Source organism: Ictidomys tridecemlineatus, chromosome 5, assembly GCF_052094955.1.
Source record: "Ictidomys tridecemlineatus isolate mIctTri1 chromosome 5, mIctTri1.hap1, whole genome shotgun sequence".
Lineage (NCBI taxonomy): Eukaryota > Metazoa > Chordata > Mammalia > Rodentia > Sciuridae > Ictidomys > Ictidomys tridecemlineatus.
This window is the reverse complement of record NC_135481.1, coordinates 151,110,279-151,328,412: the sequence shown is the minus strand read 5'-3', so window position 1 is coordinate 151,328,412 and position 218,134 is coordinate 151,110,279. Positions and strand designations below refer to the sequence as shown.

Below are 218,134 nucleotides of genomic sequence, written 5' to 3'. Positions count from 1 at the left end.
TTCTATTGCTCATGACAATACAATCTGCTGTCTATTTTGAATCATCTCTGGAAGACTTAGATACATTGTACAATGTTAATGCTATGTAAGTAGTTGTTACACTGTATTGTCTAGGGAATAATGACAAGAAAAAGAGTTTGCCCATACATGTTCAGTACAGATGTTTTTCTCCCCTGGAGGGTTTATTTGTTTTCTTGTGGTGCTGGGCTTTGAACCCAGGACTTTGTGCATGCTAGGCAAGTGCTCCACCAACAGAGCTGCATCCCCTTCCAGGAACATTTTTGATTTACAGTTATGTTGAAGCCACAGATGTAGAAGCCACAGATATGGAGGGCTAACTGCACGCGTAATATATATGGACACACTTACTGAAAAGAAAGGTGAATATCCTGTCTGCCACAGACCCCACAGAACTGGAACAGGAGAAGCTGACCACGGCCCGTTGTTGATAATTCGCAACTTACTTCTTCTATGGACATTCCGTGTTTCCTTTGTACCCTTCTGGGATCTTTATCTTGCTGGAATCTTTACCTGCTCCAAATTTTCATTCCTAAAGGGGCTGAGACCTCACAAAGTCTTTTTTTTTTTTTAATGTTATAGTTTACAGTGAACTTTGATTTGGGGACATGGATATAATTAAAGGCACCCCCAACGTCCCCTGGATTTCACACAGCTTCCCCTCAGCCTCCATTGTGTAGAAACAAATCAATTTTTTATTCACAATAGGTTCAATAACCCAGCCAATAGAGTAGTGACCTTATTTGTATTAATTCGGTGGCTTGCAAAGCCCCAGATCACCAGATCTCACCTTCCAGTTGGTGAAATCACTGTGCCACCTGCTTGAAGCATCCTTCCTTGGGAACTAAGAACTACAGAAAAGGCCTCAGGTGTGGGGAGAGAAAGCACTGGTTCTTGTTTATAAGACATAATGGTGACACACCCACCTCTTATTTCCCAGATTGTGTTTGGTCATGAAATAAACACCACCATAGGGCAGCAGCGGATTCAAACCATCAACTGCATCTGGAAGATAGAACTCTTACCTTTCAGGGAGTTGTCTCCCTTCTAGCATCCTAGCTATCTTCAGTGGACAGGTCCTAAGCTCTATCAGGCCAGCTGCTTCTGAGGCAATGTGTAGTAAGTAAATTCTATGTGCATGATCCCTTTGCTGTAAAATTGAAATTCTTAGAATCAACACAGCATAAAACCCAGAATGATGAGCAAGGTGCTCTTTAAATCCATGATAGCAGTTTTTTGGCAGGAACATGGCATGCAGGAAAGGGCATATCTAATTATTTTCCTTTTGTGTTAGTCATCCTTCTGTGACTGTAACAAATACATGAGATAATCAACTTATAAAGTGGAAAGGTTTGTTTTGGCTTACAGTTTGGGAGGTTTCCATCCAGGATAGATTGGCCCAGTTACTTTAGGCCTGTGGCAAACCAGGCAGCATATCATAGCAGGAAACATGTGGAGGAGTAGAGTTATTCACCTTATAGCTGGATACAAACAAGAGATGAAGAAGAAGAAACAGGAGTCCCATAAGTCCCTTTGAGAGCATAGGCCCAGTGATTGGAAACCTCCCACTAAGCCCATCTGTTAAGGTTTCCAATAGTGCCAAACTGGAGACCAAGACTTTAACACATGGACTTTTGCGGGCATTCAAAGTCCAAACTGTACCTATTGATAGGGGTCCAATGTAATCAGCAAGACACAACAGAGGTCTCTTTTGTCAGAAGGTCACATGAGCATAGCAGTGGCAGCTTTCTGGGATAGTGTTGGAGTGAGGAAATCTCTGTTTCTCCCCCTTCCACACCTCATGCAACCATGGGCCTTTGTATGTAGGCTACTGAATAATATCAAGATAAACTGCTAAAGGGTTAACTAGAATCACAGCACAGTCAGTCTTGCCCACCTGAAACTCAATAGTCTCCTTCACACAGGATTCTTTTGATGAGCAAAAACATGGCATCCAACATCTCCCCACTCTTCCTACACTCTGACAGATCCGTCCTCAGACATCTCCCATATACATACATCTGTCACCATATATCTTGTCAAGCTTTGAACCCTGTTTCTTCCAAGTTCCTGACCATATAAATTATTTGCACCTGCCCATAAATCAGTATAGATCAGGGTCTCCTAATAGTAGGTAGCACCATTGACATTTGGGACCAGATAATTTTATTGTTAAGAGACTGTCCTGTGCACATTGTGAAATGTTTAGCAGAATCCCTGTTAGATGGTTAATTTTTATGTGTCTATTGAATGTGTTAAGAGCTACCCAGATAAATAGTGAACCATTATTTCTAGGTGCATTTCTGAAGTGTTTCAGGAAGAGATTAGCATTTGAATAGGTAGACTGAATAAAGGTAAGCCCACAGGAATGTGAGTAGGCATCATCCAATGTGTTAAAGACACAAAACCCAGCAAACCTCTGTTTTCTGAGGAACAGAAAAACAGATGAAGGGCAAATCTACTCTCTTTACTTGAGCTGAGCCACCTGTCTTCTCCTGCCCTCCTACTGGTTCTCAGGAGACATCAGAGCTCCTGGCTCTCAGGCCTTCATTTTAGCGCTAGACCTACCCCTGGTGTTCCTGGGACTTCAGTTTGCAGATGGCAGATCTTGTGACTTCTCAAATTCCATAATCTTGTAAGCTATCTCTCCTAATAAATTTCTTTATACATATCTGTGTATTGATACATAGACATAGCTTACATTTCTCTGGAGAACCCTCATACAATGACGTCTTTTCACTAGATGACAGGAGCACCCCCTACATAGTTGTGACAATCAAAAATGTCTGACATCATCGAATATTCTTGAAGTTTCGGGGACAGAGGATGAACAAACTCTGTTGAAAATCACTGGGGTAGGTGTTAATTCTTCTGTTTTCCAGTCCAGAAAGGTGATAATTATTTGTTCTGTTCAAGCCCCATCCACTGGGAGAGTTTCCCTTCCCCAGTATCTTTCAAGGACACTCCGTATTGGAGTTGTCATGTACCACAGCCCATGCTTGGCTGGTACCAACAGATCACAGAGAACCATCTGAAGGCAGGCCTCCTCAGCCATCTCATCCTAAGGAACTTCCCAGGAAGCTGGAGGTGTAGATTGAGGGAGAGGAGACGACATAGGCAGGGTTATCCGTCACAGGTGTGAGCTACCTGCTCACACACTAACAAGTCATTCAGAGCCTCTCGTTTACTCTATCTACTTGATGAATTGCAGCTTCTTTGGCCAACCACTTGGATGGGCAGGTCAGAGAGTACTCAATCCATGATAGCCAGCTCAGGATTTCAGAGTTAGTTGATTCCCCTGTCCAGTTATTCAATCCCTAAGAGGATGCCAGGAGCTATTTATTAGGAAGAATAGTTATGTGCAGAAGGTATAATTCTTTTTCAGAAGCTGGAGTTCTGTCCTAAGATTCTCCTATTTGGACTCTTCACATTGTTATTGGCCATAAATACTTGAGCACTATTGTATTCTTAGGTGATGAGGCCCAGGTGTCCTCACTCATGGTTGTTGCTCTTAGAGTCTCCTTGATAAATGTACTGGGATATGAGATAGCACACCGAAATAGCATATAATAACTTCAAAATGCAAAAAGTCTTAACAATCATTGTGCTCCATTTTGGAGGGTAGCAATTTATCCTTCAAAATGTTGTATACGTATATGTTGAAATGCATAGGACCCCAAGCAACTTCACTAAGTTGAATATTATGGAATTTTCTTTTTACTTTTGTAACTTACCAAGTCTCCTATGTACTTGCTACTCCCTGCCCATCAGGTCCACTCTGCATGATTTCAAGGGTGTGATCTAGTGAGGTGTTGTGGTTCCTCTGCAAACACTATCATGGCAGAGATCAGGAAAACTGGCATACCCCAAGGTAAGGTGGAAAGGTGTGCTGTTGAAACGCCTTGATGTAAGCAAACTATGGTGCTTGCAAACTGATACAGAGAACAAGAGCCAACCATCTGTCCTCATCTTCCATGGGCTGCATTACAGTTCCAGTAAAGAGAATTCACACCGAACAACAGGTATAATGGGAGTTATCAACAGGATATGTTTGCTGTGACCCACTCTCTTTCTCCAAGATGCATCTATCTTCTATAGGATCAAACAAGTCAGTGATGTGGGGACATAATAGGAACTTCTACCTTAAATTTCTCACGTTTTTGATAACAGTAGTCATCTTGATAATTACCCCAGGATATGGAATTCCTTACCTTCGATTTACCATTATGGTAGTAACATTGCTGCTTGGCTGCCAAGCGGCATGGTGGGCCTACTGGTCCCTGCCCAGAAGTGGCAGCAGAGCAGTGAAGAGGTGGAGCAGCAGAGTGGCAGCACGGTAGGTCACAGGATAGGCAATAAGCAAGGCCATGTGGAGCCTGTCATGCAGGCACTGTGAGCCAGCACAGAGGTGAGCCAAGGCGTGCTGACCTGTCACCCTGTGGCAGAGGGGCCTGCACACAGTGGGGATAACCGCAGCAGAAGCACGCTCCATGAGGTGCTGCTGCCCCATCCCATGATCTCAACTCTGGTTTCCTGACCTGCCAGGAGAAAACGGAAGTGGGGTAGACTTGAAGGAAAGTTGGGACTCAGGAATTGACCAATAGCCTCAGTATTTTTCCAAACTCGAATTAGTACAAATTTGGATCAATACCATTGGTACTTCTTCCAAACCCTAATTAGCATAAGTTTGTACCATTAGCAGTGAACCAAGTGCAATCCAAACCACTAAACCAGCACACTCTGATGGAGAATACTTGCTATCGGGTCCCCTCTTGCAGTATAAGAGTTCTGTTCCTGTTTCCACTCTTCAATAAATCCTACTCTTATAAAACTCACTCATCCTTGACTGTGGATTTCATTCTTCAAATTCATGGAGTCAAGAACCCTGAAAGAGGAAGTCATTGACAGGGAGCTGCCAGAGTCCACTGCAACATTGCAGGGCATGGCCTGCCATTGTGAGCTGAGACACTTTTCGGCTACAGATGCCTGCAGCTTGTGCAGACCCCACCTGCCAGCAGAAACAGTGAGTTGAGTTTCATCTACATGGCTTATGGTAGAGCGCTTGCATTGCATGGGTAAAGCACTGGATTCGATGCTCAGCACCAAATAAAAATAAATAGATAAACAAAGATATTATGTCTATCTACGACTTAAAACAAACAAACAAACAAAAAGAACCTCTCCGGGGTCTGCAGGGAGGCAAATTCCAGGGCTTTCACTTTCTTTTTACTTGCTATTTACTTGTTACCAATATAGCACGAGCTCCATAGAAAGATAGCCGTGGGGGCTTTGCTGGCTGAGGAGGATAATGAGTCCCACTGTGCATTCAGAAACTGAGAAGTGACCAACAGGGAGCCCCCACACACATCAGCTTGTGGAAATTCACACTTGAGACAAAAATATTTTTTATATTCAAACCTCCATACTCCTCACTTTTATGCTGGGTCACAATGGTGTTTTTAATTCCCTCCAAATTAATGACATCTCAAAGCCAGTCCCAAGAAATCCCTGAATAATCAGGATATTCCTTCCCCCTAATGTTTACAGGTAGAACACATTTGTCAGGACAGTCACTCTAAAGACAGGCTCCAGGCACCTCTAGGAGACTTGGACTATTATTTCAGTCTTTTCTCAAGGGGCCCTGCCTCATATTTAATGAAGGGGTTCCATTCCTGTCAAGTGGCTCAGATCTAGAAACTTGATGAGTGACTCTGCATTATGACTACTGAAGTAAGGAATTTTGACTCCAAACCTACTATTGTTTGGAAATTGACTCTCTCCCAAAGACTCACATGTTAAAGGTTTGGTCACCAGGGTAGCACTATTGGGAAGTGGCAGAACTTTTAAAAGGCAGAGCCTAGTGGAGGTCTTTAGGTGACCAGGGGTGTGCCCTCAAAGGAACTTATGGGACCTTGACCTCTTCTTTCTCTATTTTTTTTTTTCCTTCCTGATGATGAGGTGAAAGTTTTTCAGTGCCACATGCTATTTCCATAAAAGCTCTAGGGCCAACCAATCGTAGACTGGAAACTCCAAAATTATGAACCAAAGTAAATCTTTTATCTATATAAGTTTATTATCTCAGTAATTTTGTTATAGTAATAGAAAGCTAACACAAATCTGATTTTTTAAAATAAAATTTTATTGAGGCTTATTTTCTACACAGTAAAATGCTCAAATATCAAAAATTGATGAGTTCTGACAAAAGAATACCACCCTGTTATTACTATAAGCAAGATCCAGAGACCCTCTACCCAACCTCCACTGCACTTCCATTCCCAGAAGCAGCAATTGTGCAGGTTTCCATCGCTTTGGATATTTTCTGTCCTCAAACGTCATACAAATGGAATCATAATATTACTGTTTTGTATCAGTTTTCACTTGCTCAACATGATGTTTTTAAGATTCATTCACATTACTGTGAACACCAGTCATTTCTAACTTTTTAATTACTGTATTATATACATTGTATGATGATACCACCCTTTGTATATCCGTTTTCCTACTAATGGGCATTTGAGTTGTTTTCAGTTTGGGAATTAAGCTACTCTGAATACTTACAGACATCTGGAAGATATAGGCTTTTGTTTCTTCTGGATGAATACAAAGAATGAAATTGCTGGATTATATACTGAGTGTACATTAAACTTTATCAGAAATACCCCATGTTCCAAACTGATTGTATGGTTTTTGCCCACTAGCAAATGGCTTCAGTTACTTGAGACAGAAACATACCTTGTCTGTTCTTTCTGGTGCCCATGCAGTAGCCTCCACAGCCTTCTAACAATCCCCCCTTACCTGGAACAGCCCAAGTGGATGTCTGTTCAAGGTTTGACACACCTGAGTCAGGGACATGTGTAAGAAGCACAAGATCTCTTCATAGCCCACAGTTTTTGCACAAACCTGGGTCATGTACCCATCTTCCAGCAAACCTACTTATCCCATGCCTCCCTTCTACTCCCTTCTTCTTGGAGGCTGAGCTCACATTTTGCCCTATGTACTAGTAACCTTGGGTGTGCCTCATCTCCTTTAAGAGTGTGGTTCCTGAGTGTCAGGATATGTGTCTGGTTTACCTTGTGGCCCACAAAGGCCCAGCATCTTTTTCATCTGTGCAAAAGAGAAGCCCTCCTGGGTGCATCTAGGTGAGCCAGGAATACAACATTCACCCAAGGCATACCCCCTCATCGAAGGACATGAAGATGACTATCTGTCTGTAATCCCCAGGAAACAGCTGGCAGTACCCCAGAGGATGTTCTACCCCATGCAGTGCTCAGCTATACCCAGGGTAGAAACTGCCTCGTAAGGAAGAATTCTCAGGGGAGGTGAGTGTGGCACAGGGTCTCAATCTCATCAGACAGAGCAGGAGACAAAGGGACATTCCAGCAAGCAGAACCTATACTCCTTCCACAAACACTGATTGTAGACTGCTTTGTGTTGGGCTTGCTAAATCACCTGGGTAATCACCTAGGAATAAGAGATGAACTTCCTCACCTGGTGGGAGGAAAGACAGGGAGGAGGCAGCTACCAGACAGCAGAGAAGTTGCTACAGTGAGAAAGTACAGGAACCCTGGGGTCCAGCCACTTCCCTCTGGGACCAAGGGATGAGGAAGACTTCAGGGAGCACCTCCTATGGGCAATGGGCCTGGGGATGTATCTCACGGCTCAAATAAGGAGGGTCATCATCACACTTTTATGGCCCAAGAAACTAAGATCACACATCATCTCCCCAAGGCCATACAGCAAGGAAGGAACCAGCCATGCTACAGGGAAGCTGGGACTGACCCCCTAAGTCTGTGCGTATGTGGGACTTGCCTTCAGAGAGACAGGAAGATCAGATTTATCAGGAAAATGGGAGTGCATCCCACAGGCAGCCCTAGAGGTCATCGAGAGGGTGCAAAGAAGACCATCCCCTTGGGCCCCTTAACCTCTGGCCTGTCAATCACACAAACAATGCAAGGGCCACAAAGGGAAGTGGAAAATGACCACGTCCTCCTTCCCAGCTCCTTTTGTCCTGGCAGAACCATGGGGCCAGCCTCTCTCCTGAGTCCCTGTGTCCAAGGGAATCCCCATTCTTCAGATTCAGGTCCAAGTTTGAGGTATGAATTTTGGTTTGTTTGTTTTTCTGAAATAATGAGGACTGAACCCAAGGCCTTGTCTGTGTTAGGAAAGTGTTCTACCACTGAGCTGTACTTCCAGGCCCTGTGGTCTGCATTATTTAATTTCCAGATATTGATAGCAGCATTTCAACCACTAAAATGAGAACTTACTGCAGGAACTAGATCAGGAGTGGATGAGTCATGACCAGCTGGACAGCCCTTCATTGAGCAGTTAAGAGGAATGACAGAAGGAGGAGCCTGGAAAGAGAAATGGTAAAAGCCATGCCTGCCAGCTATGGGCCTCCCAAGACCACCGTGAGCACCTCAGAGGAAAGTTTGTGGTTGTGAGCAAGTATGGTGTTTAAATGGTTCTGTCAGTCCAAGATCCATTGCCATGGAAGCTCCTATGTTCTGGAAAAATAGTTGGTCCTGATCAGTAATGTGAAAGCTAAAAATCCTACCTGATGACCACCCTGGAATAGAAGACCCCCATGGGACAGAGCATTTGCCAAATATGTGCTGCAGGAGATGGATTTAGACCCCTACAGTTTCATTCCACTAATGGAGCAGAGCAGATCCCTCTGGAGAGCCAATGGGCAGAGATGAAGAATGTGAGCAACAGAGGAAATGGTACCAGGAATGATGGGACTTGACTTGGCTGGAAAGCTGGGCATACCCGAGTGGAGACTCTAGAGACCGGCCAGAGGGCACACTCATCAACACAAGTTCCAAAGGGTTTTAGATTCATGAGGAAGAAGAAGTTGTGGAGTTGGGCCCTGATAAGTGCAAAGGCTCTGGAGAGAGCAAGAGATGGTGGGTGAGGAAGCTGAGTGGGCAGAAGTCTGTCACTGGGGTCATGGTGCTGCCGGCCCTCCTCAATTCCACTGTTCCCCCTCCTCCACCAGGAACCACTGTCCACAGTGTTAGGCACGACACTCACCCAGTCATTGCATCTGCTCTGTGACACTGGTGAGATGGGGCCACCAGAACGGTTACAAACTGGGTGTCAAATCTAGAGGGGCCCAGACCTTCTGGATGCAATCAGCATTGACTTCATGGAAAGTGCATTTGGACCCTTGTTCCCAGTTGGTCTGGATGTGTCGTGGTCAGCCCCATCTGCTGAGGAGGAAAGGCTTGGTGCTTTCAGAGGACATTCAGTGGCTTTGTTCTCAGAGTCTCTGAAGCTGCACTTAAGTTATAAGAAGAAAAACATAAAGAAAATAAAAAGACCCAGAAGATGATAAGAAAATTCACAGTAAATTTTTTTTCTTAGATTGAGCCTGGGGAGAGCTTTTAATTGCCTTTGTTTTCTATATATTTTAAGCCAGTAGAAAGGATGTGAAAAGTCAGGTGAGGGGCAAATTAAAACCCTCTCAGATGATTGAGTTGGGGACTAACTATTCTTTTGGGCTTGGTACCAATTATAAACCTGTGAGTTAATAATCTTACATTTCTATAGTAATAAATATATTAATTCTTCCCTTCATCATAACCCAGTTTTGTGATGTGTGTGTTTGCCCTCTGGGTAGAGGAAAAAATGCAACCAGCTGCCTCACAGTGCACAGATGGCTGACTTCATTGGAGCAAATCCCCAGTCAGGCTATCATACTGGATCAGAGGTGTCCGGGTGGTGGTGGGGCGGGGGGTCTTTGAAGCTTTCCTCATCTTAGATGTCAGGAAAGCCAGAAAATTTACAACAGGATTATTCAATGTTTTGGTTTGTTTGTTTGTTTGTTACACATAGGAGATAAACTCAATAAGTTGCTTTTGACTAACCAATGATTTACTACTCCTTTTAAATCTACTATCTTGACCGAATAGTTCGTTCTGTAGTTCTAGATTTTTTGGCCAAGGGCTGTGATCTGTCATCTGAAATTCAAAACCTACTGCAACACACTCAACAATAATAAATCATAAAGTTGGGTTTAGCACTTTATCATCAAATCAAGCCTAACAGTTTCTATTCCTTTGCTACCGGCCAGTAGTTAGAGGGAAACACTCAATCCGTACACTTCCTTGATGACAACTAGAAATGAATAAAGACACCCAACATGTTAACTCCAAAAGCAACTTCTTTAAAAGTAATCAACATCGTCAGTTAGATTTTTTTTTTTTAAAGCCAGATTTTTAAAAATTCCTTTCCTAGGTGCCTCAGCACTGCCACCTTGAGGAACCTTTCTAACCAAGAGAGATGAACACATACAGAAACTACCTCCCTCCTCTGGTGGGGAAATTGCCTAAAAAATGGTTTTCATGGCCTCAGTGAGAGGGCATCTGAATATTTTTATGGTACCCACTTCAGAGCTAGGACCCTTTCCTGCTTGGTTAACCCTCACAGTTATTTCCCTCCACAGATGCTGCTCTTCTGGTCAGTTTTGCAGATGCTTTGCAGCCTTGGATGAGCGACCACAGTGTCACAGTACACCCACCACTATAGGGTGCTAAGACCATCGGGCCCCCAGACACTGAAAACAGCAAAAGACAGTGAGTGAGGAGAAGACAGAGGGCCCTGGGCAGAAACTGGCTGTGTTCTGGGAAGTTGTGTTCATGCCCCCATCTGAAAAACTCAGAGTAATAGTTATAATGCTCCCTGTGTTGCCCATCTAAGGCTTGAAGAAATGAGTGTCAGTGTTGCTCTGATTTTGAACTCATGAGACTTCATTCTATGGATCACTCAAAGTCTGTATGTGATAAATGGTGGAAATATTCTTTTCCACTTGATCATATAAATATTATTAATAAACTTTCTGGAAAAAGAGAAAGAAGTCCTAACTGGGATTCTCATAAAGGAAAAGAGGGTGGGAAACTGGCAGGCATGCCAGGACCACCTCAGAGTACTCCTAGGATGTTGCCCACAAGAGGATAGTCACAGAGTATCTGGGGAACCTCTGCAGGAACATCCCTCAGATTCAGTGCATGGATCTCTCTTGAAAATGGATCCTAATGGTCCAGAGTGAAGATCAAGTTCAAATTCCAAGCCTTCAGTGGAGTCATCCCAGAGGCCTACAACTCTGGTTGGAGAGTGCTATGGTTTTGAAATGGTTTGTCCTCCAAAGGTTCATGTGTTGGACACTTGATCCCCAGGAAGGAGGTGTTAGGTGATAGTGTGGTCTACTGGGAGATCCTTAGATCACAGGGTGACAGGCCCTTGGAAGAGATTAAGGTGGCTCTCATAGAACCTCTGAGCTCTGTCTCAAGATTTGTTTTAAATGTGAGTTCAACCCCTGATTGCTTTCTGGCTTTCTGTTCTGAGATGTGATCTCTTCTTCCCATACTCACTTTCACCACTGTGACCCAATTGTTCCCTCCCCAGAGGCTGAACCAATCTGATCTTGGACTTTGAAACTCCAGAAACGTGAGCCAAGTAAACATCTTTACTGCATATAGTTAACCTAACTTGTATAATTTTTATAGCCATAAAAAATTGGCCCAACAGAAAGATGGCCTGAAAGAGGTACAGGAATCTCCACTCGGACTAAGGGTGAACCAAGTAATGTGAATCAACACACCTAGCCCACTCATCTATCAACCCATCCAACCACTAGAGACTGCTGAAAATGTAAGGGACATCTGTTAAACATAACTGTCAAAGGTCCCTTAAGACTCACCTTAATCCCTTCCAAGGCATTTCCCCCAGTGACCTAAGGACCTCCCAGTAGACTCCACCTCTTAAAGATTCCACATTCTCTCTCAACACCATCACCCTGGGGTTCAATTTTCAGCACATGTGGGGCTATTTTTTATCTGAAGGGTACTACTAATGCTAGAAAAGTGGTAAAAAAAAATCCTCTGTAGGATTAAGGGGACAAAAAGAAGAATTCAGGGCCCTTCAAGAGTAGAAGCCCTAAAGGGTGGGAATATTTGGGGGCTAGGATATCAAAGAATAGTCATCTAAGGGAAAAACAAGAAAATTAACCCTTACAGAGACTGCACCCTGACTTCAGTTTTCAGGTTGGCTCAGGATACCTTGATTCATGAACTGGACTGAGGAAAACTTGTATGCCATTAAGTTGCCAGAAGCAATTGAGAATTTTCTTTAAAAACAAGCAAACAAAAGCAGTAACCTATGCTTCAAAGTATTTCTACAAACAATTGTGCATATACAAACAATAAAATATATAACAACAAACAATAAAATATAACCAGGCATTCAAGAAGACAAATCAACACAAATGAAAACTAGCAGAAACAATGAGCAATAGAAATAAGCTCATGCAAGTCCTAGAGAGTAAAATATCACATATACATTTTTAACTAATGTGAAGCAAAAAAAAAAAAAAACAAACAATTTTTAACTAGCTGTGCTTGCTACTTTCAAGGAGGAATAAGCAAAAGATTGGGAATTTTGGTGAACTTGAAAGTGATCTTGTTTGTTTTCATGTGTGTATGTGTGTGTGTGTGTGTGTGTGTGTGTGTGTGTGTGTGTGTTTAGTGGCACAGCATAAATGAAAGAAGATAGACTGTAAAAGCTCTATGCTGCATGATTGCATTCATATGATAGCCTGCAAAAGGCAAAACCATACAGACAGAAAACACACTGAAAGTTGTAAGATTTGGGGGATTGGGGACAAGTTGACTATGTAGGGGATGGCACAGGGAAATTATAGGAACCTCTACATTTTTCAAAACCCATAGATAGAACCGTACTCACAGAGAGTAGCTGTAATAGATGAAAATGTTTAAAAATCATGCAGGAGGCTGGCGTATCCCAGGACAGAACTCAGAATGTGACAAGAGATTCTTACTGCATACAAATGGTCACAGGGCCTTTGTGCAGGGATGGGGAAAGCAACTGGTCTGAGCAACAGTGAAAAATGGTATATTGATGGGAACCCTTAAGAGTTCAGATAGAAGGAACTACACTTCAGTTAGAAAATTTATTTCAAGTAAGAGTAGGTTAGCAATTTTGAAATTGTCTTACATCTATTCTGGGGTTGAACACAGAGATGAGGGCACTTTGGGTGGTAGCAGCTGGTATCTTGCATCTTGCTGGGAGTGGAGGGGTACAGGTCTGAAAGGGGGAGGTGAGAATGTGACCCATAGCCTGGCCACAGTCTGAGATCTGAGACCTCGGTATGGATTCATGCTTGGCTCAATGTAGAGATAGAAGGACGGAGTGAAATCAAGAAAAACAACTGATTTCTAAATGAGTAAATGTACACACATGCACTTCCTAGCTCTGTCCACTGAGACTGGCTGGGAACAGCCAAACCCCAAGTCTCAAGGAGCACACCCCACTCCCAGATCTTTGTTTTAGATACTGTTTTCCCACAAGAGAAAACAGTACTCCTCAGAGAACTGCTAATTCTGGGGCATAGCAGCTGGGGCAGCAGCCCTAGGCTTTGGCTTCTCTATGGTAATGGAAAGCAGGCAAGGGAAGAGAGAGAGGCTGCGGAACATCTTTGCTCCCCTGCAACCTGAGTTGGGGGAGGCTGAGTGGTGTGGGTGTTTGCACAGAAGTCTGTCACCTCAGAAGGGGAATCCTTCTGACCCCCAGATCATGAAGTCTCTTCATTCACCAGAAGCACAAGGTTATTGTAATCAGGCTGGATAATGCAGAGAAAACATCATCCTATACCATGTTTCTATGAATGAAATTATGCATACATCCCCAAAATAGGAAGACAGAAGATAGAGTGGTTAAAAATACATATTTTAATGTGAACATTAGTGACCAAAAATCTTTGTTCTTCCAGGATACTCTCTCTACTAACAGTGAGTTTGTAATCATTGTGACAGTAAGAAATAGGATTTCTCCAATGTAGGAAGAGGGTTGCAAAATATTAGTGCATGAGCACCTCAGGAAAGCTAAATTTTTAGGTTTTGCTTTTAAGAAATAATGTTGATGAATACATTACTATAGCACAAATTTCCAATTGTTGAAAAGAATTTCTACTACAGATCACTAGTGATATATCCAGGATGGAGCCAAAGACGTGAATTAATGTTGTCACCGTTTATAATTAGATGTTCTCTTTTGACCTCTTTCCTCATAAGTTTTACATAGACAAAGTGCTAGCCTTTGCCTGAAAGCTGCAAAAATGATTATTTCCATAATTAAAAATAAACTGCATGTTAGGTTTTGGATCTGGAATATTCCCCAAAAGTTTATGTGTTGAAGACTCTTCCCCAGTGCAGCAACGTCCAGAGGTAGGGTTTGGGGAAGTGATTAGATCATGAGGGTTCTGATCTCATCAGTAGATTAGTGCATTTGATGAATTGATAGTTTAAATGGGCCACCAGGACATGGTGGAAACTGTAGACAGATATCATATCCCTGGTTCTGCATGCACTTGCTCTCATGTTCGTGTTCTCATTCTCTCTCTCTCTCTTTCTCTCTCTCTCTCTCTCTCTCTCTCTCTCTCTCTCTCTCTCTCTCTCTCTATCTCTATCTCTATCTCTATCTCTCGCTCTCCTTCATGGTTACCAAATGCTGAGCAGCTTTCCTCTGTCATGTTTCTGCCTCGACACCATCCAACCGTGGACTGAAATTGTGAGCCAAAATAAATCACGTAATTTGGTCACAATGATGAGAGGCTGACTAACATGCTGTGTTACATTTTTCTTTTTCTTTTCCTTTTTTTTTCCAGTACAGGGGTGCTCAACCACTGAACAACATCCCCAGCCTGTTTTATTTTTTATTTTGAGACAAGGTCTTGCTAAGTTGCTTAAGGCCTCAATAAGTTGCCAAGGCTGGCTTTGAATTTGTGATCCTCCTGCTGCAGCCTCCCAGACTGTAGAATTATAGGCATATTCCACCATGCCTGGCTGGTTACATTTTTCAATAAGAAGAAAAGTTAATGCCATTGATTTGCCCTGTTTACTTTCTCATTACTTCCTTATAGAGTAAAATCTTATAAAGCTATGACATTTTTCTTATAATGCATTGTCTCAAGACATTGCATACCTGTGGTAGGTACAAAGGAAGAGGAAGACATTCAGAGATTTACTATCAGTGTTACCTTCCCACATTGAATGTTATTCCCTTCTTCTTCCAGTATAACAAAATACAAATCAAATGCACAGATTCAATTTCCAGTGTTTTAAAATGTAATGCTGGGGGGCTGGGGATGTGGCTCAAGCAGTAGCGCGCTCGCCTGGCATGCGTGCGGCCCGGGTTCGATCCTCAGCACCACATACCAACAAAGATGTTGTGTCGGCCGAGAACTAAAAAATAAATATTAAAAATTCTCTAAAAAAATGTAATGCTGGAGCTGGGGTTGGGGCTCAGTGGTAGAGCACCTGCCTCGAAGGTGTGAGGCACTGGGTTTGATTCTCAGCACCACATAAAAATAAATAAATAAAGATATAGTATCCATATACAACTAAAAAAAAAATTTAAATGTAATTCTCCTTATGAAAATTATTCTGTATAAGGTTGTATGTGCATTGTATGTATACAAGGCAAGGTGTGGTTTCTCCTTGGCTGCCAGAACACTTAAATCCCTTTGGCCAGTCCTGCTAGAAAAATTCAACAATAACCCTTCCCCCAAGTGATCCCTGGTAAACTCTTATTCTCTCTCCCTCTGCACAGCCACTCCTATATCCACTCCAACCATAGGGACATGCTCCTTCACAAAATCCCCCAAGGTTGCCCTAGGCCTAGCTAAAGCTTCAACTTGGATCCAGCCCATAAATGCCAGTGACAGAATGCATCTGTGCTGGCATCATGGGGACTTTGATAAGATGGGACCACAGCTTTCCTGACCTAGTAAACTATTCCTTCTACTTTTACCACAGTTTGTAAGATCCAAAAGTTGTCAATGCCTGATCTGCATGGATCACCAGGCCACCTTGCAGGCCAAAGGTTTGCATGAAGTGCCTCTGGGGTCTCAAATTGACTTGAACTACCTTCTTCCAGGGCTACCTTCCAAAAGCCACAGAATGATGACATCCACAGGACCATAAGGTGGGGGCACACTCAAAAGGCTTTGGAAACAAATAGCCCTGGATTCAATCCCAGCCTTGTCAGCTGCACAGGTGACCAGTTGTGACTTTAAGATGACCACTTCAGAAAAAGAAATGCTGCCTACCAGCTGGCTTGATCCTCGGGATCTGCAGCCTCAGACCCTCCTGTGGTAGTGAGCTGCCCTCTCCCAACATCAGCTCAGAGCTGAAACTTCAGGAAAGCTGGCATTTCTGCAGAGCTTCTGTGACCTCATCTGACCAGGCACAGTAGCCTGTGCATTGATTGCAGACCCATGAAAGTCTCAGTGGGGCCCAGCATGGGGAGACCTTGAGAGTAGGGCTAGATCTATTCTCCCTCCATTCATCTCCTACCTATGCTGTGGCTGGAAGTGAACATTTGTTGATGGAAGAAAGACAGGGAGGGGAGCAAGAGATGAAGCAGGGTCCATGCTCAGTGAGCTCATAGTATAGTGAGGGAGACTCAGCCAGGGGTAGAATGAACATGTGCATCAGACATATTTCATGGGCACTGCACAGGCAAATCCAAAGGGATAGAATGAAAGACACTACTACTGGGGGACATATTGTGCACTCTAAGCAAAATCTGATACTAGAAAGTGGCACTAAAGAGAGAGCACACTAGGAGATATTTCCTTACCAAGGTTAAGGTCCTGGAGGGAGCAAGCACATATGTCTCCATCTCAAGCTTGGAAGCCGCCTAGACTCCCCCAGCTCAGCTACTTCATGGAAGAAAATCATCCTCAAAGGTATGGATCTGCATAGGTGGCCTGATTCTGAAAACAAAAACGAATGCTCAATTAAATTTGAATTTCTGATAAACAGTGAATACAATTGTTAATATAAATATGTTCCAGGCAATATCTCAATGATATTTTGGCATTTTTGTCTGAAATCCAAATTCAACTGAACATCCACTATTTTCTCTGGCTACCCCAGCCTAGGTGACTCCTGATTGGCTGGTGTTCTCACCAACTACCTGGGGAGAAGATGGGTCCTCCCTGCTTATGTTGATATTAAGTAATTTTGAAAACTTCATCCCATGAATTCATGACCCAGTGTCTTCAAATGGGCCTTCTCATGAGAGGGCAAGCAAGACCGGATAAAGGGAAAGGACTTCAGAGAACACCTTCGCTGCATGAGCTGCCTGAGCTGCCCTGACAGGCCTGCTGGGGAGGGGGCTTTGCAGGGTTGGAGGTGACAGGAAGCAACAATGTGGGTGACCACACATGCATTGCTAGGGTGCCCAGTGGCACTGAGCTCAGAAGGGCTATGTACTTGTCAGAGCCCCTCGGAGCCCCCACAGCCTTGGAGCACTGAGGCCCCCTCCCCTCTGGCATGGAAAATGACTCATATCTGAAGAATGGGCTGATCAGTGGAGAATTTACCTTTCCAGTAGCATCTGAGACAGGGTACATAGACAGGGAGAAGCCTACCTTCACACCTGCCCAAGGTGTGAAGTGCCTTAGGGCCTGAATCCCAGGCAAGACAGCCAAGTACCAGGCTCTCAGACAGCCTCCACAGGAAGAATAAAGAAGATTAATGCCCCAGGGGGCTGAGGATTTAGCTAAGTGATACAGTACTTGCCTACCATGAGCAAGGCCCTGGGTTCAATTCCCAGCAATGCACAAAAAAAAAAAAAAAAAAATTAAGTGCCCTGGAAGCTCTTGCTGAGCACAGAGGTGCATGTGTGTGCCTGTGTCTGTCTCTTTCAGTGTCACCATGTGTGATTATCTGTGTGTGTGTGTGTGTGTGTGTGTGTGTGCGCGCGCGCCTGTCTCCACATGTCTGCATCTGCCAGAATGTCTGCATCTGTGTTTTGGTGGGTGCACACATGCTTGTGCCCCTGCATACAGCATGTTTTCTTCCTCCATAGCTGCCCCTGGAATCTTTGTCTTTGATGCTCTAGGAGGAAAAAGAGGCCAATTCCACATATCTTGTAGTTGTAGGCAGAAATCCTGGCAGCTCTTCTCTCTAATCAGAGGGTGGGCTATGGGAATTCCCTCAGTCTTGAGATGCAGATGCTTATGACCCTACAGCAGGCAGGGGCAAGTTGGGGAGAGTAGGTTCAAGGTGAGTCACACTCTTAGCCATAGCCCAGACAGCTCCTTGGGCCAAAACTGGGGCTCATTGGGCTGTGAGATGCAGGAGTTTGGGTTTGTCTGGAACCCACAGTAAATAAACAGGAAATTCCTAAGTGGCTCATGAAAATGACTTGCCAAAGTCTGGGTGAAAATGGATCATTTAAGGAAAAACAGAACTCATAATTCACACTTTCTTTCCAGGCTCACTTTTTTTTCCAAAGAAATGTTTTCATAGAGTTTTGAATGGTTTTAAAACATGTACAATAGAAGGATGTGAAAAGTCAGCTTCAAAGGAATGGCATGTGATTTAGCTAAAGAAAACAAGCTGATGCAGGGAGGTGGGGTCTGGACGCCCACACTCAAGGCAGTCGCAGACTGTGGTGTGCTGTCTTTCTGGCTGCCTAGGTGTGTCTGAGCAGGTGTGAGGATATTTATGGAGGATTTTCATACAGATAGGAGCATACTGTGCACATATCAGAACATCTTGATCTGCTCCATCCTGTTTTCTGGAACAGACACTCGAGACTGGGTAAATGAAGGATACTCTACTGAAGTTGTCCCTATTTGGTGGGCACCAAGTATTTCCTAACTTTTGTCACAAGCACTGCTGTCATGAACAACTTACCATTTGTCTTGGCTCAATTGTGAGCTCGTCTGCAGGATGAAACCCTACAGAAGGAATCACTGTGCCATGTGTGTGCAAGCACACTTTGAGTGACATTACTGGTGTCATGAGGAATGGAAGTGAGCAGTCACCAAGAAGTCCATTCTGAGCACATACCAGCCACAAGGCTACTGACCTCAATTGCATGCTCCACTGAGAGCAGAGAATCAGGGCCAGCATGCCCTAGGACATGTGGACACCTGCACCCAGCATTTTCTTAGAGAGGATTAGGAGAGGAGAGCCGGGACAACATTCTGTCATCTAGTGAGGCTATGTTGGCTCCTATGAGGCTTTGCTCATTTGAAATCTGACCAAGAGGAATAGAAGAGCACCATGTCCAGTCTCCCTATTGACCCTCCAGCACAAGGGGCAAGTTGTGGCTGGTGAGGACCAACTATTCCAAGAATGAGAGTGGGAAGAAGCTGCATTCCCTGCACCTAAGAGAAGAGCAGAGTAACCCAGCTTCAGCATGACTTCTCCACCCTTGTGCTATGATTTGAATATAATTTGTCCCTTCTGAAACTCATGTTGAAATTTGCTACTATGGTGATTTGGGAAGGTGGGGACTTTTCAGAGATGAGTAGTTCATTAAGAGGGAGTAATACAGTTCTTGCAGGACTGGGTTAGCTGGCACAAGAGCAGGTTGTGATACAGCAAGGCCAGTCTTTATGTTTCATTGTTTTGAACCCATCTGCTTGCCCTTCTGCTTCTGTGTCATGAGTTGAAGCCATGCAAGGCCCTTACCAGAAGCTAAGCATATGCTGGCACCATACCCTTGGTCTTCCCTGCCTCCAGAAACATCAGCCAAAATAAACCTCTATTCTTTATAAATCACTTAGTCTCACGCATTATATTATAGCAACTGAAAATAGACTAAAACTTCATTCTCTTACTCCCCAAGCTCTGGTTTATCCCATTCAAAGTTGGCCACATCCTTGTCAAGCGCCAAGCTACTCTAGGACAAGATCTGCTCTGGACAGAATTTGTGGGTCATAATGGGTAGCTATCGGCTCCAGTGAGAAACCAGGGTACCTTCTTCTTCTTTAGAAGCCTGTGCTGGATGCCTCCAAATACTCAGGTTTGCTATGGGGCTCCCTCCACTCCCATATTCATGCTTAGTGCCCAAAGCTGAGCAAGCTGTAGTCTGGCAAACTGTAACAGTAGAGTGGCCTTATTCTGAGACTGATGGGACTTTGACTCCACATGGATAACCAGACTCATGGTCTGGGCCCCATCACTCATGGTTTTGTCTTCATCCAGGGTGGTCTGGAGACTCTTAAGAACACAGTGATGGCTCTTGCTTCCCACCTCCTATTTCTAGAATTTCCTCCTACAGAACATGTGTCTATTGTACATCTGAATAGTGAGAGAGTTGGTGAGATGAACTATCTCCCCTTTAGAAATCTCCTTTTGAAATTTTGAATACAATAATAAAGCATACGTTCTCAAACCAAAATGTAATCAAAGTAGAATCAATGCCAAAACACAATAGGAAGATCTATAAATACTGAAAGCTAAACAATACCAGTCTAAATAGTTCATATTTTGAAGAGGGAGTCTCAAAGAAAATTTTAAAGAATATGCAAACAATTAAAATTGAAGAAGGTTAACGGTACATGTCAACTTGCTTGAGTCACAGGATGCCCAGATAGGTAATTAGACATTATTTCTGGATGTGTCCATGAGATCGTTTCTGGTAGAAGGTATATTTGAATTGCTAGATGCTTAACACAAGTGACTCTCTCAAAGTGAGGGGCATCATTCAATCCAGTGAGGACCTGAATAGAAAAATAAAGTTAGAGGAAGGTTGGATCAACTTTGCATGAGTGCTTGAGCTGGGACATAGGTCTTCTCCTACTCTTAGTGCTCCTGATTCTCAAGCCTTCAGACCTGGACTGGAATCTGCACCATCGCCTCTCCAGCTCTCAGGCGTTTGAGCGACACCATTGGCTCTCTGACCCCCATCTTATGGTTGGTGTATTTGGGGACTTCTCAGTCTCAATAACCGTGTGAGCTAATACTTATAATATTACATCTTATATAATATACATAATACTTATGATATTGCATCTACATATGTAATATTTTTATATGGAGAGAGAGAGAGAGAGAGAGAGAGAGAGAGAGAGATTCTATTGGTTCTGTTTCTCTGCAGAACCCTGAGCAGTAAAAATGAAAACACAGCTTATCAAATAAGTGGGATGCAGCCAAAGCAGTGCTGAGTGGGAAATTTACAGCATTAAAAGTTTACAGTAGGGGCTGGGGATGTGGCTCAAGTGGTAGCGCGCTCGCCTGGCATGCGTGCGGCCCGGGTTCAATCCTCAGCACCACATACAAACAAAGATGTTGTATCCGCCGAAAACTGAAAAATAAATATTAAAAATTCTCTCTCTCTCCTCTCTCTCTCACTCTCTCTTTAAAAAAAAAAATTAAAAAAAAAAAGTTTACAGTAGGAAAAAGAAGAAGGACTTTGGGCATGACAGCTCATGCTGTCATGGACCCACACCAGTTGTGTTGGTCAGCTTCCCATGGCTGTAATGAAAAACCTGAGAAGATGATTAACTTATAAGGAGAAAAGGTTGACTTTAGCTTGAAGTTTTAGAGGCACCAGTGCTTGATCTCAGTAGTAACAGAGCACATCAAGGAAGGAGCGTGTGACAGAGAAAAACCACTAACATCACAAGACAGGGAGCCAAAGACAGAAAGAAGAAGGCACCAAAGTCCTGAAGTTTCCTTCAAGGGACTGTCCCCAGTGACCTAAGACCCCATCCCTAGGCCTCACCTCCTCAAGGTCCTGCCACCTCCCAAAAGCACCACTCTGGGGACCAAGCTTTAACACAATGCTTAACACTCAAGCTCCAAACTATAACAACAACGAAACTGGTGAAAAAAAAGACTCCTTAGAGCATCTAGTAATGGTTCTAAAATATACAGCAAAAAATTAATCATTTATTCCCTAAAATCTAAAACTTATTGTAACTCAGTGCAAAAGCAAGAGTCTGGTACTTGAACTAAGATCTGCTACCTCTCTCCTTGCTCCCAACTTTGCCAGACTGAAATTCCATTTCAGATGAAAACAGCCAAGAACACAGGATTCCCTTCCTCCTGGGATCCCAGTTGGAGAGCTACAGCAAATTCCTAGCATCTCTTATCCTGCCTCTAGCTGCCTGAGGCTCAAGGTGCATGTGACTAGGAGGTAGGGCTCCCTTGCACCAGCCACCATTCATGGGATGAAGGCTGTATCTTGGGCAGAGTGTCATTGGTGAGAACTGAAGAGGCAAGATGAGAAAACCTGAAAGCTACTTCCCATCCCTACCCACCAAGTGTCCAGCTCCTAAAGTGGGTGTCACCTGGTGTCACCCAACAGCCCTACTTTCAACTGAACAGTTATGGCTCAGAGATTATTTAGGAAGGAAAAGCAGGGAACCTGATAAAGAGACACTGGGGTCAGAAAAATATCAAAACTGATCCCCAGAGTCACTCATGAGGAGCTCAAATTGGATTGAATTAACCTGTAGAGCAATTAGCCCAAAGACATTGTTAAGAGCATCACAGCATTGGCCAGCAATTAATGAAGCTTAATAGCCAGGTGAGCTCATGGAGAGAGAAGAGGGGAGTGCCCAAAGCACTGTCCTCACAGTGACTGTGTGTAAACCTCAGGCCATCCTTCCCTGCCTTAAGGAGCAACAGCAAATGTTGGGGTGGGGAGGAGTGAACAGATTTCATTAAAACAATCCAGCCATTCACTATACAAATAAACAAGAAAATAACAAGCCCTTTGTGGGAGTTGGGACTGGTACCCAGAATTGCTCCAATATACTATCTAAAGTATTCCAGCAAAAAAATAATGAAACATGCAAAGAAGCAGGAAAGCAAAATCCATACACCAGCAAAAATACAAGAGACCGTCTGTGAGGGACTCAGTGTCAGATTTTGCAGACTTCAAAGTAGCCTTTAGAATACGTTCAAAGAATAAAAGAAAACCATGACTGAAGAAGCAAAGAATGATGGAAAAAATTAATACTACCAGGAATTAAAGAAAAATTATTTTACATATCTAACTGATATTAGAAGTATAATAAGAGAATATTAGGAATAAATTTATGAAAATAAACTTGGTAAATTAAAGAAAACCTCCAGATACACAATTTTTCTTTTTGAGGTACTGAGAAATGAACTCACAAGTGCTTTACTACTGACCTACACCTTCACCCTTTTTGTTTTTATTTTGTTCTTGTTTTACTGAGTCAAGGTCTTGCTAAGTTGCTCAGCTGGTGTCAACTTGCCATCATCCTGCGCCAGCACCACTGTGCCCAGCTAATATGCAAATTTCAGTGATATTTCTGTGTACTAGGAGAAAACAAATGGAAATGAAATAAAATTATTTACAAGAAAAGAAAGAAAATTTACTGTAAGAATATTACATCAAATAGAGACTATCAACATAAAGTGAGACTTTTTAAATCAAATGCAAATCCTGGAAATTGAGAGTACAATAAGGAAAACAAAATTTTGCTAAATGGGTTGGACAGTACATTTGAACTATCAGAAGAAAGAATTAGCTTACTTGAAGATAAATCAACAGAGAGTATGCAAGACAAAGAACAAAAAGGAAATAAATGAAGAAAAGTTATCAGAGCCTGAGAGATATGTGGGACACCATTAAGCACACTGACATTCACAGAATGAAAATGACAGGAGAGGAAAGAAAATGGAGAAGGAAAAATACTTGAAGAAATGATGAGTAAATTGGCTGAAAAAAACAATACACACTCAGGAAGCTCAACAAGCTCCAAGCCTGATAAATGCAAAGAGAGCCACAAACCCAAATATATACAATAGTACAAACAGTAAATATGCTGAAAGCCAAAGACCAATAGAAAATCTTGATAACACCAAGAGGAAAACAACTTGTAACTTACAAAGAAGCTTCAGTATTCCCAGTAGCTGAATTTCCATCAGAAACAATGATGGCCAAAAGGCAATGGGATGACATTCCAAGTGCTGAAAGAAAAAAAAAAAAAAAACTTAACCAAGAGTCTTACATCCAGCAAAGCTACCAGTATATTTCAAATATTAAGGTCAAATAAAGCTTCCCACAAAAACTGACAGATTTTGTTGCTAACAGCTTCTACTCTCTCCCTAACAGGAAGTTGTTCAGGCTGAAACAAGTAACCTTAGAGGGTAATTAGAATACACACCCAGCTGGGCACGGTGGCACATGCCTATAATCTCACCAGCTCGGAGGCTGAGGCAGGAGTTTGTGAACTCAATGCTAGCCTCAGCAACTTAGCGAGGCCCTAAGCAACTTAGTGAGGTCCTGTCTCAAAATGAAATGTAAAAAGGGGATGGGGATTTGGCTCCGAGATTAAGGGCTCCTGGGTTCAGTTCCTGTTACACACACACACAAAAGAAAAAGAACATACACACACACACATCACCAGTATCAGTGATTACGTAACCATATTGCGTAACTGTAAAAGACACTACAAAATGCATACTTTTTCTCTTCTAGTTTAAAAAGCAGTTATAGAAGACAATATGCATACAACATAGAGCTGGGCATATAAACATAGAAATGTAAAATATTTTCCAGTAACTACACAGAAAAGGTGAGTGGCAGCAAAACTGAATTGGGATAAGAAAATGATTCCAGATGTGTTTTAGTCAAGTTTTTTGTTGCTGTGACCAAAATACCTGACAAAAACAATTTTAGAGGAGGAAAGTTTATTTGTCACTCAGGGTTTAGCGGTCTCAGTCCAATTCCATTGCTCTGGGATGGAGGTGAGGCAGAATATCGTGGTGGAAAGGGGCGGGGAAAGAAAGCAGCGTAGGACCTGGCTCCTGGAAGCAGAGTTCCCAGGGACAAAATGCAGACCCCAAAGGCAGTGCCTAGTGACCCACCTCCTCGAGCCACACGCTACCTGCCAGTTAAAATACTCAAGTAGATTGATCCAGTGCTTATGTAAAAGCTCTCATAATGCAATCATTCCACTTCTAAACTTTATTGCCTTGCCTTACACATGAGCTTTTGGGGAGTACCTCATGTCTAAACCATAACAAGACGGTAACTTGAATACATGGGAACAAATGTAGAGAGACAGAAATGATAAATAGGAACAGTTAATTAACAGAAGCTACAAATATATTCCTGTTTTCTTCTCTTCAATTAATTAAAAGACATAAATTGCTGTACAATGACATTCACTCAATGGTGGGCTGCATATATATGGCAGTGGTGCCATAAGATTATAATGAAGCTAAGAAATTCCTAACACCTACAGATAGCCTAGCTGTTGTAGTGTCATAATGCAATGTAATGCCCATGGGTACGTGTGGTGCTGCTGCCCTGTCACATAATAGGATGGCACACTCAAATATGGGCAGGACATAACACTTGATAATGATAATGAATGACTATGTTACTGGTTTATGTATTTACAATACTATATTTTGTCATTATTTTAGCATATACTATTTCCACTCATTAAAAACAAATTAATTGGGACTGGGGATATAGCTCAGTTGGTAGAGTGCCTTGTATGCACAAGTCCCTGGGTTCAATCCCCAGCAACTTGGAAAAAAAAAAAAAAGTTAGTTGTAAAACCATCTCAGGCAGGCCCTTTCAGGGGGTGTTCTAAAAAGTGGTATTGTTATCATAGGAGATGGCAGTTGCATGTTTTTCATCTCCCCAGGAGACCTTCCAGTGGGACAGGATGTGGAGTGGAAGACAGTGGCGTTGATGAGCCTGACACTTGCAGGCCTAGGCTACAGGTTGTGTTTGTGTCTTACTTCTTGACATAAAAGTTTCAAAAAGTAAAAAGAAATAAAAAATAAATTTAAAAATAGAAAAAGCTTATAGAATAAGGATAGAAAGAAAGAAAATATTTTGTATGGCTGTACAAAAGGTTTAATGTGTTTGTTTCAAGTTGTTGCAAAAAAAAGTTTTTAAAATTTTAAGTTTATAATTAAAAATTCAAAAAGTTCCAGTATGCTAAGGAAAACTATTAATGAAAAAATGCTTAAGTAAATTTAGTGTAGCCTAAGTGCATGTCATCTATAAAGCCATCTATAAAGCCAGGTACAGTGGTGTCATAATTCTCCACATTGACTCGGCAAACTCACTGACTCACTCAGAACAATCTCCAGTTCTGCACACCCCAATCATGGGAAATGCCTGGTACAGGTGTACTGTTTTAAATTTTTTTTTCTTTTTTTGTACCAGGGATTGAACCCAGGGGCACTTAACCACTGAGCTACATTCCAGTCCTTTTTATTTTTTTCATTTTGAGTCAGGTTCTTGCTAAGTTGCTAAGGCTGGCTATGAACTTGTGATCTTCCTGCCACAGCCTCCTGGGTGGCTGGGATTACAGGCATGCACTACCACACCCAGCCATTTTTCTATGTTTAGATTCACCAATACTTACCATTGTGTCAAAGTCGCCTATCATATTCAGCAGAGTAATGTGCTATCCAGATTTGTAATCGAGGCACAATGGACTATGCCATAGAACCTAGGTGTGCAGTAGGCTATATCATCTAGGTTTGTGTAAGCATACTCTCTGATCACCTAATGATGCATTCTCAGAATTGTCCCTATCATTAAGTGAAGCATGATCATATACAAATTATGACAATGTATCTTTGGGCTTCTAACAATAATATGATATTTTTATGGTTTGGATCTTGAATTTCCTCCAAAATCTCATATGTTGAAAGCATGGTCCCCAGTGCTTTTAGACAAAATTGGATCAAGAGGGTACTGACCTCATCAGTTGATATATTTACCAAATGGATGAATCCTTTGATAGCTAGATGGATTACTGGGAGTTGGAACCCAGTTAGAAGGAGTAGGCCACCGGGGTGTGCCCTGGATGGAATTTATTTTCTCTCGCTTCTCTTTCTTTCTCTCCACCACCCCACCCCACCCCCTCCGCCACGATGGTGTGCTGCCTTGACATAGGCCCAAAGTGACAGGGCCAAGGGATCATGGACAGAAAACTCTGAAACTGTGACTCAAAATAAATCTTTCATCTGGATAAGTTGTTTATCTCAGGTATTTTGTCATAGTGACAGGAAGCTGAAACAGTATATCAAAAATCAATAGGAGTCAGACATGGTGGTATTTGCCTATAATCCCAGCTGCTCGGGAGGCTGAGGCAGGAGGACTGCAAGTTCAAAGCCAGCCTGAGAAATTAGCAAGAGATCCTGTCTCAAAATTTTAAAAAATAAAATAAAAGGCAGAGGAGACTGGAGACATGACTCAGTGATAAAGTGCGCCAGGTTCAAACTCCAGTACCAAAAACCAAAAACACAACAGGAACATACAGACCTTAAATAACATAATCAATACTGCTGTTTCAATATGCACTGTGATAAATTTCTAGTCATGAAGTGATAGTCTGAGGTTACCTAATTATGGAAGGGAAAGTCTTAGAAACCAACCTGGAACACAAGGGATGCTCTGCTTGATCCAGGTGACAAAGTGTGGCTTTGAACTGGTTATATGCCTTGCTAGGGACAGTGGTGCATGCTTGTGATCCCAGAGACTCAGAAGTCTGAGGCAGGAAGATCGCAAAGTCCAGGCCAACCTAATTAATTTAGTGAGACACTGTCTCAAAATGAAAAATAAAAAGAGCTGGGGATGTAGCTCCGTGGTAGAACTTCCCTAGATTCAATCCTCAGTACCCAAACAAAACAACAGCAACAATAACAAAACAAAAACTGACTATATGCACTTGAGTCTGTCCATTGCTACAGGGACATGCACTATATTCCCTGAAAGACTGTGCCCTTGGCAATGGGTGGGAAAGGGGAGCTCATCATGCCTTCATTGTTTTATTTTAACAAGAACATGCATGTTATTTTGTGGTCAAGGCTTGTAGCCTGTGAGCCATATCTACATCAAATTTAATATCAAACTTGACTGTTTTCTAGCACTTAAGCAATATTCATATAATTGATTATATATTGGCTACCCAGGGAAAACCTCAATAAACATCCCAAAGCAGAAAGTATGTTGAGATATTAAAATCTCAGTACAATAATTCTACAAGTTAGTGACTAGGGAAATTTTTAAAATGTACCATATGTAAATCATACCTCAATTTTTCAAGTCTAACCTCTTGAAGTTTAAAATCACTCTCCTTAAGAAATGTCCAGCTGCTTCTTGATCACCATGATGTGAGCTGCTTCCCTCGGCCACACACTCTACCATGATGTTCAGCCTCATCTAAAGACCCTAGCAATGGGGCCAGCCTTCTATGGATGAAGACCTCTGAAACAGTAATGCTACACCCATAAATTAAAACAGAACCTGGGAAGTTGGCCTGGTCACTGGTCATGCATGCCTGTAAACTCAGACACTACGGAGGAGGCTGAGGCAGGAGGATCACAAGGTGGAGAGGTTTTTGTTTAGGGGTTAGAAATGGAGTCGTCATATCTTCAAAAGCACCTTGGAATGTGTCTAACTCTAGGTCTTGCAGAAGTAGCAAGAGTTCGCCCAGCGGATCCAATAGAATATTTAGCATTGTGGATTTACAAGTATAAGGAAAATTTAACCATGGAACAACTGAGGCAACAAGAAATGGTGGACTTGGAGCATGAAAGAGAGTTGGCTCCGAGGGAGCAGGAAATTATGGAGCGGCTCAAGGCAGAGGAGCTCTTGTTGCAGCAGCAACAACTGGCATTACAAATGGAGTTGGAAATGCAAAAAAAAGAGAAAGAGAGACTAGAAGAACTTCAGAGAACTCAAGAACAATTAGAGAAGGAGATGAGAACAAGTGTGGAAAGTATGCCTAAGAGTGAGGATACTTTTTATTCAGAGGAAGGATTTCTAGACACAAGCAAAACACTTGCTGAAATTAGTGATAGATATGGAGCACCTAACTTGAGCAGAGTAGAAGAACTTGATGAATCAATGTTTTCTGATGTCGCATTAAACATTGATCAAGATTTGCAGGATCAATAAATCTAAGAATAAAAAAAAAAAAGAAATGTCCACTCACAGAGAAAATAAAAACTGCAATCACATAGACAGAATGATGATGAAACTGCTGAGCAAAATATACAGGACATAACACCAGCCTGTTTTTATTTCTAAGAAAAAAAGGAATGACTATAAATAAGATGAATACTCAACATAAGAAGCTAGGAAAACAGAAATGAGATGAGAGGAATGTGTTTTAAAAGAAACACATGCATTAGGATAAAAACAAAATTCAATGAATTGATGAGAATAAAAATACTCAGGCTGAGGGTGTAGCACATGCTAAGCATGTGCCAGACCCTGGATCCCCATCACCACAAAGGAAAAAAAATTTAAATAAATAAAGCAAAGGCCTATTCTCATCACCCTGTAGGCCAAAGGATGGGGCATCTAGGATCCCCTCTCAGATTCCCTCCACATCTAGCTAGACCTTTCCAAAATGTTTTTCTCCATCTGCTGGGACTAGCAGGGTTTGTGGGAGGCTGAGTGTAAATCAGGTCATGGACTGGCGGTATCCATGAACCAGGGCACTGGGCTTCAGGCTTCCTGGAGTTTGTGAAAAAATAATGTTGTGAAGAAAGCCTAGACTACCAATTCACCATACTCTTAAATCCACCCTTCTCCTGTCTAGTTTAACTGCTTAGTGATTTTGGAGAACTTGAGCAGGGCCATTTGTTCCTGACTCTCCAGCATCAGGGTGCAGAATTACCCACTGCTGGGTAGCTCTGCAGATCCTGGCAGCCAGCACAACTGCCCCTACCCCATCACCAACTCCCAAACTTCCAAATAGGCTTCAGTGACCCAGGGCAGAGAAAGACTGAAGTACTCCTGAGAGCAAGTGGGGACTTTAAGACAGCTCCTTCAGCCAAGTCCCATACAATTTGCAGATTTGTGAGCAAAATAAATGTTGGCATTGTTAAGTTAGTTTGGGAACGGTTTGCTAAAGTAAATGCAATCTGAGGCTGAGAGGAGGTAAATGCTTTAGAGTGATGCACGTGTTCTTCAATTTAGAAAGATTGTTGGGATAATAATATATGCCCTTGGTACTGTGCCATTGTCGTTGTCGTCGTCGTCATCATCATTATCATCACCACCACCACCACCACCACCATCACCACCAGCCCCTTTTCAGTACCCACAAGAGTTCAGCCAGTAAGGGTTACATGTAAATTAGCTGCTCTGTCCCATAGCTATATAAAAAACATCAAAGGTTTTCTGTGGCCAACTCACCCTACACTAATACTCCTTACTTTGTCTTTCATTGATACACCTCCTTTTAAAAATTCAAGGTCCTCTAGCCAGCTTCCAGGTTTAAAAAAGTTCTGGGTAAAGTTGAGGCTGGGTGTTGCAGGAAGAGCGTGCTTTGGAGGGTGGAGCAGTAAGCAGTGCTGTGGCCCCGGGTGGACCTGCACTGGGCGACTCCTGGGTTGGTCTGCAGTCACCGCCCGGCCCCACCCTCAGCCTCCCTCTCTGGCAGGTCACCATGACCTGGACTCGCGTTTTCTGCTTGCTCCACCGGGCGGAGCTGTTGCTGGGAACTGCGAAAGGCTGCCTCCTCCTTCTCCGCAGACTACTACCCCATCAGCCTGTCGGGGGCGCGGGTGGGGAGTACGTCTGCCACACTAGGGGCTATTTGTACCCAAGCGCTACAGGCTCCTCCCCTACCCCAAAGATTGGGGCGGGGCACCATCTTCCACCGTGACTCTTCTGATAGATTAAAGCCTGCCCGGTTCTCCTAATGTGGGCTCAGTGGGCAAATAAAGAGTCCATAGGAATGTGTGGGTTTGGGGGAAGAGGCTGCACTCCCAACTTTCTCACCTACCCTCCAGGAACCCCCAGTCTATAGGGAGGAAGACAAGCCCAGATGCCAAGCCAAGATGAATCGGGTCTGGAATCTGGGAGAGTAGTCTAGGAGTCCTTTAAAGGATTGCAGTGGTGTGCACCAGTGCAAATAGGGAGCAAAGCCCCATGCAGGAGACAGGACAGGACAGGTCCAGGTGAGGAATCCCCAGAGAAAGCTCAGTTTGGTTATGATTTAAGGATAAGAGAATGTTTGGTGGGAAATAAGGCTACCTGATGGCTAAACAAGATTAACGCAGGTCACCTGGTAAAACATCAGGACGGTTGGGGTAGAGGATGTAGAGGGATGAGAGATGTTGGCCAAAGGACACAAAAATTCAGTTACTGAGGGGGAATAAGTTCAGGATAACTACTGCAACATGGTAACCATAGTTGATAACAATGTATTACATACTTGCAAACTACTAAAAGAGTATATTTTTAAGGGTTTTTGCTCTTACTCAAACACATTCCAAAAAAGATGAAAAAGGTAATAGATACATCAAAAAGCTTGATTTAACCTTTCCACAATATATGTATGTATGTATATGTGTGTATGCATACATAAACACACTATATATGTCATGTTGTATATCTAAATATATACAATTTTTGTTTGATTTACAAAATAAGTTATCCCCCCCAAAAAAAGGCTCAAATTAGCATCTCCAACAGGCCACCCAGGTATATCTAACAGAGAAGGAAAGTAGGAGCACAGATCATAAGGAACTGAGAGGATGAGTAGATTGTGACCATCACAGGGCCAGGAAATGCTTCAAATTGGTTAAGAGACTGTGAAGGTGTTAGAGAGGCCACAGAAGCTGCAGCCACAAACAACACCAAATCTGAGCTTAACTATGTGTATCTTCCCCCTGCACACAGTGCTCTTCAGATCTGACCAGCTCAGGAACACAGCTGTCCTCGTGGCAGACAGCTTTCTCGGTTGCATCTATCTTGTGGCTCCATCCCCACAGAAGATCTCCTACATGGTCATCCTGGCAGGGAAGTAGGAGAAGGCCTGGAGAACCAGGATAGCAAGAAAATGCCTCCCTCTAGAAGTGACAGGAGGTCCAGTCCACACTGCCAGAATCTGTCACCTGACTGTACTGTGAGGATTCTAGGAGTGTCATCTCCCAGGGCCTGGAAGAAGAGGAGAACCAGATGGGCTCAGTGCTGGAAGTCTCCATTACCAACAGACTGGTGGCAGGAGGTTGGCTGCCTGAGGCTCTGCCCATGTCATCTGTCAGCTGCATAATTGCACAGCCTTCCAATTCACTTTTTAAAAGTCACAATAATGTGTGCTCCTTGAGGTGATATGGAGAAGAAGATTTCTGTGAAGTATTAACTGAAGTCACCCTCAAATAAACCATCTTTCCTCCCTGTGAGGCCCTAAATAGAAATTCATGCACCACTGAGGCAAGCAGAGAATTTCATATGGGGATAGACTGCAGAGGCCAGGGGCTGTCTGACCAACTTCCCTTTTCCTCCTTGGTATATATACCTCCTTCGTGCACAGCAGTAGGCACAGGACCCAGGCCAGAGCTCTGCCACACAGCCACAGGAATCCGTTCAGGGTAGGGCCCAAAGGGAACCAATTCAAGGAGAACCCAAGGACTTTCTTTTAAGCACTGTGCTCTGGATCTCTAGTTTTCCTAAACTTGGAGCTGTTGATACTCTTCTTGCCAACATATGGGGGAGCTGGCCTCAGGAAAAAGCCAAGAAGTGGGATAAACAGAATTGTAGAGAAATTAGAGGGAGGGAGGAAGCGGGGGAGGAGGGGAGGAAGGGAAGGAGGGAGGGAGGGAGGGAGGCAGAGAGAGAGAGAGAGAGAGAGAGAGAGAGAGAGAGAGAGAGAGAGATAAGTATGCAATTTGAGCTCCTGGATCCAATGGTGCCTGAAGGTGTGACCCAGTTACACCACCAATGCATTTTCTCTTTCTGTTTAGATGAATTCAAAGTATATTGTCAAATAATTACAAATGAAAAAATCCTGAGTAATACAATTACCAAATGCCCTTGGGCTACAAAACCTAGTGAAGAATTAAGCCTTCATTTAGTGAAGGCTAGAATTCAAGGAAGCACCCTTTCCTCTAAAACAACCTTTTAGTTAAAAAAAAAAAAAAAAAAAAAAGCAGAAAATGACTTGGTCTTGGTGTGGGAGAAAAAAGACACAGGCTCTTCTGTTGGCAGGGGAGCTACCCCTGAACATTCCTCTAGTATCCAATCTTTTTCCCCTTTCATCTCATATCCTGTGGGTCCGGGGCTTAGGACATGCATAAATGAGGTGCACCCCCAGACTGCTATCGGGCCCCTTCTCTGATATGGAGTGGCCTAGAGGTCAACTGAATGAGCCCCCTCTGCAGCCCTGTGAAAGAATAACTTGTGACCCATGTCCCACTGCAGGCTAGGGAAATAGAGATCCTGTCAAGTAAAGTTGGGTGGAGAAGGATTTCTTTAGCCACAGGAGACCACAGCCTACCATGTGAGGGCTCATGGGTCCCTGGGAACACATGCAGCTTCTCCGTCCTGGGCCTGCAGGGTCTGGCTCCTCCAGTGGGTTCTGCCCACAAGTACTCTCTGCATACCATCTCTGCTGTCTAGGGAACAGCCCTGGCTAGCCCAGGCCAGCAGCCTCAGCTCACAATCAATGCAGACTTCAGGTTCAGAGGCTCAACCACAGAGCCCAAGGTCTAGAAGGCAGAGCTGCCAGGTAAAATGTGGATGGGCTTACCACATCACTCTGGTAGATGACTACAGGGCCACCAAAGCAAACCCCAGCATGAGGCATGACAAAAAAAAAAAAAAAAAAAAGAGGCACCTAGCTGTCCTACTGTATTGCCCATTCTAGACAACTTGGATAACTGGCACTCTGAGACCCTGTCCCCTGGCAGGTAGCTGCTCCCAGAAATGGCCATGTGAACCTCACAGCAGTTTTGTGGAGTATTAAACAGCTGGGGTCATCTCTAATGTGGTCCAGGGAGTTTCTTTCCATGGAAAGATGATAAATGTCTGCTCTCTCTCTCACCTTTGCCTGTACTCCATGAAAGTGCCCAGGGGGAAATGAATCCATCTCAGAGGACCCTGAGGGGCAGGGCTGGTGGCTCACACACACCTGGGAGTATCCTGAGGAAGGCGAATCCTGAGCAGCTTGAACTTTGCAGCCACTCCCACAGTGGTTGCCTAAGGGATGTGGGGACTCAGCCTTATGGTGGCACATTGAATGGGGCAGCCAAGTCCCTGCAGCTTGGTGGCCCAAGCTCTAGGAGGGTGGTGGGCTCGATATTAGTTCCTTTCCTAGCCACTGTGGCCGCCTGCCAGGATAGTGACTATGAAAAAGGGCTCACTTGTCAGGCCCCAGATGGGTAACCTTCCCACAAAACATGGAGTAAAGAGGCCTCAGAGCCACAGGAAACAAGCCCCAGCACTCCTGTTTGACCAACCTCTTAGTCTGGAACACCCCCCCCCACGCCCGGGGCAACCTGAGTAGTGCATAGAGCTCCTTGGTCCCTGCCTTCTGCCACTCCTGCCACCTGCACCCACTCATGCTGAGCTGTGAGAGTAAGAAGAACCTCAAGGTCAAGTATGAATTAGGAGCACATCCACCCTACACACCTGCCACACAAAGAGTCAAGATGTGAATGGAGCCTCCAGCTGTGCATGGGTTATTATCATTATCCCCTATGTTTAGAGAAAACAAGGGTTCAGGGAGCTCAGAGAAACTCAATAAGTTGCAATATGCTGCCACACCAACTCACACCTTTGGAGAGGCAAACTCTCATCATACCTGGGACCCCCAAAATCTTTCATCCCCTAAGAAACCTTAGTAACAAAAGTGCTCCTTCCTTCCTCCAGGAACACATACATGCATGTGCTGGACTAGGTGGAACGTGGTGTCCAGGCCAAATGCCAGGACTCTTGGGGAACCCCAGACAAAATTTCTTCCTGTTCAGTATTTTCCAGGCTTCAGATTGTGACCCACTAAGGTCTGGGAAGACTATCAATGGGTAGAAATGGGAGTGTATCACACACAGAGTGTAACACCATCATGGGTGTGGTTTAATGAAAATGGTATGGTTTATGAATATACATTTATATGTATGTATAGATGCTCCTCAATTTGCAATGGGGTTACATCCTCATAAAACCATTGTGAGTCAAAAAGGGTCATAAATGGAAAGTGCATTGAACACACCTAAACTACAGAACGTCCTTGTTTAGTAACACAGCCTGCTGAAGCGTTGATTGTTTCCCTGGTGATCTCGTGACTGAGAACTGTGGTTTGCTGTCACTATTCCAGCCTCAGGCGAGAGAGAATCATACTACATATCACCAGCCTGGGAAAAGAACCAAATCAAAATCCAAAACTCAGAGTATGATCTCTACTGAATGCATATCACTTTCACACAATTATGAAGTTAAAAAATCATAAGTCAAGTAAGTTGGAGACTGTGTATATATGTACAGACATCTATATAGACACACATACATACAAACACCTACAGTACCTGAAGGGTGGATTTATCACATGTAAGAGTAAGTATTCTGTTATGAAAATGATATCAGTTATAGATATATACACATGATTATATACACACATCCAGACATGCATGTGCTTATACACATATATGCACATGTGAATGGGGTGGCCATGTCACTTGTATAATTTCCTGTGAGTCACAGTCGAAGAAGTTTGTACAGCTCTCTTACTCTGTTTACTTCAAGAGAAAGAAAAAGTAGCAGCCAAAAGTCCCTGGGCTTGTCAGGAAATAGGCTGGTAGACATTTTTAGCACAGGGTAAAAAGATCTCTAGCAGAGACTGCCCTCGCCTGCCACAGACACTGGGGGGCGTGTTGACATTGTCTGCAGGAAAGGACTCGGGCTCCTGAGGCAGAAAACCTTGGCCAGCTCTCAAGCCTCCCTGATCCTTAAAAATCTTACCTATAAAGCCACCTCTTCAGGTTGTGTAGAGATGAAACACATCATCACATGGGAAAGGTCCTAACAGCGCTGAGAACCCTTCCTCCTTCTGATCTGCACAGACAAAGATTTTTATCTTGCAGACAAAGCCTGAGCCATACCCAGGATCCTGCACAGTGACAAAGTCTCCTCAGAAGTAATCCCGCCCTCATAGCCTGCAACTCACCAAAGCAACAAAACATAGACAAAAACTTAAAAGAAACAAAAACATACAGGCTGAGCCCGCCCCGTCCTAGCGTGCGTAAGATACACACAGGAAGGAAGCGGCTGGGTGATTCAAGGAGGCAGAACTGCAATGTCTCAAGGAAGGAATACTTTCCAACAAGCCTGACTGTGGTTTTGAAGAAGATTTCAGACGTAGTTCTGGCCAGTCACCCTGCCCCCCACTGTGTCCCTTCCTGGTCCCCCCACCCATGCTCCCTCCCCCCCAGCACTAGTAGTGTTTGTTGTCTAGACACAGCAGTGAGGGTGGACATCTGCTCAGGAAGGGCTCAGTGGGCTGCTGTTCAGTCGAGTGGGGTGGGAACCAGGCAGGCTGAGCAAAAACCACAGTTGGTCAGCATGGCAGGGGTTGTGGCAGGGGGCAGGGAGGAGTGGGCAGCTGCCCAGTGTGCAGGGCTGAGGGAAGAAGTGGACCTCCAAAAGTCTGTTCTCACTGTGTACTCCTAGTGACTGACTCAACAACAAACCTGTTTTTGATTTGCAAAGGTCCAGCCCTTTGGAACCAGGGTAGTTCCAAGCATGATACTTTCTAACTCAAAGTCCTTCCATGCCTCCGAGCACTGAGTGATTAACTGCATGACCCAATTGTAAGCCTATCTCACTCCACCCTCCTCTACGCAGCCTCCCCTGCTTTCCAAGCACTTGCTCCATCTGAGGCAAGCATGCTTATTCATACCTCCCTTTGTCTGCACTGTTGATTCTCTGTCCTTCTTCCCTGTCTTCTGTCCAAGTCCTGCCTGTCCCCTGGGCCCAGCTCAATGACATCTCCTCTGTGCACCTACCCAGTCTACCCAGCCAGAAAGTCCCTCTTCTCTCACTGTCACTGATCCTAGCGTCTTACCATGTTGGCAGTTACATGTCCAGCTATGTGAGCTAAGTAAGTCACTTCAGCTCTTTAAGCACATTCTCCATCTGTAGAATGAGGATATTGAGCTGCCAGTGGAGATGGGGCAAAGCATGCAAAGCCACGAGCCCAGCACATAGGACCCTCCCATCATTAGTGTTGCCGGAATTATTACTTCAATGGTGAGATTGATGATGAGTCTTTATCCTCCTCCAGATGGTAATCTCTAGAGCAGCACCTGCCAATTCTTCCTCCAGCTTCCCCATTCATGCCTATATAATCTTGCCTGCATATGGAAGTGTTCAGAGAAAGAGTTGTGAAAAGTGATATACCCTGGTGGTCTGGGGCTAGGAGACTCCAAATGATATAGGTCAGTCAAAAGCCAGAGTGAGGCATACAGCACCTTCCACAGGAGAAGCAAGAGTGGCTGGAGGTTGGCTTTGGCTGCCAGGGACTGGCCTGGGACCTACTTCCACAGCACAGAGGCTGGAGATGCCAGTTAATGCTGGTCCACACAGGGGTGGGACTGCATCCAAACAAAGGCTTGGGAAGAGCTCTCAGGGCTGAGCTCTCAGTGTGGGTGTGTCCACAGGGCCCATAAAGAGGCTGCAGTCTAAGGCTGCAGTGGACAGACATCCTCATTGGAGACCTTCAGTAGAACAGAGTCGAGCATGGACTGCCTGGCCATAGAGGCCAGGGAACTGCTCCTAGGTCTGGTTTGTTAAAGACCCATCACCCATGCAGCTTGTGCCTCTGGGAATAGACAAGAAGAAGGAGATGAAGCTGGACACTCCTCCTGTTCCCTTCCAAAGGCCAGTAATGGATGAAGAAAGAAAGACTAATGTTCTTGGGTCCTGTGTTGTGCTCCAGCAGAGAAGGACCACCAGAGAATGGCTGTCTTGGTCCATCACAGATTGACTGGACCTCCTTTGTGATCTAAGAAGACAGGTCATGCAGACACATCTATCCAGGGAGAGGAAGAACTGGGACTGGAGCTTGCCTCTGTCCTGTGTCTTGTAGAAACACTGAGCCTCTACCAGTCAGTGAGGCCAGACACCCATGGGGGGCTGCCCTCTGGCTTCTACACAGACAGCCCCACAGTGTACGGAGAGGCCGGAGGACTGTGTGGAAGGGAGAGGGCGGGGAGCCGAGCTGTCCACTTGAATGTGCTGCGGGCAGCATTGTTGCCAAGGTCACTTGGATTTTCTAGACAGAGGCTCTTGTTCCTCAGTGGAAACAGATACATTGTTCTTGAGGATTTCAGGACAGAGGCTTGTTGAGTGTTTCTGGCTTTTCCCAAACACAAGGGCAGTTCTCAGGCCTGTTTTAAAGAAAGAGGGCTGTAGATCCAAGGCCAAGGAAATGCCAGGCCCCGAGAAGACCAGCAAGCCTGGTGGGATAGATTTGCATGGACTGAGCACATTTGAAAACGAGTGTTATGAAGGTGACTTCAGTTGGGTGAATCCAGGGGACCCCATTTCTTTGGCAGTTATAAGGCAAGACTTGAGAATCCTACCTAGACACGTGCAGCTGCCTCAGGCCAGAAATAGACCAGTATGAGCTGGGCTCACCCCCAGCCCTCCTGGCATGGGGCCACAAGAATTCCATAGGCATCATGAAGGATTCCCCAGTCAACTAACTGTACTCACAGAGAAATTTCAAGACCTCTGCCTGCCCCCGTCTGTGGCCAAAGGCTTCTTTCCTGAGAACCAGTGGTCCTGCCCCTTGTCACTGCTGTCCCCAATCCTGCCTTTGCCTCTGTCAAGGACATGACTTATGTGTGTTCTCCTTTCTCTCTTTTGCACTATCAATTTTTCATTCTTACCAGAGTGCTCCCATGAGTAGACCATGTCATCATGACTCCCACATTTAAACCAATCTTCTCCTGCCCTCCTCTTCTACCAAGATGGAGTAGCAAGGATCAGATTTGCCTCCCCCACCTCTGAAGCAAGCAACAAAACTAGCCACGATAAGTGAACAATGGATTATCAAAACAAGAAGGACGGTGGTCCTGGGAGATGGGAAATGGACAGAGTGTGCCCTCACAGAGCCTGAACAGGCTACAGAGTGAAGGAGGGGGTCCTGGAAGAATAAGTGGGCTCCCTGGGTGGACATAACAGGACTGAGAGTCCAGGGAGACCAACGTGACTGGAGTTTTCAAGACAGAAGCAGAACTGGCAAGAGTCATCCCTGGAGATCCGTAGAGGTCTCTGAGTATTCAGTGCTGCTTGCATAGAAAGAAACAGCCTGAGGTCAGGGCAAAACCACCCTAGGGAAATAAAGGACAATGGCTGGTTCTGATGCCTTTATAAGCTCCCTCATGCCAGACTGGACACTTCCTGTTTCACTGGGTATTAGCAGAACACTCATTGGGCAGCCTGGACCTAGCCCAAGGCTGAGCACTTCTCCAAAACCTCCTAACATATCAAAAAGCAATAGTCAACATGACCAAAGAGTTTCTAAGTAAATTCACTGCATCTCACAAGAAAGAGAAAGAATCTTTATAAGAATTCAAAAAAAAAAAATTCCAGCATCCAACAAGGTAAGATGCACAATATCCAGCAACCCATGAAAGCAAGCAGGCACACAAAGAAGTAGGAAAGCATGCCCTATAATGAGAAGCATTAGATCTGACTCAGTTGACTGGTTCAGAGCCTTCCATGTAGGGCAGAGGCCCTGTCTAGCTGCAAAAGCAGAAAAAGGGGACACATGGTGAGGAAGGGCCCTCTCCTTTTCCTGCACAAGCTTCTAATAAGAATTTGGGGTCAAGGGTGTTAGGGACAGAGAAAGATGTTATTAAATACATAAAAGAACCAGGAGGGAACCCCTCATCTCCACTTCCCCCTCCAGCAACCTTCCTTTTTCAACAAAATGACACAAAAGGGTTTTTACAGTTGCTGTAACCTCTATGCTCAAATATAAACGTTTAGCCTAGCAAGTTATCACAAAGCAAGCACCTGTATAGCCACCACACAGCTTCATCCAAATTATACCTCGTCCCTTGCAGTTCCTTTTCCCTGATCTCCACCAGCTGGCAGTCCCAATCAGCACTTCCTTAAGCTGCTGTATAGTTCACTACACAAGCAAAGATCCTTTCACCATAAGGGCATGTCTGCAGGTTGGTGCCATGTACAGAAATGGAATCATGCTGTTGAACACATGGCTTTAGATCTGGCTTTTTTCTTTCAATTTCATGGTACTAAGATTTAACTGTGTTGCTGTATGCATTTGTAATTCCTGGGCAATATAAAATCTATTGTCTGAATATGCAATTTTTAGTCCATCCCACAATTGATGGATGCTTTGTGTTTGGGGTTTTTTGTTTGTTTGTTTGTTTGTTTATTTCAAGGCTCTCTTAGTTGGTTTGGACTGTTATGACAAAATAACCATAGACTAGGGGGCTTAAATCACAATCACTTATTTGTCACAGTTCTGGAGGCTGGATGTCTGAGATCCGGGTGCCAGCATAGTTGGTTCCTGGTGAATCAACTATGTTCCAAGTTGCAAATGGCTGCCTTCTCACTGTGTCCTCACAAGGAGAAAAGAGAGGAAAAGGAAGCAGGTTTTAGTGTGTCTCTTCTTATAAAGTCATAAATCCCACATGAGGTCTCCATCTTCATGACCTACTCACCTTCCAAATGCCCCATTTCCAAATACTACCACCTGGAGAATTCGAATTTCAGCATAGAAATTTTGGAGAGACACATATCTTTAGCTCCTAGCAGACCTATCAGGCACTTGGCATAGTTTGGATTTTGAGTGTCCCCTGAAAGTCCATGTGTTAAAGACTTAGAACTCCAATTGGGATTACTGGGAGGTGGTGGAATCTTAAAAGAGGTGGGACTTAGTGAAAGTCTTCCAGTCATTGGGGGTGTGCCCCTTCCTCTGTTCTCTTTCATCCCAAGCCAGGAGGTAAAAGGTTTCCTCTATCACCCATTCCTGCCCTAGGCCACAGACCCCAAAGGCCTATGATTTAAATATGGATTAAAACTGCCAAAACAAACCTTTCATATTTATCAATTGATTATCTCAGGTATTTAATACAGTAACAGAATATTAATATAAACTTGTTAACAAAAATATATATGTAGATATATATATATTTAACCAACACACACACACACACACACACACACACGAAGGCTCCTAGCATGTGTATCTTCGGCTTTAATAGATACTATATCATTTTCCTAAGTGATTATACCATCAGCAGTTTCTGTGACTTCTAAGACTTTCAGCACTTGGTACTGTTAGTCTCGTAGTGCATGGAGCTATCTGGTGGTGTACTAGTTCACTTTTTTACCACAGTGACCAAAAGACCAGACAAGCACAATTTTAGAGGAGGAAAAGTTTATCTGGGCTCACAATTTCAGAGGCCTCAGTTCATAGATGGGTAACTCTGTTGCTCTGTGCCCAGAATGAGGCAGAACACCATGATGGAATGGTATGGAGGAGGAAAGCAGCTCAGGATCTGGGAAGCAGAGAACTCTGCTCACCAGGGACAAAATATATATCCCACAGGTTCACCCTCAATAACCTCCTCCAGCCACACCCTACCCGCCTATAGTTACCATTCAGTTAATCCATTCAAGTGGGTTAATGTACTGATTAGATTAAAGTTCTCATAACCCTGTAATTTAGCCTCCAAAAATTCTTACATTGACTCACACGAGAGCTTTTGGGGGACACCTCCTGTCTAAACCATAACAGGTCGTGATTTAAATTTGCAAGTTGCAAATGGTTAAGGAACATTTACATGTTTACTGGCTATTTGGATATCTTCTCTTCTGAGGTACCTGTTCAAACATTTTGTCCATTGTTTTGGTTTGAATGTGTCCCTGCAAAAAGCATGTGTTGGAAACTTAATCCCCAGTGCAACAGTGTTGAGAGATGGGACTCCCTGAGAGGAGAGAAGGCCAGGAGGGCAGAGTCAATGAATTAATTCTCTTATTGCAGGAGTGGGTTCAATAAAAAGGGGTGGAAGGAGTTTGGACCCCTCTTGCTCTCTCTCTTTTACCTCCTCTTTGCTCTTCTGCTACGTGATGTCTTCCACCATGTCCATAACAGAGCAAGAAGCCTCCTGCTGGATGCTGGCACATTGATCTTTGACTTCCCCGTCTCTTGAACTATGGGAAAATAAATTTCTATTCTTATAAATTATCTAGTCCTTGGCGTTTCGTTACAGCAACACAAAATGGATCGACAACCATTTTTCTATTTTAGTCACTGTTCTATCTTATTGATTTTTAGATGTGCTTTATATATTCTGTATAGGAGCCCTTTGCCAGTGACATGCCCTGCAAACATTCCACTCTTTGACTTAACTTTTCACTCTTTTGATATGTCATTTAATGAAGAAATGTTTCTTAATTCTAATGAATCACGATTATCACACATCTCACTGTTAGTCCTTTTTGGATATTTTAAAAATATCTTTGATGATATTAAGATTATAAAGCTATTTTTCTTTATTCTACAGCTATATTGTTTTGCTTTTCATCTTTTTAAAAACTGCGGTAAAATTTGCTAACATAAAATTTACCATTTAGCCATTTTTCAAGTGTACAATTCAGTGGCATTAAATTTATTCAAATTGCCGTGCATCCTTAACCACTATCCATTTCCAGCACTTTCTAAATTGGAATTCTGTACTCATTAAACACTCCCTATTTTCTCCCTCTTCCCCGCTATTGGCAACCACCATTCTTCTTTCTGTTTCTAGGAGTTTCTAGGCATCTTGGTGTCATGTATAACAGGAATGTATAACATGTATAACAGGGAATCATATCGTATTTTCCATTTTGCATCTGTATTATTTCTAGCAGTGGGTCTCCAAGGTTCATCTATGTTGCAACAAGTGTCTCAGTTTCCTTCCTTTTTAAGGAATTTTCCTGTTTTTAAATCTATCATTTCTTTACTTGGACAACTACGTGTCCTCTTACCATCAATTATGAAGACTATCCTACCCTATTGTTCTGTGGTGTGTTTGTCATATCTCTAATGAGTCTGTTCTTTGGGGACCATTTCTGGGCTCCCTGTTCTGATTCATTAGTTTGTTTCTACATTTCAAGACAATGTTTGAACCAATAATCCAGGCCCCAAATTCACAACCACATGAAATGCAGAGCCACGTAGGACCCCATGCTCACAAGGGCCTTGTCTTCAATGTTCCTCTGTTGATCTTTTTAATAATTTTTGAGCAAGGAGCACTGCATTTCCATTTTGCATGGGTCTTGCAAATTATGTAGATTGTCTTCCAATGACCGATTGTGTGGATGATTACACTTTTAGAATAAGTTTAAAAACTGGTAGAACAAGTCTTACCACTTTCTTCCAATATGTCCCTCAAGAACATCTTGGGGGGCTGGAGTTGTGGCTCAGTGGTAGAGCACTCGCATGTGCAAGGCCCTGGGTTCGATCCTTAGCACCACATAAAAATAAATAAATTAAAGATATTGTGTCCAACTACAACTAAAAAAAAAAAAAAGAACATCTTGGCTACTTTTGGTTTTGGAATTTGCTGTGGTTTGTGTCTCCCCAAGTTCGTGTGTTGGAAACAATTTCTAAGGCAGCACTGTAGAGAAGTAGGACCTTGGAGAGGCCATCAGGTCATAAGGGCTCTGTCCATCATCAGAGGAGTGGGTTAGCTATTGCTGATATAGGTTCCTGATAAAAGGATGAGTTTGCCCCTTCCCTGTCTCTCTCCCCTAGATAATGACTTCTGCCGTAGTGCGACTCAGCAAGAAGACCCTCACCAAACGTGTCTCCTCAATCTTGGACTTCCCAGCCACTAGAACTATTAGCCAAATAAATTTCTGCTCATTATAAATTAGTCAGTCTGTAGTTTCTGTTGTAGCAGCATTGGGGACTAAAACAGTATTTCCGTATACAATTTAGAGTGAGTTTCTTAAGTTTCACGAAAAAGGGGAAAAAAAGTACTGAAACTCTTATATGAAATCTATGGATCAAAATTTGGAGATATACGGAGGCTTCCGATCCATAAACATCATTAATTCCCCTAGATACATAGGTTTCTTAGTATTTTTTAAATTGTATTTTCATCCTTTCCCATGTAGCACAAATATCCCAGGGACTTGATTTTTTAAAATTGTGATAAAAACAACATCAAATTTCCCATTTTGTCTGTTTGGTACTATACTATCAATTATATGCAAGTTGCCGTAGAACAGGTCTCTAGAACATTTCATCTTGCAACTGAAACTCTGGACCCACTGAATAGCAGTCTCCACCCCACACTCCATCCCTGCCATCCTACTTCCTGTCTCCAAGGGCTTGACTACACATGTAAGTGGAAGCATGCAGTATTGGTCTTTTTGTAACTAGCTTATTTCACCTATCATACTGCGCTCAAGATTTAAGCATGTTGTAGCATAAGAAAAGGTTTCCTTTTTATTGTCAGGAAGGGATAATATTTCATTTCTGTATATGCCATTTTGCTTATCAGTTTGTCCGTCCAAGGACATCCAGGATGTGTCCACTTCTTGTCTATGTGAATAATGCTGCGATAAAACATGAGTGTGCAAAAATATCTTGTCAAGATTCTGTTTTCAGATCTTTTGGATTTGTACCCACACATGAGCTTGCTAGATCTTAATATAATCCTATTTTTAATTTTTTGAGTAATGTCTATATTATCCTCCATAGCAGCTGCAACATTTTACATTCCTACCAACAGCACACAGGAGTTTCGGTTTCCCCATATTCTCAATAAATTTTGCTATTTGCTGTGCTTTTTCTTTTAATTGTAGCTCTCCTAGGGGTTCTGAGGTAGTATTTCATGGTGGTTTTGATTTGAATCTCCCTGATGATTGGTGAAGCTGAGCATCCATCTGTGTTTTTTGTTTTGGTTTGTTTTTTTTTTTTTTTTGGTTTTTATTTTGTTTTGTTTGTTTGTTTGTTTGTTTTGGCCATTTATATGTATCTTCTTTGAAGAAATATCTATTCAAGCTCTTTATTGTTTTGTTTTTTTTTAAATCAGATATTTTACTTGGAATGGAACCACCATTGAACCCAGTTATCCCACTCCTTGGTATATACCCAAAGGACTTAAAATCAATACAGCCTCATTAATGTTTTACAGCAGCTCAATTCACAATAGCTAAACTATGGCACTAACCTAGGTGCCCTTCAACAGATGAATGGATTAAGAAAATGTGGTATATATACACAATGAAATATTACTCAGCCATAAAGAATGAAATTATGGCATTTGCCAGTAACTGAACGGAACTGGAGACTATCATGTTAAGTGAAATAAGCCAATCCCCAAAAACCAAAGGCCAAGTGTTTTCTCTGATAGGTGGATGCTGACACAAAATAAGGGGGTGGGGAAGGAAGAATAGGAGTTCATTGGATTAAACAAAGGGGAATGAAGGAAAGGGATGGGAATGGGAACAGGAAAGAATAAAATGAATCAGACATAATTTTCCTATGTACACATATGAACACACAACCATGAAATTCCACATCATATACAGCTGTCTGACATATGATTTATTCTAATAGAATCCTAACTAGAATAATTTATAATCCATGTATGTATAAAATGTCAAAATACACTCTACTGTCATATGTATCTAAAAAGAACAAATAAAAATTAAAAGAAAAATAAATAAATCAGGTGTTGTTTTTGTTACTGTTGAATCATAGGTCTTTATGTATTATGGACATTAACTCTTCATCAGATATGTGATTTTCAAATATTTTTCTCCCATTGATCTAGTCCCATTAGTCTATTTTTACACTTATTACATATGCCTTTTGTATTATATCCAGGAAACTATTGCCAAATCTAATGTATTAAATAAAACTTTCTGTGTGTGTATTTTCAGTTTCAGTTCTTATGCTTGGGTCTTTTAACCATTCAGGTTTAATTTTCGTATATGGTGTAGGTAGAATCAAACTTCATTCTTTTGCATGTTGATATCCAGTGTTCCCAGCCCCAAGAGTTGAAGATACTCTCCTTTCCCGCACAGTGCATCTATGGTACTGCTGTGAAACATCATTTGACCATATCTCAGTGGGCTTATTTCTGGGCTATTATGTTCCAGTGATCTATGTCTTTATGCGGGTACCAGACTGTTTTGATTTTCACTGCATAGTAGTATATTTTGAAATGGGGGCCTCCAGCTTTATTTTGCAAGATTGTTTTGGCTATTCAGGGTCCCTTGGGATTCCATATGAATTTGAGCATTTTCTATTTCTACAAAAGAAATAATGCCTTTGGGGTTTTAATAGGGATTGCATTGAATTGGTAGATTGCTTTAAATAGTATGGACATTTTAACAATATAAAGTCCTCTAATCTATGAATAATGCTCTCTCTATCTCTCCTCTTGCCTTCTCTTCTCTTCTTTTTTGCAGTGCTGGGGATTAAACTCAGGGTGCAGGTTAGGCAAGGGCTCTACTACTGAGTTGCACCCACAGCCCTTTTTATTTATTTTTGTTTTTAATTTCTATTGACAATAGTTTCCCATTTTCCATGTACAAGTTTTTCACCTCCTGGGTTAAGTTTATTCCTATGTATTTTATTTTCTTTTATGCAATTGTAAATGCAATTGTTTCCTTAATTTTCTTTTCTGAATGTTCAGTGATATTGTATAGATATAAAGCTCTATTTTTTGTATTGATATTTTATCCTGAAAATTTGCTGAATTTCTTTGTTAGTACAATTAAGTATGTTATGGAATCTTTCAGTTTTTCTACGTAGAATTTCATGTCATATGTGAACAAAAATAATTTTACTTCTTCCTAAATTTTACTTCTTTCTAAAATGTATGTTTTCATCTAGATTATCTAATTTGTTGACATAACTGTTTATAGTACCCCATTGTTTTCCTTATTATTTCTATGGCATGAATTGCAATGTCTGATTTTTTCATTTCTAATTATTGTTATTTGAGCCTTTTTCTTCTACTTTTTTAAAAAAAATTATTTTTCAGTTCCAGTTGGACACAATACCTCTATTTTATTTATTTGTTTTTATGTGGTGCTGAGGATCGAACCCAGGTCCCTGCACATGCAAGGTGAGTTCTCCACTGCTGAGCCACAACCCCAGTGAGCCTTTTCTTCTTTATTAGTCTAATTATATGTTCAATAATTCTGCTGATTTTTTTAAAAACTCCTTTTTATGAAAAAATATTAATTTTGTTGTTTTTTAATTGCTTTTCTCCTGTATCATTCATTTCTCATCTAATTTTTATTATTTTATTTCTCCTGTTTACTTGGTTTTTAGTTTATTCTTTTGTTCTGGTTATTTTGTATATAAAAATTGGTTGCTGATTTGAAGTTTCTTAAATTTTTTAATGTAGGTGTCTATTACCAGAAAATTTCCTCTTAGTACTGCTTTCTCTGCATCCCAAAAGTTTTATTTTGGTTTTGGTTAAATGTGTCTTAAGATATGTCCTTATTTCCCTTGTGAATTTCTTCACTGATCCATTTTAACTGCTCAAAAGTCTATTGTTTAATTTCCACATATTTGTGATTTTCCAGTTTTCCTTTTGCTATCACTTCTAGTTTCAATCCACTATGGTCAGAAAAGATAATTGGTATGATTTTGGTATTCTTAAAATTTTTAAGACTTATTTTGTGGCCTGACATGTGATTTATTCTAAAGAATGTTCCACATGAACTTGAGAAGAATTTGTATTTTTCTAGAGTTGAATAGAGTGTTCTGTATGTGTGTGTTGGGTCCAACTCGTGTGGACCCAACCTTAACAAAATTGCCAACTTTACTTAGTAAAGTAATCACTATTAGGAAAGACTTGCCAATGCCATTTTGTTAATGGTCTTGTGGTTTAGTTACTTGTTCCCGCTCTGTCATGAGGTCTTCCTTTCTGCTTCATTAATTTTTTGTAGTAACATATTTTTATTCCTTTCTTGTTTCTCATGTGCTTCTGATACAGATATTTCTTTTTGGTTACCACAGTCATTAAATAAAACATAATTATAACAACCTATTTTAAATTAACAAAAACTTAATTTCAACCGCCTGCCAAAATTTTACCTACTCCTTACACCCCCTCACTTTGTTATTGGTATTACAAACCACATGCTTTTATATTTTGTATCCATCGACATAGTTTTATAGTCATAGCTATTTTTATGTTATTATATCTTAGATTTTATGCCAGAATTAAAAATTATTTATATACTACCATTATAGTATTACAGGATTCTGTATTTTCTACATCTTTACCAGAGAGTTTCATGTTTTTTTATGCTTTTGTGTTGTTACTGTTTAGCTTTTCTCTTTACCAATATTTATGAGACAGGTTTAGTGTTGATAACTCCTACAGCTTTTCTTTATTTAGGAAGACTTTTATCCTTGATTTTTGAAATATAATTTTCCTGGCTTAATATTCCTTACTGGCTGATTTTTTTTTTATTTTGACAGTTTAAGTACAATATCCTAGTCTTTTCTGGCATACAATATTTCTTTTCAGAAATCATAAGATAATCTTTGGGGAGCTACCTTGTATCTTACAAGTTGCATTTTCTTGCTGTTTTTAAGATTTTTTTTTTGTCTTTGATTTTTACAGTTGCTTATAATGTGTCTTGGTGTAGGCTTCTTTGGTTTTATTCTAATTGGGATCCTTTGAGCTTCTTGAATTTGCTTATATTGCCACTTCAAATTTGGGGCATTTTCAGTCATTGTTTCTTCAAATAGTCTCTCTACCCCTTTCTTTTCTTCTTCTAAAACATCTATAATATGTATATCAATTTTCCTGATCATTTCCCACAAATCTCTTGGTTTCTTTTCACTTTTCTTTATTCCTTTTGTTCTTCTTACTCAATAACTTCAAAATGACCTATCTTCAACATCACTGATTTTTTAAAATATTTTTTTAGTTGTAGGTGGAAACAATACCTTTATTCATTTTTATGTGGTGCTGGGGATCGAACCCAGTGCCTCACATATGCAAGGTGTGTGCTCTACCACTGAGCCACAACCCCAGCCCCAACATCACTGATTCTTTCTTCTGCTTGACCAAGTCAGTTTTTGAACACTTATAGTAAATTTTATAATTCAGTTATTATATCATTCAGTTCTAAAATTCCTATTTAGTTCTTGCTTATAGTTTGTAGTTCTTTGATGTTTTTCTCAATTTGTTCATACATCATTTTGACTTTGTTTAGTTGTTTTTCTGTGTTCTCTGTGATTTGGTTTAGTTATTTTTCTGTGTTCTTTTATAACACAGTGAACTTCTTTCAGATTATTGTTATTTTAGGTCATTCGTGATATCTTTATTTAACAGTCAGTTTCTGGAGAACATTTTATTCCTTTGATTGGGCCATATTTCCCTGTTTGTTTGTTTGTTTGTTTTTTCATATGCCTTGTTATTTCTTTTTTCTCAGATTAGTACGCTTGAAAAAACAGCCAACTCTTTAGTGTTCATGAATGAACTTATACTGAAAGATCTTCACCAAAAAGCCCAACTAGTAATTTCGGGAGCCTGTTACACCTTTTCTGGCGATACACCTTCTCTGGACTTGTGTGTACAATTCCCAGGGAGAGAGATTTTGTGGTTTTTCACAGCCTTGTAATTTTTTGCTCCCTCTAGTATGTGTGATCAGTATTGCAGGTTCTCTGGCATTGCAGTAAGCACTGAGCTTGTTTTCAGCTGCCCCCAGATATGCCAGTTCCTTCAGAAGTTAGTAGTCAGACTAAACAGAAAATAATTTCTCTGGCAGTTTCCTCCAAAGCTGAAAAATTGTCAGTGTGTTCCACACTTCTGTTTTTCTCTGAGAGGAGAAGCCATGGATTGGTTGTTCATTTTATATTGGTTGCCCCAGGAGAAAATTGGATTGCTAGCTTGAAGGAATAACCATCACCCACGAAAAAGTTTTACACACCTGCTGTGTTTAGTTTTGAGCTTGCCTGGGGTGCTGTGACTATTCGGGGAGTTCTCATACAGGCAGTGTGGATTGAATATTGTTCAGCTGGTATCTTTGTAAGGGAATTTGATATGGGCTTTCTATTTGCAACCTTCCTGATGATACTATCTTCACTTTTTATACTTTTTATATTTGTATCTTTTTAAAAAATTATATATATATATATATATATATATATATATATATAAAATCATAAAATTTTATTCTTATATATATTTAAGTTGATTTTTGCCTATTGACTACTTAAAATCAAACTCAGTGAACAATTTTACTTATTCTTATAATTTACCTATAGTTTTTTTATGTAGGCAAGCACATGATCTGTGTCAACATTGTCTCATCTTAGTTCCCAAAGTAGCATTTTTCTCTTTTTACCACTAAATATATTGACCAGAGTTCTTTTATAGATACTCTTTATTAGATTAAGGATGTTCTCCTTGATTCCTAGTGTGATAAAATGCTTTTTCATAAAGGGATATTAAATTTTTTTCAAATGCTTATTCTGCATCACTTAAAGTAATTTTTATTATTTTTTAAAAATTTTATGTACTATGTAATAATGCTATGTAATCTTAAATAATTTAATGTTAATATAACAAAGTACATTAATTTTTAGTGTTAATCCTTGCATTCCTGGTATAAACTCAAATTGATAATGACATATTATGCTTTATTATATATTGCTGAATTTTATTTTGACTTTTACATTTGTGTTCATGGGTATAATTGACCTATAAATTGTATTTTTCAAATTGCTTCTGTCATATTTTTATACCAATTCTATTCTGGACCCACAAAATGCTAGGATAAGTATATCCTGAACAATTTGTACAAGATTGGTCATTATTTTTTTTTCTTAAATATATGATAGAACCTGCCAAGAAAGCCATTATAGCTTTGTGTTTCTTCATGGAACGATTTTTGCTTATTGATAAAAATTTCTTTAAGACTCTTTCTTATCGTGTATACTTTGGTAATTAGTATTTTTTCCCATTCATTTCCCTAATTACTGTGATGTTGAGCCTCTTCACACTTGTTCATTGGCCATTTGAATATCTTCCTTGAAGACTCCTCCATTCATATCTTTATTCCATTTTAAATAGTGTTATTTCCCTTTTTATTACTAAGTTACAAGTGTTCTTTTTGTATTCTAGATGCCAAGTCCTTATCAAATATATCAATTTCTCTCATATTTTCTCATATTAGAGAGCAAATATTTTCTTTCATTCTGTGTGTTATCTTTTATTGTCTCAGTGGTGTTCTTTGAAGCACAATAGTTTTATTTTTATTTTAAAAACATGCAATTTTTCTACTTTTTCTTTTCTTTCTCATGTTTTTTTTTGTGTCACATCTCAGAATCCTTGGACAAATAAGGGTCTTGAAATATTACTGTTATGTTTTTTTAAAAAAATAATTCTTAAGTTTTAGCTCTAAATTAAGATTTAGGTCCTTAATCTCACTTGAAGTTAACTTTTGCATATAATGTGAAGCACATTATATACAAAATACATAATGTAAGGTGAATAATTTGAAGTCTAACATCATTTTTTGTATGTGACTAGCCAATCTTCACAGCATCATTTGTTCAAAAGACTATTCTTCCTCTATTGGATGGTCTCAATACCCTTTTAGAGACATTAATTGACTGTATAGGTTTATTCTTGGTCTCTCAGTTCTATTACATTGATCTATTTATGTCTAAACTTTTTACTAACATTACACTTTCTTGATTACTTTGCTTTATAGTAAGTTTGACACTGAGAAGTATAAATTATCCTACTTAAACTTTCAGGATTGTTTTGACTACTCTGGATACCTCTTAATTCCATGTGAATATTAGACTCAGTTTGTCAATTTCTATAGAAATCAGTTGCTGTTGGGGCTTGAGTTGTGTCTGTAGGTCAACTTGGGAAATATTTCATCTTAACAATGTCAAGTTTCCTGGTAAGTAAAACATGGGATGTTTTTCCATTTACTTATGTCTTTTTAAATTTTCACTGAAGAGTATTTTATAACTTTCAGCATGCAAGTTTTGCATTGCTTTTGTTAAGCTTACTCCTAAGTATTTATTCTCTGAGAATTTTGATGATGAAATTGTTTTATTAATTTCATTTTTTGATTATTCATTAAAATTATATAGAAATACAATTTATTTTTTAGCATCTTTCAATATTACTAAACTCATTTATTAGTGCTAATAAAATTTTAGTGGAGCTAATACAATTTTAGTGGATTCCTTAGGGTTATGCACATATAACTTCTTATAACTTGCAAATAGAGATTTTTTTCTTCTTTCTTTATAATTTGACATTCTTTGGATTCTCTTTCTATGTGACCATGTCCAGATATTATGCTTCATTGATTGATGGATTATTGTTCTATTGTTTCAAAAAAATCCCCTGAGTATTGATGTCTCTGCAAACAAGTCCAATTAAATTGTAATTCCTTTGAAGGACTAGTTTCTAAGATCCATGTTTGATTTTTTTTTCCTGAGCTCATATTTGATTAAAAAAAATTTTAACTTGTAGATAGACACAATATCTTTATTTATTTATATGTGGTGTTGAGGATCAAACCCAGTGCCTCAAATGTGCAAGGCAAGTGCTCTACCACTGAGACACAACCCCAGCTCTTGATGGTTTTTATTTATTTATTTATTTATTTATTTATTTTTTATTCCTCAGTTCTGTATACAAATCAGCCACTTACAATACAGGCTTTATGTTCATTGAATTCATTAATCTCTTCTTCACTTCCTCTCCCCCACAATCTCCACTATTCTTGAGTGTGTGCTTAGGTTTGAACTTCTCCATATTTCATTTTTGCAAGTGAAATAAGTTTCTTTGAGAAGAGATTGGGAGATGTCTGTTTTAGAATTCGCTTCTCATACAAGATGAAATTTTGAACAGGGCTCTAGAGCTGCAGGTGTGGGACATAATGTCTTTCTGGACTTTAGCAGTCTGGAATGGAGACTCCAGAAAGCAGAAAATGGATGAAATCTTGTCTCAAATATCATAGGCTCTCGCCCTTACCACCAAAAGTCCAAAATTTTTGGATAGATGGATCTGTGTTTGGTGTTTGTCATTAGGATCACTTTCACTTTTGATAATTTTTTTTGAATAATTTTCACTTTCATTGAGGTGTGGGCCAGTGGAGCTCCTCAGGCAGTTTGCTCAATTTGTTCTTTGATGAGTCATAATTTTATTGTCATGTGTAGGAAATCTTTAGCTAACCCAAGATAATGAAGGTCTATCCCTGCACTTTCTTCTGTAAGGTTCAAAGTTTTTTGTTTCACATTTAAGTCTGTGGTCCTTTCAGGGTTAATTTTCTTTTGTAAGGTAAAATCTATGGATCAAAGTGCATTTTTTCATATGAGGAGTGAATTGTTCAAACACTATTTGTTTCGAGAACTATCCTTTCTCCACTGAACACCCCTGTTAACTTTTTCAGATAACAATTGATCATATATGTATGGGCCTACTTTTGGACAATCTATTCTCTAAAATCGATCTACTTTCTATCTTTATTCTAATGCTGTACTATCTTAATCACTATGGCATTTAAAGTCTTAAGTTCATGAAATGTAAATTCTCTGAACTTGCTTGTATTTTACAAAGTTGTTTACTAATAAAGTAACTTTACATGTACATTCAATTGTAGAATCAGTTTGTCTATATCTATATAATAAAATGTGTTGAACATTTGATTGATATTTCGTTTAACCTATAATTAAATTTGTAGAGAATTGTAAACCTAAAATTATTAGGTCTTCCGATCAATGTATATTGTTGAAAACTCTGTTTAGGTCTTCATTTATTATTTCACTTATTTTTATAGCTTTTAGTGTTCAAATGATATATGTATTTGGGTAGATTTAGATTTAAGTACCTTTTTTTCTCTTTTAAATAATAATTTTAAAAATCCTAAATTCTAATTGTCCATTGCTGCTGTACAGAAAGTAAATAAAACTGATTTTGTATATTGAACTTGGATTTTGTACTCTAGATAAATACTTTATCAATAATGCTTAATTCTAGAATTTTTTCATAGATACTTTGGACTTTTCTACTTATATAAATATATCATCTGAAAATAGGGACAAATTCTTTTTTAAAAAACTATATTTCTTAGCCAGGTATGGTGGTGCATGTCTGTAATCCCAGCTAATATAGAGAGAGTACATTCTAATAAAAATTTGGAGAATATTTTAAAAATCAATGTAGGATTGTGATCAGCAGAGCTAAGTTAGGAAAGGTTGGGGAAAGGAGACAGGGAGGTTGGTTAATGGGTACCAATGCACAGTCACGTGGGAGTAATGAGTCCCAGTATTCTACAACAAAGCAGGGTGCTTACAGTTCAAACCCATCTGTAAGTGCAATGGTATATGCCTGTAATCCCAGCAGCTGGGGAGGATGAGGCAAGAGGATGGCAAATTCAAAGCCAGTGCCAGTCTTAGCAATTTAGCACCCCTGGGTTTAATTCCTAGAGATAGATATCTATATATCTACATATATATATATATATATATATATATATATATATGTAATATATTTTGTGTCCAAAATTTTAAAATCCTAAGGAGCAAATATAAAATTAATTCCAAAACATTACAATAGTTTTGAATACACATTTTATAAAAAATGAGAAAAGAGGAGTTAGAAGGTTCTCAACACAAATGATTTGATAAATTTTTAGGAAAGGGAAGTGCTAACTACCCTGATTTGAACAATATATATTGTACACATGTATTGAATTATTACACTATGCCCTATGTGCAGTTTTTATATGTAAATTTAAAAAAAAACAGGCTAAGGTTGAAGCTCAATAGTAGAGCACTTGCTTAGCATGCAAAAGGTCCTGGATTCCATGCCCAGCACCTGGACTTGATTCCCAGCTCTGCAAAATAAATAAATAAATAAATAAATAAATAAATAGATAGATAGATAGATAGATAGATAGATAGATAGATAAATAAACAAACAAACAAACAAACAAACAAACAAACAAATAAATAAATAAATAAAACACCCCAAATGCAAATAAAATAAAATAAAATAAAATCAATAATGGGAGGATGTTAAATAAAATTTGAAACAGAAAAAAAATAATATTTCTCAAATACATTTTTCTTTTTTCCTTTCTCTTCTTGAGATTTAAATAATGTATAATATCATCTAGTATTGTCCCAGAACCCTTGAATGCACTTTTCTTTTGGGGATTTTTACTCCTTTTTTTCTTTTTGGGTTTCTATTGGCTTATCTTCAAAATGACCTCAACTTTTACCTTGACTGTCTACTAATGAGCTGTTGAAGGCATTTCTCATCTTTTGTCAGTTTCTCATTTCTAGTATCTCCATCCATTTCCTTCAAATCATTTCCAACTCTGCTGAAATTATCCCTCAGATTTTGCATATTCCCACATTTTTCTTTAGAGTCATAAGCATATTTATGATTATTATTTTAAATTTCTCACCTGATAGTTCCAGTCTCTTACTTTTTCATAAGGTTATACTTGTTTTTTAATTTTTAAAAATATCTTTATTTTAATGGGGTGCTGAGGATCGAACCCAGTGCCTCACATGTGCCAGGCAAGCGCTCCACCACTGAGCTAAAATCCAGCCTATTTCGTATTTTATTTAGAGACAGGTCTTAATGAGTTGCTTAGCGTCTTGCCATTGCTGAGGCTGGCTTTGAACTCTTGATCCTCCTGTCTCCGCCTCATGAGCCACTGGGAATACAGGTGTGCATCACAGTGACCAGCTTTTTTTTTTTTTTTTTTTTGGTAACAGACATTAGATAGTAGAGATTGATGTAAATCATTTTCATGCTTGGAAGTGAGCCCACTTGGGTCTTTAATGTAGATGTTTATTAATTGAGTCAGGAGGTGGGCTGGGACTGAGGGTTAGTGTTGCAATGGTTACCCTAATGTTATAACCGACTTTAGATTCTAATGTAACCTTGTATTTAGGATGAGGGCTGTTTTGCTACAGCTTTTACTTCACTGTCTCCTAAGGAAGACACTATCCCATCTCCACAGTTTATGGCTTTTTTTCCCCCTGGACAGAGGAGAAGTTACTATACCACTAACAAACTTTCCCAAGAGCCTTCTGTCTTCCTTGAGAATACCTGGTAAGATTTATTTTAATTTTTATTTATTTTAATTTTTAACTTCATATGTGAAAATCATATAAAACATATAAAGTCTATTGATATGCTGATTTTACAACCTCTTTGCTGTCTTTTAGAATTCTTTTAATCTCTGGGGTAGTTTTGAAAAATATTCACTAGAGACTTCCAGGTACATTGTATTGTCATCTGCAATCAGAGAATATTTCTACTCTTTATTAAGCCTCTAGTTGTTATATATGATTGCATTGGCAGTGTGTTAAGTAATAGTAGAAGTAAAAAAAATATATGGCTTTGTTTCTGACCTTAGTATGAATGTTTTTAGTGTTTCTGCATTAAGTAAATCACTGACTTTAGGACTGAAGCATTTACATATCATCATGATAAAGCTGTATTCATCCATGATGTCAAGGCTAAGGAAAAATGGGTGTTGAAACTACTTAAAGTCTTCAACTTATTAATCTGGAAAGTTTTCATAGATTTCTTATTATTTAATCATCATATTCATGGCATAGAATTTCTTTGCACTGTAGTACTGACTTAGTTCTATGATTTGGGAAAGTCCTTATTTTCCTTTTGGTTTTTTATTTTCTTGTGACCAGAGTACATTTCACATTGTACTTCCTCAGAATAAGTTCATGGGAGGTTAACTTTCTTATACATTAAAATTTATTTAAAATTTTCATACCTAATAGATTGGCTGATGGAATCATTTTCAAGTCAAGATAATTTCCACTCAAGACTTGAATGAAGTCTTCTATTTCTCTTTTGCATACTGCATTTAATCTCACTCCTCTGCCAGAGACCTGTGCCATCTCTCTCCCTTCATCTTCCTAAAAACTCATGATGAAGTACCCAGGTGTGAACTTTTTTTTTTCTCAATCATCCTATTAAGTAACTCAGAGGGATTCTAAATTTAAAACCTCCTCTCTCTTTTTAAATTAAAAAACAAAGGTTATTCCCTCTTTAGTTATTATTTCCCATTGTAGCAAAAAAAAAAAAAAAAAAGAGTGGTCCACCAAAGGTGACACATCCTAGTCCCTGGAATCCTTGAATATGTGATCTTACAGGGAAAAAAAGGGACTTTTCAGATGTGATTAAATTAAAAATCTTGAGATGGGTAGACTTCCCTGTTTTATCTTGGTGAGCTCAATGCTCACCAATGGATACCCATAGGAGGAAAGAGAGAGAGTCAAGATCAGAGAAAGGAATGTGATAGTACAAGCAGAAGGAGAAAGAAAGACACATGATGGAAGCAGACATACTGGTCAGCTCCACTGCTGACCTTGAAGATGGGGGAAATGGATCCTTTCCTATGGTTTCCAGGAGGAATGGAACTCCTAACACCTCCTTCTTAGGATTTCGACCTCCATAGCTGCCAGACAATAAACTTATGTAGCATTAAGTCACTAAGTTTGTGCTACTTTGTTATACTCACCGTTTAGATGGACTGGATCAATGCATGCATTTCTTAACTGTTCCTTCATACTCTTCATCTTTTTATCTTCTTTTTCTAAAGTCTAGGGAGTTACTTCAATTATATTTTCCAACTTTTTCCTGATTTTGACAAATTTTGACACTCATATCTTTAATATCTCAACTTTTCATTATTCCCTGACTTTTCCTTTTTTATAGGTTTCTGTTCTTGCTTTGTGAATGCAATGTCTCCTCAAATGTCTCAGGGGTTCATTTTTACTCTTAGCTTCTATTCACTGCCTTTCCAATCAATTTCTTCCAGTGTTAAATCTGCTCATCTTGGTCCTTCTGTATTGTGGTGATTGCTTTCTTGGTTGCCTGTTTGTACACATGTATGAAAGACAAAACTGTTGCCTCTCAAGAGCTGGCAAGGATTCCCTTCATGTTTCCCATTTTCGTTTACACAGCAGGCCTCTCCCCTTCCTGGGAAGGCGAGGTTGAGTTCTCCAGGTAGGGGTAAGTTATAGTAACTGACAGCCTTCACTAGAGGGTACCAAGCTCCCTTGTCTCCATTAAAATAACAAATCAATGAGGGCTTTTACTCTAGTGGATACTAACCCTCCTCCCAACTTCACCTTAGTTTCTTAGCAAGATGCCTCAGTTTGTTCTGTTATAACACAATATCATACTGTATGGCTTAGAAACAATTGAAATCTATTCCTCACAGTTTGAGAGGCTAGGAAATCCAAGATCAAAATGATAGCAGATTCAGTATCTGATGAGGGCTCTCCTCCATCCATAGATGGCCCTCTGCTTGCTGTGTCCTCATAAAGTGGAAAGGAAGAGGAAGATCTCTAGGGCATAATCCCAATGATCCACCCTCATGACCTAATCACCTCTTGCAGGCCCATCTCCTAATACCTTGGGGGTTAGGTCTCAACCTATGAGTCTGGGGGAGAGATTAACTGATAGCACAAGCACATCGTTGGTTTTGTCCTGGTGCAAACATCATTCCAAGGTCCTCTCTCAGGCACAGTGGAGCTGGGTTTAGAGGCGAGCAAAGAACTCACTCTTCCTATCTCCTGGCCCACTTCTCTTCTCAAACCATGGGCCCCGAGCTTTCGGTCCCTCCAGGTGTGGAAGGAGTGTAACATCTCTTTCCAAGGACCCCCTTCCCTGCCACATACAATCTCTTCTGCTAATTTGCTGGTTTGCAATCACCTCTGCTTTGGGGTGTCAATCTGCATGACAGATCAGTCTTTTTACTTTCTCAAAATCCAGGAAAGCCAAGACCCACAAGGACTCACCTGTGCCTCATACTCTCTGTTGCTTCTCCCTGCAATTATGTTATTGAGCTATTTCTAGGGGAGCTGAAGTGGGAAGGAAGTACAGCGGGTATTCAGTCTTCCTTTCGCACGTCTAGGCTGGGGCAATCCTCCAATCTGTCCGTATGTCCCTGACACACTCAGTCAACACCATACTCATGGTGACATGTCTGTTTGAGGGAGGAGTCCTCTTCCCTGACAAGGACAGAGCAGTCCCACAAATTAATTGTCTTCATTCAGCTACGATGCTCCAGCCCAACCTGACCTATAACCACTGGCTAACTTTTTGAATAAGAAACATAATTGACTGTAAACTCTCCGAGAGAGGGTTATCTTTGGCTCTGGGTTAAAGAAACCCTAACACCATAGTGGTGTCAACAAGGCAGCCGTTTACTCAATGTGGGAGGTAGAAAGTCCAATTTTGGAGGCTACACCATGTCAGGGACTCAGGCTCTAATTATATGGGGTTAGCTTACATGGCTTCCATCTCCAAGATCACCTCATGGCCCAACTATCATATTCATATTTCAGATAACAGAAGTAGAAAAAGGGAGGAAGGGCTCACAAATTCCTTTTATTGTTACATTCTGGCATGGAAGCTGCTTCATGACACCTGCACTCACCACCCCCACTCCACTCAGTCAGATTTGGTCCAGAGAGTCATGTGCCAAGCTTAGAACTAAAGGTTAAATTATTAAGGAAGGGAATCTGTATGCTGGAGGTCCTGACAGGTGCCATATCCCCTTTGTGATTTTTTTCTAGTCTAGAGATAGGAATCCTGGAACCATGCTCATGAATACTTGCCATCCACCCAGTTTTACCGTAGCCTTTGGTTCCAAATACATCACTCCATGTTACCCAGACCTGAGCAAAAGGTCTTTCTCTAAATTGGTTCAGAGTAGAAAGGACACTAAAGGATCAGGACAATCAGTGACCATATCCACAGTCAAAATTTTGGGAGTGAAGACTGTCGGTTTGAATTCGCCACAGAGTGACAAAGAGAAAGCAAATGGAAAATAAGTTGTTTCCCCCAGGTCTTTGTGTAGCCTGCCCCTCGCTCATCCGTTCTTCCTGCTGGGTCCCCAGGGTCTTGGCCTTGAGCTTCAGTTCAGCTGGCCCAGCTGCTTATGAAAGAAGAAAACAGTTCAACAATACTCTTGCCTGTCCCTCCCATGTAAACATTTTTAAAGTATTTTTTCCCACATTTTAGCATTTTGTGTTTTGATAAGGCCCATTTACTGCTGTTGGCTGAGCCAGAACAGTCTACACATCCCAGGGGAGGGCCTGCTGGAATAGAAAGAATTCCAGACTAATGAGCTGCAGAAATACGTGTTTGGTGACAAGCTGTGAACCCTGGGCCAGCCTCCCTGAGCTCATCTTCCCTGGGCTTTGTGTGGCAGCTGCTGCCAAGAGACAGCTCCTTCATCCCTGGCAGTTGGGACAGTATGGCAGCCCTGGAGCCCAATGCCTGCTGACAATGAGGCAGGATGTGGCCACGGAGCCCTGCTTCAGATGGGGACACTGGAGCTCAACCGACTTCCTGAGTGTCTTCTCCACATGAAGCCATCACTCTCCCCAACTGAAACTGCCTTTCTGGGCCTTGGTCACCTGGGACTACCTGAGAACTTTGGCTTGAAGTCTCAGCCCAGCCTTGTCACTAGAGCAGCTAAGGCTTCCTGAGCGCATCAGTGTCATCCCCCTTACCCCAGTGTGCCTCGGTGACATGGGTCCCCAGCTGGAGAGCATCTCCCAACATCCACTCCTCATCCTCCTTTCAGAAGCTGGCAGGGTAGGCGCCCCTAGAGGGGTCACCTTCAGAGGGCACAAGGACCCACCCAGGGTCAAGAGGCTGGGGAACAAGAGCACTACGAGTTGAACCTGTGCCTTGGGCTCAGAGCCTGCTGGGGTGGGCATCAGTGCCATTCATCCACCCATAGGCCACTTCTCCTCTGGGGTGTACTATATTTTCTGAAGTCGACAGCAATACAATTCTTACCAAAGTGCTCTTCTTGCAAGGAGACTTTGACAGTCCTGCTCAGAGGTGAGGGCCAGTTTCCCTCCTCTCCAATGTAGGCAGGTGTGCCATTTGGGGATCAGTGACACTCTGTGACTTCTGAGGCTAGAACACAAGGTGGAAGAGTTTCTCCTCGGTTCTCTTGGGATATTCCTATGCTGTGAGAAAGCTCAAGCTGGCCGTGGGGAGGCTAGGTGGCAGCCAGATCGCTGCATGCAGATAGATGTCTGCAGTGGTATGGCTGGGCCAAGCTCTCCATCTCTGAGCCTTGTGGAATGGGCACGATATAGTCTTTTTCTCACTGAATTACTAGGATCAAATTCCCATGGGAAAGGCCCATCCCACCCCCCACACAAGGTGGCACCCATTCAGAACTGGTCCCTTCTCCCTAGCAGAGGCTTTTACACCAAGCCCAGGCCCCTGTGACTAGAGGGTACAGTTCAAGTTCTAGCAGTATGCTCAATTCCTCCCGACTCAGAGCAGAAGACCCATCACCTCCTTCACCCCTTCCCACCCATGCCCCACCCTGACTCAGGCCTGCTTGAACACATCACCCAACAGGGGGCATCAGACCCAAGGAATGGGCAGTGCTTTAATAAGGAAAGCATAATTTTGCAGGCTAGAAGACATTCTCTTATATATCCATGGGGACTTAGTGCTTCCTCAGAAGGTCCCCTAGTGGGTGCTCAAGCCCATATCTCAGAGTCAACTCATCTTCCCTTTATATCTCCCCACCCCAGCATATCAATCATACCCAGCCTGGCAGCCTTTAGAGAGCAGTGGACATCCAACTGCTCTCACCCTATACCATCCATCCTAGGCTAGGATACCCCTCACCTCTCTCCTGGATCTACCCTTAGCCTGGCTTCCTACTTTCACACCACCCCCATCCTCACCCCATTTTCCATGCTGCAGAATAACCCAATTAAAACCCATCTTGGAACCTGTCACCCCTCTGCTAGAACCCTCAGGGGCTTCCCATTTCCCTGCAGAATGTGCCTCACTCTCACCTCTAACCTCCTCTGGTCCCTCTTCCTAACCCTTCAACTCAAGCCCCTGGCCTTCTGCTGTCCCCACCATACCAGACACTTCCCTCTCAGAGAACAACCTAGTGTCTGAGTTCTCTCTGCCTGGAAAACACTTTGCAAGTCTCACTAAATCATTTTTTTTTCAGGTCTTTATTTAAAAGTCACCTGCTCAATTTACCTATCTACCCACTATCCCCTCTCTTTACGGTCTCTTTGTCTCTGATTTTTATTTATCATGGTTGCCACCTGACCCACATACTTAGTACAATTTGAGCATCCTTAGTCCAAAAACCCCAGATTCAATACTTTTTGGTCATTAGAGACCTATAAATGGAAAATTCCATATCCAGAAACTTTGTTTCATGCACAAAATTATTTAAAATATTGTATAAAATTACATTCAGACATATGAAACACAAATGAGTTTCCTGTTTTGACTTGGGTGCCATCCCTACAATATCTCATTGTCGACATGCAAATATTCCAAAATCCAAAGCACTTCTGGTCCCAAACATTTCAGATAAGGAATGCCCACTCTGTATTTATTGCTCCTCCTCAATTAAAATACAAGGATGAAAGTGAAGGCAGGGCTCTGTTCTCATCTGTTCCTGGAAACGGCATGAAGTGGAAATGTACGACCCCCACGATGAAGTCCAGGTAGAGGAAGAGGAGAGCGGGGATGGAGTGAGAGAGTAGAACCCAGCTAGCTGTGAGAACTGGGTGGGGAGGCTCCAGCCTCCCTTCACCCTAGACCATGTGCCTTCTGCTCCTGTGTGTCCAACCAGTACTAATGGCAGCCTGGGGTCTGAGTCTCCCTTTTGGTGGGTAACACAGAGGGAAACCTCTGATTGAGGGACAGAGGCCAGGTTCACAAGAAACAGCAGGAACTTTGAAGGATCATCCAGAGAACAAGGGGTAGAAGCTTAGAATCTAGTGTGGCAGATCCGAAGCTCACAGCTGGCTTCTTAGCCCTCCTTGTGGCCCACCCTGGCAGACCAGGAAGAATAAATGCTCTGTGCACAAACAGCCCTTAAACCATCGGACCCTCCCTCCCCGTGTCTGGTGTTCCCCTGCCCCACAGGGACCCCACCCTCACACACCTACCCAACCAAGGTGAGCTAGCTCTGACTCAGACCCCACCCATTATCCTGTACCCAGCGGTGGAAGGAGGTTAGGGAGGGTTTCAGCACCCCTGGACCTCATCTGGGGACAGGCCTGGACCTGGAGCAGTGGGTGTCAAGGAATCCCCCAGGGCTGGACTTAGCACCTGTGTGGGCAGGATGGCTCTGGGAACCCAAGGGGATTATGTGGCGGTTTGGCAGGCTGAGTGCAGAAAAGTCAGCGATGCAGCTACCAACCCCCATCTGCGGGGGTGGGGGTGCTTGTTTTCAAAAGAAGTCCAGCTCCCCTGGAGGGGGGTTGGGCATCATGGCCCTCTGAGAGCTCTGCTCCACCTCTCTGCCCAGCCTGTACCTCCTCCAGGGCAGCCAGTACTGCCCTATCCACGAAGGCAGGGTGAGGGACTCACACTCTGCCTGGGACACACAAGATCTTCTGGCCAGGGTATGGCTAAGCTCCTTGGGCATAGTCTCCAGGAAAATCTACCTGATGATGCAACCTGCCCAGCAGAGCTGATCAAAGGGAGCTGCGTGGGCGAGCGCTCAGAAGACCACAGGGCTTGCCCAGCGCTTCCGGGCCTGACTGTGGGTTCTGCCCGCCCACTGGGCGCCTGTGGCAGCAGTGGGGGTGGGGGAGGGGCGCTGCAAAGTGGTGGACTCCTTTTGCCTCTTCTAAGCTCTAATAGCCTTGGCGTCCTGCTTGGTTCCTCCAGGGCCTAGGCTTCTTTTTCAGAGTCAACCCCTAGTAACTATGGCTGAAGAAAAAGGTGGCTTGGAAGAACTTGGTAGCAGCATAGTACTCGGAGCTCTAGTATGAGAGGGTGGCTCTTGTCCCTGTGGAGCTCAGAAGTCAACATGACCTGGCTCCAGGTCGAGAACCCTGGGGTTGGTAGCAGCAGCACCCAACAGGTTCCTGGAACAGAAGCTGGATGGGAGCCTGGCTGGCGGCTGCTGGGTTGGCTGTAGAACGACTTCCTCATTGCGTCCCCAAATGCCATCAGCTGGCTTGGTTTGGTTGCCTTCTTCCCCAGTGCCATCTAATGTCGCTTAGTGCAACCCACATTGTTTCTGCTCTCTCCCTGAGTAGCCCTGTCCCTCTGATATATGACCTTGGTGCAATGGCCTCATCTCTGAAGACTGGGCTCAAGAGGACTAAGGGCAGTAGGGGAGTGAGTGGAGAGCATGAAAACATCAATTACGGGCTCCACCTGGAACATGGGGTGCTTTGTGGTAGGAACCTGTCCAGGCAAAGGTCTTATCCCAGAGATCAGGCAAATTACTAGGTAGCCATTGGAGCAGAGCCTGAGCACCAATGTGTGAGCAGCAGACACCTTATTAGGTTAATTATGGGCTCCTGGGCTCCCCAGTACTGCGTAATACACACGATAAAGTCGGGGTCGGTCAAGGGAGCAGCTCCAAGGTGATGTTTTCCTTGGGAGGTGATTTTGCTAAAGATCCTCAGGCTGAATCATGGGGGGGGGGGGGGGAATGCCTGAAGAAACGATGGGAGGAGGTGATCCCTTAAAGAGTTGAGAAGTTTGCAGATCCCACCCCCAAACCTTGCTTCCCCCTGCCCCCTCACACACACACACACACACTTTCTCATCTGTAAAGATCTGTCAAGTTCATCCCTCTGACATTTATGATGTGCCAGACAGGAACTGCTGGCCACTGGATAAGATCGGCAATTATAATGATGATGGTGTTAGTGATATAACTAATAAGATAAGCTTTACATTGTACACACATTAGCTCATTTAGACCTGGAAACAAATCCATCCTCGTTTTATACGTGGGGAGACTGAGACTAAGGATGTTAAGCGACTCGCTAGCAGCCAGGAGAGCCTGAAAATCAAGAAGCAGGACGGGGCTAAAGGGTAAGCAGGAGCAGAGACCTCCTAGGACAGACAGACTTGTGGCACGTGGAGAACCAAGCGACCTTCCCTCAAGGTCAGATGACTCGGAAGGCCACTGGCTCCGCCTTCTCCAAGGCTGCTAGGCCTCTTGACTGGCAGCCTCTGCCACAAGTCACTGGGGAGCTAGGAGTGCCAGCGAGTTGTGGGCGGGGCCTGGAGCACGCAGCCGGTAGGTGGGCGCGGTCTGCTGCTCCTGCAGGGCTTTTAGGGTAGGGTAATTAGCCTGGCTGCTCAGGCTGGGCGGAGTGCCCGGGAGCCTGCCAGGCCCGCCACGCTCTTGAGGGCCCTGGACCTGGCATGTTCTCACCCACTCTTTGCCACTTGCCCTGGTCAATTTCAAGCCCCATGGGAAATGATCTCTGGGACTCTAACTGTGTCAGTGTCAGAAGATAAACCTGTATTGGAGAAGGGAGTGTGTCCCCTGGACTTGTGGGGACAGAGGGAGGTCCCTGCGCCACCCACTTCTCCAAGTTGGGCCCAAAGCTTGAACGCGGAGACCTTTCTTGCCCAGCCAGTCTCCTCTTCAGCCCTGTTGTCCCTCATTGGCCCGTCTCTATATACAAGGCCTGACACACAGCGCCACCTAGTCCCCTTCCTCTCTGAGCACCCCATATCACACTCCCAGCCCCATTCTCCAGATCCCAGAACCCTCCTCACAGCCTATGTGTCCCTCTTGGGCTGGGAAGCTGGAAGACAGGAATAAGGACTCATTCTTTGCTCAGGAAGGATCCACCAGGCTGGGACAGAGCCAAAGACATGACAAGACAGACAAGACAAAAGACCTCTTACATTGGGGGCCACAAGGAAATAAACTCCAGATCCCTTCCCTAAAATCCTTGCGTCTCCCACACCACTACACCAGATTTGGGTTCATTTTTATTATTTTTATTTTTTATTTTTTGTGTTTGCTTTTGCAGCACAGGGGATTGAGCTCAAGGTTGCTCTATCACTGAGCTACATTCCCCAGCCCTTTTATTTATTTATTTTTTATTTTGAGTTTTTGCTAAGTTACAGAGGCTGGCCTCCAACCTGCCTCAGCCTCTGGAGTGGCTGGGATTACAGGCCTACCTGCTTCACCATGTGGTACAGTTTTCAAAGAGGAGGCACATCAAGTTCCCCAATATTGGACCCAACAGGCTTAAATGGACTTGCTCATCTCCTCTCATTGCTTTATTTTTTCATGAAATAAAAAGAATGGACACAGCCTCGGTTTATAATGCTGATTTTTTTCAGGGTATTATCAGGACCAGCAGCTGTAGCACTCCCTGAGAATCTGCTGGTAAGCACAGGCCCTTCCCTGACTCCCTGAATTAGAAACTCTGTGTTTAACAAGCTCTGCAGAAGATTCTGATGCCAGTCATGGTATGAGACCTCATGCTTTCAAGCTTCCCTCTGATAACCCTCCAACCTGAGCCCCACCATTGAATCCCACAATTCTCTTCCTTCCAAGTTCAGCAGCTCCACTCAAAAACTGCTCCAGAGCTCCCCATCAATTCCTTTTGTCTATGAACCACAAACATCTGTGACTCCTGGATCTCCTAATCTGTCTAAAAGTCTCTCTCATCAGTGGTAGGATTTGGGTGTGTGAGTGATGTGGAGTCAAAGCCCCTCCTTGGCTTAATAGGCTGGAAGCCCCTGCCCTATAAAAACTTATCTTTCATCCAGGCTGGAGGTCACAGGAGGTCACAGGTCTATCTCTATGCTGGTCTCCTTTCTTCAAAGGCAGTTCCAGGCTTCTAAGCAGGGACAGAATGGGACACTCTGCAACCTCAGCTCACCAGAGACATACGAAACAGAAAGACCTTGCAGTGTGAGGATGAATTTCATAGCAAGGTACAAGACCTACACTCCAAGAGGCCACCTGCCTGGGTACTCTGACCCTCCTTCCACTGCCTCTGTCCACATCAGTGCTGATAGGATTCGATTTCATGGCCAACCCAATCCCCTATCCAGCTAACCATGCTGAAAATGTGAGTCACATCACACAGGTGTAAAAAGTTCCTGGAACTACTTAGCCCTATTCCCAAATCCCAGGGCAGAGCCTTCCAAGTTCCTACTGGGCCCTGCCATCTCACCCACCCTTTCTTTGTCCCCATGTCCAACTAAACCAGCCATCAGATGATGTATGGCTTCTGTACCAGGTATGCCCTTTGCTCCTGAATCCCACAAACACTGGTACTTCCTCTCCGCCCAACTCTGTGCATCTCCTGGGTCTTTGTGTCTTTTCCTTTGAAGTAGTACCTTGTGTCCTTGTCCTCTCCCTGACAAAGTCCTCCATCCATCCCTTGAAGGCTATCTTACTACATCTTCTGTCTCTATAAGAAAATATCTGAGATTGGGTAACCAGTAAAGAAAAGAAGTTTATTTGACTTATGTTTCTGGAGTTTATAAAATCCAAGAGCATGGCATGGCATCTGGTGAGGGCTTTCTTGCTGCATAGTGACATGGTGGAGTGCATCACATGGAAAGACAGAACAAGCATGAGAGCTTGAATCTTTCTTCCTCTTCTTACATAGCCACCAATGCCATCATGGGAGCCCCACTCTCATGACCTCATCTAATCCTAACCATCTCCCAAAGACCTCACCTTCAAATATCATTAACATATGAATTTGGAGATTCAGTTTCCAACACCGGTATTCTGGAGGACAAACATTCTAACCACAACAAGGGCTCATCCATCACTCATCTGGAAGTGTTCTCTGCCCACCTCCCCAGCCCCTGCCACAGGTTCAGGTACATAGGTGGCATGAGTCAGAGAATGCAGCCCTGCTCATCAGGAGCTGAGCAACACTGGCCAAGTGATCCTGCGAGCTTGTTTTCTCACCTGTACAGTGATCCTTCCCACGTGTTCCTTAATCATTCCCATGCTCAATAAATATCTATTGCACATCAACTAGAGTCTTCAACGTTCTCAGACACAAAGGAGGCTTTTTGTGCTCTGAGCATTTTGATGGAGAAGACAACTAACACCCAACAAAACCCATAAATATAACAAAATGGCAGTCAGTGAGGGGAGAAGGAAAAGAGGATAAAGTTTCAAGGGGCAACAGGGGCTCCTTCAGACGGGGGAGTCAGGGGCCTCTGAGAAGAGAGGAAAGGCAAGAAGGAACTGGCAGGGAGAGGTAGGAAGGAGTGCCCACTGGGAGGGAGCAGCCCGTGCAGTCTCTAGACCCGAGCCCCTCAGTCATTCCAGGGACAAACAGGCCAAGGAGGCTAAATGGTGGGGAGGAACCCCGAGGCAGTGACAGATCTGCCCCCGAGAGGGCAGCAAATTCAGGTGGTCAGAGCCACTAGGCAGAGGGTGGTGATTCTGAGTGATGGGAACAGGTTGGTGGCATTTTTTTGGCTGTGGTGCAGATAGACTGAAGACACAGCCAGATGGACTGATGGCTATATGCCAGTGCCAACGGCGAAACAGCCCTGGCTGGATGGCAGGGCTAAACCCCGCGTGCCAGAGCAGTGAACAGAATTCCCTAAACCCCCACTCGAGCCTCGAATTCCACACCCATTCACCAGGAGATGTTGAGATCCTCAAAGGGGACATTTTGTGCACACAATTCAAAACTTTTTATTTAGCATTTAAAATTCTGTAAGTTGATATTCACTAAATTTACAAATGTTAAAAGTTCTAGTTCTTTCTTCAGCTTTTAAATTCAATTTACTAATGTACTTATTTTATAAAGAAGCATAGAAACCAGGAGGCATGGCACTTGCCTGTAATCCCAGCAATGGGAGGCTGAGGCAGGAGGATTACAAGTTTGAGGCCAGTCTCAGCAGTTTTGCAAAGCCCTAAACAACTTAGTGAGACCCTGTCTCAAAATTAAAACTAGGAGAGGGGCTCAGTGGGTAAGTGCTCCTGGGTCTAATGCCCAGTATCAAAAAAAAAAAATAAACAAACAAAAACTCTACAAATTTGTACATTTAATTTTAATTTGCTTTTTAAAAAAGTCCTCCACTGATCTCAATAACAAGGAATAAGGCAAAGGAAGAGAAAAGAAAACCCTTAAGTATTAGTTATAAATCTAACACATTAAAATATTATGACACGTTCTCTTAGTGTCCCAATATTTTATAAGACTTAGATTTCAAGTTAAAAATCTCAAGTCTAAGTTAATCACTCAATTACAACTTTAAAATTTCAGTAAAAAGCTGGCCTAAGGAGTCTAATGAGCTGGATTATCTTAAACACCACAAACACTGACAAGACCCAATGCACATGTTTAATAAGGTTAAAATTGTGGGTTTGATTCTCGTTAACATTTGGATGAATGATTCTACGATTTGGTTATCCAAGACAGTGTCAGAGTTACCTTCCCGAGGCACGTCGGGTTACATTCTTGGCTGGCAGAGAGTTCAATGGAGTGGCCCTGCTTGGCTGGCACCCAGCCAGGGGGCTGAGACTGTGTTGAGGTTGCTCTGCCAATTCCTTCCACGTGGCAGGAGAGGGGGAGTCCTCCTCTTCAAGTCCCTGACTCTGGTCACAAGTCACGTAATTAGAATCTCTCTTCAGGAAGCTCACCCCACCCCGGCCCATGCTTTATTGGGTCCTGCTAGTCATTTATTGCTTCATGTGGTTCTGGATTTTCTTCTGGACTTTCCAGAGCCAACAGGTATTTAAGTGGCATCTTGATGACTCTTCCCTAACTGGTGATACCTGACGGAAACTGCTTGGTAGTGCTATTCCCCAAGTGGACATAAAGTGTCTCCCAAAAGCTCCTGCATTGATGCAGGGATATTCAGAGGTGAAATAATTAGATTATGAGAGCTAGAACCTAGTCAGTCCCTCCGAGTTTGAATGCCCTGACTGGGTGGTAACTATGGGTGTGTGAGGGATGGTGACTTGAGGAGATGGGTCACTGGGGGCATGACCTGGAAGATTCCCTCCACCAGGCACTTCTGCCGTGATGTGCCTGCTGCCTCATCTTGGGCCCAGAGCAGTGGAGTCACCCGCTGTGGACTGAACCTCTGAAATCATAAGCCAAAATGAACTTTCCCTCCTCTAAGCTGATCCTATCTGGTATTTTGGTCACTAAAAAAACCTGCCTAACACACTGAGCCCTGATGATCTTCTCCCTAATCAGGCTGTCTTCTCCCCAAGGCAACGGTGCTGCTAGTGGCCCCAGCCTGCCCCAGCCGGATATCCAGCAGCAGGATAGGATGACAGGGTGTCCCAGCTCTCTAGGGCTCCTGAATATGAATGTGCATGGAAACAAACTCCTTTCACCAGCCATGGGGTACCCTCCCAGAAGCAGTATCTCCTCAAGCTTCTCCTGGCCACTGGCAGGATAGGAAATGTCCCAGTATCCCTCCCTCCAGTTGCTTCCTATATTGGGTTGAGGGCCAGAAATGGAGGGTTTTCTCAGGTACCAGCATCTTGGGTGGCCTGGGGAGCAGTAAGGAGAGGGATCATCCAATGCCAGCAAAGAGGCCATAGGAAAGGCCACCACAGGTGCTCTGGATGCTGACTGCTGTGCAGAAGAGCCAATGTCGTCCTCGTAGGCTGAGGAAGTTGCTGCCTCAGGAAGCAGAGGCCTGATTGACCCATGACAGAATGGTGGGCTCAGGCCCGGGACACTTGCATCAAGGGCTCATGAGGGTCAACGGTCCAAGATGGTAGTGAACATGGGACTGTCACCCTCATTTCTATTTCATTTTATCAAATGAATTTTGATATGATATCATTAAATGAAAGCAAAAGTGGAGGTAAAAATGTTCACTCTAATGATCAGAGAAATGTGAAGTAGAACCACAGTGAGGTACCACTTCACATCCATTAGGATGGCTGTTATCCAAAAGTGGACAATAACGAGTATTAGGCCATGGAGAAATGAGACCTCTCCTAGATCACCAGTGGGAAAGTAAAATGGTGCAGCTGGAAGCAGTCTGGCAGGCCTTCAAATAGCTAAATGTAGAGTCACCACAGGACCCAGGGTCTTCAGGTTTGGGTATATCCTCAAGGGAAATAAATACATGTGTCCACGTTAAAAACTTACACAGAAATGTTCAGAGCAGCATCATTCCTAACAGCCCCCAAACAGGCACAACCCAACATCCACCAGTTGTGAATAGATTCAAAGAAGTTCTATCCATACACTACGTCATTATTTGGCCACAAGGGAATGGAATATAATGTGCTACCACATGGATGTTTCTTAAAAATATTATGCCACTGTTGGAGTCAGCTTTTTCATTGGTGCAACTAAAAAAACCTGACAAGAGCAATGTAGAGAAGGAATAGCTTATTTGGGACTCACAGTTTCGGAGGTCTCAGTCCATAGATGGCCAACGCCATTGTTCCGGGCCAGAGGTGAGCAAGGACATCATGGCAGAAAAGTGAGGGGAGGAAGGCAGCTCTGGACATGGGAACAGGAAGCAGAGAGAGAGGGAGAGATCTTCAGTCACCAGGGACAAAAAGGAGCCCCTAAAGGCATGTCCCCAGTGATCTACTTCCTCCCACCACACCCTACCAGCCCACATTTATCACCAGGTTAATCCATATTAGTGAATTAATCCACTGATTAGGTCACAACCCTCCTAATCCACTCATTTCACCTCTGAACATTCTTTCATTTTCTGACACATGAGCTTTTGGGGGACACCTCATATCCAAACCATAACAGCTACATTAAAGCAAGATACAGAGGCCACAAATGGTATGACTCAATTTATATGAAATATTCAGAGGAGGCAGACCCATAGGGACAGAAAGTAGATTAGTGGTTGCTTAGGGTGGAGGGGGATGGGTGATAGTTGTGTGCAAGATTTCCTTTATGAGGGACATTCTCAAATCGACTGGGTGATGGTCGGGTATGTCTGTGAATATATTAAAATCCATTGAAGTCTGGTCATTAAATGGATGAATTGTATAATGTGTGAACTATATCTCAATAAAGTTGTAGGAAGAAACACACCTGGAGAAATGTGGCTTCCACTCTATTCCCTCTTTTTACAAAAATGAAATATACATAGATGCATAGATATGTACACATATAACTTTTTAAAAATGTTCCCTACTTTCTTAAACAAGTAGTAGTATCCTCTGTGTACTATAGAACTTTCTCTTTTTAATTTTTTCTTTACCAAGCCACACCCCTAGCTCCCTCACATTCTTTTTGATGGATGTATAGTACTTCAAAGTGGGTATATTAGGCATCACAAAATATGCTACCTAGAATAACCTTGCCTGTCCTTTGCTTCGTCTCCATCAGAGTGATTCCCTGGGAGAGGCTCGTGAGTTCCAGGGCCGCAGGTGTGGTAGATACTGCCGAATTCCCCTCTGCAGGTAAGAGCAGAGTCAAGGTGCTGTCCCTCCAGCCCCATGACAAGTGCTGATTCTCCACATATGCCTTGGTGGCCTCATCTGTAAACCAGGTTGCTGAGGGAATGGAGTGAGTCACACGGGGCCCAGTATTTAGAAAGCATCTGGGATCTCAATGGTACACAGGATTCCCGCGGGCTTCCTTCTTATCACCCTCACCCTCTAGACTAAGCCAGCCAACGTGTGGCTGAGAAAGTGCTGCTGGCCACTCCAGAGGAGCTTCCTCTTTCATCTTAGGGAGTGGAAGCAGCTGCAGCTGTCGCTCCAAAGCACAGTGGGGCTGGGCCTGGAGGAAGTGGGGGGATAAATGGGCTAGTGAGAGGACCTAGAAGGGATGTGGGAGGGGGTGGCCCGACCAATGCACCCATCCTCTGGCCAACACGTCCTCGGGGATCAAAGGATGACTTGGGGAGCAACTTGAGAGTGATGGGAGGGGTGCTCCTCAGCTGGAATTTGGGGATGGCTCTCCAGTGAGAGGCGATCGAGTGGAGGCCTGCGAGAAGTGAGCAGCAGGCCTCCATATCTGGAGAGGAGAGTGCCTGCCACGGCCCCAGAGACCAGCAGCCTCTTGCTGTAGACAGGAAACTGCAGGGAGGCTCTGCAGGATGGGGCTGGCAGGAAGGTAAGGACGGACGAAGCAGAATTTGAGAGGAGAGGCAGGTGCCTAGATCAGGAAGGGTCCAGAGACCTTTGGGAATAAGAAGGGATCCAGAGTTAAAGGCTATCTGAGAAGGCTTGACTGCGGACAGGGGGTGGCTGGTGTCTTAGTCCAGGAAAGAGACCCTGGAGTCTTCTGGGTGGAATCTACTTTGATGGTGGAACCAACAGAATTTACACCTACCCATCTTCATGGGTAGCAGATCCTCTTTTGAGCCTGAGCATGAATGAATCTAGAGCTTCTAGCAACAGGTCCCCTCTGCTGAAAAGAGAAAGAAAAACAACAATTAAGAAAAAAGAAAAACTTCTAAAGCATCATGGCAGAAGCCCCCACTGTTAAAATAATTTGAACAGACTCTTCACTGAATTTCCAAACTATCACCTGCTCAAGTCACTCTGCTACTTGGTCTCTATGTGCGTCTTGCCCAAGATATCTCCAGGGTTCCTCCTGACTATCCCCAGACAGCTCCAGCACAGGGAGGAAGGAGCCTGAGGAAAGAAAGAGCAGCAGTTGTCCCCAGCATGACCTTTGGGGACAGGAAGAGGCAGTAACTCTGGGTACCTGCAGGCCTCTGCAGGGGCAGATGATCACATGATTAGAGGTCAGGGTCGGGACCAGAGGAACCTGGTGAGTCCAATTATAAGGACACTGGTCGGGGCAGCCTCCATGCTGGAACAGGTCATGATGGGCAGGGCAAGTTAGGGCCTAGAAGTGCAGAGGCCAGTCACATTGAGGTGAGGTGCGGAGACTCTGAGACCCAGGCCCCCTCAGAAATGAGAAGGGTGGAGTCACCCCAACTCTCCCCGAGGGTCTTTGTCAGCACCTTAAAATTACAACATGCAAAGATGGATGCGAGTGATGATCACGATTACCTGAAACCACCACACAGCATCATTTTTCTTTCATGGAAGTAGTATGCAGGGTGGGGGTCTCAGGGTAGGTGCCGCCTATTCTCGGGGGTAGAAGGACTTTTGGAAGGTCAGAAACACAAACTCTAGCAGCCACAGTGACAGCCAACCAGTTCTGAGGCCTACAACCAACTGCATCCGCACCATGAAGGCCAAGACAGAGGCCACCCCCCCACCCCCCCACCCCCCACCCACCCCCACTGGAATGTGAGCACGGGGAAGGGGCAGGGTGAACACTCCAGGGGATAGGGATGTCCGGTGGTGGTCACAGGTCAGGGTCCCATAGGGTAGGGCCAGGCTGCCTTCAGGGCACGGGCTGCTGTGCAGGGGTGGAGGGAGTGGGGGGTTGGGAGTGTTGTGTTAGAGACTGAACAGGACACGAGGACATGAGGCATTGTCATCTCCCCCAGAGGTCAGTGGCCTGTGAAGGAAAGCAGAATCTGTGGGCCTTAGACAATGTGGCCAGTCTGCATTGCAGGGAATGACACATGTCAGGACCCCTCCTCACCAGAGGTCTCCCTACAGTCACCAGTGCTATCTCAACCTATCAGGCCACACAGGAATCACAGGCCTTCCTGGTTTCCTGGAAAACCCCTCAAGGCAAGCAGTTCATGAATTCCAGGAATTTACTAGAGCCTTGGGAATCTGTGGAAGGGCCCCTGGCCTGTTCCCTCCCTCTTGCTCTCCCTGTTCCTGGAGCCCCTGATGGTCTGAACAGGGCAGTACCCCATAGTATCACCCCCAGCCCCCCAAGGACTGACAGACATAGCTTCTGTGCACCCCCAGTCCCTAAAGCCCAACCCACAGCTTCCTCAAGCTCCCCATAGTCCCACCCCCAGCTTCCCACAGTCCTACCCATGGTCCCCCCAAACCCCACCCTAAGCCAATCCACAGTCCTCCTTGGCCCCCCACAGTCATTTAAAGCCCCACTGAACACCCCCCAACTTCCCACACAGCCCTAACTCAGAGTTCCTCTCAGTCCCTCAACACCCTCCCCATAACTTTCCAGAGCGCCCTTTCCGCTCTCCCCAGATCCTCCATCTCGTCCACAGCCCATTGAGAATGAAGAGTCCTTTCCTGTATCAGCAACCTAGTAAGGATCAGGACAAGGTGCCACACTGAGGGGGGCCATGGGCACTTCCTCAGCACAGATGCCAAGAAAGTCAGGGTCAGGGCATGATGTGTGGTCTGGGCTTCAGAGGATGAGTGAAATTTGAGTCCAGAGGCCTGTCTCAGCTTGGGAGCAGACCAGGAGAAAAACAGGAAAGTAAACACAGGGCTAATCCAGAAAGAAAGAGTAAGAGATAGGAAGATCAATTCAGCAAGTCCGCCTTCAAGTAACATGGAGCCCATAAAGGAAAGAACAGTGAAGGAGGAAAAGGAGCAGTGATGTATGAGACACATTTCAGACCTACAGAGACAGAGTCTTCAGATGGAGGGGTCCATGGAATACAGGCTGAAGGAACAATGTCTGCTCTTAGAAAGGGCCGTAAGAAAGTGCAGAGCAACAGTGGACAAGATCAGCTGCCTGACTTCCAAAACAGTAAAAAGTAAGATGTTTGCTGCAAAGGCTGAGAACCCTAGTGCGTCAGACTTCCCATGTGTTACCACGCTCCCAAAAGAACAGGAAAGTAATTTTGAACTTAGTTTTCTATATTGGGCTAAATTATCAATCAATAAGGGGCAGAAGAACAATATTTTCAGAACTTTGAGGTTTCAAAACAGCCAGATGTAGTGGTACGTGCCTGTAAACTCAGCTGTTCTGCAGATGGAGGCAGGAGGATCACAAGTTCAAGGCTTACCTCATCGACTTAGAAAGACCCTGTCTCTCTGGGCTGAGGTTGTGGCTCAGTGGTAGAGCACTCGCCTCGCAGCCTCGCACGGGCGAGACCTTGGGTTCCATCCTCAGCACCACATACAAAAAAATAAACAAGTGAAATAAAGGTGTTGTATCCAACTACAACTAAAAAATAAATTAAAAAGATAAAAAAGAAAAAAAAGAAAGATCCTGTCTCAAAAATGAAAAAGACTGGGATGTAGCTCAGTGGTAGAGTATTCCCAAATGGAAGGAAAAAAAAAGTATTTAAAAAAAAGAATAAGTAAAAAACAAACCCACCTGCCACAATCCTTTCTGGGACCATTATTTGAGAATATATTCCAGGAAAGTGAGAAAGAAAGATATGAGATTTATACTATGCACTGACTCACCAGAGGGTGGTGAGTCTCAAGTACTATGTGTAGACTTGGGATGGGGAGGAGATTAGAGAAGGAGAGGAGGCAAGGGGACAAAAAGAGTAAAACTGAGGTGAGGCACAAGCATGTTATTATTCTGCAAATAAGAGGTAAGGAAGTTGGGCAAGGGCTGGGGATGTGGCTCAAGTGGTAGCACGCTCGCCTGGCATGTGTGCGGCCCGGGTTCGATCCTCAGCACCACATACCAACAAAGATGTTGTGTCTGCCGAGAACTAAAAAATAAATATTAAAAAAAAATTCTTTCTCTCTCTCTCTCTCTCTCTCTCTCTCTCTCTCTCTCTGAAAAAAAAAAAAAAAAAAAAAGGAAGTTGGGCAAGGTGGCATACGCCTGTAATCCCAGTGGCTCAGGAGGCTGAGGCAGGAGGATTACAAATTCAAAGCCAGCCTCAGCAATTTAGCAAGGCCCTAAGCAATTTAGAGAGACCCTGTCTCAAAAAAAAAAAATAATAATAATAAATAAAAAGGGTTGAAGATGTGGCTCAATTGTTAAGTGCCCCTGGGTTCGATTCCTGCTTCCAAAAATAAACAGATAAATAAATAGGTAAGGATTAAAAGCTATAGAAAAAAAATTACGTGTATAAAAAAATTAAGTGTATAATAAAATACATAGCAAACTAAAATGTGATATGACTTGGAGGTACAGATAAAGTGAAAAATGGATTCACCTAATGAATTTGCTCCTTTATTTGTTTATTTTTATCTTGTAAGAGGTTCTTACTGTATTCCTCATGCTGGCCTGGAACTTTGGAGCTCAAGAGATTCTTCCTGCCTCAGCCTGCTGAGTAGCTGCACCAGCACAACACCAAACCCAGCTCCCAATCTGCTCTTGATCCTGGGAATGTATTCTTTGAGTGAGCTGAGATGGAGGTGTCCACATTAGGCTCCCTGGGCTCAGTTTCCCTGTGCAGTGAGTACTGTAATATTGGTGGGCTCAGCCCAGGGTGGAACCATTGGAATCCACCTTTATTATAGTCAAACTTTGCAAAAGCACCTGGGGCTGCGGGGAGTGAGTAGAAAGGGAGTCAAAACACAGAGCAAAGGTGGAATAGCAGACAGGAGAGAGAAAGTGTGTTAGTAGTTTCAGGGAGAACCTTCCGGAAGAGTTGAAACATTCCCCATGAACGGGAGGTGGAGAATGTGGGAGGGACAGGGAGGAGAAGGAGCTAATTACTGTATTCAGCCTCCATATCAGAGAGTCGGTATATCTTATCAAAGGCTCATAAAACACAAAACAGGAGGACCAGCATTTTATTGAGGCTTAAGAGAATGGCCAATGAAAAACAGAAAGGTAAGAAAGGGTTTAACCCTGCCTGGGATGGTGGAACTGGTGTGGAAGGTAGGGTAGTCAGAGGTGGGAGAGGATGGAGAGAGATTTTACCATTAGGTTTTGTTTTGTGTTTTATTTGCTTTTGTAAAGCCTATTTATTGGGGGTTACTTTGACTAGAATTTTCAAATTTAAAAACTAGAACAAATCGAATTACTTTCCAAGTCTTTGAACACCGTGACTCAACACTCCCTAAAATACACGGATTTTGCTGTTTGACTTCTTTTAAGGTTTCCACTGCCTTTTCTCAGTTAGTTTTACAACCATCACCAAATGTAGACAGACCATGCCTTCTTTACCCTATTGTTCACAGGAAGGAAAAACAAACAGTTTCCGGTGCTTGTCCCAGGGCACAGTGCCATCTGGGGAGAAGAACAGCAACCGCCCTTGGTGTTCAGGAGTCTGCAGGTGCCAGGGCGGGTATCTGCCATCCCTTGCCACACTAGGGCAGATTCATGAAAACTGCTCTTGTTTCAGAGGCATCTCATCAAGGAGCTCAGCCCCTTCTCCTCCCTGGCTGGAGACAGAGCAGTCGGTCTTTCCACCCCCACCCCATGTTATTTGGTGGCGTGTGTCCAAATTAGTGCTGTGATCCAGCGGCCAGACTCCCTGGAAGCACTCCTATGTTGGAGCAAACCTCTGCCCAGTGAAGGGTGCAGCCTGGTCACAGCCATCTGTACACACATCTGCACATTGCAGTTGGATAAGCCCAGGTGACACACACGGGAGCCCCATCCTTAGACCAAGTAACTCAAATGTTTCCTACTTAGAAAAATACAGAGAAAGGAAACAATAAACCCATTGCTCCCGACAACTGCTCTAATAAATCCTAAATCAATGTAATGTTGCAGGCCACAGTTGAAGCCCCCTTGGGCCCCTTCTGAACCACCCTGTCCTGACCTTGGGGTTAACCTTCCCCATGTGATTTCATGGTGGGTAGGATATTTGTCAGCTCAGGCTACTGAAACCAACTACCATACACTGGGTGACTTAAACATGTATTACTTACATTTCTGAGGACAGGGAAGTTCAAGATCAAGACCTCAGCAGATCCAATGTCTGGTGAGGGCATGCCTCCTGGGTTTTTGCAGAGGGCTGCCTACTCCTTGTATCCTCCCATGGCCAAGACGGAATTTATCCCTCTTGTGTCTCTTACAAAGGCACAGATTCAATTTAGGAGGATTATGAAATCATGAGATCCACCCTCTGACTTCATCACTTCCCAAACACTCCACCTCCAAGCACCATCCCATTGGGGAATTAGGTTTCAACCTATGAATTCTGGGTGGGGTGGGGGTTGGGGGAGGGGGACAGGCATCCAGTCCATGGCAGGTTTGGCGCCAGGAGGAGCACCTGGCGTTGCTAGGTATGTTTCCTGCTCCTTTGCAGCTTGCTAACTTGGCGGTGCCACTTTTGGATGGTAGTGTGACACATCCAGCTTTACATCACGCCATTGCACTGATGTATAGGTGACCATGGGGGCACGTATGCATGTGAACTCATGCTGGGGTCAGGTGGGGTGAGTCCCAACACCCTTTCCTCAAGGGCAGGGCCGTGACTGCTGGTGGAGGTCCCTGGGATGGATTTGGGGCACATTGTACCTTGCCTTTGGCAAGATCTTTGCCTCACAGAAGTGCTGCTGAAAGTTGTATGTGAGTAGTTTGGAAAACTTAGAAAACAAACAAAAACAAAGAAATAAGTCATCTGGCTTTTCATTACTCTAAGATAACAAGGGCTGGAGTTTAAGTCTCTTGTGTGCCTTTTTTTGTGGGCATGTCTATATGACAACATAATCACATAGAGAAAAATGTTTACATATGATGTGGTTCTACTTTGCATAGTGTTTTGTAACCTGCTTTTAAAATTTTTTTTTTGTAAAGCCAGCAATTGATATGGGAGAACTCTTAAGAGTATGTTTATGGTTAAAAGACAGACAAGAGGCAGGGGACAGTTCTGTTCATCAGTGTAAGCTTGCAATGACAATTTGCCAAAACCACTATTGTGAATCAGTCAGCAACCTTGTGTGCAGGGATCTGTGTTGATGATTCTTCCTAAGAGGTGCACAGGGAGCAGCTGATTGTACAGGTCATATTGATATTTATTGTGGATCCTCACCTGGTGCTCCTGGAGAATTCATAAGTAAATCATGACCCAAATGCTGTGAGGTTGGGAATGGAAGAAATTAGGATAGGGACAGTCATAAAGAATGAGCCCCAGAATTATCAAAAGACAAAAGATAACAAGTGTTGGCAAGAATTTAGAGAAAAGGGCAGAATCCTTGCATCCTTTTGGTGGGAATATAAATTAGTACAATTAATATGAAGAACAATGCACAGGTTCCTCAAAAAATTAAAACTAGAACTACCGTATGTTCCAGCAACCCCATTCTGGGGGAATACAGTTAAGGGAAATGAAACCAGTATGTTGAAGAGATATCCACATTCCTGTGTTTAAACTGCAGCACTGTTCACAATAGCCAAGATAGTGAAACAACCTAAGTGTCCATCAACTAATGAATGGATAGAGAAAATATAGAACATATACACAGTGGAATATTATTATTTGTGTCAATCAAAACATTTTTAAAGAAAGGAAGCCCTGGAACTGGGATCAGGAGACCTACTGAGGTCACCAGGGCTTCCCACCTGTTTGGAAATAAGAGCAATGATTGTCACTGCTCTGCGCTGGCCGTCTCTAGGTGCCAGGAGGTCTGAGTGGGTGGGTGCAGCCTCTCGACACACGGGTAGCCTAGGGAAACCATGGCTATGTAGGTGAAAGGCTTTGCTTGGCTGCTTGGAGGGCTCCAAAGGGAGGCCTGAGACCCACAGTGCCTGGGACTGGTCCCCAGGGGGCAGTTTGTGTGTCATCTTGGGGGACACTGTATTGGAAATGACAGGCTGCTGGGCATAGGCCCATAACAAGCAACCAGAACAGAGATGAGTGTCCAGCTCCATGTTGTTAAGTCACTGGTCTTCTGGGACAACCCTCTGATGACAGGGAATAGAAAGGGGCACCCCCAAATTAGTTAGAATAATTCTCTCTTTAATCCAGAGTTTAAGGCAGTGGTGGTCAATGGACCCATCCGATCAAGATCCTTCCCTGACTTTTGTCAGTATGTACTCTGGGAAAGCCACTTTACTTCTTCAAGCCTCATTTCCTCTGTGACCCTGAATGAGGAATGTTCACACCTCCCTCTGAGATGGCTCAGATGACAATGACATAACAAGTTCACAGCATGGCACCTAGTCTGCAGTGGGCAGATGCATGTCAAATATTAAGGGAAAATGGAGAAGCTGGACCACCTGGTGCCTGCAGGTGTCTGGGGCAGGGGACTGCCATGTGGGCCAGTCAGCCTCCATTTCCCACAGTTTGGTCCTGGTCCCCTCCATATTGAGATAGTCCAGCAGGGCTTGCTCCCCACAGATCCCTTTCCCAGAAAATATGGGAGTAGAGGCCAGGTCCTGAGGGGGCTGAGGGCCTAGGCACAGGCACAATTCCAGCCGCCTTGGCTCCTGGCACGTAATGACTCCTGAGAATTTCTGATAACCTGATACAGTCCATGGCCAAGACTGGTTACTGCCATGGAAGACGAGCCTCAAAAGACTTCTCCAAGGCTGCATGGACAGCCTCTTGAGAGCTGAAGGCTCAGGCTGGTTGTGCCTGGCATGAAGATCCAAGTCCTTTCCCCAGCACTGTGAGGTCACCACTGTGAGCAAGGCTCTGCGCACTGGGCGGGCAGTGGCCAGTCACCTGGGTGCCAGCCCTCGAGGACCAACCTGTTTATAAGAACTGTAGCACAGTGATAAATAATTTCATTGGTATTCTGCTTTTCAAAGGTGAGGAATTAAAGGAAAATACTATGAAGGACTAAAAAATCACAGCTGGAAGAAACAGTTTAGTTTAATTCAACCACATATACTTCCCTTGTAGGGACCACAGGGGTCTCCACCCAGACAGGAGGCAGTTCATCCAACCCTGCGTTTCTCTCACGCAGCCTGCACTGCTGCTCTGTTCCCTGGGCTCAGGAAGATGTAAGAAGGACCTACCGGTGGTGGGAGAACCTTGGATTATCCGGTGGGCCAGATGCAATCATAAGGGTCCTCATAGGGGGAAAGCAGGAGGTCAGAGAGAGGTTACCCTGGCTGGCTTTGAAGACAGAGAGAGGCCACAAGCCAAGGAATGTAGGTGGCTTCTAAGAGACTCCAGGAGGAACTAACTTTGGTTTTAGCCCTGGTAAGACTCTCATAGCTAAGACCTCTAGAGCTATAAGAGAATAAACATGGATTGCTCTAGGCCAATGTTTGTGGAAACTTGCTACAACAGTAATAGGGAATTAATCCAGTTCCCAGATTTTGAACACTACCTTCTATTTAAACATACCTGTCTTATCACTACTGCTATGGAATCTTGCTCCCTGATCTGTGATTGTGCAATAAAATTGGGCAGAGAAATTACCCCTGCCAGGAAAAATTGGGTGCCTTTACTGGGTGTGATCACTTTCCCACTAAGAAGACCTTAGGAGTGGGGCTAACAGTAAGAACTGTATCATGGCGTACATGTGATGTTTGACGGGGTGGAAGGGGATAGAGGCGCCCTCTTCCTCATTACATATGAGTGTAAATTACGCACTGCCTCACCTATTATTCAAGGTCCTCAGCAGTCAACCCCAACCTACCAAAGGCCAATGCATACTCCAACATTACTGACAGACTAGGAGAAAATGTCTGAAGGTCTTGACGATTATGCCCCAGTGAGTCCCCCTGGAAAACCCTGTGGCCTTTCCTTTGTACACTCACCAGGCTCCTTCTAGAATAAAATTATTTCATGGCCTTTCTAGCAAGCAGTGCTTCAGCACCTGCTTGAATTCCTCCAGCAACAGGGCAGTCACTGCCAGCAGGCCAGCACTGAGGGACAGTGCTGTTTCAGGACTCCGCCTGCTAGAAGGTCATCATCAGATGCGACCCCTCAATCATTAGCACTCGGAAACAAAAATCAACCTCTTTTCTTTATAACTTACCCAGTCTGTGATATTATATTATTGGCAACAGGAAACAGACTCAGGTCAGTGGTAAGTCCTTTCTTTGAGAGGCAGATGTAATTTGTGGGCCTGGGCCAGTCTCTGTCCTCTAGGATGACAGGAGCCTGTTATTCCCTCCACCAAATGCTATCCTAAACCTGACCAGGATGCCACCAGCCTTGGCCCTTCACCTAATGGCAAAATTTTTGACTTTTTAAACCAAGTTCTGATAAAAAAAAAAAATGCAGAGGGATTCAGCCTCAGGAATGTCCTGAAACTGATCACTCAGGACCTTGAGTCACAGAGGTCTTGCCAGCCACAGATCCTCCTCAAAATGCTTTATTATTGTGCCTACTTTTCCTCATTGTCTACAGGACAATGAGAAGAAAATGTGCTATGTGGCATGTAAAACATACTAATATATTTATTTATTAAAACACCACAACAGTAAAGCCTCTGGCTTGCTGTGATGGTTTAGATATGGAATGTTCCCCAAAAGCTCATATATTGACGGTGATGTAGGGAAGTTCAGAGGTGGGACTCATTAGTGGATTAATCCATCTGAAGGATTAATTATTTGAATAGACTACTGGAATGATACCTATAGGCAGATGGGGCATGTTGGAGGAAGTAGGTCACTGAGGATGTGCCCTTGGGGACTGTATCTTGTACCTGGTCCCCCCACTCTCTCTGTCTTTCCTGCCATGAGCTGAGCAGCTTTCCTTTGCCACGCCTCCCCCCCCCCATGATGTTCTGCCCCTAGTCAAGCCCAAGGCAATGGAGTTGGCTGACCATGAACTAAATCCTCTGAAATTATGAGGCAAAATAAGTCTTTCCTACTCTAAGTTGTTCTTGTTGGGTATTTTGGCCACAGCAAAAAAAAAAAAAAAAAAAAAAAAAAAAAAAAAAAGCTGATAAACACACTTATTGAAGTCTTGTCTTCCTCCTACATTATTGAGGAGGTTTCAGGACTCAGGAGACTCCTGGTTCCTGAGATATGGTCCAGTCTTCTGGAAAGGAACTCCAGCAGGAATTTATAGCCTCTTTCAAATCTCAGCTGTGACATAACTGATGGACCACTTTTTCCTTTTTTCCTGTCAATATTTTTAAAGCATCTAGGGATCCTATCAACACACCACTATTTATGGAAGTGGATCCATCCTGCAGTTGCCAGCTACAAAAGTTCCTGAGCAAGAAGGAAACTGTCTCAGAGAAGGCAGAACAGCGGCTGTCCTGGGGAAAGACTCCAGCTGATAATGGGCTCCAAATGTCTTGGCACCAGCAAGGATTTTGTTTGAAAATGTGTCCTTGTGTTTATGGCTGTTCAGTATGTGCTTGGGTGTATTCATTTCACACCCCCTCCTCCTAATCTCAGACACAATGTCTATCAGGAATGTCTATCAGGGAATGCCTGCCAGTGTCCTTGTAGCTTCAGAAAAAACAAACAAACAAAAACCACACCATTGATCAACTACAATGCCTTCATTTGTTTTTTATATTTTAAATCTCTTGGTGGTTTTCATTTACTTTGTAAAGAGGTATTGATTTAAGAACAGTGTGCAGTGTGTGGATCCAGGCTGAGGATGCAGAGGCACATGTATCTTCTTTTACACGCTATAGCAGGCACAGGCCAAGGGTCTGACCCACTCACCCACCTAATGGTGGGCTTCCCATCACCTCTGTTGAGAACCATCACCTGCCTCTGAGGGTAGCCAGGAGCAGTTAATGATCACATCTGGTATCAATAGACACCTTCCAGCTCCCTGGACCTGTCCCTCTGGCAGTGTACTTTATAGTCAGTGTCCCTGATTGACTGCAAGAACTTTAGTAGCAAGGAGTGGGAATAGTTTCTAGACTCTGGGCAGAAGGTTTAGAGGAACAGGTATCTGAGACGGAGAGATGCAACTGTTGCTGCCCAGGGGGAGGAAATACCTAGGTGTTTGTGTGGGACGCTGTAGTTTAGATCCTAAGTGTCCCGTAAAGCCCAGGTGACAAAATCTTGCTCCCCAAGATGGCACTACGGGGAGGTGATCAAGGCTTTAAGTGGGGTTTAGTGGGAGGTCTTTTGGCCATTAGGAGCATGCCCTTGGAAGGGATTGAGGGACCCCACCCACTTTTTTTCCTCTTCTTGGTCTTGGGGCAAACAGCTGTGATCTGCTACCCATTCTTACCATAATGTGCTGCCTCACCACAGGCCTAAACGCAGTGGGACCAACCATGGACTGAAAGCACAAACCAAAGTAATCCTTTTTTCTTTATAAGTTGATTATCTCAGGTATATGTTACAGTAACGAAGAGCTAAAACATTTTAGGAAAAGTGTAATGCCTTTTGAAAGAAACTGCTGTCACCATCTCCCTTTGTCCTCTGTGCTCACTGGGATGGAAGGAGAAATGGAGCCCTCAAGATCTGAAATAGAACCCTACAGGCAGGAAGGGACAGCCAGAAGAGAACCTACCCTCCATACGACCATTATATAGTCTTCCTGCCAGGATAAGGCCTGCAAAGTTCCAGGTAAGTTGCTGCCCCTCAGCCAATAAGGGCAGCTTGAGTTTCACTTCCATTTCAGTTCCCTTCCCCTCCCAGAGCCTCTGCAAGACATGCCCATTGTAGGAACCAGCTCTGGCAATAAAATAATGAATCATAAATTTTATTCAAAATGTAAACGTCACTAAACATGCATACATGTTAAAACAATAAAATTTACAATTTCGTTAATTTTTTTTTTGCATAGGACATCATTACAATATAGAATCTATGCCTTACAAAATACATACAAAGTTTAATCCGAGCAAGCCAAGGCCAGATTGGGAACTGTACAACTGTAATACTTCACTGTAGTGATCCAGAAAAGATGAAATGTGGCCTTCGGAAGCATGGTGGGGAATTGGTTTTAAAAAACAACAAAAACAAAACAATATTTCTACAGAAAAGGAAATTGTGAACTTGATGGAAATGGTGTTGGACCCTTGGATTCTGCCTTGGGATTTTGGCAAATGATTCCAGAGAAGCTCCACCGATGGTTTTGGGTGGGAAAGGGTCACTTGGGTGTACCCAGTGTAACTACCCAAGCAGTTCCTGGTCACCAGGGAGCCACGGTAAGCAGCTCCAAACCCACCAATGCATAGTTGCTCAGTAGAGAGCCCCATGCTGACATTGATGGGGGTCCTCAGCACTGGGCACCTGAGGCTTCTCCCAGGTGAGGGAGGGGAAAAGTCTCCCACTCAGACACCCACAGACACTGACTGGAGAAGAGACACTGGGGTTGATAACACCCCATTATGGTGCCTGTGCCAAGCTGGGAAGAGGGGGAGCGTGGAAATGTGGAGAGGGATCTTCCAAGCACAAGGAATAGGCTCCTGTGCTGAGTGGAAGGGACAAACTGACCAGTGATGGTCTCCTGCAAGCATTCAGCTTGCACACTGGTTTCCAAACAAGCATGTGCAGTAATCAGTCAACAGGTCCTCTAGGAGGGCATCAGTGAGAAAAGACTCCAGAGTCCCCAGGAGAAAGTTGCACGTGCATCCATCCTGTCCCCTTTCTGACTTCCTGTCCCATTCCACCTGCCCCCATCCTGGAATGTATGATGCAGGGCAGGGGAGGCTGCCTCTCTCCCATCCTGTTTATTTTTAAATAAAAGTAGTAATGTTTTAAAGCTGTATTGAGAAGGGAGAGGCTGGGCAAAGCCAGGTGGCTACACTGCAAGTCCAATAGTGGTAGGGGCTAGTAGAAACCTCTTCCCTCCTGGACACAGGGCTCCTGCCTGATTCCACTCTTCTCAGGGCTAGAGCCAGCCAACAGGAGGAAGGGTCTCTCCCTCAATGGTGTTCAGGCATCTATCAGTAGTAAGCTGGACTACATCCAAATTCTGGTACAAAATTCTCTGGAATGTGTCCAGGACAAATCTTTGAAACTTCAGAATCAGGAAAATTAGCCACAGGACCTGGCTCTTCCAGGGGCTACTTTGCTTTCAAAACCTATCAGCCCACATCGGCATTTTAGCTTTGGAAGATATAGTCTTCAGGATGACATACAGAAATGTTGGGTAGCAAAAGATATGGTTAACTTATTAAGCATTTCTTATCATTCAAAATGTGTCTAATACATCAAGCTCTTTAAAACTTCCAGCAGTTTTGACCAAATGGCCTTTTTAAACATGGGTTTAAAAAAAAAAATCAGTGACACCTCTCAGAAATCAAAATAATCAGGTAGCCTTGTTAAAAAAAAAAAAAAAAAAAAAAAACAGGAGCTGAGAAACGAGGCCACACTATTGCCCAGATCACATCTTCCTGTAGGGTAGCGTATCTGCCCAGCGGAGATCCTGGATGAGATCCTAGGAAGTGCTAAAACCCTGTGCAGTACATTTAAGTACCTGCTTCTGGCAAGAAAGAGGCTGGGCCACATGACTGGGAGACAGAAATCTTGAATGAAGACCCAGTAGTTCTTCTACCACTCACTCAGGACCTCAGAAAGCCACCAACCCTCTCTACTCATCCTCACCTCTGAATCATCCTCCAGGGATCTGAGCCCTTGCCCAGGTGAGGTCTGGGGTCACCAGTGTGCGGAGGTCTGCACCTGGAGGCTGCACCGTGGCAAATCCTGCACCTACCCCGATGCATGGCCTCAAAGTAGAGGTGGGTGTGTTGGAGGGGGGCAATCTTGCACCTCAAATCCCATGGGTGGAGAGTGCAGCAAGATGCATAGGGGCATATCCAGGACCACATTCTCTTCCAGAACATCACTGCCCATCTCTGTGTAGCACCCATCAGGAGAGGACTCCAAGGCCCTTTGTGGAAAGGGCTGTGTTGTCTGTTTTTCCATATGGCTGTAGGATTCAGTAGGCATTTGGGGAGTTTACAACCATTCCCCTAATATGGCTGACAAGGGGTTTTCTTGTTTGGGACATGAGCCGAACACCAGCCTTCTGATGGCTGGGTCCAGTCACTTTTAGACGTCTTTTTTTTTTTTTTTTTTTTTTAATTTAAGGGAAACTCTCCCTTTACTCAGGCACCCTTCATTTTGAGATCTCTGCCTCTGTGGCCTGCTAGAGCTGAAGTATGTCCCCAAATAAAGATTTGATTTTTCACTATTATTCTGGGAGCCCTATGGGTTCCTTAATCCCACTGAAACCAGCAATCATGGCCATAAACTACAAAAATGAAAGACCCTGAAGTAGACCCAGGCTGGGAAGACAATCTACATCTTAGAAGGCATCCCTCGTTTCATGATGAGATGGAAACCTGCTAATGAGAACCCATGTGAACTGAGCCTGAGATTTAGATTCTTCCCCCCCACCCTTCAATGAGATGAATTTAAGCCCCAGATGATTCTGGAGGGTGCAGCCAGGATGCCCAGGGGGGAACTCCCTCCGGGTGCCCTGCCCCCATCTCCCAGGCCAGGCCTATGGCTGAAGGACCGCACCCTGCCATTACAGGAGAACCACTTTGGGAATGAAGACACACTCATTTGCCAAAAATAGCCAATGCCTGCATATTTCTGTTTTAAGGCAATATTACCCTTCCATCTATCAGATGGAACAGCCCTGGGTCATTTAGAGGGAAAATTAAATTAAGTGCTCTCTTTGGAAACAGCCTATCCCACTTTCCCTCCCCCACCCCCCACCCCACTCTAAAACAAACCAGCTCTTTCTTTTATTCCAATATGACTGGGTTTAGAGTTCTTTTTCCCCTTCCTATGTGCAGACAGATGTGAAGTTAGAAAACCCCTTGTGACGCTGTAGGCAAGTCACAAGGAGACACCTGGCTCCTCCAGTGGAGAGTGCTTTTCTGGCCGTGTGGGACATGCCACTCCCTCTCCCTGCCTTCGGAACCATAAACACGGGTGCACCAAAGGACTTTGGAATAAAATTCCTGAACCTGGAATGTGAATTCCTGAGACATGAAATGTGGTCAGAGTGTGGCTTTCTCTGCCTCACACAGAAACAACTTTGGGAGGGACCTCACTTTGGAACCAGACATGAAGATTGCCACATCCCCAGCATCCAGGGCTCTCTTCTTCAAGGTCCATACCACATATTCTACTCTCTCCCAAACCAAATGCAAGCTGAGCTATTATAGGGCCCAAAGGCAGCAGGGGGGCCAGAGGGGCCGAATCTGCACTAACGAGATAGCCCCTGCCCCACCATCCCCACCCACAGCACAAACAATGTCACAGACCAAATGGGTACCTACTGTGCTACACAGAAGCCACCACATGCCATTAGCCACTTCCAGATAAGTAGAGCTGGAAACAGGTATCCATAGCATCACAGATGGCATGGTGCCACGTGCACAGCTGCTGTAGATAGAGGGCACCCATCCACTCTGAAGTTGGCATGACACATCAGCCAGAAGCTACAGGCTCCAGCTGGGCCTGGATCGCTGGGGTTTTTCTGTGCTGCACCCCACACAATGTGTGGGCTGGGATGGAAGCAGAATGACTACAACCAAGGCACTCTGGGCCTAGGAAGCCCATCTATGGCCCACTGAGTCCCAAGGGCCATTCCTCATCAAAGTGAGAGATCTCTGCAAGATACTATAACCCGAGTTCATCCCAACTCATCCCAACACAATACACACACACACACACACACACACACACACACACACACACACACACATACACACTCTGTCCTGGGGCCTTGTATTTACAGGCCCCAACCCTTGAAAGGAAGGCAAGGCGCAACATGGGCCTTGCAGGGCTAGGCTGGACACTCCACAGGTCTGCAGAGGTGCTTGCTGGAATCCAGCCTAACTGCCCTGGTCTGGGGCTTGAACACCAACCCAGCCCAGGTCAAGGCTTCATAAGAAACTGCCTCAGCTCTCTGCTTTTCCTCCCCTACCAAAAGGCTGGCAATGGGGCGATGCAGGCTAGGCGTGGCCTGGGGTCTCCAGGCAGGGTAGGCAGAAGCAAGAGGGAAAGGGAGATAAGTTCTGGCGACGAGAAGCCGGAGGTTTGCTCAGTCTGTACCACCAGACATGAAGGGTCTGAGAAAAGTGTTTCCCACAACTTTCCGTCTGGTGTTCCCTGGGGAGAAAAGAGAATGCACATTCTCCAACAGCACTTCCCATGACATTGGCTGCGCCACTCTTGAAAAGTTCCGAGTCACAATGTTCTGGTCTTTTGCCACTGAACGGTCTCTGTGAAGTGCTGCGAACACATGCACACACATGGCCACTCACATAGACCTTCTGACTGAGAAAGCAACATGATGGTCTTGCCCACTGTTTCAAACAAAGGTGACTCCATAGCAGCATGGGAGAGCTAGGGAACTGGGTACACCGACACTTCATAAAATCATTTTAGAAAACCAGAATTCCCAGGCTCTATTTTCCAGTCAGAGAATATGGTATAATAGTGAAGGTCCCTGGTGCTGTCTGTTGGGCAGTGGGGGCCCAGACAGGTGGAACCCAGGCTGTCTCCTTAGAGACTGAATGGTGTGATGTTGTGCCCAGCCAGGGCTTGTGTCTCTGCTTCCATTTTTCCAAGGGGCCCAGGAGAGGACTCCTGAAGGTAGGGAGTGAGACAGGCAGTGCCAGTCATGGAGGGCAGATGACACTCTCCACAATTTCCCCAAGTGGAGTGCTCCTTTGACCTGTCATGGCTTAAGGCATCCCTCGTTAGGTGGCCTGTCCCTCAGACCCATCTGCATTTTGAGCCAAGCCTATGTGGCCAAGGATGGAGGCTGAGTGGATGGGTAGAAGGGAGGGGGAGGACACGCCTCACCACTAAAAGATCTGCCTTGGAATCACAAATGTCAGTGACCACATCTACTCCCAGCTGATGGACTGACCCACATGCATGCTGAGCTCCACCTGCACTGGTTGGCCTGCTCTGTCCCCAGTGTGTTCCCAAACCTAATAGAAAATTCCAGAGTGCAAATCTATGTACAGAGTAAGGCGGCAGGAAGGGGTGCCCTCACTGACCTCGTGGAACGTGTCCATCCCTGAGAAAGGGGGTTCGACACCGCTGAATCGCAACTTTGTGGGTATCTCCATTGTGCAATTTGTGGATGATGTTTTTTGAAATTTTTTTTTGTTTTTTTCTTCTTTTGATTTTTTTTTTGTTTTGCTTTTTTTTTTTTTTTTTTTTTACAAATTGACTTTGACACCTGAGGTGAAGAAAAGTGTTTTTACGTGGACTTTTCATGAAGTTCTTGCTCTTTTTTTCTTATTACAAAAGGAAAGGGCACGGACTGACAAAGAGGAGGTGAGAGCGGCTGCTCATGGCTGTTGTCAGGGTAGGGGTCCTTGGCTGGGCGCGGGGCTGGCGGAGGGACTGGCGGGGCTGTGCTGCTGTGGGTCCAGTGGGGCTCAGGGTGAACTGGCTGGGCTGATGGTGGGGCTGCTGGCATCAGAGCGGCTGTAGTCGCTGAGTGAGCCGGTCCGCGAGCCCCCACCACGCCGCTGCAGCATGCCGGGGTGGAAGTTGGCGTGGCGGCGAGCATGCTTCGTCAGGTGATCGCTGCGCATGAAGCGCTTCTCGCAGATAGGGCAGCTGAACTTCTTCTCACCAGTGTGTGTGCGGTAGTGCCGTGCCAGCTCATCAGAGCGTGCGAACTTCTTGTTGCAGTCCTGCCAGCTGCAAGCAAAGGGCCTCTCACCTGTGGGGCGACAGAAGCAGAGGATCAGTCTCAGCGTGCACAGTGACACCTAGGATCTTCTGTATGTGTCCCTGCCCTCCCCCATGGCCAAGGTGTGTCCACTCACCATCCCCCAGAGTGGCTCTCTATCCCTACACTCCTGCTCCACTCCATCTCATTTACTATGACTTCTCATCAATGCCCCCTGCCCTATCTTCTTCATCTTCTGTGTCAAATACATCAGGGTAAAGGTGAAGGTGAACCATGGCCTCCAAGCCGCCACACTTGGGATGGAAGCAGATGACAGCTCCCAGGATAAAACAGCAGCATTTCCAGCATAGAAATTGTAGAGTATATGGTTTGTATATGGGCCAGGACTGGTGGTCCCTGGCATTGGACCCCCTAAGTATATGGCATCCAACATGCCCATGCAGGGTTAGCTCTCCCCAGCCCTAGGGGAGTGGGGGTATAGGCTCATGCTGTGGTTCCACCTGCTTGCAGGAGCCAAGTTGGCCCACACTGGCCCTATGGGAACCACACCTCAGCTCCCAGATCCCTGAACAGCAAGAAGACAATGTCTACACCTAAGAGTCCTGTCACCACTCCAACCTTCTCAGTTTCTTCAGTATGTAACAAGAGGGGGTTAGTCTGGGCATTTTCCAGGGCCCAGCCTCCTCCTCTTTCTCTGAGAGAACTTTGTGTGGCTAGCCAACAAAGGCCAGCAGAGGAGACTTCAACAGGTTCCTGTTAGATTCGAGCATGGTAACAGATAGGGCGGTGGCCCAGAACACTCCAAAAGGGGCCTACACAGTTGGGGAGAAAGCAAACACAGTGAGCCCAGTTGGGAGGTCATGAAGATCAGTTTATAGTCAAGATTCTTCTCCTCTTCTCCCACACCTTGCTCAGAACATGAAACAGGCTTGCATTTACCAAAGCAAAACAAACAAAAAAAATCACATTAATTGTTTAAGGAGAATTGGTGTGGATGGGGGTGCTTTGGCACCTTTAGCCTTTCCAGCACTGGGACACAGTCACTCTTCCTCCCTCCTCTACACAGACCCTAAAGCAGACTGCCAGTCTTTGAAACTGGCCCACCTATGCTCAGCAGAGGAAATCCACACCACCCACACATCTTTAAATATAAAGATTTAAATATAAACAGACACTCAAGAATAGTCAGACAGCTAAGGAAAATCAGCAGCACAAAAGGGAAAGGCCAAGAACAACAAAATCACCAATTCCAGATGAAAAAGAGTGAAGCCAGGAAACAGAAGAGAAAGTTAACCTAACAATTCTAATTAGTAATTCTTTGAGGAACTGGAGACAAAATTTGATGCATAAAGCAAACAGAACACCACAGAGAACCATCACCACAACCACAACAAAAAATAACATTTAGAAATTGAAAATTTCACTGCTCAAACAAAAAATTCCATTAAAAAGCTGGAAATATATGCAAGGAAGCATCCCAGAAAATGTGAATGTTGCAGTGTTCTGTTTCCTAGTACTGCTGAAGCCCAGGTCTACGTGAGGCTGAATTTATTCTCATTATTTCTCTTCTTCTGGGGAAGGGTATTTAGGGGACTTTGAAAACCAAGTAGCCATCATCATTTCCCATATCTATTTGACAGTTAAATAGGAGGGGCTAAAAGTTGAAAGCTACAGGGAATTGATCCAGGAGGTCAATGTCTATCTAATAGAAGGTATGGATTGGGAAAATAGAGAAAAAAAAAGAGTACAAGAAATTACAACAAAATAAGATAGCTTTTGTTTGAGTTTAAAAAAGATAAAAGAGGGAGGGTGGGGAAGGAGAAGACATTAACCAAGTCAGGAGACTAACAAAGGTGGGCAGGGAAGTGAGGAAAGGTGGCCCCTGCTGTGAGAGAATCTCTGAAAAGTAAAAACACTGAGTAAAAAGAAGAGATCACAAAACTTAATAAACAGGGAAGGGAGAAACAAATACCAGGTTATCTATGAGGGAACAACTGCTGGAACAAATACCAGTCTTTTCCTAAGTCACAACCGATGCTAGAAGCAGATTAGGGACTTAAAAGTTTACATCTCACAGGCTCCAGCAAAAATGAGAGAAAACTGAGAAGCTAGAGACATGAGTAAATAGTGAAGGGGCATCTCAGGTCAAGAACAAGCTGAGGCCTCAGAGGCCACGAGAACAGTAGACCAGGGCTCACAGGAGGCTATTCCAGGAAGAAAGTGAGTTCTGTGTACCAGAAAGTAAACCAAGAAGCTGGATAAACTTTAGGACACAGGGAAAGCACGTTACTATTCTTTTTTTTTTTTTTAAAGAGAGTGAGAGAGGAGAGAGAGAGAGAGAGAGAGAGAGAGAGAGAGAGAGAGAGAGAGAGAGAGAGAGAGAGAATTTTAATATTTATTTTTTAGTTCTCGGCAGACACAACATCTTTGTTGGTATGTGGTGCTGAGGATCGAACCCGGGCCGCACGCATGCCAGGCGAGCGGGCTACCGCTGGAGCCACATCCCCAGCCCACGTTACTATTCTTTAAAGGAAAAAAAGAGAGACAATTAGAAACTACAGGATAAATATAAGACACAAAAAAACTGTGGTCCAAATCAGAAGCAAACTAAAATACCATGATTATGTGCAATCAGTGAAGGGCTCTAAATCAAAAAACTGTGTTAGGAGCTTTTCATGTGTCACATTATTTATCCTTCAGAACAACCCAATGAGATGGCAGAAGGAAATGTGATTCCAGCACAGGTCCTGGAAGACAGATGTGAACTTCCAAGTCATGGTCACACAAACCCTAGCACCACATGTCAGTGTTCCGGATCAATATTATAGGCTACGCTCATAGGACTAAATTGTGGACCTGGCAGAGAATTTCATGGAAAAGTGGAAGATCCAGTGTACAAAAGAAATAAATATGTGAGAAACAGGGTGAGAGTTAAAAAGATAATCAATAAAAGGATTTAAATAATATATTCATCAATTTGAGAGGTCAGAGAAGGGATAGCAGTGGAATAAATACTCAAAGTTTCATGGCAAAGAAGTAACAACCTAAATTTTATAAATTGAGAAATAGGAATAAAATCAGTTCACTTATGGAAGAATCCACCCAAACAACTAAAATCAGAAAGAAAAGTGTTGGTCTCTGGGGTGTAGGGCTGACTTGAGAAGATGCTTTTGGTAGTAAACTTTTCTGTGCTATTGGTCTTTTAAATCATGTGCATTCGTTCCTTTAATAAAAATAAAAAGGAATATTTAAATATAATTTTTTAAATATCTAGCCAACATTTCTTACATGATGTTTGAAGAAATGTTAGTATTAAATAAACTGCTAATTGGTTTCAGGAGGAAAAAAAAACCTTTCTACAAAAGAGTTTGAGAAATGCTACATGCTAATTCTATGCTTGGACATTCATAATGCATATTAGTCACTAAAATCTCGGAAAGGTCTGGTATTAAATGGTCCAGTATTAAATGTGTCAGGTCAGCCCCTGTGTCCATCACATGCTGATGGTATGGTTTTTAACAAGTTCCTTACTATCTGCAGTGGAGTGAACAATAGCCTTCCAAAAGATATGTCCAAGTCCTGACCTCCAGGATCTTTGAGTGTGGAAAAAGAAGAAGCGTCTGTAGATACAATTAAGGCATAAATTTTAGGATGAGAATGCAAGTATCCTGAGGAGAGGCAAAGGAAGGGATAGGGATGGGGCAAGGAGAGGGAAAGGAGAATGTAATGTGAAAATGGAGGCAGAAGCTGGAGTGATACATCTCCAAGTCAAGAACACCACAGGTTCCTGGCACCAGAAGATAGAAAAGAAGCTTGGGATGCTTTCTCCCCAGAGTCTCCAGAAACAACTAATCCTGCCAATGTATTGATTTTGGACTTCTGGTTTCAGGAACATTAAGAGTAAATTTCTGGCCAAGTGCAGTGCAACATGCCTATAGTCCCAACTATTCAGTAGGCTTAGGCAGGAGGATCGAAAGTTCAAGGCCAGCTTGGGCAATTTAGTGAAATTGTCTCAAATAAAGTAAATAAATAAAAAGGGCTGGGGATACAGTTTGAGGGTGGGGGGCCACTCCTGAATTCAATCCCCAACTGGATTGGAGGGGGGGGGGTAGATGTAAAATTCTGTTGCCTTTAAGTCACCCAGTTTATGGTGTCATAGCAGCCGAAAATGAATATACTGCCCTATTCTCTGAGTGGGGTTCCTGTGACGATTCCAGAGGGTTATATGCAACCAGCCTTGGCACTGTTTGGCATATTTCAAATATTTACTCCTGAAATATTAGCTATCATTGCTGCTCTCATCCATTACCCCATCAACAGGGTCCTTTCAGATCTGGGTCTGGTGGGCTCAGATTCACTGTTGCTTCTTAGTAGCTCTAGGGTCTTGTTGGGGGCTTTGTCCTTTTCAGGATCCTTCTGCTTATATTCCTGGGAAGCATACAAAGTAGGTATAATTATAGATGGATCATGTGATACTGGGACTGCAGAGAATTGCAGCATATAGGATAAGCTGAAATGGGGGAAGGTGGAGAAGTCTAAAATTGACACTTGACCAGCAATTGGCTCATGGCCTCTCTGGCATCAGCCCCTTTATACTTTTACTGAATGTGTACCCAATGCCTGGCCCTGGGGACAAGGTCCTGACTGATGTGATCCTTCCCATTCTGTTCTCTATTCCTCCATATCCCTGTTCTAGGAGAAGCAACAGCCAGTAAACTGGTCTACAAATGGAAGTTATGATTCATGCTGGCAAGGAACAGCACCAACTCTGGCTGGGTAGCCCGAGTGGAGGCATTCAAGTGGCCTCCAGGAGGCTAACAAGGAGAAGCCAGAAGAATGAAGAGGAGCTGGGGGAAAGAGGGACAGAAAACTTCATAAACCAGGGCACTTTTGCTTATAATCTCAGTGGGGTCCCTAAAGAGCCTTTGCTTTTATGGGTAATATCCATTGATATGTATTGTATTAGAAAAGAAAAAAAATCTTAAACCCAAGCATACATTCTAGTAGCTGTCCAGAGGGATGATGTCATCACACATGAAGTAGCCGCGGCAATATTCCACTGTACTCTTGGGAGAATGAAGGGCAAATAATGTGATTGTTATGAAAAGAACTCTGATCTTGTGGACCCTGAAAGTGTTTCAGGTACTAGTAGGTGTCATTCTCTGGCATCACTGAAAAACCGCTGTTCTGGGGACCCACCTCAGGGTGGTGTGGCTGAGCTGAATGGGCACCAGAGCAAACCAGAGTGAGGGTGGGGCCAGATGGGCATCCTACAGGGAGTGAGCCCAGCTCCCATTTCACTGCAAAGGGCACCACTGGACTAAGCAAACTTGTGTTCCCCTTGCTGGACCCAAATCCTGTATCTGCCTCTTCCTACGCATGCGACAAGGAGGCAGAAGTAGTATGACACAACACTCCCAAGGAGAGGGCTCAACTAACTCAGAAATAACAGTGGCTGTGGCTTTCAGGAAGGGGAGCTGGGACTGTATATCCAGACCCCCATAAGGTAGCTGGTCTTCCTAGAATCTCAAAGCCACTCCAGATCCCAGGAGACCCCACTCTGGAAGCTAGGACAGCTCAGGGGGCCTGAACTGTGTATGCTTGTGTGTTTTGGGGGTGGGGATAGCAGGAGAATGAAAGGCACAAGACAGGATGGCGATTAAGCTTTGTGAAGAGGAAATGGGCTGAGAGGAAGGGGGCTGGGGACTGGCTGTGTGGAGGCTGAGTGCAGGGAGGGAGCAGAAGGGAGACTGTGGGAGGGCCCCACCACTGTGTGGGGGTTGAAGGAGAAGCCAGGCCCTGTGGGGTTTGGGAGGGTTTGCTGGTATCTCAGGGTGAGGAAGTCTTCAGGTGCCTGATCACAAGTATGCCAGGCTGCTGGGTGAAAAGCCAGTGGGGGGAGGAGACACACAGAGACAGGGAATGTACCTGGGTACAGGGGCTCGGGGACATGCTGCCGGGGGCCGATGCGTGGGGTGGGGGTGCAGGGTGGAGTGTGCAGTGTGGAGAAGGGACGCGGAGTGGGCAGGGACTGAGGTTACATAAATGTTCCCTGGCGCCGCCGCGAGGCCGCCACAAGCTGAGCAGTGCACACTGAGAGCGATTGCTTCATCTTATCAGGGAACACAGCGTCCCACAGGCTGGTCTTGCCCAAGCCACAGGCCTGGGCGGGAACAGTGTGTTCCCTCCCAGAGGCCGGCCAGGAGTGGAGTGCAGGGGATATCCCCTCCCACTAAAGCCCGGACACAGCACCCACCCTTCTCTGCAGCAGCCACATACAAGTGCAGCTTGGTTCTGAGCACTTAGTTCCAGCTCAAAGACTGATCTCAGACTTGGGCCCTAGCACTGGCTCCCTTCTGCTCTTCCCTCTTGTCCGAAAGACACAACTCTCAATTATCTGGCACAAGTCACACACCCTTGACCATCCCACCCATAAGGGGAATGAGCTCCTCAGAGCTTCAAGAGCACCTGTACAATTTTGGGGGTGGGGTGGGTCTGTGAGCCTTTTGTGGGCAGTTTGGGTGGGAGGTGTCACTTTTTACAATCTCCTCAATGCCTAGCATTGAGCGGGGTCAGAGCTGTTGTCTCCCACCAGGCTTTTTGCCAGCACATCCTTCCTATTTAGCCTCAGATCAGGTTGACTGCACCAACCCACTGGGCTTGAGGAGACGTGGTGGAGCTCCCCTCTAAAGAAGGGAGGGAATGTATCTGAACAAGGGCCTCTGGAAAGGCATATGAATCATCAATTTCACAGAGTTCCTGGATCAAAAAAAAAAAAAACCCTCTGGGGGGCCCACAAGGAATCCACATGGGTGTGTGCCAGGGATGCTTGTGTGGTATAAGATGGGGAGGTGAGAGGGAGGCACAAAGGGAGGCCTCTGAAGAGAAACAGCTTCTTCCTAGGCTCCCAGTTTCTGGCTATTCAGCACTGGAGAGCAGGCTGTCATTCATCAATAGATTTGATCTGTGGGCACTGGCTTGGGGCCATTTCCACCTCCCAACCTCAAGCCTGCCGCGTTCTTTACTCCAGGGAGGCCTACTTGCCCTCCCGCTCTAGGGCAGCTCATTGGAGGGTCAAACACTAGTGATGATCAACTGCTAAATTGCCGAAGAAAGCCAGTCACACTATCTTGGAAGATATAAGAAAGGCCTGTCCTCTGAGGCAAGGGTGGGGTAGAGAGCTTTTCTAATTCTTTAGGAGGCCATTTGGCTGCTCTGCTCTCTACAAATGCCAGTGGTTTATGAAGCCACATGGATCTGATATGCAGATGACCTCCCAGGTTGAAAGCTCATACCAAACTATTGAACAGGTGAAAAGAAGTGAGGTCCAGGTGGAGAGAGGAGCTGCAACTCAGCTGGCCAAGCCAAAGGAGGAACAGCTGGGACCCCTCAAGGCTTAGGACTCAGTCTGTAGCAGAGGAGGTGCCTGTTGAGAGGAAATAGTCCTCCCTGCCCCACTCCTTTGTGATGCTTGGAGTTGTCAACTTGCCTGATTCTCAGTTACTGTGAGGGTTAAGGGAGAATTCACTGGAAAGTGAGTGCCTGTACAAAGTAGTGCGATATACTGTTATCACCTATGAGCCAAGGGCTCCTGAGAGGTGTGTGCATAAGTGAGCCTGTGGCACTATCTGGGACAGTAACTGTTAGCTACAGAAACTACCCTTGCCCTTGCCCAGAGCTCTCTGGCCTGGTGGTGCTATGGTGGGTGCATCAGTGTTGCTGATCCTGCACTCCTATACAGCTCACATGCAAGGGCTATCAGGATGCTGGAGGGAGACAGGTCTGGCTGGAGACTGTCACATACAACCTCAGAGTTCACCTTGGACTAATGAGTGTCTTGTGTTTCTACAATGGATGCAAAGATGTTTTTTAAAATAGATATTTTGGTTGTTGTTCTGCTTTGTGTGATTTGCTGCAGGATAACTTTATCCTAAATCACCTGGAAAAATAAATAGCCAGAAAACTTCTGTAAATGAAGTATGATGTTGGGGGACAGGTAACTAGATGAAAGGATAATCAATATATTGTTGTATTAGCTACTAACTGGCCAATGGGGCAGAGAAGGAAGGCCAGAATGGACCCGGTAGGCAGAAGCAACTGCAGGAAGAAGTGACATCTCAGTCCCCAGGTGGTGAGGGTCAATAAATGTATTAGAACAATAAAGTAGCATTTTTTAAAGATTGGATCCATACTACACATTTTATACCAGGATAAATGGTATCAAAACACTATATGGTATACCAATTTTTACAATTAGGCAATTGTACAATTTTTATTTATCAGTTTTTTTTTATTTTTTAAATTTTAAATTGGTCAAAGACTTAAATGTGAAAAATGAAACCACAAATGTTCTATAAGAAAACATAAGCAAATGGTTTTATATTACAAGGATAGATGTTGTTACCATATAAATCAAAGTACAGAAGCCATAAAGGAAACATTGATAAATTTGACTATACTTCATGGACAAAGTTATCATAAACAATGGCAAAAGATAAATGAGAGAAAATAATATAGCTTCAGCTGATATCACAAAGGGCTAATCTCTAATATGAGAAGAACTCACAGAAATTAGAAGAAAAACAACACCCCATAGAAAGTTCATATAAAGGGAAATACAAATGGTTCCTGAACACCTGAAAACATTCTCAACCTCCCTCATCAGGGGTTAAAGGCAAAGGAACCCAAGTGAAATACAACTTTATACCTATCAGACTAGGGAGGCCATGGGGAAACAGGCACTCTAATAATTTGCTGATGGAAAGACAAATTGCTACACGTTCCTTGCAGGGTAATTGGTGATACCTATCAAAATGACAAATGTGTCTATGATCCCACAACTAAACTTTTGGGAACCTATCCTACAAATTCACCTGCATACCTACAAAATAGGATATGTGCCTGATTCTTCAATGCAGCAGAAGCCTAAAAACAACTTCTGTCCTTCTGTTAGTATTTGATCAAATCGCGGAACTCCCATTTGATGATATGAAAAAGAAATAGGAGTTCCTTATGATACTATATGGAAAGATCTCCAAGCCATACTGCTGAGGGAAGAAAACCAGGTCCAGAGCAGAATGCATGAAACAGGAGGAAAAATAAATATTACAGACAGCTGTATGAACCTACCTATATGTCCAAAAAGACATTCTAGGAGGCTACCTAGAAAAGTAGGAAGAAATCAACTGGGGGAGACTAAGCAGGTGGAGGACATGAAGGTTGGTGAGAATTTTCCATGGAAAACTACTAAAACCTTTTGGATTCTGAAACACATAAATGCACTGCCGATTCAAAAACTGAAAACAAAAGATACACAGCAAACTGGCTCTTGCTGCTCATAAGTGCTAATTTTAAAAGAGACATTACACACTCTTTGCACACTCCCAGTCAGGATCCCAATTCTGGATTAGGTGCAGCCTTGTATTCTGCAGCAGGCCTCCCAAAATCACTACTCACAAAAGCTTCCCTTAAAATAACAGTGATCAAGGGAGGAGAGGAAAGAAAGTGGGGATGCTGGGGACTGAAATCCCATGCATATATGATTTTGTCAAAATGAATCCAATTATTGTGTATAAGTATAATGCACTAATAAAAAAAACAATAGCAATGGTCATCTGGCAGATTTTCTTCAGACTATGGAGAGGAAGGGGAGAGATGTGTCAGTCAGGGTCTTTGGGAGAGGACATGGTATGGTGTGGGTAGAGACATGAATTCCTTTCCTGTGCCATTTACCAGTGTACACAGCCAGCTCCCCTGCCCCGCCCCTGACTCAGCTCCGCACTCCAGGGCCCCCATGTTCTCTTAGCAACTGAGGGAGGGCCCCTTCTTTGGCAATCATTGTGCTCCACTTCCTCTTCCGGTGCTCCCCTTCCCCCAGCCTTTATTTCCTCCCTCTGCTCTTTCCCTGGGTGCTGGCAGAGACCTAAGCTGTACCTTGCTGCAAATGCTCCAATGGCAAGAGCAATTCACAAGACAGCTGCAGGCATGTACTTCAAGAGATGGAGTTTTACTTTCAGCCTGGGTCAGCTCATCTAACTCTACCAACCTAAGACAGGAAAGTGTCAGTATAGGACCAATCTCAGCAATGAGGAGTCAAACTACTACACCAAGAATTCAGCCTATATTTCACCTAGAAAGAAGAAATTTTCACAGGATCTCCCCACGGTGAATGAAGAATTGCTAAAAGCTGCCCAAGCCATTCTTGTTCCAGGAGGTTAGAAAAGATGAGGAACCATGAAAGCAAATGCTCTATCTGATGGACAAAGATAGTTGGGTCCAGTGCAGGCCACATTGCCAGATGGCCCTCACTCACAATATAGCAAGGTCCCATCCTCCATATCCTGGACCTCAGGTTCACCAGGAAGGGCCAGCAACTCTCTCCATAGCCAGGCTGCAGTACTTGATCAATTTCCAATTTCATAGCAGGCCTGCAAGAGAGAGGGATCTCCTCCAGCAGAAGGATGGCCAGCTTGAGGATCAGTCAGTCCCCAATGCCTATACAGCAGGAGGCTATGCCTAATGTACAGAAAGAGCTGGGAAGCTGTTTTCTTTGAGGCTTCACCTAAGTGAGGAAAGCTGAGAGAACCCGCCCGAGTACCCACTGTAGACAAAGTCATCCTGCTGGGGGTTTTAGCAATCCAGATGGGCTCTGCCTCCAGAGCTCTGTCCCCTCAACCAGGTATGCTCCACGTAGACACATACAGCAGCAGGCTCCATTTTCCTCAGGAAAACAATTTCTAGCTGAACACGGGGGGGGGGGGGGGGGGGGGGAGGGGGGGGGCGGACTGGACGGGACCACACTAATCTACTATTCAGAGTTGACTTTCTAAAGTATGTAAATTAGAACTGTCATAGGCCAGTAACCTTTGGTTATTGATGAAACTGAGGCCCAATCTTTTCTGACCAGTCCTTTGTAGAAAAGCTGAACAGTGCTAGGGACTCCCTACTCCAGACATCAAGGAAGGGCCAAGAAATCTCTCAGGGTCTCTCCTGAGAAGCCCAGGCCCTAGTGGCACACCAGTGATTCCAGTCACCGGCAATTTATATCCAGTATCTTCTGGGAAAATCACGGTTTAAAACCCATGAAGAGAATGAGCTTGCTTGGCAAGGAACCAGGAGCCTTGGGCCCTGCCCCTCAGCCCTGCCTGCAGATACTCTAGTAACTATTCATGAGGCACTTTTCCTTAGGAGACAAAGCCTGGCACCATCCCTGTCCCATGCCCTGTCCATGTTATATCACATCCTGTCTGGCGCTCCATCCTGTTTCCTATGCCCTTTACAGTTCTCAACTGGAACAAGACCCTAAGGGAGCTGGCCCTAAGGATACCAGTCAGGAAGAAAAATGGATACCACTCTACTTATCCCCTCACCCCAGGATTGGAGCGACCCTTCCCTCAATAGCTTTGCAAAGGACTCTATGATCTGAGGCTATCTGTTGACACCAAGGGAGGGCTAGTGAAAGCCAGGACAACCACCAGGGCAGGAGCCTGGTTCTATGCCATGTCTTTCTTCCTCAGAACCCCAAGGTGGAAGGTAGGGCACTCAGTTTTCATTGGTGTTGCCTCCAATGTCTAGAACCTAGTTTCATCTGTTGGGGAGGTGGGTGGACAAGGGGAAACTCAGAAGCCGAGCCTCACCATTGAAATGCATGGAGCTCCATGCTGTGGATCTCTAACTGCAGGAAGGAAACACAAGGGTTATCTTAGAAAGATGAGATTCCTACATGATTGTCCTTTGTGGCATTCCTGTATTTTTCAACAGAAGTGCTTTGGGCAGTTGGAAAGAATGCAGTAACACTATATTACAAAGTTGTGTATACACACACACTTCACCCAATCCCCTGCTCATGACTGGGACAGCTTCCACAGAACCTGGCATCCCTGACCTCTAAGGAAGTAGCACTAATTTACACACACTGGTACAGTTGCCTGGAAAAGTCCAAAGGACTACATGCCAGGAATTTCATAAAGGTGTTTTCCCTCCTTTTGCTAAGGGTTACAAAACACATTTGAAAATTTCCGTTCCTAAGTCCTCTTTAAAACAGTAATAATAAAATACTGTCTGCCAGCGGACAGCTAGAAGCCACAACAGACAAGGGCGTGTGCAAGTGTGGGCGCGCTCCCTCCCCCCCCCCACACACAGTCACCCCTCATTTTTTTTGAAGGGACAAGCATGTGTATCCATCCCCTGCTCCAAAAGTTTCTATATCTCTGAATGCTACATTCAGAGGCCTTCAATCAGTGGGTGAGCTGAACCCAATGAAAAGACATTTCCATTTCCTTTTTCTCTATTCTGAGGGTCTGCTCATTAACTGGCTCTCAAGGGAGGCTGAAAGCATCTTCCCTGAGCTAAACAAAGTGACATGTGTCAAGTCCTGCCCCCTAAAGTAATCATCTGTTCCCCTGCTTCAGGAGCCCTGGGCTAACAACCTGGTTCTGGGCACCACAATGTGCTGCAGCACACAGACACTGCTACCTGACAGCTGCTGAAAGCCCAGGTGTGGCATGCCAACCAGTCAGGTTTATTTACTTGATAAAAATGCTTTTCATTTGAGGCTGACTAAAAGTAAAGGCAACTTGCATTCACAATATGAAGAACAATCTCAACAATAAGCAATCTCAACACCCAGCTTAAAAACTGAATGAAATATGTGAACATTCCATTCAAGAAGTTAAATGACTATGGGAAAAGGTGCTCATCATCATCTGTCCTTATAGAAATACAAATTAAAACAAAAAGTCAGTATTACACATAAGAATGGTTAGAGAATCCAAAAAAGTTAATAATAAGTGCTGCTTAAGTAACCAGGACCCTCATTCATTACTGGTGAAAATATAGCACGGTGCAATTTAGAAGACAATTCGTCAGTTTCTTATGAAAACACACACTATACAACCCAGTTATCCCACTCCTAGGCATTTACCAAGCAAACTAAAAACCTATGTTTATACAGAAACTTGCACACAAATGCTTATAGCGTCTTTATTCATAATCATCCAGAAGCAAGTACTTTCTATAGATGAATGGATAAACAAATTGTGCTACACCCATACAATGGAATATTATTCAATGATAAAAAAGGAAGGATCTATGGATTCATACAACAAAATGGATAAATCTTCAATGAATTTTGCTAAGTTGAAGAATCCAGACCTTAAAGGCTATATATACATTGTATGACTCTATTCACATGGTACTCTACAAAAGGTAAATCTACACAGAAAAGCTCATCAGAGGTAGGGAGATTCAGGACTGGCTATTATAAAGGGGATGCACAGGGAAATCTCTAGAGTAATGAAACTGTTCTGTCTGGTACTAGAGTAATAGACCTAAGACTTGAGCAACATTCTGGAAGCAACCAAAGGCAGCTCACAAGAAGATGATCATGCAGGGAAAGGAGTGAATCCAGACCTAAGGTTCCATGTTACCTTTTCTAAGCATTTACAGGTCCTGACTGAGATAGTCCAGGGCTGGTGAAGCTAATCTTGGATAACATCACTAGGCAAGAATAAAAGGAGGACACTGGCTGCTGACAAGGTATCATCCTCCCTGTGCCCACCCCCCTGCCTGGTTCTCATCTTAACCCTGCATCTCTCCTTAGACCTTCCATACTGGAACTAAAGACAAATAGAAACTCTGGGTAAAGGTAGGTATCAGTCATGGGCAACTACCACTTTCAAGCCCCCAGTCCCACATAAGAAAGGGGAAAAGGTGAGTGTGTGTGGGGGGGAGGGTTCAACAAAGCAAAAGGGGAAAAAAGATAACGATAATAATTTGGAAGCTGGGGAATGAAAAGGCAGCAGAGGAAGTGAAGAAGAGACCCTTATTACCCCTGTGCAGTGCCCTCCCAAAGGCTCAGGAGCCTCTGGAAGGTGGTAGTGTGGTACAGTGGGGCCGCAAGAGGGAGAGAGACACCTGAACATTAGAGGGGCAATGCATATAAAGGTGTTCCTCCCCTCAACAGATGGTTGTCTGTCTGAGGGTCTACATGGGACAGGGCTCTGGATTAGATACGTGGCATTGCTCAGGGTAAGGCAGCCTCAAAAGAGGCTTGGTAAACAGCTCATGTTACTGATGCCGCCATCTCAACCTTCCTGCCCCAGCTGCTTCTGAATGCTGCAGCCAGGATCATCCATACCCATCCACACCAAGGCAAGGACATAAGACTTCTCTGGGGAAAGCCCTGAAGAAAATGGCCCAGCAGATCTTTCACAGGGTCCCATTCGCTCCCAGTTAGCTCTTGGCCCTCTGGGCAGTGTCACCAGACACCAGAATCAACAAACACCTCAGATAGCCCCTGGCTCAGGGGTCCACAGATCCAAGAAAAAGCAATTCTGGAAGCAGAGGCCATGTAAGGAGAAGGAAACTTCCAGAGCTATCACTAAGATCCTCGTAGATAAGATAAGGATTGGCAGAAGCAAGAACAGATGCTTTCTTAAAAAAAAACCAAAAAAACAAAAAACCACGCAACAGAAGCAGCATCCCCAAGAAAGCTCAGTTGGAAAGTAAAGACACACCAGGGGAAAATAGGGCAGAAATGAAAACCCCAATGGCAGGGACGGAAAAGACCATCAAGAAAATCTCAGGGGAAAAAAAAATGAATAAACAGAGAAGGACAAATCCAGATTTCAAGAAGAGGGAAAAGATCATAAAATAGAAGGAAGATGGGGGAAGATCAGTTCAGCAGCTCCAATGCCAAATGCAAGTTTCCCCAGGGGCCTCTCATGCACCCTTCTAGGCAGCTATGGAGGAGGGGCTCCACCAAGAGACAGAAGAAAAGGGGAGCCCAGGTGTCAGGGAGGAATTCCAAGGTGACAGCCAATCACTAGGGGAACACACCCTACAGGCCATGCCCAGCAGGCTGCACATGGCAAGGAGGTATAGGGACAAGTCAGTGACAATAGCACCAAGAAAATCAAGTAAAAGGACAGCTACAGACTCTAAACATAGGTACCTAATCCTATCATACCAGGGCCTGGGAAGGGTGCCTGTGGATGGGGTAACAGGGAGCCATGTCCTCATTTGCCACCACTGAAATCAAGAGATAATGCCTAAAACTGAACATCAAAAAGACCACAAGGAGCAAGACATGGAGAGAGAGAAAACTTGTAGTGTTGCTTGTGGTAGAGAAAGCAGAGGTAGGGGGAACAGCAAGGAACCTGTGTATCATAATAAAATGTGCAGAAGAACTTGGTTAAGCTTCATGTATCAATGCATATGCTGCTCTCATAATATTTTAAAAATAATTTACAAAATGGGGTGTGACATTCTTGGCACTATGGTTGGTCCTTCCTTAGAGAATTTCCTCCCTCCCTCCCTCCCTAACCTCTCTTCAGAAACTGTGGGAGGTAGCTGGCCCTAGAGTCCCCCTAAGGTATGTGGAAGTGACACCTTGTTTCCTGCTCTGGGGGAGGTGGTGGACCATCCCAAGGGAAACAGACTGGGCAGCTAGGCTTCTTCCTAACTGTGCTACCATCAAAGTACTTTTGACTACTTTTGGCAAATGCTGCTTTTGATTTCTAATATATATGTCTGAACAGCTCAACACTGACAGAAGCATTATTTTCTGGTTGCCTCCTTTTTACTTGTAACTAGTGTTACCTACAGGATGCAGATACTTGCCTCCCTTCTCCTACTGTTGTGTGTGTGTGTGTTTGCTGGGGACAGAATGCAGGGTCTAATGTATGCACAAAATATACTATACTACTCAGTTACATCCTCAGCACATTTTGCAAAGGTGGCTCCAAACTCAAAGTGTGTATGTGTGTGGCAGGGGGTGTTCTGGCTTTTAATTTCTTCATTCGGCTTACTTAGTGCCATCCTAGAATCAGAATTATACATACTGTGTTTTCATTTAAAAATGTGTAGCACTAAAATATTATGGAGAGAATGATAAAATGATTCCAGACAACTGAGCTAGGGAGATGGAAGGTAGAAGAGACAGCACCACAGGAAGGGTGAGAGGGCGTGCTGAGGATGTGGGTGGTTTGCTACATGCTTCTGTCTACCCTGGCATCTATTGTTCTCTACGCTGGAGTTCATTCCGTCTCTTGCTCTCCCAGGGCCTGCTCCCTGTGGTTTGAGGTTGGGTCAGTTGCTTCTCTGCCTGCCCTTCCAAGCAGGTCTTGTCCTGTAAGCCTGGGCCTGGTTCCCTGGGCCTGCTATCACTACACATCCACTCAGGCCCAGTTCTCCTCCCATTGCCTACATGGAAGTTTGGGAGGTCAGAGCTCAGCTGGCTCTAGGCCACACTGGGCAGGCAATACACATGCATGGCCTAACAGGAATCCTGGACCTTGGCTGTGGCTGAGTGCTACATCTGACCCCATGCTAGTACTTGGGTCCTTGAGTCTGGGGTGGTAGGTGGAGTTAGCAAGTCCCGGGATTCTGTGTGCTAGGCAGGGCCATGAGGGTGCACTATTTTCCTGGAAGCAGACTAGTTTTTGTTTGGAAGGAGAAAAATTCAAACATGAGTTGTCTTCTCCTCTAAGGCATGTGAATGCCCCAAGAATGCAGGGTCCTCCACGAGGGGCCTGCCTAGGGAGAGCCCCTCCTCCCCTATCCACATGCCTTGCCAGATCACTGTGGGAACTCTGGCCACAACCACCACAGTCCCCCTTCCCGGCAGCTATTCTTGGTCTGTGTCTCCCTTTGGGGGGGAGGATAAGGGTGGAAATGATCAGAAGCTAAAATTAGCAAATGGCAAACAATTGAGGCCAGGAATCTGAGGTCAGCTGAGGACAACAGTTTGTTCTCAGTGGCCCTGAGGTGGTTTAGCAATAAAGGGAACTGAAAATGAAAACAGATCTGGAAGCAGCCCAACCCCTGCTGGGACTAAGCCTGACACTAAGCCAGTCCCAGGTGGGCCAAGCCAGATGGCAGGGACAAGGCTCTGCCCAAGAACCCCCCAGGGTACCTCCCTTCAAGGGGAGGCTTTCTACAGTCCTGCTACAATCCTGCGGCAATACTCAAGGACACAATAGCTCCAGTCTCAGAAAACTTGAGACAGGATCTCTAAGCACTACCCTGGCCATGACTTCTTTTCCTGGGAGATCCAAGCACTGTAGTTGTAAAAGTCTCCAGTAACTGCACCATATAACCAAGGTGACAAGCCCCTGCTCTGGTTCCAGCAGACCCAGTAAAACTCCCTAAGTGACAGGCCAAGAAATCAAGCCCAAGGAGGGTCTGAGAGAGGTGCCAGTTGCATAGTTAGCAAATGGTGGCACTATTCTTGAGCATAGCTCTGTGGTTAGCTACCCATTCCCTGTCACCACAGTCCCTCTCTCTCTGGAAGGTCCACCCACAGTCTAAACAGTTTACACCCAAAGAAGGTACCAACAGAGCCCACAGCCCAGGCCACCTGCATGGCAGCTGCAGAGAGATAGGGAGAATATCCTGGCCTTGTCAAATTCCTTTATCAGGGAGCTTCTCTCCTCACACGAACTCTGAATAGTCATTATGAAAGTCTTAATGCCCAGTGGTCTTGGGGTTCTATCTGGTGAAACCCATAGGAAAGGACTTAGCTCAGCTAGGGACCTAGAAAAGATGTCCTTTCTCCTTTTGCTCCTAAGGGAACTTAGTTCAGCCTTGTGATGCCCAGGACCTGGCTCTGAAGGACAATGCTCCCATGCCTAGGAGAGAGTAGATACTCAGAGGCCCTTCCTGTGTGCTGTTTTCCTGGAAGCAGTGTGGTTTCAGTTTAAAAAGAGAAACAAATTTGCCAGGCTTGCTGTGCATGCTGTAATCCCAGTGGCTTGGGAGGCTGAGGTAGGAGGATCACCAATTCAAAGCCAGCCTCAGCAAAAGTGAGGTACTAAGCAACTCATGAGTTTCTGTCCCTAAATAAAATATAAAATAGGGATGGGGATGTGGCTCAGTGGGCGAGTGCCCCAGTACCAAAAAAAAAAAAAAAAAAAAGCAGCAGCAGCAAACTCAACAAGGGGTGTCCCTCTTCTCCTTCATGTCTATGTCCTGAGAGTACAGGGTCCTTAGTGGTAGGGAGGGGTCCCAGAGCCAGGAACCAGAACCACACTAAAACCAAAAAAAAAAATGACACTGCTAATGATACCAAATGATATAGGAGTTAATCTCAGCAGTTGCTGAGGTTGCTGGCTGACCTTGTGGCCCATGTCCAGCCCACACCTAGGTCAGACAGGGCTGGATTGGCCTGTTCTTTCTCACTGGTGCCATGAAGTCTGTGCATCCTGAGCAGGATCCCGGCTGCTGAAGGCTCAAAGATCCTGCAGGGTAAATTGTAGAGCCCAGGTATCTTTCCTTATACAATTGCCCTGGGATATGTATGCATGTAAAGGACCTCCTCAAGGACAAAATGGTTGAGAGTGGGGATGGAACCCAGCATATAGCAGCAAGCCCAGGCCAGGCCTTGCTGTGAGATAGTCTCCTGTCCCTGGATTGCAAGCTTTCAGGACCCTGGTGTCCAAGGCTGGACCACAAAACCCTCTAGACCTGATTGTTCAGAGAAGCTCATGCCATAGAATATGCTAAAGTACCTGGGTAAAAGGTAGGTCTAGGGCCCCTCTGTCATAAACTACAACAGTGACTTCTTTTCACTGCAAAATCTTTTGATATCTAATAACAACATATTCACTGCCTGCCCTGCAAGTCTCCTGCCTTACTGCTGAGTATTAGACTTATTCCACCTTTCTAGAAGGCAGATTGCCCCCAAACAGAACATTCCTTTGTTGACGCCTAGGAGTTCACACTGAAAATGAGGAGGCACACATTGCTCCAGAAGAGCAAATCACTAGAGATACCACAGCTACCTGAACTAGTGGTTTGGGTGGGGAGGTTGCAAGATGAACTGATAAAGACAAGCAGGCAACCATTGAAGATCAGGCTAGTGGGATGGGTTGTAGCACACTGGTAGAGCACTTGCCTAATAGGTGTGAGGCCCTGGGAATGTGATCATGTTAGAAAGTTAAAAATGAGAAAATTACTGATTATTTGTTTCCCACCATATTGTCTCTTGACATCTGTTTCCCAAATCATCTTAACTTAACACACTCAACTTTTATAATCAGAAATATAAGCAATTGCAAAGCATTAAAATCAGTTTTCCAAGCCAGGCACAGTGGTGCACACCTGTAATCCCAATAACTTGGGATGCTGAGGCAGGAGGATCAGAAGTTTGAGGCCAGCCTGAGTAACTTAGTGAGGTCCTAAGCAACTATGCATGACACTCTCTCAAAATAAAAAATAAAAAGGGCTGGGAATATGGCTCAGTGGTAAAGGATCCCTGGGTTCAATCCCCCAGTACCCCCCCACCCCCCAAAAGAAACCAGTTTCCCAGCAAGGCAATTTCTTGCAAGAAATAGGAATACACATCTCATCCTGTTAAAGCACCAAAAGCAAACCCATGATATAGGTTAAGTAAACATTTTCTGATGTTGACTCATGTTTTTCAGGACTTGACTCAATTTGGAATCTGCCATTAGATCCAGGGATGGTGGATGTGGGTCATCTTAAAAAGCAAGTCATTCTTGAAGAAACATCTCCACTTGGATAACTACCAAGGCTCCCTCTTGGCATTCCTTCTCATTGTCATTATCACATTCTCACAGAAGACCATGGAAAGCAAGGCTCCTTACCTATTCAAAACTGTTGTATGCCATAAGGACCCTAGGCAGTGGGTACCAGGCCTAGACTATGGTCTGGCTATGGGTACATCTCAGAGTTCAGTTGGCTTTGCTTTTTCCACTGGGCTAGGCACCTGAGGCCCATATGGAGGACTATACTCAGACCCAAGCTGCTCTGTGAATCCCTTAAGGTCTGGAAACTGAATAAAATGAGCAAGTCCTTGTCCAAGTCCCAGACTTCACTGAGAAAGTCAAGGGAGCTGGACCAGAGGCTGTCTTGTACATCAAACTGCTTTCTCTATAAACATTTGGTGGGTAAAACAAATGCAAATGACTAAGTCCTGGACATCATTTCCTCTATCCTAAACCCTGGGGGGACATAATTCCTTATCCCCTTCATCTTGATGAAGACAGAACGTAAGTGGAATATTCTTGTCTGCAACCACATACATTCCTACTTTGAGATCTGCAATAAGATCTGCTCACAGTTGTCCACCTTCCTGGCCAAAGACAGCTGTTCTGAGAACGTTCAAACCAGGCAGAGGAGAGCCCAGGACAGGTTCTACACAATAGAGCTACGTTATGACAAGTGGCCATTAAAGGACCCTGTGTCTCTGGGGGTCTGTTATACCTCTCTCTAACATTCTTCAGTTCTAAAGGCTTCATCTATCCATCCAGGATCTCTGGGTCCAGGGTGCTTAATTATCTCACTGTGACTAGGGCAAACCTTCCCCAGTTTCCTTCCTAGTCTGTAAGGTGCATATTGACTTAGAATAGAGATCACAGCTGGACATGGCAGCACATGTTTGTAATTCTAGCTACTTGAGGCTGAGGCAGGAGGATCTCAAGTTCAAGGCCAGCCTGGGCATCACAGTCTGATTCTGTCTCAAAAATAAATAAATAAACAAACAGAGGTCGCATGCTATACCTTCTAAGTCCTGGAATGGTTGAAGGCCAGGAGACTTTTTTGTAGAGCTTCATTTGATGGAGAGAGTGTATCATCCTATGAACTGTTCACAAATTCTACAAAGATTGCTCTGAGAATTTGGCCACTTCAGCAATTCTCTGAGTACATTTGCTTCAGCCAAGGACACATGGCTGATCATATTCTACCATTTAAATTTATGTGGAATTCTAGGGACATCTGAACTCAGCTGCCTTTCATTAATTCACACTCAAGTTCACACTGGCAGGAGGGGCACTGAAATCTGTGACACCACCACCCTCCTCCCCAGAGAGCCACGCAAGCCCAGAAGAAATAGACTTGAAGCCTCACTGGGGACCTCCACTCCCAAACTGCTGGCTCCTGTCTTCGTTGACCTGGTCACAGACAGAAGTGGCAAAGGCTTGACCCACACTCCTCCCGAGACATCAACCCATTTCCTCCCCAGTGTCTGTGAGGCTCTGAGAGGGCACCACCCACACACTCAGGTAGCAAGAGCCATGTAAGTATCAGAGGTAAGGTGATCAAACAGAGGCCAGGGCCTGTCTTCAGTCAGCCTATACCCACAGACTAAGGTCTAAGGTCAGCATAGAATGAGACAAGCACACTCTAGATCCCCGACTCCTTGGCATAACTACCATTCAACTGAGGGCTGTTGTGTCCACTGCTGTCTACCTGGGCACAGGCTTCCCACATGAGTGGAGATAGCTGTCATTCAATCCCCAGCTCCAGTAAACAGTACCAACATGGAAGTCTACACAGGCAGGGCACTAAGAATGCAGCATCAGCTTCCTCTCCCTAAATGGAGAGCATCATTTCCCCCATGGCCCTGAAATTCCCCAAAATGGAGTAAAAATAACAGACATGATCCTCCAAAGTCAGGGGACAAAAAAAAAAAAAAAAAAAAAAAAAAAAAACCCTTATTAGTGAGGGGAACTGGCCTACAGAGAACCCAATCCATCCCACCCCACCGTCAGTGCAATATAGTTTCAGAAAGAACACTGTGTACTCTATAGGCCAAATGTTTGTGTCTCCCCAAAATCAATACACGGAAATCCTCACCCTTAATATGATGGTATTTAGAATGTGAGGCCTTTGAAAAGTGGTTAGGTTATGAGGGTAAAGGTCCCACAATTGGGATTAGTGCCTTTAGGGAGCTGCCTCATACCTTTGTCATGTGAAAGACACAGGAAGGAGACATTACTGTCATTTTTACCAGTCAGTATCTGCAGGCAACTTGATATTGAACTTCCAGTCTCCAGAATTATAAGAAATAAATTTCTGTTGTGTACCATAGCCACCTAATCTATGATATTTTGTTATAGCAACCCAAAGTACTAAGACATGAGGCCTCCACAAATGGCCCTGGGAAACGTGAAAACCAATGCAAGCAACTGACGCTTCCAACTACAATCCAAGGTGTCAAAGCCTGGAATGCAGTCTGAATCCCAGACTCACAAAAGTGCAGTTCAGTGGATGAAGCAGACAGGCTGCACATCTGTATTATGGGACTATGCCTCGGTTGCCCAGAAGGACTTCCTGGGCTGTTCATTTCTAAGTTTTCAGTGAGAACAGGACTAAGAAATAGAACTTAGAAGGCAATATTGTGGGTGCCACTTAAGTTCTTTGAGCTGCAGTAAATCTATCACTTTCAATTAAAAAAAAAAAAGTGTGTGCTCATGTATGTGCATGTGCCTGCATAGTATTTCCCATCTGGAAGGTACTGAAGCCTGGGATGACACAGCGTGTTCTGATGTTATTTCAGTGAAAAACAGGTAAAGAGAGCAGCAGGAAGCACCTGTCACTCCTGTGTTCTTCTACTGTGGCATTTTCTCTTTTCCGAGGCCATCCTGACTAGACAGGTGAGTACAGATGCCAACTCCATGCTTGATCTATGGGAAAGTAAGGACATCTTTCCTCCCACAGTCCTGAGCAATTTACATTTTCCTCCACCAGCAAGAAAACCTGGGGATTGTGTCTTGCCTCCAACCTTCAAACATGAATGTGTCCAGAAAAAGCTGGAAAAATCCTCAAGGATGAGATCCAAGATGTGTGCACAGAGGGCCAGTACCATTCTCAAGGCTGTGCCATCCACGAGAAGACAACATCATACATTCAAGTTCTACCTAAACTCTACCATCCAGAAGCCCCACATGCAAGCCCTGGGTCTCAGAGACCAGGAGAAGACACTGAGAGGTTGAGTCCCTCATGCTGCTGCCTTGGGTCCAGCCACAGCAACACAGGTTGCTTCCATAGCCATTTCTTTCCTTGGCTTCCAAAGTCACACCGTCCCCCCTTTCCTCTATTGCAGCATCCTCCTATTCAGTCCCCACTGACCTGTGGTAGGACACCCTCATTTCCCAGAAGCCACACCGCCAAAGGAGAACACCCTCTTGTATTGTACTGACACAGTAAAGGCAACCCCTCTCTCCAGACCAGCCTTCTAAGGGCCCCTGCAGACTCACAGCTGCATGCCTAATTCTAAAGGGTTTGCCACTCCCCATTGTCACATGACCAGCCCCACTCACTCACCCCACTCAGGAAGACCCAAGGTGGCTCCTCTACCCTAGTACTCACAGCCCACCTTCCAGCAATCCTTTTCAGGGATAAGCTTGTTCCTAGCTCTGGCCAGACTCCTTTTTCCCACCTATGTGGGCAAGGATAGCACTTACAGAGATGCAATGATTCTGTGGGTCCCAGCAAAGAAGCTGGCGGCCCTGCTTTCCTCAGGTAGTCCCCAGGGTCCATGCAGAAGTCTTTTTCTCAGAAGGCTGGTGCTGCTGGCAGAGCAGTGTGGGGATGCCTGCTGATCCTGGGTGTCCAAACCAAACTCCCTGTCTAATCCCCTAGTTTCTCAAGCCCTCAAATTCTCCCTGCTGAGCTCAGCATGTGCCCTGTTACAGATCTGACCTCATCACAGCCCAGATGAAGCCCAGCAGGATGGGGTAGGGAGGGGGAACTTATCCCAGGCCTGAATCCCCTGCAGCTCACCCTTCCAATCTGCACCTCTCCTGACCCTTAGCTGCCTGCCTAGAATAGTGAGGTGGGAATGAAACCACCAATCACCTTAATGCTGACATGCAGGGGGTCCAGCAGGAGTCCTGGCCCTACTACCAAGTGTCTGGAATGTCCCTATGTAGAAACTGAAAGATTTCAAGGGCAGGTGGTATTTTCATTTCTTCTTCCAGTCAAAGATGATGCCTTTGAAACAGAAGATACAGAAATAAGCTACCATCCTGTGACAGACCAAGATTGCACTAAGAGGGGCACCCCCCACTCAGAGAAGAGGCTGAGACCCTGCGAGGGGGCAGCTAGAGGCTTTGGGACCCTGCCCTGGAAGTCCCCAAGGCCATGAGAGGCACCATCTGAGCATAAACTGCTGAAGAAGAAGAAGCTGGAGAAGAGACAGCACCATGCTGTGCCCTGGGGGCTTCCCATAGCCACTGGGCAGCCTGGGCCTGTGACTCCAGAGTGGCAGAATACTGATAATAAGAGGTGGCGATCAGGTTAGAAGGAAGCAAATCCAGGAAGAAAAAGACAAGGCTGCTGGCCAGGAGCTCAACCCCATAGCCAGGGTGAGGTGTCTGCAGAGGAACATCTGGACTTAGAGTTCTCCAGACTCAGAAATACAGAAATCAGGCAGGGAAACAGGGGGAGAGAGTAGGGGAAAGGCTGAAAGTTTCACAAAAAGGAAGAGGGTGATTTCTGGAAGTCCCAAATGGGTGCTCTTCCCAGAAACAATGTCGAGATCATTGACCACATGTTCTGTGTGGATCAGCCCTGGGTTTCTAGATGGGTGCTGTTGTACACAAATGTTCTGGACATGTGCTCCCTCTCAGCTCTCATATTTTCCCTCTGGAACAAGGAAAAGAGCACATTTATTCCCACCAGTGGCTGCAAACTATACCCTTGGGGCAGCAGAGGCCATGAATAGTAGGTGAAGGTACAGATAGAGCCTTCCCCAGCTGGGGGTCATCTGCCCTTCACAAACTGACAGGCTGAATCTGCAGAGGCACATGTTGGAACTAAGCCACTAGGCCCTGGTGTGTTCAGCATTGTGATTGGGAAGGAGTGACGGGCCCAACTGTCTCAGACTGTAGCCTCATAGTAGCAACAACTTCAGGGCCAACACTACAGTCATATAGGGTGATACCTCTTTGGGAAACTCAGGGCCCAGAAGGCAGGGGAAGGGTCACTGGCAAAGGGTCTGGGGAGGCCACAGAAGCAGCTTACTTCCTTGCTTTCTTGACTCCACCCACTCCTCCACACCCTCCTCACACCCACTCAGGAACTTCCTTTTGGTCTCAGGATGTGATCTAGTGACACTTAAAGTGGATCCCCTGGCTACTGCCTCTAGGCACAAGGCAGTCACTCAGGCCCTGATCTGCCCCACCCACAGTGCTCTCTAGGCAGACACCAGAGAAGGTGAGAGGTGAGGTACACTGGGGCAGGAACATGGGCTTCCCAGGCCCATAAAGTAACATGTGGGATGAGGCCACAGGGCAATGCCCTCACAAACAGCAAGCCCTCAAGGGAAAGAAGCATGAAGTGGGAAGAAGAGATAACAGCATGCTAGATGTTGAGCCAGATCCCTCATGACACTTGGGGAACAAGTGAAGAAACAAACCCCATGTCTGCTGTTCCACACTGTCCACTGATATACCACAAATGCAGCTTTACACAGCCAGGTCCAGTGTATGCTATTGGTCAGGCCAGCCCCACCTCCAAACTCAGTGCTATAACTTTGACCTTGGCCACTTTCCTTCTCCTTTGGGGAGTCCAAGGCTTCTGCCCAGGCTGTGAGTCCAGATTCTGCTGCTTTCAGGCTGGTGAGCCTACCCTGTTCTCTAACTAGGATCTCATCACTGCTTCCTCCTGCCCAACCCAAGAAGCCCAGAGCCAATCTCGACCTGTTCAAAGGCTAGAAGGCCATGGTGGCACTCCTGTGAGGAGCCAGAAGAGGATCAGAACCTACAGCCTCAAAAGCTCCTGCCCCAGACCTCAACACTGGGGTACACTGGGGCAGAAGCCCCATTCCTGGCATAGCCCAAGGATTAGACTGAACCTTTCAAAAGAACTGTGGCCGGAATGCCTGGGATGACCATCGGGTACAGGCTGGGACTTTGGTCTCTTTTGGTTACCTGGCCCTACTCCACTCAGCTGGCGGCCTCCTTTTCGATATGGGGGAGGGCGTGGAGGGAGGACCCTTCACTAGCTTCAGACTACCCAGCACCCTCTCCTCAAGGTAAGCAGAGAAAGCCTGGGCAGCACTCAGCCATAGTCAGGGCCCTCCTGCTCTTATTTCTGCCTGTCCTATAGGTGGTCCCCAGCTTTGTTCTGCATTGCATTCCATGAGGTTTTGTTAAAATAAAGATCCTACTACTTTCAGGGGAAAAAAAAATCTGCGGACCCCAGATTATATTCTCTATACTGTTAGAACAAGCCTTGTGTAGGCCACACTGGGAGGGTGTGGAATGAGGCCTAGGCCCAAACCCATCCCACTGAAAAGAGAGAGAGAGGGCCCTTAGCTGACCTAGCTCAGCTTCTAAATGGGTGACACTTCCTGTCATGGGTCTGGCCACCAGCCAGGACACCAAGAAGGCAAGTCTAAATCATGGGTACAAGACTAATGGGAGGTAGTTGGGTAAGTGATGGTGTGTGTGTGTCCCAGGAGTCAGGGAGCATCTCCCTGGGACAGTCATCCCTGACAACCAGACCACTTGTGTACAAGTACTCTATTTGCAGACTGCTGACCAGCCCATGAGGCTCTGTGGCTTGCTTGCCTCTGCTAGCACGGCACCAATGCGCATTCTCACAAGGAGGAGGAACACTAAATACACAAAGACATGCAGGTGAATGCAGGTGGGGTGGGCAAGAGACCTCTCCCCAAGGAAGAAATATTTGAGTGGGCGGGTCTGGGGATATGGCTCAAGCGGTAGCACACTCGCCTGGCATGCGTGAGGCCTGGGTTCGAGCCTCAGCACCACATACAAACAAAGATGTTGTGTCCGCTGAGAACTAAAAAATAAATATTAAAAAAAATATATTTAAGTGGGACAATCCTATGCCTGCCCCTGGCCTCAATACTGCAAGGGCAGGAGCCTTGTTGTCACCTTCCTGAGTCTATTCAGGAACCTGGGCCAGCTAACTGTGCACTGAAGCCTAAGGTGCCCTTAGGCCACCCACCTCAAATCTTCCCAAAGAGGACTTCCTGTCTGTCAGAATGTCCCTAATCTAGGACCTAGGTCTGCTAGCCAGATCTCAGTAGTTTAAACAGAAACATTTTCCAGGTCATTTTCTGTGTGTGGAAATCATTTCCTAACATGAAATCAGTTTGAGTTACTATAGCCCAGAGTACTGCCTGCATAGGTGGGCAAATGATCCTTACCAGGGCCGGTCAGAACACAGACCCCACCTGTTGGTCCTCCCAGAAGGCTAGACACCCTCATTAGCTTCCTTTTCTTCTCCCTGCAGGTGAGTAGCCTGGAGGCAGTCTCTCTCTCATCTCCAGAGGTTGAGGCCTGGGATGGTATGTGGCCTGGGACAGTGCACAGGCAGGTGCAATAGGCTCTTTGGGAGACTGAATCCATCCTACATGTCTCTGCTCCAACAGCCTCCAGCCTTGCCACCACAGGTCTTGTCACTGCTTCTTCCAGGATGGTGACAAGCAGATGCCTAAGTGGCAAATCCTATGCAGAGGTGCAGGACAGTCCCCACCCCGGCCCAGGGGCTGGTCACAACCAATGAGCTCAGAGCTGAAGAGGGAAGAGGCCCACTCAAGATCACACAGACAGGGCACAGATATGGCACATGAATCTCAGTGTGTCCTCTGCTGTCTCTGCAAAGAGGCCTGGACAACAGGGAAAGACAAAGAAACTTCAGCCCCAGAAAGAACCCCCTACCACCACCCAGCAAGTGGGCTCTGTGGGATGGCACATTTATAGGTATCCTCTAGAACAAACATGCAGGGAGAGAGAAAGGAAGCCATGCTCTTACTTACAGTCATTCAAAATATTCACCTCAGACCACACAGGAAGCATTTTGTTGCCAAATGCTTTCATATGAAGATGATAAGAAAGCAAGAAAGGGGTAAGAAACTTGTTCACAGCTGAAAGTCAGCCTCAAGAATGCTTCCTTGCTTCACTGTAGGAAACAATTCTCATATTTACAAACACAGAGTTGCTATCCCCAAAAAGAGAAAAGGAAAAAAAAAAATCCACAGATGGCCCAAAGCTCACAAAAGCAATCACTTCTGTAAACAAGAAGTAGAATGCCTGCTGAAACCAGAGAAGCCCTGGCAAGACATAAAAACAGTGAAAGTAGGTCCTAGTGGGATTCCCTAGGCTGCACATGTAAGATACTCTGAGAGCAGAAGTGAGTGAGCTCTACTCCCAGGGCTCCTCTAGAGTGGTCACATGATGCAATTCTTTCGGCAAATAGGCCTTCTGTTGAAGAAGGGCCATAAGTACAAAACCTGTCATAGTGCCTATGTCTCAAGAGGAGAGGCAGGGCTCCTGCAGGTGCTAGTCTCCGTTGCCTAAGACTACTCAAAGCATACTGGGACTCAAAAAGTCCTTCTGCTTGGGTGGGACTTGTGCTAGCAGGACTAGCACAGACACCTGTCACTGAAACTGCCCAGACTACTGATGGAGGAGTCTTATCCTGTCAGTACTTTGGCTTGACCAGAACTGCTCTGGTGACCAAGGACCAAATCTTTCCCTTGAGGTTTTATTTCAGCTGCTTCTGCTAATTTGAGTCCAGACAGGTACAAAACAGGTACTGGGAGGGCTTGGTTACCTGGTAACAAAGGAGGCTCACCTGATAAAGGGCCACTACTCCCTAATCTGAGCATAGATCAATACCCAGCAACAATGGGATGATCGTGAAACCTTGCAGTCTGTACCATTTTTCTACAGCTGGGTCCTGGTTCATTTCCTGGCATCCTTGAGATGGGTACCTTATGGATACAGAAGCTGAGGCTGTGCACCTAAGACCACCCCATGCTCCATGCCACAGAACAGCTGTGGGTGGGCAGGTTCTGGGCAGGCAGTAAGGATCCTTAGGCACCACCCAGAATCTACTTCATAAAAATAATTCTGAATCATGTCTCTTTTCAAAAGGACAAGCAGCAAAACTGTTCATCCAGGTACCTGTGAATAATATTGTAGGACATGAAATTCTGCTCTTGCAGATTAAACACACAAACACAGCCTTGCCACAAACCCCATGCTCCTGGATGTCTTGTCTATGTTCTCATGTGTTCCTCAAAGGTCAGCATGACCAGACAAACCCACTTTACTAATGAAAACCCGGTGCTGGGCTCTGCCTGTTCCAACTCCAAAGCCAAGCATTCTCATCAATATGTCATAATTTCTCTCTTTTTAAAAAACAAGGCATAAGCAGACAAAAAAAAAAAGATCTTTCTCTGATACAAATAAAACACTAAGAGACTCCTAAAAAAAAGTTTCTAAAACAAAACATCTATGGAGTCAAACTGCCACATGGTTGGCCAGGAAGAGAGATGCAGCAATGATGTAGGGCTCAAAGTCCAAAGCACAAACTGTTAGACCTTGCAAACAACACAGAGGCGCTAGGCACTTGGATATCTCACAAAATTCCCATGTGTAATACTCTTCAATACCAGGTCGATATACTCTTTATATAAAATAAAGTTCTTCATGCATCCCTGAAAGGGGTTATGTTAACAGGACTGTTTGTGCCCTACAAAGAAAGAATGATGAGAAGGCTGTTCAGTGTCCAGGTGAGGAAGACTGCTCAGGGGAGGGGGCACTAATTTGGTATTCCACCCAGGTGTTGGGCACCAGGCTGAGGGACAACTGCCCAGGACTCAGTGGGGAAAACTGGAGAGAGGCTGGGAAGCTCAAAGTGCAGAAAAGCACTTTAGAATACATCAGGGATGTATTCTAAAATAAATACAGCAAAATCTAAACATTTCCTTGAGTGCTGGGTTGGTGGGCCCTAACCCCATGGCAACTGGAACGACCCTGCTGCAGGGAGATACTTTCCTGTAGATCCGTGCCTACAAATTAGTCATGAGAGCTGGGATAAAGGATCCATGAGGCAGCCCAGTCCACTCTGGCATGAATGGGCAGTGTCAAGGGACTCAAAAGGCCCTGTACAACCATCATGAGGACGGGACCCTAAAAAGAGACCTAGAAGTAGTAGCTTTGCAGAATAGCTCACAGGACACATTACCCAACTGGATCACTTGGATCAGCTCTAGGGATAAAATGAATGAAAACACTTCTTGTAGACTTACCTTGGCTCCTTGCTAAGGCAGGTGACTGACTCTATATGAGGTACTTTGCAGTTAGGCAGAGCAGGAAAGCCCAGGCAGACACAAGGTAAAGGTCCAGGTCTATGCAAGAACCTGCTACTGAGTCCCTGCCACTGCCCAAGGCATTTCCATCAGGGTATCCCACCAAGAGTACAAGCAAGGAGGACATGGGCCCAGATATAGCCTACTCAGGCTGCCAGCATGAGCAGTTATAGTTCAACAGCAAACAGAAATGTCACCTGTACCAAGCTGTAAAAAAAGTTCCCATCTTGACCTCCAGAGAGGGCCTGGCACTGGGTGGAGAGGGCACTCCTTGGGCTCAGACAGACTTCTTGGTCTGGTCTGATTATTTCTAGAAGCTTCACTTAGGGGCATCTGAACATTCTAAGAGAAAAGAAGCAGCTCCCCAAAATTTTCCATGGAATTAATTGGCCTCAAAGCCAATAAAATTCTGATGTGGCGTTTACGTAAGCGCTCCTAGTCCCTGGACCTTGGCCAGCACTGTCTGGCCTATGGCCCTGCCAGCTGTCGGAGGGGTACTCTGTGCTGCCCCCACCCTACCTCAACACTGCCAAAAAAAAGTCAATGAAGCACTGAAATGTTCCTCCTATAAAGGGAATATAAATGTTTATTAAGAAATTATAGGAACCAGGTCAAGCATTTTGCTATCTTAGTCATACCAGCTAATTAAAAAAAAATCAAAATAGAAACCCATCCTAGAAACTTGAGACAATGAGAACTTCTCTAGCCACAAGCACTTGGAGCCTTGCCTCAGCTCGGTTGTCAAGGCAACCCAGTGTTTACCTCCAGTTCTGCTGTGTAGGAGGACCCTGACTACAACCAGGAACAGCCAACCAAGCCACCTCCTCCCAACATCCCATGGGATCAGTGCTAGGGTGTCCCCATAGGGCGGAAGGAGGAAGCTGCAGCTTCCCCTGCAGGGTCTCCTAGGCAAAGCTGTCCACAGCACCAAAGAGGGGCACCTACATCCTCTCTCCTCCAACCCCTGCAGCCCTTTCCCCACCAGCTTGTCTTGAGGGCTAGAAAGCTCTGAAGGCAGATGAGAAACAGCTCAGATCCCAGGGAACAAGAAAGAGGTGAAGAAAGGAAGGGCCCAGGCTGAATCCTCAGCTGAGCAGCTAAAGAGCTCAGGTCTCATACATTCTCTGGGTCAGGCCAGGCCCCCATACCAGGCCACTGGGCTCCTTGATCTGTGAAGGAGGAACAGAAAAATAGGGAGCAATACTGTTGGATTCGGCTCTAGGGTCCTTCTCCACCTTCAAGGCTGGTCCTGCCTGAAGAGCCATGGTGGGCTCCCTCCTGCCCTGCTACTGCGGGGTATCAGCCTTTCAGTAAAGCAGCTCTACTGAGGTTCATATTGCTGTAGCAACAATCATTCCTACTGGGCAGCCTGCACACCTGGCCAGATATCTTAGAACTGGCTTTTGGTCAAAAGAACAACTATCCTGAATGTTAGGTTACATGGTTGATCACATGCATACATGTATGCACACATACATATGTGTACATAAACATACATGCATATGCATATACAGGCATAGGCATACACGCACGCATGCACACACACACACACACACACACACACACACACACACACCTATCTTCCAAGATCCCTGGCTCATAATTCAGAGCTGGGAGGAAGATCAGGAAAATAAAGATTGATGCTTTTAAAAAGCTAAAGAAGAGTAAACTTTAAAATGGCACAACTTGTCTGAAGCAAAACACCCAGTTCGTCACTAGGATGGCTTCAAATCAGAACCTGTCAGTAGCCAATGCTGAATATTCCGCAAGACCCTAAGGTCTGACAGTAATTTAGGACAACCAGCTCAGCTTGCAACATAGTAGCATGATGCTCATAACAGTGAACACTCATAGGGGCCTGCCTCCTTCAGCCAGACCCATCACATAGGGGACACAGCATAAAAAAATCAAACCACATTTAAGCCTTGACAAAAGGTGACATCCTGCATAGCCACTTAGACTCAACCAGAGAATGTCCTGGTGCCTTAGGCCAAGCAGCAGTCATTTTTAGAAAAAAGCAACTGTCATGCATCCAGACAAATGGGTGGACTCTGGAAAAGAAATAAAACCGGAGGAACTTGGCCTCACCATGCTGGGCTGTAGGGGGCTAGTGTCCCTTAGGACCTTCAGGTGCTGCACTAAGTACCTCCTTCTCTCACCATGCCATTTGCGATAGGAGACAAACAGAAGCTGATAAACAAGCATGAGGAGAATCCTTCTGAGATTGGAGACCTAAGCATGGGATGGTGGAACCTGAGGAGACATGATAACCACCAGTGACCAATAGGCAAACCAGACAAGGCTGTCAGGGTGAAGACAAGAGCAGTGCATCAAGAATACCTGATGGGCCAAGTGCATAGACCAAGACAATGGAGAGTCTACCAAAGAACCAGACTGCTGTCACTTTTACACATTTCATAAGATTCACATAACTGGCAACTATGTAATTAGCTCATATTTATTATCTCTTGTTTAAAGAATATGTGTGGGGTTTGTGGTTGGAAAGATGCCCAGGCATACCCCTGGTGCCTAGCCCCAGCTCTCAGACCCTCAACAGAATCCAGACAGAATTGAACAGGTCACCTAGCTAAGGGTCCAGGGGAACCCTCCTGGTACCTTCAGGCCAATGACCTGCTGGGTCTGAGCCATCTGGCCTCTCATCCTGGAGGACCAAGGAGCCGGCCTGAGACTCACACATCTCTTTTCTGTTTCCACTTTCTCAATACTTCATTGCAGAGCCCCTGTTTTTGCTCTGCCATTAACTTTTAACTTCTACCTCTAGTCCTAAATCAAGTTCCCTTTATTCTGTTTCTTTTTAGTGAGCATTTACACATAAAAGAGAGTTAAGAACAATGAAAAGGCTCAGAGAAGGAATTTATGGGAGGAGGGCATTCCTGGTTATGTCCTAGATCCTGCAAATACTCAGGTGTGGCCTGAGGAAAATGATTCGTATATCTCCTTAAGCCACCTCTCCAGAGAGGACATGCTACCAAATCCATAGATTGAACCCATCCCCAGCAAGGATTCTAGCCCCTAAGAAGAGCAGGCAACCTGCCCTGACATCTCAGAAGTGAGATGGGAAGTCCTACATATGAAACTGCAAGTCCTCCAAAGTCCCAAAGGGTGATAAACCTTAGGGACACCACTGTGTTCATGGGCTCTCCTTACTATGGGAGGAATTCTGGACTATGGAAGAGCTCATATTCACAAGGGATAACAACTATGGGTCCTCCAAAAAGGATTGAGGTCAGATCAATCCTGACCACTTGTTAGACTTGCTCAAGTCATCATCTCACTGATCCCTCCCATGTCTGTGTAGTAGACCTGAGTAGAAGGCAGCATGGACCTATTTCACCCTCTTGCCATTGCCAGGCTTCCTTCCAACTGGCCCTTGTTCACAGGAGATGGACATGCAACAGATCTCTCCCTTTAGAAGTCCCCGAGACAGGAGTCCAGGGCAGGAAGCTCTTCGGCAAGTGACTTTTTGGGGGGTGGGGGTGGGTTGTAATGATAATGTTGGAACGTAGGAACTTGGTGCATGTTATGCAAGCACTCTATCACTCAGTAACGCCCCTAACTCCGGTGAATGACTTTTAATTTCAGGCCCCTATGTCTTGCAAAGCTCTTCCACAATGCATCCTGGGATACAGTTCCAAGGAGATAAGCCTGTGCCCAGTGCCCAGGGACCTAGGGTCACTCACTCATGTAAAGCAGGCCATGCCCCTGTGGTAGCTGCATAGGGACATTTAGTCTGAGGCATGAAGCCTCAGCTCTTTTCCGAACAGGTCACCTTGGGACAGACTGGCTGATGGCCACAGATTGTGGCCAAGTTCCTGGTTAGCAAGTGTTTTTGTGTGATGAACTTCAAAAAAGGAGAACAATAAACAGACACACACACCCCACACACAAAAATAAATAAATAAATAACTTGGGGATGTGTGCCCTTGGTTTCATTTGTCCAGAACAATATTGCTAAGAACCAGAGTGCCATGTTGTGCCCACCTATCCACCACACACACATAATGCTCAATGGCAAGTAGTGTTGAGGGTACAGCCCTGATCAGGAGGGAAACTGGTCAGGGTGGGAGACAGAACAAAAGCCAAGTAACAAAAAACAGTATGGGAATTAGGGGCCAGGAGTTTGGGTGGAGCAGATGAACAGCCTCTACCAAGGTCCTAGTTTCAACTGAGGAAACTCTGTGCCTCTGTCCAACACCCTAACTCATTAATAGCTGTCAACAGTCTCTGAGGTTTCAGGTGGACTCTAGAACCTAAATTGGACTAGAAATCAGAAGATCTACAAATGTCACCATGTTCTGGGTCAGGATGCATGATTCAGACACAACAATGAACAGGGCACCACATTTATATATACATGGAGACGGATGTGTATACACATGTAAAAACATATATGCATGTGCATATGTGTGTGGACAAAGTCACAGCAGTAGGCTTGGTTAAGGATTTCTTGTGTCTTTTTTTCCTAAATAAATGTATTTCTTAGTTGTAGTTGGACACAATACCTTTATTTTATTTATTTATTTTTATGTGATGCTGAGGATCAAATGCAGGACTCTGCACACGCTAGGTGAGTGCTCTACCGCTGAGCCACAACCCCAGCCCTCTTATGTCTTCTAACAAGTTCCTATTGTTTAATCCCTGCCAAAAAAGCTAAAATGTTTAAGTCTCCACTATATATACCCAGAACAGTGACCACAGCTTTCCAAACTCTGTGCGTCCTGCCCTGGAGACTGTATCAGCAGCTTTCTACACCACCCCAACCCTGGTCACACAGCACAGCATTTATTTGGAGCCACCAAGCTGGAGAGAAATCTATTCTCACTTTAAGAGGGAGCTGATTTCTCAAGAAAATAACTCCATTTGTAATTGCAAAATTAAGAAAAACAGGCTGAGGTGTGTGAACTCAGATCTATACTTGTTTTTTCTTGAAAGCATGTAAAGACTCACTAGGACTTAAGGGTGTTAGTGACAGCAAGAACTGCACAAGCCCTAGAAATAGGATGAGTCAAGGCACAGTGGGCTGACCAAGAACACAATGCCAACCACCTTTAGAACAGGCTATCAATACCACCTGGAAACACCTTTAAAAATAAATTAAGGTGTCTTATTTGAGGAAGGGAATGCCAAAGCCTCTATCACCTTGTCCTTAGACTATAAAAAAGACTTCCAAAGCAGAACTCCAAAATGTCAACACCTGTACAGTCAAGAAATTGGAAAACAACGCAGAGACCAACCAGGTATATGGAAGGGCGTGACTAAAGATCAACAAGTACACACCTGCCCCTCCAAAAGGCTGTAATACAATTACCAAGAGGAAAATGTCCCTGCGAGGACCTGGTGAACACCACCTTAACCATGTGATCCAGCTGGCTCCTACCCCAGCTACATTGCAGTGGAAATGCCCAACATTATCTGTATCCTATTGGTGGCCCAAAATTATTTAAGCAGCACCTAAACATGAGGAAAACAATCGCATCTAACCAGATTGTGGAATGTTCTACAGGTCAACTGGCTTCAATCCTTAAAATGTCAATGCAAGAACCAACCAAAAGATGTACTATTCTAGATTCAAGGAAACTAAAGAGATAGGATGACCACACACAATGTGGATTCTGGATCCCCTATGGAACATTTGGGAGACTCATTTGGGAAACTGAATACAGTCTATACATCAAATAATACGTTAGAGAAAAAAGAGAGAAAGGGAGGAAGAAAAGGAGAAATGTGTGACAAAACATTAATGGACAAAACTAGGGGAAGAGTATGTGCATGATCACTGTAATACACCCTTGTCATTTCAGAAACAGTAAAAACTTGTGGGGGAACAATGTTCTGGGGGACACATAGCCTTCTAATACTAGGGAAGGGAACTTGCTTACCTGCATCACCAGGAATGCAGGTCCAGAGACAGTGGCAAAGGGTATGGTAGGCACACTGAAACTTAGGCACACAGCTGTCCAGATGCAAACCCTAATTCCACCCTCACTTGCTGTGTGACTTTGGGAATGTTTCTTAACCTATCTGAGCCTTATTTTCCTTATTTGAAAATTAGTAATAATATCAGTGTCTGCCTCCTAGGGCCCTTTTGAAGATTAAGTAACTTCATAAACTAATGAAGTCAGAACAATATCTGCCACTACCAAGCAGTCTGGAAGTCTTAGATATGATTGTGAATGCTGAGTGGACCATTCTAGAAGGTTTTTTTTTTTTTTAAAGAACAATTTTAAACTGCCTTCTTAAAGCACAAACCAGACACACTTTACAGAGTGCTGGTATCTCAAAATCGCTGTTAGAAATGTCACTTATTACAGAGTTGCTAAGGCAGGCTTCAGGGACTACTGAAAGAAGGAACAACATATTTGACAGGGCCCCACATTTGTCCTGAAATTATGTTTGGTGGGGTCTCTTCAGTTATAAAGTTAAATGCACACACATATGAGCACACATAACTTAGTAACTTACTGGGTTTGTTTCTCCCCTTACCTTGGGTGGCTATCAATATATTTCATCCTTTTCCTTTTGACTTGCTACATCTAAGATCCAAGTAATCAACAGGATGAAAGCTATGTATAACCTGCAGTAGAGTGTTTCGGGCAGACTATTTTCTAGTGTTTAAACATCTGTGTGGATACACATGTGTAAATCTATTAAGATCTGAAAGGGGCTGCACCAGCATCGGGTAGAGGTGGTTAGTAGGGGAAGGAGCAGGCTCAAACATTCTCTCCACAGCTCCTGCACTATTTGAGGAGTTTCACTAAGGAGGCCTGATTGAAGCCTGGGGCAGTGGAGGTGCCAGAGGTAGGAGCCACTGGCCTGGGCACATCCCTGGACAAAGCAGTAGCCATTAATAAGCCTGGTTTTGCCTGGGTAAAGGAGATCCCACACAGTCTCCCTTTACTCTGACAGGCTGTACCAGACACTTGCATCAGGGAGCACCTGTGAGAAACACAGCCAGCAGTGTGTTTGGAAACAGACTCCAAGGCCAAAGTGCACTTGGAGAAGAGGCCAAAAAACCCTGCCCCAAGAATCTCACTCAGGATCCAATCCCTGCTTCAGTGAGTAAGGATAAATTTTATTTTATTTTTTTTAAAAAACATTTCTTTAGAGAGAGAGAGAGAGAATTTTAATATTTATTTTATCTTTTAGTTTTCGGTGGACACAACATCTTTGTTTGTATGTGGTGCTGAGGATCGAACCCGGGCCACATGCATGCCAGGCGAGCACGCTACCGCTTGAGCCACATCCCCAGCCCCAAGGATAAATTTTAAACTAAAGATTATTGGAAATGCTGAAAGAATACAATCTTACTTATGGGAATCCCAATCCCAAACAAGGGCAGTGACCATAAGCATCACTCAAGGTCTGCAGGTGAACAGCTGGGCCCACATACCCACTTTTCTTATGGAGCCCTAGAGCTCCTGAATGGCCCAGTTTAGGCAGAATGCAAGAGGATATTTTGGCTCCCAGTGCTTGGGGAGAAAACAGGGCACAGAGTCCCTTGGAAAACAAGTCTTTATGGGAACAAATACGTAGGAATGTATTTAGAGTGCTGCCAAGAAAGCCTGAGTGGCCATTCTACTAGCGGCCCACTGGGCCCCACCTGAAGATAAGCTGGAATCTCCAGATGCAGGACACAGCTGGTTCAGACAGGGACTATTTGCTCTCAAGAGGGCCCCAGCCTGCCCTGATCTTCTGGAAGTCCTCTTTTCCACACCAAAACCCTTCAGTCTCCAGAAAATCTGCACCTCATCTTGCTACTCCCCAAAGTTAGACTTAGTAAATTTCCCAAATCTGGATTGAGAAGTTCCAATTACATAAACAAGTGGTTTGAGCAGCAAAGAGGTTTGTTTTACTATGCATTTGCTTTAACATCAACAATTACCTAAATGTGACAGAGGGTTAATGGTCCACAGGATGACTATCAGGGAAGTGGCAAAGGGAGAGAACACTCCCACACAGCTAACTAAGAAGGGCAATCTTTGCAAGCAGCTCTTCAGGGGTCAGGATGGGAGGGCAGAGTAGAGCAAAGCCCTGGCATAAGGATGGCAGGTCCCCACCACCACCACCACAAATAAAGGCTGACCCTTGCAATTCCCACAGGGTTTCTCTCTCTCTCTCTCTCTCTCTCTCTCTCTCTCTCTCTCTCTCTCTCTCTCTCTCTCTCTCATACACACACACACACACACACACACACACACACACACCCCACCTTATTTCTCCAAGGACTTTCCAGGTGATAAGCATAGATCTCACCAAGCCACAAGGTCTAGAAACCCCTTCCTGATCAAAGAGCTGCTGCCTACTTCCTTAGCTAAGGTGGTTTTAATATTCAACCCTGCCATGTAATCACTATGGGTCCTGGGAGGAAGGATCCTAATGAAGTAGAAAATGCAGCAAGACCTGAGCCACTGCCTGCAGAGACTCCCCAGAATACTTCTGATGGCCCACAAACCAAACCACAGCCACCTCTAAGTCAGGGTCTATCTGGAAACCTGGCAACTCAGTCACCCCCTGGGGCCATCCCTGCTGACTTCTCCCTTATGTGTCCTACACCAGTCTCCTTCCACCAGCAAGCTCCCCTTCTATGCCTATGAAAGCCAGTTATTGCATGCTCTGTACCCCCACCCAAGCAGGGGCTTGGGTTTCCCAGAGATGCCCTGCATCACAGGCAGGTGCTTAGGATGTGCAACTCTCATAATCACATTCACCTGGGGTACGAAATAAATACAGTTTCCAGCTATGGTGTACTAAGTAGTTCAGCTTCTGCGGCTTAGAATCTGTGCTATTTCAAATTCCCGCCCTCATGAGGGGTCCAGGTGCCTGCATTCACCTATAGGTGGAGCCTCACTCTGATCTCAGCACACATGAAGTACAGAGAGGGTTCCCCCCTTTAAAGAATAGACTTTGTTGCAAGCACTCAAAGAGGGTTGCTTCTGCCAATCTTGCGTTTCCAGAAACTATAGGAAAGGGCCCTCATCCCACTGCGGGAGACGCAAGTCCCCAGCACTCCGGGCTCCACACCTCTCTCTAGCCTAGACGTCTGCTCACCCGAAGAGGGGGCGACCCTATCAGGAAAACATCCCGGGGCTGAAGCCCTTACCGCCCCGCCCACCCCTCCTTCACCCTGGGCTAGTCAAAAAGCCAGCTACCTGGTGCTGCCGGGTTTTAGGCCGCGGATAAAAGAGGCTGCAGAAGGATTTCCAGGATTTCCCAATCATTAAGTTCCCCGCCCAGCACTGGCCTCATACCCCACCCCTCGGGTAGACCTTAACCACCGCCACGCCCCAAGTGTTGCTCCCATCCCTCCCTCTAGAGTCCCCTGCTTTCAGAACCTAGTTTGGCCCCTCCCCCACGGCCACACCCACCGTCGTGGCTGCGTTCCCAAGCTGAACTGAGAGCCCCGCCCCACCCCGGACCCACACACAATTAATTCTGACCCGAATGCCTAGAAAAGGCTCCACGTTCACCCTCCACCGCAGAATCAACCACGTGGTTCGGGGAAGGCTGCAGCGAGGGGCTAGGACCGGGAGCGCAGTCTCCGAAGGGAAGTCGTTAAGAGATACACCAACCCCTACACCTGCAGATCTCGGGCCGCTCAATTCCCAATATACCAAGAGAAAAGGGCCTCCAGCTCTGGGGTCTTGAAGACCGCAGGGTTTTTGTTTGCTTTACTGTTTAATCAGCATGTGAACTACATAAAAAAATGCACAACCCTTGGTAACAAGGTAACGGTATTAAGTATTCAAGCTGTGAACCTGCCTCAAAAATGGAAGAGTTAAGTGCCAGAGGAATTCACGTGAGTTCAGGGAAACAATCTTTAAAACAAACCGGGGGAAGGGAGTTGCTATCCATTAAATGGTTGTCTTTGTGTTACAAAGAAACGAAAAGGGGGTTAAACAAACAACAAACTTTCACAGCGGAATCTACTACAAAGTAGCAGGCCCGAGCGATGGGAAATACTCCCCTGGGGTAGGTGGCGGCGAAAGGCCGTTCGCGGACCCCCCCCCAGCTGCGGGCTCTGGCCTCCAGTCCTCCGGCAGGTGCCGCGTGCCCGCCGCACCCGGTCACCAGCAGGTGAGAACTGAGCTGAGTACAGGCGGCGCAGACCGACGGACCGCGGGCAGGGCGCTTCTTTCCAGAGAAAGCGTCGCGGGGCCGAGTAACCCCCCTCTGGCCCAGCGCGCCCCCGCTAGCCGGATGGGCGGGTGCTCCCACAAAGAGCCGCGGGCGGGGAACAGCTAACCGGGACCGCCCCCCGCGTCGGCCAGTGCAGCCGCGGGCTCTGGTTACGACAAATTAAACCTTAGAACGCTGGAAAAATTACAGGAAGAGGAGAGCGAAGAATGTGCCGAGTGGCTAAAGGGAACCCTGTCCCCGCGTGAACTTCACCCAACGCGCGCCTGGGCCGGTCCCCTTTCCCCTCCCCAGCGCGTGCCCGGTGGGCGGGGGAGGGGAGTACGAAGACCAGTAAAATACTACCCTCCCTCAGCTCCCAGGCGCCCCGGCTGCCCATCCACCAGAGCGACGCCTATAGCCCCCACCCAATCCGTGCGCACCTGCCCGCGTCGCCCCTAGGCCTGGGCGGGGTCGCCGCCCCCGGCCCAGATGACGACATCCACCCCCGTGGCCCCGCCCGAGAGAGCCTGGGAGGGGGCGTGCCCGGCGGGGGCGCGGTCCCCGGGCGGGCGCCGGCTCCAAGAACCCGGACCGCCTCACGCGGCGCGCGAAGCCGGCCGCAGGACTGAGAGGCGAGGGAAGGGGCGAGGCCCCGATCGTCCTCCGCCCGACCGTTCCCCGCGCCCAGCCCTCCCCTCGCGCCCCGCGGGCAGCTCCGGGGGCGTGGTTGGACCGCCCGCGCCGTCCCCTGTCCGCGCGCTCTGGGCGCTGGGCCGCCCCACTGACCTGTGTGAGTTCTCAGGTGCGCCTTGAGGTGCGAAGATTTCCCATAAACTTTCTCACAGCCAGCGTAGTGGCACTTGTGCTTTCTCTGCGGGGACTCGAGGTCGGCGCGACTTCGGCCCCGCCGGCCCCTTTGTCTGAGGCCGGACTCGCCGCTCCCCGCGGGTCCTGGCTCCCGCTCGGGATCTAGTCCCGCCTCGGGCTCGCTCCAAGCGGGGCTGGGGGGCGCGGCTGCCGCACCTTCTCCGCCGGGGGAGACGGGTTCGGAAGCAGGCGGCGGCGCGGGTGGCGCGGGCGGCAGTCGGCAGGGGGTCCTCGCCTTCCGGGCAGCAGCACCCTCTCTGCGCTCCGCTGGGGCGGGCGCTGGCGCTTGTTGGTTGAGGTCCGCTAGGATCCGCGCCACCACGAAGAGCGAGGCGCTGTCCTTGCCGTCGCGGCGCTCCTCAACGCGGGGCAGTGCGGGGGTGGCGGCGGCGGCCGCGCCCTCGGGCCGGGACTCCGGCCCCTCCCGCGGTCCGTGCACGACTGCGCGGCTGGACATGGACACGAGGCACTCGGCGGCGAAGTGGTCCACATAGGCGGCGGCTGCCATGCTGCGGGCTCCGGCCGGCGGGCGGGCGGCAGTGCTAGTCTCTACGAGTCGTCAGCCGCGCATCCGCACCCACGGCCTCCGGAGAGCAGGCGGGGGGCGGGGGCGCGGCGCGCCCTCTCCTCCGGCTGGGCTGGGCTAGGCTGGGCGCGCAGCCGCCTCTGCCGTCACCCGCGCGGCTCCGCGTCCGCCCGACCCGGCACCGGGGAGTGAGCGCATGGGGGGCGTGGGCGAGTAGGGTCCCAGCGCGGCGTCAGGGGCGGCCTGTCCTAAGGATGTCGAGTGGCGATGTTAGGGACGACCGCGTCAAGTCGCGGGCACAGCTTCGCCGCGCATTGTGGCAGGCGGGACAGCCGCCGTGCGCGCCGCAGCTCGGTGTGGGCGGCCCGGCCTCGGGGGTGGGCGGGGCTGGGGCCACATCTGGACCCGACGTCAGCCCCCAGCCACATCCTGGCGGCGCAGGTTACAGGCGGCAGCGGCCGCAGGGAGCTGCGCGCGCGGAGGGGGCGGGGAGCCTGGGGCGCGCACCGGCGGGGCCGAGCGGTCGCGCGCTCGCGTCTGGGGAGGGGGCGTGGCCTAAGGCAGGGCTGGACGCCATTGGCTGAAGAATACCGGGTCAGGCCAATCCGGGCTTCTAGAGGGGCTTACTCGGCCGCAGGCCCTGCGCGCGCCAATGCGCGTGCCTCCTTGGCCGGCGGGAGGAGGGGCGGAAATTAGAGCCGGGTGAGGGGCACGCTGACGCACGACGTTCGAGGATGGCGGGTCTGGGTGTAACCGCGCGGGGCCGCTGTCTGTACCCGCCTCAGCGGGGAACCCGGCCGGCTTTTCCCTGCCAGAGCTTTTGTGCGATGACAACCTTAAGCCCCGCGGTAGAAGGGATCGCTCTGGAGCACACCCCTTTGTCCCTCCAGTCCTTCCCGTGAGGGGCGCTGGCAAGGAGGCGTGTCCATTGAGGCCGGGCGCTGAGCTGCCGCCCTCGCCTAGGGGCGGAACTCGGTCGCGCTGCGCCCCACTGCTGCCGGTTTCCCAGGTAGCCGCGCCTAGAACTTCAGGCCGCTGGCCACCTCCTCGCTCTTTCTCTGTTGCACTTCAGCTCAGCACTGGCCAGAGCAAGGACACGAATAGAACTGGACTTTTCACACGGGAGGGCCAGGCGTTCCCCCGACTCATTCCGGGAGCCGGGGACACAGGGTGCCGCCCTGCAGCCTTTCAGCCCGGCTAAACTGGCTCAGGACTGGCTCTGGTCTGGCGATTAATCTGGCCGCCAAGTGATGTGCCCACCGTGGCCTGTGCTTATAGGAGTGAACTACGTGCCCGGGCAGCGGGTGCTGCTGTACAGGGAACGTGGGGCCCCTTCCTCCCCCTTCCGTCCCAGGCCCGCTGCCAACTTCTCTAGGCTGCCCCTCTCCCACCGCAGTCGGGAAGGCTTCAAAAGCCACCAGCTGCGAGGACCCCGCCCACCCCGCCCCACCCTTCCACTGGGCCGCCTGAAGGAAATGCTGGGCTTAGTCCCTGCGGGGTCTGGACCAACTTGCCCTTGACTTCCATCGCAGGCGCTCCCCACCCTCAAACTCCAAGTCTTGGGCCATCAGCGAAGAGACTGGTGCATAACTTCCTGCCTTGGGAACGACTTTAATACACCCCTCACAGCTTCGCCCTCACCAGACTCTCCACGGCAGCTCCTGGCCCAAAACTGGAAGCATTGAACTCAAAAGTCTGCAACCACTCGTTTGTTGGGCTAAATGGCCTTGGAACAAGTCAGACACCCGAGCTGAATTTCAACAGAAGTCGGGAAAGTGAGGACCACTCAGGCATTTGGCCCCAGTGGACCAGAATAGAGAAGCTGGGAATTAAGGGCGATGGCAAGGTTCGTTTTCCCAGAGTTAATTTGGAGCATACGTAGGAAAGACCTCAATTGCCAGGTAGCCAAGGGGGAAACTAAGCCATTCTGGTTTACATGTTGTGGTGAACTGTAAATTTGTGTCAACATTTGAGTGTTTGGGTATCTGTAACAAAACCCTGAAATTCCCTCTCACTGACTTGAGTTCTGCCCTCTGGGGAGACTACAAAGCTTGTTAAGCTGGCTTAAGTCCCTGGAGGAGGGTCTCTTTTTTGGCAGAAAGTAGTCATCTTCCTACCAGGCAGATTGTGTTGATGACATTTAAGAGATTTGTTTCCTGACCAAGTAATGATTCAGAATGTTCCTCTATTTTCACCACATGTCTCAGTCACTTCTTCATTAGGAAGGAGCCTAATGAAGCCACACTTCCCTTCCCTGTCCCTCTCCAGTCAGTGGAATTTTGCCCAGTCTTTCAAGTGCTATCTACAGGGGTACAGAAGAACTTGTAGTTGTTGGGCTATTATACTCTAGGCTACTATTGCCTTAAATGAAGGGAGAGGGTCATGGGCTGAGTTAAAGGATCTCGGTTATGACTGCCCCCAACCAAAGGTTTTCCATAGGTGCGTCTTCCCAGAGAGTCTCAGCTGTGCCTGGTGTCATTCTAGATATAAATCTCAGTCCCTTGCTTTCTCAGTCCAACCAATCATCAAACATTTGGTGATTGTTAGAGCCTCAAGCCTGGTCTCCTTTGTCCTAAACCCAGGTGGAACTGTCTTCAAGATGAGTCCAGTTATGTTCCCTGGAGAACAACTCACTATAGCAATGGGTTCATAGTTTTCTTTCTAGGTAGGATTTTGACAGAAACAGCAGAAGCGGAGCAGCCAAGATAAGTAGATCAAGATGTGTTTGAACAGTGAAGAATCTTAAGTCTGTCAGAACCCAATAAGACCAAGGAGAAACACCTAAATGTTCTGATATCTGCAGTTGCCAAAGTAAACAGTTTGCTCTCTCTATAGGGATGGCCACAGTAAATGGTGCTGCTCTTGTGCATAAAACTTCTAATCAGTCTCAGGCCTTCCCAGGCAAATCTGAGCAGGCAGGCAGAGCTGACCTGGTATCGCAGGAAAGCCTGTGTCATGAAATACAAAGCCACAATAGATTTTTTAAAAGCAAGTTGGAAAAAACCAATCATGCAGAGAAAGAATACATTCATGAAACTATCAATAATGTCACTTAGGAAAATTCAAAAGATATTACAACACATCAAGGGAAAACATATGAAGAAAAAAGAGTCCCTGGAAACTTAAAAGAAGTTTTCAATATAAGGATTAGAAGGGAAAGTTGAAGAAAACTCCATGACCAAAACGAAAAGAAGCAACACACACACACACACACACACACACACAAAGAAAAAAAAAAGGAAAATAGAGAAAAATTTAAAAAATTAGCCAACCAGAAAGTTTATTGATTAAATAACAGGGCCCCAACAGAGTGATCAGAGAAAGTCATCAATGAATTAATCCTAGAAAAGTTTTTATGACCAAAGAACATGTGCTGAAAGGGCCCACAGAAGGTCCAGCACCAGGGCTGGGGGTATAGTTCAGTTGGAAGAGTGCTTGCCTTGCAAATACAAGTCCTGGGTTCAATCCCCAGCACCACAAAGGAAAAAATAAAAAAAAAAAAAAGAGGTCCAGCATCATATCACTGTTTCAGAATACAGGGTACAAAAATGTCTTCACATTACCAGCAGGTTACATACAAACAAGGATCAGAATCCTGCTGTAGGCTTGTGAACAACAAGTAGAAGTTAGAAATCAAGGAAATAAATCCTTGAGAAATGGAAAATTATTTTCCAACCATCACTCATCCAAACTACAAACTAAGTACAGTGATGAGTCACTTAACAAGGGCATACTCTGAGAAAAGCATCATTAGGCAGTTTCATCTTTGTGTGATCACAAAGTGAGCTAAACAAACCTGGTTGGTTTAGGTCAATCACTCCCTGTGGCCCATTGATGCATTGAAGAAACATGTTCAACATATCAATGAGTTTGCTGCCAGTGTAGCTCTGGCATTTGCAATGCTTTTGATAAGTTTGGTCCCCAATCCGTGGTGATACTGGGAAGTGGTGGACTCTTAAAGAGGCAGAGACTGATAGGAGGTCTTAGATGTGCCCTTAAAGGAGATATGGGACTCTCACCCTTTCTCTTCCTCTTACTTTGCTTCCCTCCTCTACTTCATGCTCCCACCATGATGTATGGTGCCACCACTGACCCAAAGCAACAGGACCAATTAGTCCTGAACTGAAACCTCCAAAACTGTAAGTCAAAATAAATCTTTCCTCCTTTTAAATTGATTTTCTTGGGTATTTTTTAATAGTAACGAAGCTGACTTAACACATTATTTTTTCAATAAACTTTTTGTAACTAAGAGAATATTCTAAAATAATGATCAAAATATATAGTGAATGCCTAAACCAGTAACATAATCACTTATTAAAACTACTATGTATGGGGCTGGGGATAAAGCTCAGTTGGTGGGGTGCTTGCCTTGCATGCACAAGGCCCTGGGTTCAATTCCCAACACCACCCCCCACCACACACACACACACACAAAAACTATTGTGTGTGAAATTTTATGTTCTATGCTTTTATATGAATGGCAGTATGCTAGGTTTGTTTACACTACCATCATCACCTATACACAGCTAATGCATTTATATTATGATGTTATAATAGCTACCATGTCACAGGTGATAGGAATTTGTTTGCTCCTTTGTAACCATATGGGATCACCATCATATATGTAGTCTTTCATTGACCTGAAACATCATTATGCAGTGTGACTGTATTTTTAAATACATGAGATCTCAAAAAAATTTCCCTCCCATGCATTGTTTCTCTTGGTAAGAAGCTATCAGAGATTATGGTTCATCAAAATGAAGTAAAACAAGAGAGATGGGGAGTGGGGGACATGTAATTGAGAAAGCAGTGCATTCAACACAGGGCTAAAGGCAGGTGCAGCAACCCAGGCTAGGGCAGTTCAGCTTTTGAGAAGCTTCTGCAAGAGGTGATAGAGGCCATATAAAAGCTGGCCCAATCAGTGAATTTCAAAAGGCTTATTTCTGGCCATGTGACATGTTCATAGTGAGATACTTGGGAATACCAGGTAGATAGAGCGGTCTGTCTAGAATGGGCCAGCTACCATGGCAGAGGGAGAGAGAAAGTATCCACCCAGAGGTGTTACTCATACCATCTTTCCCCCATACACAACATATTCTCCCCTTCCTAGGTGGGCCTGATCCAATATCATATGCCTTTTTAATCTGGATCTGGAGGCTAGAGACAGGATAATGAGGATTCAAGACAAGGGTCATCAGTGTCCACTCAAAGTACAGACCTGTGTGGAAGGCTTATTAGTTTCTTTAGGTGGTTTCTTTTGTCTAGAGATATATGACATAGAGATAATTTTTGCCCCCTCTCCCATCACTATGAATTTGATGTGGTTTTTCCACAAAAGTTTATGTGCTGGAGATTTGGTCAACAATGTGATGGTTTTAAGAGGTAGTGAGTGGAACCTTTAAGAGGTGGGGCCTAGTGGAAAGTGGTTAGGTCACTGGGGTACCAACCTCAGAAGGGATTAATTCTAGTCTCTCACAGTAAGTTAATTCCCAGGATAATGGGTTGTTATAAAAAGGAAATCTTACCCTTGGATGGTTCTCCTATCTCACCATGTGCTCTCTTACGTACACACTTCTACCATGATCTTATCTGCTATACTGTGATGGGGTCACCTGATCTTGGACTTTAAAACTGTGGATGAAATAAACCTCTTTTTCTTCATGAAGTACCCAACATCAGCTGTTTTGTTATAACAATAAAAAATGAACAAATACACTTTCCCCATACACATACCCAATGCACAGTGGGGCAAAGAGACACAATCACAAAAAAATAAAAATAAAAATTTTTTTTTAAAAAAACAGCCCAATTCAGAAAATGGTGGAAAGGGAGACATGCAGCAGACAGTATCCACAACAATCTTGAAATCTTGCTGTATAGATATTGCCTCCTACCCTGAAACAAGAATGTTCCTAGAATAGTGTCAATCCTACTTTGGGGAAGCACAGCCAGTCCATTGTTCTTAGGCCCCTCACTCCATCCTCAGGAGGTTCTTCCTTTGCCGGTATCTTAACTGCACATTGGGGAATATGCCCCTTTGGGAGCTGAGCAGTTCTCTCACCCCACTTTTGGAATGTATTAGGTTAGAGACTAGGGTTGATTTAATTGTTAGCCACAGACTGTATTAATCTTGGTTCCTGATTTTTTGGCACAACTATAGTTTCTCAAAATTCTAGTTAATCCCTTACCTGGTCTGTTTAATTTCTCTTAGCCGTATTGTTAATAGCTACTCTCAGTACTTTTCAAGATATAGTTCCTTCTCAACTTAATTGCAGGTATTCTGAGTTTCTCAGTCTTTGATGATAGAATAACACCTTTAGTGTCTTTTCTCTGAACTTTGCCAGCTATCCCAGAGAGCAATTTATCAAATTTTATACCATTCAATAAGAGGGTGACCATGCGTCCAAAAATCTGTTTTTTCACTGATCAGCATTCAAGCCAGTGCCACTTATGTAGCACCACTCCATTCTTGGTTGCCATTCTTTGTATCAGTCAGGATTAGCTACGTTATGCAACAGTTACAAATAGTTCCAGAAGTTTTGATATTGCTTATCATATCAAAATTTAATTTTTAGTCTATTAAGGATGCTTGGGACTCTGCTCTGTGTCATTTCCCTCACCCTAGTACCCAGATTAACAAAGCACTATTCTTAGGAAAACTGACAATATGGCAGAAGAGAAAAGGACTTTCTAGATGGTCTTGTGTTGGCCATTAAATGCTTGGCCTAGAAATGACACACATCTCTTTTGCTCATAACTGGTCACATGGACTATCTGCTATAGAAAATGTTTGTGTTCCCCAGAGTTCATATGTTGAAATCCTAATGCCCAAATGTTGTGATATTTGCAGGTGGACTCTTTGGAAGAGGAATTAGATCATGAGAGTGGAGCCTTCTTGAATGAAATTAGTGTACTTCAAAAGAGATTTCAGAGACCTCCTTTGCCCTTCCATCATATGAAGTTATAGTAAGAATACAGCCATCTATGAACCATGATGCCTAGGTTTGATCATGTACCTACCAGCCTGAGGAACTGAGAAGCAAATTGTTAATACCACCCAGTCTATGGTATTTGTAATACCAACCCCAAACAGATTAAGACACCTTCCCACTCATAGGAAGCCAGCAGGCTGTCTCTGGAAGACCAGGAGCTAAGCTATTGAGGGAAGCATCAACCTGATCTGAATTGAGAAAACTGGCAGAGTTTGGGATTCAAATAATAAGTAGGTTTAAAACTAAATTAACATAAAAGCAAGAGCTTCAAAGAAACAAAAAGGAATGTCCACTGTAGTTGCCTGCTTGGCTCAGTTGCAGATAATGTTTTCAAAGTGGTAATGATCAACACTGAACCCTGAACAAATCAACTTTTTCACATCATTCTCATGGAGGAATGGAACACTCTGGGTGGGCACAAGGGAGGGAGTGGGAGGAAAAGAAGTCTACATTTGTATAATGAGATATCAGTAAGCCCCCCAAATTGGAAAAATTAGAAGTAGTGATGCTATGGTGAGCAGAATTCTAAGATTCCCCAACATTCTGCCCCTAGTCTATACATATCCACTCCCAGTTAGTCAACTAATACCCTAGGTGTTTTTGTAAGAGATTTTGTGATGTGATTATGCTTTCTAATCAGCTGACATTAAGATAGGGTGATCATCTCAGTGCATCTGAGCTGATCACATTATTCCTTTCAGTTTGAGTCCAGAGAGACAAGGAGGTTAGAGAAATTGGAAACATGACAGATATTTGAATTGAGAAAGATGCTCCATTGCTGACTTTGACAAAAAGAATGTCCACTATAGTGGACATTGGAGGGGTGACATGGCAATGGAGGGGGTGACATGGCAAGGAATGCAGGCAGGAAATAAGAGTAGTCCCTGATTGAAAACCAACTAGAAATGGGGACCTCAGCCTACAACCACACACACACACAAAAAAATAGACTGTTACCACAGCTGAATGAGTTTGGAAAAGGACCCCAAGCTCCAAATGGGAACCACAGTCCAGGCAACTTGATTTTAGTCTCATGGGGTCCTGAACAGAAAAGAACAGTACCATTCCCAGACTTTTAACTTACAGACCATAAAATAATAAAGATTATTATCTTAATCCCCTAAGCTTGTGGTCATTTGTTATCCAACAATGGAAAAATAATACACATACTGTATGAGTCCCAGAAAAAACAGTCTGGTAAAAGAGACAATGCCATTTGTATGTACTGTTGGCCCCCAGTATCCATTCATTCCACAACCAAATATTCAGTCCACCTATAGATCAAAACTATTTGAACAAAAATTACATTTGTATTGAACATATAGGCTTCTTAAGCATTATTCCCTAAACAATACAGTATACCAACTATTTATGTGGCATTTATATTACATTAGGTATTATAAATAATCTAAAGATGATTTCAAGTATCTAGGATGTGCATAGATTATAGCAAATACTACTCCATCTTATGTAAGGGACTTGAGGATCCTTGGACTTTGGATCCATCCATTTGGGGTTCTAGAACCAATCCCCTATGGGAATGACTGTATAACTTTGATGTAAGGAAAAACTGAGATCAAAACTATCAGAGATTATTAGTTGCCCATTGAGATCCATCTCCTCTGTCAACAGCAGTAACTGACAAGACTTCCCAGGAACATTTGCAGTTAGGTGTGACGCAGCGACCAACTTCTAAACATTTGCAAATGATCAGAGGAGCATCCCATTGCATTAGGATTTTGAAGAAGTTGAGCCTTTGTATTATCAGCTTATCATTACTATGTCAGATACTTGAAATAATCAACTTATAAAAATAAAAGTCATTTTGCACATAGTTTTGGGGGTCCCAGTGACACCATTCCTTTGAATCTGTGGCAAGGTAGTACATCATGGCAGAAGCACAGAGGAAAACCATTTATCTCTTGGCAAGGAAGCAAAAGAGAGAGAGAAGAGGGCTGGGTTCCATAACCCTTCACCCATGACCTCCCACTAGGCTTCATCTCTTAAAGTTCCTATCCCTTCTCAATACCACCACCCTGGGGATTTTAGGGGACATTCAAGATCCAAACTATTAGCAGTCCCCATATTTCATCTTCTTCTCTGTTAGCTGGAAGTTTATGACCACATAGCTTTGGAGGATGTTGGAGCCACCAAATAGACCCAGGACTAGACATAAGGATTAAATCTGGCCAAGAACACTCTTCTGGACTCTGCATTTGGGCCATAGTATGGACCCAGAAATCTGGCCAAGAACACTCTTCTGAACTCTGCGTTTGAGGCATAGTATGGGGTTACTGGACATTAGATTACCTTAACTAATATGAAGGTGGAAGATGGTGCAGGGAAGGTAAACAAGAACAACTGGAAGTATATGGAGTGAGGACATTGTGCCAGGTGCGATAAGAGTTGCATTTTGTTCTGTAGTCTTACTCTGTGGGACTGGCTTCCTGGTGGCAGCCAGGCTGAGAGATGCTACTCTTAGCACTGTCCTTCCTTCTTCTCAGGGCACACACTGACTGTAGTTTTGCAACTGCTCATAACACACAGCCTGGAGTGGAAGATGGATGGGTTTTTCCAGGATATCTCCTAATGTCAGTACTCAGCACTCTTCAGCAGTGACCTCCTCACCCAGTAGCCCAGGCTTGCTCCTAAGGTCTTGAATCTCCCATATACTCTCCTACCTTCTCTACCTGTCTCCTGAGTTACTCATAATGTCACTAAAGGATTATTCAATTCAAAGAAGACTTTGATCCCAGACATTTTACTGCTCTGAAATATGACCATACCAGAATTAGATTATTGGTTGAGGAACTTCTAGTTGAAGCCTGCATCTCAGTCGCCAATAGTTTGACATGTAACAAGGAGAACAAGCCATGCTCTGTTATAACAATTACATGGGAGTGAGTTAGAAAACTGTTTTCATGTCCCATCTCCCATTGTTCCAGAGGGCAAAATAATTCATCAAGTTCTAAATGATGAAAGCTAACTTCACATCTGGTTCACGTTTACACAGGGAAAGATTAAAACCAGAAATGATTCTGAAACCAAGCCATCTAAAGACTGGAGAGGTATTTAGAATGTCTGCAACTAATGTGTGAAGGGAGCTTGTTACAATGCTGGATAGTCCCATCCAGGTTAGCCAGAACAGATGGCTTTCACTCCCAAACATGACAACCCACATGGGTTACCATCCTCCTTCATAATGGTCTAGGAGGGCATCTGGTCTCAATGACAATTGTTAGTCCTTGTGTGTCTCTCTCCTCCCTCAATCCATGGTCATCTGCCATTTGTAACAGGTATTCTTCCCTTGCACCACCCCCTAAATTCCCACCCACTTCTGCAGGTGCTCAGGGTCAAATACTACATTTTATCCTTTCAACTCAGATCCTTGCTAAGCCTGAGGTTAACAGCAATAAGTCCCAACACATCAGTGCTCACTTGACTCACTAACACACATAGAAACTCCACATGGAAGGTGCTGTTTCTTTCCATTTTACAGATCAGAAAACTGAGCCTTTATCAGGCTGAAAGACTTTCCCAAAGCCACCAATAGCAAGATGCAGAGCCCAGACTCTCAGCCTAGTGTCCTCTCACTTCACAATAGAGCCCCTACTCACTAGCTAATTAATGTAGGGATTTATCAAGTCAATTAAATAAGAGCAGGGTTGGTCCACTCTAGGCTCTCAAGGGAATCCTGTTTAATGAGTATTCCCATTAATGGGATTGAGAGGATTTTCCATGAACAATGTCGACTACGACTCCCTTTAATTCTTAGCTATCTGCATCCAGGACTGTGCATCTGAGACTGAAGGCTGGCTGGCATTAGTGGGCAGATACAAATGAAGCAGTATTCTTTTTTTGTTAGAGCTGAAGTGAGTGAGTTATTTAAGTATCATAAAAATCTCAGAAAGTGCCTCTGGAAATGAACTGCCAGGGTCCTTGTGGTCAGGTCGAACTCTTCAGCCTGGGCACACATGGTCTGTTTGTTAACTTGGAGCTAGAGAATAAATCCTCAATCCTTCAAATCCTCCGTATGTTCACTGGTTTTGTGGGCTTTGGGCTTCTTAGGTAGGATGGTACGAGTCAGTATCTATTAGATCCAATTCTAAAGTTAAACAAGATGATTTAAAATATTTTCAAAATGTAACGTGAGTTTTCTTTCTATTTGAGTCTCTCTGTTCGGGAGCTTTCCATTTGCTCTGAGGTATGAAACCTCTTTCATCTGTAAAGAAGAGAGCTGTACAATCAGTTCTATTGATTGTTTAATTGGGGAGAGGGGACATTTGGAAATGTTTTCCCCAAGGAAAGGGAAAGGAGAAGTTGAAAATGAATCAGATTTAATCACACTTCAGGTAACTCGAGAACAGCCAAGAGGTTGCCATCTCTTACCTGAAGTCATTTCCTGAAAGTCCAGAAATAATTCCCTCTGGAAACCATGTATTGAGGTCCTTTGAATGTTCTGCATTGGGTCTCTGGTGAATGACAGGAAGTGGGCCTTCTAACTGTTCCTCTCCAATGGGATAAGATTGCCCTTAGCTGTTTGAGTTGCCCAGTCTTCTTGAACTCCCAGCCAAGATCCTGAACCCAGGTGGAACAGAAACAAACCATCCCCCTTTCAAACTTCTGATTCAAAGAAACATTGGTTGATGTTTTAGACCATTGTGTTTGGGGCTGTTTGTTACACTGTTTTATGTTATGAATGTGAACTCAAATTTCATGTGTGGGGAAGGAAGCTTGGCCTCCAATGCAGCAGTGTTGCAAGGTGAGACCTTTAGGAGGTCATTAAGCAGAGTCTAATGAATGGATTAATTCATTAATAGATTGATGAATGGATTATTGTCTTTGTTATAAAAGCAAGCTCTCTCTGACTAGCTTGCTCTATCTTACCATGTGATGCTCTCAGCCATGTTAATGATGAGGCAAGAAGGGCCCCACCAGATTTCACCAGATTCTGGCATCAATGTATTAGATTCCCCAGCCTCCAGAACTGTGAGCTATTTAATTTTCATAAATTATCTGGTCCATAGTATTTAGTTATAGCAACAGAAAACAGATTAATACACTCAACAATATATGGTCCCTATAAAATAAGAAACTACTGGCCTAATGTTTAATCAAAGGAAAATGACCCCTGGGGGATGCAAACAAAGGATGGCCATGGGTCTAAGCTCTGTACTCCATGGATGAGCCAAGACAGCTTCAAGACAATTTGATCAATCCTGTGTTTGACTTAAGGACTGACCTAAGATTTCCTGGTGTTCATGCTGCCGGGTGAAACACCAAATGATGAACTTTGCCTCCTCACAGCCACTCTGATACAAGGAGGGATGACCATTTCCACACACCCTCCCATATCGCCAATGTCCATTTGGAGTCCTTGTAGTATAATCTTCTCCTCCTCAGGGAGAGGATAAGGAGTATGACTATCTCAGACCCTTTCCCTCTGATACTTTCCTCATGTTTCGAAAGCTTTCTTGTTGTATCGTTGTATCTTTTCTGCAATCTTATAGGCCAATTTTCTTCTTTTATGCATTGTGACAACCCTTGCTAATTGTTTACTGAATAACAAAATAACCCAAAAGTTAGAGGCTTAAAATAGCAGTAAACATTTACTGCCACAATCACAGATTCTATGGATTTGAGAGTGGCTAACCTGGGAGATTCTGGCTTGGGATCCATCCTGTGAGATAGTAGTTATGACATTTGCTGGGGCTACAGTCACTTAAAGTCCTGATTTGAGCTGGAGAATGCCTCCTGCAATGGTTGACCCAAGTGGCTAGCAAGTTGATCATGGTTGCTAGTGGAAAAACTTCAATCCTGCCCACGTGTGTCTTTCCATGAGGTTGCTTGAGTGCCCTTACAGTATGACAGTTACTTTCCTGACCTAGAGCTGGTGATCAACAGGAAGAGCCAAGAGGTGGATATTTTGGGGTTTTATGGCCTAGCTTCAGATGTCATTTGGCATCACTTCTTCCATATTATTTTAGTTGGGTCTTCTGAGTTACCAGGTCTGGCCCAGATTTGAAGGAAGGGGAATTAGACTCTACTTTTTGAAGGAAAAAAATGTCCCAAAACTGGGGGTATGTTTAAAAATGGCCATATCTACCAAGTATTATTATTTCCTACTTGCTGTGATTTTATTCTAAACAGCCAGATGCCTGGCTAAAATATTACATTTCTTAGGCTCTCTTGATGGAATCACAGGTTAGTAAGGTATAAACAGAAGTTATTGGGTAAGATCAAATTTTATTTTGTTTATTTATTTAGTAATTTATTGCACTATTGGGAATTGAACCCAGGGCACTCTATCACTGTGATAGATCCCCATCACCTTTTATTTTTTATTTTGAGACTGGGTCTTACTAAGTTGCCTAGACTGTCCTTTAACTTGCAAGCCTCCTGCCTCAGCCTCCCAGGTAGCTGGGATTATAGGTGTACACCACCATGTTGACTATATTATGCAATAAAATATCATTGAAGTCTTCCTGGAGTACAGGACCAAGTGAGTCAAGGAGGGGCTGTAATCCAGTGTGTCATTTGGGAGCTAAATGAAAGAAGCTCTTTGCTGAGTATGTCATTTTTTGAGGGTCCAGGCTAGCCTGGAAGAACCCTAGGGTCATTAAAATACCAAGTCACTTTTATTGACATATGACTCTTGTGATCTCTGAGGGTTCATTTCCAGAAAGAGAAGGAAGTATATCAGTCCTCTCCACTGTCAGATAGAACACATATCTGCTCAGACAACCTGGAGCAGAAGAACTATAGCCAGAAGTCCTCAAGTCTCCTTTCTACCACCACAGGTCTAGGGAAATGGGCAAATCAACTCTGCTGTCTGGAGCTGTTTCAAAAGAACCACTTAGAACTTAATGATTTAAAACATTTATTGCTGTTTATTTTGCTCATAGTTCTGCTATCTGAACAAAGTTTAGAGAAGATGACTCTTCTCTCCTTCACACAATGCAGCTGCGGAGGTTCAACAGGACAGGCACACTCACGTGGCTGGCCAGTGAGTCCTGGTTGTTCACTGGGAGTTCAGATTAGGCTGTGAGCCCAGGACTTTGGTTTCTCTATGAGTGGATTTCTCTATATGCTCCTTCGCCTTCCTCACACAATGGTTGGCTATATTCTAGGAGTGAATATCCCAAGAGATCAGGTGGAAATGCACAGCATGTTTACAATTTTACATTCAGAATTCACATAGCAACATGTTCACAATACTGTAAGGATCAGGCAGTCAAAGGGTGTACCCAGGTTCAAGGGAAGTGAGGACATAGATTCCACCTCTTAATGGGAGTAGCAGAGTTATAGAAGGGCAGTGGAACAGGATTCATTACGTGGCATTCTTTAGGAAATACAGTCTTCATCAGGGAGTTATCATGCCCAAGTTTTCATTGTGCTACAGTTTGATGCTCCCTGTTTCTATTATCATTCATAAGACATTAGGAAAACCAGAAATGCCACAAACCAGCCCCTTAATGTCCCTCTAGGAAACCAACTTTCTTTTTGAGAAAATAGATATTTTTTTAATTTTAGAGGTAAAATATAATCACACAAGTGTCAAGTTGAGACAGATCTCTTCTTTAGAACTGTATACACTGAAATTTTTTCCTGGCATGAGAGGGATTTCTGTGTCCCAAGAGTCAGTTCCAGAGTTTGCACTGAAGACCACTTCCCAGAGGGACAGACCAAGATGACCCTTCCTGAGAGCCTGGCTCTACCCAAATATATCTCCCCATGGGCCTCTCTGGCAGAGTGAGAAAGAGCCCCAAACCCCTCACTTTCCCAGTCTCCCTTGCAACTGGCATGCCATATGACTACATTTGGGGGCCAGCCCCTTACGGTATCAAAGAAACCATGGATGAGAGGGCCAAACTTTCCACTCTCCCACCACCTGCTTCCCAGACCTACCCAAGGCCTTGCTGAGACTCCAGGGGCTGCCCCAGGGGCCAAGAAGCAGCCAGACTTAACCCACAGCCCACCTTTGGGCTGCTCTATGGGAGTGGAAAAAAGGGCTTTCTCTCCCTGCAGCAGGACTGTATTGGGTTCCCAGGACAATGACCAGGGTGGGCTCTGCCCCTCTCAAGGACACAATGAGAAGAGGTCCCCTGGAAGGGCCTGGAGGGACAGAGGTGGGATGGGATGGGAGGATAACAATCACATGATCCAATGCTTGTAAGAAAGGATCACCTGGTTGACAGTCAAGAAAAGCCTCCCCTCCTGGCTTTTATCCTTTCTTCTCCTGCAGACCCTGTGGCCACTCTTCTCTGCTGGCTTTTGTCTCTCTTCCTTTTGTCTCACACCCTCAGGGCTTCCTCTCCCAGCATTCTCATGCCACTCAGCTTCAGCATCCTCTGTGACCCTCTGAGTCTTCAGGCACAGATTACCCAAGGGAGATCTTGTAAGCAGACATACAGCCCTTCTATTGGTTCTCAGAGCAGACCACCTTGCTGGCTCTGGTCATTGAAGCAATTGGCCTAATGTCTGGGTGACATCTTAGATCCAATCTGCTAAGGAGCAGGACCAAAGTGAGAAGCATGCAGCTGGAGCCAAGGAAGCACATAAGGTGGGCCACACAGAGGTAGAGAGTGCTACACTGGAGTCCAGCTGGATTTCCTCAAACATCTGGAGTTCTCATCCTAAAATAGAGAATATCCTCTTTCCTCTCTTGCTAGGGGGTCTAAACAGCTACTTCAGTGTCGATAAGGGCTCTGCAGAGTGCTTGGCCCACAGGAGACACCCACCCATGAAAGCAGAAAGGGTGACAAGGCAGAGTATGGGCAAGAGTGCCAGGACTGTCCAGGTCACACACCCTCAAACTGAGGAACCACAGCATAGAGGCAAATAGCTCCTGATTTCCTCCCCAACATTTATTTTGAAAGTTTTAATTATATAATATACTTAACATCTTTTATGCAGATTCACCAGTGATTGTGCTTTTACCATATTGATTTATTTCTCTCCCTATCTATCTATCTAGTTTTTTTTTTTCCTGAAGCACCTGAAAATAAATTGCTGATATCATGACATTTTACCCATATGTACTTCCAAAATTAAGGACTTGCTCCTTGGGAGCCACAGAGCCTCTATTGCACTTAAGAACTTTATTGTTAATTTCTTCACATTATATAATATGCAGACCACATTTAAATTTTTTGAAATGACCTCCAAATCTCTTTTCTAGCCAAACATTTCTTCTTTATCAACTGAACTGGATTGTTACACTCTCACCCCTAAACCCTCCACTTTAGATCTTTTCATGGAGCCCATCCACCTCAATCCTATGAGGTTGGGCAAGGCCCTAAGGATGGGTCTCCCAGCAGGCAGTCTCAGGGACCAGTGTATTTCATCACTCCATTGTCATCTCTGTCCAAAGGGACAGAGTGGAGCCTTGACAAAGGCACCATTGGTTTTCCTCCCTTTGAGGTATTTGATCCTGAGACCCTTTCTGGCCTCAATCTGAAATACCTCAAGTCAAAGGGCTATCCTCAGGCATACAGCCATCATTCTTCACCCCGTCACTGTCCCATTCCTTCTAGAAGATAAGAAAAATAAAAATGAACATCTTATCCTGAGACGTAACTCAGTGGTAAAGTTTATGCTTAACATGTAGGAAGCCCAGGGTTTCATCCCCACCCAGCATACATGTGTGCATACACACACACACACACACACACACACACACACACACACACACACACACAAAGACTTTATTTACAAGAAACAGAAATTTTAAAAACAAAAAAAAAAAAATAAAACTCTTCGCCTTCTCCTCTAACTGTTCTGCAGAGAGTAGGGGATTATTTCTGGAGGAAATTGGTGCTTACTCGCAAACAGTATATACTCTTCCACCCATTGATGACTTCAAGCACCAGGCTTCTTAGAGTCTTATCTAATCCTCTCAGTGACTCCACTGGCTAACTTGTGTCCCTCAAAATGGCTATTGACTGAATTGTGCCTCCCCAAACTCATATGTTGAGGCCTTAACCCCCAATATGATGGCATTTGGAGATGGGGCCTTTGAGAGGTGAGTAGCTCTTGAAAATGAAGTCCTCATGATTAGATTAGTTCCATTATCAGAAAAGAGAGAAAGAGAGAAGTGCAGGGGAGCCATTTCCACCATTTGAGGATACATCAAGAAGATGGCCATCTATAAGCCTTCAGCAGATACTGGATGCCAATTCATCCAGCATCTTAATCTTAGACTTCTCAGCCCCTAGAATGGTGAGAAATAAATATCTATTGTTTAAACCACCCAGACTGTGATATTTTGTTAGAGCACCTCTAGCCATCTACGACAACCCTTGATGTAGGGAAGCATATCTCAATGTACTGGAAGGAAACCAGCTCTGAGAGGCACAGTGGGCCACATTGAGGTCACACCCAGGGCATAGGGCACAGCTCTGTTCTGGTCCCAAGACCAGTTTATCAGTTAGAAATACTTTGAGATACAAGTAACAGAATGTAGTCAATAGCCACTTAAACAACATGGGGACTCCCCTCTTCAGGTGTCTGATGGTGGGTCTTTCCTGGGTTGGGGAAGTGGACCCAGGGGTGCCAACAGGGACCTACCTCCTTCTTGCTGCTCTGCCACCATCCATAAAGCATTGTATTTCTGCTCTAGAAGTACCTGCCGCATCTGACTGGAGTGAGATGAAATCTCAGTGTAGTTTAGTTTAATTTGCATTTCTCTAATCACTAGAGAAGTTGAATGTTTTTTCATATATTTGTTGGCCATTTGTATTTCTTCTTCTGTGAAGTGTTTGTTATTAATTGGGTTATCTGTTTTTATTGGCATTAAGTTTTTTAAGTTCTTTATATATCCTGGAAATTAATGCTCTATCTGAGTTGCAGGTGGTAAAGATTTTCTCCCATTCTGTAGGCTCTCTATTCGCACTCTTGGTTGTTTCCTTTGCTGTGAAGAAGTTTTTTATTTTGACACCATCCCATTTATTGCTTCTTGATTTTACTTTTTGTGCTTTAAATTTCATTCTGCTACTTACGGAGTTCAACTGGATCAGGCCACCCCTCACCCACTCCCCACTAGGGTTCTTGTTGGAAGTCCTACTTTCTAATTCAGCATGTTTGATATCTCTAGATACTATGGGAAACTCATTCCAATTCCTAGTGCTCATTAAAGTTTAATTGGATACCTAGAAAAGGAGAACATTTTGGTGGAAAGGAACAGAGGATTAAATGTTCCTAACTAATTCCATACCTCCTGCCTACCTCTTTGAGATTTTCCAGTTTTTCTGGTGAGGATTGCTGGCCTATTTGTCTGAAGGATGGTATATGGTTTTCAAGCTCATTGTGAGCTTATTGGAGCTGGTTCTGAGCCCATGGAGCCTCCAGGTGGTCTCCTGGACCTAAAGGGAGATCACTGGTCGGTCAATCCTTCTCCCTCCAACTGTGCAGTATTGCTCTGTCTTTTCCCATTAATTTGACTGTTTCTGCATGGAAGACTTTGGGCCCTGTAAGACTCAGTGCCTCCTTCCCCAATTTGAGCCTGTCTTGGGCTGGGACACTTGATTCTCATGGTGACCAGGACCTTCTCACTATATCCTTTAGGCCCAGCCCACACCATAGCCTACCCCATGCTTCCCTTTCTTTCCTCTGATCCCCCCTGGGAGAGGACATTGGCCTCTTTCTCCTCTTGATGCCTGAGCTCAGCCCCACTCTTCAATTGATTGTTCCCACAGCCATGGCGTCTTGCCACAATGTTATCCCTAGCTGGGCTCAAGCTTTCTTTCACTTATGGGATATGATCTGGGGCTCTGCAGGGATACCTCTACTCTCCTCCACTGGGTGGTATCTTGGATTCCCTTGACCTTTCTCTGGTTGATTTTGGACTATGGGGGATCCCAGCAGGAGGGCTTAGGGAGGCAGGAGAAAGTATCCTCCCCTCAGGGTCCCTTTAGGCTGGCTGTGTCTTTTGGGAACAGGCCATGGCTCTGAGGGGAATCCTTCCCTCACAGCTGTTCCCAGGTCTAAGGTGCAGCTGTTCCAACGCATGGTAATTGTGGGTGGTAATCAATCCCTTTTCTGCCCTTAATATCCCCAGGCGATGCACCCGCTACAGTTTTCCTTGCACAGTTCACAGCTTTATGAAGACCTCAAGAAGGTCTCCCAAGGGGCATGCCTTTGCTTCTGTGGCCAGGGTGACCCTTGCCCCTTAGGTTAATCAGAGATACATACATGGTTAAACATTTCTCTCTTAAGTCAGTGGGGCTGCAAGTTTCTCATTTGGAGTATAGTTATAAAGTTCAATTCGTTCCACAGGTGTTGACTGATTGTAAGCACTAAGGTATGGCTTCTGGGCTAGGTACCAGGTGCCAATGGTATGCAGGATCACACAGTCAGGACAGGGGCCCACAGGACCCAGAGGGGTAGAACTCAAGAGGGACTTCCAGGGTTAACAGGAGTTTGTGGGTCCATAAAGGACACAAGGAAATTTTAGTGTGATGGCTGAATATGGCCAGCAACCACAGTCCAGGACTAGAGAGGTGTACTTAGGGGGCCAGGGACTTACACTCAGCCAGAAGGCAATGCTCCCTGAGGAAAGTAATTCCTACTGATGGCAGAAACCCAAAGAGCTTTGTAAGGGCAGAGGGCCATGTGTTTGCCAACCAAAGCAGCTGGATACCATAATGACAGGTGGTGAGGGAGGGAGAGAGAAGATCAAGATGCTCAGAAAGTGAAAGAGGACCTTCTAGGCCCACAGAGAGGAGCATGCCAAGGGCTGGGCCCATCAAACCTCAGTTCTGCTGTGTGATGTTGGGCCAGTTAGTGAGTCTTTCTGCACCTCTTTCCTTATCTGAAGATCATGGAAAGCCTCTGTTGTGAGCAAATAATGCGATGTTCCAGCCTGGGCATAGCACGCCTGTGATATGCAGTTTTCTTCCCTCATTAAGCCAAAAGTCAAAAGTCCTTACCTCATCACTGCCCAGCCCTGCCATTTCTCCAGACCCTCTGAGAACCATGTAAGGTTCCTCCTCCATCACTGTGTTCTGGATGAAGCCTATGACCTTGGGGTCTGAAGCTAGCCATGTTCTTAGCAAGGGCAGCAGGCACACCCATGGACAGCAGTGGTTTAAGGAGCAGGTGCTGGCAGCTGCTGCCAGCCTCACAATGTGGCTTTTGTAGGCCTGGGTGGCTGTAGAGCCCAGGAACGACCTGTGCCGGGAACAATTCCCAAGGCTCTGCTGGAGCGAGGCTGCAAGATCTCAACAAAGCTCCCGAGAGAGCCGTTGGGCAATCACTTTTGTCATGCAAATACAGGCGGAGGTTACCGGCGAGTGCTTTCCCTGCATGCTAACCATTTTGTCATTCAGATGAAGCAAGCTGGGCTGGAAAAAGGCTGTGTGTTCCTGGGTCCCTGAGCTTGCCATGCCTCTCCTATTGTTCTTCCTTGGGCCTAGCAGGGTGAGCCTGTGCTGGCTCTGTGCTGGGCCTGAAATTCTGGCTCTGACTCTCATTTTGGCCAGGAATCAGTGGACCCAAGGAAAGCAGCAAAGGCCAGAAGACATCATCTCAAATTATGCAGCCGGCCAGGTTGAGGACAGGCTGACCATCTTATGGGGGAGAGTCTCATAGGCAAGGAACTGTATGTGTCAAGGCTTCAAAGTGGGATGGCCAATGCCTGGCCCCAGGGGAAACCTCGAGGTTGTGAGAAAGGCCTGTCCATGGATCCTGGGTGTGTATGTGTGAAGCTTGAACATGGGTTAGGGAACAGGTGATGGGGACTGAGGACTGGCTGACTGCCCACTGGATGAGGCAGGTGCCCAAGGCTGACCCATGTGTCCACATGGAAGGGTCTGAGTCCTGGGCCAAGAGCCAGTTTCCCTCCCAGTACTACTGCATAACTAACCCAGACTGTAATTTGGCAAGTTTCTGAATTTTTCTGAGCCTCAGCTCACTTCTCTGTGAAACAAGAATAGGAATGATGAGATGAAATTAAATAATCCAGATAAAATGTTGAATTTGGTGCCTGGCATGTACTCAGCACACAATGTACACACTCATTTCCCAATAATGCAACTTCTAGGAACTTAGTTTTACTAATATTCTTGCAAGAGCAAAATGACACATGTTCAAGGTTATTCTTCATAGTTTGTACCAGTCAGAAATTGGACATGGCTCAACTGTGCAAGTACAAGGCCTGGTTAAACAGCTCATGGTTTGTCCACTATAACAGGGAACTCTGCAGGTGAAACAAGAACCAGGGCACTCTTTGTGTACTATTACAGGGAGCTGACATCATGCCGAGCTGGGAGGCAAGTAAAGCACCCTGCACAGAATATGCATGTGGCCTTCTGGCAATGCCCCTAAGAAAGGAGTGGGATGGGGCCCTGGTAGCCTGCTGAGGTGGGACAGAGGGTCCAAAAGCCTGGGAAGAGGCAGGGAGTGATAGGTAGGAGGTGCAGCATTCAGAGTACATCATACACATACACCCCCTGCCCCTAGAGGTTCTCTCCAGTAGAAACAGACCCTCTTGGGCAACGGGGCACTCAGTCTCTGCAGGATGGAATAACACAACCAGTCACCATGGCAACAACTGGCAGTTGTAATTTCCAGCCAGCAGGCAACTCCTTGAGCACAGGAAGAGAACGCAGGCCACCAGCAGGGCTGCCACAGTTTGGCTTGTCTATATCTGGGAGAGCAATAGCTCCCCGTCCTCACTCTCTCCCCTGTAAAATAAAGATCCAACACTCCTGCACCATGAGGCCTGGGAGGAGAAACTGAGAGAAAGCCAGGCTTTGAAGTGGGCACAGGGTTCTGTAAACATGAAGGGTTCTGGCCTACAGTAGACCCACAGAGACCCTTTTCTATTCCTGATCACCCTCATTAGAGATGCCTTCATGCAGCCCTGAATTTCTATCATTAAAGCATCTTCCAGAAAAACATATAAGAACCCGAGAAGAGGAAGAAGGCAGATGCCTTTTATTTGGGCAGGACATATCCTTGGGCAATTTGGTCAAGTTATAAAGGTGTATGAACACAGGTGTGATTCCCTACAGGTGCAATCTGCCTGCTTATCAACCACCTCTCTACTGCCAATCCCCCATTTTCACCCCACACCCCAGTCCTTCCAACCTTGGAAACCACTTGCAAAGTTATTCTACCATCCCTGTCTCTCCCAGGAAAGTACCACCTGACCACTGGCATTGCCCAATGGCATGAAGCTGACCTCACGCTGGATGGATATCAGTAGCTGTGCTGGGTGGACTATGATCATGGTGCTCATTACCAATAAGGCCTGACCCTGAAAGAAAGGCAGATGAACTCTGACCTCTAGGTGTGGCTGCCCCAGCCTAATAGGAACCCCCTCCCCTGTCCTGTGGGGTTGGTCTAAATTGTTCTGCTTCCCCTAATGGGACTGGCCTTATAGATCAATATGACAGGCAGGAGCAAGCAAGGCTATCCGGGGCCTCATGAAGGACAAGGGACCTGGAAGGGCCCTATCTTCACTTTTGCCACTTTCTGAAGATATTCCTGCATGGTTCTTTCTGCAGGTTGTCAGGTAGTGCTTGAGGTAGGGGAAGAAGAAAGATGAGAGAGAACAGGAACAGGTCAGGCCAGATCAATGCAACAGCCTCTCTGGCCCCCTCTCCACTGCTGCCACCCCACAAGTTGCTCATTAGCTCTGTTGTGTCCCCGGCACTCAGGAGCTCCTTCCCACTTGCTCCCACTCACCTGAGCACTATGGGTCTAAAGTCACAGCTCTGAGCTGGGCTACAAAGGATCTGGGTTTATGAGTTGGGGAAGAATTATTTGTCTATAGCTTTGTTCCCAAATTAAGTTCTGGGATAGACAGGGAAGGTGAGCCATACTCCACAGGCAACCATGAATGTTTTCAAACATCTTTTAAAGAATAGTTAAAACAATCACAGAGGTATGATGAAGTGCATATAAAATCCCTATAACATTCTCTGATAATCTCCTGTGCAAGCAGCATCACATGATACCCTATTGGGCCTTATTTATTCTCATTTATTGGTAGGGACAGCTGGAGAAAAGTCTGAGACCCTCATGATATGAATTTATGTTCTTAGCACCTTTCACAGACATTCCTGCTAGCCCTCATTCTCTAATCTTGATAGGAATAATGTGTTAATTAGTTTTCCATTGCTATGACAAAATACCAGAGAAAAACAACATCAAGGAGAAAAGATTTATTTTGGTTTACAGTTTCAGAGGTCTTCCATCCTTGATTGGCTGGCTTCATTGCTATGGTCTGTGGTGAGACAAAGTAACACGGCAGAGAGGCCATGGTGGAGCAGAGTTGCTCACCTCATGGTTGCTGAAAAGCGTAGTAAAAGAACAGGGGGGAAAAGCTAGGGACAAGATACAGTCCTCAAGGGCTCACTCCCTCCAACTAGGTCCTGCCTCCTATAGTTCCTACCACCTCCCAGTAATCCATCCAGCTAGCTGTGAATCATCAATAGATTAGCCTACTGATGAGGTCAAGCCCTCATGATTCGATCACTTCTCAAAAACTCCACCTCTGAAGATTGCTGCACTGGGGTCCAAACCTTCAACACACGAGTCTTTAGGGGACATCCAGATCCAAACTATACGTACAGATGATTGTCTCCTGTGGAAAGTGGGGGTAAGGAGAGGAGAGTAAGGCTTCAGAGGAGCCTGAGGTCTCCTCCCCTAGATACTTGAAGCTGCTCCTCCAGCCAGGTAGACCTGGGCAAGGCTTGGGCTTCTGGACTGTTGGCACAATCTCACTCTTGGATCAGATGAGGAGGCCAGATGAGCAGGGTGAGTCCTCTTGGTTTAGGGGCCCAGGGTTACCCCAGATTCTTGTTTGAGATGTAGTCTCATTTATGCTATACAACAACTTCCCTTCCAAAAGCAAAATGCCCTGTACTTGAACAAACCAATAATATCTACTCCACCATAGTGAAAGAATTAAGCATCTGTCATTTAGTTGTCAGACTCTATTTCTGATTGAACATGGTTAAAGATTACATTTCTTCCAGCTTACATGCTGTCTTTCAGTGTGTTTCTATAGGCATTTTAAGTTTTGGGGGACAATTGTGAGATCTCCTCAGGCCTCAGTGCCCCTATCTGAGATTGGAGAGGGTGGACTTGGACCCCAGTTCAGTTAGATGCTCATAAGCTCACAGCTCTGCAGGTCCAGCCAGTGTAGGAGAATTTTATCTATTTTTCCATGGTCTCTTCCCCCTTCCTATCACCCCCAACTCTCATCTGAGTTCTAATGGCATCAAATTTACAGATCATTCTGATTCTGATTAGAAAGATGGTGTTTTAGAAGGGATATGATACCAGAGTTTCTTCAACTCATTGACAGAGAAAGCTCTGGAACCCCACAGCAACAAGTCCCAGAAATAAGGTGCCCAGTGCAGAGGGGTAAGAAGAGATGAGCAATCTCCTACAGCATAATACAAGAGTGGTGACCAGTTTGCAGTCAATGAGTGAACTCCACTCTCAACTCCATCTCCCCTTTGGGCCAGGGCTCAGCAAGGACACCCCTCCCCCCACATACACACACACACCACCCAGCAGCTGAAAGGGCTACAGCCATCCCGGGGCACACAGTTCTCTGGAGCCTGTCCTAATGCTGCCCCTCTGTCCCCTTGACACCTGGCACTATCTGGAGAAACTGGCTCAGAGAGGTGATTTGAACTTCTACCAGTCATTTATGACCTGCCACTTCACACCCCCTTACCCTGGGTCTCCAGGTGTTCTACCAGCGATATCTGGCTACAGCCATGGCTTCCCCTCTCCAGAGAAGGGCTGGAGAATCTTGCTCTTCAGACTTGGCAGCTCAGTGATTTGGACTCACAGCCAGGTGACCCTCCCAGTCAGACTGCACACTGGGCTTTGTAGCATGCACATTCCTCACGGCCTTCATGCACGCTGCTCCCTGGCCTGATTGGATGCCTTCCCAGGCTCATACACCTGTCATTCCTTTTTCTGCTCTGAGTGACTGCTCCACCCACACATTCTCCCTGCAACCTGGGCACTGTGCGATTATTTACTGCTGTTTCTGTTTGCCCACTGGGCCTTCTATTAGACCAAGAACTTCACTGAGGCCAGACAGGGCTTGGGGGTCCCAGCATAGGGATCATGGCCTCCAACACAGAAGGGTGTGCCAAGCCCAGGGCATCTTTTCACTTATTTCTCCCTGAACAGAGTTGTTACTACTGTTGTTTCCAGAACAGGGAGCCACTCAGGACTGGAGCCTTTCTATCCTGGTCTGGGAAAAGCAACCTTATCAATCAGGTATGTCTTGTTAAACATAGTACCAAAATAGGTCAGAAACCTTGTGAGACTCAGTCCCAGGTAAAAAGGGACTTTGCATTTTTAAAGACCTTCATGCAGATGGGTGCAATGGCACATGCCTATAATCCCAGCAACTTGGGAGGCTGAGGTAGGAGGATTGCAAGTTCCAGGTCAGACTCAACAACTCAGCAAGACTCTATCTTAAAATAAAAAATTAAAAGGGTTGGTGATGTAGCTCAGTGGTAAAGCACCCCTGAGTTTAATCCTTTGTACCAAGCCTGGGGTGAGGGGAATCCTCCATGCAAATACAATGCAAAAAGGAGTTAAAAATATTTGAGGTATTTCTTCTTAAATTGAGTTTGACACATTACTGTGTTATTCAAAAAGATGAATCCAAACAGACATTCCCCTTGTTACTTAAACATGTCCATGAATGAGAAGCAACTTTCCTGCTAGACCAGGTGGCCTCATCTTCTAAGGAACATCTCAGTCCTAATAAGATCTCTGGGTAGGTTTGGCCATGTTAAGGTCCTATGGACCTATGGACCTATGTAACTGCAGAGTCCCAGAGGGATAGGATCCTGCAGCTGGGCTGCCATGATGGATAGGCTGTCCCCTCCTGCCCACACAAGTGGATGCCCCCATGAGGCAAGGGACAGTCCCTGTGGCCAAAGAATGGCTGTTTTTCTCAGGTCCTGCCAAGTTACTCAGGCAAGAAGCCTGTTCCTTCCTTCTGTATGCTATGTTTGAAGACAATACTCTGACCGCTGCAAAACGGGAAGATGCAGAGAAACCACTAACACCACCCTCATCTGCCAGGGGAAGAAAGGAGGAGGGGGCCCCCTGCCCAGGGTTGCACACAGTGTTCCTGAGAGTTAGGCTGGATCCCAGGATCCCAGACTCTGCCCACTCCTGGTACCTGTGGGCTGGAAGGGAGCTGCACAGGACTGACCAGAGGTGTATGTTCAGGGGAGTTCCCCATCCCCACTTCCATCCATGTAGCTCCTTAAAACTCTGGGGCATCTCACACCCAGAAGTCTCTGAACCCCCCACCCTCCCCTTGTGACTGCCCACCAATTGCTCCACCAACTGCCCAATTGCTCTCATAGGGGGTCCAAGCTGGCCCAGCCAATGCTATGGAGTCAATCTTGGGGGGCTTTGTGAACTTTTTTTAAGGGATGAAAATAGAGTTGTCAACATTTTATTTTGCCAATGGAGGATGTTGTCACAAAACAACCCCTGTCTGCTATTACCGCTTCATGTAAAAAGGAAGTTTTAACTTTAAAATAATCTCATAAAAAAGCTGAAATATTCAGCATCATAAAATTTGACAAAGCTGTTCTCTCTCTCTCTCCTCTTTTTTTTTTTTTTCCATTTCATTCGAGACCTGAGAGCTCTGCAAAAATCCCAAAGACAATCTCATTTGGTCCAGCTAAGTGGGCAGGGTGATTCCTGGGCACTCTTCAGGCCCTGCTTGTGATAGGGCTGATGGCCAGGCCTCTTCTGGAAGTTACCCACACGCCAAACTCCTGGGTGTCCCCTGAAGCAAACTGGCCAACCCAGGTGTTTCCTGAAGAGTTCTGGCTGTGGGCCCTGGAGCAGGTGGACAGGACACATCCTCCCTCCCAAGCCTGACATCTCTGTCTTCCAGGGCTGGCACGCCGGCCATGCAAGGGCTGCCCCAGACACTCACTTGTGCCTGAAGCCAGCTGCTGCACAAAGCCACATTGTGGGCCTCCGCCTGGAGGGCAAGCACGTGACTGCAGATGGTGGGTGGCTGCCGGACGGGTGTGCCCTGCTGCCTTCCTCCAGGCCAGGACTCTGCATCCTTGCCTTGACCCCACACAGCAAGAGCCAGTTGGGGAGCTGAGGGATCCATGAGGATGAGAAAACACGATTTCAATACCCTGAAGGAGGCATTAACAGGGCCCCAGGTGGGCTCCTTCTGGGGTCAGCCAGGACTCAGGTTCTGACTTCACCCAGAGCCTGGTCCTTTTGTCTCTGATTGTCACTGCCAGCTCTCACCACCCCTGTGATGACAGGGTCCTTGAGTTCAGCATTCTCTGTGTGAAGGAGCCTGGGTTCTGAGGCCCAGAGTGGGTTTTTGAGGATTCACGACAGGCTGACCAGTGAGGCAGGGCCAGCCCTGGGCTCTAGCACTCCCTTTCCCTTCCTGTTGATGACTGACCTCAGCCTGAGCCAGTTCAGCTGAAGGAGGAAAGGAGCCCCTGAGCTCAGTCAGGGCTTCCGGCCACCCAGAGGTTTAACCTCTAGAAGTGCAGCTTTCACACATGAGCAAAAACAGCAAGAATGCTCTCTCAAGCCACCGACTCCTTCCTGTGAGCCCCAGGCATGCTCAACCTCTCACAAACTAAGAGACAAACCCACAAAAAAACACACCCCCAAAACCAGCCGAGGGTTCTTCTTGGAGCAATCCTTCTCCCCAGCTCACTACCACATTCCTCTTCTTTCCGGGCCTCCAAACAGCATGTTCCACACATTAGAATGACTGCAGGTGGAGAGTGCTATAGTTTGGATCTTAAATGATCCCCAGAGGCCCATGTGTTGAAGGTTTGGTCCCTATGTTGGTGCTATTGGGAGGTGGTAGAACTTTTAAGAGGAGCCTAGTGGGAGGTCTTTGGATCATTGGGGTTGTACCTTCAAAGGAAATTGTGTAATCCCTGTCTCTTTCTTTCTCTTTTTAGCTTTCTGGCCATGAGGTGAGCAGCTTTGCTCCACCACGTGCACCTGCATGATGTGCCACCACCAGCCCAAAACAACAGGACCAACCAATAACGGACTAAAGCCTATAAAACTATGAGCCAAAATAAACATTTTTCTTTTTTGAAGTTGATTGTTTATGGTGGTTTGCTAGAGTAATGGAAAGCTGACTAGCACAGAGGGTCGGGGGGGGGGGTAATTAGTATCTTATGTGACACCTTCTACACAATACAATATTATGCCACTTAAAAAATACTTACAATGACCCCTGGGACTGGAGCTGTGGCTCAGTGGTAGAGCGCTTGCCTAGCATGTATATGAGGCCCTGGGTTCAATCCTCAGCACCACATATGAATAAACAAATAAAATAAAATATCCATTGGCAACTAAAAACACTTAAAAAATATACAATGACCATAAATAAATATGAAAAGAATGCATGTCCACCTATTTCCCTGGAAGGCCCATTGTGGTGAAGGAGGCACCATCTTTCTGACCCAAACCAGAGCCCAGGGTTTCTTCCTAAAGTCCTCCTTCCCTTCATTACCTGTATCCTATTTTCACTCACTGTGTGGAGGCCAGGGCCGCTCTCAGAGCTCAAGAGGAGCCCCTGTTTGGGGGCCTCCCTACAGCTGTACTGTTCCCTATGGGTGAGGGGGTCTATGGGTCCAGGGGACATGCCTACCCAGAGCCTGTGCCTGTTTTAGACCATGCAGCATGTCAAACACCCTCATGGGCCTCTCTCCAGCGTCTCTTCTCTGCAGACGTGCATACCTGTGGAGACTCTGCAATTGACTGAGGCTTCCAGGTCATCGTGAAAGCTTGTGTGTCAAGGAAGATTAAGAGTTTGTCTGGCTTAGCCTTCACTCTCCCACATGACGATGCTGTGATATTGTAATATAATAAGAAATACGTATTTGGTCCAATATAGTTTGGACCTGGAATGTTTCCCAAAGGCCCTTATGTTGAAGGCTTGGTCCTCCAACCTGATGGTACTGGAAGCTGGTGGAAACGTACGAAAGTGAGGCCTAGATCACTGGACACATGTCCTTGAAGAGGATATGGGAATCCAAGACTCTTTCTGTCTCTTTGTTTCCTGGCCACCATGAGATGAGCAACTTTACTCTACCATATGCTTCCTACCATGATGTGCTGCTTTGCCACAGGCCTAAAGGCAGTGGAAACAACCAACCATGGACTGAAACCTCTGAAACTGTGAGCCAAATAAATTTCTCCTCCTTATAAATAGATTATCTCAGGTATTTTGTCACAATAATGGAAAGCTGACTAACACAATTTTTATGGTCAGTTCCCCCACTCCCTTGCTTTTCATGGAATATAGCTCCTAAAACCCAAGGCATCTCCAAAGGGATAAGTGTCTTTTTTTGTGCACTAATGAGGTAACTACTGGCCAGAGAATGTAGTTTGGTTGCCAGGGGAACCAACCACAGGATTAAAACACTTGAAATTTCAGCCCCACCCACAAACTGTGGGGAAGAGAGAGGGGCTAAAGGTTGAGTTGATCACCAGTGGCCAATGATGTAATCAATCATGTCTATGTAATAAAGTTTCCAAAACACCACACAGGGACAGGGTTTCAAGAGCTTCCAGCTGCTGAAAAAATGGGGGTACCTGGAGGGTGGATGGCCTTGTGGGGGACATGGAAGCTCCTGCCACTTCCCATATAGTTGCCCTATATAATGTCTTATATAATATCTTTTATAATAAACCAGTTAACATTAAATAAAGTGTTTTCCTGCCTTCTGTGAGCCCTTCTAGTAAATGATTGAGCCAAGGAGAGGACCATGGGAACCTGCTGATTTATAGCAAGTCGGTCAGAAGCACAGATGACAACCTGACTTAAGACTGTCATCTGAAATGGGGGCAGCCTTGTGGGACAGAGCCTTCAACCTGTGGGTTCAGATGCTAACTTTAGAGACTGGGTCAGAATTGTGGGGACACTCATTTGATGTCTGCAGAGAATTAGAGTTGACTTGCATGGTGTGGGGAAAAAAACTCACACATGTGGATACCAGAAGTGTTGGGTGAATGGATTGAAGAAGCACAGCTCGTCTTCTCTATATAGATCTAGAGCAGTGGCTCTGCTCTGCAGTCTTGAAGGATGCCTGAATCTGTCCCCTGCAAGGCTGGAGGGGCCTGGGGCTAACTACTCACCTTTCCTTCACTTACGGAAACAGACAGGACCCCTTTCCTGCTGGAGGGACAGTTCACAGGTGAGTTGGAGAGTCTGGCTCCCGACTCTGCAGCCTCCTACCCACTCTGGCTCCTTGCTCTACATGCCTGAGGCACAGTAACTCCTTTTGGCAGTCATCAACCCTTATCCTTGCACTATGATTCCAGGGTTTGGGTAGTGACCTCCCCACATCTCTGTCTTCTCTTCCATACCCTTCTCCCTGCTCCAGGTTATCATAATGGCTGATTGGCCCATCCGCCATTCCCCATTTCCTTTGATTCACTTTGGCCAACTTTGATTCACCTCTCTCAATCCATGGGGACTCAGGCATCAGTCCTGGGCAGTTACTATCAGCTATTCTAGTCTCATCTTCTTTGCTGCGGCAATGGGAATCCTGTCCCATCAATGAGACATGAGCAAAAGTCTCCTAGGAGTTTCTGGATAGGGTTTACTTTCTGATAAAATAGACCCACAGGAAGCAATAGGCTGTTCTTCTGGATTTTTGTATATTAGAATGTTAACATGTTTTAACCAGTGGAAGGTAAGGTCACACTCTGAGGAGGGCCAAGCCCAGAGAGAGGCCCTGGAGCCAGGCATGTGGTGCTGGCTTGCCTCTGTACTTTCTACTAGGTCCCCACTAGTGCATCCAACATGAGCTTGTCTTTGTTACTTGCAGCCAAACTTGTTTCACCTTGACCCCATCCCCTGTGAAGCCTCCTCTGACCTTCTGTCCTCACATTGGCACCTGGCCCCATTCTAGGTGCCTGAAGGTGGAGGTTATCCCTTCTCCATGGCTGTGCCTTGCCCTCCCCCACATCCTGGTGACAGGCTAGATGCCTATCCAATAGCATTCAGTAGAATTTGTTGCAACAATGCTTTTTTTGGTGGTGGTGGTGTGGGGGGACACATCCATTTGGTGAACCTGCTTGTTTTGTTGTGTAATATCTTTTAAGTCCACACGGTATTAGATTTCTGAACTAGGAAAACATTTCTTTCTCTCTAGAGATTAATTAACAGCTTCTATTGCAGGCCCACAGTCTCTAATGCACAGTGCCGAAATCTAAATATTTCTGAAAACCAAGACTTTTCCCGTAAGTTAATGGCAAACCTATTTGGTGGCAAAACCTGACCTGGTCATATTTGAGGATTAAAGACTTGATGTTAATATTACAACTTCAACCACAGAAATGTACACAGGTTTGGAAATGGCCTGAATCCTGTTGAATTGTTATTTAATGTACACAATATATGTACATAATCACTGGTCTAAACTCCAAATGTTCAGAATTCAGAGAAATATTCACCCCTCCAGGGATTTCTGATAAGGAATTGAGGAACTGTGTTAGATAGCAAGAACTTTATAATACTCTTTATTTCCCATTTTTGCCCTGACTGCCAAGAAGGTCAAGTTTAAATAATTAAGCGAATTCACTGCAATTAGCTTTTGTCTAAAGTTTCTTAGTACAATTATCCTTTCTACAACTTGGCATTTGAAAAATTATCTGTGCAATATGGTGTTCTTGAATTGGACTCTTATTTGAACCTGTTTCACATTATAATTTTTTAAATAAATGAGTATAAACTTATTGCAAAAAAAAAGTGAATCCAGAAATATTCTAGAAACTATTAGGACAGATGGTTCCTAAATGTCCCTGTCTGCCACCCTGCCTCGTGGGGGTGGAATAGGGATGGAGGAGGGGCTGGCATGATTATGGATTGATTCCTTCTGTGCGTCCTCTGTATGCCCAGAAGAGACAAAGGACTCTCCCTTGACATCCCCTGTGACCACAGCTCTCAGCCTCTTCTCAGTCAACTCATCTACTCATACATTCAGCCACCACTCAGACGCAGCCATGAGCCTACTTCAGGTCGGTGCAGAAAATAATTTGCTTGTGGATTTGCTTTGTTGACCAGCTTCTCTCTAATTATTACATCAAAGCCACCTTTTTTGGGATACTTAAAAATAATAGTTGCACAAGTCATATATTATAGTTTGGATATGAAGTATCCCCCCAAAGACTTGTGCATTAAAGACTTGTTAATGCAGAGGTAAGGATTTGGGCAATTATTTGGATCATGAAAGCCACTGATAGATTTATAGTTGAATGGACCATGGGGAGAAGGTAGAAACTACAGGAGGTGGAACATAATTACAGGGAGTGGGTTCTTGAAGGTGTGCACTATGTTTTGCTCCCCAGTCCCCGCCCCGCTCTCCTTCCCCTCCCCTCCCCAATTTCCCTGTTTCCTGCCTGCTGGGAAGTGATCAGCTTTCCTCCCCTATGCCCTGTTGCATTGATATTTTGCCTCACCTCACACCCAAAGCAATGGAGCCAGTTGACCATCACTGAAAACTTTGAAACCATGAGCTAAAATACATCTTTCTTGTATTTTTAAATTGTTTTTCTTAGGTGTTTTGTCACAGCAATGAACATCTGACTAATACACCATGAGAGCTAATTTTCCTAAAAACTACACATAATGGAATACACATATTTAGTCACTACATAAAGGAGTGTTAATTGCTAAATGATGGAGAGTATGGGTGATTCTTTTTTGTGGAGCTTGCCATTATTTTTTAAATTTTCAATGATTAATAAATACTACTTTCAAAATAACAATATGAAGTACATGTCTGTCTTCAATTCCCTTTGCAAATACAATTCTAGAATAATTTCTCAGAGTATGAAAACAACAGCTTTGCTGGATCTTAGGGCATTTTCACAGAAATTTATCTAAAAATGCAATCCAAAACTTAACTCCAATTAAATGCCTGAGGCTATTTATCAGGTAACATTTTAAAATAAGCTGCTTATGTTTTGTCTACATGTCATCAAAGCAAACAATTCAATAATTCTAATTAAAATAAATATTCACTTCTAGTCATGACAGATCAATTGGCAGCAGACTAGCCCTCCTGCTGCAAACAAGTTAAAATTAAATAAACTAAATATAACAACAATTTGCAGACTTTGGACAACAGGCAGTGCAGAAACTTCATCCCTCAGACAGACAAACTTAAAGCATGAGCCCTACAATCTATCTGGCTTCTTGCTACAGATATTCTACAGGACCCTGGTGCAAAGAAGGGATCCAGCGGAGAGCAGTGGTCCCTCTGAGCTGAGGAGATAGTTTGGAGTTTAGGGGTAGGACAGGCAAAGAAACTGGAATTTTGAGGGGCAGAGAAGCAAACAGGAAGAATCCAGGCAAACAAAGAGGTTTCTATGTCTGTATAGGTGTCCCTTGAGTCTTTGTGTGAATACTAATATGGGCAGTGCAACCAGCAGAGTTCAGAGGCCTGGGAGTTCTGAACAGTGTGAGAAGTCCTCCTTGTTTCATAGAGACTGCAGAAAGAAACAACCTCAGCTAGATTTAACAAAGTTTAAAAATAAGACTTGAAAGGCTCAAGTGATACACAAAAGAATTAAGTGCATGTCAAAACAAAACACAACCTTCTCAACAGGATCTTAGGGCATTTTCACAGAAATTTATCTAAAAAGGCATTCCAAAACTTAACTCCAATTAAATGCCTGAGGCAATTTTATCAGGTAACATTGTAAAATAAACTGCTTATTCAACAGGAACACAACAAAATTCAGATATTCTACAGGATAAAATTCTGAAGTTCAGTATTCAATAAGAATTATTAGATGTATAAAAAGGTGAGAAAATGTAACCCATAATGGAAAGCAAAAGAAATCAACAGTAACAACCCAGTAAGTAACAGAAATGAGAGAATCAGTAGTCACGGGCTTTACAACAACTACTATATATATATATTTTTTTTTCCAAAATTTAAAAAGCAAAAAAACAAACACAATGAAGGGAGTCATTAAAAGCTTGGAAAAAAGGGGAAAAATGAAAACTCTAGAGCTGTGAAAATACAATATCTTAAATGGAAAATGAAATCAACGAAAGCTTCTGATCTGAGCAAGATGGAGCAAGTACATTCAACACCATCCCTCAAACTGTGATTCCTAGACAGAAGGCATGGAGCAGTCATCTGAAAAGGAAATGGCAGGCAGATGGAATGAGTCAAGAATTAAAAGTGCCACTGGTAGGATTTGGGTATGGTTTGCCCCCAAGGCTCCTATGTTAGCAGTTCAGTCCTTTGTGCGGTAATGTTAAGAGATGGGTGGGGCCTTCAAGGGGGGCAACCTGGTGCAAAGCCGTGAGATGGCTGGAAGACATTGACCTTAGAAGGGATTGAGGTAGTTCATGTGGAATCCTAGTTAGTGCCCAATAGAGAGAGTTGCCTTAAAAAAGCAAGACAGGCTCCTTTCTGCTCTCTGGCTTCCTGTCTTTCCATGTAATCTCTTTCTCTCAGATGTGCTCTGTCTTCTGATATGATGTAACATAGCCATGGAGGCCCCTGACCAGAGGCTCAACTGAAAGAGCTGCGTGATCTTGGATTTTCAGCCTCAAAAACTATAAGCTAAAGAAACTATCCAACCTCAGGTATTTTGTTATAGCAATAGTAGACTAATACAACCACCAGATTGATGGTGCATTATTTCTTTTTGCTCTGATATTGACCAGCCTGGATTCAAAGGTCCCTCAGGAAGGGCGCGATGGGTGTGAACACAAAAGCTACAAGGGAAACCACCTCTTCCCAATTCAAGGAACAGGAAAGGGAACTCCTAAGAGTTCCTAAGAGTTCAGAAAATGAGAATACCCTGGTTATTTTTCTTTTTTTTTTTCTCTCCCCACTCCCCATCTCCAAGCAATCTCACAGTGGCAGTGATGAAAGTGGTCACAACAATGGCAGTGGCTGTTGGGAGGGTGCCTAAAACTCTTAAAGAACAAGAACCCTTCTTTTCTGACCAAAAGAGCCATGGTTCCCAGAGTGTGGGACAAAGTCTCATTGTTACATCTTTCCCTGTATCCTCCCACAGACTGCGCCTAGATGCAGTCATAATCATGGAAAGTGTTCAGAAAAAGGGGAAACTAAAGCCCTGGTTCATGGTCACAGAATGGCAGCGGGACTGGAGTCCATAGAGAAATCCCACAGAGTTGTGTATAAATTCCGAGGCTCACCTCTGATCTTCACATGCATGAATCTGTCTCTAAAGGCTTCAAGAATTGAACTAAAAGACAGACCACCACCCAGGCCCCCAGCAAACCCACAGAGGATGCATAGGCGGAGCAGATCCAGATAACATTAGTAAAGTCTTTGAAAACTGAATAACATTGGAGTTGTAGCTCACAGATTTTGGGTCCAAACTTATAGCCTGAACCTCACCAGATTGTCAGCTAAAACAAAAAAGCAACATAATTTGTAGGATTTAAAGAAGACACGGGGTCTCATAACACAACACTGAAAAGGCATAGGATACAATCCCAAATGCCTTCCTTATGAAGAACCAGAAAAATCTCAATCTATAGGAACCGTAATGTGACCACAGATTCAACCACCAAAGAATTAAAGGAGCCATTATAACCATGCTTCAATAGTAAGGGGAAACATTCTTGAGATGAGAGGAGGGATTGAAAAACTTAGCAAAGAAATAGAAAACATACACAAGAACTAAATGAAAATTTATAGAAATGAAAGTTACAATGATGGACTCAACAGCAGAATGGGAAACAGAAGAGTCAGTATACTTGAGAAGAGAGTAATAGAAGTTATCTGATCTGGTCTGAGAGAGAGGACAAAAAATAATGCTCAGAGCATTGGGAACCTGTGGGATAATACCAAGAGAACTAATATTTGTATCACTGGAGTCACAGAATAAGAGAAAGATTATAGTGCTGAAATAGTACTTAAAAAATGTTGGCTGAAAAATCCCCAAATCTGGTGAAAGACATAAACTTAACATAAACATCCAGGAGATTTAAGGCATTCCAAGCAGGATAAACTCAAAGAAATCCATGACCAGACATAGCATGACAAAATTGCTAAATATAAAGATGAAGGAAAAACCCTTGAAAGTAGTCAGAGAAAAGTGGCACATTAAGTATGAGCACTAAGATTTGCCCCTATGGAATGACAGTGGATTTCTCATTAGAAACCATGGGGGATAGAAGAAAGTGATAAAATACTGAGAAAAAAAAAAAACATGTTTGTCCAGAAGTCAATATCCAGTGAAAATATCCTATAGGAATGAAGATGATAATGGCGTACATGCCTGTAATCCCAGCAATTTGGGAGGCTGAGGCAGAAGGATCATGAGCTCAAGGACAGCCTCAGCAACTTAGCGAGGCCCTGTCTCAAAATAAAAAATAAACAGGGATGGGAATGTAGATCTGTGGTAAAGTGCTCCTGGGTTCAATCCCTAGGACACACACACAAAAAGTTCTAAAGTCACTTTTTTTTCATTTTCCATATGGAGGAAAGTGATACCAGAGGTTTAGAACATCAGGAAATAAGAAAAAAAATAAAAAATGACAAATATTTGAGACAAATGACAAATATAACAGACTGCTTTTATCTTCTTAAATTCTTTAAAATCTGTGTGACCATTGAACGTACAAAGCCTAACACTGTGTGACAGTATTATAAGGTATGTTGATATAAAACATTTGGCAACTACAGAATAAAAAGATGGTAAAAATACATCTATGCCAGTGAGTGAAAAAATATCACTTCTATATAGATTGTAGAAAGAATCTATATAGAAGTAATATTAATGTTGTATATTATAATCCATACAACATCACTTTAAAAAGTAAAATATATATTGGGAGGGAATCCTCGAGAATTAAATGAAGTTTGAATACTAAAAATATTAAAATAATCCAAATGAAGGAAGGAAAAGGAAAAAGTTAGAAAAATAAATAAATAAATAAAAACAATAAATGGAACAGATTTTTAAATTACATTAATTGTAAATGGTTTAACATACAAGTTAAAAAGGAAAGATTATAAAAAATGGCATTAAAAAAACAAGAACCAGTTCTGTTCTATCTATAAGAAACCCACTTTAGTCATTGCTATATAGATAATATAACAGTGAAAGGATAAAAATGAAACACCATGCTAACAAGCTGAACTGGGTATATAAATATATAAAAAAAAAAAGCAAATTCCACACCATGATAAAGTGGTCCACTCACAAAGAAGACCTAACAGTCCTAAATATGTACATATGTAACAACAGAGTTTCAAGACAAATGAAGCAAAAATGATAAAACAAAAAAGGTAAATGGATAAGATCACAATGACTATTTAAAGTGTCAATTCTCCCTTCTCAGTAATCAATAAAACAAGTGGACAGCAAAAATCAGAAGGTTTTAGAAGAACTGAACAACATGTCTTACCAAATGGGATTCATTTTACATGCATGGAATACTCCATTCAACAACATCAGAACACAAATTCTTTCTTTTCAAGTGCACATGGAACATTCACCACAGTAGAGCATATCTTGTGTCATAAGACAACTTTAATAACTTTAACAGAATTTAAATAATCCCAAGTGTGTTATTTGACAGTAATGAAATTAAATTAGCAATCAATATCAGAAGGTAACTAGAAAATCAGCAAACACATATAAACAAACCTTTCTAAATAATCCATATAATCAGAGGCAATTTTAGGAGAAATTAGAAAATATTTTTAATTACATGAAATTGAATACACAATACATCCAAATCTGAAGGATATACCAAAGCATTTGTTAGAGGAATTTATTAGCACTTATTTTAGTTTATTTTTTAGTAAAGAAGCAGCAAGAATTCACATAAAAAATCTGAGCCTCTTCCTTAAAAAACAAAGGAAGGCAAAAAAATGCACTTGAAGTAAGCAAAATGAAGGAAGTCATAAAGATAAGGGGAGAAATCAATGAAATTGAAAACAGAAAAAACAATGAAGCAGAAATGTGGTTCTTTGAGAAGTTCTAGTCAGACTAAGAAAAAAGAGAGAAAGGGACCTGTATCAGTACCTTACAAGTGGGAAATACATATCAATATATTTCACAGACATTAAAAGGATAATAAGAAAATTTTAAGAGCAACCCAATGCACATACATTAAGTAATGGAGAGTAGGTGCACAGATTATTTGAAAACCCACCTACGAAGAAACAGACAGCATGAATAATTCTACATCATTAAAAGAAACTGAATTTTCATTCTTTTTCCTTCCTTCCTCCCTCCCGCCTCCTCCCTTCCCCGGCTTTCCTTTTCTCTTTCTTTCTTTCTTTCTTTCTTTCTTTCTTTCTTTCTTTCTTTCTTTCTTTCTTTCTTTCTTTCTTTCTTTCTTTCTCTCTTCTTTCTTTCTTCCTTCTTTTCCTTTTTCTTGGAGAAATAAATTTCTAGGTTCAGAGGATTTCATTGGTGAATCCTACCAACTAACTACTTACAGAGGAAATAATTCCAATTCTGCACAATCCGTTAAATAAATAAATAAAATAGGAGGAAACAGTTCTCAATTTATGGTTGTCTTTATGCTACTATTAAAACCAGGCACCAGTACAGGAAAAAACAAGTACAGGGTGGTGGCCTTCACAGATACAGACACAAACAACTTCAATAATATTTGAGAATATCATATTATCAAAAGAGAAACTAGAAATATATGTTTAAAAATATATCATGCCTAAATGGGGTGTAAGGCAGCAATGTAAGGCTAGTTCAATATTTGAAAATTAAACAGTATAATTCACTGTGGTAATATGCTAAAGAAGAAAAGGCGTATGATCATGTCAATTGAGGTAGAAAATTCTAAACACTCATTCTTAATTAAAAACAAAAACAACTTTGGTACAATCTAGGACTAGAAGGAACTTCCTTAATATGATCAAGGGCTTCTGTAGAAACCCATATCTAACAACAAACTTAATGGTAAAAAACCAGAAGATCCAAAGATCAGGAACAAAGCAAGAAGCTTCCTTTTACTGTCTCTATGCAATATTATAATAGAAGCATTAACATGTGCAGCTGTGTAAGAAAACGAAATAAAGGCATATACCATCTATAACAAGAAATTAAAATGTCCCTATTGACAGGTATCATCTGTGTAGAAAATTCTAACAGATCTACAAAAAAGTTTAATTAACGAGTTCCACAGAGAATCAGGATAAAAAGTAAACATGTAAAAATCAACTATTTATACTGGTAACACACGTTTGAAAGCAAATTTTTAGAAAACATCACGTATAGTAGTTCCAAAAAATGACATGTTTAGTAAAAATATAACAAAACATGTTAAGGATCTATATTCTAAAGGCAACAAAACATGAATGAAAGAAATAAAAGATCTAAATAAATAGAGAAAGATACCATGCTCATGGGTTGGAAAGCTCAATATATAGTTTATATGTCAGTTTTCTCCAAGTTGATCACTAGATGCAACAAATTCCAATCAAAATCCCAGCACCTCCTTACCAGTACTTGTTCTTGTATAAATAGACTAGACGACTATAAGATTTATATGTGATGGAAAAAAGTTAGAAGACAAAAAGGAATTTTGAAAAATAAAACTTAAGCATTCACACTATCCACTTTTAAGACTTACTACATAGCTTCAGCAATGAAAGTAGTATGGTATTGGAGAAAGGATAAATACATAGATAGATGGAATCAATTAGGAGTTCTGGAAACTGGCCCACATGAATGCATCCAATTGAGTTTTTAAAAACATTTAGAAAATCTAGATATAATTCACATACCATAAAATTCACCTTTTTTTAGGTTAAATTTTTTTTAATTTGTTTTAATTAGTTACACATGACAGTACAATGATCTTGACATACATTTGAATCAGATGGGATATAACTTCTCATTTTTCTGAGTGTACAGATTGCAGAAAAATCCACCTCTTTAAAGTAGAAAATTTAGTTGTTTTACATATATTCACAAATTGTGCAAACACAATATTCTCACCACCCCTAAAAATGAAATAAAACCAAAAAAAAAAAACCCATACCATTAATAGTGACTCTCCCATTCTTTCCTCTTCTATAACCTAGAAACCATTAATTTGCTTTCTGTCTCTCTGGATTTGCCTTTTCTAGACATTTTATATAAATGATATCATAAAATATGTGTTCTTTTATTTCTGGTTTATTTCATTAATTAAATTTCTTCAAGGTTCATCCATGTTGCCATACCTTTCAATCCTTTATTCCTTTTGATGGCTAAATAATATATCATTTCATGGATATACTACATTTTATTTATCCATGAATTGGTTGGTGGGCATTTAGGTTATTTCCACTTTGGGCTGTTTGAATAATGCTGCTATGACTTTTATGATACATGATTTTATACAAGTTTTCACTTATTTTAGGATTATACCTTTAAGTAAAATAACAGGGTTATACAGTAACTCTGTTTCAGTGTCTGAGGGACTGCCAGATGTTTTCTAAAATCGCTGAATCATTTTACATTCTTATCAGTAGTGTAGGAAGTATTCTAATCCTTTTCAACCTTGCCATCCTTTCTGATGTGTCTGAGATATTTAATTATAAGTCATCCTGGTAAGTTTAAACTGGTGTGTTATTGTTATCTTGATTTACATGTCACTGGTAACAAAAGATGATGATCATTTGTATACATCTTTGGAGAAATGTCTATTTGAATCCTAGGTCCATGATTTAATTAGCTCATTTTAAAAATTGTGTTATAAGAGTTATTTTGTGCACTTATTCTGGATATTTGACACTTATCAAAGATGTATATGATTTGTAAATACTGTGGGTTGTCTTTTCATTTGCAATAGTGTCCTTTGAAACACAATAGTTTTAACTTTTATCTCTTGTGTCTTAAATATCACCTCTCCCCCACATACCAGGTGCTAGGGATTAAACCCAGGGCCTCAAAGAGTACTGGGCAAGCACTCTATCACTGATCTATACCCTCAGCCCTCTTGAATTTGAGACAGGGTCTTACTTAGTTGCCCAGGCTGGACTCAAACTTGCCATACTTCTTCCTTAGCTCCTGAGAAGCTGGGATTGTAGGTATGTCAGCTTTTAAGTGTCAACTCTAAGAAACCAAAACCATTACCTAATACATGACGATGGAGATCTATGCTTATATTTTCCAAAAGTTTCATAGTTTTAGCTCTTACATTTAGATTTTGGATAAATCTTCATTAATTACTATAATTAATATAAGGGCCCATTTTCATTGTTACATCTGGGGCTATCTAGTTGTTCCCAGCACCATTTATTAAAAAGACTTTTATTTCCCCCAATGAATTGTTTTGGCATCCTTGTTGAAAATCAATTGTCTACAAGTGTATTGGTTTATTTGTGAATTCTCAATCTATGTGTCTATAAGTATTCCAGTGCTATATAGTATTGATTATAGTAGCTTTATAACAAGTTTTGGAATTGGGAATTGGAAATCCTCCAACTTTGCTCGCTCTTGAAAATATTTTGGCTATTTTGGGTCATTTGTATTTTTTTAGGAATATTAGGATCAGCTTGTCAATTTTTGCAGAAAAGTCACAGGGATTTTGATAGGAATTGGAATGAATCAGAAGATTAATCTGGGGGCAATTGTTATCTTAACAATACGAAGTCTTCCAATCAATAAATATGAGATGTCTTTTCGCTTATTTAGGTCTTCTTTCATTTCTTGCAATGATATTTTGTAGTTTTCAATGAACAAGTATTGAGTGTCTATTGTTAAATTTATACCTAAGTATTTTATTCTTTTTGCTGCTATTGTAAATTTGTCTTATCAATTTAATATTTAGATTGTTCATTGCTAGTGTATAGGAAAGTAGCTGTATATTTATCTTGTATACCATAATATTGAACTCATTTACTGGTTGTAATTATTTTTTTAGTGAAATTCCTTGTGATTTTCTATATACATTATCATGCCATATGCAATTAGAGGTTGTTCTACTTCTTTTCCAATCTGAATGTCTTTCATTGATTTTTCTGGTCAAATCTCCATGGCTAGAACCTCTAGTCTAACATGAGTAATAGTAGTCAGAACAGACAAACATTTTTGGTTCCTCATAAAGGGAAATCATTCATTCTTTCTTCATTGAGTAGGATGTTAACCTGTGTATTTTTCATAGATCTCCAGGAACCTATAACACAGTTTATTGAGTAACATTATTTTTTAATCATAAAATGGTATTGGATTTGTCAAATGCTTTTTCTCTACACATAAGGATAATCATGTGGTTTTGTCTTTTATTCTATTAATAGGTTCATTACATTGTTTGGTTTTCATATGTTGAACCAACTTTGCATTCCTGGCATAAATCCCACTTTGTCTTGGTGTGAAATTCTTTTTATTTGTTGCCACATTTGGTTTGTCAGTATTTTGTTAAAAATTTTCACATCTATATTTATGAGAGATATTGGTCTTTAGTTCTCTTGTGATGTCTTTGTTTTTGGAATCAGAGTAAATAATGGTCTCAAAGAATGAATCAGGTCATGTTCCATCTCTTCTATTTTTTTTTGTATGGGTTTGTGAATTATTTCTGTTAATATTATTTAAACATTTGGTAGAATTCATCAGTGAAGCTATTTGCCCTGGGCTTTTGGAAGTGAAGTTTTTGATTGCTAATTCAATTTCTTCTTTTGCTGTAGGTCTAGTTAGAATTTCTTTTTCTTCTTAAGTCAATATCAAAAGTTTCTATCTTTCTAAAAACTCATCAGTTCACCTACATTATCCAATCGTTGGTATGCAATTGTTCATTTATTTCTTTATGATCCTTTTAATTTCTGTAAGAGTGGAAGAAATATCTCCTCTTCCAATATTTATTTAGTCATTGAGTCCTCTTTTTCTTCTTCTTGATCAGTCTATCTAAAGGTTTGTCAAAGATTTTTTAAAATCTTTTTTTCTGCTCTCAACTTCATCTCTAATTTCTACTATTTCCTTCCTCGGCTTGATTTCAGTTTCGTTTTCTCTAAGTTTTGATTTGACATCTTCTTCTTTAATGCAGATGTTTATAGCTATAAATTACCCTCTACGCACTGGTTTCACTGAATCTGTTTTGGTATGATTTGCTTTGATTAATTTATCTCAACGTATTTTCCTTCTTTCTCTTTTCTTTAACTGCATAGAAGAAGAAGAAGAAGAAGAAGAAGAAGAAGAAGAAGAAGAAGAAGAAGAAGAAGAAGAAGAAGAAGAAGAAGCTGTTGTTGTTTATTAAACTAACAGTTTTGGAGGCTGTAAGTCCAAGGCTACCCTGCAGCTGGTTGGCCTCAGGTGAGAGTCCTCTAGTGAGGGTCCTCTGTCAATTTTACAATATGGAGGATGACGTCACAGGCCAGGAACCAATGAGAGAGCCGTGGTGCCTATTTAAGCGATCACCTGGTGAGAGAGGACTCTCCGCAACAAACAAGGGGGGTGGCAGTGGAGAGAACAGATTAAAGGCTGCCAGGAGTTAGAAGTGTGTATGGAATCTAATTGCAAAGAGGAACACAAGTTTTGTGGGGATTTTTTTTTTTTTTTTTTTAATGGGAGAGGTGTGATGGAACTCTTCTGTATCCTCATTAAGGTAATGGTTACATGAATCTATACATAATCTAAAACTCGTAGAATGGTATACTTAAAGAAAAAAAAGTAAAACAAAAATTCTGTATACTGTGTGCTAATTGAAAAAAATATATATAAAAAGGGGTTTAACAGAATGTAGACAGAGACTTAACAGAAGAAAAGGCAGTAAACTTGAAGACAAGGTACCAGAGAGCTACTCAAACTAAAGCACAGAGAGAAAAATGACCTGAGAAAAACAAGCCAGCAAAAAAGGTCAAGATATATTATTCATCTCTACTGGGAGTTTTGAAAGAGGTCATGGGCAAATTTTATATATATATATATATGTATCTGGTCTCAAGCATACAAGTCTAGATGCAATAAAACTTAAGAAGAAGCAACACAAAGAAAATCATAGAAAAATCACCATATCCAACTACTGAAAACTTTCAATGAAGAGAAAAATCTCACTAAGCCAGCAATAAAAGAAATATTATAATATTGTCTCTCACCTAACAAGATATACAGATGACATCTCATTCCAGTCAGAATGGCAATTATCAAGAATACAAGTAACAATAAATGCTGGAGTGTTGGTGAAGATGTGGGGAACAAGATATGCTCATACATTGTTGGTGGGACTGCAAATTGGTGCAACCACTCTGGAAAGCAGTATGGAGATTCCTTAAAAAACTAGGAATGAAACCACCATTTGACCTAGTTATCACACTGCTAAGTATATATCCAAAGGATTTAAAATCAGCACACTACAGTGATACAGCCACACTAATTTTTATAGCAGCACAATTCACAATAGCTAAGTTATGGAGTCAACCTAGGTGGCCTTTAACAGATTAATGGATAAAGAAGATGTGGTATAAATACACAGTGGAGTATCACTCAGCCATAAAGAAGAATGTCATTATGACATTTGTCAGTAAATGGATGGATCTGGAGACTACCATGTTAGGTAAAATAAGCCAATCCCCCCAAAACAAAGTTCAAATGTTTTCTCTGATATGTGGATCTAACTCACAATAAGCGAAGGGGGTGGGGATAGAAGTTCAGTGGATTAGACAAAGGAGAATGAAAGGAAGAGAAGGGAGGTAGGGATGGAAAAAGAAAAGACAGTGGAATTAATCTGACATAACTTTCCTATGTACATATATGAATATACTGCAGTGAATCTCACCATCACGTATATCCACAAGAAATTAATTAAAAAAATAATAATCTTGGGTAAATGGCAGAAAGATTAATGGAGGGAAGGGGAAAGGGGTGGGGAGAGGGAAAGGAAAGGAGAGGTAATGGGGTCTGAACTAGGACAAGATATAGTCCATGTTTTTATAATTATGTCAGAATGGATTCAACTATCATATGTAACTAAAAACAATAAAATGATATACAGATGACAGATGAGCATATACAATGGTGCTCCATATCATGTGTCAATAAGGAGATGCAAATTGCAATAATGATGATCTACCAATGCACACCTATCATAGTGGCCACAATCCAGGACACTGACAACACCCGACGCTGGTGAGGATGTGGAGCAGCTAGAACCCTTACTCATTGTTGATGGGAATACAAAATGGCACAGCCACTTTGGAAAATAGTTTGGTGGTTTCTTGCAACACTAAACATGCTCTTACCATATGATCCAGCAATGGGCCCCTTGGTATTTACCCAAATGAGTTGAAAACTTATATCCTCACAAAACCCTACACATGGAAGTTTATAGTAGCTTTATTCATAACTGCAAAAGCTTGAAAGCAACCAATATGACCTAAAGTAGATGAACAGATAAATAAACCAGGACATGTCCAATCATGAAATATCATTAACTTAAGAGTTACTATACTGTGAAGAGAGATGGAAGAAACAGGTTTCATATTACTAAGTGAAACAAGTTGATTTGAAGTGGTTGCATACTGCATGATTCCAGGTCTATGACATTCTGAAAAGGGCAAATCTACGGAAATAGCAACAAGAACAGTATTTCAGGCATTGGGGGAGGAGGGAAGTACAGGTGGAGCACTAAGGATTTTGATGACAGTGGAACTACTATGTACATACTGTAGTGTGGATTCATGCCACTCTGGATTTGTCCAAGCCCACAGAATGGACAACACAAAGAATGAACCCCAATATAAATCGTGGCCTGATGTGTCAAGGTAGGTTCATCGCTTAAAACAAACATAGCAACCTCTTGTGGAGGGTGTTGATAGGGAGGTTGTGCATGTGTTAGGGAATTTCTGTACCTTCCACTCTGTTTTTCTGTGAAACTAAAAGTGCTCTAAAAAATAAAGTCTATATTTTTTGAAAGGCACATTATATATAGGGATCAAAAATAATAACCATCAGAAAAATATAGGTGGGAGATAGTTAAATGGATATCTTTGAAGTGTTGGAGACACTTTAAATTAAAATTTTCAAAACTTATCTTCAGGGCCAGGTGTGGTGGTACACATCTATAATCCCAGTTACTAGAGAGGCTGAGGCAGGAGAATATTAAGTTCAGAGCTAGTCCAGGCAGAATCTTATTTCAAATTAAAAAATAAAACGGTGTTGAAGATATAGCTCAGTGGTGGAGTGTCCTGGGTTCAATCCCCAGCACCACATAGAATTTTTCTTTGAGAGAGGGAGAGAGAGAGAGAGAGAGAGAGAGAGAGAGAGAAGAACTATTTAGCAACAACAATGACATTATCGGGTTTAACAGATGTAGAAGTTATGTATCTGGTAATAATAGAATGGAAGGATAGCAATAGGAAAATAAAGGATAAAAGTAAGGAATAAGAGGATAATACTTGAAGATTTTACCTTTTATGTAAGCAAGTATACTAATATTTGTTAAGTCAATAATTAAGATCATGAATTCTTTTTTTGGGGTGGGGGGTGTGGTACCAGGGATTGAACCCAGGGACACTTAACTACTGAGCCACATCCTCAGCCCTTTTTTGTATTTTATTTAGAGACAAGGTCTCACTGAGTTGCTTAGGGCCTCAATAAGTTGCTGAGGCTGGCTTTGAACTTGCAATCCTCCTGCCTCAGCCTCCTGAGCTGCTGGGATTATAGACATGTGCCATTGTGCCTGGATGATTATCATGAATTTTAAAGCAAAAACTAAAAGAATAGATATAATAGGTATAAGCTAATAGAGTAGATGAAAATGGAATATTTAAAATTACACAGTTCAAAAAAAGGCAGAAAAAAAAGGAACATCTGGACAAAATGAAGACAAATAGCAATATGGCAAATTTTAAGTCAATTTCCCCTATAACTAAAAATTAATTCATTAATTAAAATGCAAGGCAGAGATGTTCATGATAAACTTTTTAAAAAATCATCAAATATATTATCTATAAAATGTATAATTTTTTAAAAATTCGACTTATTTTTAAACTGAAATATAAAAATATAAAAATTATATATATTGATGGGGTACCATGTAAAATTTCAATGCATGTATACATTGTAATCTGGTTAAACATATTTATGTCCTCAAACATTTATTACTTCATTATGGAAAATCACTCAAAATCTTCTTTTCTGGCTTTTTGAAATCTATAGTACACAACCACCATCTATAGTCACCCTACTGTGCAAAAAATAGCACTATAGAATTTCTTACTCTTATCTCAATTTCAACCTAGTACCTATTATTCACAGATTTATTCTTTTTAAAAAATATTTATGTTTTAGTTTTAGGTAGACACAATATTTTATTTTATTTTATTTTTTTATGTGGTGCCAAGGATCGAATCCAGTTGTCTCAGGAGTGCCAGGCAAGTGCTCTACCACTGAGCCCCAGCCCCAGCTTCACAAAATTTATTCTTAATCTAAATCCCAGGGAACTAGTTAAGCCTACAAAAATGTGGACAATCATAGGTAATATGGATTGCTTCATTAATATCACTTCATTAATATCAGGTTTCAGAAAAAAGAATACTACTGAGCATAAGAAGGGGTGTTTTATACCAATAAAAGTGTAAGTTCATCAAAAAAACATAATTATTTTCTATGAACTAAATTTTGCCCTCCCCAAAATTCATATATTGAATTTCATATTTTGAAGCCTTTACACCCCCCCCCCCCACTGTGTATTTGGAGATAGGGCCTTCAGCTAAGGTTGAATGAGATTATGAGATAGGTCCATTATATGAAAGGTTTAGTGTCCCTTTTGTTTTTTTTTTCTTTTGGTGTTGGGGATTGAACCGAGGGATGCTCTACCACTAAGCCACATTCCAGTCTTTTTATTTTTTATTTTGAGACAGGATCTCACTAAATTGCTTAAAGTCTCAGTAAGTTGCTGAGACTGGCCTCAAATTTGCAATCCTCCTGCCTCACTTCCTGAGTTTCTAGGAGATTACAGGCATGTGCCACCATGCCCAGAGATTATTCTCCTGTTAAAAAGAAGATGTGAGAGATCTTCCTCTGTCTCTGTGTGCATGATTGGAGGAAAGCCTGTCTGAACACACGGTGAAAAGGCAGCTGTCTACAAGCCTAGGAAGAGAGCCTGCACCCAAACCTGTCCAGCTGGCACTCTGATCTTGGACTTTGCAGCCTCCTGAATTGTGAGAAAATTAATTTGTACTGTTGAAGCGACCCAGTCTATGGTATTTTGTTACAGCATCCTGAACAGACAAAGACACTGTTTTAAATGTGCATGACATACTAAGAGTGTTGAAATACACAAGGCAAGAACTAACAGAAACGAAAGGAGAAATAGGCCGATTGGACTTTCTGTCTGCAGTGTTGAAATCTCCCACAGTGACAGGAGACTTGAACAACGCTAGCAACCAGCTTGACCCAATTGATATTCACACAACATTTCCTACCCCAACTGCAGAAGGCACATTATTTTCATGTTCACCCAAACAGACCATATGCTGGATCATAAAACAAGTCTCAATATATTGAAAAGACCTGGAAATCATACCAAAAAATGTGTTCTGACCACAGAGGAATTAAAGGAGAAATCAATCACGTCAAGATGTCTGGAGAGTCCCCAAATATGTGGAAGTTAAACAAAATACTTCTACATATTCCGTGGGTCAAAAAAGAAATAACGAGGAGAATGACAAAGTCTTTGGAATTGAATGACAGTGAAAACACAACCTGTCCAAATCTCAGGATGAAGCTAAACAGGGCTTGGAGGGAAACGTGTGGTTTGAAAGCTTGTATTAGAAAGCAGAAAGATGGGTGACAGGAGCAACACAGTCATGTGCCAATGACTCTCTGGGAGAGGTTAAAGGGCTACTGGGCAGAGCAAGGGATCAGCTCAGGGTCCAGAGCAATCAGATGGAGCCAGAGAGGTAAATGTGTGCCATGTGTTTGTGTGTCTGTGTGTGTGTGTGTGTTGGGGGGAGGGTTGCTTTAGCTTCTTGAGTCCTACAAAATTCTCTAGAGTGCATTTTTCTGGCTGAAAACAAAGTAATGCTTTTGGTTATATTCCATGCCACTCAAATGCCTGGAAAAGCCAGGAAAGCACCGGTTAGATCTGATGGGCGCTGAGCTGCCAAGACCTGAGGGTGCAGGAGCTCATACTCCCAGGCCCTGAAGCCTGAGTTCCCACAGCTTCCCTCCTGGAACTGACTCTCTCCGGGTGGGGGCAGGACCGAGCTGCTGTGTTCTGACCTCACAGTGAAATCTGAATAATTGATGCCCTGGTCTAATGTTTCACCCAATTGTCATAAAGCAAGAAACACAAGCCCAGTGTGTGGCAGACGAGGCCCTGGACAAAGGGTTGTTTTCATCGCCCCCTCTCCCCAGCCTCAGGTCTGTGTGGCTCTCGCCCCAGCACATGATCTGTGACAATTGTCCTGTGTTCTCCCGCCCCTCCCCAGGGAGCCAAGGGAGGGATTATTAGGGAGGCAGCTCCCCCAGGGTGCGGGGGAGGGTTGTACCTCCTGTGGCGTGTGTCATGTGGAGCGTGTGCCCAGCTGTTGCTTGATACCCACTTGGCACGGCTTTCCCTCTGCTGGCTGCCTGCAAGGCGGCTATAAATACGGAGCTCTTACCCAAACAAACAGCGCAGATGGGTCCCCAGGGGCCTCAGGGCTCCAAGCTACGTGTGCTGGGAGGTGGGGAGTGGGGGGATGGGAGAGCAACCTAGGGACTCCCTGAGCCCCAGGCAGATGGGAGACAGCCCAACCCTGTTTGGATTGCTAGGTCTGGCATCAGGGGCCAGGAGTCATTTGTCACACCCTGAGGGAAAAAAACACAGTAAATGAACTTCAAACACTTACAGTTCCATGAGCTGGGGACAGGTGTCAATCCAGCCTCTTTGTTCCAGCACTCAAGATCATGAAGTGTCTAGGCCAAGGCAGAGCCGTTGGTGCCAACCTGGTCACCACTGAGGCCACCGAAACTGGGCCTATGGGGCAGGATATGGCTGATGCTCCCTGCAAGGCTTCCCAAATCAGTTGTAGGTTCTTTCTTGGAAAATCATGAAAATCTTAACACCTCCATCTGCGCCAAGTTACTAGGAAGGAGCCCTAAAGTACATTCCAGAAAACAGATGGACCTTTTTCTGATGCAGAAGTAAGGTAAGTGAGCACTCAAGGCACGGCTTGGGTTCCTCTGATAAGAAAGGAATGTGTAGACAAAGAGGCAGATATGCGAGCAGATAGGTAGCACAAAATGATGGCATGGGGCCTCTTGTTCAAAATGGAATGGTGTTTTGATTTGCTATCCAATATCACACCCTCCTGGGCTCACACAGACCTTCACAGGCACTCAGGGTTCTGCCCTACAGGTGTGGAGTGTCTGCAGCTGACTCCTGAACCATGCCTGGCAGAGGTTCCCGGGCACTGGGCTGAAGAAGGCATAGCCAAAACCCTTACTGGAAAGTGGAAAAGAAGCAGGAGAAGGGATCCCCCACGAGCACCCCATTGTCCCATCAGCTTCACTTACAAAACACAAATTCAAGGATAAGATTGTGAAGAGTTCTAAGGTAGTGACCGCAGAGTGCTGAATCCAAGCCTCAACCATCTTCTAAGCACTGGCAGGTGTGGTGTGGCTGTAGGGTATTCACCCATTGAGCTGGGCCTGCCTCCAGGTCTTTCCCCCACCTTCCTAGGATAAATCTGCTTCCAGCTTGCAAGGTGGTAGAGTGCTTTGTGCACTGCAGGGATTGGGGTGGGAGCACAGCAGGAGAACCAGAGTCACATTTGGAAGTCTACGTGAAGTAGGCTGAACTGGAAATGGGAGTAGATGGGAAGTGCTCTACCTAAATCTGGTGGCCCACACATCCACCTGCACCCACTGGAAATAGACTGCTGAGGGTTCACACCTCTCTCCTTTTCAGAAACTATATTCCAACTCAGAAAAAGCCCTTACCCAAGATGATGTCCCCAAGTGCTTGCCTATGGCCAATGACCACTGATGTCTTTGGTGCAGATCTGGGACCATTTTGGGTTCTTCTCTTCCTCTGTGCATTCCTGTCCTCCTCACTCCTTCCAGGCATGTCCTCCAGGAAGCAGACTTGGCCTGGGATCATTTGCCAACAGCATGCACTGAGGGCCCATCACAGACGGCCTTCACAGGCACTCAGGTGGAGTATGCCCTGGCAGAGTGATAGTCACTCTTTCAAAGGCAGTGAACCAGGAGGGATTTGGGGATGGAGGCCTGCTGACTGCTACAACATCCTGGGATGTAAGAGATCTGAAGTGCCTGGAGCTGGGAGGACAGGCTGCTCTTAATACTCATCATATGATGAGGAAGAGAGAAAACCAATTTAGTCAATGTGTGAGAAACAGAGGGCCTCCTTGGAGAATTCAAGGAATCCCTAATTTCCAGATGTTGGAACAATAGTGTTGATGGGATGGAAGGGAAAAGATTGATGGTGCAGGGGACCAGGCTCAGAAGTTATTCACAGGAGTGAAAGAGCTGTCAGCCTCCAAGGGGGTCTTGTGTAAGTCAGGTCTGAGACAGGAAGGGGTGGTCCTGAGACCTGGGATGGGGATGTGCAGTGGATAATCTGGAAATTCAGATTCCCTTGAACATGCTGGGTCTGCAGAAGTGACAACCCTCCTTGGTAGGCGAGAGTGTTCCTTCCCCCATCCTGCTTGAAGAGCACGCAAAGGCCTCAAGAGGAGCATTGCCCAACAAGATGAAGCTTGCTCCCTCAGGACCTCCCTCTAATCAGTCTGGGGGAGCCAGGCTGATAGACAAAGGAGGGGCAAATCTCAGTGCAGTATCAAACCAGGTGCTGGACCTGCTAAGTGGGGAAAGGGTTTGTTAGTTTAATTTTAAAACGTTTGGAAAATTTTCCATGTTTGCCATTTTTAAGTGTCTACCTCAGTAACGTTGAGTAAATTAGTATGGTTGTGCAATCATCACCACATCCATCCACAGAACTCTTCATCTTGCAGAACTGAAACTCTGTCCCCATTAAACTAACTCCCCATTTCTCCTCCCCCAGCTCCTGGCAACCACCCTTCACTTTCCTTTCTCTAGTCTCCTGCTCCAGACAGCTCACATGAGTGGAATTGTACAGGACTTGTCCTGTAACTGGTGTGTCTTGCTCAGCATAATGTCTTCAAGGTTTAGCATAGTCATAGCATGCATCAGAATAGGCAGGGAGGGAGTTCATGCCCTGAAAGCTGCAGGCCCAGGCTATAATGGAAGACCAGTAGCATGTGCCTGGGCCTGGGTCTGGTTCTTAGGGTGCTAGAGCAAAGAGAGTGGAGCTTAGGATGAGAAAGAGCCCATGCATGTGGCCATACCCTCCCTGATATGGAACTTCGTGTCCTGGCAGGGATCCCAGGAGATGTAGCTCCTGTAACTAGGATGACTCTTTGGAAAGCTGGGAGGGGACAGTGCACATGTAAGGGACCAAAGCCTCTCAGTAAGGACAGAAAATCCAAGCTGGACTACTACCCCTCCCATTTATCAAAGTGACCAAGAGAGTACCAGTGAAGGGTGATGTGTTACTGAGAAACTTAGAGGATGTGTCCTTTGAGGTCAGAGCTTACAGTAGAGGATACCAGAGGGACCCCCATAAAAATGACAGGGTCTCAGTGGAACAGATGGCAGATGGTGGTGTTATACCAACAGCAAGGTGAGTGCAATTATGTCAGAGAGGTGTCAGTCAGATAGCATCTGGGGGCCTGACATGCAGAAAGCCAAGGAACCATTCTCAGAACCCAAAGGTGGACTGGGATAGTTAACTCAGACATTGTCTAACTTTGCAATAACTAACATCCAAGATGGAAAATAAGGAGCTTGAAGGTGACCTCTCCCCTCTGCAGCCCCTAAATCATAATATCTTGGCCAATTTCTGGCCCTGAGCCAATGTTCAGACCCCAGATCTCAGACTGAAGGAGAGGCAGATTCTCTGAGGACAGACTGTTACCCCAGACATTCACTTGGGTATTCATGCACAGGGGAGTAGGGAGTGTCTAGAATTTTTAGGACTGTGGGACACAGGATCTAAATTGACATTGATGAATGGAGACACCAGTGTTACCACAGCCCTTGTGGGGGACTTGAAGCACATGGTAATGGGTCTCGGGTCTGGCCCACTGTGTCCATGGGGTTGTTTCTCCATTTCTTGAAGGAATTGTTAGGGTGAAGTTTGTTGGCAGTCAGCAGAACACCCCCCTGCCGCCCCAAGGCTCTTTACCTGTGGGGGAAGAGCTTATCAGAGTAGGGATAGGACCAGGTGCAGGCCTCTGAAACTGCCCCCTCCTCTGGTCAGGATAGAAAATCAAATGTGGTTAGTGCCACCCTCAAAAAATCTGGTAGTTTCGGGACATCATATCTCCATGTAATTCACAAGGCTGGACCCTATAAAAACTAAGTATATGATAACAGTCATAGGGGTTCTACAAACTTAACCGAGCAGTGCTCCCATCTACTATATTTGAATAAGTGTCCACCAAAGGGTGTGTGCTGAAGGCTTGGTCCCCAGTCATAGAATCGCTGGGAGATTGAGGATCCTTTGAGAGGTGGGGCCTAGCGTGAAGGAAGTGAGGTCATTTGGGGCATACCCTTGAAGCAGATTGTGGAAATCTAGATTCTTCCTGTTTCTCCCTGTTCCTGACTACCACGAGGTGAACGGCTTTGTCCAACCATGTATTCCCTGCCATAATGTGCTGCCTCATCATAACCTCCAAAGCAGCAGGGCCAACAGACCATGGACTAAAACCTCTAAAACTGTGAGCTAAAGTAACCCTTTCTTCCTTATAACTTGGTTATTTCACATAATTTGTCACAGTAACAGAAAGCTGACTAACACAACATTACACTCGTTATGTCAAAGGCAGTGTCTTAAGTAGAACAGATTCACTCAGGTCAGAGGCCTGGCTTTCAGCCACCCCTAAGGAATTCCCTTTCCATTACTACAAGAACAGGCTCAGAGGCATTTGCATTTGTGTCAGGTGAACAACAATACACTTTATCCAAAGGGACCTGGACCGTCTGGTCATGCCACAGTAGATTTATGTATATTGGATTCTACCTACAGTTGGCTTGTCCTCCATGCTTACCACACACAAATTCAGTGGGTTTTGGCTTGCCTAGAGAAATAGGTGAAAAATCACTTATGCCAGGTTCATGGTGGGAGCTGGCTGAAGGATGAGATGTACTGAGACCGCTGAAAGAGTAAGGGTCCAGGGGGTCCGGGTCCAGTAAAGGGCCACCCACAAGAAGGGGGTGACAGAAAGTCAGCCCAATGGTAGGACAGACCTGGCAAGGGGAGGGGCACTGGAGAATACATCCGTGCACATGTCCAGGATGACTCACCAGAGGCAGGGGTGGACTTCATGGTCTGTCAGGGGAATGGGACATGCACTGTTCAAGGCCCAGGTGGGCCTGGGATCATATTAGGGATCAATAAGGCAGATCTCAAAAGATCTCAGAGACAGAAGTGAGTGATGAAGTATTAAACATGATGGTCAGTCAGAACTCTGCTAGTCCACTTGGCAATTTTGTCTCTATCTATTCAGAAATGACCCTTGGGCCCCAAGGGCAGTGTCCTGGGTGGAACTTCACTCAGGCAGCATGCTGAGGACTGACAGCCACCAGGGCATGGCCTGGAGCCTGCAAGTGACCCTGAGATGTGGATAAAGTCCTAGAACTTGTGTTTCTTCTGAATCTATCTGACATGAGCCCAGCTTGGTCTCTTCTGCCCTGTAGATGTCCAAATATAAGCCTCAATCCCAGAGACCCCTACATAACATCCCCAAATGGAGAGGATGTAATAGATGGGCTGGCCTCGCACACCTCTAGACACTGTGGCAAGCTCTCCTTCCCCACACCGCCCTCAGCCCCCAGCCTCTACCTTTACCCTGCTCTGCAGGTGTTTTGGAGCATTGGTGCTATCTAGCTCTACCCAGCCCCGTGGGGCCCACTTTCTACCCTCAGGGCTCATTTGCCATTGCTTCTTCTAAAGGGAAACTCCCCAACCATAGAGCAGGATGATAAAAGTGCCTCTGTCTTGTTCCTTTGGGAATTGATCAAGAGGATGGAGTGAGCTGGGACTCCCTGAAATGGTCCTGAAATAGCACCTTCCCCACACCTACAATGCGCCAATCACGGAACCTCCCTCCAGGCCTCAGGATTTCTGAGAAGAGGAGGTGTGAGGCCAAGTATAGAGGAGCTCCTCGCCTAACCCACAGGATGCACAATCCCCTCCACCCTCCTCTGGACCTCATGAACACACTCCTCACCAATAAGAGGTTTTGGGGGAGGAGGAGGCTCCAGCTCCTGCCCTACCTCTCCTACAGCTGCAGGACTCCTTGAGGGCTGCAAAGCCTTCAGTGCCCCTGCCAGCTGCAGCAATCCTGGGACCATCAGGATCCCTGCATCCCACTCACAGTCTTTCTTAATGTGCCCCTCTCCTGTGTGCCCACCTGCTTTTTGCCTGACCCTGGCTGCCACCTCAGCTGGAGGATTAGAGGCTACATATGTTCCAGGTCCCATATGCTTGGCCCATAGGGCATTTGGGAAAGACCTGACCTCCTATTCCAAGCCTGACATGCTTAGGTCTCTGAACAACCCTTGGCTGTACAGCACGTCAACACACCTTTCTATTGTTTGTTTAAAAAGAGATCTTTTGGAATTTTTAAATAAAGGTTGTGAAGATGAATATAGGCATGTTTTCTTAAGATCAGTTTCTGCCCCTCTATGTGTTGGTGTAATGTTTATTTGCCCCAACGTTTTCAGAGACTAAAGTCATATCATCTTCTCAATAGTGTTCTGGGCACATAAGTCTTAAGAGTAAGACATGTCCTAAGAGATGTCCAGAACCCCCGAAACTTAGTGTGTGGCTATAACAGAATGCCCAAGACTGGGTCGATTATAAGGAACAGAGAATTACTTCTTTTTTTTTTTTATTTTTTATTTTTTTTATTGTTGGTCGTTCAAGAGAATTACTTCTTGTTTGGAAGATGGGAAGTACAAGGTCAAAGGGCTAGTCAAAGGGCTACATCTGGTGAGTTTTCTTGCTTCTCATCCTGTGGTGAAAAGCAGAAAGGCAAGAATGTGAGAGCCAGAGAGAGAGAGAGAGAGAGAGAGAGAGAGAGAGAGAGAATATGCAGGTTCTGGGATGGGGGGTGGGAGTTGCAGGGGTCTGGATAAGGGATGGAGCAAAGGAGGCCAAACTCCTGTTTTTATCAGGAAGCTACTAGCATGATAATTCACCTACTCCCTAGATAATGGCATCTAAGGAGGGCATTTATGAGGACAGAGTCAGTGCTCCAGACCTAATTACTTCGTAAGTTCTCACCTTGCAGCACTGTTCCATTGCAGTTGGATTAAGTTTCCAACCTATAAACTTTGGGGAACACATTCAAAGCATAGCACTCACATGGCTGGGGCAGCTCCTGAAAAATGCAGAGCCTGAAGTTTAAAGAGAAAGAACCCTCAGAGAGAGAAGCCCTACATACCCAAGGTCTCCTTCGAAGCACTCATGGTCCAGATGACTATGGGGGCAGAATTGAGGTCTTTGGTGGTAAGACAGGGATAGCTGCAGGGTCCTGGAGTCTGCACTCAGGACAGAAGTGAAGCCCGAGACAACACTGCAAAGGCCAGAACTTGCCGTGGACATGGGCATCCTACACAGATTCCAGTCAAGCTGGACATGCTGGTGGAAAGTCCTCTTTCAGCCCAGAGACTTTGCTTCAGAGTCGTGGGCTCACCTTTGCTCATTTCTTCTCCAAGGTAATTTGGATTCAATCAGACCTGGGAGGCAGTTGATCAAGGTGCAGCTTGATTGACCTCATGAGGTCGAGTCGGGGGATGGCCCAGGTCCAAATCCCTGTTCCATTGCTTGCTAGCCTCATCCCCTGAGAAAGTTATGTAATTCTGTAAACCAAAGCTTCCGGATTTATAAAATGGGATTAAAATTGCACCCTCCCCCATCCCAACATTTTGTGAGGATGAAGCAGGATAATGAAGGGAAAAGTCTCTGCCTGGTACCGGTTACTGCATACAAGTCAGGTTTCTGTCTGAGTGGAACTGCCCTGGCCCTCCGTAAGGCAGGGGCCTCCAAGCCAGGCTGGAAGACATAGTCAGAAGTGGTGCAAGCCCAGGCAGGCCTCCGTAGAGCAGAAGAGTGCTTGGATTTGAGGGACCATCTGATGGAGCTTGCAGCCTGTTTCCAGAGCAGATGGAGCTCCCAGGACTGCAGCAGAAGCTCTCTAGATACAGAATCCATTCGGCCTGATCCTGAACCCAAAATAGTCTCCTCTCCTTGGGGTAGAGCAGCATGGCCAGCTGCTCTGCCTGTGCAGGTTCCTGGCCAAGGTGAAGCTCCACCTGGTACAGCATGTGCATGTTCCACTAAGCTCCTCCACCTGCAGGGGCAGGCCTTTGGGCTTCTTTGGAAAACACCCTCTTGAGGTGGGAGTCAAGGGCCAAGCAAGGAGGAGTCCTTGAGAGCAGGATATGTGGGATTCTGGCCTGCCCAGCCCTGAGGCTCAGTCACACTCTCCTGGATTCTGGATTGTACCCAGGACTCTACCAACGCCACTTCTTCCAAAGCACTGTTTTTTGTTTTGTTTTGTTTTTTGTTTTTCTTTCTTTCCCTCCTCCTCCTCCTTCTCCTCCTCCTCCTTGTTCTCCTTCTTCTTTTTACAGTCTAGTCTTCCCTTTCACTCCCTAAGTCCAAATTTCTCAAACTGACAGCAAAACCTCCTACCATGGGGACCTGCCAGACCCTTGCCAAACTGACCACCAGCAGCTCCTGGAATGAACAGTGTACTGTCCCTGCCCCTCCTCTCCATGCTGGCTGGTCTGTTGGGGAAACCCACCTGTTCCCACACCCCATGGCCCAGTGGGTTCTGAACTTTCATTCATGCCAGGCTCCTGCTAACGTGTTGGGACTCACAGATGCACTTTCAAGATGGTAGAGTCCCCACCAGGGCCATATGCCATCCTCAGTGGTGTTATTATTAGTTTCATCTTGCACTTGAGTTTTCTGAAGCCAAAACCAAAAAGGCTGGAGCTTGGATCAAAAGCTTGATCCAGGGCTGGGGATGTGGCTCAAACTGTAGCGCGCTTGCCTGGCATGCGTGCAGCCTGGGTTCGATCCTCAGCACCACATACAAACAAAGATGTTGTGTCCGCCGAGAACTAACTAACTAACTAAATAAATATTAAAATTCTAAAAAAAAAAAAAAGCTTGATCCACTCTGAGCATCCTCAGTGGCCCAGGTTACCAGGAGTTCATTATGCCCCCTTGTCCCAGGCCAGGCTGGATCATATTTGGGTCTCCCAACTAAGTTTAGCCATCCAAGAGGTCAGCATGTCGGATTTGTAGAACACTGCCAGACACTGGGCTAGGAACGTAAAGATGGGTAGGCTGTAGTCCCCTACTCCTCATTGGGAACTGAAGTCCTCAACATGGCAAAGGCAAAGGGAACTAGAAGGAGGGCAAGCAAGATATTCCAGAGAGGGCTCCTTCACCTTGCAGCCACAGTAGATGCCAGAGGCAGGCAGGCAGTAGACCCTTTAATATCCACATAAAAGATCTTACCAGGGGGAGCCTGCCCAATCTTTGGCCCAGATGATGACTTATCTATTTCCAATCTAGAACCTTCTTGCATGCATATCTTCTATAAGCCCAGAATCTGAGTGTCAGCACCAGTTGTTCTGAGGGAAATGTCTCAGAGACCCTGTCCACTGTGTGATTTCCAGGGCCAACTTTTGCCTCTGCTGTAAACTGTCATCCTGAACCTCAGCCTTGGCCAAATCATAAGTCCATTTTCAAAGGAATATTGGAGACAGGGTGCATTATAATGAAAAGAGGGTTATTTAGACTCACAGTCAGAGAGACTGGGAAGTGCAAGATCAGGTGGCTTCACCTGGTGAGGGTCCCGTGCTGCTCCTTAATGTAGCAGAAGTCAAAAGGAGAGAGACACGTGTATAAGGAAAAAGGGGGCTGAATTCCTGTGATGGCTAACTATTCCTGTGAGAAAGGCCTTAATCCCTTCATGAAGTCTGTGCCCTGTGACCCAAACAACTTCCACTGGGCCCTACTTCCCAACACTGCTGCACTGAGGAATTAAGTTTCCAACACATAATCTTTTAGGAGACACACCCAAACCATAGCATATTCCAAGAATTAAGAATTTCTGGGTTCTTAAATCTGGCTTTATTTCTGAATGTGTAGTGAGCTGCTCTTATTTCAGTCCAATTTCCTAGGATCATGGGATCCCACTTCCATTTCCCCGCTTACTCTCTTTCTCTTTCCCTAGTTCACCCTTCTCCTTTACAGTTTGTTTCTGATGAAAATATCCAAGTATACAATCACAATGTGGCCCCACACCATCTTTATAGGGACAACAGTTTCTGGAAGGTGACACATGAACATACCACCTTTCCTGCATTTTCTGGGACAATTTCAAAGAACACCACCCGATAGACCTCAAATACTTCCATTGCATATTGCTGCCTAGTCCCCACCTCCCAGATGATCTCTTATTTCTCATGGTTCTGTGGACCACTGCAGTCACATGGCACTGACTGGGGTCATAGCATAGCTGTTATTGTGTTTAGTAGCTGGGTTGGGTTGGAAGGACAGGAAAGCTTCCCTCATCTATTCCCTCCACTTGTGATCAGGGGCTAGGCTCCACTCTTTGAAGACCCATCTAATACATGTTCCTGTGACAGTGTTCTCTGAGTTCTCCCCTCACTGTCACAGGTACCTGTGTATTGCTACAATGCTCAACAGGAACCTGTGTATTGCTACAATGCTTAAGCAGTAGCCAGATAATAACTAGTATAATAGGGGCAGCATCCTGAAGGGGAGGAACTTCCAGGTATGGCAGCGGGAGGAGGTAACAAAGACCCTGTACAGGGCATGCAAGGCACTGGGTTCAATCCCCAGTACTTCCCGCCCCCGCCCCCCCAAAAAATGTTCTTTCCTCCACCAAAGAACTATTTCAGGTTCCTCTGCTCAGCTAGGCTTCAAAGTTGGTTCATAAAACTGCAAACTTTCAGTACAAATGCTTTCAGTACAAATGCTTTTGCCTGCCCCTCCCCCATCCACCCACTAAGAGATATGAAAAATACTTGCTAATATCTCAAGGTCATACCCGCCTTAAGTGCCTTCTGGAGGCAACTCAACATGATGAGGAGAATTTACTATTTGTTTCCAATCAAAACCTGGAGATAGATAGATAGATAGGCCCCCAAATGCCCTTGTAGAGCCATTACTGTCAAAAGCTTGCAATTGTAAATCCTTGCTCTGTCTCATTGAGTATAAAAAGCTTGCACCATTCAGAACTGTCACTATGAGGACCTGTGAGTCATCTCTTTGAAAAGCAAGAGCATCAGGAAGATGCTCTGGCTCTGATTCTTGCCCCAGTCCCTGTGGGAGAGAGGTACCTGACAGGGTGGGCTTCTTACTCTGATGTGTACTACGGCCTCCTGTCAACAGATATGAGAGATATCTAATAAACTGTTGTAAATTATTGTCACTCCACTGTGCTGTATATTCCTCCTAGCTAATTGTATTTTGGAACCCATTAGCCAACATCTCTCTAATCCCCTTCCCACATCCCCTTCCCAACATCTGGTGATTACCATTCTACCCTCTATTTCTAAATTTGACTTTTCATATTCCACATGTGAATGAGGACATGCACTATTTGTCTTTCTGTGCCTAGTTATTCCACTTAACATGATGATATTCAAGTCCATCCATGTTGGATTTCATTTCCTTTTATGGCTGAATAATATTCCATTTGTGTATATACCACATTTTCTTTATCTGTTCTTCCATCCATGAACACCTAGGTTGATTGTAATCTTGACTATTGTGAATGTTTGGGGTGATGAAAAAGCCAATTACCCATATGTGATCATTACATGTTGTATACTTGTATGGAAATAGCACACGGTACTTTGTGAGTATGTAAAATTATTATGTGTCAATTTAAAAATAGAGAGAGAAGTATGTTTCTCTTCCAGATAAGAACCAACTCTGTCTTAACTCTCCTTGAAGTCATTTCCTGAGGATACCCCAGCCTTTATATAGTGTTCCCCCTTCTGTTCTGGTAAGATTGAGATCAGTTTTTCTCAATTCTCTTCCCTATTGCAATAGTTATTACTGAATAGCCTATCCTTGCCATTTAAACTATGTTTAATAGAGGAAAGAGGCCAATACGGGCATCTCACCTTCATTATCAGGGGGTGTTTCAGTGAGCTTTGAGCAATCCTTCTGCCCTGCCCCTCTTCTCCAAGGTTTAGTGACACATAAGATAATGCCATTTTTGTCCCTCGTGACAGTCCCAGAACCAAAGGCATTGAAGTGTGCCCACTCAGGGGTTATGTGCTTTCCCCACGCCCCCTGGCACACAGGAAGGAAGCACAGGCAGGCACAGATGGCAGCACCTGTTCCATTTTCTACCTAGTTTCCCATTTGACCTTTTTTTCTGCTGAGAAAAAAAAAAATTATTCAGAGGTGAACTCAGCCCCTCCTGGACCTAATCTCTCATAACGCGCAGGTGTTTGATAAGATTGCCCCCCTGCATCGGCATGATTTTCTCAGGTCTGTATTTAGATTCACAGGTGCAGCTGTCAGGCTCAAAGGCTAGCCTGTGTGTGATCCTGATGACAGGCCACCACCATCTCCCCAAGGGCCTTCAGCTTTTAAGTGGTAAAGAGGACCCAAGGGCAGGGGTTAATCAGATCACACAAAGAATTACAGGGCCACCACCCTCAAGGACACTGCACAGGTGGGAACTTAAATGGCTTTGTGTACATGAGACATGTAGTAAGTAACACAAACAGGTTCAGAGCTCATAAAGGGGAAGCCCAAAGCTCTGGTGAGGGAGAGCTCCTGGTTTGTGTGTGTGTGTGTGTGTGTGTGTGTGTGTGTACATGCACCTATTATTGCATTTGTGTGCAGCACAGCCTCTGTATGGCAGGTGGGCGCGGGGACTCGTGATGGGGCCTAGCAAGAGGATATGAAGGCAAGCAGCAGCTGTGAGAGCGGGGACAACTGGCCAGATAGCACCCAAATCCTGCAGGGGACTAGTTTGGGGTTTCAGTGGTGGGGCATTATTAGCACCTGGTCACCCCCTGTGACGGCTGGGATTAACTTCCCTGCCATTGAGGCTGGGCCCTAAAACATGATTCTGGTACCCACCTCAGGAATAGCACCAGATTCCTGGTACTTTGCCTTCGAAGGAGACAGAAGCAGGGGTAGAAGTAGGCAGGGAACTGACCAGAGGTGTTCTGGAAGGAGGAGAATCAGAGCTGGGTTTTTGACCAGTAGCCTATCCACAGATGCTGGTGGCAAAGGTCTGTGTACCCCTCCTTAAGGATAAAAGATGGTGGTTTCCACCCCAAACTGCAAACACAAAATGCGCTCTTCCGCTAAAATGGAAAAAGCTCCTTTCTAGGCCTCCTGACTCCCAGGTACCACCTTTGCGGTGATGATCCCCCTCCCCCAACACATGGCCCAGCCCTGCTCTGAGATCTGTGGAGGCTGTTGGGCGGCAGCAGCCTCAGTCCTGATGCACCTCAAGAGTGCTGAGGCATCCCACACCTGGGGAGGGGGAACTCTGCTCCCCCACTCCAGTGCAGGTGCCGCTCAGTCAGGGGTGTCCAGAGAGCAGGACTGAATGACAAAGAGCCCAGACCCATTGTTCCTAAACAAATGCCACTTTTCCTCTGGGAGAGGTGGATTTGGGGGGACTTAAAAATTGTCCCCCCCCCAGGAAAATTTTTTGTCTTTCTTTTAATACAATCAAACATGACAGCCCCACCTGCCATGAAGATAGCTAGCTGGAGGCTGAGCTCTCAGACCCAGCTGCAGCGACATTGCGTGTTTTTCTCTTCTTGTGGTTTCTCCTCCGGGTTAGGCAATGTTTCATTTCTCAGCATAACGACCAACAGAGCTGGCCTCTCTCCACAGTGTCAACATAGTCTCATCAGTGGAGGGGGCTGGGAGACTTGGGTTGGAGAGCTGCTCCACGTCAGCCTATGGAGTCCCTGGGCACCTTCTGAGCCTATTAATTAATGCAGCAGTGAGAAGCCCCAGTGTTCCCTGGACGGTCCTGGGCAGAGGGCAAGGCTGACCCAGGAGTGTTCAATTAGGATTAGGACACAGTGAGTGTCTGACCAGCAGGCACTGCTCCAGGGCAGTCACCACACTACCATCCACTGCAAAGACCCCCAGGCACTAGGCCAGCACCTGCTCTCCAATGACCAGGCTGGTCTAGGCTGGGACCCCATGTCCCCACTTCCTGGAAGTCTGCCCTAGTTCCTTGTCTCAGCTCTCTTTCTCTACCCCACAGCCCCAGCTGGCCCCATTGCCTCCTCTAAGGGCCACTTGGGGGCATCCCTGCCAGATTCAAAGTTTTGACCACTTGTTGGTTCACTTCTGGGTAGTCACCATGGGGTGACAGTGAACTTCACTGAGTTGAGTAGGGCTTCAACTCAGGCCTGGTGCCTACAAGGCCACAGTGGCACTTGCAAAGGGCATCAGAGGGTGCCTTACACTTCTGTGTGCCAAGATGACCCATATTGGCTTCTGCACCCAGGAAGGGGCACCCCCTTAACTTGGGTAGTGGCTCCCTACTTTGGGGCCTGAGTACTTCACACAGGATCTCAGGAGCTGCCACCTTGATGCACTGCTCCCCAATTGCAGTCTTTAGGTCCTCAGTCCCTCCTGCCCCTGGTCAGATTCCACCCTGCCTGGCTGTGGCCATGTGGAGCCACACTGTGTTTGCCAACATCTAGTCCCACTCCACAGATGTTGTTGGGGCAGCTGTGGTCCAAAATCAATTTTGACACCCTTGTTCTCTGCTTTGCCAGCCTTCTGAAGTTTGCATGGCCTGTGACCCCACACCATGGTCAGCTGGGAAAATCTGTTGCTTTAACCATACAGGGAAAGGATGTAGGTGGCAAGGTCCCTGATCCTTCTTACTACTTGAAGGTGGGCCTAATGTTGGAAGCCATCTCATTGTGAGGAAGGCCCAGAGGATGCTCTAAGATAGTTGAGCCTGAACCACACTCCAGTGTCTGTCCCTGCTCCCTGCAGCCAGATTCAGCCAGACTCATTCCTGGCTACTGCCCCAGTGGGCCCTGGGAAGCCCTTGCAGTAGAGAAGTGGGGGAGGGGCGGTATGCCATGACTCCCACTCCCTAGCATTCCACAGCTTCAAGAATGAAATCCTACTCCCTATGGAGGTGGTCCTGCCCATCAGCTCACTGTAACAGCCTCAGTGCAGGTTTTACCTCTGTGACGATGTGGGCCTCCAGAAGGCTGATTGCCTTCCTCTCTGTCTCAGATCTGCAAAAAGAAATTGATAAGGTATCAGATGGCTCTCCAGGGGAAGACCTCCTGCAGGGCTAGCTCACCTGGAATCTGCATGGTCAGTTATTTTGTAACCAGCCAGGGTGAAGGTGCTTTCTGACATGCACATTCTTTCTGTGCCCTCTTGACCCTCCCTTTCACCCCATGTCACACCAGGGGACCCACAGTCTTCTACTCCTTGCAGTCCTTTCCCTAGTGCTCATTCCAGGACAGATGGAAGGGGTCTGTTGGAGGCCTGGGGACCATCATATGAGCTCCCTGAAGCTGATACCCCTCCTTCGCCTTGTACATGGTATGTGTGTTTCGTGTGTGTGTGTGTTGTGTGTGTGTGTGTGTGTGTGTGTGTGTGTGTGTGCATGTATGTGTGAGAGAGAGCGGTCCTCAGCCCCAAGTTCAGGGCCTTGAAGCCACTCCCACCTCCTGCCCTTGTCCCCACATTTCTTCTCAATACCACAATTCTCTGGGTGCCACTCCTCAGGGTTGTTGCCCTGGATCCTCAGCTGGTAACGAAATTTGGGGCTGCAGCCTGGTAAGTACACACATCCCCTAAAAGCAGCCCTGACAAGGAGACACAAGAAGGGAGATGAGGTAGGGGTCTCTGCAAGCCCAGGTGCTGCTCAGCTGGATGACCAGAATGGTGGGGTTGGTCCCACCCCACCCCCTGGAATTGGCTGTTCAGTTCTGGCCAGGAATAGAAAGTCCTTCCTGGAGGCCAAGCAGAGCAGGGCCAGGTTCTCAACATAGCCCAGAACACCAGAGCAGGCTAGGGGAATCCTGGGAGAACAGGCAGGATCCCCAATGACAGAGACCCCCTGGGAAAACTCTGTTTTGACTGCAAATGAGGGAGCCTGGACACAGGCAGGGCCCCCTGCCCCGTGACTGGGAGCCGGGCGTGGGAACAAGAAGAAAGAACAGTTCAGGAACCCACAACCACAGTGGGTTTCGGTTCAACCAGCATTTGCGGAACTCCAGCTTTGTGCCAGGCAGGGTGCTCAACCTTGGGAAGGTGCCAAGAGGAAGGTGATACAGGCCTGCCCTCCTTAGCATCTGCTCTAAGCAGATGGCACCAAGGAAAAGCTGTTTACAGGTGCACATGGGAGGCCGGTCCCCAGAGAGGTCCCCAGCAGTTCGGCTGACTGTGGAGGGGAAAGTAGGTTTTTACCAGTGTTGGGGAGAGACCAGTGAAGAGAGGGTGATAGGCATGCCAGTTGGTCATTGGGCTGGAGGCAGGAAAGGTGACCAGGGCCAGAGCAGGGCAGGAGTCTGTCAGCCAGCGAGCAACAAACTAAGGCTACAGTTTCTGGAAGATATCAACAGTGTGGGTGGCAGCATTGGGAAGGCAGGATTGCTATGGCTTCTTGAGGAGGTGAGTAAGACAGGGCTGTTGTGAGTAGTAGATTGTGGGCCGCAATCCCCTCAAATGGCATAGGAAATTTCTCGGTTCAAGTTAAGAGACCCAGGACACAGTTAAAAGCTAGAAAGAAAGACAATCACCTTTCCAGGAAGAAATCCAGTTTCAGTTTACCCTCATCAAATAATGCGCTATAGAATGTGATGGGTTGCAGTTTCTAGGGTCTTCATGTTTAGGCCAGATGTCTTATAAGGAAGATTTTGGCAAAAAGTCTATGCACAATTTAAGTCTTTAGCAAAAAAAAAAAAAAACCAATTCTAGCTGACTACCAAAAAGAGGACCTTGAGACAAGGAAGTCACACTGAAGCTCCAAAGAGACCTAGAGCAGGATGTGGTGGCCTCTGAAATTGGACCTGGTTGCCTACAGGACTCAGGGTGCCTCTGGGATCCCCCTGCATTAGCATGGAGCTTCTTTCTCTGCACCTTGCTGGCTAGACCCTGCTGTGGAAAATGATTGCTTCAAATCTCCCCAAATTTATTTCTCTGTAAACTGAAAAATTATTTCTGATCTTCTGGGGCCAGTTCCATGCTCCTGAGGAGCCAGCTCTGATTGGCTTGGCTTGAGTCAGGGGCCCATCTCGGGACCAATCAAATGTGGCTGGTGCAGGGGCAAGTCATACTGTAGAAAAGCATCCCCAAACCTGAATCAGAAGGAGCAGATCCCAGGCAAGTGCGAGGTGGTGCTGAGGATGTGGGTCTCACATACACACATATGTACAGCACATGTACACACATATTCACATACAACACACATCATACAGATGCACACACACATGCATACCCCACAATCTGATTTATATAGAGGAAATGGCACGTGTGTATATATTTGCCTCCCCAAATCACAGTGCAGCCATGTTTACGTGTGTGATTGCTACATCTACAGATTAGGGACAGGTAAGTTTCTTGATTTTTGTAAGATGCTCATGTGTCTGGTTGGCTCTGTGATCTTTCAGTGTTCAGCTTGGACAAAAAGTAGTCATCAAGGGCTTGCCTGCCACAATAAGCCATGCCCTGAGGGCACAAAGATATAAAATAAGGCTCCTCTTCTGCTCATAAGGACTTACCATAGGGAACTTGGCTGATAGGTCACTATCACCTATAGGAGAAAGAAAACTTAAAATTTAACTTGACTCTAGTTGTCTTCTTCTCTCCCCCTCTTTCTTTCTCTTTCTCTGTCTGTGTGTGTCTTAAGCAAAATTTTTCCCAAAAAAATAATCCTATGTGATAATAATCCTCAAGGTATCCCTGAGGATGAGCACAGATGCCTAAGATGAGTTCCCTTCCTCCTTTCTCACTTTCTCTTTCCCCAGGGTAAATCCTGAACACACCTTTGGAATCAGTTTGAAAAATACACAGACCCCCCTATCCCTAGCATCAAGTTCTCCCTCCTACCTAGGCTATCACGGCCTCCTTCTTCCTCATAGCACAAGTTTCCTGAGCCAGCGTGTTCTTCCCTGGGGTCTGCAAGGACCTTGGATTCCTGGTCCATGAATCGGAATGGCAGCTTTGGGTTGTGTATACAGGGGCTAGGGTGCTGGCTCATGGCTCCTTCATGCCTTCCCTCAAAAGCCTCCCTCTACTTGGGCTCCTGTGGGTAGGAGGCCCAGTGCTGACCTTCCTGTGGCCCTCGGGTCTCAGGCAGGGATCACATGGTCTTCCACTGGACTGGCCCATCCAGGTCCTCTTGTACTCCAGCACTGTGGTTTTAGTACCTTCTATATCTGGCTTCATGTCTGCCTCATTTTACAAAGGGACAAAGAAACAACTTGCAGAGATGGCCAAAGCAAAACAAGGCACACAGTGTCCTTGCTTTAGCCATGTGTCAGGTCACGTTATCTTTTTAATCCTCACAACGACCCGTATCTTTACACACAAAGAGACCACAGCCTTGACTTGATCTTGTCCCCAAGTTCACACATCTGGTAGATGCTGGGCAGGAAGTTTAAACCAGATTCCTAAGATTCTACAGCCCCTATTCTGCGGTGAAGTAGCATGGATTGTCAGAGGCCCACAGAGTATGGGCCTCTTAGGCCCCGTCTCCCATCCACATGTCTTTGGCACTGCCACACCATGAGCACTGTCTGCCTGTTGCATTTAGCTACTCATCTTATCTCCCCCTGCTTAAAATTCTACAAGAGACCCCAGGCCTGCAAAGAGCACCACATCTCCAGAGAGATTGGATCCCTATTGGCCACAGGTGCTACTGTTTGCAAAGCACCCTCCTCTGGCCTCACTGAAAACTCACCCTTAAAGGTGGTGGGCCCTGAGTTGCACTGCTCCCACTGCCTTGGGTGCTCTTTCCTCTTCTCTGCCTTACGGACTACCCACAAAACCATATTTCCCAAGGCTCCAGCTGCCTGTTGCTCACAGCACTCTCTTCCCAATATCCCCTCCCCTGTCAATAACCCCAGACGTGCCCTGCTTTCCTGGGTATCCTAGCATTTGGGCCTGGGGTGGGGGGGCAAATGAGCTGTTATGGGTTGAACTGTGCCTCCCCAAAATTCCTGTTTTGCAGCCTTGACCCTCAGACCTCAGAATGCGACTGTATTTGAAGATAAGTGTCTTAAAGAGAAACTAAATTAAAATGAGACCATTAGAACAGGCTCTGATCCAGTGTATCTGGTGTCCTTATAAGAAGAGGAGATTAGGAAACACACAGATACCAAGGTCATGCCAGAAGGAAAGACCATGTGAGGACACAGGGAAAAGACTGCCAACTACAAGTCAAGGAGAGAGGACTTATTAGAAACCAACCCGGCTGATACTTTGAATTCTGCTGACTTCCAGTCTCCAGAACTGTGAGAAAATAAATTTCTGTTGTTTAAGACTCTTATTCTGTGATACTTTGTTATGGCAGCTATTGCAAACTAACACATGGGCTATACACTCCAGAAAACGCCATTTTACATTCCTATCCGGAAATATAGAGGGGTTCCAATTTCTCTACATCCTTTCCAACATTTGCTATTGCCTGCATATTTTTTCATTGTAGCCATAGCCATAGCCCTTGTGGGTATGAAGGACTATCTCAGTGTAGTTTTGATACAATGCAGTTTTAGTGTTTCCTTGATAACTAATGAGGCTGAGCATCTTCTCACATATTTATTGGACACTAGTTCAGACTCTTTTGTGAAGTGCCCTCTCAAGCCCTTTAGCCTTCTTTTTCCTGTTGGATTATCTGCCATTTCATATTGATTTCTAGGAGTTTTTTTTTTATATATTGTAGATATGAGTCATTTGTCAAATATGTATGTTATAAGCATCTCCCCCCAGCTGTGTCTTGCCCTTTTACTCTCTTAATGAATCTTTTATTTTTTTATTTGTATTTAATTTTTTGAATGAATCTTTTAAATCCAAGTTCTTAATTTTAATATAGTCCACTTTATCCATTTTCTTCTTTCTCTCCTCCCCTCCTTGTCCTCCTCTCTTCTTCTCCTCCTCCTCCCCATTGTCCTTCCCCTCTCCATCTTCATTGTCGCTGTTGTCATTATCTTCTCTTTAGCAATCTCTTCAGGGTAGTCAGGAGCCATCCCCCCCACAGTCTTTGTGGACATGCATTTTACCATAATAGATGAGAGCAATGGCAACTTCCTGTCCCAAAGTCTTACCTTCTCTAGGTGCCACCTCCTAAGCAACCATAGGTGATAATCAAGTATTTGTGATGCCACAGGTGACCAGTATCCCGTCTGCCATGAGTCACAAGTTTATCTCTGCATTTATACTCTCACAGGAGAATAACCCAACCAGAGGCCCAACTCCAAGGGTCTGTTTCTGAAATCAGTCAAGGCCTAGTCAGGAAATGGAACACATATAAATATTTCACATGGAAATTAATATGCAGAGAACTGATGACAAAGGGAAAAGGGTAGAAGGATGGATGGATGAAAGAGTCAACAGGAAGAGAGGACTGAAGAGCCAAAGGAAGAAAGGGTGGTACCCATGTAAAGAATTGTCTTCCTAGTGACATCTTTCCAGGCTACCCAGTTCAAAAATTGATGAAAAAATAAAACTAAATGATTGGGAGTTACTTGCAAACTTGGAAGTAATTTTCCTTCCTAAGTATTTAAGTTCTCTGGCATGAACTATCTGAAATAAACCAAACAATTACCTAAACCCAACTTTTAACTGCAAGATTATGCAATGCTTCAAAAACTCATTCAGATAGCAGATTGTTACAATAAAAATCGTCTTTTAGACACACATTCAGCCTAGATTATCCCCAAGAAACAATCTATAATAACCTTTAAAACAGGTGTACCAGTGCATTAATTTGGACAAGGATAGTAAATTATGATAGGGTATCTGTTCCCCTCAGTGTGTAGGATTTAGGAAAGAAAAGTGTTGGATTGGGACATTGGTCTGGCTTATTGAAATGACATTGAATGCTGAGAGCCATAGCCAAGTAGGAATGATGCATGGCATTTTTGGTTGAAAGGTGACGCCAGCAAGCCATTGAGATGATATGAATATGTTAAGATCTGCACTCAATTGGATATTAGACCCCTGCTGTCTGCCTTGGCCTGCTACTTTGGAGCTCTAGCTGGACTCCCGGAGAGTTCCCATTGGTTGGGGAAATGTGGTAGGAGGGATTTCCGGAAGAGGGACCTTCCTGTTGGTGTAGTATGCCCTGGGAGAACTCGGAGTGTGTGGTTCGGCATATTTCCCGAGCACAGGTGGCATTGGCGGGAGTTTCAGAAATAAAGTTTGTTCCTGCTTGGCTCGTGATTTTGTGCCCAGCCAGACTGCGGCAATTGAATAGCAACGGTCTTGGGAATTTCTAAAGCTTAATTTATAGACCACCCATCACTCAAATGGCCTTCCAGCCTATTACTTCTTAATCAGACTTCTATCATGGACCACTCTATAAACCGATTTTTAAAGGGGACTAACTACTTGCCCAACATCGTCCCCTTTCAGCCTGAAGAAAGTTAGGTAGTCAGTGTAGTTAGGTAAATCGGATCTAATATCCAGTGAAATCTAAAATGAAGGCCATGAGAATGAATTCCTGGAAAAGTTGAGCAACTCTTGGAATGTTAATGAAATCCAGGAAACAGCCCCAGCAGATTTGAAGATAGCCCATCCCAAAGAAATGTTTATGAACAGCAAACTTGGAGATGCTGCCTCAGGAGTCCTTCCTGCCCAGATTACTTCTTTGGCCCACCTGTGTCCCACCCCTCGGGCCTTCCCACCTACATTCCATCACCGAAAACTTTAAAAAGGGGAAACAACCGCACTTCCACAGATTCCACCTCTGGGTCCCCTTCTTCCTCTGGGAGAAGGGAGAAGTCTTTTCTGCTGTCCTTTAATAAACTTCTAATTTCTACTCTAAGAAAAAAAAAAAGAAGAAGAAGAATTGTCTTCCTCGTTTAGTGCTGCTATAACAGAGTATCATAAACCAGATGACTTACAGACAATAGGAATTCATTTTTCCACAAAATTGGAGGCTGGGAAATACAAGATCAAAGCACCAGCAAATTTAAAGTCTAGTGAGGACCTCCTGGTCCATAGATGGTGTCTTCTCCTTGTATTCTCATTTAGGGGAAGAGATGAGGGGGTCTCTCCAGGGACTCTTTTAAAAGGGTCCACTCTCCTAACCTTATTAACTGCCAAAGGCCATACCTACTAATATCACCACATCCAGGGTGACAATTTTAACTTATGAATTTTGTTGAACAAACATTTGGACCATAGTGCCCTGGGGCTAGAGCCCAGAGCTTGCTCCTAGAGGAGAAGCAGGAGCTACAAGTGGAGCTGATGCTGTGGAAGAAGCTCGTACTGCAGGAGGAGCTATTGGCTCTGGATCTAAGAGGGGACACCTTCTCAGCCAGGGCTGTAAATGTTGATAAAACTGTCACCCATGCCACGGATTATAGGTTCTATAATTGCCCAGCTGTTCAGCAGTTAGGATGGTGCTGCAACTACAATTCTATCAGAACAGACACTTCTCTCTCTCCCTCCTGCCTCCTGAGCTCCTGCTGAGCCGGCTATGTGAGGTCCTACAGCAGGTGAGGCGCCTGGGTAATGCAGAAATCCAATCCCCAGAGCAGAGCACAGGGGCAGGTGGGGCCCAGGGCTACTGGTAGTTGCCAGCACAGCTCCACCTGGCTCCAGGTCTTTGTGGCTCTAAGTGAGCAGACACCTGCTGTCAGTCCTTGAAGCTCTGGGCTCCCCAGTACAGTGGAGATATTTTCTGCAGTTCTCCACCAGGGTGACAATGATTCACACTGTGTGTGGCTCACAGGTCACTTTCTGAGGCTTTCCTAAATCCACAGGACTGCATTGTCCTGGGGCTATGCACCTCCCTCACTAGGAGGGAGTTTTCTGATTTAGCCTTATGCCAAAAATGCAGTGGATGTTGAATGAATTAAGAATGAAGGAATAAATGAGCGCAATGGGTTAGGGATTTTTCTCTCTGAGGACCCCCTTTCCATGCTCCAAATATGTCTATTTCCTCAAACCCCAACCCCAGGCTCACGCTGGGCCACTCCCCTCCCCCTGTGTCCTTCCTCTGGACTCTGCACCTGGTCTTCAAGGATGTGTAACTGGAACTGTGCTTTCAATGGCAAGGTCCCGAGCCTTGTGGCATAAAACACACAGCTGGCTATTTATCACCCAGGCTCTTTATGTAGAATTCATGAAAAACATAACTGGGCGGTTGAAAGAAATTTGGAAAATTCAGGTTTAAGCAGATTAAACTCCATTCTTTACTATAGAACTTAAATTCTTAAGATGCCAACGCGACACTCCAGAAAGGGGACACATTAGCTGCACTCCCCAGACTGATGTAACCACCAAACCTTCCTCTTTAGGAACACTGTTATGGTTTAGATGTGAGGTGTCCCCCAAAAGCTCACGTGTGAGACAATGCAAGAAGGTTTAGAGGTGAAATGATTGGGTTATAAGAGCCTTAACCTAGTCAGTGCATTAACCCCCTGATAGGGATGAACTGGGTGATGACTGTAAGCAGGTAGGGTGTGGCTGAAGGAAGTGAGTTGTTGGGGTGTGCCCTTGGGGTTTATATTTTGTCCCTGGAGAGGGGGACAGCCCCCCCCCCACCACCCACTTCCTGGTGCCATGTCCTGAGCCGTTTTCCTCTGCCACATCTTTCTGCCACGATGTTCTTCTTCATCTCAAGCTCAGAGCAATGGAGTCAGCCATCTATGAACTGAGACCTATGAAACCATGAGCCTCCACATAAACGATTCTTCCTCTAATTGTTCTTGTCAGATCTTCTGGTCATAGAGGCAAAAAAGCTGATTAGATAAACACCTAAGCAGAGTTTAGTAACTGATAAATTAAGACTCTATAAATGTATTCAATTGACCTACTTTTGAATGGGTAACACATGTACAGAGTAAAACATTCAATAGGCCCCTGTGCTCCAGGGAGCAAGCTCCAGCAACCAGCAGGCTCCTTCTCATCTGCGGCTCACTGAAGCCAGTTTAGGACCTTGAAGTGTCCTCTTGGGATAAAAATATCAAGAACAGCTTCAGGCTGTAGCCTTGAAGGGCTAGGGAGGTAGTTCAGTGATGGAACACTTGCTTACTGTGTGTGAGGCCTGGGTTCCATCTCTAGTACCACAAAACAAACAAAGAACATAAAAGAAGGTGAGCTTCTTCCATGAACTGCTTGAGAGGTTGCACCATGCTGCTGTGCGGAAGCACCTTGAAGCCATTCTCACTTCTTAATGCAAACAGACTTTCCCTGAAGTGGGGTGGGAGTGAAGACACGCATATAATGACAAAAGATAGTAAGGAAGGGGGAATGGGATGGGTTTGTTGGTTGTTATTTGTTATTACATAACCAATCGTTCCCAGGTCTTGCCGCTTAAAATAACAAACATTTATTATTTCATATGATTCATTATCTCATATGCATGTTACTTAGCTGGGTGGCTCTGGATCAGTATTTCTCATAAAGTTGCAGTCAAAACCTCAGCCAGGCCTACAGGCATCTGAAAGTTGGACAGTGATGAGAGGGTCTGCTTCCAATGTAATCACATGGTGTGGGCTGGGATCCTCAGTTCTTGCCACATGTACCTCTCCACAGGGCCATTGAGTGTCTTCATGACATGGCAACTGGTTTCCTCCAAGACAGAGGAAGCAAGGAAGAAGCCACAATGCCTGATTTGACCTAATCTCCAAGGTCACACTCAGTTCTTCCACATTCTTTTATTTTTGAAGTTGCTTTGTTTGACTTTATTATTTATGAATAATATGTCAACTCTCCAGATCTGCAGGTTTGCCATTAGTGGATTCAACCAACTATGGTTAGAAAACATTCTGAAGAAAAGATTACACCTGTACTGAACATGTGCAGACTTTGTTCCTTGTCTTTATTCCCTAAAGAGTACAATATAACAAGCATTTACTGGGCATATTCGTTGTACTAGGTATCATAAGCTTTCTAGAGATGATTTAAAGTATTTGGGGGGATTGTGTATGTTCTATGCACATACTAAGACGTTTTATATAAGAGACTTGAGCATCAGATTTTGGTATCTGAGAAAGATCCTGGAAACAATCCTTCACGGATATTGAGGGGGAAACTGTAGAGTATAATATACCAACTACATAGTGAATTTTCTCTCTGAGATGATTCAAATTCCATGAGGGACCGGTTGCCTATAAACACATTATTCTCCTCATAATATAATTTCCTATGCGTAAATATGAAAGTATTATAATGACTCATTTTGTTTAATGAACTCAAAATGCAGCTCAATATGCTATTGTGTGTACTTTTAAAGTTAGTTTTCAGGATTATATATGAGATGTTGTTGTATTAATATAATTTTAATATATACTTCATTATAGTTAGTATTTTTACTTAGAATATTTAATATACAGCATTCACAGGCAAATAACAAAAGAATTCTCCCCAAAACATTATCTTATCAAATGATTTATCATTTCTTAAAACATTTGGAAAGTCCTTCATAAGAATTAAAGAAGAATAAAATTATGGCATTTGCCAGTAAATGCTGAAGTTGGAGAATATCATGCTAAGCAAAATAAGCCAATCCCACAAAGCCAAAGCCCAAATGTTTTCTCTAATATGAAGATGCTCATTCACAATAAGTCGAGGAGCACTAGGGAAGAATAGCATTACCTTAGATTAGGCAGAGGGAAGTGATGGGAGGGGATGGGAGGGGATGTAGGAATAGGAAAGATAGCAGAACAAAACAGACATTATTACTGTATGTATATATGTGACTACATGACCAATATGGTTCTCCAACATGTACACTCAGAAAAATGAAATTATGTCCCATCTATATATATCAAGGTGCATAAATGCATTCTACTGTCATGTATAACTAACTAAAACAAAAAAATTTAAAAAATTATTTCTTAATATGGATTTTTAATACTCATGAAGTATGAAAAGCTTCCGATTCTCTTGAAAAGGAAGATTATGTCAGCTTAAGAGAGCATCTAGAATATTCACTGTGATTAGAATATGCTTATATTCCAAGGGTTTGTGTGCTAGAGGCTTGATCTTCAATGTGGTGTTGAGGTGGGGGATATTTTAAGAGGTGGGGCCTAGTGGTAGGTGTACCAATATTGCAGACATGCTCTCAGAAGGAATTAATACTGGTCTCACAGACTGAGTATGCAGTGCTATAAAAAGAACAAGACTGGCCTCCTGTTCTCTGGCTTCCTATTTTACAATAAGATTTTGTTTTGTTTTGTTTTGTTTTTTTGTGGTGAGGGGGGACATTATGATTTGGGGAGGGACAAACCTTCCTTGTAGGAAGACCTCTGCAGAGAAGAGTGGTTCTGAGTGCCCTCTACCTGCCTTCACCCACTCGAGCTGCTGTAACAGTACCACAAGCTGGTGGATGGAATGGGGAAAATCTGTTCTCTCACCGTTCTGGAGGCTGGAAGGCCAAGTTCAAGGTGTCTGAAAGGCTGGTTCCTAGAGGCACAATCTGTTCCATGCTTCTCTCCTAAATTCTGGTAGTTTCTTTCAGCTTTCTTGGCTTCTAGAAGCATCACCCCATCTCCCCCTCCATCTTCATATGACATTCTCCCTGTGTGTCCTTACAATAAGATTGCTCCCTTCTACTGGTTCCTTCTTTGTTTCTGCCAGAGGGCTCTCACCAGAATTCAAACAGATCATGGACTTTCAGCCTTTACATCTGTGAACAAAATTAACCAAAGATCTTTCTTTGTGAAGTAAATGGCCTTAGGTAATTTGTTACAGAAACAGAAAACAAGCTAATACAGGTAGAAATACTAGAGGATTCACCATGAACGTTTGGTTTTCTAAGTCCTCAGCTTCAACCATACCACAGTCGCAAGTTGTTAAGGATTTCTCTTGGTGAAATCTAAGCAAATTCAGAGGCATCTATTTGCTTGAGAGCAAAAGGGTGTTGAGGATGCTCTTTAAATGTAACTTAATAAAGCTGAGGGAACAGATTTGTCCCTCTAGCACCTGCAGGTTCTTGTGACCTGCAAAAAGTTGGGCTTTTATTGTTTTCCCTATCTGAGCTCCCTTCTGGGGACATGACAAAGATTTTGGATCTGTGGAAGATTTCAGCTACTCCTGGATTAGAACCATCACTCTAGATGATTTCTTATTCCATGGAAACATATGCAACCAGAGGGCTGAGCCTCCATGTGGGGCTGGGGAAAGATGGACAGTGCTGTCCAGCTGGTAGGTCTGTCTGTCCAGGTAGAGGGAAGGCCACACAAGACTTCCACCAAGGGGCGGAAGGGCAAAGTGCAAGGATTAAACTGCTATTGGACCAGGTCCTGGCAAGACCAATTTATGGCCAGGAAATTTTAAACACTTTAGTTTCTAGAGCCCGATGCTGCTGTTGAGAACTAAGCAGAGCCAGGGAAGGGAAAGAGGAGAGTACCTATTGGCCTCTGGAGCAAGATCAAATGTGGATCCTAACTCACAGCAAGCAACATGGGCTTAGGTGGGCAAAAAAAAGAGGGTACAGGTGTTCCTCAGTTACTTAATGTCAGACTCCTTCAATGGGAAGGCGGGAATCCCTGCACACACACACACAAAATCAGAAGGGCTTCCAGCAACCAAATTTCCCTTTGTCCTAGCTCGGTGGGTCACTAGGGGATGACTGTGAATGCTTTAGCACATCTGAAGTTCTGCAGCCGCAGCATGAACCAGGCAAATGGAGGGATAAACCCTGTCCTGCCAAGATCAGGAAGTGGAGTGGAATGCTAGATAACCTAGGTTGTTGTGTCAGTTATCTATTACTGTATAACAAACCACCCCAAAAACAGTGGATAAAAAACAAAAACAAAAACAAACCAACCTGTTCTTTAGCTGATGAATCTGTGAGTTGACAAGGCGCATCAGGGGGCACTTTTTGTTTGAGTTTTCAGTTAGGATAGGTCATCTCAAAAGCATCCTTGCTTCTGTCTGGTTCCTGCATGGAGAAGGTTGAGACAGCTGGAAATGGAACAGCTGGGGCTTTTTGTTATTCTCTCTCTCTCCTTTCTTTCCTAGAGTCTTCTCATAAGGGTGGACAACTTCCTTGCATGCTGCTTAAAGACTCCCCAGGGAAGGTCCTAAGAAGCAGAAGCCATACAACAAGAAATTGGCCAATACTCCTTTTTCATTTCCTTCTAGAAATGAATAATGCAAGAAATTTTTTCTACATTGTTAATAATAGTCCAAAGTCTCCCTTTTGCAGAAACCCAGGCCCAGGAGAGGTGAAGAAATGCTAGCAGAAGCAGTAGATTAGATCAAAGATGGAAAGAACTGAAGGAAAGCTAGGGATCAACTTGCAACTTGCAGAAGATTTGTGGTTGGGAGTTTGGATCTAGGGTGGGGAAGGGTTTTTGCTACCTAAGGAGAGGATAATGTGTGTAGAAGAGGGGGCATCTATTAAGTAGTTTTTTGGGGATTTCTCGAAAGCAAGAGGGAAACCTGAGATATGGTTGTTACAAAATGAATATTTGTATCATCCCTGCCCAGTTCACATGTTGAAGCTCTACCTCCCAATGTGACTGTATTTGGAGATAGGGCCTTTGGGAGGTGATTATGGTCACAAGGCTGGGTGTCTAATTTGATAGGGCTATCTCTTCATGTGCCCTGAGAAAAGGCCATCTAAGGACACAGCAAGAAGGGAGCCACCTATAAGCCATGGAGAGAGGCTTCCCAAGACAACAACCTTCTGACAACTTGATCTTGAGTTTCCAGTCTCCAGAATTGAGAGAATAATTTTCTAATGTTTAAGCCACACTGCCTATGGTATTTTGTTATGGTGGCTCCAGCAAATTAAGACAGTTGTATTTTGTTTTATTTCATTTCATTTTTTTTCAGCTTCTATTTTTTGTGCCTGTATGCCAAAAGTGGATCATGAGCCTGCTGAGCTTTTATATAGGTTATATGGGAATCCTGTGATGACAGGGCCCACGGGCTCCCAATCTGCCCCTGATGTGACGACAAACTAGCAGGAATGCCAAAGAGGCCAACCTCAGATCAAAAAGGACCACGTTCATCATTATACAAAATACATGTATGAAGATGTGAATTTGGTGTCAACATACCTTACATACAAACAGAGATATGATAAAGTGTGCTATAAAGGTGTATTAAGAATTGTGATGCAAAAAAAAAAAAGAGAGAGCTCATGTATAATGGCATAAGTTGGTGTGAACATACTTTATATACAGAGTTACAAAAAATTGTGCTGTGAATGAATAATTATGAATATAATGCATTCCACTATTGTCATATATGTAAGAAATAAATTTTAAAAAAATAAAATTTTATAAACAAAGGAAAAAAGAATAAAATGTTTTAGAACTTCTCACCATAGTTTCTGTAATTTTCTTCTTGTCTTTGTATTTTCTTCTGTATAGATCTATAAAATGCTTAAGAATAAAATCACATGACGTATGGTTCAGCTTTACCAACAAAATATAGTTTTGGGGCTTCTCATTATTTTTTGTTTAATACTTACTTAGGTGTTAATTTTTTTTTTTTTTTTTTACAAATTTAATTCCTTCATGTATGTTTGCCCAATAAAATTTACAGACTGTGGGGAAAAAAAAGGACCACAGCCCAAAGGTGGCACAGATATGCTGGCTGGAGCAGTGGAAACCCTCAGGTGCCCAGTCTCCCAGGCAGAATCCCCTGTCATTATGCTAATCAAACAACAGATTGGAGAAAAATGCTTGAAAAATATTCAGCAGTGGGCAGAGAGGTGGACAGATCAGATCCTGACCTTCATCTTCCCGGGTCTGAGTCTCAGTTTTACCACATACAAGCCATGGGGCTTGAGGAATTGTTTCAAGTCGATAAGCCTCAGTTTCCTTCTGTATAATGTAGGTATCACCTCCTGGAGGCCTTGTGAGGATCAAATGAGCTACAGCATGCAAAGTGCTCAGTGTGGTGCCAGGCTTTAGGTAATGCTACTTACAAGCTTGCTACTGTTGTTATTACAGGAGTCTGAGGCTCTCCATTGTGCTGTAGCCCTGAGGAATTAGCATAAAGCAAGAAGGGGGGGGGAGCATGGTTTCTCTCCAACTCTTCTATTTTAAAGGTACTCTTCCCTAAGTCTGAGGAGGGTGCTAACTCACATGTCTGCAGGGTGCAAGGGGACCAAAAGGGACTGTGACAAATGAGGCCAGCTGTGGGGCCTGCACCTGGAGCTGAGCCTGTGCCCTCCCACTGATGATGGCCTGTGGGAATGCCAAATCTTCCAGTTTTTCCTAGACTAGAAAACTATTCTGCTTCAATATGAAGCTTTCAATTTGTTAACTAATTTAAAAACTGTAGGCCTATACAAGAGAAGTCCAGAACAACCAGCTTATGCCTTTGCCTGGACTTGGAATGTCAAGGTCAATTTGGAATAGTCCAGAGCAGGAAAGGTGCTCCAGAAACTTCTGTTGGATACCAATCCTGAGCATGCCCAAGGCAGGGCAGGGCAAAGGTCGAGTGTTAAAGGGGCAAGGAGAGAAGCCTTCTCAGAGGAAGAGTGGGTAGTGCTATGGGTGACTAAAGAGCCCAAGTTCAGCCACATGGAAGTAAGAATCCCCTCCTGGAGCTTGTCTTTTACCAGGAGCAAAGGACTATGAAGTGCAAGTGGATGTCCCATGTAGGCTTGGCTGGCAGGTGTCAGGAGGGATGTGAGGTGATAGCTTCCCTGTGCCCATGAATTTGGGCACCATCAAAGTCACCATCATCACCACCACCCACTATAGCAGCAATCCCCCTCCTCTTCCTCCTTTTTCCTCCTCCTCCTCTTCCTCTTCTTTTTTTTCTTCTTCTTCTTCTTATTAGAGCATTATCGTTGTACGTAGTAGTTGGGTTCATCCTGACGCTCTCATACATGCATGAAATTCAATTTCAGTTCACATTCCCTCCCCCTTTTTCCTTCTCCTCCTTGCCTTCCCCCATTCTCCTTCCTCTACTGATCTTTCTTTTGCTCATCTATTTTATTTATTTTTGATTGATTCTTTCCACTTATAACTAAAGGTGAAATTCCTTGTGGTATATTTACATACATATATAGCATTATTTAAATTTTTTTCTGCATTTCCTCCCTATTCCCATCCCTCCTCCCTCCCTCTTGATCTCCTTTTTCTTTACTCATTTCCCTGTATCTTTATGATATCTGATCCTTCTCTCCTTTTTTTCTTTATTTTGCTCTACCTTCTACATATGAGAGAAAACATTCAATTCTTGATTTTCTGAGACTGGTTTATTTCACTTGGCATGATGTTCTCCATTTCTGTCCACTTACCAGCAAATGCCAAATTTCATTCTTCTTTTTGGCTGAGTAAAACTCCATTGTATATATATGCCACCATTTCTTAATTCATTCATTTATTGACAGATATCCGGTTGATTCCATAATGTTTTCTATTGTGAATTCATGCTGCTGTAAAGTTGGAGGTATCTGCAGTGCTATAGTCTGCTGATTTTAGTTCTTTTGGGTAAATTCCTAGGCATAGGATAATTGGGTACTATGGTAATTCCATTCCTAGTTATTTCCATAACTGCTTTCCAGAGTGGTTGTACTAGTTTGCAGTCCTACTAGCAATGCACGAGTATACCTTTTCCCCCACACCCTTTCCAGCATTTCTTATTATGTTCTTGATAACTGCCAATCTGACTGGAATGAGATGAAATCTTAGTGTAGTTTTGATTTGCATTTCCCTAATTGCTAGGGATGTTGAACATTTTTTCATTTATCTGCTGGCCATTTGTGTTTCTTCTTTTGAGAATTGTTTACCTAGTTGTTTTCCCCACTTATTTGTTTGTTTGTTTGTGTGTTTGTGGGTCATTAAGTTCTTTATACATTCTGAATATTAATCCCCTGTCATGCAGCAGCTGGCAAAGATTTTTTTTTCCTATTATGCAGGCTCTCTCTTCACACCTTAATCATTTTCTTGCTGTGCCAAAGCCTTCTAATTTGATGGCATCCCATTTATTGATTCTTGATTTTATTTCTTGAGCTTTAGGAGTCTTGTTAAGGAAGGCAATGCCTGCACCAATATGATGGAGTGTTGACCTTATGTTTTCTTCTAGTTGTTTCAAGGTTTTTCTGTTCAAATTCCTAAGTCTTTGATCCACTTTGAGTTGATCTTTGTGCAGGGTGAGAGAGAAGGATCTTGCTTCATTCTTCTACATATGGATATCCAGTTTTCCCAGCACCATTTGTTAAAAAGGCCGTCTTTCCTCCAACATATATTTTGGGCACTTTTGTCAAGTATCAGATGAATGTAAGTAGGAAGGAGGGTTTGCCTCTGTGTCTTCTTTTCTGTTCCATTGGTCTTCATGTCTGTTTTGATGCCCATGCCAGCAGCAATCCATCTTTGCAGAGCACCTTGCTTCAGGTACTTCTGCCTTATTGTCCTCTCCTGGCTCAAGAGTGTTCATGGACCCCAGTGGCCTCTACAGGCCCACATCAGCTACGTGCTGAGAGGCTCAGAGACAGCCACCAGAGTGTGTCTGGCCTGTCTACACAAGCCCCAAGTTGCCAGCAGCTGCTGTGTGCCAGGCTTGCAACAAGGGTGAAGCTTTAACAGGACGAGGAAAGTTCTCTGCCCTCTTCCTCCACTATGCCATGCCACCTGGAAGACTTGCTCTCTCCACTTTGTTCTGCCTGCTTCTCTGGCCTCTCCCTTTCCACATGTCTGTTGCCTTACTAGGTGCCCAAAACATGATCATCAGACAAGAGAAATGCTTGTCCTAAATGCCTGGCATCTGGTCAGCCTAGTGGTGCTACTGTCAGTCCCTTTAGTTATGGTGTCAAGGGGACACCAGATTAGTGGATTCTATGAAGAAGGCTTTCATGGTTACTCTTCAGAGCAGATCAGGGCACAAGGCCATGTCAAGTTCAAAGGGACCTAGGCAGGCCCAGTGTTCTCAACAGCAGAATGGATGATTTGGATTATTAAATGCAGTAAGAAGATTAAAATTTTTATTTGTTGTCTACAAAGTTCTAGATGAAGCAGACATTGTATAGACAGTTTCAACAATGTTTTTTATTTGTTTTAATTAGTTATACATGACAGTAGAATGCATTTATACACTTTGATATATCATACATAGATGAGATATAATTTCTCAGTTTTCTGAGTGTACATGTTGCAGAACCATATTGGTCATGTAGTCACATATAAACATACAATAATAATGTCTGTTTCTTTCTAACTTTCCTATCCCCACATTCCCTCCCCTCCCCTCCCATCACTTCCCTCTACCTAATCTAAGGTAATACTATTCTTCCCTAGTGTTCCCCACCCTACTGTGAATTAGCATCTGCATATTAGAGAAAACATTTGGGCTTTGGTTTTGTGGGATTGGCTTATTTTGCTTATCATGATATTCTCCAACTCCAACCATTTACTGGCAAATGCCGTAATTTTACTCTTCTTTAAAGCTGAGTAATATTCCATTGAGTATGTAATATTCCATTGAGGGACACCTAGGTTGGTTCCATAGTCTAGCTATTGTGAATTGAGCTTCTGTAAGTTTTTTGGGTATAAACCAAGGAGTAGGATAGCTGGGTCAAATGGTGGTGCTATTCCCAATAGTGGTTGCATCAATTTGCAGTCCCACCAGCAATGTACAAATTTTTAAATTTTTGACTTTACAATGGTACAAAATTATAGGATTACAGTAGGAACCATATTTCAAATTGTGATCTGTTCCGGGGCTAATGATAGGCAGTCCAGTCCTTTCACAATGCTGAGCAATAGCAGTGAACGACCGCTCCCGGCCAGCTGGGCGATTATCAGGGAAACACTTAGCATTCTATCTCTAGTGTGCTGTGTTGCAGGGAGATGAGGTTAGGCATATTCAATGTATTTTTTAAGTTAAATTCATTTTAAACTGATACATAAACACAAAAATGTACATATTAATGGGATAATCTGTTTCAATACATGCATATGTTGTGAAATGTTTAAATCAGGGTAAACATATCTATCTCCTAATTTATCATTTCTTTATGGTGAAAACTTTCAAAATCCTTTCTTGTACCTTTTGAAATGTACAGTACATTATTGTTCTCTATTATCATCTTGCTCTCTCACAGCACACAGAACTCTTTGCTCACTTTTTGCAGCACAATACATTTTTGACTTATCATATTTTCTTTTTCTATAGTTTAATGTATTTTAGTAGCAGACTTGCAGGAACCGCATAGAAGACAGACAACACTAAAAACATGAACTTGCATGTAGGACAACTCAGAAAAGTATAGTTTCTACTGTATGACAAAAATGTCACAAACACCATTTAGCTGCCATCAACAAGAAATTTGCTTGTTTTAAAAAATTCAAATGCTGGTATTGTCCAGAAAAATTTAATAGTATTATTTATAATTGTTATAAAGTTGAACTGCTGACACGAGTTCACTGAAACATTTTGACTGGCATTAATGTTTTACATCCCTGCATTTATATTAAAAATTCATACACAAATGAAAATGGAAAAACAGCCAATACCTGATTTCTGTCCCCTATTTTTTCACTCCCAATTGTAGACCCCATGGGGAAAAAAAATCTGACCTTCAGAACTACCAATAACAGGAAGAAAAGAAAGAAAACACGTTTTTTGAGCATGAAATGTTTCCATCATAGTGAATCTTTTAAAAAAATACCTTTAATTTGGTGTATTAATTTTTTTATGTGGTGCTGAGATTGAACCCAGTACCTCACATATGCCATGCAAGCATTCTGCTACTGGCCACAACCCCAGCTCCCCCATCACAGTGATTCTTAAGCATATTCTCCAACTATGCAGCATGCTAGCTAGATGGCTTTTGGCATAATTCTTTCATGTTGGCAATGGATAGCACACAGGTGTTTTCAAAAAGGTCAACCAGATAGGCCACACTAGACTCCTGCAAAGCACCAATAGCTTCACTCTGGAAGTGCGGATTTGTTTTGAGGCCCTGAACAATTTCTCGCTCTAGATGCTGGAAGGGGAATTTTCAAATCAGAAGCTCAGTGGACTTTTGATAACATCTAATTTCATGGAATGCCACAGTACTAGACCTGTAGCAATGAAGTGTCTTCACCCCTCCAGTAGAGGGCGCACTCTTACGGGCTTCTTTTGTAGCCAGTTGTTTCCTGGGTGCTTTACCACCAGTCAATTTGTGGGCAGTCTACTTTGTAGGAGCCATGGTTGAAAGACCTCCTTGCTTACCCTGCTTCTCCTTTGGCCCAAGCTAGTGGAGCTAGAGGAGGTATTGGCATTAGAGAGCAACAGGTGTGGCCTTGGCTGCGAACACAATTGGACTTATCAGATTTTCAACTGATAGTGGGTATACTGGGACATAACCCCCTCATAAGTTAAGCAGCACCTGTATTTTCTTTCTCAGCATGGTAAGGAGGGAAAGTGAGACTCTGGTAGAAGTCCAAGGACCTGTGTTCTCCTCCTTATTGATCACTCACCAAGTAGTCCTGAGCTGCTTCAGAGCTCAGACTGGTCAGCTCTGAACAAGGAGACCTCATTGACAGCATGTAGCATCCCTCCAAGATCCATGACAGCAGTGCCGTGCTGTGGACAGTTTCCTTGCAAAACTGTAATTGGTGGCCTCTTGAGGATGTTGCAATGAGTGAAGCCCCCAAACTAAGCCACTGGAGATGAGATGAGGGAGCAAAAGGTGAATAGTTACAGAAGTCCTCATTGCTGACTCCCAGTCGATTGACCACGGACATATGTATGTGCTGTGTACTGATTTGTCATATAAAATTGTCACCTACATCCTAGAACAAGGTAGGGTAGACATGAAGCAATGTCCACTTTACAGATGAGGAAAATGGTATTCAACACAATTAAAGGACACTGGCAGCCAGCTAAAGTTCTGTGTTCTCAGGATACAAGCAGTTGCCCAAGGGCTGAGAGGTGAAGGTGACTGGAGTACTGTCTTCCTCTTCTTTAGTTTGACCTACTTCTGGTCTTAAAACCACATTCCTAGATTGCTGCCTCCTTCCTTCCTAAGTGTATCTTGCAAAAAGGGAGCATACATTAAGAATCTCCATCCCTCACATCCTATTGAGAATAAAATCACACTGCATTCAACCATGACTAAGTAATGAGGTCGTGTAGAAGGAGAGAAGAATGCTATTGAAGCATGAATTGCTCTCCAAGGGCCAAGCCAGAGTGTGCTGCAGTAAACAGACAGGCAGAGCTAAGGAAGGAAGGCCCAAGACAAACTGTTCATCACTGTTCCTCATGTGAATTTCACACTGTTAGTTTCTCCACAATTCATGTATTGATTCCCTAACCCCCAGAACCCCAGGATGTGACAATATTAAGAGATGGGTAAGTTAAAATAAGGTTGTAGGGCGAACCCTAATTGAGGATGACTGGAGTCCTTAAAAGAAGGGGAGGTGCTATGCCATGGATCTGAAATGTGCCCTAAAGATCCATATGTCAAAGTCCAAGTCCCTGTTGGGAGGTGGTAGAACTCTGAGAGGTAGAGCCCAGTGGGAGTTCTGGACACTGGTGTGTGTCCCTGAAGGGAACAGAGGCACCTGCCACTCTTCTGTCTCTTTTATTTCTGGCCATGATATAGACAGGCTGCCTCTGCCACATGCTGCCTCCATGATGTGCTGCTTCCTCACTACAGGCCCAAAAGCAATGGGGCTATTTGACCATGCACCGAAATCTCCAAAACTGTGAACCAAAATAAATGGTTTTCTTTGTACTTGATTTATTTCAGGTATTTGCTATAGTAATGGAAAGCTGATGGTGGAGTCCAACACACAGAGAGACGTCAGAATATGCATGCACAGAGGAATGAGCTCGTGAAAAGGCGTCGAGAAGGTGGCTATCTGCCAGTGAGGGAGGGAGGTCACAGATGAACCAAACTTGCCAACTTTCTCAAATTTCTAGCCCCCAGAACTATAAGAAAATAAATTCCTGTTGTGATATTTTGTTGTAGAAGCCCTAGCAAACTAGCCTACAGACCAATAAAATTGT

General features: G+C 44.4%; 1 protein-coding gene, 4 long non-coding RNA genes and 1 pseudogene across 7 annotated transcripts; 3 read left to right on the top strand and 3 right to left on the bottom strand.

Moving 5' to 3' along the window:
• Positions 1-6,136: 6,136 nt before the first annotated feature.
• Positions 6,137-72,760, bottom strand: LOC120886918 (uncharacterized). Of its 3 annotated transcripts, XR_013439491.1 has the most exons (6): positions 72,677-72,759; positions 71,686-71,793; positions 70,772-70,870; positions 23,708-23,789; positions 16,678-16,813; positions 6,137-9,300 (listed from the first exon to the last, which is right to left on the bottom strand). It is a non-coding gene; the product is annotated as an uncharacterized LOC120886918 (long non-coding RNA). The 3 variants fall into 3 exon arrangements; XR_013439489.1 differs by lacking the exon at positions 71,686-71,793 and having other exon boundaries at positions 72,677-72,760; XR_013439490.1 differs by lacking the exon at positions 71,686-71,793 and having other exon boundaries at positions 6,137-9,295; positions 72,677-72,760.
• On the top strand, positions 28,112-28,756 carry LOC144377597 (DPY30 domain-containing protein 1 pseudogene; annotated as a pseudogene).
• Positions 72,761-84,628: 11,868 nt separating the features above from the next.
• On the bottom strand, positions 84,629-132,460 carry Klf13 (KLF transcription factor 13). The gene is made up of 2 exons (XM_005320057.5): positions 131,368-132,460; positions 84,629-90,596 (listed from the first exon to the last, which is right to left on the bottom strand). The coding sequence occupies exons 1-2, from the start codon at positions 131,954-131,956 to the stop codon at positions 90,307-90,309; spliced, it is 879 nt and encodes a 292-aa protein (XP_005320114.1). The 5' UTR covers positions 131,957-132,460; the 3' UTR covers positions 84,629-90,306.
• Positions 132,461-132,541: 81 nt separating this feature from the next.
• Positions 132,542-140,090, top strand: LOC120886919 (uncharacterized). The gene is made up of 2 exons (XR_013439492.1): positions 132,542-136,113; positions 138,825-140,090. It is a non-coding gene; the product is annotated as an uncharacterized LOC120886919 (long non-coding RNA).
• Positions 140,091-156,835: 16,745 nt separating this feature from the next.
• Positions 156,836-160,067, top strand: LOC144377596 (uncharacterized). Its single transcript, XR_013438589.1, has 2 exons — positions 156,836-157,218; positions 159,924-160,067. It is a non-coding gene; the product is annotated as an uncharacterized LOC144377596 (long non-coding RNA).
• Positions 160,068-192,064: 31,997 nt separating this feature from the next.
• On the bottom strand, positions 192,065-200,171 carry LOC144378031 (uncharacterized). Its single transcript, XR_013439488.1, has 3 exons — positions 199,953-200,171; positions 198,772-198,803; positions 192,065-196,272 (listed from the first exon to the last, which is right to left on the bottom strand). It is a non-coding gene; the product is annotated as an uncharacterized LOC144378031 (long non-coding RNA).
• Positions 200,172-218,134: the final 17,963 nt, after the last annotated feature.

Excerpts from the sequence above, each read along its gene's own strand:
- Klf13 (XM_005320057.5), bottom strand. The coding sequence starts at position 131,956 with ATGGCAGCCGCCGCCTATGTGGACCACTTCGCCGCCGAGTGCCTCGTG. Across the intron at positions 90,597-131,367 it reads GCACCTGAGAACTCACACAG|GTGAGAGGCCCTTTGCTTGC; the intron begins GTCAGTGGGGCG and ends GTCGCCCCACAG.